The sequence below is a fragment of the Poecilia mexicana genome, unplaced genomic scaffold (assembly GCF_051168715.1).
Source record: "Poecilia mexicana isolate PSO_F unplaced genomic scaffold, ASM5116871v1 scaffold_3, whole genome shotgun sequence".
Lineage (NCBI taxonomy): Eukaryota > Metazoa > Chordata > Actinopteri > Cyprinodontiformes > Poeciliidae > Poecilia > Poecilia mexicana.
The window spans coordinates 23,265,592-23,472,204 of record NW_028263372.1 but is presented as its reverse complement, the minus strand read 5'-3'; the positions used below and the strand labels follow the sequence as shown (position 1 = coordinate 23,472,204).

At 37.4% G+C, this 206,613-nt stretch overlaps 3 protein-coding genes across 4 annotated transcripts; all 3 read left to right on the top strand.

Annotated features, from left to right (window-relative positions):
- Positions 1-39,031: 39,031 nt before the first annotated feature.
- spon1a (spondin 1a) lies at positions 39,032-93,375 on the top strand. Its single transcript, XM_088004345.1, has 16 exons — positions 39,032-40,290; positions 40,915-41,021; positions 47,004-47,137; positions 53,744-53,817; positions 54,200-54,322; positions 58,024-58,172; positions 79,212-79,276; positions 83,309-83,510; positions 86,478-86,618; positions 89,046-89,121; positions 89,250-89,432; positions 90,144-90,314; positions 90,422-90,589; positions 90,754-90,918; positions 91,953-92,219; positions 92,323-93,375. Exons 1-16 carry the CDS (start codon positions 40,059-40,061, stop codon positions 92,484-92,486), a joined length of 2,421 nt encoding a protein of 806 aa, XP_087860471.1. The 5' UTR covers positions 39,032-40,058; the 3' UTR covers positions 92,487-93,375.
- A 19,902-nt stretch (positions 93,376-113,277) lies between these two features.
- On the top strand, positions 113,278-128,983 carry syt9a (synaptotagmin IXa). 2 transcript variants are annotated; one of them, XM_088004657.1, is made up of 8 exons: positions 113,278-113,425; positions 120,011-120,219; positions 120,310-120,494; positions 120,683-121,238; positions 126,512-126,632; positions 126,721-126,892; positions 127,138-127,267; positions 128,915-128,983. In XM_088004657.1, exons 1-8 carry the CDS (start codon positions 113,278-113,280, stop codon positions 128,981-128,983), a joined length of 1,590 nt encoding a protein of 529 aa, XP_087860783.1. The 2 variants fall into 2 exon arrangements, with proteins under 2 accessions (XP_087860783.1, XP_014846227.2); XM_014990741.2 differs by having other exon boundaries at positions 120,011-120,494.
- A 5,700-nt stretch (positions 128,984-134,683) lies between these two features.
- Positions 134,684-158,479, top strand: ppfibp2a (PPFIA binding protein 2a). Its single transcript, XM_088004627.1, has 23 exons — positions 134,684-134,867; positions 139,864-139,964; positions 141,819-141,932; positions 143,562-143,693; positions 145,924-146,211; positions 146,499-146,591; positions 147,752-147,863; positions 148,056-148,088; positions 148,416-148,477; positions 149,161-149,239; positions 149,328-149,452; positions 149,556-149,614; positions 149,703-149,760; positions 150,398-150,533; positions 151,360-151,495; positions 151,843-151,968; positions 152,064-152,214; positions 152,361-152,472; positions 152,713-152,801; positions 152,928-153,050; positions 153,377-153,502; positions 157,410-157,598; positions 157,695-158,479. The coding sequence occupies exons 1-23, from the start codon at positions 134,684-134,686 to the stop codon at positions 157,917-157,919; spliced, it is 2,853 nt and encodes a 950-aa protein (XP_087860753.1). The 3' UTR covers positions 157,920-158,479.
- Positions 158,480-206,613: the final 48,134 nt, after the last annotated feature.

Here is a 206,613-nt window from a genome sequence, read left to right as displayed (position 1 = left end):
CAGATTGCAATATATTAAACTCTTTATTAGAGTTTAAATGTTTGAATACTTCAAGAAAGTCTCCAGTCAGCTTGTGTCCACAACAGGCTCGACAACCTGGCAGGTTTGTGGCTCAAAGGATTTTGTTTACAAACAGCCAAAGTAATGGACATTTTCAATTCTTTTTCTTTTTCATGTAGTCCATATTTTTTAATCACCAGTCATAAGTCTGTGACTGCATGGCTAATTTTAAGCAAAATATTCTTTTGCCAGTCAAACACCTCTATAATTAGCAATGGTATAAACTATGAACATGTGAGACTTTGATGATAAATTTGGTACTAAGGCCCAGTGGATTGTAAAATTGGGTCTTTAGATTGTGTCTAAAATGATGCATTGCAACACAATGAGCCTCGTCATTGCCTTTACTTGTTGGCGGTCATATATTGGAATTCATCAATGTATTCTTTATGGATACCTTTATATAGGAAGATGGTGATGGAGATGTGAAATAAGTTCTTCACATGTGAAATGTTGACCTAATAACTTATTTTGTGTGAGATATACCAGCGGATCTTTAAGTTAGAAAACCATCGTGAAATTGATTTATTTCAGTAATTCGTTTCAAAATGCAAAACTCATGATTTCTAAATTCATTACAAACAAAGTGGGGCATTTTATGAAAATGCTGGGCAGCGTGCAATATTCCTCGGGTGTAATGTCTCTGCAGGTCACGTTCTGGTACAAGTCAAGTTCTCGCACCGGGAATAAAATCTTGTTTCTAGAGGTGATGACACTTTGAGCAGGGACACAAATGAGGAAGGCAGGAAGGAAACAGGTGTGTTTTTTTAGAAGGAGTTAGCTAATCTCGTTTTACGACTTGAAGATCAGACCAATGTAACATTACAATACAGGGGATCCAAATCAGCTGCATAAACTATCCAGTCAAGTAAGGCACACATCAGAAAATCAATTCAAACATGGTTTGTTTGTTTGTTTGTTTGTGTGAAAATATTCCAGCTCTGGATGAAAAAAAACAGAAAAAAAAAAAATTCTGAGATTTTCTGCAGAGAAGTGCATGTAGTATTGACCTGTAGCAGGGGTTGTGTGATTTGCATTAACACTGAGATTGCCAAGTTGTACTGTATGATTTCTAATAACCTTAGAAATGTGGATTATTATATAATCAGTGCTGGGAAGTTGTCAGCTTTGACTCCAGAAAGATATGTAAGAGTGAAGTTGCCTTTGACTATTTCTCATTCGGGGAACAGCAGGCTGCTTTTTTTTTTTTTTTTTTATCAGTCCTGAATGAAGTTAGCCTTTTAACTGTTGAACAAATCCTTTGTCAGCTCAAGTATATGTTAACTTATCATATGACTCCATGTGTAAGTAGATACATGAAGCCTCTTGTTCTCAAACTCATCAAGAACTCGGCCGTTACTTGTTCGGCGAGGCACCTTTGTCTTAAAAACTGAACTGAACACCGTTTTTTGTGTGAACACCTTTCTACATTCTCATGCTGGATAACTACAATATTAAATAAAACTATCTGAGGGGGTTTATTGAATGAAACATGACAATTTATTCAATAAAGTTAAAAGTGAGCTAACTATATGGGAAAATCTACGTCTTTTTGTCCTTGTGACATTTCCTCATTTTCTTTTCATCTGTTGCTTGATCTTATTTTCACTGATGTTATTTAGAGATGAATCTAACACTGAAAAAAGATGGGAATTGAGGGAAATGTTAACCTAAATATTTCAAATGAAATAAATGATTTTATCAAAAACAGTTGATTTCTGCCTTTTTTTTTTTTAAGTTTCCACATGTCACATTTTCCAAAATGCCGTTGGTAAAAGAGTCAAAGCTGTTGATGCACGGAGACTCTTAGAGCATTCTGGACAGTGTTACTTTTTCATACTTCAAATCATTAAATAAAACAATTACAATTTACTGGGTAAACTTTAAAGCCAGTTTGGCTGACACATTCTGGAGGTGACATCATACAAGTAAGTAAGTAAAGCTTTATTCATATAACACTTTACAAGATAAAAATCACAAAGTTCTGCAACAAACAAAATAAATACACATGTGTAAGGCCAGCAGTCAGACCTTTCTATTTGTCCTTTTATTTTCATGTCCTTATTTTTATGCATATTTTTATTAAAATACCACTTTTCAAAGGTTATTTGCATTCTGTATTGCTACTGCAAAAAGCTTTTGAATACATCTTAGTGTGTGGATTTCCAGAAAAATTGTCAACAATAAAATACATGGAAGTGGTTTGGAAAGAGGAGCAGGGACGTCTGGAAAAAAAAAAATAAATCTTTTAAAAACCAGTCGAGCCAGTAAATACCAAGGTTGGTGTGTTACATTAAGGGGTTCTGAACATATTTCATGCTCTTTGTTAAGCGAGTTGAGTGAGATGCATAAAAAAAGATCGCATCAACGGAAGGCAGATAACAACATGGCAGTGGGAAGAAATAAGAAGTCTCGAAGTCCATATTTCTCACCAATGGACAATGAAAAATGAATCATGGTATGTGGACAACGTCAACATATTTCGGAAGAATAACAATATTGCTGCTTCTCTAAACAAAACAGACTCAGTTCTTGGTGGCAAAGAATTGCTGACCAAGTTAATGTGTGAGTATATGATTAACATTTGTGTGTGCATTAAATGAACAGATGCAACAGAGCAGGCGCAAAAAAAATAAGGATGTGCAGAAAAATAGATTAAATGTAAAGGTACAGTTAAATCAGGTGATGTTCAAGTGTTTCCTTTTCCAACTGAATCACAGAGAATTCACTGGCTGTACTGAACATATGCAATGTTGCCACGAAAAATGAGTAGCACCCTAATTTTTATACGCCAATATTTGATACTGTACACTTGAAATTAACACAATTATTATAACTACTGTTTGCTGTACATGATGAAGTTTGACCTCCATTTTAATCGTGGTTTGGTCACCCGCCCCACAGCGTGGATTTCTGCGGAGTATTAATGCTCCAACATCTACAAGCTCCTAAAGAAAAGGACACGACATTTTCTGACAATTTCTTCAAGCCAAGTTTCAGTAAAAAGGTAGGACAGTCTGAGATTTTGTTTAGGCAACCCTGCTACTGAGCAGGTTCACAGATTATTTTGCAGTAGTAAATTGACTCACAGAGCCGCGTACCTGGCTCACTGAAACCAAATACTGAGGGCATGCACACACTTATCCATGAACTTCCTCTGAATTTCCACTGAAAGGGGGCCACGAAGATGAACTAAAGGGAAAAAGCCAATAGGAAAAGAATGACTTGGTTGTATGTAGGTAATTTAAATCATGCACTGAATGGTCAAGTTTCCCAGGAACCCTATTCAGCAGGTTGTCTAAGGTATCAAAAGCAGAAGGGTAACTTTGCTACACCAATTTCTCTCAGATATGTTATTATATAAAGGAAGTGAAAATTCACTAAGAAACTCAACTTTATTTTATTTCATAATTTTATTTATTTATTTTTTTAATGAAGACAGGTTTTAGATAAAGAACCTGGAAAATTGTGCTTATTGGATTTAAGGGATTCAAGCTCCTTTTTTCTCCATCTTTAAAAAGTAACCCAGTCAATCTCAGAAGTATTAATGCATAAAGTTTAAAAAGTCAAATGTTGTGTATGGAAACAGTATATGTTGCACATATACTGTGTATATGGACACTAGATATATATCTTGTGCTATATACTTCCTAATATATATAGCACAAGATTACTTTATTTGTTTTAATTTTTACCTGTGTCTTCTCTCATTTTATAAGATGAGAGAAGACACAGAAATCCCAAGAAAATAAAAATAAAAATTATAGCAAAATCTAGACTTATTTCATGTGACTGAGGTCAAACTGTTGTGTTCACAGCCAAACAGACTTAAAAAACCCTCATTTTATAAAATGAGAGAAGACGCAGGTAAAAATGTAGCTGTAATTCATCATTTATCCACCAGGGCTCAGCCTAAAGCCATGAGAAAAACTCCTGTTTTTTTTTTTTGTTTTTTTTTTCCCCAGGCACAAAAATGTAGTCCTTATCTAAGACATAAAGACATCATTTAAAAGTAAAATCAGAGGTATTGGTTTTAAGAAAAGTTAAAGCTTGCATCAAAACCTTTGGAAAATCCATAGATTTGATGAGTTACCTCCCTTTTAAGATAAAGATGGTTTCAGGATTTCCCAGTTCAAAAGTTGTATTGCATTAAAATCTATCTTTGGTCAAAGATAAATAATATCTGTGTATTTTTCTTAAATCTGTGCACATGCCATTCAACTGCTTTGTAAAGGAAACTTGAAGCAAACTCTGTTTGTTATAATATAGTCGGCCAGTGGCAGCAAAAGCATACATGGCTGATTATTATTATTTTTTTACAGATACAATCTAAAATGCATGGCATGCATATAACTGTGTTTACTTGGACGCCCCTAAATAAAATATCACCTTTAGAAATCATATAGTTCACACACTGATGATACATTCTTCGTACACCGCTCAAAGGAAATGAGAAATAATATTCTTTTCTTGAAGTGATGATTTAGAGGCCATCGTTTACATCCATCTCCTTGAACTACACTTTGTGTGTCACTTTATCTCAATAAAACAGGGCCTCATTTAATGCTGAGAACAGCTGTGAAGAGTTGTGCTTTCTTAATGTCTCCTTACCCAGGTAGGAGTTCAGACGTGGCTGGAGCCTAATTTGATTGTTGTAATTAAATGTGATCCATCCCTGAAGGTTCATTATTGCTGATGAAGGCTGGCTACTTAGAGTAATTATGAAACTAACCTCTGAGTAAAAATCAGGACAGAGAGCCAATAAATCACAAAGGTCAAAGTAGCAACGAGGCAAGAGAGGAAACAGACACATTTAGCAAAACATTTGAGATCGAGAAGGACTTGTGAGAGGTGGCTTATCTGCAGATTTTAGTATTAGTCCTTAATTAGAGTTCATTTTAATCACTCACCACCCTTCGATTGGTCAATATAAATTTGATGTGAAACAAACATCCAGACAAAACTCAAGCAGTTTGTAGTTGTAATTTATCTTGGAAACATGTTGAACCTCAACAATTCCTGCTCTGGTTCAAACAATTCTTGAACTAAGAGTAATTAGCGCATAATGACATTTCCTTTCTTGGTCAAGTAGATAAAGTGTGGGGGTGTTTTCATCAACAGTTTTAGTTTAGTTAATTTGACTAATTACGTAAATCCATCATACTACATTTTCGCCGCGGATACTATTTTGTAGCTAGTTATCTTTACTAACATTTCTACAGTTAAATACAATAGCTGCATACCATTTCATGCTCATTTGCCCTACTTTTCTGCAATTATTGTCTACCAAATCTCTCTCAAGAATAGATTTAGCTTCTGAGCATGCCACTGTTATTATGACGTTGCTCAAAAGTCAATATGTAACAGGAGCTTTCAGCATGCCAAGTCTATGGAAAAGTGAAGCCTGCTGAACCCTCACACCTTTGGGGTGCGTGACTCAAGTGTCTGACTCGGCTCAATCAACACTCAAACATCTGTGCTGTTAAGGCTCAGATGTGTAATAAAGCTCCTGCTGTTCCAGCTAGCACTTTTAGCTCTTTAATTTTCAGCACAGGTCTGTGTTATTCTGTTCAAACAACCATCTTCGTGGCTTAACTATCCCAAAAGATAGTTAAAATCTTCTGGGATTTTAACTATGCAGCTGCTAATATGGTAAAAAAAAAAAAAAAAAGTTATGGAAAGGCACTGAAGATAATTGCACTCTGCGCACATGGAGAAAACCTGGCCATCAATGCATACATCGCTGATTTTGGAGAAACTCTGCCGTTCTGTTAACGTCTTAAATGTGGTGAAAGCCGGGTTGAGTTACTCTAGAGCTATTTAATTACAGCTCTGTCTTGGTTATGCGTGTGTTTGCCAAGGTGAAGCATACTGTGTAAAGCTTTGGTTGGAGCAGGATCAGTGAAGCTCGCAGAGCTTAGCTGTTTTATTTGGCTTAATATCCTCAGCACCTGTCTTCAGGGAAATTAATGGGTGTTACTGTAAGCAGCTTTCTTTCTTCCTCACAGCCTTTTCTGCTGATTTCTTACTTTCAGGACCCCTTCTGCCAAGCCTTTCTACTTCTCTCTGATGACCTCACTATATTTTCACTTTGTAAATTAATTGCCAAGTGATAGCTTGTGCTAAACATTGCTGTAAGGTCCCCTGCTAATATGTGTCTTGTAAAGCTACAGCAGTCATCATCCAGGCTCAGCATCTCGGACCTTTTCTGGTGTCACTTCTGCTACATCCACTTGTCCAAAAATTCATTATTTTTGTCATTTATCTGCAGCTTTACAGGCAAATTGAAAAGTAGTGACAGCATGGTGCTTCCACATTTCATCATTGATGTTTCTGCTGTCACTTTACCATCTATAGTTGGTGCTGAAGTAAAAGATTTATTGAAAATAATTCAAATTGTTCATACTGTTTACCTGAATTATCTGACTTGCTTAGTTAGTTTAGATGACTGCGAGTCAATAGATTAATATTCATAAACAATGGGAATAAATACACAAATCAGCCGAACCGAAAGCTGCCAATATTCAAATGACATGTATAAATGCATGCTTACCCTTTAGGCATTTCAGATGCTTCCACAGCCAGCTCACAGCCATAAGAGTGATTGCAGTTGCTTTGAAAACTTTCCTTTACATTACTTTCATTTAATTAAAGTGTGCTACTTTGTCGCACTACTCATTTGCAGTAATTCAGATATGACAACACAATTACTGCGAAGCCAAAGCAAGTTTCCGTGACAGCAGGTTCATGATGTAGTTTTACCTTCACACTGCAGGACTCTGCTGTTGGTGAATTTTGCCCCCCATAATGTGACTTGTCTTAATTCTGGTGTCAGGGGTAAGGGAGTGGGAAAAGGCAGTAGAGGGAATGAAAGGAGGTTTATTGAATACATAAATCACTTTCTAGATCGAGGATTTGTTGTTTCATCACTAATGGATCTCCAGCACTTCTCGGTAAATCACATCACTCTACAACCAGACTGGACTCTCTCTGGGCAAAATGAGCTGGAGGACATTTTATAGTTTGGTTTCTACCTTTTATTACCTTTCCTTCTAAGGGGTTTTTGGTACTCACAGAATTGTAAAATGTAGCACTATTTAAAGTGTAAAAGGACTGGATGGAAAAAATCAGAAGACTAGAATTCATCTGCTGGAGCTGTTGTCAGTAATCAATAAAACAATACAAAAGAACTACTTTCAATACCATGTATTAGACAAAAATTAAAGTTGACAATGCAAGACAAACATACATAGGACCAAAAAATAAAAAACAAACAAAAAAATATACACAGTACTGCGGCCGTCCTTCATTGATTTGTGCACAACTGGTATTGATTTCCCCGCTGGTCAGTCCAAAACCTGACCGACACACATTCAGAAGTCCATGGTTGAATTATCCGGATATTTAAGTTGATAATGTCCCAGCGCAAGTTCTTTCGGATGAAAAGATGAGTAATGGAGTGTGTGCCTGAGTGGTGAGATGGAGGGGGAATTGATACAGACCAGACCAGGATGAAGTGATTCTTGGGGCTCTCCTGGCTCCAGCCAGTTTTCAGAAGCTCGCCATCTTTTACCCTAAAAAGGGATCACCTGGCCTGTATTAAAATAAACAGGACCAGTAAATTTCCAGCCGGCTAGTTAACTAGAGTTTTCAGTTTCACTCAGAAATAAATGCAATATATCTAATCTATCAGACCAAATGAAGAAACATTTATCTCATCATCTTAAAGAAGTTAAATTACAACAATTGATCACGATTAGCATTAGTTACCAACCAACATGCTAAATTCAACAAAACATTGTGATCACTACTCACCAATTTCAATAGTAGTTGGGAGCATGGCAGCTTCAAGGCTCCAAACTCACTGGATTTTTTGGATCTACATGATTTTTATGTTGTAAGGTTAAAAAGTGCATTACAAACAAAAAGATAACTGATTGTTTGAGAACACCAACCTGTAGCTCCTTTGTCTCCAGCTCTCCCCCTCACACCTGACTGGGGAAAGCTGGAGCAAGCCTAAATAGTTACATCAGGTGTGTCAATTGGCTGCATGCATTGTGTGACTGACTGTCACTCTAACCAATGGGGCAGTAAGGCGGGACTAAGAGCAGTTTTTCCACCCTGGGTTACCTCCTGGCTAGCCCTCCCCCCCTTAAATCATGCACGTCCCGTGACATGTAAACATTAAACAATGTGAACATTACTGGAAGTGGTGGGTGTCAAAACTAAAGCATCAGACAAACTGTGCAATAAAGTTTGAACAACTGAGACGAGCGGATTGCCTAAAGTAGTATATTGAAGCCGTTTAGGCGCCACTCTGTGACGTGTTGAGCGTCTTGGAGAGATGTCATTAATTTGATTTATGCCATCAAGGTTTGGGGATCTGTTTAAAGAAATTTCAAAATCAGGAACAGTTTCACCAACTGGGTTGCCTGGATCAGGTAGATCTTCAGGATGAGGTGGAACTTGTTCTGCAGAAACATCAGGTTGCTCTTCGACACTAGATTCTGGTTCAATTGATTCCACTTCAACAACTGACTTCAAACTCTCAGAATCTGAAAGAATTTCAACAGGTTGTTTTTCCACTGGAGAAACTATTGGGACAACAGAATTTTCTACATCAGGAGGTGATGACTTTCTGAGCGTTTTCTCCACTTTGAATTCTACTGGAGGTGGAACTAAATAGAATGGAATCTCTTCTTGCTCACTGTTCTCGCCTTCTGCAGAATCCTCAGGAGATCCTTGCCATTTCTTGGTGTGTTGACGTGTCTGGGGTTTTGTGACTGGAACTGTCTCAGTTGGTCTTTCAGCATCTGTCAGAGGGAGAAAACCACATGGAAGAAGAAGGTCTCTATGTAGAGTGCGTAGTGGGCCATCTTTGCACTCTGGTTTTACTGTATAAACTGGGAGGTCTCCAGCACACTTCACCACTACAAATACATCTTGTTCCCATTTATCACAAAGTTTGTGTTTACCTCTGAGTCTCACATTCCGCACAAGTACTCTGTCTCCAACTTCCAGCTTGGATGGTAGAACCCGCTGATCGAACCGAGTCTTGTTTCTTTTAGCACTTCTGGCAGAGTTCTTTGATGCTATCTGATAACTCTCTCTCAACCGTGACTTCAGGTTCTGTACATACTGCGAATGTGATGGACATTTCTCTTCACAGACAGGAAGACCAAAAGCAAGATCAATCGGGAGTCGAGGACAGCGTCCAAACATAAGTTCATAAGGACTATATCCTGTCACTTCATTCCTGGTACAATTGTACGCATGAACGAGAGGTTTAACATATTCTTTCCATTTTGACTTCTGTTTGGGTTCAAGAGTTCCTAACATTGCTAGCAGTGTGCGATTAAACCTTTCTACAGGGTTTCCTCTGGGATGGTATGGTGTTGTATGACACTTTTGAATTCCTGTCATAGCACACAGCTCTTTTATCAGTTTGGACTCAAAATCAGAACCTTGATCTGTATGAAGTCTTTCTGGTAATCCAAAATAGATAATGAAATTGTCCAAAAGACATTTGGCGACCGTTCTTGCCTTTTGATTCGGTGTTGGAATGGCAATGGCAAACTTGGTGAAATGATCTGTCAGCACAAGAATGTCTTTGGTATTGCTGGTATCCGGCTCAAGACTGAGAAAATCCATACAAATAAGCTCCAATGGACGTGAAGTCCGAATGTTAACTAATGGAGCAGCTCTCTCTGTCGGAGTCTTTCGACGAACACAACGTCCACATGCCTTTATTTTCTGCTCCACATACATAGCCATTCTAGGCCAATAGAATCGAGCTCTAACAAGATCCAGGGTTCGCTCTATTCCCGGGTGGCCCATGTCATTGTGAAGACTATGAAGAACAGATTCACGGAGGTCTACTGGAAGGACCAGTTGATATACATGTTGCTCATTTTCTTGCCGTTTCCTGTAAAGAATGCCATCAATCATCTCCAGTTTAGTTAGTTCTCTAAGGAGAAGATGAAGTTCTGGAAGTTCACTCCTAACTGTTGGGGGAATTTTTTCACCTGACTCCAACTGATGGATAACTTCCCTGACACTAGGATCAGCTCTCTGATGGTCTTTTAGGTCAGAATGAGACATTGCAGGAACAACAGGAAGACCATGTGCCTCTTCAGAGTAGTCCACAGGAATTATATCTGCCCTGACTGAGAGTGATTCAACCAAAAGACTTTCAACTTGAGTCCGAACCAGACGGCTTTGGCAAATTGCATCCATCACTTCAGGTGATATCTCATTGTTGCTATTGTCTAAAAGATGTTGTTGAGCAAACTGAGAGATAAGTTCCTGATCTTTATGTGCAACCTCATCTATGACAGGATTTTCACAGGGACGACGAGAGAGTGCATCAGCATCCTGGTTGTGTTTCCCTGCTCGATACTGCAACTTAAAGGAGAAAGTAGAAAGTGCAGCCAGCCAACGATGACTGGTAGCATCCAGCTTAGCTGAGGTTAGGATGTAAGTAAGTGGATTATTATCAGTGACAACTATAAAATCCGCTCCATACAAATAATCTTGAAACTTTTCTGTTACACTCCACTTCAGTGCTAAGAATTCAAGTTTGTGAGCTGGATAACGACTTTCGCTGGCTGACAAACCTCGACTAGCATAAGCTATTACCCTGAGCTTCCCCTCATGTTCCTGGTACAGGGCAGCACCCAGTCCAGTGGTGCTGGCATCTGTGTGAAGGATGTAAGGTAGTGCAGGATCAGCAAACCCCAGGACTGGTGCAGTAGTAAGTTTGTCAATCAGGGTATCAAAAGCCAGCTGACACTCAGGAGTCCACCTGGAACCAAAAGGTTGCTTTGGATCAAACTGTGGGCACTTAGAAGATTGTACTCTTGAGGGTTTATTAGTTGGGGGGTACCCACGGGTCAGATTGTTAAGAGGCTTGGCAATAGTGGCATATCCTTTTATGAAACGTCTATAATAGCCAGTAAATCCCAGAAAAGATTTCAAGGTTTTCAAATTAGTAGGAATTGGCCAGGATTTCACTGTGGAAATCTTTTCTGGGTCTGTCTCAACACCTTTCCCTGAAACAATGTGACCCAAATATCTAACAGATGTTTGGAAAAATTTACATTTTTCCAGAGAAAGTTTTAATCCAAATTCTTTCAGACGATTTAGAACTCTCAGCAGACGGTTTTCATGTTCTTCAAGACTGTTTGAGAATATGATCAAGTCATCCAGAAAAACCAAGACCTCTTTCAAATGCAGGTCACCCATGCATTTCTCCATCAATCTTTGAAAGGTTGATGGTGCATTTGTAACCCCCTGAGGCATTCGGTTAAACTCCCAAAACCCAAGTGGAGTAACAAAAGCGGTCTTAGCTTTATCTGATTCATTCATTTCAATCTGATAATAACCAGATTTCAGATCAAGCACTGAAAACCATTTTGATCCCCTGAGAGCTGTAAATGATTCTTCCAAGTTGGGCAAAGCATATGCATCTTTGACAGTTTGTAAATTAAGTTTACGGTAGTCAATGCACAGTCGAATGTCTCCATTTTTTTTCTTAACAACAACAATTGGAGATGAGAAAGGAGATTCAGATTCTCTGATAACATCAGCATCCAGAAGTTCACGTAAGTGTTTGCGAACAGCCTCTATATCTTGTGGGTGAATCGGTCTCGCACGATGTTTGAAAGGAGTATTATCATGAAGATTAATGTGATGTTTCACTTGCTTAGTACAACCAAAATCTAAATCATGATGGGCAAAAACTTCAGGTATGGCATTTAACTTTGTTATGATTCTTTCCTTCCATTCAGATGGTATTGGAGACTCACCAAAATTGATTTTCAAAGATGCTGTTGATGTTTTCTCAGCTGTATGGTTGGTCACATGGTGCTCTGAGATGATACCTGCATAGGCTTCCAGTTCAGCAACGATACCTAAAGCTGGTATGGAAATGACTTGCTTTGTTTCATTGGAAACAGCAACTGGAACCTTATTGAGTGAGTCAGCTTGAAGTGCAACCAGACAGCTACTGACAACCAGGCCACCCGGCAGGCCTGAAACCGGGTGCCGAACGACAGCACACTGACTGGCTGTAGAAGAAAGCTTGGCACATCCCTCGACCACCACTGTGCAACCAGCTGGAATAAGCACAGGGGTTTTGCTATGGAGAGTCACAACACCCAAATGATTGCCACAGTTCTGCTGATGCATTAACTGATGCAGAACTGTTTTAAACCCATATGAGGTAGGTTGAAATGTGGGACAATCACTTGAACAAAACTTTTCATAGAGAATTTCAAGTGTATTCATGCCAATTAGTACTGAAGCTGGAAATCCAGGTCTCACATCAGGAACAACCAAAGCAAGGGTTTCAACTGTTAGTTCACTCCCAATAAAGTCTTTTGGAAAAGTTATTGGTATTTCAACATAACCCAAATATGGAACTTGTTGACCTGCAGCCCCTTCAACATGAAGTAGGTCATTTAATGAGTGCACTGGTTGACCTGAGAGATGCTCATTGAAGAAAGAAACTGGAATTGTTGTGACTTGAGAGCCGGTATCTAGAAGACATTGAGAGCTATGGCCAGCAATGTTGACTTCTGCTGTACATCTGGATCCAATTAATCCTTTTGGTAAGTTAATTTTGGTTTTTGTCTGCATTTTTGCACACTTAACAGACTCTCTTTTTGCGGGACAAAGTTGGTCCAGCTCAGTTCCTGTTCGTCCCTCAACAGGAACTGGAACTAGTTTAAATGTGCTGAAGGAGAGGGATTTTGTCTCTGTCTCTTCTGTTTGTCATAAAACATTTTCCGCTTTGCACTGACTAATGCTGAATTGGGCTCATTATCACATTGAGGCTTAATATGGCCATCCTCCCCACAACGAAAACAAAACCCAGGTTTAGAGCTAGAAATGCCGAATTTTACATCTTTAACAGTCTTCTTCACACTAGGCTTTGAAGTAATTTTTTCAGCAAAAGATAGCTTAGTGCCCATTTGACCTGCTGTTAAAGCAGTGAGCTGCTGCTGTATTGCAGCCATCTGTTGTGAAAGCTGTTTAGTCATGTTATTCAGAGCAACACACAAGTTAGTTTCCTGATCAGTATGTGCAAACTGGACCTGAGATGCAACCTTCTGTTTAGTGGTTCCCAAATGGTGCTTCATCCTCAAGGTCTTTGCCGCTTCCCTGTCCTCTTCAGTTCTAAGTAACAACAAAAACTCAGCAAATGATGGTGGGTTATTTTTTCTCTGTTTAAGTTGAAGTTCTGAGATTAGATTGTTGTCCCAACACCCTCTGCAGAATTGAGTCAACAGACGTGCATCCGTGTCCTTCTCCAAAACACCTCCTCTCTTTACTGCATGCTGTAACACAACCTGCAGACGCTGCAAATAGGCAGACGGCTTTTCTCCACTGTCCTGATAGGTGTCCATGAATTTAACATACAACTCCTCTCCATCTTGAACAGTTCCATAAGCTGAATCAAGTTGTTCCATGTATACTTTTGGTAACGTGTCAGGACTCAAATGTTTCACTATATCACAGGCAGGTGGAAGTAGACTGTCACGAATTAGTCTGGTACATTGCAACTGTGACATAGAGGGATCTTGAAGAACTAATTCAACACTTGAACGCCACGTGTCATAGTCTGTCTCATGACTTGGCCTGGGGACTTTTCCAGAGAATGCTCTCAATCTATGGGATGTGTGCATATGCAGAGAGCTGTCCCCACTCCTAACAACATGCTCCACAACGTACCGTTGCACCTCAGGAGGACTAAGATCCCCAACGGAAATAGGTGTAGACCGCCTCTCCTGACCTGGCACTTCAGCTCTGTTGGAGACAGCAGAACTGGATGGGAGAGGAACCGACTGCGAGAGGGATGACAGAGGAAAAGGGAGTCGAGTTGTGGCATGAGCTGATGGCTGCTGCCCTCCATCTTCATCTGCAAGTTGTTCCTCTTTTGCCTTCTCTGGCACCACAGGACAGAACTCTGCAATAGACTGCTGTATCTGGGACATCACTTCTGTGAGAACTTGAGTATAATTTTTTCCGGACATTTTGGCAATTTCTTGTAAATCGGCCAAATACTCATTTGTCTTTAAACCACCAACCTTTGAGGCATAAATCTCAGGTAAACTTTCAATATGAAATTTATCACCCACACTTGATGTAAATGTATATGGTAATATTGAAGATAAGCGGGCTAAAGACAATCCAGAATCAAATTCAACAACCAACATTTGATCAAATTCTGATTCACATGAATCGATGGTAGTTCTCTGCTTAATATCACCATACTGTTCAAGAAAATCAACAAGTTCATCAGTGGGGTTCTCTGAGACTCCATCAATCAATACTGTATTAGGGATTTTTAGACCAAGAGTTTCAAAAACCTCCATAATGGAAATTGAATTGGTGAGTAGGAACCAAAACTTATTTGTGCAACTTTACTCAACCCGGTTTCTATTAATTACTGATCAAACAGCTCCTGGCTAGCTCGCCAATAATGTAGCACTATTTAAAGTGTAAAAGGACTGGATGGAAAAAATCAGAAGACTAGAATTCATCTGCTGGAGCTGTTGTCAGTAATCAATAAAACAATACAAAAGAACTACTTTCAATACCATGTATTAGACAAAAATTAAAGTTGACAATGCAAGACAAACATACATAGGACCAAAAAATAAAAAACAAACAAAAAAATATACACAGTACTGCGGCCGTCCTTCATTGATTTGTGCACAACTGGTATTGATTTCCCCGCTGGTCAGTCCAAAACCTGACCGACACACATTCAGAAGTCCATGGTTGAATTATCCGGATATTTAAGTTGATAATGTCCCAGCGCAAGTTCTTTCGGATGAAAAGATGAGTAATGGAGTGTGTGCCTGAGTGGTGAGATGGAGGGGGAATTGATACAGACCAGACCAGGATGAAGTGATTCTTGGGGCTCTCCTGGCTCCAGCCAGTTTTCAGAAGCTCGCCATCTTTTACCCTAAAAAGGGATCACCTGGCCTGTATTAAAATAAACAGGACCAGTAAATTTCCAGCCGGCTAGTTAACTAGAGTTTTCAGTTTCACTCAGAAATAAATGCAATATATCTAATCTATCAGACCAAATGAAGAAACATTTATCTCATCATCTTAAAGAAGTTAAATTACAACAATTGATCACGATTAGCATTAGTTACCAACCAACATGCTAAATTCAACAAAACATTGTGATCACTACTCACCAATTTCAATAGTAGTTGGGAGCATGGCAGCTTCAAGGCTCCAAACTCACTGGATTTTTTGGATCTACATGATTTTTATGTTGTAAGGTTAAAAAGTGCATTACAAACAAAAAGATAACTGATTGTTTGAGAACACCAACCTGTAGCTCCTTTGTCTCCAGCTCTCCCCCTCACACCTGACTGGGGAAAGCTGGAGCAAGCCTAAATAGTTACATCAGGTGTGTCAATTGGCTGCATGCATTGTGTGACTGACTGTCACTCTAACCAATGGGGCAGTAAGGCGGGACTAAGAGCAGTTTTTCCACCCTGGGTTACAAAAACACATGGCTTTTAGTTTTACTTCTCTTACCTCCCCCTATGTTCTCCTTGGATAAATGGGTATTTACTGTACTCCGTAGGGGTGGCTCTAATCCCTTATGCTGGAGAAAGTCGCAAAGAGTTCAGATCTAACAAGGCAGCTATAATAACCTCATACATTATTCTGAAGAACACCAGGCAATAATTATTCAAGTGTTTCTCCGCGGTAAACCAGTGCTGTGGTTCAAAACAAACAAAGAAAAACAAACAAATCAAAAACAACATATAGTAAATTAAATTAATAATTACTAATGTACAATCTGAAAGGTTACATGATTGACAGTGTCTATTTTCTTTAATTTTGCATTTGTTTTTGAAAAATGCCACTAAGGAAAGAAGTGTTATCCTTCTATGCAAATGTAATCATGGAAGACATGTGAATAAACTAACACTTAGAACAAAAAAAAAAAAAAAAAAAAAAAAAAAACTTTGATTCAGGATCTATTGTACAACAATCCAATCCACATCATTTGCACCACTGTCAAAAAAAAAAAAAAAAAAAAAAATAGACGTCTAATTTGCATCCAGGCAGTGTAATCAGGATCCCACGGGAAATTTTAAAGTCAACATCTTTACAAAATGTGCAGACAAACACATAGAGTCACTTGTGTCAGTTGAAAACAAGGCGGCAGCAGCAGCAGCAGCAGCAGCAGCAGCAGCAGCAGCAGCAGCAGCAGCAGCAGCAGCAGCAGCAGCAGCAGCAGCAGCAGCAGCAGCAGCAGCAGCAGCAGCAGCAGCAGCAGCAGCAGCAGCAGCAGCAGCAGAACCAGCTGCTTGACTGTTGGCAGTTATTATTGGCTTAGGGTTTTTAACTTTTATGGTTTTTCTATATTTTATCAATCTGTAGCAGAAAATTATTAAGCTAGATCATTTACTGTTTACTGTTTGTTTAGGAGGCGCACACTTTGATGTATGTTCAATTTCTTTAAATGGCTGTTTGATGAGTTCAGGTACGCTGTGGGGAAACTTTGTGGTATTTCAGTACAGAGTGTGACAAGAATTTCATTATTGTGTTTGATGAAATATCTTGTTTTTTCCTTTTCTTTCCTATTTGTTTTCACATTTGATCCCTTGAACTCAGTTCAGCTTGACCCTCTTGACCTTACCACATCTGCTGTCCATGAGCTGAATACATTTATTATTCAGTGTTATTTTTTATCACTCTTGATTGTATGCAAGAGTTGCATAATTAAATAGTGTGTTTCTTTTGATATGATTTAAACTCTTCATCTTTCATGATATTTTTCTTATTATTTCACTTATGGTAATTATTTGAGCATATTTTTCTGTTTTATATTTATTTTATGCATTCGTCTTTGCCCTTGTTTAAACGAACATAAAATATGATTTTATTAAAATAGTGAATAAGGAATACAATGGGTAAAATCACTCAGTCAGAAATACTCAAATTATTCTCTATACATGAGGCAATAGTTTGCATTTTTTTAAGAGTCCACTGCAGATAGTGAACAAAAAACGTTGAAAAAAAGATTTATTAGCAGAGAAAAATAGCGGTGAGCGTTGACCCTCTGCCCACAGCATTTTTATAACTCCTTCATTCAGTCTTTAATGCCAGACTGTCGTTAGTCCTGTTTTTAGAATAATAGATTTGACATAAACGGGCAATTTATAAAATTTGTTTTCTCACTCTTTATTCATCTATGGACTGTAAGAAAATGCAAAAGGCAGTCGTTGATAGAAACCTGTGTGTTCATTGAGGATGTACAACTGAGCTGCCTGTGCAATGTTTTTTTCATGGGGAGTAATAATAATGTTCAATTTTCTTTAGCAAGCTACTGCAGCCATGGTAAAATTAGCTGAGTTGTTCATGCATGACTGTGTCCTAATAGCATAACTTTGCACCGTGTCTCTCCTTCTGCAACGAACACGTTTGTTACTCAAACACACACAAATCCCTCCCCCCAAAATGACTTATCATGTTCATATTATCCACATATTAGGGAAAACAAATGTCTCTACTGACATGTAAACCTTTTTTTCCCCCCTAAAAATAAACATTTTCAAGGCTCGTATTAAATATTATAGTCACTTTAATTGGACTGTTGTTGGAAATAAAAATGGAACAGATTTGTACTCTGTGTGGGCCTGACATGCACTATGTCTTTCAGAGGGAAAAATAATTCCTGACTTTCCGGCTCTCATTCTAGAATGGGAACTGGATTTGCTTTGGCTTTGCAAGGACAAAGCAGGGTTAATAGCTCATTTCAGTGCAGGTTTGAAATGGTGCTTTTTTTGTAGTCTTTGATTAGTTTCAGTATTTTATTTTTTGTACAGATTTCAGAATAATTCATGCATGATTCTCATTTACATTGCACCGATTTAATACACTAAAATCAGAATGGTGTATGATTTAATCTGATGTATGATGTAAAATGGCTCAATGGACTTTTATTAGTAAAGTTCAAGCCTTTTGCATTATTTAGATTTACAGGCATTTTACATTTTGGTGTACAGCTTACAAAAGCAAATGAGTGTGGTTCTCCAGGGCATTTATTCAGAGCTGCAGGCCAGCTGACCTTCATGTCCATAATAACTGAATTCCTGATGTTTGCCATGAAAGAAATAATCACCGTTTAGAGAGAAACATCTGATCTCTGCTTTCGCTGGGTTTATAGTTGATAAGAAAATTGCATTTTTCAGGCCTCACATATCAGACAAAGGATTAGGAGCTTCTGCAATATTATTTAATTGTGTGTGTGTTTTTTTGTTTAGTTTTTTTTAAAGATAATGTTTTAAATTTGGACAGTGTAAACATGCTTGTGGTCACCAATGGCAGGAAAACGGTGCAGGTTTCTGGCTCAGTTGTGGCACTGCAGATGAGTCCACTGCCCCAAAGCGTTGTGTGCATCCAACATTTATGCTTTCATGCAGTAAAAATATACATAAATGATAAACGAAGCAAATCATTTTAATACTTGGTTATGTTTTATGCACAGTACATACTTTATTGCTGGATGCCCAGCACTTGAGCTGTTGGGTTTCAGAAAATCTGGCCCCCTGAGCAGTTTAGTTGGACAGCCCTGATATAAATGGCAAAAAACTGTCCCATTTGTCAGTGGAATATTGATTGAGTACTAATAACCATATCTGAATTAAGCAGCAATGGATGAGGGGAGGGCCAGGGGCAGAAACAAAGCAAGAAATTATTATTATTATTCGAAGATTTCAACTCACAACTGTCATTGCGTTTCTGTAAAGATATCCAGCTAAATGTTATGTTTTCCATCAAGGAAATGTGATTCCACTGAAGCAGCAATCTTCCTCTTGGTGGACCTTGTGAAAAGCATCTTACACATGGACTAATTATCCTCTATTCTTTGCTAGAACATTTTAGACATTACTTACTAATTCATATCTTTTCCTTTTCCTCTTAAAAAATGTATTCGAGTTAAACGGTAGCGCGGGGCCTCTGTCTGAATAGTTTGAAAATGTCTGTCCTCCATCAGCACAATAATGCTTTGGAGAGCTCAGGGTCAGGCAGGCAGTCATTTATAGAATACTGTTGGTGGCCTGTTGCCACGAGGGAAAGAATGATTTCCAATTTCCACGTAGCCCACAGCTTGGAAATTGAAGCTCTATCATACAAGCGCACGCAGACGTGAATACTGACAAGCTCATATCTTACACTCAAGCAAATGGATGCTGCTAAATTGGGTAGAATAGGAAGGGTGTAAATAAGAGTGAATTTGGTATCAAAGAGATTAGTTGATACTGCAGCATCCTTGTAGATGTTTTAAGGACAACACATCGAAAGTAATTTATTTCTTAACTGTTCACCTAATCCTGCTTCAAGCTGTTTTATATGTCATCATATAAAACAGCTCTATTAATTAATGATTTCATCACCGAGCATAATATTGATGTTTTATTTCTGACAGAAACATGGCTGAATGACAATAATGAAGCAATCGTACTAATTGAATCAGCGCCTCCTACATACAATTTTTTAAGTGAGAATAGAAAACATAAAAAAGGAGGAGGCGTGGCTTCAATATTTACAAATACCATGAACTGTGGCAAAATCTCTCTGGGTCATTTTATGTCTTTTGAGTATCTTGGAATTGAGGTAAAAGGCCACAAAAGAACTTTGATACTAACCTTATACAAAACTCCAACATATGTGGAAAATTTCTTTATGGACTTCAATGAACTTCTATCTCTCATATGCATTGACTACGATTGTTTGATAATTGTCGGTGATTTCAACATTCATGTTGACAACCCCCAAGACCGAGGGGCAAAAAAGCTATTTGATATATTAGAGAGTTTTGGTTTAACACAACATGTCAAACAAGCAACACACACTCATGGACACACACTGGACCTGGTTATCAGTAAGGGTGTGAATATTTCCAATGTCTCTGTAACTGATGTCGCCCTGTCGGACCACTTTGCTGTTATCTTTGAAAGTTCTTTATCCATTAACCCACTTGGACAAACAGCTACTATCACAAAACGTACTTTCACAGAAAACACAGCAGAAACATTTAATCAAATCTACTCTTCTTCCTCGCCCTTAAGCTATAATAACGTAGATAAGTTGGTAGATGATTTTCAGTGCAAACTTTCAGATATCATTGATTACATTGCACCCATTAAAGTGAAGGTTGTGTCTGGTAGGAAGAAATCTCCATGGAGAAATGCACAAACAGTTCTGTCTGCAAGACAACTCTGCCGTAGAGCCGAACGGAAATGGCGTAAAACTCAACTACACGTTTATTATGACATCTACAAGGAAAGACTACGTAACTATCACACAACACTAAAACTTGCAAGAGAGGCTTTCTTTGCAGATGTCATAAACAAAAACACTAACAACGCCCGAGCTTTATTTGATACTGTTGACAGGCTCACAAATCCTCCTGTGATGCTGCCACCTGAACTTCAATCTAATGCCGCCTGCAACAAGTTTTCCAGTTTCTTTTCAGAGAAAATTCAAAAGATCAGAGGATTAATCTGCACATCCACTCCAAAGCCAGTACCAATGCTGTGCCCAAACAAAACGAATGCAGGAAAAATGACCCAATTTCAACTACTTCATTATAAAACCCTAGAAGAAATTATAAGTCAATTAAGCTCCAGTTCCTGCTGTCTGGATGTCCTACCCACACATTTCTTTAAGAAAGTCCTGCCTGTCGTTGCTAATGATCTGCTCCATATAGTAAACACATCGTTGTCTTCAGGTGTTTTCCCCCAGACTTTGAAAACAGCAGTTATCAAACCACTGATAAAAAAGAACAATCTAGACAAATCACTACTGCAGAATTACAGGCCGATCTCCAACCTCCCATTCATCAGCAAAGTTATTGAAAAAGCAGTTTTTAAACAATTAAATAACTTCTTAACAATAATGAATCGCTTTGACTCCTTCCAGTCTGGTTTTCGTGCTCACCACAGCACGGAGACGGCCCTTGTAAAAGTGTTCAATGACATCCATATAAACACAGACTGTGGGAGAACCACAGTGCTGGTTCTGTTGGACCTCAGTGCAGCTTTCGACACTGTTGACCATGACATTTTACTGAATCGACTGGAGAGTTGGGTCGGACTCTCTGGTCCAGTGCTCAACTGGTTTGAATCTTACATAAAGAACAGGAATTTCTTTGTTTCAATTGGAAACTTCTCATCAGAGAGGTCAAAGGTCACATGTGGGGTACCCCAAGGCTCAATCCTAGGACCCCTTCTTTTCAATATTTATATGCTCCCACTGGCTCAGGTTATAACAGGAAATAGGATTAGCTACCATAACTATGCGGATGATACACAGCTCTACATCACGATGTCACCAGGTGACTCTGAACCCATCCAATCACTGAACAGATGCTTAGATCAGATAAATGTGTGGATGGGCCAAAACTTTCTCCAGCTGAACAGAAACAAAACTGAAGTTATTATCTTTGGACCTAAAGAGGAACGAACTAGAATCAATGCTCAGCTTCAGTTATTACAACTGAAAACCAGGGATCAGGCCCGAAACCTGGGAGTAGTGATGGACTCTGACTTGAACCTTCAGAGCCACATAAAGACAGTCACAAAGTCGGCCTTCTATCACCTGAAGAACATCTCCAGGATTAGAGGACTAATGTCTCAGCAGGATCTAGAGAAACTCATCCATGCGTTTATCTTTAGCCGTATTGATTACTGCAACAGCGTCTTCACAGGTCTGACTAATAAATCAATCAAACAGCTGCAGCTGATCCAGAACGCTGCTGCTCGCGTTCTCACTAGAACCAGGAAGATAGAGCACATAACACCAGTTCTAAAGTCCCTACACTGGCTCCCTGTAGCTCAAAGAATAGACTTTAAAATACTGTTGTTAGTTTATAAATCACTGAACGGTTTAGCACCACAATACATTAAAGATCTGTTATTGCTGTACCAACCATCTAGACCCCTCAGATCTTCTGGTTCTGGTCTGCTCTGCATCCCCAGAACCAGAACCAAACGAGGAGAAGCAGCATTCAGTTTCTATGCACCACGGATTTGGAACAAACTTCCAGAAAACTGTAAAACAGCTGAAACACTGGGTGCCTTTAAATCTCAACTTAAAACCCACCTGTTTACAGTTGCTTATGGCAATTGATGCCTTCTATGTATTTGCGAGTGACTGGGAGTCATTGCGCGTATATCTTTTTATTACTTTCTTTTTCTTTCTCACTGTTTAACCCTGTAAATTCTAGACTAACAGGTAACCAATTAATGCACAAAATCCGCGTAGGACAGCGAAAGTCCTAGCGCAAAATTTTCGCGAAACAGGCGGACGGAGCCTGGTGCTGCAAGGCTGGAGGCCTTGTCCTGTTAGGCTGTGATTTTATCTTTTCTTTTTATCTTTTTATTACTTTCTTTTTCTTTCTCACTGTTTAAAATTATGTAAAGCACTTTGAAATGCCTTGCTGCTGAAATGTGCTATACAAATAAAATTTGATTGATTGATTGATTGATCATGTTTCGCTTTATTTCTTTTCAGATTTTATAGAGTTTTAGATTCAGACTTAACGCAGTATTTCTAATAAAAGTTACTTATGCATTGTGAAATTCTTGATCTCATTTCATAGAAGATTAAGCAATGACCACTTCAGCAAACATTGCAATAAATGGATCAAAGGACTCACAACCTGTGAAATGTTTTTGATTGTTTTTGTCGTTTTTTTTTTACAAGCACACACATAATACGACTTTCAAACAACGCACAGCAGTTTTTGGCACTCAACGATCCAGGAACGTGTTTTTTCAAGTGGCTAAACCTTCTTGCTATTTTAGGTTATGCAAAAACTTAAAGAGCTTGCAGTTGAAAAACAAAAAAATTTTAAAAGTTTAATACGATGTTAAGACGAGTGAGCGCAAACGGATTTATGTGCAACCGTCTTACGACCTGGTTTTATGTCAGCCACAGATTACTCTGATCCGGGGCGACTGCAGTTCAGTGGGTAGAGTAACGGTTTTTACAATCGGAAAGTTGCGAGTTTTATTTCATCTTCCTCCAGCCACATGTCGATGATTCCCAATTTAACCCCAAGCTTTCTACTGGTCTTGCTTATCAGTGTGTGAATCTGAGCGCCATTGGGAAAATGTTCCTCTAGTTTACAGCACTCTGAGTGGAAAGCATGATTTTAAAAAAAGGGCTATATAAATTCACTTCATGTAACATCTTTTCCTCCCCTCAGAGACGTATGTGGGCTGTGGCATGGCCAGCGAAAGGTCTGAGAATCCACAGATTTTTCTTTGAAAGTAATATAAAAAGTCATGAAAGCCTTTTTCCAGTTGAGTATATCACCACTGTAAGGGCGGCTGAAATGAATGTCCTGAACCGTCATGTGTTATTAAGCACTGCGCATTGTGGCGACTTGTGTAAGGTGCACACATTTGTTTATTTGGTTCAAGTATGGCGCCAATACTAATTCACAGAAATCCTTTATGACATAAATTAGGTCCTTCTTGTGTAAAATGTTGTTTAAAAGACTGTGACAGGTGTTCATCATAACTTTGTAAAGCTTTTAGCAGCATCCACAACCTGTAAATTAAAAACAGGAAAATGTTTTTTAAATTACCGTACCGTCATATATATATATATATATATATATATATATATATATATATATATATATATATATATATATATATATATATATATATATATATATATATATATATATAACTATATATATATATATATATATGACTATATATATATATATATATATATATATATATATATATATATATATATAAATAAATAAATAAATAAATAAATAAATAAATAAATAAATAAATGCATGCATGCTGCACAGTGGCGCAGTTGGTAGAGCTGTTGCTTTGCAGCAAGAAGGTTCTGGGTTCAATTCCTGGCCCCAGTCTTTCTGCATGGAGTTTGCATGTTCTCCCTGTGCATGCGTGGGTTTTCTCTGGGTACTCCGGTTTCCTCCCACAGTCCACAAACATGACTGTCAGGTTAATTGGCCTCTCCAAATTGCCCCTAGGTGTGAGTGTGTGTATGCATAAAGAAAATGGATGGATAAATAATAAACAACTAAAGCATAGACCTTGGCTCATAAGACATGTGCATTTTCCCTGCTTTTCAGTTTTGAGAAAAATACTGAAACCTTTATTCATAGCCCTTTTTTTATATTCCAGTTAAAATGTACTTGTACTCCATTTTTCCTTCCCAATTTGTTCTGTCCATGTAAAACCAAAGGGAAAGAAATAACCTTGAACATCATGGGGTGAGTAAGTTATAGTGAGATTCTCTATTTAATTGGAATTCCATTGTGCTGAACAGCTGGCCAGAAACCACAGGAAAAAAAGAAAAAAAAGAAAAAACTTTTTAAATTAAAACTTTGAGGTGACTCCTGTCAAAGTCATTGCATACTTGGCATACCCATCATGTTCTCTCACTGTGACAGGCTATTAACAGTCATGTGCCATATGTATTTGGTCCCTGACACGCTGACAGTATGTAGATTAAGGTTTGTATGGATGTGCAGGGAAGTCATTGCATTTATCATAGCGTCGTGTTTAGTCATTAACTGAATTTCGCACAATGAAGAAGATTATGAATGCTATTCATTATAGCTGCCATTAAAATATTTTTTCTAATCGCTAAAATAAATTGAAAACATGGTTTCTGGTCAGTATTTTGACATGTAAGTGGTTTCACCACAGGGTCAGTCGACATGTGTCAATTTATTTACATTTCATGTCATGAAAATTTCATAAAGATGGGACAGAACAAGTATTAGGAATGTTCACAATCCTAAAAAATGTTCAAAGCCCAGTTAAGACATGTGAAATGTTTAAAAGACTTGAATCCATAATGCAAAAAGAAAATAAAAAATTGGTTGAAGGCATTGCAGCAATGCAGGGTGAAAGGGAGATTACACTAAGAAATGAATCTATGTAAGGAAAACTAAAAATAAGAACATAATGAACTAAAGCAACTAAGAATAACTACACACAATAAATAAACATATTAAACTAGAATCACTAAAGTAAAACATATACAAGGTTGATGTGATCAGATGTAAACAGGTAACTCACATCCAGGAGGTGAATAAATATTCAGGGTTTTGGTGGTTGTTCCAGTTAAAACTACACTTGCAGAAAGCAGCTAAAACTTTTTTTTTTTTTTTTTTTTTCTGTAAGGAGACTAGGTTAATTATAATGTTTTCAGTTAATGTAAAACTCCTTTCCAACTTGGTCTTGTGTAAATAAAACAAGCCATTACTTTTCCTTGCCTCCAGCTGCGGCCATCCAGTTTCGCCAACTGCAGACCCAGCAGGCTCACCACATCTGAGATCAAAATGGAGCCCCGTAATGACCACTTAGAAACTGACTCTGATGCCGAAACTGTATTCACAAATATTTTACTATAAACTGCACAAATAAACTCCACCCGTGAATGGATGTTCTGTTCTGATTTAATGACTTGAATTTTAATGTTTGTTTCCCCGCTGGTTTTGATATTACGCTCAAAACTGTCATTAAACACAGTATGAGGGAACTGCCGACGCTCTTCTTCTATTTGAAGAAAAATGTTGATTTATTTATTTATTTTTATTTTTTTTCAGTAATTTTCACGAACCTCGTTTTGCCTTTGGTCTTAAAACCAGATCAGATGGTTAAAAAAATAATAAAAAAAAATGGTTTCAGTCAAGCCTCTACATTCCCCTCATTTTGAAAAAGAATGAGTATTTTGCCCACATGTAATTTTGTGCCTGATGTAACCTTAAATTTGAATTCTTGTACTTTCCATTCATTTTGACTGAGCTCACTGTGCAAAAATAAAAACATTAGAACACTATTGTTGCTGCAAAGTTAGGTGTCACAAAGTGGCAACTTTTGCGGGTGACCACAAATGCAAGTGACCCATTTCTTCGGGTTTTTCTTTGTAATATATTTCGTATTATATCATTTTTTCTTGCACTTTGCAATTTAATACTTACAATAGTGGCTGTATCATGAAATACAAAAGGGATCAAAGACTATTAAGTATTTTTGCAAGGGTTTTTATATTCATATAATTACTTATGTATTTTTTTTTCACATAGTAGACTCTTATAATTTTGTAACGAGTAAATGAGTTTATAGTTTGGTTAAAAAAATAAAAATAAAAAATCAGAATTGAGCTGGCCTCCTCACCAAAGAGGTTATTGATCCCCTGTAGAGTCACAGTCCATTCCACATGCTAAATTAAACTGAGAAAAGGTACCATATACGAAGCTCTGCTGCCATTTATCTCATTACCACACGTCTCAAGTGCAGCACACATGCTAAGGTGGTTTGAAGGACACAAGCGTCCAACTGGGTAATGAAGAATAAATGTGGACCCACTGGATTGGTTTTTTACTCTGTCCTTGCTTGTAGCTGTAATGAGTATGATACTGATAAGAATTGGCATCATTATTATTATTTTAAAAACTGATTATGATCAATTTTTTTTGTCTCAGTCAGTCAAAATAACAGACAAAGGAATCGTCTAACTCAACCTTTAGTTTCTTTAGTGTTTTTGTTGTTTTTGATGAAAAAATAGAAATGATCTCTATCGTCTCTCGGCGCTTTGGTCCAATTAACCATGATACATTCTATTGAAATAAATCAAATTTAAAGAAGATATGAAGATTGCGCTACAAATTTTGGATGCTTTTACATTTTATATGCAAGGGTTTGATTAAAAGGAAATAACATTTTTGATATATACCGGTAATCTTCCAATGAAATTTATTTTTTGGAGTATTTGATTACAAAGTCTTTTCTCTGAGATCTAAAACAAAACAAATGCAGTGAGATACCAACATAACAACCAATATGTGCAAGAACGTGAAAATAATTAAATATTTTTGCTTAATATATTCCTTGCTTTCCTCCTGTAATGAACATGAAATACTACGTTAACAGTGATTGTGGACAGAAAAAGTCCCTCAGCAATGTTTTATATGTTCTGGAACTCAAATATTTCTTTAACTTTACAAAAGGACAACAAGCAAATCAATGTGCTCCAATTATTTCTGCACTTTCGGTCACATACGAGTTGGTGGAATAATACAATTCAGAGCACTCGTTTGCTTAGACAAAGAGAGCCAAGATGTCAAACAAAATTTCTCCGTCTTGATGAATTGTCTTGGTAATACATACTTCAAAAAGTCATTAGTTATCTTAAATGAGTTGCGTGGTTCTGAATTTGTTTAAAGTAATTAAAGTCACTTTAAATTCTTCTGGAGAACGCATCGGAAATTAAGATCGAAGAGGGAAGAAAAACACAGGAACTTGTGCTATTCAGACTACAACTTCAGTGGCTTTTAAAGCTGGACTTTTTAATCTAATTATTTTTATTTGTTTTTAATTGCAGTTATTTTTATACTCCCATAAGAGTATTATGTTGTTAATATAGGGAGACTTACTACATAAGAAGAGATTCATTATGTTTGGGCTCTTAACCAAATATCAGTTTCATTGTTTGCACTTGTTCAGTCACGTGGTGCTTTTTGTGTTAATTCTTTTTAATATGCATACTGTGTCCAAAGTAATAAAGTACAATATTTGTAATATTAATAATTGTTTTTGTTTCATTTTAATTGGATTTTGTTCAGCTCCTATCTGATATGAACATCCCTGTTGGACGCATAATTGTGAAATAGCAGACATTCATTTGTCAACTCTTTATGCTCCTTTGACACTTTCAACCATCATGCAACCAGAGTCTTTGCTCCCGCATATTAAAATCATCTGTGCAAACATTTTGGCATTCTTGAACAAACGAGGATTGTTAACAAGTTTTATTTTAATTTCATGTGTAAATCGACTGGTCGTTTATTCTTTTACAGAAAAACAAACAAAAAAAAAAACCTAAAATAAATGTCTCCTTAAGAACACCGACGTTACTGTATCTAATCTTACGGCTCCGACTTTCGGATTCATCTTAAAGTTGTTAAGCAAATTAGCCTGTGTAAGTTCGTTTCTCAGTGACAGGCAGCAATCCGTTTCCCCGCATCACTTTGATAAAGACGGAAATTGCAGAAAACGACGTAATTTCTTTCTAAAGACAGGCTGTTGTACCTGTTCAATGGGAAGTGATTTTGACGGCCCTGATGAGCTCCAACATTTCAAAGACGATGAGTATGTGAGAGAGAGATTGTTACATTTAAAATCACTGTTCTGTCGGGATTTTATTTATCTTCTGTTCTTTGTGGCTGGCTGATTGAGTTGACTGATATTTTCTTTCATAATTGCACAATTTAAAAACTTGCAGAATGCGCAAGCAATTACATGTTTGGGCCTGCGTTTTAGACCCTAAACACAAAAGCATGATGAAACTGTTCCCTCAGTGAGACAGCACAATTTACTATTTATTTCTCTATTTTTTATTTTTATTTTTTAGAGTCTCTTCTGTGCTACAAATCCACCTGGGTAAAATAAGTGTTCCACCAGAATCACTCACAGTAATCAAGAAGCAGTATGTGGTAAGGGTTGTTCTTTCGTTCGCAAAACATAGAAAGTCATGTAAACATAGAAAAATATAGGAGTTGGTGTCCCTGTTGGCATCGGTCAGACCTGAAGGAACAACCAACAATTTAATGGAGATTTGATCTGCTCAATTAAAGGCTGATTAGAAAGTACAGTCTTGAGTGCAGGGGGAGGAAGTGGGAGCCATTGTGGCCAGCAGCCGAGACCCACGACAAAACATGTTGAAAGAGGTTTGCGCGTGTTTCGAAGCAACAAACAACTGCACACATAGACGCTGATGCTTCTTTCATAGTGTACTTCAGCCTCCTCTGATCCCTGACAGTCCTCCGTTTTTCTGCTTCCAGTAATAAAACATCCATTGCTCCCCACAGTGCTCTCCCCCCCCTCCAGTCCCAGTGGGATCAGTCACAGTCAGTGCTGAATTCAGTGCTTTCTAAACTACCCTCTCTGATGCTTATTTTTATTCCCGTTTCAGAAGAAAACAAGAACTTCATGGTTTCTGGGGGAACAAGAGGATCTCAGAAAATGAAATGAAAGGCATGCTGAAGTGACACTAAATATTAAAACCAGAAACAGAAGAAATGATTAGATCATCGTAGATTTGACCAGAGATGTAGCAGAATGAGGAACATCATAAACGTACACCCTCCTCGACCCGTCTCGTGTCTGTGTTTTACATCCCTCTGTGGGACAGCCATCTTTTGGAAAGTTCCCGCCTGAGACCACCAGAGTGCTTTACATTTGTCCCTAATTGCAAAAAGTCAAAGTCAGGGTGAGATCAGAGGTTTTATCATTAGTATTCAGCTGTGGGACATCACTCTGGAGCAGCGTGGGCCTCCACTCCGGCTAGAGCCCGGGTCATACAAAGAGCCATTGAGAACCTGAGAAGTTTCTTATTTTTTTAAGAGTGCCAGACTGCGATATCTTGTAATTCCCAGTAAATTGTTTTTTTTTTTTTTTCTTACACTGTACTTAAAATCCACTGCTTGGCAAAGAGTAAAGTGCAGAACACAGTAAGCTTAACACGCCTCTTTGGCTCACAGTTATGGGAAAAGGTTGGCAAATTAATTTACATATATTTTATTTTAATTTGTAGTAGGATGCATTGAATCACAAATGAAAACAGCTAACAAGAAGAAGGTCTGGTCTGATGAAACATCTTTTCATTTACATCAGGCGGATGAGGTGTGTCACCAAGCTGGGGGGGGGGACACATGGCATGCAGGATGCAACATGGTGGAGCTCGGTTTTCTGTTTGAGATTTTATCAGAGAGACTGACAAAGAGCAGTTTTTAATAATAAACAACGAGGAAGCTTACTGGGGAAATCACGAGCTCTGTGTCCTGCTGTGTCGAGGCTTCAAAGAGTGTGTTGAGTAATCCAGGTAGATGTTTGTGAAGTGTGTATTGAAGGTTATGTTAATGACCTATGTGGTGAAGTTCGAAGCCTCCCAAGTCAGATATAACAACAATGATTCGGGAATCGGGCTGCAGGTTTGTGCGTGATTCAGAAATATAAAGGGCAGATTCCCCTGTCACGTTTTCTTATCTTGGGATTTTATTGCATGTGTTTTAGCAATCGCTTGCTCAATCCTAGGTTAAAAAAAACAAAAAGTAGGGATCATCATCCAAAATAAAGGCTTATTTCTGAATGTGCCGCTGTTTCAGGTTCATCTTCCATTTCATCATCAGGAGCTTCTCGGATCCATTGTTCACATTCTAATATTGCTATTGAATGGTCATTTTTATAGTCATTTTTATTGTATTAGGGAACAAACTATATCATCCTTTAGACAACACAGTCTGGCAGTGATGGACCCAAAATGTTACCGCAGACAGAAAAGTGGATGTCCTAACCCGAATGAACCAAACACTGAGAGACTGGAGAATCGCCTGTCTAAAGTGTTGAGAAAGACAGAAAAAATAAATAAATAAAAAAAATGTTTATCACAATCTTTGTAAACTTGATTTGTAAACTTGACTGTATTTATTGCCTCCCCTGGTTTCTTTTCAAAAACAAAAAACGGCTTTTTCCAAAGCATGCAAAAATCAAATCAAAAAACAGAAACACCCTGAAGCCCAACGCAGTGGAAAAAACAAAATGTGCCCCTAGTAACATAAGCATGGTTACAAAGTAACACAGGCATATTCACATCACTTTGTATACTCAGCACAACTCTTTGCCCCTGGGTGTTTGTGTATTTTTTTCTCTGTGGTGTTTCTGTTTAGATGATTATAGTATTTCCCAGTGTCTCATTTTGTCCTGGGTTTTTTAGTTTATCCCTGTATGTTTTGGATTACTTCTGCAGGAACCTTTAGCCTGGAAGTAATACTTCTACCCTTTTAGATGATTAATTTCCTGGCACTCCTTATTTAATTAGTGGCTCTTTATGTCTGTTGTTAGATTTTGCTCATTTGTGTATTAGATTTGATTCCCGTGTTTCTTGTGTCAGTTGTTTTACCGTCACTTAGCTCTCTGCTTGGCATTTCCCCAGTTACCCTGCAATCTGTTTGTTGAACTTACCTGGTTTCCATGCCACACTCATCATTTTCCCTTTCATCCAGCGAAGATAAAGATGGATTTAGATCATATTCAGACCACATTCAGGATTTACCCATCACAGACACAATTAGTTTCTTTATTAAATTTTAAAGCTTCTCACACCAAAGTCATGTCATTGTTATCAATCTGCCGGGTCAGTTTGCTGTCCACTTAATGGCGCAGTAGACCAAATGAAGCATCTTGAAGCTTTGGCTCGTGACTGGACCAATAGGATGGAAGCTGTCTGTGTTTCCTAAAGGATGAGCAGTACATGGAGCATGGCAGAGTAGCGAGAGCTAATCAATAAGCTTGCATACTGAGGTAAGAGGGTAAAATGACATCGAATGCAGATGAGTTAATCTGGAGGTTTTGGAACAGCTGTGATGGAGAGCAGAACAGGGAGACTGACAAAAAGTAAGAACTAAACGAGACAAACCAAACCAAAGAGGGAAAAGACTAACACTAATCTAAGAGGATGATCGAACTAATGTACAGAGAACAGAACACAATAAATTTAGAAAGAAAACAAACATAAAATAAAGAATCTACATGGCAACAGCTTTCTAGCAAAATGAATGGAACATGGAAAAACTTTTCAAAATTAAACAAACAATGAAACGATCAAAACACAAATGAAAACCAGATTTCAAATATTCCAAAGTCAAAAGAGCCTGTGTTGGGAGTGTGACAAACCGAGAAGAGTTTTTCTGGGGAACTTTGAGTTCTGGCATCACTGTTACTTTGACTGGTGTCATCATCTAACTTACCGTCGTCGCAGACCTTTCTGTGAGAACAGTCGTGTCCTTCCTCAGCTGGATAATGGGCCCTGACATCTATAATATGTGCTGGACATCAAGTCTGATTCATGGAGGTCACACTCTGCAAACCTCAGGCTTTTAAAAAAAGTCCTCTTTTTCCACTAAGCATTTTTGACCAACAAAGATTAAATTTGATTTGGTCGTATGATTGGGTTTCTACCACCAGAGAATGATTGCAAGTGTAACCTCACCTCATCGACAGGCAGAAAGCTGAAACAATTTGGACCAGATATGCCATATTTTCATCATCCTGTGAATGCCTTTTATTCTGAAAGACAAATTCAGATCAGCTCTGTTTTAATGTAACTGGATTTAGTTACATGTTATTCAACATAGCACAGATTTAGTTGACACTGTCTCTAAAACAAAGACTTTAACCAGATTTTTGCATGTACACTCAATTTTCGCCGCAATGAAACACCTCTGATTGAAAATGTTGAACATTTTAGTTTACTCAATCTATAACCTACCAAGCTTTATCACGTCCCCATGAAATGGTTCGTTATCGAACTGGGTGAGTGATCATCAGTGTGATTGTACTAGGTTGCCTGCACAACAATCACATCCAGTCTGTGCTCATTCGCTGCTGCTGCTGCTGCAGATCAGTATCTGAGAGACACACACATGCTCTTCCTTTGTCCAAAGTCTATTGAAAAACACCCCCAACATGGCAGGCAGAAATGAGTAACGCCTGAAGCAGAGATTATTTCGGGAAAAAAAAAGACGGGAGGAATGGTTTTATGAGCAAGTGTTGGGATTTGGGGGATGCGAATAGTGTGATGGAGAGATAATATCCTGATGTTGTGATGATCTCTAAGACTAAAAGCTATCCCCGTGGATAACAGAAGTTACAAGATAGAGAGGAATACATCTGCTCGTAGCCCGAAGGCTGTGGTGATATCCTGTCTGTTTGTTGGTGTGTGTTGGACTCCGGGGGGTGGAGTTGTATACGAGCTGATGGATAATATATCCCTTTCTCAGCGTGGAAAACACTTGTGGTACTGCAGATTTCATTTTTATGATAATTTATACTAGAAATTGACCAATGTGTGGAGCATGCCTACTTGATAGGAACAGAATGAGGAATTATAGTACAGAGAGATGAAAGGATTAATGATCCGTGCACATAATCTGGCTGGAAATAAAAATAAAAAAGCTCTGTTTGTAAATGATACCGTGCTCGAGTCCATGTAAAAATTGCCCATAATATCCACTGCTACTTACCCCCAAATTATTTCTGCACTTAAAGCGCATAACTAGTAAAAAGCTAACAGAAAACATTTAATTGCAGAAACACAAGTCGACAGGCTGATGGATTTTTTTTTTTTATCTATTTGAAAGCTCATTATCTTTATGTTTGCTGATGATGAGCACTTAGCTGAAGTGTTATCAGTCTCCACCCCAATAAATAAAAAACTATGTGAATTGATCGTAACGTCTAAAGTACTGCAGCTGTGCTTGTCTACTTAACATGTTTCTCCACACATAACTCTTTCTAAGCCATGGAATCCAAATAGCAACGTCTACCTGAAGACGTAAGTGTCACAGAGGTAGATTACGAGTTTTAATTCACTTTCTGGGGCAGGTGAATTCATGGTTGTTACAGATGGGACCACTTTCATTTGACTCTTGATTGTGGTCTTGTTGGAGTCTGGTTCTAATTAGAAGCCTGGTATTTGATGTCTTTCCAATGATCCTCTCACCTTTGAGTAATTAGGTTTTGCCCGTTCTTTTGGCTGGCGTAGTTTTTCTAGACTTGTTTGTGCTAATTGGAAAGCTCTGAACTGTGAATGTGATTTAAAGATTTTTCCCCCTCCAGCACCTGAGGTTTCTGGGTTCTAAGACGTAAACATAGTTTACAGTTACCACCTGTCGTCTGTCCCTTGGTCAGATATTAGCAATATTTATATAATATTGTTGAAAATGGACGATACAAAATAGTGTTTTTTATTTATAAAATAAAAAAACTGTGATTTAAAAAAAATAAATAAAAAAAACAATGTAATATGTTAAGATCTTAACATATTGCAATCCCAAGTTACAATATATTTTTCTTGATATTTTTGTTTCACCATCACAAATTAGCGCATCAGTTGAAGGACTGAAGAGTAAGGAAAATAAAACATTGTTTCAAGAATTTATTCTGAATAAAAATATAATTGTAAAAATATAATATGCATAATTATCGATCCAGTCAATTCCTTGTTTTCTCCAGATATTGTAGAAGTTGTTAGTGAATTTCTGCTCTTGAGGCCTAAAGGTGTGCTGCATCCAGCACAATGAAGTCAGCAGTGTATCCTCTAAATCCTGATGGAGGTGTGGTGGGGCCTACATAGATTGTATTAGTTTATCCAAGTCATCCCACATATGCTTCATTAGATTGTCATCTGGGAAATTTGGAGGCCAAGTCAACACCTCAAGCTGTGTTGTTGTGCTCCTCAAACTGTTCACGACATACCATAGAGTCCTGCAGCAATGACTTTCCATAGTTTTCCATGAAAAACTGTGCATGGTCTGCAACCATGCCTGGATCCATCCATCCATCTCAAAGGCAGGACCAAAACATTTGCATCAGCCATCCCTCATTAGCATCACACCGCCTCCACTGGGTTGCCTTTTTCCCACAGTACATCTTTGTGTAATTTATGTAAAAAAAAAAGCACATATGATTCATTCATCCATCTTCCTGTGCTCTGGGATCCAGGCTCTCATTGTTGGTGCTTTTGTTTTTGTACAGGTGGCAGCAGTATTAAATGCAACAAACCGTGATGCTCTGTGCATTCTTCCACTTTTCTGTCAGAACAAGCAATGACATCTTCAACAGTTTGAGCTATAGGAGCTCATCTGTTGGATCAGGCCACACAAGCCAGCCTTCACTCCCACAACATATAGGAATTTTGTAGCTGCCTCGAGGGGAAGAATGAGTGATAAGGTAAGGTTGGTTTGTGGAACCGGCTGCATATCAGAAGTAAAGCAGCATGATATATATATATATATATATATATATATATATATATATATATATATATATATATATATATTTCCGGTGCCTGAAATTATTAAATATCTAAGTGAAATAAGAATTTACATTCTTAAATTATCTGCAACAATTCATTTAGCAATATCTTGACTGATAGAAATATAATAGCATGATATGTTTGCTTTGTTATTTTATTTTCAGTTCTTTTTAATTAGCTGAATATCTATGTTTTCAATTAAAACAGGATGCTTATATGAGGTGCACAGACATCCAGTGCTGTTAGGCGTAACATTTAAAACAACATGAGGGTCTTCAGCTTGTGTTTTAATAGTCAAAGGTCAGGAACAAGTGGGATGTTGTTGCTGAGAAAAGGCCACAGCCTCTTTGAAAACAATGGTAAAAAAAAAAAGTGTTTTAAACAGCTGGAATATTTCAGGTCTTTCTACTGGATATTTTGTAAATCAAACTTCTTTTTAGAAGAAATCATTGCAGAATGAGAATTAAAATGGAAAGATTATCTTAAGCGAACGTGTTGTGGCACATACTTGAGCAGAAGGTCACACCACCTCTGCAATGTCAGCATACATGTTAATGTGGCATTTAAAGGAGACCACACGGCTGGGTGTCTTTCTTTTCATGTCTCCAAATTATAGGAAAAGGTTATTTATTTAATGCATTGTGTCAAAGGCTTTACATCACCTGGGCAACATTTGCAAGTTTCAGTTCAGTTTTTTGTTTTAAATTTTTATGGATTTTGTATTTGTGTGGATTCCTGAGTAGAATGCTTTCATGCAATCATGAAAAGAAAATGTGGATCTGGTGACTTTTTTTTTCTTTCTTTCTTTCTTTCTTTCTTTCTTTCTTTCTTTCTTTCTTTCTTTCTTTCTTTCTTTCTTTCTTTCTTTCTTTCTTTCTTTCTTTCTTTCTTTATCTCCTCAGCCTGCCTTCTGCTCACTTCCCTCACACCTGCAACCAGTTAACTCATCAGCCCAGGTCTATTGTTCCAGCATTCACTCTCTCAGCATTTAATCACACCTCTTTCATTCATTTTTTGTAAGTTTGTTGTTCATCATTTCTCATTAAACACCTTTTCATCATATCCTCCACTTCTTCGCTGTTCTGTATTTGGGTTTTCCATTAACCAGCAAACGCACCATGACACAAGGACATTAATATATCCTAAAATAAATCCGTGCCTATATTTACATTAACCTCCAACGATACATTTTACTCCTTCAAATAGCCAAAAAAGAAAAAAGAGAAACAATTTAAAGAGTGCACTGAACAATGTTTTTATCACCTCAGCATTGTATTTTTCTGCCAGTATATCACCAGCAAACTTAAACTCGGGTAGTTTTGTGTCTGTGACAGAGCCTTAATCGTTTATGACAGGGAGTATGATTTCTTCAAAGCCACTTATGTGGCTGGGGTCTCTTCAGAGCTAAAGACAGGATTCAGTAAGTACTGCCTCTGCAGACCTGGCGGTCCCCGTCACCTTCTGGTTGACTGTGATCATTTCTGATAGCCTCCATTCGCTTTCTGGCCTCTGAACAGCACATGTTACACTCAAACTCTTAGATGGACATCAAAATGGATTATCTTCAAAGCAGTGAATGGGGAGCTGAATGCAAGAAGTAAAAACGGACTCCTGCACCAGGTTTTCTGATCTGTGCTGTGTGACATTACAGAACGTGGGACGTTAACATCAAGACAATCTTGTCTAATTATTCATGTGCTGGGCTCCCCAGAATAAATTCTGCATATTAGAAATGTATGGCTCTTATATTAATGAACAAAAACCTTCAAAGTTTACAACTTTCCAGCAAAGTCAATCCAGTTCCTCTCTGTTTTTATTTTTTAGTCAATATCTTTCAAATGCTCTCAATTCTTCTTCAAATTACGTGAACGAAAACATAGTAAATCCTCTCTAGTCTTCCCAGTTATATTCCTATTGCATGGTAAAGATGGCCCTAATGACTCCACAGCAGGAGGCTTGGTTGTTTAATGAGCAGGCTCTTCTCCTCTACCGCGATCAAATGAGAACCTAATTTGATTTTCCCTCTTGACCTCTATTCCTCTCTGAAAACAAAGCCCAGGGGATTTATTAAAGGTTGGTGCAGCAGTTGTGAATTTCACACGTGTGTGAAGACGGGAAGAATGACATGCCCTTGAAAACAGAAGGTATGTCAAACTTTTGCCGACATCTACCTTCTTTAAATAGCAATTGTAATGCGTAATACTTTTGCAATTACACAGAAACATGATGTAAATGCAAAATTCACAAGCAGCTCAGATGAGCTTTTACCAATAGAGTAACAACCAATTTTTTCTGAGGTGAATTTCTTAAGTGACAAGTTGTGGTGCACACCAGTGAGGTGACTTCGGTGTGCCGTTTTCATCACAGAGAATAATTGCTTGCACGGGTACCTCTAAACATGCAGAGCATGCATCTTGGAGGCAGATTCGGGACGTTCTCACAGGGATGAAAAGGGGGAAGGGGAGGGTATGGCGTAGGACCCCGGGACTCATTCTTTGTCCTCTTTGGGCGTGTTGCTGTGCTGCAGTGTAAGCTCAGGCTGGTTGGTTCCAGGTACTTCCTCCACATCAAAAGCAAATGGTTTATAAAACGGTTCCAGGCTATTTTTTGTTGGGTTTCAAAGTCAGCAAATGCCATGTGAACTCATTGTACAAAATATGCACTTGGGAACACAGCAGGGCTGACTTGGCAATGAAGAATGCTTCCTAGTTGAATCTGACTCTCCCACACGTGCAGCTTGTGCATTCTTGCCTTGAGCGATGAGCTGCGGTGCTGTTGCATTATTGGGATATGTGGCATGATTTTTACACACCGGTGGGTCATATATAATAAAAACACAAAATTATAATGAGAGTCAAATACAATTGTACAAAGGGTCACTTGCCTGCTACACTTGAAATTGACATCTCTTTAAAATCTGACATTGTAGATGCTACTACGGCTACATGGCTTTGCTTTTTAAACAACAGAGGCCAGAAGATCATCTTGGTTTGTCTCTACAGCGTCTGATGAAAAAAACCTTTCTAATCTGATCGTCAGAGTTTAGGACAAGTTGAGTGACTGTTTTGAGAATTCATAGACGTCAGCCCTCATTATTCTACCATTATTACATTTAGGTCAGCTGAAGGACAGAAACAAAATCCAGTCATGACACCTTCTGGTGTTGGGCTCATTCATTCATCAGATGCACAAGGTGGAACCACTGAAGGTTTTGCATTCCCTTTATGGTCCTCCTGACCTGCCTTAGGACTAAATTAAACTCGGAGGGAAGGTGCAAGAAAATGTCAGGTAGGAATAAATATAGCCATACCTAAGTAGGATGCAAAATAACCGAGAAAGTTCTTCAGCACTCACACTTCCAGGAAGAGTTCAGTGTCTTGTTTGTTTTCTGCACTCCTACCCTAGTGATTGAAGAGCTTGTGTGTAACAGAAAATATGTATTATTTAATGCTTTAGACAAGGAAAAATTAGAATAGTAGAGGAAAAGGGCAGTAAGGAATAATGGCTACTAAATAGAAGCCAACTACAGAATGTTTCAAAAGTAATTTATTTTTTAAAAAGTGTGTTTTTTAAACTGCTATCCTCCAGGGGATTAAATGAAGCCAAGCAGGTGATTTTAATATTTGGACCATATGGTAAAAGTTAGCTCTAACATGAATATTCTCCTTTTTTTCAAACATTATCACTGAAAGCATTAAAAATCATTGGTCACATTATCAGCACCCATGGGTGCAACATTAACTTTCGTCTTAATGCATTCAGTCATTATAACATCTTTTCACCTAAATGTAAAATGTCAGTTTGCTGGTTACAGAAGAGAAAATGTCAGGAAATTACAAGTCTTGCGGGTTTCATCTGTGGATTTCTGCACAAAATGTCAAGTAAGGTGATCAAACATTTTTGAAATTCTGTTGGACTAAATTATCTTTCCAGAAGCCTCTCTGTCTGCTTTCCTGGGATGAGATGCTACACTGTAAAGAAATGCTCCTTATTTAGAAGTAGAACACTGTCACATTACAAAAGCTGAGGGGCTATAATTTAAAACTGATTTTGTTGAGCTTTATATCAAGCTATTATGCTATTCCTTCATCAACATACCTGGGGTGTTGCTTTGATTCTTTCATGCATGTTTGAGGAGAGCATAGATCTCCCAAGGCAACCATTCGGGGGTACCTAACACTTGCTTGGAGCTGTAGTCTCCAGCTGAGCTTCCGTTGCTCAGAGCACTACTCTCCCACACGGCTCCATCAGACTAGTGGCAGCAGGAATCAGCAAACATCTGGTGGAACTGCACATCTGCTGAGCTTATTGTGAACTACCTCCTTAGTTCCGCGCTCATGAGAATGGCTGTAAGCTGCAAAATGGAGTAGCACTGTTGTGATAACTTGCTTTCGGTGCAGTGTTGTAAAAGGAGCTTCTTAAAGATGCTGCCCCTTTAACTTTTATCTTTTAAGGTGTACATCTGAGACATTTGTCAACATTAGTAAAATAAGGTGGGAATGAAAGTGAAAGTTCGCTTAAACCTCCGTCCTCCTGCTGACGGATCAGAAGAGCCAATAAATGACGACTTGTTTTGTCACTGAAAGCAGCAGCCTGGAGTTTTTCTTTTATTTTCTGTGGCTTTGTGCGTTCACGCTGTCCTTCAGGGTGATTAAGTGATACACACGGACAGATTACCGTTCGAGTCAGTCAAACTCGGTGGATGTCTTGGCGCTCCTGTCGGCTGACCGATAGGTCTGTAAGTGTCCGTGGCCTCAGAGACAGCCACGCAACGTTCATTACGCTCGGCCACTTGCCCTGCTGTCCTGCTCAGTGTGCCGCTCATGTAGAGAGAGCGCACAGCGCATCCCAGCCAGTCCTCCTCCTTCTCCTCCTCCTCTTCCTCCTCTTCGCTCTCATTCATACCAGGATGGATTTGCCCCGCTAAGAGCGCACAAGTCCACTTCGCCAGCTGGCAAGTTTGAGTGAGAACCACAGCAGACCTGTACTCTATCTCTGACATTCATCTTTTTTTTTTAAATTATTTTTATTTTTTATCTTCTCTCTAATTTCGGAGTCGTAACATTAAGAAAATGATAGCAGCCCGACTATATCCACGGGCTGTCCTCCTGCTCTGCTTTATCTCTTCCGCCGCCTGCAATACGTTCGCGTTCACCGAGGAGCCCTTCGACAGAGCCGTGAAGGCGGACAGCTACTGCAGCCGGGTTTTACGGGCTCAGAGCAATAGGAAGGAGACCAACAACGAGTTTCAACTCCAGGTTGAGGGGGAGCCTGAGCGGTACCAGCCGGGCAGCACATACAGAGGTGGGTGATGTACGAAGAACAACTCCGTCTGCAAAACTTGAAACAAGTTCTCTTGCGATTTAGCTCCAGTGCATAACAAGATGCCGTTTCACAAATACGTCGGCTCGACACGGACACGGTTGCATCAACTTAGGTTGATTTATTTTTTTGTCTCCAGCCAAAGTGCGCACCGCAAACAATATGCCATCTGCTTTTGTGACCCTTTGGGTTAAAGTCATTCTGAAAAACGTGTCATAAGTGATCATTTCTGTAGCTTTTAGTTCTGAGAATATCTGAATTGTGAAAAGATGTGTCATGCAAATCACCACCTACTATGAAAATGACTAAGTGTCCTTAAAATATTTCTTGAAAGTGACATCTAAATGGATAAGAATATTATGTCTGATTTAAAATACACAAATAATTTGTCATGAAGGCTTTGCATAGCTGCCAGTCTTTTTTGTAATGTTAACTTACCAAAATGAAATAAATCTGAATCTCCAGATAACGGAAATGTATTATTCTGTAGTCTTAGGTGATAGATTGTTGACTGAGCCCTTTGTTTCTGTTCGGATTCAAGACTGTAGTTTACTCTAATTCTCCGTAAATTGAAGGTTGCTGTTACTCTTGTTTTTTCTCATCAAGTGAGTCTGACTGCAACCAGCCCGTCTTACTTTAGAGGATTTACCCTCATTGCCCTGAAGGAAGGTGCAGAAGGAGACAAGGATGAAGACTATGCTGGGAATTTCCAGGTATGGAATCAGCTGAAAATAGAGATATAGATAGACTGTACTCAGAAAAAAAAAAAGAATCTAGTTTAAAAAATATATTGTACAACTAAAGGATGATATTGTATTCTGTGGAAGATATATTACATTCACTGTCAGTGGCTGAAAATGCTACCCACATGTTGGAACTGAAAGTTGCACCATCTTTCATCTGCGCTCCAAAGCAAGCGCTGTGTTTGACTTCAGTTGTCTCGCTTTTAAATTGTTTGGTCTGGATGGTTCCACCTCACATGTTGCAACAGGCTAGATTTAGAATATGAGAAGAGCCAACCGTCAGCCTGCTCTTCTCATATTCCAGGCCTGTTGGCCTTGAAACGTGTAAAGTCTAATAAATCTTTTTTTTTTTTTTTTTTCATATGTGATGATGTATCGGGTGTAGTGTACAATTAGAACTGTTCACAGTATAATTAGAGTTTTATGAAACCAGGTTCAGCCTGAGTAATAAATGGAAGAGGCAGGGATCAGAGAGAGGCCAGAAGTTCAAAAAGAAGAAAAAAAAAATGAGAAGAGAGCTGGTGCCGCCACGGTATGCTAATGTGTTGATGGACAAATGCGTGGGGCTTTTGTAATTATAATGCAGTGCAAGATGTGGTGTGTGGTCTACAAAATATCTTCTTGCTGCCTGTGTATAATTATGTGAGAGATAAAATTGCTAAGGTGGTCAGTTTCATTTCAAATACAAGCTTATTTGGCTAGAGTGCTCATCTCCAACATTAAAATTTGATAACTGACAGATCAGCTCAACAAGAATGACTTATTCCTCGAGTTTATTACACTGACCCAGTGTTGCAACACCGGAGGCTGTGATCAAGGTTTTGGAGTGGCTATCCATTCGTCAGGTGGTTGGCAAATCAATCATCAGAACCTCCTGATACCAGCTTCTTCATTAGTTACTCAGAAAAATTCATATAAAGATGTTATTTTCAAGGATTGGATGAGAACTGAGTCGGTGTTTTGGGTTGCATCATTCTGAAAGTGGCAGAATTACTAGACACAGAGAAAAAAAAATCTAATTTACAATCTAGTATACCTCTACATAGAACTATAATTTATTTTTTAGGGCTGTACAATATCAGAAAAATGTTATTGATTAATATTGTAATTATGGTACTGGTTGTGATTAACCACTGCTGTAAGTTTCAGCATCTCAGCCACTTAAATCACAGTATATGAAATAATGTTGTGAAAGTCCATACAGTTAGCTTATTGTTATTATATTGTTGAATTCCTAGGTCTGAATATATAGCACTTAAAAAAATATACAGTGAACTAGCAAAGAATGCATTTGTGGTTGTAATGCAATGGGAGCTGAGATTTTGTTATCGCGCAGAAAAATCAGTTTTTAAACTGATAAAAACCGATTGTTTTTATCAGTGGAGAAATGTTAGAAATCCCACGTTGAAGCTTGTGGGGCTTTGGCATTTTGAGCTGCTATCCTTTTAAAAGGAACCTGCAGTATAATTCATGTGGAAATTTGCACAGCAGTCCCCCAGTGGCTGTAGTTAAACTCACTGCTGTGCTGTGGCATCTGTGAACTTTGACTTAAAGGAGAGGAGTATTTCATTTTTGTCGTATTATGTACGCATCATCTCTCATTATTCAGTGCTAACGTTGGAACATCTTGCTATTATTTTTATTTGCAACAGATTTCGCGCTGTTTATATGCGGTGGCGGTTTCCAGTGTATGTCTTTTTAACCTTATGTCGGCGTGTGATCAGAAACATCAGGTTAAAAATGAGAATATTTCTCTGCTGAAATCAGTCATACTGCTGCACACCATGTTTGAGTGTGGAGTGTCGAGAAGGTGAGATGAAATAAGCAGATGTGTGACCAAAGCTTTTTTAGATGCAAGTATAAAAAGATAGTGCTGGGACCTGCTTTTGATTATACTCCTGCCAGGATTTTAGAAGCTACGGCCCTCTTTCAAAGTAATCTGTCTTTTTTTTTCTGTCAATACAGGACAGAGCTTCAAAAAACAACTATCTCTCTATCATCAGCTGGCCAATCAGTCTTTCATGTTTGCAGTCCTTTGTTCCATGCAAGCAAAAAAAAAAAAAGCTCACAAATTCATTATTTTCAAAATAAGTTGAGTTGACTGGGGCTTAGTTGTGGAAAGAAAGGAACGAAGAGAGATGCTACAACAGAAGACGTCAAGGTTTATTTAACATACAGCTCATTTGAAATCTGCTGGTGTGCCCGATCCCAGCCATCTCTGAACAGCTCCTGACTTGATGAAAAGCACTTTTATTGAGCTCTCTGGGGAGGTCAGCTGCCACTGTGTGTGTCTGTGTGGTTTTTGGCAAGACTGTAAAGCAGCAGGGAATGTTGGCGATGTCTGGTGAGACGTTACTCCTCAGCAGGCTGACAAAATTGGACAAGAAAAGGAAAATTGTTTTTGTGACTGCATAAAAGGATGACATTATCGACATGATCTGGATTTAGTAGATTTGCCTGTTGGGTTGAAAGTCTGCTTTTTGCTTCACCATATTTGGTTTTTTGTATTGGTTTTGGTAGGTTTTGCTAGGGCTTGACCAGCAGCTACAGCAAAACTAAGAAGATTCTAAAACAGAATAAAGTCATGGGTCATTTTACAGCAAATTAGTTGGCTCTTTGTGAACATGGTGTTCAATGCATTGCCGCAAGACTCTGCTGGTTTTAACATATGTTGTGGCTCTACCAGACTGGTTGAGGATGCCTCTTTGAAACCATGGGAACATACACAGAAGTGGGGATGTAATCTGTTAGACCCAGACAGGCTAAATACACAGAACATGCATGGACACACACACTCACACAGCTCACGGCCTGCTTAACTTACTCTTCCTTTGACTTCTTCTAACACACACAGACACACACACCCACCAACTTTTGAAGGGAACTCGTTCATAACATGGCATGACAAAGGAAATTCTCCGCTGACAGCTTTATGGAGTGAGAAAGTTCCTCATCTTTACTTCCCCTGATGTCTCTTCCTATCAGACACATATTTGGTTTCTGGGGAGTGAATATTAGCTTGCCGGCACAGCTTATCTAGTTTTGTGTGCAGTTAAAATCAGCAAGAAATTCAACACATAAAGCGGTTGCCACAGAAGAGACGCCATCATGTATTATGAAGCTTGTCTGCCTTGTGTGCAGATGTTTTTGTCTTGGCTGGGTGGTGTTTTTCTGTCATTGCCTTTCAGCCATCATGCTGAAAGGCATGAGGGCTGAAAAATAGATAAAACATCTATTTTTCCAGGGGATCATGGAAACCCTTTTGGTGATCCAATTTTAGATGATGCACTCTTTTGACCTGGTAAGGAAAGCTGATGCCAATCTAATCTAATGGTACTACGACTACAAACTGTACTGAGTGACCTCATGGAGTTGCTCATGCGATGACTAAAAGTAAAGTTTTCAAAAATGGTTCCTGGACTCAAAGATTGATATATGGTGAGGAGCTCATTCATCCTGGAGTGGCTTAGGTGGAGTTCTTGGCCATCTGCAGCAAAAGAAGCACTTTGAAGAGGTTTTCAAGCATCTGGCTTGAAAACCTTTCAGATATCTCTTTTATATTTTACTCAGAAGATAAAACTGATGGTATATGTGTTGGCTGGACTTGAAATACCTCACTATCCAGGGGCTGAACAATGTAAAAAGTGAATGATTTAAGACTGAGGTAACGATAGGGGTGAACACTATGTAGATTTTAAACTGTGAAGGATTAGATCATTTAGCATAGAAAACATGGTCTGTTCAGTCCATTTATATGCTTTACATCAAATTTAACAAGTTTTTAGTCTCGTCTGTGTGTTCTTGGTTCATTAACGGTCGTGCTTGTTAAACACTGCTGCTGCTGAAGGTGCAGGTCATTTTGCCCCTTTGCTGTGTCTCACCTTTGTCTTTTTTTTTTTTTTTTCATGTTGTATGTCATTCATGGTATGTTTGGTACCGACAACTTGTCAGTAAAAACCTGCCATATCAGTGACTACATTGACTCTCTCCAAAATTTTTTCATGGCCATCTTGGTTTAACTTTTAAAAGCATGGGCTCCATTTTTCTTGTTCAGCCAGGAATCATTTCAAACTAAGAGGATTTGTAAGTGTGAAGTTCTAATAGGCACCAAAATCAAAACTAACAATTATTCTAGTAAATACCACTACCTTATAGTATTAGTGAAAAGTTTACCTAATAATCTTGCAAGTTCTCCGACTCAGGGTGGAAGAAAAGCCTCAAACTCAATATTGTTCAATACATAAGGAATGAGTGGATATTAGGAAAATATGGATCCATTACAAACACATGCTTTTAATAGAAAAGCGCTTTCTAGAAAGTATTAGCCAAATTAATCTATTTTTACATTGTTTTTTTTTTTACATTAATGTATGTCTGCCTTGATTGCAAGGTAAACATTGCTCCCAATAAATATAGTATGTAACAGTTTTTCATGTTTAATGATGTGCTCTGAAAAGAAAGAGAATTGTTTAATTTTCATGTCTTGCATTAAATACAAACCATAATGTAAATTCATAGCCTATGGCAATGCAGTGTAAACTGGACAGCATGCAGCCATTGAGAGATTTGACATGACCTTTCATGTATACTCCCAACTGACTTATACAAGGATAGAGGTTTTCATTTGCTATCGCTAAAGTCTGCCTGTAGCATTGGCATCTGTTTCTGAAAATGATGCAAAGGTACTCCAAAAGGGAGTGGTATTGATGTCATAGATGATGGTCACATTGTAATGAGTAGATCACTGCACATCTTTTGTGGGTTTTCAGGTATCTAATTGCTAGTATCTGTGAAATTACTCAGTTCAGGGTCAATCAATGAATCAGCACAGGGTCAAGAGCACAGCAGCATAATTAATACACATGGGGAGGAAAGGCGGGGAAAGTATTCTGATCACAAAGAGCAGCTGCCATAGCACAACATTTTGCATTTTGACTACCTTTGTGCTAGCTTTGATGAAAGGATGTCAGTATATGTAGAGTAGGCAACACAGTTTAGGGATGTAAGGAGTAATCCACTTTGACCATTAGTAATAGTAAAAGTGTCAGATGATGACCATAAAGGGAAGATTCTCAAATGTTCAACAAAAGGAGACGTAAAATGAGAGGTAAACAGGATGGCTAAATCTGAGTAGTGTTGTTGAAAACACAAGATTTTCCATGATATTACATTGATGAAACACTAGAAGAATCTGGTGAAAACGCAAGTCTGACCAGTTGAGACTCTCTCATTTCTGACAAGACTTAAACTTAAACGTATGTTGGCCTTCCATGTTTATGACAGTAAGACAGAAAATATGTGAAATATTGTCTGACATATGACAAGTACAAAGTCGGCCTAACCCTTCTCATCTCCTCAATAGTCTGTGAAGGAGGTGCATGAGAAGATGATTGTTTGACCAGGTGAGATGAAGGGAGTCATCCAGTTTGAATTTACACCTAGGGTTCATAACACAGTAAAGGTCTTTTGCTGTAGCAACCTTCCAGACCACTCAATTCCTCTGGTTCGGGCCTACTCTGATTTGGGACAAACTTCTTGAAACCTGCAAAAATGCTGAAAAATGAATTCCTTCAAATGCATTTGTTCAGTTGTCATTGTTTATTTATAACTTGAACGTTATATTTTTCAGTCTGTTCTTCAACTTTTCAAGGCTTTCCTTTATTTTGCCATGGCAGTGATGTTTTCTTTTTTGTAACTTTATTTTATTTTTAATCAGTTAAAACACTCACTTGGCCTGTTGCTGAGATATGCTATACTAAACAAAAATTCCCAATATTTCAGAATTTTATTTGATCAGATTGCCATATTTTGTTCCCTTTCCTGCAGCAAATGCTTTTGTCAGAAGGGTTTTTGTCTGATCAGTGGCTAAATCCACTGACGTGACGTTGTTGAATTCTTGTCTGAGTGTATTTGTGTTTATCGCTGATTTATTTGCGTTTGGTTGTGTTGCAGATAATTGACGAGGAAGAAACACAGTTCATGACCAATTGCCCCCCTGCAGTGACAGAGAGCACTCCTCGCAGGCGGAGCAATATCCAGGTTTTTTGGACTGCGCCCCCTAGTGGCACCGGCTGTGTTCTTCTAAAGTACGTATAAAGCAGTGGATGTTGAGCCTGTCTAGCAGAGACAAGTCCTCAGCTCCAGCACTTACAGACACACTGCGCTCTAGAGGCGCTTTCCCACTAGAGCGCCTCTAACCGGTATGGACCCGGTTCACCCTGGCCAGATTCATTTTCCATTAGCAGATCCAGTAAGGCTCTGCCTGGCGGTTCTCAGATTTTTTTGCCTGCTTCAGCGGTAATACTAGCCTCACCGAGCCAGGTATGGCACCAAAGTGATTTGGTTGACTGTTGACCACATTCCCTCATTGGCCACTGATTACTTCAGGCAAACTCCAAACAATATAGTTTGGAGTTTGGACTGTGGACATGGCGTCTGCTATCAGAGAGCTATTTAGTACAGAGGAGCATAATTATGACTAGTGCCAGGAACAAATGCTTTAAGTTTTTGGACCATGATTTAGCAGACCTGCTAGCAGCTTGTCTTTCAGAAGAACGAACAGCAATAAAAACGAGAGAAACGATGCAGCTGTGGTCAGAGTTCTGTCAGAGCTGCAGTTTTGAGCCAACAGTGTGAAACATCAGAACTACATGATATTAGCTTGTGGATCTTTTGTTGTTTTTCTTTTCGCAAGTTCACTCAGTGGACTGTGGCTGCCCGCAAGGTTAAACGTAGAGTAAGGAGTGTAAAACATAATAAACATCAGGTTGTTAATGGCATTGAAGCTAATACCTAAAGGCTGTTAAGACTTTTCCTGTGGGAATGTCAAAATTTTGGACATTTTGAGATCAATCAAAATTTAACTGAATTATTCTGCACTGGACTTATATAATTTAAATCACAACTTGTCATGTCGTACCAAGGTTTTTTTTTTTTTTTGCCTCTCTTGCATTATTGGCACTAGGAGCAGATAATTAAATAAACAAGAACAAATACATTAATAACTAAAGCTTCTGAAATTTCAGAATAACGCTAAGCTAAAAACATATTCGACTAAAAGTGTTTTCAGAAAAAGGTACATATAAATAAAAAAATAAAAAATAAAACACATTTAACTGTAAAGGATGATAACTGTAAAGGATAAAAAAACAACAACATATATATAAAACTCTGTCTTTCTCATGATTAAATAAAAATAGTTCTTAGAGGTAAAATAAAATCTGTTAAATATTGCTGGTTGAAACCTCTGGCCTTTAGTTCTTTAGTTTTGTTTATCACTTTTGAGCCAGTTTTAATCTGACACCTCCCAATGCAAAAATGCATAAAAATGCACACTGTTCAATCAAAATTTTATTCCTTTGGCAAAGTTAACTATTTACTGCCTGTTTTAGATGCAAAACTGAGTGCCATAAAACAATTTGGAAGCTTTAAACCTGTATGGGTTTGTCTGCTTAAAGATGGATGACAGAAATCTATTTATTTTTATCCTTTTTGTTCTTGTTGCAAAACTAGTGCAGGTGGTGGAAAGATACCGTGGGATCTCAATTCACAGCAGACTGAGATCAATGTGTTATTTAACTGCTAATGCATACTGTTATGTCGCCTGATGATACAAAGGAGCAATAACATGTTGCACTTCTACTAATGCATACTTTGATTTGAATGTTGAGGTATGACGAGTTTTCTTTGTGCTCTGTGTTTTTTTTTCTTTCTCCCTAAAAAGAGCTTGCTGCTCTTTTTTCCTGTCCTCTTACTTTATTTCCATGCACACCCGTTTTTGCTGTGTTCCTCACCTCATTTACACAGAGACCAGTGGGGAGAAGGCAATGTATTCAGTAAAATGCAAGGACAGAGGGGAAAATGGTTCAGAAGTGTGACACTGCATTCAGCTCATGAAGAGCTTCAGCTTTAATACGAGTGCAGAGAGAAATGGGGACAAAGACACAGAGAAGCCTTTGGTTTAAAAAGAGTTTGCCTGTGAGAATCATAATTACAGGCTGGCAGTAATTATTTGTCTCAGCGCTTACCTGCAAGACAATTATGATGATAGTAAGGTTTTCCAAAGACTCTGCATTGAAACAGCTCAAAAATCTTAGTAGTGGCATTGATTAGAAAAGTTCATCTCTTGTAAAGTGAAGGATTTTTAAAAACAGAATTGGGTATTTCACACTCATACATACAGTATATATATGACTAAAACAGTCAGGTGTATAGAAAAAACTTACAGCCAACATATACCGTATTATTTGGACAATAAGCCGCTACTTTTTTCCCCCCACGCTTTAGCCCGGTGCGGCATTTCTGTAGATTTTTCTTCCACCACCAGGGGGTGCTTTAGCAGGAAGTGAATCATTGGAAGTTAAAATTGGAAATCAAAGACGAAAGTGCTAATTTTCATTTAGAACAAGCACATGCTAGCAGCAGGCACAAGAAATTACTTCAAACTCATACCACCTCATCATGGAAACAACAGAAGAAGTTCATATGCCGCTTTTAAGTTGAGGGCTATCGATATCCGCTGTAAGCTCGGCATGAAGGAATCCATGGTTTGGTGTTGGAGACGCCCTTAATAGCAGATTTATTGTGAAAAACTGAGAGCTGCAGAGATACCAGCAGCTTGTAGCTCAGTGAGGCTTATATATATGTATGTTTCCAGTTTAAAAAAAAAAAAAAAAAAAAAAAAAAACTTTGTAGGTGCTTGCAGCTTATGGTAAGGTGCGCTCTGTAGTCCGGAAAATACGGTACACAAAAATCGAAAAAGAAAAGTGACTTGAGATTAGTAAAAGGACATAAGACTTGTCGCCTCAGAGGGCAGTGTAAATGTTTGTTTTTAATTTTACTTCACATATCTCAAGCCCTTTGTCTACAGGGTGCCTGCCTCTAGAATATTATTGGTTATCAGCAGAAGACCTGCACTGAAAATTGCAAGTGTGTGTACACAATGAGTAGGTTTGTGTGTTTCTAAAAGCTTCCCTGACTGACATGTTGTACCCTAAACTTTGCTGTTTGACAGTATAATTATTGCTATTATTGCTCTTTCAGATGGAAAAAACCGAGCCTTGTGGTATGATTTTGTCCATGATGATAGGGCCAGGCCTGGGTGCACATTCTACATCATAAACTCAGAGAATAGAGTTAAAAGTTTCAAATCTATTTTAAGATTTCTGATGTGAAGCAGTAAGATGGGGCAAGCCTTTCTTCGCCATGTGTCAGCTATACCATCATCTTTAGCTCTACAATGTTATAGATATTGACTTAAACTGACACTTCTCCAATTATCCTGTTAAAGTCATCTGGGTATTTCAACACTTTATTAGTGTTGTTCTGTTCTCGATAAGGCATAAAACGCAGAGTTCAGTCACAGTTTAATAGAAATGTTACACAAGGCGCTGGTCTTTCTTGGCTGAACAGTTTGGGTCAGTACAGTAGAAACGCCAGCTGGCAGAGAGCATGTCCACAGTAAGATGTTTAAACATAGCTTAAAACTGCCAAAGAGGGATGAAACAAATGCCTGTGCTGAAATTGAAAAGATGTTGAGAAAACGTATTTTTGCAAGTGTCTAAAAACTGACATTAAAATTCAGGATTTTTTAAATAATTTCAATCGTTATGTTTTATTGTTTAAATAACATAACAGTGCATGCAGATACACATTTTTAAAAGTGTTTCTCTAATGGGAACAATCACACCATAAAATACAAAACAGATTAAGGGTAATAAAGGTTCTCAACATGGGTGCGAATATGTTGCATTTGTGATCTTGTGCACTTACACATAGTACATAATATGTGACAGTAATCATCAGACTCACAGTAACATGGAAATATAAATGGTGCAAAGCTGACCATCCATATGTGGAAGTGCAATTGGACTAAGAGAAAATATCAGCATCAGCTATGCAAAATAAGGAGTGTTCTGCTTTTCATAAGGATTTTTTTGACCAGGACTTTTGTAGGTTCCCAGAACAGATGTTGGTTAGTTTATTGCAGCAAGTGTCTTTGAAATTCATACTTAAAGTCCTATCCTCTTGGGGCCTTTTACGTTTTTAAAAATAACACTTTTGGGCTGCATAAGTTGCAGTTTTAACATCTTTCAATTCTCTTTCGTTTTAAGCTGTTTTTGAGTTTTTCAATTTTACCAACAGCAGGCTTCAAAAGTTGGTGTAAAATGTGTTTGTGTGAGAGGGAGAGGAAACTGCAAGTGTTCAAGGTGAAGAGACTAGATATCTCTGCACATGATTCACAGTCAAAAATATTTTTCTTTTTTCTTTTTTTTAGAAGGAAACTTGATATATTTGGCTAGTGTGCATTTCTGCATTTCTGCAAACTGAAGAAACCTTTTCAGATTTTCTGTTGCTAGAGAAATCAATTAAAATATGACACAGAACTTTTGGACATGACATAATCCACTGTTAGTTAACTCAAGTGCTCTAAAGCTACCCGCCCTGTTATTATCAATTCTTAATTTTAACGCTTTTCTTCAACATGTCAACGTGTTTTAGCAGCTAAAAACATGGTTTGAGTCGAGACAGGCTATCGAGACCAAATGCAGAGACAACATTTTTAAGGCAATGACAATCTCCTCACAATAAAGCAAACTTCTTGGATAAACAGCAATTCTCAAGGTGCTTAATAGGGTTTTTGTTTTGGTAAACTATAAAAATCAAGCAGATCTAATTACCATAAAGAGCACGTTCAACTAGTCAAGTCAAGAGGTGCTAAATCCCCGTGGTTAATTATACCTTTGTTGCTTCACACAACCAGAGCGAAGCACATTGCTGTCACCATTAAAGTTGCCATACTCTTTTTATATTCCCATTTGTAGGTGAGAAGCAATTTATTTGTAATTTTCCTCTCTAGCATGGATGTTTGTGTGATGCACTTTAATAGGCAGTCTGAGTGCATCATAGATTACATGAGTACTACAAGCACACACAGTTGTCATAGTCTGTTTATTGTAATAAAAATCGTATGATGATCAAAAAGACGTATAAATAGAAATTGAATGTGTTCTTACGCCCAAAATACTCATTTCATTCAACTTAACTGAGCTAGTGGAACAAAATAATTACATTTTCTTCCCTGGGTTGTTGTAAAAGATGAAAGAGCTAAGAGAATAATTTGATTGAAGGTTACATTTAGAGGAGATACAACAAAACGAGTTTTTATACACAAATTTGATGACCTTTGTCTTGCTCTTTTATCTTCTCTTTCTCATTTTTAGTCTATTATTTTTCTGGAACAAGACCCAACACCACTTGCGTGCACGCACGCACACACACACACGCGCGCACACAAACACACACACACACACACACACACACACACACACACACACACACACGCACACACGCACACACACGCACACACACACACACACACACGGAAATCAGTGCTCTTTCGGGATGATTGCAATCGGTGGTGGTGTGGATCCTAAAAAAAAGTGAGATAGAATTTAAATTGGATGTTAAATAAGCATTACTCTTCCTGATTGTCTGACCAGCCAAGGAAAGTGGGCAAGCGGTGAGGCAGAGCTTGCTCCTCCTCCTCATGGAGATATGAGAAATTGGGGTGAGATTGAATTAAAGCGTGAACAATTAGAGATGTGGTGGGGGTGATGCTTACCTTTAACCATTTCATCCAGAGCGTGAGAGGCCGTCAATAAACTGTGTATAGAAACATGCGGCAATAATATATTTTATAGTAGTGCAGTTGAGATGGGCTGGTGACATATATGGGTAAATATAGATTTATTTTTCATATGTTATTTAAAATGAGAGTTTTGTAACATAACATGAAAAACATATTTTATTTATGTTGTGTTTGAACGGTAAAGGGATGCTTGTTATTGCACTTATGTAGATAGATAGATAGATAGATAGATAGATAGATAGATAGATAGATAGATAGATAGATAGATAGATAGATAGATAGATAGATAGATAGATAGATAGATAGATAGATAGATAGATAGATAGATAGATAGATAGATAGATAGATAGTGGCTTTACACGCCATGGCACAGTTCAATGTCGTCTTCACGAAGAAAGAGTCCAGCTGGACTCAGCCCATCTGGCTCCTGTGGTACCATCATCACCTCCTCCTTGTCAGGGTTTATCCCCATGGAAACTTTCCTGCAGCCAAGACTGGCGTTTGTAAAGAATTCAGGTCTCTGGAGGCTTATTTTCTGTTGTTGTTTTCTCAAGTCCTTTGGCCTCTGGGAATTTCTTTTGACCAATTTACATGTCAAGAGCCCCCTTAGACCTGCGTTCCCCACCACAGAGTGGAACAAGATTCGGAGACAGCTCAATTTGGGAAACCTCCCCTTTGCCAGGCCTCTTTTTTTTTTAGGAGCATTACTTTTGGCCTGTCAGTTGTCTCATCCCAACGACCGGCACAATATAATGCATTCTTTCTTTTTTAAGCTCAATCTTACATTTACTCTTATTCCTTATTTTGTTTTCTGAGTTTTCATACTTTTATTTTCACTTTTCTTTTTTTTACCAACATGCAAGCTGTTTTATTTAATGTAAGGCTTCCACTTTACCAGCAGATGTATATACTTAGCACAGAAAAAGAAAAGTGTGTGCTGTAGAAAAAGTTAACTTATTTACTCTGCTAGAAGAGGATTTTAATGTTGAAGCTACCTTAACATTTTGTCTCACTGCCTTCTTCTTCTTGTGATTGCTTTTAGGGCAAGCATTGTGCAGAAGAGAATCATCTATTTTCAGGATGAAGGTGCACTGACCAAGCGAATGTGTGAGAAAGGTAAGCTTAATTTACGGACATTTTATTAAACATTTAGTTTCCTTTTTATTACCCTACTGGTAGTGATTTTTTCCCCCACTGTGCTATTTATGTGCGTATTTTCTTTCTGTTTTAATTTAACTGCAGGGGGTTTCTTGTTTGCTGTTATAAATACTATAATGAATAGCTGCATGATTCTCCCGGCTTTGCATGGTATCGGTTGCCATGCAGCAGCAACACCTCAAAAAGAACTGTACAGTACAATTTATGTTATTTCCACGTTCCCCTTGCTTCCTACTCTGTTAACCACTCATCTCCTGGATGATGGGCTTCATTCTCTTCTCTGTATAGTTATGAGTGTTATTTATATCTCATTGTCCTCTGCTTTGTCATTTCTGAACAGAATCCTTGTATGGAGACGGCACAGATAAGCCTTTACTTGATTGCTGTGCCTGTGGAACAGCAAAGTACAGAGTCACCTTCTATGGGAACTGGTCAGAGAAGATTCACCCCAAAGACTTTCCTCGTAAGCACTATTATACTCTTGGTATTATAATATAATCTAAAACTGAAGAAAATCAGTAGCTAATCTGTTTTTATTAACATTTGACTAAAGATGGCATTTTAAAAAGTATTTATATCCTTCTCTATATTCAGGGGAAAAGTCGTTATGTGCATGGCAGCAATTAAACTCTTCTTATAACTGCTGACCAGCATCTTTCCACTGGTATTTCGACCATTTGTTGTTGTTGATGAGTTCCAAATGGTTTGTGGTTAGAAGGCTGTCTGATCTAATCGTTAGCTCCCTATAAAGATTTTCTATTTATTTTGAGGACTCTGGCTGGATCATTCCAAAACATTAATATTGTAGTTAGAAGAAAAAATGTTGATAAAATCACCCTCTGCTGGTGAAGCGTGCAGCAGGGCACAACAAAGAGGCATATGAGTCAGAGCTGCTGGTGTATAAAAACACCTATTTAAAATAAGAACAAGAAACGCTTAGCCTGGCAGCAGAGCAGGTAAAACCTGGCAGCCCGCCAGGCTTGCAGTACAAGAGGGGAAACCCTACAATTATCTGAGCTAGTAATAAATGTATTCTGATAATAAGCAATATACTGTTACGCTGCACAGGATTAGCACTTATTTAATGTTGTTTTGTAGCTACTAATTGGCATACATTGGAGCTATTAGAGTGTCGGTTGTCAATCTGTGTTGTACCAAACAATAAAAATATGGTAGCCGTTTCCCAAACTTGTTTATCTTAACAGATCTGGATAATGATTCTGTGGAAACCAAGAAAGGATTTTGATGGTTAAACCATGTGACTTATTTTGCACACCAATAGTGATATGGGTGGTAGGTTATTGCTACCTAATTGGGTGTGATGCACATATAACCTTTAGCCAAACTATCAGGATGTGAATTGACTTTCAGCTTACGATGCCTCTCTTGTCTAAATCTGCCTCTCCCCCAGTCAGATCAATATACTGATTACAGTGGAATGAGATAAACCCTGGAACTGAAGAAAGCCCTAATTCACTATCCTAGGCAGGAAGTAGCTGGTGTGTGATCCACTCTCTCACACGTGCATGCGTGCACTCACACATTTCATAGATGGATCAACTTAGTGGAGGAGAGGGCAAGCTGTGTGGCTTCTGTTTCATCCTGACTCTTGGGGCTCTGCAGATTGATTTCTCCTTGCACAAAGTCATTTCCTTGGTAACTAGTTATTATAACACTGCACATATTGCACTGGACGGTGTTATTCGGTTGTACCAAACACAGACTCATGGCCATTCTGACACCTTTTCTTTCCCAACCCATGACCTTGAATTTGCATTTCTTGTTGTTGCAAGAGGAGTTTTTTTTTCTCTCTCTCTTGTGAAGTCAGCAGTCTTCCCCATCATTGTGTTTCCCAGTGACCAAGAATGCTCAAAGTTTGAACTTAAAGCTGACGCCTGCCAGACACGTCTGCTTAATTGAACATTTTTACAGCCGGGTACTTGTAGTACCCGGCTGCTTGGCAGGAAACGGTGTTCACATCAAACTGTTTAGTATGTGATACCTAGCTGATAAGGCTGAGGCTGCCCTGGTGGAGAATAAATAGGGCTAGGCACATGGCTAGCTCCTCAAACTTGCTAGTTTCCATTCGGAGTGTGGAAATTAAAAATTTTGTCATGGGAAATACATGAAATCGATACACAACTGTTCATAGAAAGTGTGCGTGAAGAATATGCACAGTGCACCTTTATGTGGAAGGCTGTTTTCTTTCTGAGATGACTGACAGCAAATGTTGCACTTTCATGCAATATTAACATTTTTTGACATTTTTATTAGCCAAGCCACAGCCACCTCCAACTTAACCACAGTTAACCTCACAATGTCTTATATCACTGGCAGATTTAGGTTCAGAATTATTTTCTTTCACCCAAGAGCTGTGTTTATGACAGATATGCCCTTCTCGATAATCACTGGAAAAATCTTGATTGACATTTTAGCAGTTTGTATAATTGCTGACTAGATTTTTGCCTGATTGAACTGGTATTTTGTGGATTTATCTTTGGAATGAGTTCAATGTCTTTGGGGTTAAAAGGACTCATTACCATCACTTTAATCTTTAGCTCTCTCCAGAGAGTTTTCAAAAATATCCAGGGTAAGAATCTGTCTAGGCTGCTCTGAAATGTCATCAGTTCCAGTCACAGGAAACTAAAATGATGATAATAAAAAAAAAGTAAAAATACTTTTAATCCTCTGCTGAGGACAGCTCCTGTTACTCTGTAAATAGAAGTAGATTTGAATTATTTTACAAGGATTTGACATATAAAACCAAAAAATATTTTGCTGTTCAGACAACTAAATACAAATTTTGAATTGTTGCACATTTTCATTTTAACCAGAAAGTCCATTAGATCAACCACCTTGTTAACATTATTTTTATAACAATCAGTAAAGTTTGTTTTTGTCATCAACTGTCCAAGTGCTGGTCATTCATGTATACTCTGACCCCATGAGTTACTGCTTATAAATAGTTTTAACCTGTTATGCATGTCACCTGACTGACTCATTCAGTCAGGAGACTGAATGAGTGGTTCTCATGTGGTTCTCATATTTGCGATATGCCTGTTTGGTTGCTCACTGGCCACTTTAGTCACTCCTTCCTAAAGCAGCACTATTGAGATTCACCACCTAGTGGCCACATTTATTAATTGTTTGTTGAACACGCAACACTTTTTGTTAGATCTCTAGTCTTACTCCCTCCCAGCTGGCTAAACATCTAACTTTGTATTAACTTCATGCATTAGAGTTTTGGTTAGTTTGTATTATGTCATTGGCTTACATTTAATCATTTAAATGTATTCTCTTGAATTAAGTGTTGGACTTTAATAACTTTTTTGTTGTTTGATTTCTTATGTGAACCCAAGGAAACCTAGCTCAGCCAGTATTTCTTCTTTGATTTGCCCCCCCGCCCCCTGGCCTACAGTCTTGTGTGAATTAAATCTTCTAGATTTACAGTTCACACACTCAAGCCAGTGCTTGATGTTGCAGTAGTTAAAGAGCATACATGTCACATACATGGAAAGGCCATAATAGGAAAGCAGAGTGCATGATGAAAGAATGTAAAAGCATTGGGCAATAAAGTTGTGGCTGCTTTTCAATCCCAGAGACTGCAAGGATGATGCAAAAATTACCCGTAAACATCAAAAAGTTGTCAATAAATCCTTAGATGGTAAGCAATACCCCACATCTTCTGAAGTTCTGGTTTAGAAGGTGCAGCTGATTTTTAGTTTCCAACGTTGTCATATTAATCCTGTCAATACTAATTGTTTCTTAGTACTGATACCAGCACAGCTGCATAATCTCTATGTCTGCATGTACAGATGTTAGAGCCAAGATTTTACAGTTTGTCAAGCCTACATACTTATGTTTTGGATAAAAGACAATCAAAGGCACATGGGTGACATTTATTATATAACTGTAGGAGGTTTGCATTAAAAATGAAGTATTTTTTGATTGAAATAAATGACACGTGGCAAATTGCAGCGAATATTTTTTTATTTTTTTCAGAATGAGATGTTTGATCTGTCAATTAAAAATAAAAGAAGCGTTTAAAGGTACTCAGTAGAGTTACTACTAACCACAATGGAAGAGGAAAAATGAAGAATAAATAAATAAAAAAACAGGTTGAGAAATCCAGGTAATGAGATATTTTACTGTCTGACTCTACAGGTCGCACCAATCACTGGTCAGCCATCATCGGTGCCTCCCACTCAAAGAATTATGTGCTCTGGGAATTTGGTGGCTTGGCCAGCGAAGGTGTTAAACAGGTAGCTGAGCTGGGCTCACCAGTCAAAATGGAAGAAGAGATCAGGCAAAAGGTAAGAATCATCTGTTTGTAGAGGAGTCTTGTAAAAGTGCTAAATAAACCCTATGAGTTCGCTATTCAGTGATTAGTGTCCCATCCTATGAGTTATTTCAAGCTTCTATGTTACCTTAGTTACAGATCTTCATTTAGATTTAAATATAAGATTTTAAGATAACTTAGTTTATTTTTAAATGTTTACATGGGCTTGTCCCATCTTACCTGTTTGAGCTGCTTAACTCTTACTCTCCAGCTGATCCGCTGCTCCTAGAGGTACCACGGTCGAACCTGAAGCTCAGAGGAGGTAGAGCTTTAACTCTTGCAGCTCCAAAATTATGGAACGATTTGCCATGACATATAGAAGTGCCCCTTCATTATCCACTTTTAAAACTCATCTTAAGAAACATTTTTATTATTTGGCTTTGTGCTCTTCCCTCTGTTGTTGCTATCGTTGTTTTCTGTCCTTTCCACATTTTGTATGTTTATCGATTATTATCTCTGCAGCACTTTGTCACAGCTGTCGTTGTTTTAAAGTGCTTTACAAATACAGTAGTAGTAGTAGTAGTAGTAACTACAAAGCATACCACCTCATTTGGATCTGCTATGGAGAGTAAAATATTCTACATGAAAATCAGTTAAAAAATATTAAATTGAGCCTTAAAATTCTTAAATGCTGGGTTAATATTTTATCAGATTGATTCAGTATGAAATGGGAAGGTTTCGTAGATTCAAATAAACACAGAACATTTTATTTAGTTTTATTAACGTTCTGGCATTCCACCTCTCATCTGTCATGTTCTTCTTCTTTGTGACTTACTCACTTTGTCTTAAAATAACCCATGCTGGAGGAGCAGATGGTTCAACAGAGTTTTTATTCTTTGCTGATGCTAAAGACCTAGACTACATAATGAGAGCACAGTAAAAGCTGCAAATTTCTTGGTTGGTTTCTATTTTCCTACTGCCGTTAATGCACTCTTTTATATTTAGCTTGAACTCTAAGCTTACATCATTATACAAGTTACCTCTGACCTTAGAAGCGAGAGTGAAATTGCAGTGGACTTGATTGATTGACACATCTAATAACTGTTAAAAACATACATTATGTCAAATAATAATATATTCTTTTGTGTGTGTTTTTCAAAAGCAAGTATTGTCAAAGTGTTTTAAATTAATCCCACTGACAAACACACAGTTAAATCCTTGTTAATTTGTCAAGTTATAAGAAAATGTCCACACTTTGCGTTGTGCACACGTTTGTTAATTGTGGATATTTGAGATCGGAAGACTTTCCTTTCATAAAGCTGTTCTTTAATCCCCTCAGCAAATTCTGGATGGGATTCCGGTCTTCACAATTGCTTGGCTTCTCCTTAATGTTGTCATCTAGATTTCCTGTACTCTCTTCGCATTGTGCGAAGGCATGACATAAGGTACAAGAAAAAATAACACTCCCGTAATCTCTTTCTACATATTAAACACTATGATCACCAACTTGCCATGGATTTTCCACATTGAAAAAAAATAAGCAAATTCAAAATATAAGATGTGATGTAACTACAATTCACATATCATAGCAATGGGCCAATAGTAACATAACTTTATCTCACTTTACACAATGCAGACATTTTACTCACCAGTAGGATGATGGTTGGTAGAAACCTGAAGGGGAACTAAAGCCATAATTTGCTGTCTGATTAATTTGGGAAATAAGTATATGATAACTGGGGGTACTGGTCAATTTGTTGAACCCTTATTTCAACAGGCAAAACATTAAGAACAATTTCTCATATACAATGTTAGCCTGAAACCTAAAAGGGAAGCGAGGGGGACAGGATACCAGTATTTGCATACATACAAAGGACAATGTCTTCATTCTGCAAAAACAATTACACAACTCCTTGAAAAAGTAATTTACTCTGTCTTCCACAGCAGGAAATTAAATCAGAGTGTCAAGATGTAGTGTATTTTGATAAAAGTTTGAATCATTGCAGTCGCAAAACAAAAAAGACAAATGGCCAAAAGAAGCCATTTAAAGATTTTCAGTTTAATAAGTTGGAAGGAGTGAGCGTTGTATCATGAGGAGGAATCTTCTGCAGTAGCTGATTTAAAGAAGGAGGTGAAAGACCTAGTAGGGTTTTATAAATGAACAAGAGACAGTGAATGTTACAACGAGACAGCAGAGAAGGTCAATTAACCTCAGAGTACAACAGTGAGTGCTGTGTTTTTTAAGGGTCATTGCTAATAAATCGAATGGGAGAATAATAGATTGTATCCAATTTTTGGAAGACTTCTTTTGCAAGCGTGGGCATAAGTTATGTCACCATAATCGAATAATGAAAGAGTACACATTTCAATAATGGCTCTTTTAGCTGAGAATGTAAAAGATGAGTGGTTTCTGTACAGGAAGCCAAGTTTTGCTTTGACCTTAGTTTTAAAGTGTGTTAATGATGAGGGACAATGAACTGTGAATAAAAGTGCTTGTACTCTGTAACCTGCACAAGAACGGTTTCATCTGTAACAGAGAAGATCGATCTTGGGGGAACCAGGAGCTGAAGCGATTTTTTTTTTTTTTTTTTACATGTTGATTCTTGATTGGGGGATGCTTATTAATAACAGAACTAAAATTACCTTTGAAGAGAGTCCACACTTCCTCTACTGATGGTTCATTAAATTACATGTCCAGATGGTCAGTTGATACTTAATTATGAGATACAACAATAAATCGAGTTGGCAACAACACTGAAAAGTAATGTATTTTAGCACAAAAGGCCCTTATGAATGAATTCCTCTACCAATATCTCCAGTGTTTGTGAACTTGTAATATGATAAGTTTTTAAAAGTGTCCATTAATGCTTAGATTGGTGTTAGAGGAAGACTAGTTTCAATATTTTCCTACAAGAAGAGACAATCCCCCAAAAAGACAGCATGGCATTTGCAATGGTGTGGAAAGCGTCTGCCCTCCTAATTAACATCTTTTCCATGTTTGTCACTTTTCGAAGACAATTATTATAGTCAAAGACAACACAAGTAAACACAGAATACAGGTTTTAAATGAAGGTGTTTAGTAAGAGAAAAATAAATCCAAACATACGTGGCACTGTGGTGGCTTCCTACCAGATGAAGTCAATTAAGATTAATCAATAATAAATTACATTTTCATTGTCATATTACTGATTTCAATTTCAGTGTTTCTCTTGTCTGTACTTTTTAAATGATACAAAAAAAAACCACTTAAAAAGACTTTAACCTTTTTTGAATCAGTTAACACGAGTTTAATTTAAAACATGTTTAAAGTTTGTCTTTACGTTGGTCTAAAACTAGATAATTATATTTCCTAAAACAAGCATCTTGCATGTTCACTTTATCTACTTTTTCTGACTCGTAAAACATAGTCCTTGTCCTTGCGGTAAGAAGACAACTGGGCAAAAGAGTGTCCCTGCTTTGAGCCGTGCAGCGCTGCTTAGGAAGTGCTGACACAAACAGAAAGATGACTCGCTTTGCGAAGGCGTCAAGGGGAGCAGCTAGTGATGAATGCAAAATTGATATTCATAGCCCAGCTTCTCTCCAGCCACAGGGTGCACTGATCGTCGAGTGTTCTTACAAAGTTTCATTTGTAAAGCCAAGCAGGCATGCAGACCACACAAACATGCTGTCACACACCCTTACAAGCACAGCCTTTTTTTTTGTTTTAATCCTACCTATGTCAATTCAGAGTGTGATGGCTTTATTTCGTGTTTGGATTTGTCATCCTTTCAGACCTGGGACCAGGGTGTGCTTTGGCAATTTGTCTTGCTGTGACTCCATCGGATGTGTCGTAGAGAAGAATTTACATGTCCAAGGTTCACTATATTTTTTAGAATTGGAGGGTTTATTACATTGTGTATATAGGGGCACCTATGCATACATTGTCTTGAAATGTATTTGTATTGTAATAAGAAGAAAGAATATTTGATATAGCAGGGTAGATTTATGATGTCTATATCATACTTGCATGTCGACCAAACAAAATTTGGTCGACATGCAAGTTAATCTCATGTCTGACAATTCAGTCATTCAGTTTTATGACTTATCTACTAAGTCATAAAACAGACAATTAAGAAGAACACCTTTTTTTTCTTTTTCAGATTCCTTTATAAAAAGAATCATGAAGTGACCATTCACATTTAAAAAAAAATTGAATTGTAAGCAGAGGAATCATTTTTTTTAAATGTCGAAAGGCTACATGACTACAGTTTGTGTAGGTTAGCCGTCAAAGTTAATAGGAAACGCATCTATTTATTATTATTTTTAAAGGCTTTGCGGGGTAAACAGACATGCAATATTATTCCATTTTTCATGTACAATTGCTCTTATCAGTGTAGTAGGCAGCACCGGGATGCAGCTAGAGCTCATTGTTGCCATCCCTCGTTTCATGTTTGAGGTGATTTATATATGCATTTAGTCATTACAGAAGCTCAGTGTGTCACTAATGAGAAGTTTAATGAGACTCCCTCCATGGACGAGCAACCAGGGCCAAGGCCTCAGACGGATTATGAAATCTCCTATTTCCTCTCGCAGCGTGGGGTGTTTTTCATTATTACACAGTACGAACGCACACAGAATCCTCTAATATCGTGAGCCGCACAGCTGCACCAGAGAGCACAACCAACCCTCCTCCAGTCGCAGCCGGAATGGCAGATTAAAGGCAGGAAAGACATATGGATGCCCCTTAATACACCTGTGAGCCCTATGTGTGTGTTTTTTTTCTTTCAAAATCTGCTAAAAGTAGAACTAGATGTAAATCCCTGAATAACATGAGGGGAATGAGTAATTCTGTTCTTTTTGTGTAGCTCAGTTAGTCTTAGCGTGATTATTTTCGCCATATTTAAATAGGAGAACAACAGCTAACAGAAAAGATTACATTGAGTCTTTAACTCTGAGTAAACGGGTAGATATGGGTGTTTCAGCTTATACATGTGGAATTAATTCCACATGGGTTTTGCTTAATTCTAATTTTTAAGATTGCTATTTCAGATAGATCTATGTCAGATAGATCTATGAATAGTTTTGAGTACATTTTTAAACAAGTTTTTTTTTTTTTGCATCATTGCAATCCTGTACAATTGTCTGCTGATTTTAAATATGACAACAAAAGAGATCTCATCTACATCTCAGACTGCATCTACCTTGGTTTAGAATTCAAATGTTAAAGTTCATAAAATAAAATAAAAATAGATTAAATGAAATAAGTATGATATGTAGATATTCTCTCTAAAAACAACATGTCAGTGCACATCGATTTTATAAAGTTAAACTGGATAAAGCAAAACAGCCTTTCAGCAAAACTCATTTGATCAGACAAGTACTAAAACCAGTTATTTAACCTCTCAGTAAAACACTGTTTCTAGGAGCACAAAAAGAACAAAAAGAACCTTGTACTGACTGTCAAGCATGAAGGTAGAGATGTTGATTATCTTGGCATGTTTTACACCCACATTACAGATGACTGTAATGTTATTTTAGATTATAGATTCCCATCTAAGATAGACTAGGAGTGGAATTTAATCTAATTTCTGTTCTTTTTATGTCAAAAAGTGGATTATTTTACCAATCCTGTTGTACAAATCTGTTGTTTTCAGGTGAATAAAAGTAACAAACAAAAAGTACAGTACATTCTTTCAAGCTCACACTGTTTTAATATTTTTTGGTATACAGGCTTTTGCTCATATGAGGGAAATGATTTTCTCCCGCCGTAAATAAACATCTGTTAGATGCAAACTAAGGAACTTGCACTGACTTTGAGCCATTTTATGTTCTTCAGGAGATTTCTCATTTCATGAAAAGATTCAGTCTCTCATCAAACTATTTGAAATCAAACTGCTGCTCACCTTGATGCCATTCAGAATTTATATTTTTAACTCTCACAGTTCATTAAAGTTCTTGACCAGCTAATTATTTTTGCACTGCTGCTGGTTTTAGGAGAGCACTATATGCTGCATAGCCTGAAAGCATGTATGAAACATCAATGAAATTCAGTCTCTTTTATGTTACAAGAGGAAATGTGGCTCACATAGTTCCTGAGAACACACACAAACACACACTTTTGTGTTTTACATTTTTTCCCCCTTTGGCTCATTTCTTGGTTTTTAAAAATGGCCTGGTCTTACGTTTCAGAACGCCTCAACATTTTGTTGTTTTGACGATTAAACACTGTTTTTTTGGCTTTGTTGTGAAGATTAGATGACACAGAAATTTGCCACACCTAACTATTTAGTAGAATTCTTATTGTGACTGTTTAGTAGTTATAAAAACTGGCAGATCACCACTCGAAACCAGCAAATATTCTCACAGGCAAGAACAAAAAAAATAACCACTTGCTTTTATAAACAGCGCTTTCTGCTATCTTACTAGACTCCATCATCTTGTGCTCTTCCTTATTACATCTAAAATAAAACTTTCACTACATTATGTGAATTTTATTAATTCTTTTATTGTCTGCATAATGTAAGAAGAAACTATTACTTTGCATGGAAAGAAGCAGGAGGAAGAGGAAGAATAAACTCAAGATTATACAACATTTTAAATCACTTAAACATAGTCATCATGAGCACAACCACTTGCTATACTTTTCTGGTTGATGCTGCAGAGCATCACTGAAACCCTAAAAAAAAATAAAGTAGGTTTAGTTCAATATAAAGAACATTGGAGAGTCCCATCTTGACTACTTTCCGGGTGCAGATGTACAGCAATTTTACATAAAAAATAATGCAAAATGAAGCTGGCAAGCCATAAATTGAAGTTAGCTCACTGTTGTGAATATTCTTAATGGAAGACATTCACTAAACTATTTGCTCAAGAAAAATTAGTGCTAACCAGGATTAACAAGTTAATAGTTTGGCCATACATTTGTAGCCTTTCGAATGAGCTCAAGGTAAAATTCATCAATACTTTCTAAATTTCCTTTGAATTTCCTTGATCAAATATGTGTCAGGATCTTCTATGTGTTCAAAATATTTTCCTTGATTTCATCATTTTTTCCTAAGTTCTTTAAAGCTAAGTTCTTTAGTTACTTAGCTTTATTATGTTCCCCATACTATTTGATAGTCAGTCAAAATATTATGACTAATCAGTGTCTGTGTACCAATAACCTCACAATTTTAGAAGGCAGTATTTATTGAATACAAGTTTCTTGGTCACAAACTCACGTTTTGCATGCAAACAATACATCTATCCCATTAGATGGACTGTAGCTGGAGTAAATGCTGAAAGAGATCACAGTGCCCCACATATTAAAGGTCACATAGTGCTGGAAGCATCCTCTTGAGGAGTGAAGAAAATGCTGATTCATTTGAACCTAAGTTTATGCAGTAGTAATGTCATATTAACAAATTTTGTCAACTTTCCAACCTAAATATTTTAGAGTTTGACAGAAATGTTTTCAGACTATTTGAAGACATAAATTGAAGAGTTAAATACAAGCAAGGACAGAGTTTATAAACCTCCTTTTGATAACAAAGGGATGTAAACTTAGCTTCCATTTGCAGGAAGTAAAAACGCTGTAATATACTTAAAATATACCACTAAGAAAAATGTAGCTCTTCACACTGGATTATTAATTTGTTGTATAAAGCCTCAAAGACAAGTGCTTCTTTAAAAGGGTCAAGTTGTTTAATCGCTGCCTGAATTCAAAATGGCAGTATGTTTGTATGTGTATTTAGCACATATAAATGTGCTAAATACACCTTTCTGTGTCTGTATCTCCACATTGTTGCTCTCATTTGGTCAACCAAGGAATCAGTGTGATGAATGACACATCTCAGGGCCATGCAGGACTTCTCAACAATGTTTCTTCAGACTGTTTTTTTTTTCTACCTCATGCTGCCCTCTAGACGCAAAACACTTAGATGGACAACATGTTAACAGGATAGTACCCACGTCTGCTACAGGCTGGTTTTTTCTCACAGGCTTCACTGTTGTCACCATTCTCTTCTTTTTCAGAAACCATCTTATCACTTTCCTAGCATTTCTTTTTTAATTTACCATGAGTATATTGTATTTTATTTTATTTTTTTTCATCTCAGTTCCATAGACATACCATATGCTAAAATGAGGCCTGACATCTTAACCCTATTCATGCTTCCCAAGCCATGATGGTCAATAAGATAAACACTACATTGTCTGAAAGAGTGTCCAGAGATTCTCATCACAACTTTTCTTAAGGCATTGCTCTTTTGTTTGCTTACGGTTTTGCTTGCTGTTTTTTTTTCTCAGTTTTAATGAAAGCCTATATGTGTGTATATGAAAAACGAATCATTAGCTGGCAGAGTTCTCTCAGGCTGTCAAATCAGCTTTTTGAGCACTGCTGAGATATTCCTGTTTTGGAAAAGAAAGCTCTCAAAAACCTTTATGCCTGCCTTGGCTCATAGGACTGTTATTATAACTGCTTAAAGTGATCAGAACTGCCAGATGAAGGTACAATTTAAAATGCAACAGGAAACCTAGTGTGTGCTTTCTGTGAGATTTTAAGTGTATATCTCTTTAAACACATGTAATTTATTTATCTGAGTGGATTTTGCGTTGATTATCTTTTTGTTATTAAACACCCAGGTTACAATGCGGTTGATATGAATTACTTAAATGCCTGTTTGTGTTAATCCAGCTGCATCTTGTTCATTTATTTTGTTTTTTGTAGGTATGTATTGATTATACAGCAACCTGATACCATGGGTATTGATCCCCAATGATGGAGTTGTACTAGTTAAAGATCAAAGTCAATGGAGTATGCCCAGGGGAATTTGGATTAGTGTAGATTTTCAGTCATCCAGAATATGACAAGTCCAAAGTACTTCAAGAGAACACAACCTTTTTTCTTCATTCACCAAAGAAACAATGGAACATATCTTTGTTTGAATGTAATATTATATATATATAATGTAATATTAATGTTTTTGTTTATTGGTGGCCCAGATCTCACGATGCACAGAAAATCAACATCATCATTCTTCCTTCTGTTGAGCTGAATGGAAGAAATCCTACATGTAGCTCTGAGGGGAGATGAGAATTGAGCGGAATTGTGTAGGAGGCCAGTTACAGGCTAAATATCCTTTGGTTTTGTTACGGGTTAGCTCCAGAACTTTTTTGGGTATGCAACAACATCTTTTTTTGAAGGATTGTCAATTTCTATGAGTCTGAGAAAACAGTTTATGGAAATTAAAACTAAGATTAATGCTAAACATCAAACAATGCTTTTACTAAGCTCTGGATCTGTATTCTCCTGGATCGTGATTCCCCCTCTTATCAGTCTGTAATCAAGGCTGGATTGCTTTTCTTTTGATGCGCATGGTTGCTTTTGACTGTTTATTTGTGAATCTAAGTCTGCAAGTTAATATTTTGCAGATTAAAGTGTGTGTTTGAAAATATTTGCAACATTTTGAGCTCCCCCCCCCCACTTTTGCTGTGCAAACCATGAGAAGTAGTCAGTAACAGGTTGGAAAGGAGATTGAGCGAAATCTATATTACAGAATCTATAACACCAAGCAGCCAGGTAGTACATGTGGATACTGAAATTTAAATGAAACTATTTGCTTTTCATTCAGCTGCATGATTACTCAGCTGTGAATTGCTTCATTTTTATTTCACAGACTGTGGCAAGACTAATCAAACACTGTCAAGACTGTTTATTAACAGTGATTTGGTCTGTTATGTTTAAATTCTAAGTGTAATATGGTCAGTTGCAAATAATAATAAACTCCTTGTCCATAAGGTAATATCTTTTCAAATCTTCATGAGCAGTTAATCTGGCTCTCCAAATGCAATGAGTCATCTTAATAAATATTTTTAATGTTTGATTCATGAGGTGACCTGATAAATCTGTTTGCAAAAATGGCGATACTTGATTTTTCTGGCTCGGTGTAAATAACACCCTAGCACTGCTGCTTGAAATTCACTACGATCTTCATGTCATTTGGTAACTTTCAGAACTAGAGACTCTCTTTGCATGAGCGGGTCAAACAGATGGAGAGAGACACTGACTGACAGAGTAGGATAAGGGCAAAGGATTCAGATGCAACCTCATGCATATCCCTAACGGACTCAAAAATTAAGTGCAATTCATATCTACATCAGAGTATGTAACATATGAACAATTTTCTATCTTAAACAGATAGTGTTGCATCTGCCATTAAACTAACACAGCATTTCAGACAAAAGAAAATAACAGTAAAATGAAACTATGTGGTAATAATGAACAGCTCACCAGGAAGTCCCCCTCTGAATGGCTAAAAAAAAAAGCCTTAAGAAGGAAATAAAACAAAATCTGATGAGTGACCTGATCAAATTCTAGACTTAAATCCGTCTAATATTTTGTGCCAGGATCTTGTGTAGCCTGTTTATCCTTGAAATCCCTCAGATGTAGCTGATTTTCACACTTCTGAAAAAAAAAAAGAATGTGTCACATTTCCTTCACATTGCTGTAAAAGACTCTGATATAAATTGCAAATGCTAAGTGGCAATTGTTGCCAACAAGAGTGGCAAAGCAAGTTATTGGAAAATTACATTTTCTCATCATACAAGGTTGACTTGAGAACAATATTCTTAGATACATAAAAACATATATTGTGAGCTGATTTTTTATATTATCACATGATATCTTTGATATCAACCTTTGTTTATTTATTAGATCTTTTTAACATGGCAAAAAAAATTGTTTTCAAGAGCAAGTCAAGCCATCTGATGCCTCAGAATGTAACACTGACTGCATATAAAATCACTGCAACATCTGATATCTTGTATCCTTTCAGTGTCTTATATGTACCACTGACATCCATGTTTGTTTCTGCCAGTCACTGCTGTGCACATGATTGTATATTCATAGATATAAATATGTCATGTGTCTATGCAGAGTTTTGCAGTAAATATGCAATTTATATTGTAGGACAGTGACTGGGACCAATCACCTTGTTGTGGTGCCCCCATCACATCATTATTTGTTTCACAGCACAATCCAAATGTGACCTTCCACCATAAATACAGCAGGTGCAGAAATGATAAAGAGGGAGAAAAATGAAATCCTGAATCTCCACCGTCTAAGAAGAGAGGTCCTGACACGTTCCCCAAACCTACAAGAACATTTGAATATTTAATTTTATTTTTATTCAATATTTTATTATTCCATTAAATAATAAACTAAAATGACTTAGTGGATGTATTTAATGTATTTAACTTTTTTTTTATTTCTAAATGAGTAAGTGCTGCATACATGTATCTATTGTTTGTAAGAGACTGAAATGTGGTTGAGGGATGAAAACATTTTATTTTAAGACCAAAGGTGTGGTTGAAATCAAAATATACCAAATTGTACAATACCATGTATATAAGATTAATCACTGTATTCATTATGTAAAATATATTTCCAGAAAAAAGTTACACTGCATTTCAATTTCCCTATGTTATTGATTTCTAATATTTTTTTCTCCTTTTTCTTCTCAATGCCACTTCGTGAGCAAGTTGTTTTTGGTCTTAGAGTTGACTTCTGGCTCATAAGTGAGATGAGGGCGGTTTTTTTCAGAAGTGAATTATATTGATTATTCCTGAGAACCTCTGTCAGATGAAATCATATTACAGAAGCACTGTGAGTCTCAACTTTTTATCTTAACAGAACCTTTCACTGGCTTTGAAAGCCATAAGGCGTTCACCGTGTCCTATTCGGGATCTGTACTCTTTTTAAACGCTATGCTTAAAAAAAGAAGCTAAGTGTGCAAAAATGAAACAAAGTTTGTATTTCGTGAGGTTGGGTTTATGTTTTTCTGCCCAAAGACACATAATTAATTTTGAAGTGTCAGAAGCAAACATTTTCATTCTTAACTGTGCTCTTCGCTAATATTAGTCTACAACAGAGTTCTGCAAGAGGCTGGAAACTTGGTTGTGATTTATTGTCCAGATTAACTGTTTTTGTATGACAGTAACATTAGCTAATTCCAGGTTAATGCTCATTTTATTAACTTTTGCATCACATCTATCATTTTTAATGCATTGTTTTACAACAACTGCATTAAAAACCTCATTACTCTTTTCTCTTTTCTTTCTTAATGGGTGTGAATGTGCACATCACATAGTCAAACACTATCATCATGTACGTTAACATTTTGCAACAGAAAGCCTACAAATACAAGACATTTATGTTTTCTGTTTTGCTCATACCTTTATTGGATGGATTGAAATGTCTGATGAAAAACATGCAGCTAGTTTTTTTTTTCAAAGCTTGTCTTTTGCATCTGTCTGTTAATTTATGCAATAACTTTCATGCGCATATATGAATAATGATTATTTAATGAGTATATATACTAAACTTTCAACGTGAGCGTGGCGCAGCATGCTTAGTCCAACTTGTTCTGAAGCTGAAAGTTTTCTAATGTATTCAGTTACCTCATTCTCTATGTGCCTGATTAAGTTTCATGCTCCATTTTCCCTCCTCCTTTATGCAAACTCAACCAAATGACAAAAATGTCTAATTTTAGTCATGACTAAAATGTCTCATTTTAGTTATTTGGTTAACTGACAAATGGTCCATGGTTTGCTCCTCCACTTCCTAATTTCACCTGGGATAAGTTTTGGACCTCTAAGATGTACAGAGTGAGTGGATGGGTGATGATACAGAGACTTGAGTATATATATATATATATATATATATATATATATATATATATATATATATATATATATATATATATATATATATATATATATATATATATAATTTTTTATTTTTATTTATTTTTTTTTATGATGCCTTTTTTCAATCGTGCATCAACAATCAGGTTTTCTCACAGTGAGTAGACACATGTTGAAAGAAGACAAGCCAGTGGAGGCAGCCTGGTTCTTAGGAACACAAGATTTAATTTGAGGTGTTGAGTCGATCTTCATATTGCGATGATTTCTCTCCTATTTGTCAGTTGTGAGACGAGCTGTAGAAACGAGTCATATCCATTCATTGAAGCCTCGCCTCACAACCTTCAGAACTTAAATGATATGCTGTGAAGCCAGTACTTTCCTGGTTGTTGTGGAGTTTGTCATTATGTTATGCCATATTGTTCTTTAAATAGTTGACAGTTGCTGTTTCTGTATGTCTGTTAAGCAAGTTTTGTCTTTTGCCTGATTGTTTTTAACTCATTAATTTTGAAAGTTATCATAAAAAGAGTTCAGCTAAAGTCGAGTTTTAGACTAATTTATTCTCCTGATGTGATGCCAGAATCTTCCACTGCTTTCTGAACACGTGGAAATTAAGGTTATTTTCTGGGCAGTTTTCATCATCATCATCAGCAATTCTACCGCAAAGCACTTCCAAAAATAACAAGTCCCCATCGACATTGTCGTAAAGCAAGAGTCATAATAGAAAGAGGGGAAAAACATACTTTTAGAGTAACAGACATGCTGAACTGGGTCATCAATAGCAGTTATCTAAGTTCATCTCTAATAATACCTTCTAGCCGTGGACCCAGGCCTGGTTGCGTATATGATGGTTCAGGCTGCTTGATGAATGAATCTGCCAGGGAAGACTGTAACATCCAGACTTAACTGCGGGGCTAAGAGTGTGCCACCGAGGACGACCATGGTTAGCAAATCAGTTCACGGCTCTCTAGAGAAGCATTCAGTGCTTCATCTACCTTTAGCATGGACAGATCTCTTGTCACCGCGCTGCCCCCCCTGCCCATTGGATGTTCTCCTTTCTATTTTTGCATGAGATTGGTCTGACTGAAGGGGCTTCATCTACAGAATATCTGAACTGCAGCCCATTCTGCCGAGCAGGATATGGGAATGTCAGTGGAGATTTAATTAACACCTGAAGGCTGTGTAAGCCTTTCACAGCACATGCTGATAACAGCCAGCTTGCATCCAGTTGGAATTTTGAAGCAATTTTCTATGTCTATTAATAGTGTGAAATGTTTGCAAGGACAGACAGATCAGAGATTCTTTAGCAGAACATTGATTACAAGATCAGAGAAGCTACTATCTCAACCTAGGAAAAAGCTTTCTCAAACTGAATGGGGCTTTAGCTCGCAGGCAGAAACAACTCTCATAATTGCCTCTGATTGTGCTGCAGGGATTCGTTTGACTACTTTTTATTATAAAATGACATGTTCAAAATTCATTCGCTGCCCGCCTTACGCTAACCAGCTTCTCCATTTGGCACACTTGTTCCATTGTTTATTAACTCAGATAGTGACTCACCCAATCACATGGCAGCAGCCCAAAGCATTTAGGCATGTAGACTTTGTAGTGCTTGCAGAAGAACGGTTCAAAAAAATAGAAAATACACAGTGAGTGGCAGTTTACAGACAAAAATGACTTGCTGATGTTTGGGGTGAAGACAGGTTTGAGAACACTGAAAGGTAACAATACCTAAAAAGAAAACTACTCATTATACCACAGTTATATGGAATACCTGGATTATAAAAAGGCTTCATTATGTCGAACCAACCAGATTGGTTACCAAAATTGGAAACTGAAGACTGAACAAATATCGCCTGGTTATGTGAGTCTCAATTTCAACTACGACAGTCAGACTTTGGCACAAAAAACAGACATTATCGATCCATCTTGGCTTGTATCAATGCTTTAGATTGCTCCTGGTGGTATAATGTCATGGGGGACATTTTCTTGGCACAACCCCTCAGTCATAAATCAATTCAAGTTTATCTGTATACATTTCAGCAACAAGGCAATTCAAAGTGTTTTGCATAATGAAAACATAACACAATAAACAACCAACAAACATTATGCTGTAGTAAAGAGAAATACTGAAAACTTTCAGTCCAGACTAGAATTAATCCTTCCAACCAAAAGCAACTCTAAATAAATTTATTTTTAGCCTTGATTTAAATGAACTCAGTTTTTCAGCAGCTTTGCCATTTTCTGAAAGTTTGTTCCAGCTTACAGGAGCAGTATCAGTCCCTACACTTCAGCACAACCACGCAACGTCTTCTCTGACTAGGATTAACCCCAACAAAACCTCAGGACCTGACAAAGTGTCGGGAAGGACTCTGAGCTCATGTGCTGACCAGTTGGTCTTTTTAGACATCTTTAATTTGTCCCTGCAGTTTTCTACTGTCCCTGTCTGCCTCAAGTTCTCCATCATCATAACCTGCTGTTGTGTTTACTTGATCACTGTCTTTTGGGGCTTTTCTAATTTCAGTTATAAAATATCTATGCATTTGCTTAAATGTGGACTAATATCTCATTAGGCTTTTTCTGAAATCCTGGCATGTTGGATTTGCTCCTCTCGTTCCACCAGGGGGCTCTATAGTTGCTTTGTATTGGTACGTGGATTAATGTGTAGAAGAAGAAAACGAATGGCGGACCAGTAGTGTACTTAGGTTGCCTAGCAACCACGAACAAGCTTATCCTGCCATAAATTCACATCTTACCAATGTTCATGAGTGTTGCCCAACATGGTGAGTTATATATTAATGCTGTAAAGCTATGTTTAAGTTTGTGTCCTTTTGAATATCGCAATATTAAGTATTGACCTTTTGTTTGTCTTTTTTTTTTTTTAACGTTATTTACAGTTTAACCGGCATGTCCGCGTAAAGGCACTCGGCAATAAAAACAACAACTGCCACAACAACGGCTACCTTATGTTCTTTGTGACATGGTGAATCTGTGCTGCAAAGATTTCTGGGCAGATCTAAAAGCAAAAGTCCATCCAACCGGCTAACAGAAAGGCACATCTAATGAAGTGGCTATTCAGTTTATAGCTGTGGTTGCTGATAATGTTTTTTTTTATAAAATTATCCACTTTGTATTTGTAACAAACAAAGGTGACAGTAATCCACAATATCTGGTCATGACACACTGGCTTAATGTTATTATCAATTTAATTGTATCTTTTTATTTTGTCATATTTAAACAAATTCCACAAGTGGGTGATTTTATTTAATATCCCAAGTGTGTGTGAGGAGTTCTTGCTGCTACTGTTTCATGGTTTCTTTCACCTTCCTCATTTCAGCTCTGCCACCAGGAACTGGGAATGGCCATTAGTATAATTTTTTCACAGAGACTGGGTGAATAATATGAGCAATTTCCACAGAAATCCCCTCCCTACTTCTGCTTCAGTGACAGTCGGGCTTCACTGACATGAAAGATGCTAATATGGTTTTATATGCATTGAGAAGCTTGATGCTTCATCTCTTTTCTGAAGCAAGATTCTAAGAAAATTAATGAATTAAAATTCAGCTCTAAAAAGAAGAGACTCGAATATAGACAGAGGAAAAATGATTAATTAATTAAAAAAATTAAATAGATGCACGCGCCATCCCCAAATACAATACACAGGAAGACAAACATTATGTTGCTTGACAATTTGCAAATTGGCTGCCTTAAATCTGTTGTTGTTATACAAACATAATGACACAATAGAAAGAAAATAAGTAATAAAATCCCAATAACGTTGGAATAATTTCTTACACTAATGGCTATTTGATGTTTAACAGTTTAATAGTAGTGAGCATAAATATTGTGTGTGGCCTTTTTTGTTTTCCACAGTGAAGGCTGCTGGTCGGGGTAGCAGCTCGAGGGCTTGGTGGTGTTTTCACATTAGAATGGTTGTGACAGATCGGCTGCAATTTTCTTTTACTGCTAGGCTTTGGAAAACATTGTACCATTTTTCAGATATCTTCCACCCAGAAAGTGCTGTGTGAAAAAAATGAGAAATCCTGTCTGAGTCGGTAAGAAGTCATCTGAATGACATCTCAGCTGTTTTGTTCTTTTGTATTATTCCATACATGTGAAAGCACTGCTGTAGGCAAGATACCAATCAAATTATTGGACTTTCCTCAGATCTCAACAAAGCACAGAGGACAGGGGGCCAATTATGTTAGAAAAATTACAATAATGCAGTTGTATGTTGAAAAAGCATATTGGAATACAGTTTAAAGATATTTTATTCCACCCCTAGTGTCATCCTTGGGACACCAAATTTTTCTAGCAACTAATATGGGCACCATGTACATTCAAACCAGTTACTTGGGGGCCCAGCTAGTAAAAAAAAAAAAGAAAAAAAAAAGAAAACACTCCTCTCCTATTGTCACAAGTTTTAACTTGCAGTTTTCCAAGTTCTACTGCTTCAACAGGAACTCTGTGGTTTGCTCAGATAAGACTAAGTTTGTGCTTTTCAGCAAGAAACAATGCAGTTGGTCTTGATGCAAAACAACTGAATATGTAGAAAAGAATCAAATGCCTCCTGTTGAGTATGGGTTGGTGTTGCTCTATTCCTGTTTGTCGGTGCTGCAGACCTTGTATGGGTCAGAAATGATGTGAATTAGACCTCTGGTGATCTTTTGTCAGTCAATTGGATCATCATTGGATCTTCCAGAAGGATACATTTTTAAAACATGACCAAATATGTTTCGCCAGACATAAAATCATGGCTATGTCAGCTCTCAAACCTAAATCCTATAGAAAACTTGCGGCATGAGCTGAATAGGAGAAAGCGCATAAATGAACCAATAAATCGGGATAATCTAGAGAGATTGCGAAGAGGAATGGCCAAAATCCCTTTCTCTCTGTGAGTTCAAACTTTTTGAAATGTTCTGCAACCAAAGTGTGGGAAATGGGGGTAAAAAATAATGAGAGCATGGCAATAATAGTGTAACCTGTGATTTTGTCAAACATAAATATGCTTGAGTGTGTGCCAGTTTTCTACCAACTAAGTGTATACAAATAAAAGGGAAGATTTTTTTCTTATTTCATCAGTTTGGAAGTTTGATGTATCTTGAGGATTTTCACACATCTTGCCACTAAACATAAGGGATGCTACCAAATCTTAAGTGCCTTTAAAATCCATGTTGCTTGTGTGCAGGGGAATTACAAATTGTTGGCACAGTGATAAAAAAAAGTTGCAGCTCATCTCCTAAATTTTGTGGTGTGAATCCATATAAACAAACCTTATTCATATTAACCGGGGCTTATACATGTTAAAACCCTATTAGTGCAAAAGGGCAACATTAACCATATCAACACTTCAACTCTACCCCTAACAGTTTCTTATTTGCAGTGATGTCAGTTTAAATGTAGTTTCTTGCCTAACAGGGAATTACACATGCTAAATCAAGCATCACAAATGAAGGTTCACTGCACTTGTCAAGTCTAGATGGGAATTATTCATGCAATATGAATCTGTTCCCTACAAGATGATGCCATTTCCACTGCTTGATGTGTCTTCACTAATAGATTCAAGCAGTTCTATATTCTGGAAATGACTCAGCTACCAAAAACTTCTTTGTGTAGCTGATCTATCGTATCTGTGAGATACGATAGATTTGTTTTTGTTTGTCAAATGTTTGAAATTATGATGTGTTTCCCACACGATTTCTTTCTGTCTGTCCAGTATGCTTTGCAGTCAAATTGGCAGTATAAAGCCAACAACTTTTACTAGAAATAAATCTGTTTTCCTTTGCTGTCAGAATATGTTTTTATGGTGTTTCTTGATAAAATAAGCTCTTCAAAGTTTTCCAACAGTCTTCCACTTACAATGACTTTCCTTATGTCTGTTGATTCTTAGTGGAGGGAAGATGCATAGCCTGTAATATAATATTTAAATTGAAAGAGGTTTAAGGATCAAGCTTAGTTATTTGTAAGATTTGCTCTTTCAATTTTTTTGAATTAAAAAAAAAAAATCAAAATTTACCTGACTGCCAACTGGTTCTTTCACTTTCTCATAAAACTAAGAATTATAAAAATCTGAAAGAGCTCAGCCATGGGGTAAGAGATGGTCAAGTTGCAAGATTGCAGAATCCATCAATAAAATAAACTCTACTTTTGTTATGACTAACTCGTATCTCTAGTATGATCGAACATTTGTTGGAATAACTTGACACTGCAGTCTGGAAAAGCTAAAGATTCCACTCTAGCGCCTCTAATGCAGCTCAGATCTCTTATTCATCCTCATGATGTTTTGGCAGAATCTGAGGCAACCTCACAGCTACGACACAAGCAGTTTAAAAACTCCAGATGAGTGGTGAGTGTCAGGGCGAATTGGCCATGCAGAGGGACTCTCGATGGAACTAAAGCATGACCACCATGCACAGTTGTCCTGGTAATGACAGAAAAAAGAAAATATGTGAGGGTTGCCAAGGTTTTCTGTGCCAAAGGGAGAACCATGCACTACTTGGCTATTACCTTTAAAGAATTTACCCTCAGCTCACTGTGAGCCAATTTCATGGCTGATATCCCCGGTGTGAGGGAGTACGACAGGTCAATTCTCCCCCAGCAGGAAAGATTTGGACTTGTGGCTTCAGGGGACTCCGACAATAGGTTCACTTCCAGCTCATGGTGTTCCTGTTTAAAAAGGTCAGCATCAAAATCATGCATAATTTAAACTAAACACATGTACATAAACGTAAAGGTTCATTGTTCGGCCCCTGATGGGTGTGTATATTTTCCAAAAGTGTTAAAACATTCTAAAAAAACAGGCTTTTCATGTCTGTTTCTATGCAGACAAAATTTTAAAATTGGAATAAATCACAAGCATTTCATGGGTTGTATTCTTATCTGGAAATGCTAAAAATGCATCAGTGAGAGATTCTAAGTCGCTTTTGATTTACGGTGATGTGATTTTTAGAAATGTGATTGGATGTTTAATTTGCAATAGAAGACATTTTGTATTTCCTGTCAAAAAGGAGTCAGTTCAGGAGAAAACTGTCCTAAATGAGAAAGCAATAGTAAAACCAGAAGGTGAATTAAACCAATCATTTTATGATGGAGACAAATGGCTTTCAATATCGAGATGATTGACCCTTTTTGTGTACAAAATTGAGATGGATTCTATTTTAAATAATGATTTGAGCTGCAGTGTTTGTCCGAATAGACAGATGTGTCTGCTGTATCAGTGCATTGGCAAAATGGAAAATGACTGATCGGTTCCACTTTACAAGATGCACCAACACAATAGAACGGAAAGCTATTTTTTATCACCTAATTTGTTTCTGATTCCTAATTGAAAAGCAGTTAAATGCATTTGTGTATACAAGGTAAAACCTTTGCTTTTCATTGTTAGAATAGCCATGAATCACTTTACAATTTATTCATTTAACTGATGAAAATGTTTTGACTTCTACAGTATAATTAGTGAGTTGTGACATTTATATTATTACTCAAAAGCCAATATTATGGTTAGTATAGCTATTAAATATAACTAACTCTGTAGCTTTGTTAAATAAAGAGTTTAGCAAATCTGTCCTCTGAATCCGAAAAAAAAAAATAAGTAGGACTTTAAACAGTTAAATATATCAAACTCAACACTGAGTGACTAAGTGAACAAATACCTGAAAGAAGATTAGTAAACAAGATTTAAGCATAATGTATTAGAAGACTTTAAAAGGACTGAAGTAATATTAATATATGCAGCGAGCACCACAATGGCTCTTGTTCCATTGAGATTTGTAGCAAAACATAAAACATTAAAATGTGAAGAAGATTTGGAAAAAGACAAGAAGAAAAGTGACAGATGAAAATAATGGTTGTGATATTGCTATCTTTTTCAATTTGTGAGTTTTAGCGTTTGTACAAGCTTAATGATCTGCTGCATGTTTTCTTATCATGGTGGTAAATGTGTAAAATTACAGCCATTACAGCTAATACTTATTACAAAACAGTGATGGCTTTTTTTTTCCACATTTGCTTAACTTTTTTATCCTTTAGTCACTTCCTAATGCATTAATCTAGCTTTATTTTTCAGCTGTTCACACACTTACCAAAAAATGGTTAAGTGAACTTTTTGGGTTGAAGGAAGGTGTAACTCCAGTTTGAACAGGATCTACCACCATCTACCAGATGCCTGTGACTTTTCGTTTTCCTGCTGCATGATGGTTTTCTGGTCTCGGGTGGCTGATAATGTTCAGTTTTGTTTGTTAAATAACATGTCAGTATTTGAATGCCTAAGACGGCTTTTCTGCTCCTTCTCTATTGTTACTTCACCATCGGCTTATGAAGTGTAAAAATCGATTGATCAGTCCTCCGCTGTCACTTTTGTCCAAACAATAACTTCTTTGTTTTTGACCCAGCTTGTATTTCTTTCTTGTCAAAGGGTGATGAAGTCCTGACAGTCATCAAAATGAAGGCTCAGTGGCCGGCCTGGCAGCCTCTTAATGTGTAAGTAAAATTAGGTCTTGGGAGTAAATTGCTTTTCACTCTATTACCAGTTTTTTTTTGTTTGTTTTTTTTTTTTTAGGTTTTATTAAAATTGCAAGCCTCTTTCTCTCTACCTGTCTGACCAGCAGTATTGTGGATATGCTGTCTAGAATCTTGCTAGACTAGGATCTTACAGAATTTATTTATTTTGTATTTGTAAAAGATAATCCTACACATTTTGAGTTGTGATATTATGTTTTTGTGAGGCATTTTCTGAACATATTTGTCTGAATTTGAAATATTTGTTTTCTCATTGTGAGTATTAGAGATTACCGCTTATTATTTATAATGTATCTCTTATTGGAAATATCAAACCACTTGATAAAACAAGATATATATGCAGATTTTATATTGACATCTGACCTATTTTCAGGTGATTACCTTGAATTGATTTGAGGTCAAATCAAGTGTGTTATTTATAATGAAGCTATGGTAAACCATAGAATATGTTAGCATGCTGCTAAGGGTCTTATTATGAAAAACTGTATAATAAGCTAACTTTTAAAAGTAAAATTGAGGCTTTATGGCTTGTTTTTCCCCATCCAAAATATCTACAACATCCACTTTTTAAAACTGCAGTTGTTTTCAAAGTTGCCTCCAAAGTTTGCTGATTAGTAAAAACTCAGTAGAGCCTTGAAACTGCCAGCTCCGCTGGTTTTCAGGGTGCACGTTAATTTTCTCCCAGGTTCATAGGAGCCATTTAATTTTTTATTCATGAGAAAAACAAAAACCTTTTTTGCCTCAGTTTGTGGGGAGAAGTTTGAGAATGCGAGCACAGCGCTGTTTCCTCAACTGCAGGGGGGGGGCTCTGTCAGGGCCACGAGATCAGTCTCCAATGTGAAGAAAACAGCCTAATTAGAAAAACCTGGGCTAACAAGTGACCTATGTGATATGGGCCATATGCTTTCAATAATAACTTTCCACAGGGACCGTATGCAGCATACAGAAGTGATTGTAGTGTGAGCAAGGTTAGTTAGGCACAAGGAAAGGTGTGAGTATTTTGTGTCTGTAATTAAATGGAACATTCTTTTCCCCAACAAACGTCCGAGGAAAGGGTCAAATTGACACCTGAATGAAAAACATGTTAAAAAATTGAGTCGTAAGCTCTCCATTACCATCTTGTCTGTCCTGCATTTAAAATTGGTGTTTCATATTCATGTCCACAATCTCTAAAACGGGACATACTTATGCATATAACAGTGTAAGTAGCACATATAAACGCATGTTTTTTTTTCTTATTATTAGGTCTGCATATTAAAAACATGGGATTTGTGATAATGTTGGTGAATATGACAATATGTATTGCAATAAATTATGTAACCAAACAGTGTTAAATTTGTATAGCCTGGGAATCTGTCCAGCAACTAACAAAAACTCCAACATTTAATTCTTTCTTAGCAACATGTTTTAATTGAAAAGGTTACAATGAAACAACTCGTAACTTTTAATGTTTAGCAGGTAATCTTAATTTACTAAAATATTTTTGTCAAAAATATATAACTGTCATCCATCCATCCATCCATCCATCCATCCATCCATCCATCCATCCATCCATCCATCCATCCATCCATCCATCCATCCATCCATCCATCCATCCATCCATCCATCCATCCATCCATCCATCCATCCATCCATCCATCCATCCATCCATCCATCCATCCCCTTTTTTCTTGACAGCAGAAAAATTCAATCGTGTCCTGAACTTTGTCATATATTTCTTAATTTGACTCCTTTCAGGAAAAGAAGTGTGGAATACATTTTGTCTATTTAGTGCTGCAGAAATTTAACAGACAGCTATACACCTGACCAAATAGTCAATAAGATCAGTCAACGTCCGAACCATTTGAGTTTTAAATAAATTACTTTTAGCACTGTGACCTGCGCACATTCTTGTGTAGCAGATGCAGTGCAGAAATGGCTCCGTTGCGGAACTACACAGTTGATTCAACAAATGTTCTGGCCAGTTTGTTACTTTTCTTTATCAGTTTCTGTGAAAATCGGAAATTTGTCAAAGGGGAGTGATAAACTCAATCTTGAGAAAGCACTGCCTCTGACAGCCACTTTCATTTTTGCCCCATATCTTCTCTCTCATCATGACATTATTTTCCTCCGTTAGTTTCATCACTGCAGCTTTCTTCATTTATCTACCCTCTGTGTGCGCCGCGGCTTCCTACGTTTTTAACGATTAAACTAGTTTCCTGACAGCCTGACTGCCTTCCCGACACTCATGCTGACTCCCTGTTCTCTCCCACTCTGCTATGTCAGGCGTCATCCTAATAACCCAAAGACTGCTTTGGTGTTCCCTGATTTATATGTGATTAGCCACTAAAAAGGAGGAAGTAAGCTGTCAACAATGTGAAGTAAAGATCTTCTTTGAAGAACAGAACGCAGCCTTAATGAGCAACATTCAGCGTTTTGGTGTTGATAGCAGTGGATCCTATCTGTGCAGAGTGGTACATCAAACACTGCTCCACTTTTTGATAAAAAAAAAAGAAAAGTTTTTCAGTGAGTGCTGTAGCTGGAAATTATCATAAAAAAGACAGATCTTTATCCATGGTAAAAAATACTTTTAAAATAAAGAATTGTCAATACTATTGACCTTGTCTGATACTGTATGTTGTCCTCAGAATATGTCTTTCATTGTGCAGTTAATGTAGTCTTTCTTAATGATAAACAGAAAAGATAGCTTTGACATCCTCACAACAGTTGTGTGCATTTTCACACAGGAATATCACAGTTTCTCATTTCTGTATCAGCCGTCTCCGCCAAAGTCCAAGCAAGCTTTTGAAGTTATTACATCTTAAAATTGAGAAGCATTTAATTTGGGCTCTCTTGTCTAATTACCTCACTTATTTGTTACGGACTTGTTTGTTCCAGGGCTTAGATTTTGTCTACTTTTCTATCATTTATCTTTAAGATTGACATAAAGCTTCAGTGTCCAGCAGAGTGGAGTCAAGAAGTGTGTTTCTCGGCGGCAATGCCTATTTCACATCCTCCAAGACAATCATTAACAGACTATGCAAGGGCAGGACTAAGCTGGTCATGTGGATTTAAATGGGCATGATGAAAGCCAAGGAGTGACTGTTTAATTGTCTATGTTTCAACAAGAAGCTTCCCATTTCTAATTAATCTTGTATTGGCTGGGAAATGTCTTGTAATTAGTTTAGCTGTCAATCATTGAGCAAGACAGATGGCCAAATGTGTGTGTATGTGTGTGTGTGTGTGTGTGTGTGTGTGTGGGTGTGCATTTTGCTCTTGTGCTGGAACAGAACAAAATGGGGTTCATGTGGTCTGGTACAGGGAGAGCAAAATATGGCATCTAAATATATGATGTCTTGAAATGTTGCACATTTCAGGAGAGCATTGTTTAGTTTCTTATTTACTGTAATGATCTCAACTTTAACTGTTACTGGTGTTTCAAAAATGAATTCAGCCTATAAGGTTAACATAAAACAACAATCATTGAGCTAATTTAATCGATTTAGTCCTCTCATGTACCTCTGTTGGTCATTTAGCATTTTTTACATTTGAGTCAGGTTGCGCTTCTAAAAATTGCTATTATTTAAGCTGGAATTTTCCTTAATTGCATTTTTCATTTATCCTTTAAGCGAAAAAAGACGATTTACGTATAAATTGTTTAGGCTATGAGTAGGTCTTATCTGTTTACTTGATTTGTGCGTTTGTGAACCTCTAAAACCCCAGCAGTCTGTCAGGGAATCTTTATTGTGACAAACATAGGAAATGTGGGTCTTTCAAAATGCATTAGGTTTAACTAAATGCATCATTTGGGTTGTTTGGGGCAACCGTCTCTCATTAGTTGGTCCAGTGCAGCATAGCCTCAGGACGCATGAGGGACGCCACATTTGTTATGCCAATGCCTTTGGAATTATTTCAGCTCTCTGTTGGAATGCAGCTAACAGCTGCTGCTTCCTTTTTTTTTTCTAAAATCTAAAAAACTGCACTGATTCACTTAGTGCTAACTCTCTTAATCAGGCGTGCTGCCCCCTCAGCCGAATTCTCCGTGGACCGAAGCCGCCACATTATGTCTTTCCTAACCATGATGGGACCCAGTCCAGACTGGAACGTGGGACTGTCTGCTGAGGACCTGTGTACCAAAGAGTGTGGTTGGGCCCAAAGGGTGGTCCAGGACCTGATCCCATGGGATGCCGGCACTGATAGCGGTGTGTCATATGAGGTCAGTGTGAACAATTGTTTATGTGAATGTTAATTGCAAGAATGACACACACAAACAAGTTTTTTTTTCTTTTCTTTTTTTCTTGTAATTTCTAAAGTTGTAACAAATCAAATTTAAGACATAAGATGTTTGAAGCAATTAAACATCTCAGATTATTTTTTCCAGTCTGCAGTGCAAAAGGCTGCACTTGTTCAGGGATAGGCTGTGCACTCCATGAAAATATGAGGATTAATTTACTTAGAAATACAGTCACAATATTAGCATTTATTACTTAAAGCCTTGGCTATTCACTGTCAGATAAAAATAAGCATTCGATCTTGGAGATTATATTCACTTTAACAAATAACTTGGATCGTGGATTATTATAAAGAGAAATAAAAGGGAACCATTTTTTGTTTGTTTTTCAATATTTGCTCGTGATCAATCTTGTGGCTCACCTTAAGTTAAAAGCCTTCACTTTGCCTTTCCTTTCAGTCTTTCTCAAACCGTTTCTTCACATTTATTTTGCCCCTCTTACAGCCTCCCTCCTCCCTCTCATCACAGAGTAAGCCTGACTTTGACCTTGTCATTATATCGACCGCTACTTCTTCATCACTCTGTCCGACCACATTCAAACTTAGTAGTTTTTTTGCTAAGGTCTGTTCACTTCTGGTATATATATATATATAAAAAAAAAAAAAATAAATAAATTATAGTTTATTCCGCCATCCAGTCTGCCCATAACAGCCGTAAGCACTGCTCCTCCTCCTCCCTCACAGAAGTTACTCTGAGGTGCTTTCAGCCGTACTCTCCAGTCAGCACTAACAGATTAGTCTGTAGGTTTTGTGAGCCCCATGTGTACGCCTCTGGCTGATCCCGTGGGGCTCGTAGGCAGACACATGTAACTCAAACTACCCCGTACACACTCACGCTACCTTCGAGCAGCAGTTTTGGATCTAAAAACCCCTTTATGTCCTGATTGTTAAATTCAAATGTTTTATGCCTTTGTGAAACATGCATAATAAAAGGCAAGTGTTCTGAAAACCTGCAGTTAAATATTACAGCTTGACCCAGTGATATTGCTTTTTACTGCCAGTACTCAGGCCCCCAGAGGGAGTAATTTGTCCATAAAAGTGAAGCAGTAACTTCAACAAGAAACATCTGTATTGTTGCTTTATTCTGTCATCTTCAATCCAGGTGTTGCTAAAACACAGACGCATTTTACGTCCAACTTCAGATTCCATGTTACAGTCATTTACCTCTTAAAACTGTGGATATGTACCTAACTTCCCCTGTCACCATGTATACCCCCAGTCCACTTTCACTGCTGGACTGCATTTCTTTGGCCCGCTAAACTATTTTAGCATGCCAAAATCATACATTCCAGCTATGAGGAACTTTTCAGGCTGAGATCCAGCTTTTACGGACATTCAGTTTTTAGGGCTGTACGTTCACTGCTAAGAAAAATCAGTTACGTAACATACAGCCAACAAAACTGGGTGCAGACGCTTGTTAATGTGCCTTAATCCTTCAAAATACGGTTTTGATTTGTGATTGGGAATCCTGATCCAGCTTTGTTTGGCTTTTTGAAATGTTGACACAGTTTCATTTTCCAATAGAATAATAAACCCGCATACATATCCAAATGGTTTTGGAAAAAAAAGTAAAACATGCTAATATTAAGCTTCTCGATTGACCTTCCCAAAGCCCTAATCAAAAAAAAAAAAAAAAAATTTACATATATATATATATATATATATATATATATATATATATATATATATATATATATATATATATATATATATATATATATATATGTGTGTGTGTATATGTTTCCTATGATGAAAAGGAAACCAAGTGGTAAGGATGCAACTTTCTTAAGGCAAGTTTAAAAAAAAAAAAAAAAATATATATATATATATATATATATATATATATATATATATATATATATATATATATATATATATATATATATATATGTGTGTGATTTCAGATAAAAACGATCCAAAATAAATAAAAGTGTGTGAAGCAATATTTGTTTTCAGAATTCTAATAAATTAAGCGCACATTGATGTCAATTTTCTTTACCACCTTTACTTGAATAATTGAAACCCTTCCTTTCTTTCACGTGTTTGTTGTGAGGGAGATGCAGTTGCATTTTGTCAAAGTATTGCGGCACCATTTATGTAGTTTTAATTTACGATACTCTGACATTCTCAGTGACAATTATAGTGTCATCAAGGCTTTCAGATTGCAGGAGTTATGCTCAGTACTATAAGGTGACATTAACCTCCATCCCAAATATTTTTTCTATATTTTTTTTTCATATTAAATAAAATGCCAACTGTTAGCTGGAAGCCCTTTATCGGGGTGGCCACAAAACATAGCTGCATCGTTCCAGAGAAGTCCTTTATCCACAAATGCGTAGTGAAGCAGAGCATTGGGAAGTTGTGGCTATTAAAAAGTGTGGGGACTTTGGCTATCTGGGACAAAGTCATTAAAGGCACAGGCCTGTGACAGAGTAATGAGATCTATCCTTTGTGTCATTACTTTTACTATATCTTTTAATCAGTGGCCACTCTCTACCGTTTCCCCCATCGTTCTCCTTCTCACTGAACCAAACAAAGCTGCTCTCTCTTTTTTTTCCCCCCTCTGAGTAGCCTCGGTTGGGGGGTGAGGAATGGGCTGGTCTTATGCCTCCAGACTGCCTCTGGCATTGCTTCTATCAACCCCATGCTGGCAGACCTTTACTGTTGACTAATAAGAGAATCTCCCCTGTAAAGTATGCTGCTCTTCTGCTGCTGCTCTTTGACTTTGAAACTTTTACTTTGGGTGACTTTTGTTGGTGTCACTTTGAAACTCTGTACTTGTTATACTTGTGCAAATGTTTTTTTTTTGTTTTTTTATTCTGAAAATCCTGACAGTGGGTTATTTTAGAAATCCTTTGTTGCCCATGTAATTTTTTTTTTCTTTTTGTTTCAGGCTCCCAACAATCCAACTGCACCCCCGGACAAAATCCGCCCTCTTACCAGTCTGGATCACCCTCAAAGCCCGTTTTATGATCCTGAGGGAGGTGCCATCACTCCTGTGGCAAGAGTCATAGTGGAGCGTATCGCCAGAAAGGTCTTTTTGCTTTCCCTATAGATATATTTCCTGAAAATCCCATGGTTTGGACCATGATACCACATAGCAACAGCCCAATTTTCCATCATGAGTTTCTTTATTCTAAACACAGCTTACTTCAGGGGGGCAGAATGAACTACTCCACTACTCTTCTGCAGATTTTCTTCGTCCTTATGTTTGGCTACAGAGGTTTGGACACAGTTTTACCACGAGTCATGTATTTAGTTTACTCAGGCTTTAAATATTTGATGGTTGGCCCGTTCCACTGTTGCTCATTTCGTAGGTCTTATTGTCAAGACAGAAAAACTAGTGTTGGGTATATTTTATGATAGTGTGCATTAGCGCTGACATTTTCAACTGAAATTATCTAAATGAAATCAGACTTCCTTGTTGAGCCAGAGTTGATTTGACAGGCGGAACATTTCGGCAATACAATCTCTGCAGTTTTTTCCTTTTGCTGTATCACCTCTAAAAAAAGGCGCTGTAAATCAGTAAAAAAAAAAAAATCTATTGTAAAAAGCTTTAGGTTTGTTTTGCATTTGAAAGTTAAAAACATAAAAAGAGTAGCATGATTTGAAAATGAAATTGAATCAAAATGACAGGCCTGCTCTCTGGTTTCTAGACTGGCATGGAGTCTGCGATCACCTATATATGTATTTAAGTTCATTTTCTCTGATTATGCAGCAGTATTTTAACTCACCCAGTCAACCACTGTTTTGTTGGACTAATGTAACGTTTAATGTCAGCTTTGTGAGAAAACTCCATTTTATAGGAGTTCTTTCCTGGGCTGCAGTTACTCATCTTTCAGGCAACACAGAAATGTTGGGTCAGCGATTTTCTTTCTTTTCACTCAAGTTTGTAAGAACCACCAAGTAATAATCTGCACAGTCATAAAATTTAACAATTTATTGAGCTATAGAAGACGTAGAAGTGATACTTTATGCTTCTTATGTCGACTGACTTGACTTTGTGTGTGATTTATGAAGACTTTATGAAGAACTTTAGTTCTTCACCACACATTTTCAATATCCACTTTCCAACTGAATGCATATAGGTTTGATGAAAGGCTGAAAGTAAAAAAAAAATTTATTGTTATTATAACATGTTCAGCTAAAGCTACTAGCTAGACTTTTGGGTAAATCAGACTCACTTTAGAAATAGTTTCTCATCTATAGAAAATGTCCCAGGCTCAGAGTTTTTTTATTGTCCTTTGGTGTTTTTTTAATATAAATATGACGACATATGAAAACTCAGAACAAGCACATGCCTCTGGAGACAACACAATTCATAAACGACAAATGATCAGAGTTGTTTTGAGTGCATATTTAAAATGTTCTAGTTCTTGTCCCTATGGATTTGCAAAACTTTAATCAGATTGTTCATTCAAATGTGACTTTTGTCTGTGAGTAAAATGCTTTGATTGTATGAAATAATAGGCAGCAGTGAAATACAGGGAAGTTTATTTTTTATTTTTATTTTTTTAATGAAAAGAACCAGAGCGCCTTCTCAAAAACTGAGTGATCTTATGACTGGCAAATACGCAAAAAGAAAAAAGAAAAAAAAGAAGAAGAATAAAGATAAATAAATGGCTTGGGGGTATTTATTGTCAAATTGAGATGGAGACATGAAAGGTTGCAAATTATATTGCTGCTCTAAGTGAATGGATCAGTTTGTTTAAATGGATTGATTTTCTTCAAATTTCTGTACATACATCCAATGTTTTGGTAAGGTGTCTCGAAAAAACATTTGTTCTGAATTGGTTCGATAAAAATTGAATTTAAAATGCTATCAAGATCTGTTAAAAGTCGCTTTGCGTTTACTAAGGCCAGCTGATCCGCTCAATTCTTGCTCCTCTGTTGATGTCATTAACTAAAATAGATACAAAACAATACGAGCTGTTTTGTTTTTCTTTGCTATGGTTTTTAACTATTGTAACATTTTAGAGATCCGGCAGGGAACAATTTATTTACTGTTCACCATCTGTAGTTTTACTGTTCGCTTATATTTCTTTGGAAACAAATAAAATAAACCACTGAATAAAGTCTTTAAAATTCCTAACATATCAACTCAGATAATTGAATTGCTTGTCTAAATCTGTTATTATAATGAATTTAAATTAAAATGGTCACAGAAAAAAAAATTCTACTTTAATTTGGTTTGTTGGTGTTAATTCATTTTCCCCTGAAAATCCATCTACTTTGCGGAAACTGACACAACAGTTGTTGTCCTCTAGCGGCATCTAGAGGCAGATGTGGGAACATCACTTTGTAATTTACTGCATCAACACAAAATTACACATGCAGATTGCATTCCTGTTTTTTCAAAAGGGGACATTCTTACAGGTCATCTTATGCATAACAATGTGTAGAGCATTATGCACTTTACAGAGCAGTTTGCTTATGTAGTAATATGTTTTTTTTGCCCCAGGGAGAGCAGTGCAACATTGTTCCGGACAATGTTGATGACATTGTAGCAGACATTGCCCAGGAGGAAAAAGAGGAAGGTATTAATACCTTTTCTCTCTCTCTCTCTCTCTTTTTACACCTCTCCGCATCTCCTCCATGCACACGCTGAAATGAAATTAGTTGTGTTAGATGTGTAAATATGTTTTCTGATTTTTCTGTGTTGCAGATGATACTCCAGAAACCTGCATCTACTCCAACTGGTCTCCATGGTCTGCCTGCAGCTCGGCCACCTGTGAGAAGGGGAAGCGGATGAGGCAGAGGATGCTGAAGGCCCAGCTGGACCTGAGTGTCCCCTGCCCGCATACTCAGGATTTTGAACCGTGTATGGGGCCTGGATGCAGCGATGAAGGTCAGTGTGAGTTGTCCAGAAAAATATGCCATGCACTATATGTCTTATAAGTGTTTTCTGAAAATTGAGCAATTAATAAACCGATTTTTTTAGCAGTTAAAAGAAGGATACATTTAATATCGCACACAACATAGTTACATCAAATCTTAGCTGTTTTAGAATATTATTAATATTGATTCATTAAATAATGAAACTCATATATAGACCAGTTCAACTCAGTGCATCACATTTTAAATGTTTATTTTGTTCACGTTGATGATTATGGCTCATAGCTGATAAAAACCAGAATGCAATTCCTCAGAAAATGCAAATATGCGGAAAAACATCGAGGACAAAAATGTATTTTAGCCAGAAAAGTTGACCTGCTGAGAGTATGTGTTTATGAATCAGTTACTTCAGCTGTGCAGCGTGGCATAGGTTTTCTGTGGGGTTAAAGTCAGGATTGTTCACTGGCCAATCAAACTCACTCATGGTTTTTGAAGAAGGTATTGATTCTTTTGGAAGTAGGGTCAAGGACTGCTAGAAAACAAAATCAAACCTATAAAGCCTTGCTGCAGATAGAAGTATGAAATCCAGTAAAATTCCTTGGAGACAGCTGTGCCAACTTGGGATTTGATAAAACACATTTTTAAAATAAGTTTTTAATTTCTCTTTTTCACCTATACGTAGTCATTGGGACTGACATTTTGGCTTTGTCCCTGTTCTGTCCAGATGCCTCCACCTGTATGATGTCTGAATGGATCACATGGTCTCCATGTAGCGTTTCCTGTGGGTCAGGCACACGCTCCCGAGAACGTTATGTCAAACAGTTCCCTGATGACGGCTCAGTGTGCACTTTGCCCACACAGGAGAATGAGAACTGTGTGGTTAATGAAGACTGCTGTAAGTTTATCTAAACAATTCTTCAGCACATGGGATGTAATATTTTGTTTTAATGTACATGAATCTAGAATTTTCATTTCTCCATCTCTTAACCTTCTTAACTTTAGCTCCCAGCAGTTGCCTGGTTACTGAGTGGGGTGAATGGGACGTCTGCAGTGCAACTTGTGGTCTTGGCATGAAGAGGAGAGAGCGCATGGTGAAGATGCCTCCTGCAGATGGCTCCATTTGTGGTGCAGAGGTTCTGGAGGTTGAAAAGTGCATGATGCCAGAATGTCGTAAGTTGTAGTACCAAATCTTTTCCAACCTGTTAAGCATCCTGAAAACTGTCTCCATTTGGCACCAACACATATCACTTAGAGATTGGCCTTTACTTGCGGTTCTTAGCGAGATGTACATTGTGTCTTAATGATTTTTTTGTTTTATTTTTTGTAATGACTAGATACAATACCATGCTTGTTGACTCCGTGGTGTGAGTGGAGTGACTGCAGCGTCACCTGTGGGAAGGGTTTGAGAACACGGCAGCGTATGCTTAAATCCCCCGTGGAGCTCGGAGATTGCACAGAGGAGTTGGAACAGGTGGAGAAGTGCATGTTGCCAGAGTGTCGTAAGTATTAAATGTCCTCGTTTGAACACCAACACACAACCTGAATCTATGCATTCACAGTTCATTGTAGTTTTTACAAAATCTGTTGTAAGCAAACTCTGATAACTTTGTGTACACGTGTACTCTAATGATGAAGTTGTTCACATTTCTAATCCATCATCTGCTGCCAAATTATCTTGGAGTTATAGAATTTGCTGGTACATGTTAAAGGTAAGATGAACTAAATGCTCAAGCGCAACAAAAAAAAGAAAAAAAAAAGCTAGAAAGACTTTGTGTATTAAACAAGGAAACATAATGACATTGTATTTGTTTCAACTGGTACAATATTTCCTGGTACGAATCCAGATGAGTCCAGATTAAACAGTCTCTGCAATTTCAAAAAAAATTGCAGCTTGTGAAAAACGTTTGCAGAGCAAGAAATGCAGAACAAAGAGTAATGTCTTTTTTAGGCTATAAGTTGCTGCAAACTTGTGTTCTTGAAATTTTGCAGAGAAAAAAAACACAAAAAGAGAAAAAGAGTTACTGTTAAAGGAGATTTAGCTGGGATACTTTACACAGACAAGTGATTTACATGGAATATTTGACATAATTTCAAAATATATTTGTAAGATGCTGCAATCATTGCCGCAGTATTTCTCTGAATTACTTCATAGGACGCAACACCGAAAATGCGGGTTCTGCTGCATTCATTTCAAATTTGTAAATTGACATTTGAAAACGTTGTTTGAGCTTCTGTGTGTGTTCATTTCTTTCAGGTAAAAAGGACATTACACATATATGTGTATATTGCTCACAAAATATAGTATTGCAATCTAATGTATGTAAAAATAATGTGCAAATTGTGCCAGTTAAATTTATTTTGATTTTTAAATAAAAGAATATATATACATAATTTCTCTGATAATGGCATTGGAAAGCTAACTTCAAATATTGATCTCGAGATCAGTGCATCAGAACAGCATTTTTAAAGGTCTCCACATCCCATCCCATGCTTCCTTCCTCTCATTTTGCTGTGCTCATGTCTTTATCTTTAGCCATAGACTGCATCATGTCAGACTGGACCGAGTGGTCAGAGTGCAACAAGTCCTGCGGTAAAGGCCACACTATCCGGACTCGCATTGTCACCATGGAGCCCCAGTTTGGCGGAGACTCCTGTACTGAAACAATCCAGAGGAAGAAGTGCAAAATTAGGAAGTGCAGTCGAGGACAAGGCAACAGCGACGAGAAGAGGCGACGCAAGGAGCAGCGTGAAAAACAGAGGAGCAAACATGGCAGAGTCGAAGGTGCCTCTGAGCATCCAGGTTGGCATTTGACCTCCAGTTGTTGCAATACAATAGAAGTATTTTTAAAGAATTATGATTTGTTTGAGTGACTGTTCCCTCTTTTCTGGATTTCTACCTTTAGGTTGCAGAATGAGGCCCTGGTCTAGCTGGTCAGAATGCACCAAGCTCTGTGGTGGAGGTATACAGGAACGACTTATGACTGTGAAGCAGAAGTTTAAGACTGCCCAGCTGTCCAGCTGCAAGGATAGAAAAGAGATCAGGGCATGTAATGTCCAACCCTGCTAAGATGTATCAATGGGAGGAAGGCTGAAACAGGAAGAGACACGGTCTGAGAAGAAGAAGAAGAAGAAGAAGAAGAAGAAGAAGAAGAAGAAGAAGAAGAAGAAGAAGAAGAAGAAGAAGAAGAAGAGCACACTGTCGCACAATGATCCAATGCACTCTGTTTAGGGCTGAAACAACAACTTTCTTGAATCTGTACGTGTAAATCCAGAGCTCAGGTCATTTGTTATTAAGTGAAAATGAACTTTATGATCTCTCTGGAAGTCTGTTGATTCAACTTTGTTCAGTCTGCTGTGCTTCTAAAACTAGTTATGATACGCATATATCTCTTTTGCAGCATTACTGTAAACTTATTGTGGTGTGTGTGTATATATATATATATATATATATATATATATATATATATATATATATATATATATATATATATATATATATATATATTGAGAAAATGATTATAAAATTACTTGTTAATAATAATAATAATTAAAAAAAACTGCTTTAACCTGTGGTATCCCAAAATAATTAAGTAGATGATGAAGCACAGGTGTCCAGCCATTCCAGTGATTTATATGCACTTTTAGTTGTTCAGTGCTTTTTAGAACCCATAAAGCCATGTTGATTTTTTTTTTTTTTTTTTTTTTACCCAGCTTGATGGCTGTACTTTTAGAGGCATCATGATTGAAGACTATATAATTTGGAACATCATTATGTATCTTTTTGCAGTGTATTTTTTATAACAATGTGTCAAGATTCTTACCAAAGTGTTGTGTAGGTGTTTTCTAGTTGTGTGCTCCCCCTCCCCCTTTTTCTCTCTCCATTATTTCTGCTCTGCTAACATATTAATATTTTGGAATAATATTACCTTTACAATAAAACTAAATGTGACAACTTGTCACATGGATCTGTCTTTTTGTTCACACGGTTATGATGCATTTCATGTTCTGTTTTTTGCTGGGGTTTTTTTCTTCTTTGTGCTTGTGCTGCCACTAGATGGTGACAGGAGGCCTATAATCTTTCATAAAAACATTCCTGGATTAGCAAAAAACATTGTGAAGTTATGTTAAGTATTTACACACAACAATATACTCTCCCTCTCAAGTGTACATACCCCTTTAAAAATATGTTTTTGACATATACAAATAAAAAATTTATCAATTATATTGCCCCATATAACCTAACAATTCAACTAAGCAAGAAATATATCTGTTAGGAGGAAAAGAAAAAAAGTTTACACAAGACTAATACTCTGTGAAACATTGATTCGGTTTCTGCATTCAGATGTCTTAGGAAGAAGTCTGTCAGCATATCGCAATTTCACAATATTCTCCCCAATATTGGTGAATATTGAACAACTATTTGCCCCCCCCCAAAAAAAAATAAAATAAAATAAAATTGGGTAAATATTCTTTGGACATATTCTTCTTAGACTACGACCACATCTTTTCTCATGTTGGTGTTTTTTTTTTATCCCAGACACATTTTTGAGATGGATTTTAACACCGGACCAATGCGCAAACGGAAGGAGAAGTTCTGAATTATGACGTCGATTTTCTGCGCTGTTTTGGAATTATAGTCTGCCTGTAGTTTTAGCCATAGACATAATATAAGGATGCTATATTATGCTTATATTATGTCTATGGTTGTTAGCGATGGTAGCGGAGGAAGTGAAGGAAGCCATTCAGTCCGTGTTGGCCACGCTTCCATATCAACAGCCGCCTCGTTCAGATCTGCACTTCTTTCTTCGCAGTGGAGGATAGTTGTTTACATCGCAGGCGATTTCCAGTAAGCTTCTTAGCGTCAAGCTAGCACATTACATATGTCACGGGCAAACGTTAGTTAGCAATTGGATAACATTTAAAACCTCAACACAGTCCACGCCGATCGTTTCTCAACAGCTGAGAGCTCAGACCCTCTGTAGGAAGCAAAGTTTTGATTTTGCCAGGCTACAATTTAACAATCCAGTGGAATTATTTGTAGCCCTGATCATGTGTAACTTTTCTGCTTATTACAAATGTTAAAGCCACTCTTGCATCCCAAACAATAAAAAACACTCGCGGAGACTTTTCCTGTTTCCAAAGGAGTTTCTTTTACTTATAAAAATAATAAAAAATAATCTCGGAGTTGACTTCAAATTAAACGTTAATTTGCTGTACAAAAACCATTTCACTCCTCACTCCTTCACCAAACCATCAGATCAGACCCAGCAGCTGCTTCTGCTTGTTAATCACTGCCGGGGTCTAAGCAAAACAGATAAATAAATAAATACATAAATAAATATACAACAATAGATCTACCATTCGCATGGCTTTAAATCTGTGGAAATTAATAATATAGCAGAAAATAAATTAATCTATTTCTTAATAGGCTCCAACAACAAATGTGAAAAACAGTTGAGAATCTGATCTACTAAAATATATTTTTAATAATTACTATTCCTTGAGGATAAAAAAAAACTGCATCATATCTTTTTACAAGTTTTTAAGTAATTTAAGGATTTTTATAGTCTTAAATGTCTCTGCAGATCCCCCCAAAAATCAACTGTATTATTTATTAATTTTTATGTGGAGATATGATCTTAACTAAAGAAATATGAAACAAATCATAGACAGCTAAATTTTGCAAAGGAATGTGGCAGAATGTGATGACTTCTCAAAGCTATTTTTGTCTTAAAAGTAACATGCATTTTCAACCAGAAACGGCAAGTTATGAATTAATTCTAAATAAATGTCTAATTTATTTAGAAATGTGTTCTCTGGACATATTCTGCTCTTCTTTCTTTTTGGGTAGTGAGTGGAGGGTGGGAGTGTCAGGCTTTCCTCATGTTGCAGCCCCAGGGACAGGGGTTAAAAAAAATGCATATCACAATCCCTTTCCTGTTTCCATGCCAACACAACCACACATGGGGAAAGCCTACACACTCCACAGGCAATGGAGACATGGCAAAGGGAACCATTACAAGCATGACTGAGATGTTAAAGAACTGCCTTAGAGAGTACAGTACGAGGAGAGCTGAGTAGGATAAGAAAATAAGAAAATTAATAATGTCTTTTTTTTAGATTGTGAGAGAATTTCAAACTCCTTAAACTAAGTTGCTCTGTGGAGGTGCCTGGTCATCTGGCCCATGTGTTGCTCTAATATGTGGCTTAAAAAGCAACTCAAAGAAATACAGTGATTATGTAATGAGTCCTTCAACAATACTGTGATATTATAATGAGTTTCCTCTGTGAACACATTCATTAATATTTATATACTGGGTACAGACCACAGTGCTAACCCAAATTCTGATTCTATTTCTATTTTAGCTTTTTTTTTTTTAAACCTAGGTCATCTTATACAAGACATCATGGCCCACAATGAGTTGGCATCGCTGCCACAGTTGCATATTTTGGCATCCATTAGAAAAATCACAGAATTTTTTTTTTTGTTTTTTTGCAGCCAGAGTTCGGTGAAGCGACCGTGATCCAAGTTATTACACCATTGTGTCTGTGAGTAGTTGAGTAATCATTCAATTGGTCACACTTTTTCTTATGTTTGTCTACAAGCATGTCTTGCATGGATCTAAATTCTCATTTTGTGGAGAATCCTGTCATGTCTCGAAGTGTTGCCTTTGATGTTTTGTGTTGCATGTCCAGTTTTGGTGTTCAACTGCATTAGGATGGGACATGTAATATTTGCTAAGATGTTACCTCGTTTTTTTTTTGTTTGCTTTTTTTTTTATAATTAATGATCTGGGGATGAAAGTTTCCTACTCAAAGCACAGACTCTGAATACCCTAAGTGGCCACATAATCGTTAGCTGAAATAATCAGAAAGTAGGTCAGGATGTATCACACGGAGCATTCAACACCCCATGGTGAGTTGAATTTTCATCAGATTGCGTAACATGCGATTTAGTAATGTTATTGTCGGGTCACTGCATAAAGATTTCAGTTGAACTTCTGTCGATTTTGAAGCAGCAAAGTGTATGTTTGGTATTTATGATATATCAAAATTGTGAGTGATTGTTTTTTTTTTCCATAACCAAAAATATTTCTGAGAGCCCGGCTTACCTGCATATCAAGTTGTGCATGCTGCAGTGTCAGCTGCTCGGGAAAGTGATGCAGCACCTTGCCATGCCACTGAAAGGCAAGGGAGATCTGCTGCAGGGGTATTACCTGGAGCAAAAACCATAAAAACTAAACCTTTGTTTTGGAGTGTACGTGATTTCAAAGAACAATCTTTCATTTATAAGTTTTAATGAGTACATACGATTACTAATATAGTCATTTTCACAGACGAAATCACAAAGTCCTTCCGAGTAAAAGACAGACAATGATATAGCGTATGCCAAATTTTGACAGATTTTGTGAAATTTTTCTGTTTCACAAAATCTAAATGGAAAAAAAAAAAAAAAACTGAAAAAAAAGGTCATCCTAAATGAAGCAGAAGCACAGGTACAGCAATGTTTTCTGTTTCACATCCTTGCAGGAACATATAGGAAATATTAGATTTCATAAATCTTTTAACCTCAGGAGTAAAATCAAGAAGATGGCAATTCCTGCAACGTCTCTTTTTCAATAATGCATAGACCTGTGGAACAATTGAAATACTGTGAACTTATGATCCGCTAAGACTTAAAGCAAGAAGACTGTCGCATTTAGCACCAGAGCACACTTCAACATATTTCATTTTAGAAACATTTGCAGTCAGTGAGGCAGAGTCGGGGTTTTGATGTGTGACGTTTGCAGCTTGGAGACTGGTGATAATCTCCCATGGGGTACGGATCACGATCGCAACTTAATGCATGCTTAATTTTAAAATGACAATGGCTCCTATGCCCAATGTCCCAGCTCTCCCCCATATCCCCCACAAATCTTCTTTGCTGTCTTGTCGCATACTCGCCAAAACAAATATTTTGCGAGTATGGTAGAACACACACAAAACATGACAGAAACATGATTTTTTTTATTTTTGAGAGACATTAAAGACATTAAGTTTACTGATTAAAACATTCAATTGCATTTAGAAAAATATTTGTTTCACAAAGAAAAAAAAGGACCAATATCATATCTAATGCATTACAGCGAGTGGTGATTTGTCATTCTCAGTGTTAAGAAAAATCTCTGCCAGCGAGAGAGGTGGAGTGATTCAATACTGCAGTTCCATGAGATTAACCTAACATTTATAAACTGTAACTATTTTAAAACAAAAAACAAACAATACCAGTTGTTTTCTTTAGAAGAAAAGCTCAAGTTGAGATCAGTCAATGTCAAAATTTAGAATTAATCACTACAGGTCAAAACAAATTAAACTGCAGTTAACATTTCTATGAATAAAAATGTTAACTTCAGCCATCGATATAAAAAGGACATTTTTAAAATACACGACGCATATTTTGTTTCCTTGCTAAAAAAAAAGTTTTGAACAAACTTTGTGTGTAACTTTGTAATATACAACAGTGTCTCTAATTAAACAGACTGAATTTGTTTTGATTTTGACCCAAGCACACTCTCAGATCTAGTAGTCTGCGTTCTCATCAGTGCAGTATTTTTCTGCAGCTTCATCCTGGGAAAGCTTGAACCCTGTGATGTCAGCAGAGATGTTGATTTCTTCCTTCCACCCAGATTGCTCTGGGTCACAATGACTCAGAGGGAGACACAGAAAACCACCATCAGACCATCCATCTGTTCTCATATATTTTCTCATTTCTGTCAGCCAGTAAACATAAAATCTAATAATTAAGGAAAAACAACATCAGACAAGAAAGTGCAGCAAATAAAACACCAAATCATTAAGCTTAATCAACTGATAGTGTTCCTTTTTCCTCTCTTTTTGAAATATTGAGCTCGCCAGGGACCAAGCCTCTGCAAAGGGGATTTGTGTCTCCATCAGATTAGTAGAGGTTTTCACAGTTTGGATTAACTGTTGTAATAGTTTTTTTTTTTTTTCTTTTTAAACCAAAACACAATGAATCTATTGTTTGGAGGGCGCTAAATTAAACATTTCTGATATGCTCTGGACTGAACCTGAAATCATTATGTGAATGTCAAATTTCAACATCGATCATATGGAGTAAAAGGAGCTCTTTCTTTTTAACCTCATTTTTACTACGCGGGAACCACAAACAATTTATGTAAATAATGTTGTTCCAAAAGAGTGACGCTCAACTAAAATGCTAAGTAAAAGGTGAAGGAAGAGGAAAGAATGGGATCAATAAAATAATTCAAGGATGTCATAGTTAAATATGAACCGTAAATTTGGAAAAATTAGGTTTATTTAAAAGGAATTTGTGAAGGGGGTCTAATTCATATTTATTGAAACAATTAATTGTGGGATTTAGTTCTTGTACCAACCTTGTACCTAGTTCATGGCCATGTAGGCCAATATGAATAATAACTTTTCCAAATCTCAAACTATTTGGTTGGCTTTCACGAATGAGAAAATATAGGATGATCTTACACTACAAACATCTACATACATTTTTTTTTTTTTTTTTGCATGGATTGAACTGGCTGGGAGTCAAGTGTAGGATGAATTTAAATATTTAAAGAAAAAAAATGTGATATGTGCGCGTGTGGAAGAATTGTGTTTTGTTAAAAAAAAAAAAAAAAAACAGAAGCAAAGAAACACATAAGTCAAGTAACATACCATATTATGCCCATTAAAACTACGAGTTGTTATTCTCTGTGTGATCTCAGAGTAATATTTGTCCAGAAGAGTTCCTGGTCTGAAATTAAATCCCCCAGAATGAAGCCTTCGGGATGCTACGTTAGCTAACAACAGGCGCTAATGTTCATTTGGTCTCTACAGATTTTTAAACCACAGATGGATGAAAAGGCTTCTGGTAAATTACAGCGTAGCATAGTTTATATAACAGGTCGCACAAAGGCTCCATGCAGAGACTGTTTGTGCAGTAGAGAATATAGGAGACGGTATAGCAAAAGCAAATTACATTCATCAAAGATATTTCCAATAATTACATTTTTAAACACTGTGCAGGTTCATTTAGCCATTACTTGTGCTCCTCAAATCAACACAACATGCATCAGTTCAAGAACTTTATTTCTTAAATTCATGACTGCACCTAATTTACCAAAATGAAAGCTGCTCTAGCTACATTTAAGAGCCTGCTAACTCCATGATCAAACAGGTGTTTACTAAAACTATGAAGAGTAAAACACACTATCTGCAAATCAACGAAGAGAGCCACATGGAAAAATTACCTAAGCTAATGGCTCCCAGAGCTGTTTGCTCACACCATTTAAACCCTCTGACTCTCCTCCAGTATCCTTTCTCTTCTAGAGAAATATTTATCACAAACAATACAATTGCTGTTTTTGTCAATCCCATTTATTTAACCGGAAACGACTTTAGTGTTTTTCCCCCTGACCAAATGGGCTTTGTACTCCATGGTTTGGTTATCTCTTGACAATGCAGACCAGCAGAGCATGTGGGAAGTGTGAGGATAGCTTACAGTATGAGAGGCAGTGAAAAGAAAATCTAGGTCTGTACGCACATAATCGAACTCAGTCACTTCCTTTAACTATGACCAATTTAATCCGTCCACATGTTAACCAAGTGCCAGACCTCACTATGATCGTATTTTATTCAATGTCACATCTAGTAAGTGTTTTTGCAATGCAGAGGTAGCATTATAGAATATCATAAACCCAAAAGGACATATTCTCTTTTATAAATGCCAGGAAAAGTAATTCAATAATATTGCCAGGGGAACATCATTGCAAATAATTATTTTTGAATTTATTGCAACTACCGAACAAAAAAGTTCCACGTTTCCAGATTGCAATAATAATAGTGTGGAAAAACAAATGACAGCTTGTTGCAGGACTGAAAAATTAGATCATACAATTTGGGACAACCCAGCATGTGCTTTTCTGGTGAAAATATGTATTTAAAAAAATCACTTTTATTCCAGCATTCATTCAACTTCAGCAAATTTGGTTTCTTTTTTTTCTTCTTCTTCTTTTGCTCCATCTGACACATTTGATGATTTGAGAACTGTGTATCTTTTTTACAGTATAAGACAAAATTCTTACACAACCAATCCAGTATTATGATTTAAATATACAGCAAATTATTACAAACTAAGCCTCCTTTCCTTGCTTCCTGCCTAAAGCCTCCTTTATGCCGGGCAGAAACTAACCCACTAAAGCAGCCAGAACTCAGAGGGACCGGGGCAGGGAGGGCACATTACCCCCAAGCCCTGGGAGACCGAGAGGCATGGAGTCCTGTCCAGCCCAAGGTCACCCCAACACATCCTTGGGAGCCATAGGCTCCTGTGTAGTCCTATTTGTCTTTTGTAATAGATTTTACTGAAAGGACCTTTACTCAACAATCTGTATTTCGGATAGACATGCTAATACTTTTGCTTAAGAGAAAGACATCAACACCCCTTCCACCCCTTCACTTGCTGTTTGAATGTCTTAGTGTTTCTGGGATAAGTGGCTCGGGAATACAAACTCATTAGCAAGCCTCAGTAAATCTGGCACTCCAACACATCCATCCACCCCCAACATCTAATCAAACAGAGACACTACATCAAATGTCTTTAGAACAAAATGAATCGATTGGGTATCGCTATGCCGGTTCTGGTGCGCTAAATGATGCAGGCTGACACATCAGAGCTCCAAGACTTTTGCTATACAACAAAGCATAAAGATATCTCCTTTTAAAAATGCTCTATCCTGGTTTTTTCTTTCTTCCTCTGGATTTCCATTGTCTTGGACTAATCTTGGTATGATAATGAGGGTGTGCAGCTGTAAATGAAGCACGAGCAGGGACATAACAGAACTGGAGACCACAGTGCCAGATCTGTGAGGTTTCATCAGACCAGGTAGAATAATTAATTTGCTATAGAAGATCTTGAGCACACCAATAGCATGAGTCGAAGCTCAAACAACAAATATCTATCTACACAGTCTCAAAAGAAAGCTTTTGGTGCCGTTGCCTAGAAGTCTTTCCAAGTTTAAAAACAACCTCCAGTATGCGGCTTCTGGACATTTTCAAAGCAATAAAAAAAAGCATCCAGAGATTGCATTCTGACACATTTTATACATATTTTATAGCTTTTATATTATGTTGTGTTAAAACAGCTTAATAATGCTGACATAATGTGTCATAATTAGATGATAAATAGTGGAAGCTTTTTTTTTCCTTGTTAGGAGATAGAGTTGTGTCAAGCCTGTGGCTATTTGCATTTTAGCAGGTTCTACTGCCCTTGTGACTAACCCTGTTATCACATGATAACATTGTGCTTCTCAGCCATACCCCAAACGCATAATTTCTTAATTAGCTTACTTCAGTGTTGCTAAGCAATTTCAACTGCACCAGCAGGAAAAGAAGCTGTGAAAGCAATCATTTTAATCACAGAACATTTTTTTTTTTCACTATTTGGTTCCAATGGCTGTCAACAAGATAATTTCGGTGAAGTGTTTGTGAAGTATTGCTGCTTTCAGGAGGGACCGATTCTGTTTCCAAACTGACATTTAAAACGTTTTCAGACTCATAATGAGCATGCATAGCTATGTAGACAGAGAAAGCAGAATAAACGCAGATTAGCTTGAAGCCCAAGTGAAAGGTGGATGAAGCAGATTTTCCACCCTGGAAGAATCCGTACTCCCATCAGGACTGCCCTCCCACTTGGTTTGTAGAGTGGGAAGCAAGTAGTCAGTCTTGACTCGTGCCGTTTTTAGCTTGTTCTGCACCAGTGCCACCATGATTCGACACTTGGTGAGCAGAATAGTGATCAATCCCTCCACCTAGGAATGGAAACGGACAGCCATAGCCAGAGATATTCGAGCTATGGAGGAACTCGCTGCACTGTTACTATGGCAACAAGCCATGTGGGGTGGGGTGGTAGAGAGGGGGAGGTGGGGGGGGGGGTGGCAGTAAGGAGGGTGTCAATGTTGGCTCTCTCAGATTGGTTGCTGGTTTGTTTGGTGCAATGGTTCAGCCTAGCTTTTTGTGCACCTTGAACTAGCTGAGGCTTCTTGGATTTATGATGCAAAAACAGCAAAGACTGCAGATGTGAGTCATTGAAGCCCAGAATAATTGCTTAAAGCCATGAAAAACAATAACAACAACAAAAAAAGCCTTTTTTATATTCAGTGACATAATAACTATGTTAGAATTTTCCATAATGGAAGGATTCTGCTCATCCTTTAGCTCAGAAATGCTTTCATTCACTTATATGTAATATCTGCACTAAAACATTCAGTTAGTCTTAGTTGCTTTATTTTGTAATCTTTTTTAATTAAGAAAAAAATCACACAGAATACAGGAATATTACATTGCTACAGTATTAATATTTTAAGTATTTATAAATCCATTATATGTTTTTTTTTTTTTTTTCCATCTCTGTGTATGTGGTAGAGCAGTCTGCGTCCCTCAGTGTTCTGACCCCTGAGGATATACATGCAACATTTACACAGAGCCTCACCCAGTCTCTCTGATAAATTATTACTGAAATGCTTTCACAAACACATCATCTCACCGTGTCCCTGAGCGACTACACTGTACGCTCAATATCGTCGGAGTCCAGAAAATATGCATTATACAGAACATGTAAGCAGACACCTTGACGCAAAGACGTGAAACCGTGCACACACACGTTCCAAACTTTTGCCCCATCCCGGCTCTGTAGAGCCTTTTTCCCAGCCATCTTTTTCTCACAAAGATGCAGTGATGCTCTGAACATGTGTAAAGACTGTCACACAGGAATAGATCGTTCACATCACCCCTGGAGTAAACAACTCACTCAGCGGCACACTTCAGGACACAATCAACATCGTCATTATGGGTTGTTTCGCAACTGTGCTTCCTCACTCCCTAATGACAAGGTGCGTCTAAGAAGTTTACCAGCTTCTACTTATTGCAAACATTTTGAACTTTTACTTTTGCACGGGACAAAAAGAAAAAAAGTTATTTCATTGTAAAACCAGAATGAAAAGGCAGCAGGAAAGATTGATGAACTTTATTTTTTTACTGTATAAGTGCTGGATTGGTATGCATTCTTATTTGCTTCCTCGTTGGCACCAGTGGTCACCAGTTGGAGCAGGAACCACCGTGTGGATGTGCTTGTATTCGTCTTCCTCTCCTCTAATCTGAAGGCTTTGTCTGGGAGCGTTCTCCCTTGAGTCTCACCGGGATTAGCGGGTCTCTAACCTCTCTCTGGGATGTTCCCTCCCAAGGGGAACACAATGTCTGGCTGAGCAACACCTCTTGTTCCTGCAGCGGCTTTCAATCTGCCACTCATGAAAGAGTGGAGATGATGGACAGGCAGATGAGGCTCCCTCAGTCCCTGAGTAATATTACTCTATGCTCCAGCTCTGGAAATAACACATCAACTGTCCTTCAGTGCTGCATGCTTTAGATATATATTTTTTTTGTATCTGGATGTTCTTTTCCTCTACAGTAAATCCCAAATATAATTAACCCATGATTGGTGGGTGACCTCTGGTTCACTTACATTTATGTCAAGCTTATACACTGGCTCATACCTTATAACTTCGCTGCTCTTCTATTTTTAATTTAACAAACTCATAATTGCATTTACAGTTTGGCTGTAAATGAATGAGTTAGTATGAAATGAATGAGTTGTGATTGGTTCCATAATAAAGCCACACTGAGTTAGTATGTGATTCCAGTTGTGTTGCTTCCAGATTTGTTTTTGATGCCTCCTTAACTCTAATTCTCATATACAACCCACTTTAATTCACATATACAGAATACAGCGGTTCAGAAGAGCTGATGAATATTTCAACCATGTGTCAAATTATGCATTTAAAAACAAGAGCTAAGAGGTAGGTAAAAACAAGACTATAGCTGTCATGTGATAAAGTCTTAAAGAGGACATTTTTATTTTTTGCATCCAATAATTCTGGTCTGATTTGATTTTTACAAGTTGATTATATATTTTTTTAGACATGTGTTCAAACAAAATTAAATCTACCTATCAGAGAAAACAAACATATCTATGTAGGCCATCAGCTTGTTTAAACAACGTCTTGCAATTTATCCTGACACTGATGTCGACAATGTTGTAATAGTTGGGAAAATCCACAAAGTCACTCTGATTTCACACACGTATAATATATATATAATTTTTTTTTTAACAAACTTATTTTATTTGTAGACTTAGCAAATTTAATTGATGATTTTTGATCCACTCTTTTTGTATTTAATGTTAATTTTATCAGTTAGGTGTAGGTGCTCGATGTCTTGTCTTATCCATGCTGAATAGTAGGTGTCACAAAAAAAAAAAAAAAAGCACAAAAATATTGTGATTTCCTACCAGAAAAATTTCACGGTTAACTCGACAAAAGTGACTACATGTTTTCATAAAATAAGTATAGGCATGTATTTTCTTTTGCGATATGTATAAATCAAGAACTTGACATTGACTTTTTGAAATACATATCTAAGTACAGGTCTCTGTTTTGGATAGAGATTATCACTATTTGAATGAATACCATACATTTAATTAAAAGGTTGCATTAATTAACCCCCCCCCAAAAAAAACCAAAAAAAAACAACAGGAAACAGATGTATGAATTATGTTGACAAAAATCATAATTTTGATTTTGGACCAACCAAAAGTCAGTCCAAAAGTCCAAATCCTCCTCAAATGTTTTCAGAATATGGTTGGCGTGTTTGATTTGATAGAAGTAAGGGTAGGCTTAGAGTTTCATAACACTAGGTCTGACAACTGGGAGTTGCAACTGAGCCAACATAGATTATTACCTGCAGCTATTGGCACTGAAAGATGCAGAAAAAAAAAAATCCATTCCACTTCTGTTTGCCACTCCAGAATGCTCTGTACCTCTGTGGCTAATTTCAACATTGTTTAAATATTCTTTTTTTTCCCATTCAAGATAAAGAACATTCAATTTCCATGTCCAGGATGAAATTAAGTTAATTTTTAAAACAGATCCTATTGTGCTTGAAATTGTGCGCCTGCTTTTTTAATTAACAGATTAAGAATTTTACAGTCTTTACCTCAATCGATTGAGAAAGACATGTAACAATTTCGTTGCTGATGTGGGATTGCAAACATCCTATATTTGGACAACTAATGAAACACTTTTGGGTGTGTTTTGGTGAGGGATCTAGTTTTGCATTAATGATTTTTTTTTTCCTAAGCAGTTGAGGCACTACACACTGCCTAAGCTTAACAAGGACAGGTTTGTTGCTTTCTGTATGAAATCATCTCTCTGGATCAGTAAAATTCTTTTTTTCTTTTTCAAAAGATTCCATTGATTGAAGATAAAACTCTAAAGATATTCTGTGAATCTCTAAACGCTGCTTGTTGTCACAACTCCATTTAATCTAAAGGGCTAAGTGGCCCCTGCTCAGCAATGTTCTGTACCACTTTACCAAGATAATTAATTTCAAAGGAAAGAAACAAAGACTGCAAGCTGAAAATTAACCGTTATGTAAACTGACTCCTTTGCTGCTTGTTATAACGTGTCCCCTGTTCCCATCACAGTGGGATTATATTCTAATTCTGTCCCTGTGGACAGCAACTGCAAATAAAAAGATTTAGTTTTGGTTTGGCTTGTTGTCTTCCATTCTTAAACCGATATGTGTATATTTTTTTCATAAAGTCACTGGTTTTTTTGCATTTGCATGTGAGCATCCGATTTAAAAGTGATTTTTGGTAGGGAGAGTGTGGTTCAGAGGATCAAATGCTCTCTCTTGTTTACCGCGCCTCTAAATCTTTTCCCTCGGGTGTGTGCACCTGATCCAAATCATCTGGCTCCCCTTTGTGACCTGCAACACCTGCCACACACACTGTCCCTCACTGACTCATTATGCTACCTGTACTTACTTCCATGTCTTTCCACAGGGATATATCACGTCTTTTTAACCTGTCTCGGTGTCTCTGTCATCTTAATTGGCTTACATAATTATCCGCCAAAGTCAAAGCATTTTTTTTCCATCGTATTCTTCTGCGGATGAACCTGACTTCTTGTGTTTAACTTTGCCAGCTTGTTTTTCAGATGTCACGTCTTGCTGCATCACAGCGTTCTGCAAATAGTGCATGAGTGCTAACCTGTTACAGCTTCAATATGATTTGGGAATATAAATATGTTAATATGCAATGTAATAATTTGGTCACATAAAATGCTTAAAGTGCCAAAGTATTTAAATGTGAGTTCTTGCATTTAAAGACTTTGACATTTATGGATGATAAAGCAGGAACAAATGGAAGCGCTAAACACACACACACACACACACACACACACACACACGCAAACATTTCAAATGAGCATATTAACATGATAATCAAAGCAAAAGTTGATAACAACTCAAGTAATTTGCACTTTCAAAAACAGTCAACCAAAATTAGCCCATACAGGTTCATACAAACAAAAAGTATGCATAAAAGCAGAATGAGTCAGACAAATGTACTGAAAACAGGAGAAAATGGAGGCGCAAATAAGCATGAAGGCTAAGAAAAATACTGCAATCTCTCCATATAGAAAGCAATCCTTTCCCCTATATGTGCAAATAACATAAATTGGTTTGGTCCTAAATGACAGACTGTAAATAGATTTCTCATTACCGAGGTATCAGAGAGGTATCTCATGAGGCACAGAAGCAAAGAGCTCCAGCAAGGCTTTTGCAACCTTACTGTTGTAAAATGTATTGATAGTATTTAATACATGTACTTCTTAATGTATTGTTGCAAAATCTTGTGAAGAATCTGGAGGGAAGACAAAGGTGGGTCTTTCAGCATGACATCAGCTGCTTTTCCATTACAGATCAGCCCAAAACCTTGTTGATGTGCTAATAATGTAAAAAAAAAACAACAACGCACAATTTTGTAATTGCGGCGTTTCTATTAAATTAAAAAAATGCAATTAAAATCACACATACATAAGTTTCTTCACACGATAAGACATTAAAAAACAAGCCAAGAAATCACCTCATTCTGGCACACAAACATGAGTTTTTTTGTTTTTCTTTTAAATTGGCCTGTTTCCATTAAACAAATTTGTTTTTGTAATTCTAATTTGTGCAACTTTATCATCAATTAAAATATTGCTTGTGATTCCAAACACAATCAACTAAATTCAGATGTTATAATTGGACATTCAATCACCCAGTGAAGTCACTTACTTTAATATCTATGGAAATAAGCGCATATCAAATTTAACACCTTAGAACCTTCATGGCTTGAAGACACTTTGTGTGTAAAAAGTGGCCAAAACTACATGTGGTATTCAACTCGGTTCTCCATACATTACTTCCCTGTAATGAAGTTATCATGACAAAAAGGGCTTTTTTTGCTGAAAAATTGATGGTCATTCCTCTGTTTTAGACATACATTAATGCATGGGCTAATTTGTTCTCATATCTTGTTTTTCTGGATTACTCCTGTTTTTTTTTTTGTTGTTTTTTTTCTAACATCTGGTGTGAATGTCATGTCAATAGCCAACATTTTAAAAAATTTTCTTTCTAATTTTATTACATAAATATGTTTATTTGCGTGACACCTCATCACAGTCAAGAATACGTTAATTGGATGACTTTCTATCTCTCGTATATCTGTCTTCTCACAACATCTTGAATTTACTTAAAGGTTTTTCTCCTCACTTGTAGCACAGATGTTCAAGGCCTCTCTTTTAAGCGCACAGAAGAGCAAATTCAAAAAAAGAGCAGTAGAGGTGAATTTCTTTCCATTGTCCTTCTCCGTGCAGGAACCTCCTCAGAAACGCACATTGTTTGGTACAAAGCAAGCTGAAAAGCTTGGACACATGAGAATAATTTATAATAATTCTCATATAGTACTTTTTTTAGCCACACGTGAATTATGCTGTGCTCTGCTGGCTGCTCACTGCCGCATTTCTTAAAATTGTGTTTACCGTTTGACAACTTTAGACCAGTTTCACCAGAAAAGCTGCAACATTCACAGAGGTCAAACCACAATAATGTGGAATCCAGACCTAAAATATTATAGTCTACCGCCAGTGTTATTGTGCAACATAGCACTACTCGGCTGTAGTTAAAAGCAAATTATACATGTTAAAAACCATGATTGATATTTAATGGGATAAGGGTTGAATTTGGGTCCTCTTGTCAGCGAACTGACACCTGTGTCCACCTCCTCATGCCTCCAAGTAATGACCAGATCATCATCGATACTGTCAAGTCAAACTGTCATAACTCATACAGTGAGACATAAAATGCCAGTGTTCTCACATACTGAGCTTTGAGTGGCATCACGATATTTATAAAGGGAAATGACTCAGATAGGGCTAGCCATTTTACAGTCTTGTTATGAAATTGTATTTTTATAGCTGTGGCTGCTTTGAGTGACAATTGAATAAGCCAGGGGATGCATATAACACCGTCTGGTTTTCAGCGAGCCCTATTTTCTTTAGCATCGCTTTATTCCGAGACGACAACAACTGAAGAATGAGCGTTAAATGGCACTTACTAATTTAAAAGTCGATTTGATTTTAGAGGCAGCCAATGTTGTTCCCTCGCAAAAATCTTTTCGATGTTGTCTGGCTGTTATTCCAGCCTAACACTGTTCAGTTCAGATGTATATTTATATAAGTTTTTTTACCAAACAAACTAAATCACAGAAAATGCAACATTCCCACTATACAGCATCCAACAGACAATTTAAGAGGACAGGAAACAATGAAACACTAAAGCACTCAAATACTCTATACTTCCACATCCAGGTAATAATACCTCAGAAGGTGGTCGCCTTCATTCTAGGGTGGAGACAAGCAGACCAAGATCCTGCAGTAACGAAGAAGCCCATCAGATCAGACCCTCAATGCCCAAACAACTTCAATCCAAACCATGAATCGACCATCCAGAGATGGGGCCGTTAAAAGGGGGCCAAACAAGCCAGAGCAGCCCACGAGTTTTGCTGACGTTTAGTGACATATTGTTTATCATTTGTGAAATAATTATAAATAACCCTCATACGGGCTCATCGTCTTGTTCCTAAATTCTAGGATATGAACTTTAGTGCTATGAGTGAGACTCAGCTCATTAAATGGAGAATGGCTAAGGAAGGCTAATAGTCGCTGGTGTCAGTATTCTTTTTTGGTTCTTATCACTCTGTGAACTGATGTTATTAGCTGATAGCTAGAGAAAAAAAAAGGCATCGCTAATTGAAAAGCACTAAATTGGAAGGAGATTGGGAGAAACAAAGCGCAGTCTTCCAAGAAATAGGAAGAAGATGATAATGGTGACGACTGCAAGAAGTGAAAATTAAAGTAATTATGGTGAGGAGAAAAGCATGTAACTACAGTATTATTATATTTAGGAAGGAGAAGAAAAGCAAAGCGACTTGGAGTGAAGATTGTAGGTAAAGAGTGCCTTGTTTCAGTTGCCATGGACACCAAGTAAGCTGATTTTGTGCATTGCAAGCACTTTTCTCTGAATGAAAGCCCACATACACAACCAAACATTAGGTTCATTAACTATTCAACACAAAATTCTCACACAACCTTAACTCTTTAGCATTTTACATAATCAGCAACTCGCAAAAACATGTTTTACAGAGATCAAGTAATGAGGACCCGCAGCTGGGTCCTAATTAACAAAAGCTATCAAAGCCAAAAGTCAGGTTCAATCATCCAGAATGCCCATATATTAGCCAGACTCTATCATATCATAATAGTGGTACTTATATTATTTTAATTTCCATGTTTTTTTTTATGTATTCCTCCCCAAATTCAGCTTAATTAGAAAGATGTGGCCAAGTGAGGAAAAAAAAGAATTTTTGTCATGAAGCTTCGGCGCAAATTCAATCTGGAAGACTCTTTAGCTTCACCTGCGTCATCAATCAGCTCCTCCCTCTCATCACCCTGGACCTATCAGCGCTGGATCAAGCCACATCGTGGCCAATCATCGATCAAGCTCCAGTTCATAAGGACCTTCATTAACGGCCTCCTCCGCTTACCAGCTGCGATCAACCCACCTCCGCCCCATCTCCACCTTCAGCTCCCGGCTCTTCAGGCCACATACCTTCTTTGACCGTCGCCACCAGTACAGGCGACTGCATTCCTATGCAGCATCAGGAATGTTTGGCCTGAATGCCAAAGGACTTTAAAGTTTATTTGTCATTAAACTTTTTAAATCACTTTTTCTTTCTCTGTCTGAGTCTCTCCAGATTGCAATATCAGTATTTCACCTTTCTTCTTAAGCTAATGCAAATTAGAAATAAAAAGAAAAGTTTGAAAACCTTTAAACTACATTTTTAGAGCGAGAATCCACATTTGACAGATGCTGACTTCTTAGGCAAAATTTTAAAAAATAAAAACCTAATTCTTAGCAAGAATTAGGTATTTGTAGCAAAAATGAAGTAGTACTTTAGTTACGTTGCTGTTGTCAGACTTTCAGTGCTTTTTCTGACCATTTTTCTTGAACCAGGTAGAGAAATTGTGATATGGTATCAGAAAAAGTAGACACTGTAAGCACTACAATAATTCATTGACTAACAAATTGTTCTCCACTAATGATGCTTAAGGCATCTGCTTTGCAGCCTCAGCTTCTTCTTTTGCTAATTTCAACACTAAAGGGTTATTTCACTGTTTTAAGGATTCTGGACTGAATTGTTCATCTCTAGTTTAAATGTTAGCATACTTGAACTGGTCAAGTCTGAACCTAATAATTCTAAACACAATATTATTGAACAATATTATTGAATTATTGACTGTTGAACAGTTTTTTCTGTTCGTTAGGAAACAATAGGGGACCAATTTCAGTATGGTTTTGGGTATTATTTAAGCCTTAGATTAAATGAGAAAATAAAAACTTAACCTTTTGATAAGTTAAATGCTTTTACCTGGCTATGTCCCTCTTGGAAAAGAGATTGTAGATCTCAAAGAGGTTCTTAAATGGTTAAATATAGATTATTATTATTATTGCTCTAATTTGAGGTTCTTTAATACAAAGTTTTGAATTGTGAGATTACCGTGTTTGTGAAAACAGGGGAAAAGAAGGCATTACTCATTTTTCCCAAAATTGTTTTAATTCTTGACTTGTGCTGCTCTTGTAAATATAATATGCATTTTCTCATCTCATTAGCTGGATTTATCATTGTCCCTCTAGTTAAAGCCCAAACAGTATTCAGTACGGTCCGAAAATGTTAATTTCAGCACAATGTTTTTTTGTTTTTTTTTTCTCAGAGCCTGCAATCATGTGACAAAAGCTCAACACAAACACCGCAAACATAAGAGATGGGAAATTGCAGTGCAACAGAATGAATTTGCAGCTCATTATAGATTGTATTTATCTTTAATGGTTCAGAACAGGCTGGATGTTCTGTTCTTCGTGGAAGGAGTGTGAAAAACATAAACGCAGCCAGGATTTTTACCTCGTTTTAGTCATTTCTAACACAATTTTCTTCAATGGCCTGTCTTGTAAAATCTCAATAAAAAAAATTGGGATTTTTAAATTCTTTAGTAGATAAAATTGCATATACATTGAAAAATTCAAACTGCCTTCATTTATTCATTGATTTCTACACCTCAATAGAATCATAGATGTCCAATAAAACAAAAATAATGTTTGCCAATTTATGATAATCAGATTACGTAGCTTACATTTGCTTTCTCCTTTATAAGTTATTGCTTTTTTTCTCTTTAAGATTAATAGTGCACACACTAAAACTACATACCTTAATTAGTGTGCTTCTCAATCAATGCAATGACTCAGTGGATGTGAAATTGACTAAGCTCCCATGAGAACTGACAGGTGAAGTAAAAGCACATAAAGAACAACATAACAACAATGCAATGGCACATATATTGACACCAATTGTCCCATGAGAAATATAGAAGGCTGCCAACTGGTTGATTATAATTGGACTTCTAGAAGTCAAAGAAACGATCTGAAATTCTGAAAATAAAGAAAGAAAGACAGGCAGATATGTATACATTGTTTCCTGATTGAGTTTAGCGTGTGGGGAAACAACCTTGGCATTTATGTAGCAGAAGATCGTAACATGAAAACATCAACGAAAAGCACAATTTCTCTCAATAACCCAAAACTATTCTGTATTCAAGTTTTATAAAGTAATCTACGCGAACAGTATAGCAGATTTTGATGGGTTTTGAGTGGAAAGCGTTTTTGCCAATGAAAGCCTAAAATGATTTCACAAAGCGTAAAAAAAAAAAAAAAAGTAGGTTCTGATTGGCCATGTGCAGGAACGTAAAACCACACGAGGCTTGTCAGAGCACTGAGCGTTTTATTTATTTATTTATTATTATTATTATTATTATTATTATTATTATTATTATTATTATTATTATTATTATTATTATTATTATTTTGTTCTGGTTGTAAAGCTTGCAAATGCGGCTTTTTCGCTCTCGCCTGCTCGGAGTTAACGTGTTCAGCTTTCCCCGGGATTCGCATCGTTTCGCAGCTCTAATAAAAACAAATGATTTGGAGACATAAGTCGGCGTGATGCAAACGATTTATTGCAGCGGGAGTACACGCGCACATTTCAGCACATTGGACAGCGCACGGCGCCGCAGAGGCGGTGCGTGGATTCAACCGGTGGCTTTCGGCAGAGCAGCAGAGTGAGAGGAGTGCTTCACTCATTGTTACACAAAAGAAAACAACTCTTCGTGCTCCACATGTGGGATAGGTTGCTTTATTTTTGGAGCACTTGGACTTGGGGTTTTGTCGCGCTTTCCAATAAAGTCCGGCGTCGGAAGGCGTGCCGCTCGGTGAGCGTTTCACTCCACAAACCGTGCCGACCAGCGTGGAATAGGTGCCGACGAGAGACCGTCCATTTATAAGGATGCTGGTGGGAAATGCCTGGAGACAGAGATGACGAGATTTGTCAGAAAGCACTCGAACTCCTGTCAGATCTTTGCTCAAAGGGGGAAGTGCAGAATGAAAACTGTCTGGATTTTATCTACTATTTCCGAGATCTCACCAGACCACGATATTCAGATTCAGGTAAGGCATCGTTTGCACGCTTTCCTTCAGTGGCGGAGCTGATCAAGAGGGAACGTGCATGTGACTTCTTTCGTTGAAACCGACCGGCTTACAGCGCGAGCTTTCGGGTTAGAGCATTTACTTGATCATAGTAGATATTTAATCAACATTCTTGTTTTTTATTTTGTCCCTTAAAATCATTTAGCCGTTGTTAAATCAAAATGTCACTTTATATTTGAAGAAATGTCCTTTTTTTTTCTCCAATTCGTTTATGCGATTTAATTTTGATACCCACCAGAAGAAAATATTAAACTAACTTAATTCCTGACGTTGTTTCGTATAGATAATTCTACATAATGCATCTTTTCTCTCGGTTGAGTAAGAAGGAGGTCCATTTTTTGCCTCTGTTACTCGCAGTTATTTGAAAGTTTATTTTCCTCTCTTGCCAAAAAGTCTCTGCCTTGGAGGAATAAAGCGTTTGCCTGAAACCACATCAGAATCAAAGCCGAATGTCAAGAAATACGATTATGTTAAATCATTAAGGCTTTGAGGCTATCAAACCTCACCTGACTTGGCTGGTTGAACGCGCCTGCGCACATAGATCGTGCTGGGCACAATTCCTGCAATCCTCCACAAGCCTATTTTTGTCTATATAGTTTGGATGATGGTTTCTGATTATACAGAAATCGTGCCATTTTAGGTCTGTCTTTTCTGCGATTATTTATTTTTTACTCTAGTCATTTTCCTCCTTAATTTTCTGTCCTGAGTTAACTCAACCACATCCCCAACTTTAGGATGGGCTCACAAGCAGACAAGGAGGTTATCGATCTCAAATCACATGATATTTAATTTGATTTCTCACAAAAGCTGGTAGGTCTCATCCTGTATGAGGCTACAGCAGAATGATAAAGTCAGTGGACAGCCATTGGATCAACTACAGATCTAAAGAGCTTGGACTAGACCATGCTAAAAGTTTGTTTCTCATAAACATGTAAGTTATGTTTTTATGCAAATATTTTTATTGTTAACCATTAACAGTTAATGCCGGTCACACATTTAGATCAAATTGTCAGACAGGTGCAGCAATATTAAGCAATATTAAACTATTAAAAGAATTTTGACTTTGTTTCATAGCTATATCTGACATCTTGAAATTGACATCTGTCTCTTTAGGAAGTTCCTACCATTTCTGACAATCCCCATCATCATCATCATCATCACAACAGTGCTTCTCCCTGGTGCCATTTACAACCGTTCTTAGGAGGGTTGGAATGAGAAGTAATTCAGATGATAAGCTCAAGAGATGCACAGTTCCATCCCACTTGCTATCTGCTGCTGCTAGTCTGGTGGAGCTGTGAAGGGAAGGCAGATAGGGGTCCTCTGTGGGGTGGGAGTTTGGGTGGGCTGAAAGTCCAAGATGGAGCTTTGCGTGACAGGAGATGCATTGTAAGAGTAAGCATGCAGGCACTTCGGAATGGCTACCAAAGGAGATTGAAACATTTCCCAAACATGCATGAATCAACCAAAGCAACACTCCAAGTACATTTTTGATGAGGGAATAAAATTAGAACATGATATAAAGCTCATAAAAGTTGATTTTTTTTACCTTTTAATGTGCACAGATCACATGAACAGAGAGTACTGACAGACATTCAGACAAAACGATTTTGAGCAACGCCATCATGTATTTTTCTTCAGAATTCTGCCAGCATTGTTTTGACTTTATCTAAAGCCAGGTAAAGATGTTTTGAAATATCCTGCGAAAAGGTAAAATCTGTTTTCGGACACTACCCAAAAATAAACTAAATATTTCAGTCATGGGTTGTGTACCAGAACTGATCAAAGATAACCGCATATTGCTGGTAGTATAACTTTTAGAACCATATTCATTGTCATTCTTGGTTTCATAGCAGTGCAAAGATGCCCTGCTGTCATCTCTATTATCCTGGAGCTGATTTCAATATGGACAATCCAATTTTCCATTTCAAATCATAAAGGAAAAAGGAAATGTTTCTTGGTTTGCCTTTGAGACCCAGTTTTAAGTATAATACATCCCCAGAATAAAAACACTGAGCAGGAGATGACCAAAATAGGTTGTCTTATATAAAACGCCGCAATTGTGCAACATTTCTTGCTGCTTTTAAAAGTGGCACACAAACTGCTGCTGTTTGTAATTCCATTACGTTTCTATCTAACCATCAGCCAATATGTGTTGCAGGTTTGAAACTAAGCTTATATGAACACCAAGCAGCAGGTAAGACCCAGAGGACAACAATTTAAAATGCATGAGTCTGTCCCTGGATACCAACTTCTAATTAACAACTGGAAAATCAAGTAATGCTGCATATTACACATTGAGAAAACAGCATCTCGGAGCTTGCACACTGCCTTTTCATCTCTTGCTCACCTCCTACACTATTGCACCTCTGAAGGACTTGTGCTCTAGATTTGGTTCACCTTCCTCATTGTGATGCTGTCTCCAAACCGTCCCAGATGTCTGTTGATTCCTCTTAAGCAGTCGGTTCTTCAACATTCTGCCAAGCTGGGCTCGGCGTCCTCAGATGGCAGATCCCTCAGTTTCTCCCTGATCACACTTACTCTGGTGTTCACATAATCTCGCAGCACAGAAAGGACAGTTGGTCTAAGTTCCTGTGCTAACTCTTATGACTGTGCCTACACAGGCTCAACAATGTACTAAGCAAATTTGCTGGATTTGATTTCTGAGCAACAAGATGAAAAAAAGAGCCATCCTTTTTTTTTTTTTTTTATTTATGACCATGTCCATTTTCTTCATGTCAAACAATAGACTTATTTGCAGGTAGCTTAATTGCTCATTTTATATCAGTTTGTGCTCATTGCACTTTTTAAAAACTGCCTTTGACTAATGGTTCCCAAAAAACATAGCCAGAATGACTTTTGTTTCTCAAGGTAGACACAATGTTTATATTTGTAAATGCTAATTTGCATAAACTTAGAAGTAAATGATACATTTCTTCAGTATTATCTCTAAAAAACAAAAATTAAAAAGTAAGACCATCTTCTTTGACACATTTGGGAAATATCTAACATTAAATGATTTGTTAATGCTAATTAGAAAAGAAAAACTATTACTATTGATTAAAGTGTCTATCTTCTCCATGTCAATTTTGATTTAAAAAGTTGCAAGCTTTTATGACTAGGTCACAGTAGGATAGAAACATCTCTGCTTATTACTAGAAATGTTTAATGGGGTATTTTGTTTCAAAATTCTGCGCAAGTCTTCCCCTGGACAAATTTATTTTTAATATATGGCACAAAAATTCCATCTCTTCTCTTTTACAAAAAGATAACTTATGGCATCTTGCACAGTCAGCATAAGAAAGCAGAATGTGTGCACCACTGACACCACATATCCAAAAATAGACATGGTCATAGATTTGCAGATACTGCCGCTATTAGAAAACACTGTGCAAGAGGGTGGAGTTTTAGAAGATACCTATGTGTCCAGCAGCTGAATTCAAGGAGCTCAGTCAAAAGCTAAGGCAGATACGGGCGGCCAGCGTTTCAATAAATGAACATGATCACACAATACAGTTCTGCTGCAAAGTTGAAAAAAATGAAATGTCTCAGATGGACATTGCAAAATACTACAAGAAGATGTGACATGTGAAGATATATCAAAAAGACAAGTGCTTTCTAAGCTAAGTGCCATTTTTTTCTGTTTGATTTAAAGAACAAACACTTGACGTAACAAGTACTATAGAATGGAAAACAAAAGCAGAGAGTATATATATATATATATATATATATATATATATATATATATATATATATATATATATATATATATATATATATATATATATAAAACATTGTAAGTGGTTTTAATGAGTATTTCTCCAGGCTTTCTGTTAGCTCTTCTACAGTATCCTTTGGACTTTAAAACAAGTGATTAGAGATGCACCAATCAATCAACAGACATTCCTCAGCTCATCTCTGACTGTTGATCAGTGAGTCAAACACTGAAACATCAAAATTCAAAATGAAAAGTTAACAGGGTTTCCAAAGGTTTATATAAACTGCATAAAGTGTGATGTGGATTTGAAGGCTGGGAGTTCATCTGTGTAGTTAAATCAAAAGATAATCTGTTCATTACTCTGGCATTTACCAATACAAATAACACTTTTAATGATCTGATTTAAAACAGGAAATGTTTAGTCTTATTTCAGACACTGAAAAAAATATTATTTGTGGGAGTGAAAGTATTTGATCTCAGTTTTATTCTTTAAACTTACTGGCTGATGGATTCCTCACGGCGCTCTGTGAGATGGTCAGAGCTTAGGATATTTTCAACCTCACCTTACTCAAATATCTGCTTTCATCTGTATTGACTTAGTTGCAAAGCTACCAAGACCGAAACATAATTGATGGCAGAATCATGCTCTGGGGATGCTTGTCTTCATCATGAACAGGAAAGCTGGTCAGAATTGGTAGGGTGGATGTAGCTAAATGCAGGACAATCTTGCAAAAGACTTGAGATTAGGGCAAGTTGACATACCTAAACATATATCGAGAGCTTCAGTAGGACGGCTAAGAGCAGTGGTCGCCAAACCAGGTCTTAATAGTGAGAAACCTCATTTAAATGAACGGCGATGGACTGTCCTCAATGACATTCTGATAAGAAAATACAATCATTCAAATCAGGTCTGTTGGAGCAGGGGCAATCTGAAATATGCAGGACAGTGAACCCTGAGGACAAGGGTTAGGCCCACCGCTATTTGCATACTAAGAGATTGGAATAGGCTCCTCAAAATCCAGTCCTTTAATTCATTTAAGAATTTGTGGCAAGACCTAAAATGTGACATTTATAGATCATCTTCATTGAATATGGCTGAGCTATTTTGCAAAACGTTTTAAATACTTGCACATTTTATAGGAGCAGGAAGCAGTTCTGCACAGTATAAACTGGAATAGATAAACAGGAATAAATGGCACACTTTTCAAACTTTTATTTGGAAAACATTCTATGTAAAAACTAAATATCATTTATTTCATCATTAAAACTGTGCAGTGCTGTGGGTTGACCTTTACATCACATCCCAGTACATTACATAGAAGGCTGAACTGGAAAACGTGCAAAGATGTTCAGCCAGACAGACAGACTGTAGATTGAATGAGTGAAAAAAAAAGAAACCCAAGGCTTATAATTTATTAAGTTCAAGATTTTTAAAATATTAACAGGACAAAACCATGAAATTCCCCAAGATTTAATACATAAATAAGGTAATATAAATGCAGTACCATCCAACATTTTTTAATTTGTACGTCACTTGAATGAAGTTAGCCTTTTATTATACCTTCTAAAGTGGTGTTGATCAGCAGTACATTTTCTAGACAGACTGAAGAGCCAGAGTTTTCTATTGACTTTGGTTGCTTTGTCAGCACATTATTAGTCAGGTCTTTTTCTCTCAGATTGTACAGTGTGAGAGAAAATGCACTGGGTCGACGGGTAAAGAGGAAAAGTATTTTCAGAGCTTAAAAAGTATCTCTAGCAGATCTTCAAAATCTTAAACTGGACATTTGATCAAAGATTTTCTCTCAAGAAACTGTCTTATAATTTGACAGTGCTAAGTGCAACATATTAGAAAATGTATAATTAATGTTTGCACATACTTTTGTTTAAAAAAATATTTGCTGTAAAGGAATCAACATCTTAAACAATTTATATGTTAATTACACTGTCATACACATAATCACTGCTACATCCTTTGAGTATAGAAGCATTTGTATACACCATACACCAGAGTTAAATGTCTTAAGAGAAAAAAAAATCCTGTCAAAATGTTCAAACTGAACCCCAAAGAACTAAAAAAAAAAAGTGAAGTAATGTCAGGAGGCGTGGTTGGTGGTGGTGAGATAGAACGCGGGGACCCAGATGAAGATGATAATGATGATGAATTTAATGAAGGTAGCAGCTCGAATAGTCAAAACAAGTAGGCAGCACAGTGAGCGGAAAATAAAGCCAACACTGGTAGCAATAGACTGAGCAACAGAGCCAACGCCGACACAGGACTTGAGCAGTTCTACTGTGACGACGAAATAATCAGAAACTCAGGACTAACAGTTCTACTGAGAAACTGAACTGAAAACTACAATGGACGTGGAGCGGACGAGGTATGACGTACGACGAGGATCCGACCAGAGACAAAGACAACAGGTGGGACTAAATACACAGGGAGGGTAATCAAGGAATGAGGCACACCTGGGAAGCAATCAACGGGGAAGACGCAGAAACAACAGAGACTCAGGACAGAAACTGAACACAGAGGAACCTGAATATAAATACACAGAAACACGGATCTCATGACAAGTAAAGCTAAAGTCTAAGAACATTTATTTGGTAATCCATCATTTGCATGTTACTGTATCTGCTCTGTGTAATTTATAAACAAAAACTATCTTGAAATATCCGTCGGAAGATGAATGTGTCTGTGTTAAGAATTGATAATATTCTTACTTTTCTCCTATTGTTAATCTACGATAGGAATGGTGTAGCTTTAGCAAGAAGCAAAAATTGCAAGTAAAACCTCAATTTAACTGATTTCTTTTCACTTGTCATCTTCTCAGATATATCAGTGAGTCTACTCTCACTGGTGGTTACTGCCTGTGGATTGGCCCTATTTGGGGTCTCCCTCTTTGTCTCCTGGAAACTCTGCTGGATACCATGGAGGGAGCGAGGACTTTCACCCACAACAAAGGAGGCTCAAGGGCACATAAACCCCACCATGAGCCCTCTGCCCGCACAGCCTGCACCCAAACAGCCCGTTTACACTGCCGTCGACCCTCCGATGCACAACCGCCGTAAGTCTTCGCATTGTTCTGTCGCCAAAGAGCCTACACCCGTGGCCTCGGTTGTGTCAGTGGAGGCTCCCATGACTCCCGTGTCACCTCCACCTGTGGTGATAGCCACACCAGAGGCAGCTATGAAGATAAGCCACACATCCCCGGACATACCACTGGATGCTCAGAGTAAAACTCGGGAAAATGGAGTTCACACAAACCCTCGAATGCAGAGGCAGACAACAGAACCAGCGCCAGGACAAGAAATGGGGTAGGTATTGGTTTTCCTAATAGTCACAACTAAGAGGTATTCCTGTTCTGGGACTCCAGCCTTTCCATTATCTTGAATGTAACTACTAATATGTCTCTCTTAACAAAAAAAAAAGTTGAATCTTACTGCCGTTGATTCTTTTTGATGTAGTCTGACTTTGATTATTTGTTTGCCTTCTTTGTCCTCAGTCAAGGCTCCATTCGCAGACATATGAACCTCTCTAACCCAGACTTCAATGTGGCACAGTTCCAAAGACAGGATTCCCTTACTGGAATGGGTCTTGGCCTTGGCCGCCTCAAACCCGAGCTGTACAAGCAGCGCTCGCTCGAGGGGGACGAGGGCAGTCGCAGAGGTGGGGGATGCGGGCGCCTCCACTTTATTCTTAAATTTGACTGTGACTTGGAACAATTAATAGTTAAAATCCACAAAGCAGAGGACCTCCCAGCCAAGGATTTCTCTGGTACCTCTGACCCTTACGTTAAGATCTACCTGCTGCCTGATCGGAAGACTAAACACCAGACCAAGGTGCACCGCAAGACGCTCAACCCCGTGTTTGACGAGGTCTTCCTGTTTCCCGTGGCCTATTCTGAGCTTCCCACACGAAAGCTGCATTTCAGCGTCTATGACTTCGACCGCTTTTCACGCCATGACATCATCGGTCAAGTAGTGGTAGACAACTTCCTGGATCTGGCAGATTTTCCCAGGGAGACAAAACTCTGCCGCGAAATCCAGTATGTCTCCTCGGTAAGTCATTTCAAATACTCATTTTGTTCCATGGTTGTAGAAATGAAAAGTAAAAAAAAATAAAATAAAAATGAATGTATGTTTTATCATTTAGAAGTTTTTTTATATATATATATATTTATAAATATATATATTTATTTTCTTTTCAAGCAGTTGAATTGTCATTTCTTCATTAAACACTTGTTCTTTGTGGTGTGTGAATGCATAAAGTCATTGTCTGCTTTCCTCTTTGCATTAGAATTAGTTTGACTAGCAACAGAAACAATACATATTAGAAAGGAAAAACAACCAGCACACAGTAGCTGTCAGATGCCTGTCTAATATAATCCTTTATAATGTTCACAGTTGCCAGACATATGACTCATTTTAGGCTGGGCCTGCTGCTATTTCTCTTTCTGCTGAAACTAGCCAAAAGACAAATAAAATTCACAAGACTTTTGAGAAAATCAGCAGCATTTCCCACATCGGGTTTATTGCAGTTGTGCTTGTGTCTATTTTAAAAGGTGACAAAATTATAATGTGAGATTATTTTTAGGATCACAGCTGCTATGTTATTCGACAAGTATGATCAAAGATGGTAGTTTTTTTATTTTATTTTTTTATTCCTCATGAATCTAAATATGGAAAAGAACACTAAGCATAATCACATGCAGTTTGGTGGCTCATTTCGTTTTTGGGTTAATGCTAAAAGGGCATATTCTTGGACTAAACATGTCTAACAAATAAATTAACGTTTTGTTTTATTTTGCTCAATGAAAGATGATGTGGGGAGATTTATGTTTTCTGTGTTTGTCCTTTCCTTGCAAAGCATTTTTGAATGTCCTAAACAGCATTATATGTTTGTCATAAGGTTTTGTCATAACAGGCTTGTAGTGTCAGTATTAGAGAATATTTTAAATGAAGTATCTTTTCTTGAGCCTTTTCTGCAGCAGATTGATTGGCTTCCTTGTCAACCTGAGACACATCATGAGAGTCATGATTGTGTTCACTGACAGTAATGTTATAATTATTAGTACTATTGCCTCTATATTTAGTTTTAAAATATTTTACTGTGGTAGTGAAATTATTGTTTGCATTAAACGAAACAATCAGCTACACAACTTTCTTTTTTTGTTCATGCCATGGCCTTTTGGTCCCTTAAATCCTTGAATTTAAAAATGTGAAGAGATTTAAGGGCTCCAGGCTTCAACTTTAACATCAGTGACTCACAGTAAGAAGGTCTCAGTTTGAAAGCTGGCAACACAAACTTTGTGCAGTTTATACATTCCCACTGTGCATGGGTGGACTTTCTTCATGTACTCTGGTTATACCCTAAAGTTTTCATACTTGTGTCTTAGTTAAACATGAAAGCACAAATATTATCCCTAAGTGTGAGTGTCTGCCTTATGGGTCATTCTCTCTTTTGGGCTCCAGAAAGGATAATGACTTTTGCAAAACTAATAACTAAAAAAAGACAATAGTTGACCAGAGATGCATCTTTTTTAACTGGTCATGCAATCAACCATGACAGGAAGCTTTTTTTTCTGCTCTAAATATCCTAAACCTTCACATAACTAAGAGACGTCTCCAGTTACCTTAGAGTGAATTGCTTGCTGAGCCTCCACAGATTTCCTGGAAGAAGACAAATGGGAAGAAATCATGTTTGAGGAATGACACAAACTGGGTTTGGCAGTTTTGCTTCAAAGCTACAGAGCAATGTAAACTTTGATTTTCATGCTTGAGTCAATATTAAAAGATTTGAGCACACACACCTGCGAGAAAGGCCCATTTCACTCGCTGAGCTCAAGTGGAGCTGCAGCTAAATGTCTACCTGACTAAGAGAATGACACTTCCTTTAATAATGTCGAGGAAAAAGGAAGTGATTTTCAGCAAAATAACATTTTAGTTAAGCAGCATCTTCTCCTGATGTCAGAAAAAAAATACCCCTTTCATTATAGTTTCAATTTACAGATAAAATGTCATGGAAAGCATGGTTTGTAAACGATACTGTTATAATTATTACAACCAGTTTTGATCATTTTGTTGAAGTATTTTAATAACTAACTAACTTTACCAATAACCACAATTCCAAATTAAATTAACCATATGGTCTGTAGTTGTACCCTTTCGTGTATTGCTATGTAACAATATTATAGAAGCAGCTGTTTGCACTGCAGCAGTGAGGAAACGAGAGCACATATGGAGTCACGATTCTTCATTTTTGTACAGTGTATGAATCTTACTTACAATCCTGTAGATTTTGGGACACCTTTAAACAAATGCACATCATGATTTTCCAATTACCCTCAGCTAACGGCAAGTTTTGCAATCAAATAAGAAGTAAGAAGGTCTCACTTTGAATATAAACAGACACAACTAATTTGAGCTTAATAATTAATAAACGCTACACATTACGTCAGTACCATTTTAAATTTATTACCATATGTAAGAGAGGAGTGACGGAATAGAGAAAGTTGTCACAAATCAACAGAGAAAAAGAGGCACAGACATTATTCTGTCGGCATGCTGCCAGATAGAGACTTCAGAGGAATATCGACAAAAGTATTGATATTTTTGAGCAAACTCCCAGCTTATGGTTGTTTTGTGGATCGATGTCTCCACTTATGCCCTTGATTAATTGTTAGTCAATGTCGTCCATTTAGAGCAGAAACCCATGAGAAAGGTGGATGATGAGAACCAGTGATTCACAAAATCCAACATCCTCCGTTCTCACACTTTTCTTTCACACTCCCAGTACTCAGAGAAACCAGATACAGCTCACAGGCTGTGTGCCTCGTCTGAGCACAGACTGTAAGACGTGCACAAATGCTTGTGTCCACAAAATCTGCACAGAAATCTCTCAGAAATTAGTACACTATCCAAAAGGTAGGACATTCAGTAACTACTGCACCACAGATGATTGGATATAAATGATGGAATTTTCATTAAGCCTCATTGCCAGAGGGAGGGACCATACTGTTTGTGTCGTTGCCAGATTGGTCTTGTTGAGCTCCGCAGCAGAAGCAGATTGTATATTTATGGAAGAACATGTGTCATTTTTCTGATATTGAGAATGGCACTGGTAATAAAAACAAATGCTACATAATGCTTTTATTGCTTAAGGGGATTTGGATTTGATTTCGTTTTGATGATTTTAGCTTTTCAACTTAATGTAATGAAGGATAATGTGCCACAGATGGTAAATTCAGAATAACAATAAATGTAATATTATTGGAAAAAAAAACCTTGGCATTTGATTTCTAAGCTGGATCCTAGAGCAGATTTTGAAATTGTTTACCTGTGTGCATTTTGATGATGCATGTTGACGGGACATGAAGCATGTAAGACCCGCAGGTTCTTTGTGGGATCTGGACCATACGTCAATAGATAAATAAATAATCCTTGGCTGTGTCTGATTATCAATTTCTGATTATTCAAGATTCATACCCTTGTGTACCCTTAGTGGTATATTTTTTTCTTGCTTTGCATTATAACACTCGAGTATTTATAATTTCTGAATACAAATACCTCATACAAAGTATTCTCAACCCTTGTGTGAGCACCCATCAAACTAAACATAAGAACCTCTAACGCTATGACAGTCCTAGGCGAACCTAATTGTAAATGTTGGACTGAAAATGTTTTTATTCTTGTATCTATTGTATCATTTCAGGTTGCCTCTAGGTCATAAATTGCTGAAGAATTGCTGTGAATTATTCTAAAGCCTAATTTAACACAGTTATACAGTATTTACACTTCCTGAAATTACTATTTAAATATCTGAAATATATAAATTTCAACTTCAAATTATATTTGCCCCACTTCATACATAAATATGCATTGCATATCTATTTTTGTATTCGTAGCATATGGACGGCACCATTTCACGTTAAATCTCCACTTGTATCAAATGGGAAGCGTGTTTACTTGAACTCTTTGCATCTTGCAGAGTTCAGTTTGAGCGACATCTGTGTGGTTAATTATTGTGAAGCCACAGCTAAATTGAGCAAGCCATTACACAACCATGTTCAACAATCTGAGTTAATAAATCACAAGAACCCTTTCACTTCCACAGGAGAAAACAAACATATCTGTTAGAGCCGCATCAATGAGTAAAACCAAACATACTTGGAAACGCAAGGTAATTTCTGGCACGTCCTGGCAGAAACTGTGAACAGAAACCATATTTACTGTGCATAACATTACCATGTCAAACAATTATTTGTATGCAGGTAACTCGGGGAGGGGGAGGGGGGGTAGCATTACTCATTGAAATCAAATGATCTACTTTTACTGGCTTAGTTTCACCTCTGATTGTGTCAAATACAGACTTTTCATGAGACTCAAATCCCAGATCTTGAGTCTGAGTTGAGTCTTGAGTCTTTACAGTGTGACATCAAGTCTGTAAACTAAGTTTTTGCAAATTATAAGTGACTTTTCTTAAAGTCACAGATTTGAGGCTCCTCTGGTCGTTATGCTTTATGTGAATGTTTCTTCCCAGTTAAGATTGCATTACTGTTCAGATAGTGTCTTTGCTTCGCTATAGCTAATTAAAAAAATGAAAGGATTATCGTTTTATCCACGATAAAGCTTAAGTATAGGTCAGCTGGTGTGCATAGATTTGGAGCAAGTGTTTAAATTCCTCTAGTTTATGAAAACTCTGTTGGCATATAGAAAACTTGCAATGATCACAAAACAATAACTCTGGAATCACATGGTAAATTACTGCACTGCTCTGTCACACATATGTGATTTCAGTATTTTTTATGTTTTGATTTTTTTTTTTCACTCTTATAAAGATGCACACACGTAATATTGCACAGACTGGATATACTTTACCACTGAAATTATAAAACATTTGCAAGATTGGACTTTATCATCACGGCTGGACGGGTGGATGCTTTAAATGCTTAATGGGCTGACATTTTATAAAATTAAACAAACACATCAATAACTCAGGGAGAGATTGTGGTGTAGGAGTAGTGCTCGCCACACATTTTGTCTGCTGCCATGGTTCTCACTTCTTGGTGGAGCTATTTTCAGTGCAGGTGATAAGTGAGCTGCATCTAAGCAGAAGTCTGCATTCTAGCTGAAATATGGGAGGGTTTATCTGAGCCAAGCATAGGACACGGTTCTTTATTTTGAAAAAAAAAATAAAAAAGCATGAAAATCACTGTAAACAAAAGTCAAGACACTCCTGCTGTTCTTCCTCAGCTTTGGCTCCAGTGCATAAAGGAATAACAAACCAAGATTCAAACTGAGGTGAGAGTAAATGTGTCTTTGATGTCTTTTAGGATAACGTGGACCTTGGGGATTTGATGTTCTCCCTCTGCTACTTGCCTACAGCAGGCCGATTGACCATCACCATGATACAGGCTCGCAATCTTAAGGCCATGGATATAACTGGCGCATCGGGTAAATAAAATCAGACCTAGAAAGTTGCGCTGCTGTCCAGGAAAGAAACAAATGCATAACATAAACATTTCTCTGTCTTTTAAAAAAGATCCATATGTGAAGGTTTCTCTGATGTGTGAGGGTCGGAGACTGAAGAAAAGGAAGACATCTACGAAAAGGAACACCTTGAATCCAGTCTACAACGAGGCTATTGTCTTTGATGTCCTTCCAGAAAACATTGAGCAGATCAGCCTTTTAATAGCCGTGATGGACTATGATCGGTTAGCTTACAACTTACATCATATCTTTCATTAATAATTACAACACAATAAACAGTTAAACCTACACTGAAACCTTTTTTAGGGGATGTGTAACCCATGGTTTAAAGTCTGAACATTTTTTTAACAATCTTAACACTTTCCTTCCAGAAAGTTTTCTCATTAAGAACGTAACATGGCATTGACCCAGAATGCAAGGCAAGCTGAGATTACATTCTTTCTCTTCTCTCTTCCCCCTGCGCCTGTAGCGTGGGTCATAATGAGGTCATTGGTGTGTGTCGAGTCGGCAATGATGCAGACAGCCTCGGTCGAGAACACTGGAGTGAAATGCTCACATATCCACGGAAACCTGTCGCCCACTGGCATCCTCTTGTTGAGGTGAGTTGGCTTTTCTATAATGGATGTGACAGCTGTTTCCAGGCATGGACGACTGACCAGTTTACAAACGCAAAGATTTCTTTATTTTTTTCTTCAGTTGTTTTCTTCTAACCATTTCAAAACTGGGATTTTCCACAAAACCTTGACTCTTCTTCCCAGTTCACGAATTGTACCGTTTCTTCAACAGTAACATTTTTTGCACATTATTGAGTTTCTAGGAATTGAAGTGGCCCAAAAGATTTAAAACTTCAAACTTGTAAAAAAGATAGAAATATGAAACAAGTACATATTTTCACTTCCTAGTGTTTCACAAATAAAACCAAAAAAGTCGCCTCTTTGCTTGTCTACAGAAGTTGAGAACAAAAAACCATCTTTTCTCTAAAAAAAAACATAGAGAAGATGCTTTTGTACATACTGTTCTTTCAGTATGTATTTGAATACATTAGATGTCTTTAGAACAATGGTCTTAAGACACAGAGACCAATGTGGAAACATAAACCACATGCACTTACCAGAATACTAATGTAAGTGTGAAGGTAAACGAGGCCGTTCGTCCTAAAGCTGATTCCAGTCATACAGCAGTTTAATGACACTCAGGATATCTTCAAATCTTCAACAGAAAGTATGATAAAGAAAAGGTGTTGTAGTGGCATAGTTGTAGAAATATCTGCAAAAATAAATCCCCAGAAACCGCCATAAAAGAAAACATTATTGTACACATTGTAACAGTTTTGCTATGCAGAGGCTGATTACATTATATATATATAAAAAAAAGTTATTTAATTTTGTTGTGTCTGAAGTTGGTCCTACAAATGATTAAACCATGGGTTTTTTTCCCCCCCCAGATTTGTATATTATTGAGTAATTTCTTTTTCAGGAAGAGAAGCCATAATTTAAATACATTCTGGTTTTAACACAAGACGTAAAATTAATGTTAAGATATGTATCAAATTTGACAAAAGTGAGAATGTTTTTCTCTAGGAAGAATAAGTATAAAATTTAAAATATGATTACCTCAAATAATAACCATCTCCACAAAAGAAGTACAACCTCCTAGACTGTGGACAATAAAGTGATTATAAAGTCTGAACTTGAGTAGGAAAAGAAAAGAAAAGATAATTGAGTTTCATTCACTTTCAACAATTCAATGCAGACAACAACTTTTTGGTACCGTTGAAAAACATAAAAAAGAAAAAAAAAACTAAGACGTCCTTGGAATCACAACAAATAGTACTGTATTTTTCTATATCCTCAGCAGCTGCTGTATTTTGAATCCTGTGTAAAAACCAAATATTAGCCAAAGTTTTATTTTAATTCCCACAAATCACTGATTCTCACAAAAATATGCACCTAGAGGTGCATAACTTTCAAACTTTCATCCTTTCACCTGCAGATGTCAGTCAGAATAGAAAGTTGATTAAAAAAAGAATAAAGGCTAAACTTTGCAGCTTTCTTTTACTACCCAATTCCGTGTTGGTTGTAAGTTATTTTGTATGTTCAAAACAAAAATGTGTATATCAAATAAATCTTGTGCTTTTTCTCATTATCTATCTGTTTCTATGAGTTATTTGTGTAATATATTTTTTCTTAATTTACTTGTTCATTAATTTTTGTTTTGTTGTGTTCTTTCTCTTCTGTTTCTTACAGTACCAGGGGACTACAAGTAGTAGCCAAGGAGGATCTTGTAATTCCCTAAAAGCTCCTCCTTCTCCGTAGCCTTCAGCAAAAATTTAAATTAAACTACTGATCAACCTGAAGCTCCTGCTGAGTACTGCTGAATGTTGTTCAAAAATGGTTTTAATGAAATTAATGCAGGCATTTAGTAACAACTATGGAAAGGAGAGATGCACACTGTCTTATGTTGCATGTAGAATGATTGCAAGAATGGATGTTTTGTTTTTTACGATGTTTCATTAGAAATACAGGTGTATGCAGACATTTTAAGTCTGTGCAATTCCTGCGTTTATACAGACTATACTGTTATTTATTTTTACATAGTCTTGGTACTTGTTTTAATAAAGTGAGTCTGTACTTGCGAGATGTACTTAAAACCATTTGAACTGCCATGCCATTTCTTTGGTTCTATTTAGTGTTAACCTGGTGCATGAGGTCACGGTTTGGTGGGAAATCTCCTAGTTTGTTTGCTTCTGTTCCTATTTTTACAATGCAGCGTGTTGCTTTGTCTGTTGATGTGAAGTAACGGTTAATTTACATACAACGTATATGTGAGCAAAACTATGTTGATTGTTGGAAATAAATAGTGTTGAATAAAAGTAACTGGAGCCTTTTTTGTTGAGTTGTTACGTTAAATTCCACAAAGAAGAATATTGTTTGGAAGTCAACTTATAGAAGAAGTAGTACAGAATATGTATATACAACCCCGATTTTTACAACAAATGTGTAAGAAAATTGTTTTAAGCTACAGAAAAGAAAGAAAAGTCCAGTGAAATATAACTTTTACGAAACAAATTGTTTTTTCTATATCTGTAAAAAACTATCAGTATGCTGTGACATATGAGACAGATAGTCTGTGAAAAGAAAATCCTTACTGTTAATACCTTTATGAAGTAATGTATATGCAGAGATGATAGGATATTAGCAGTGGCTTGCGAACTTGCAATAGTAACAAAATGGGACAACACAATGCATCCAGTCTGGACTAATTGACAGAGATTTTTGATCACATTTATCTGACAAACATAATTTGGCAATAAAAACTGTAGATGGAACAGAACCAAGAGAAATAGGATGTATCCCAAAGGGAAAAAAAAGAGGTGTACCTGACATTTCTTACTAATGTTCCTGTAAATCCCTGTTTTTGTTAGGAGGATTAAAACAAATTGATTTACATTTTTATCCCCGGTTCTGTTTATTGCAACTATTTATAGCAGTGGCGATATGTTGTTACAGATGAATATCCTAAGACTGTAACTATCATGCCCTTCAAATATTTGAGCAAGCAGTGAAGAACCATGACCCTGTCTGCTTAGTCTGCTGCTGATTATAATGCACCATGTGACCGTATCGTGATTGGATTGTCATCTGAAGGAGGGGAAAAAAAAAGGAAGGAGAGTGTTGGTTGTCACTGCAGAGACAGAGGTGAGTGGGTTGCTTGTTAAGGCCTTGTTAGTGGGCACTGTGTATGACACATTTCTACTGCACTGTACTACAATGATTCAGACAAGGAGGGGGACAGAGAGAGAGAGAGATCTTATCACTGAACATCTTACCTGGTGGAATAATTATCCATCTGACATTTGGCTTACGCAACCAAAGACTGTTAGTGTTAAAAAGATGAAGAAAATCCATTGTAAAAAGCTACATTGACAGAACATTTCCAACAAAAGTACTTCAGAAAGGTATTTTACAAAGTAATTAATGATAATGATTATCGGTTTGATCTAATAACATTAAATGTTCACCTGGCGAAGAATACGTGGAATTTAAACATATCATACAAATAGACCTTTTTTCCCCTGCAGCCTATAGTTTTAAGAAAGAAAGAAAAAACCCAGTGAAACAGCTACAAAATACTTAAACTACATATATGCACTCCTGCTCCAAGTCTTAAGACTGGGGTAAAAGGACAAGTATCTGGGTGCTCTGCTGACTTACAACCAGGTCTTAGGCCCTCAGGAACTTTTAAGAGATTTAAAATTACGTACTGCGTCCAACCTTTGCCATCAGAAATCCTGCCTGTGGATCCCAACGATCCTGCCATGCCCAAAGCCAGAAAGCCTTTTTGCCTAGAGTTACAGTGGTGTGACCGCTTTTCACAAAACGGCATGAGAGAAATATTTATGTGAAGATTTAGACTTCTTAAGGCTGTGATTTAAGTTAACATGTGTTTCTAATACTTTGCCTACTTTCTGTGAGTTGCGCCTATTTCTTCTTTCAGAATTATTTTTGCCTGACTATGACCCAGAAGAAAATGGGAACACTGAGTCTCAAGATTTTGATCAGGAATGTATTGAAATCACATCAGATAATTTATTTATTTTTTTTTTTTGTGGAAAAGCAAAAAGAAAAAAAGAGAAAATTGTTTCATCTATTTGATATGCCTTGTCTTATCTAGATATATAGTTGTGATAAAAATAAATGCATTATTTAATTTTTATTTTTCACTATTTTCTTATTGTTTGGCTTCATGAATGTTATAAAAATTATGTTTAAATGATTTTCCAGAAAAAAAAGAAAAATAATCTAGTTATGACAGAAGGTGTACATTATTTCAAGCCAAACTACACAATCCCACTTTGATATATTTATATGAAACATTGTGAACAAACTAGACATGATTAGATTAATAATAATTTAATCTAATAATGTAATAATTTGTATTCAGGACTAAACATTGAATGATACTGTTTTTGTTAAATTGGATGAAACATGACCGCCAGATCTTTGTTTCATTAGCGCCCCTTGGTGGCCACAAAAGAAAATCACATTTTAGAAAATAAAAATCTTAATAGCAGCTCCTTTTTGTACAAAACTGAAAAACAAAACAAACAAACAAAAAACTTCTGCATGTAATCCTATTATACATGTTCAGTTTAATAGGTTTACTGAGAAAAGATTTGGAGGTAAGGATATAAAGTTAGTACAGAGCTAAGAATAAATATCACCTAATAAATTTTATTAGGTGATATTGAACAGTTTCAACTTGTGTTCATAAATTATGCACTAAAAACAGGTTGGGTTGTTTTGATAATAAATATGCCACACAGTTAACCAAGCAACAGTTGCACAAACATGATGAGCATCATATTTATATCAGTCTGTTTGTAATGTAAAGCACTTTGATAAATCCTTTTAACACCTTTTCCTTACTTATGCTTTTAGGGTTTAAAGTGTTTTGGAAGTATTTTTTTTGTATCAGGATGTTTCCTCTGAATCATGTAAATCAAGACGGATCAGATAATTTCTTCCAAACCATTTCTTCTTTTACATTGTGTTATAAAAGTTTGAGTGATGCCTGTCTCATTTCATACCGCAAACAAACTTTTTGGTAAACCAATGACAAATCTAAACCTGTTCAGAGTGTAAATACATATTAGCTGAATCGTTTAAATTGTAAGATTCAATGGAAAAACAGCAACAAAAATACTTTCAAGGAAGAACAAAATCATAACATAGAATTTTCTTTGTAAACAAACTATGTCTGGGTGTCAATTTTTTACCTTGTCAGTTCCAAAATTATTTAAACATACTTACTTTAAAGTTGCAATACGTAACTTTTATAAAAAATATATATATTTTTAACATATTTGGTGAAACTGACACTATATTGTGACAGTATGGTATGAGAGATAATCTGTGAAAAAAATCGATCTCCTCTGCCTTCTCGTGCTATCTAGAAACAACCAATCAGAGCCAGGAGGCGGGTCTTAGCACCGTCAATCTCGCTCCATGCCCCCACTCCCGCTCCACCTGGCTTGCGCTCTACTGTGCTGCAGCTAACAAAGCCTGTAATGAATGCGTAGGCTAATTAGCATGGCCACTGATAACGGTGGATAAACGGTTTTCCTGTAATGGTAAGTTGGTTCTCTACCACTAGCACATTTAACAGCCAGTACATGAGGAGATTAACAACAGAGCTAAGACTCTCCTGGCCGGGAGTTGTGCCTATCTTCAGACGGCTAGTAGCTCTGAGCTACTAGCTCAGGGATAAGATCGATCTTTTCACAAGTTATCTGTCTCATAACACACAAGGACAAAACATGGTGACAGTTTCATGTGTTTTATAAAAGTTACATACTGCATATTTAACTAGCTTGTGTCTGACAAGCTAAAGATTTAATTTATGAAGAAAAAACGCCATTCCGACGCTATGAAGCTTACAGGTGTTATGGATCAAATGGTGGCTAAATCAACTGGTGGTGGCAGCTATCATTCACAACTTCTTCCGTTTACTGATTGATTCATGTAGGGGGAAAAAAAAGATACCAGAGGGAATCCAAGTGAAAGGGGGAAAGGCTAGAGTCTGCAGCAATCTAAAGCTTATTTGAGCGGCATTGCACAGGAAGCCAATGGCCAGATGGCTAGCTCAAGCAGTTTTGGGAAATAAACTTTTTGTTGGATGTTTTACAAACTGCTTTATTATTATTAAAACCATAAATATGACTATATCACATGGAATCTTATTAGTTAAAAAAAAGGAAAAGAAATTCAAATAGTCCAGTGAATTTATTTTTTGTTGTGAATTGGCGCTATATAAACAAACTAAACTAAACCGAATTGAAACAATCTAAATTTGAGCTTGGACCTCATTTGGATGACAAGCCTGACAATTTGTGACACTCCAGTCACAAAATGAGAGGAGAGCTTAAACCCAAAAGCCACACTCTGGAGGTTATTTACTGTCAGAGTCACAAAAATGTCAGGATAGCTGTTAGAGCTTTGCTGTGAACTTGAACACACTCTGCAGTCCTGCCCTTTTCTGTCATTCCTTCAACTTCCACTCCGCTTTACACATGCGAAGGAGCATCTATCTGTACTGCTTTGAGAGTTTCCATGGAGGCACGTGCCAGCCACATGTTAGAAGCTGCCTTGGAGCAAATGGATGGTATTATAGCTGGTAAGAGTCTCTGTTTCATCATCAAAGTCTCAAGAGACTGCCCAGTTTTTAATGTTCGGCTTTCATAAGACTGCCAGCAGATTTTGCTTATGACCACTTTACATGTGTATTTAATGGCAAATCCTTCCTTAGCATGGTAAGGAAGGATTGTTTTATGTTTCCTGCTCATTCACGCTGTATATAATTGACCTTGTTTCTCTCAGTAATTTAATTCAAGCTTCTGTTGTTTCTTGTACAATTCTCACAGAACAACGTGAGCTATAACACATACTTCTAACATTTTATGTCTATTCTTTTCTAACATTGGTGATACATTTTGCTTACGGCTCATGCTGCAACAACAGCAGTGTTGTAGCATGGAGGCATGACTCTAAGATCTATAATCAGAGGTGACAACCTAGTCATTATCACATTTAGCAACAACTTAAAGGACAGGAGAAAAAGCTAATAAACAAAGCAACCAATAATCTTAGCATCAAATAAGATTACTTGTTTCTCCATATTATCATTATCATTATCATTTCATGTAATGATTACATTACTCTACCTTTTGCTTTGGCTTGAAAAGGCACGACATGAAAAGTACTGTTTTTTCCTAATTTGTGGATTTGAAAAGGCACAGCTAAAGTTTGATACTATTTTCATACTACATGCAGTAGCAGGTCAAACTGCCCACAAGGGGGCATCCCTGAAAATCCTTTTCCTCTCCCTGCAAGTCATGCTTTTTTTTGCTGCAAAAACAGCTGCAAAAATGCATAAAGGAAGAAATAACCATAATATTTGAGGTAAATGCATATTTCTATGTTTGTGGATTCCCTCTGTTTCAATTTCTAGGCAAAATGTGTGAAGGTCTTTTCAGTCCTCCGATGCAGCCGTGTAACCAAGGTTACAAATCTTCAGATGTTGACCCAGAGTTGCCCCTCCCCACGCCCGTGGACCCTGCTTTTGAGGCACTTCAGCTGATGGAGGTCCTCAGGGCTGTGCTGGAGGGCCAGAGCAGTGAGGAAAAGCAGGGTGCTTCCTGTAAACAAACGTCTACAGACACAGCAAATGTTATATTAAAATGGCTGCAAAGAGATGGGGTAAGTAGTACGTTTTCACTGACAGTGGTAGTTTTTGCACACATTGAGCAAACATAATAGCATTGTGAAAAATGGGCATGCAGATATCCACAGAACTTTGTCTTCTAATGTTAAAAAAGATTGGTCATTGAATTTAGAAGTTATGCTGTGGCCTGGCAAGGATTACTTCTACTAGGATCAGATTTTTTTATTTTTTGCTTCACTTTTGGTCTTTGATCCTGTTTAGCAACATCTGGGGGACTGTTTTCTGGCCTACTAAGAAGTGAGCCGGAAGGAGGATATAGTGAATGGCACTAGTAATGAGATCCAGAGCTTCTGTTTGGAGTGCAAGTCATTTTATTTCCCTTTGAGATTTTATGTCTTATTCTTTTTGTCTTTTCCTTTCAGAAATAGTGTTTCAAGTGGTTCACATGAGACACCTAATGTATTTGCGCTTGTTTAGATGTGATACTCTAAACGTAATGCTCATTTCCACTCTTCTGCTCTGCCTCCTCCCCTTCTGTATAGCCTTTACTGACTTCTTGCCCCGCACCACATCTGAGAAGCATATGGTGGAAAAAAAAAGTTTCCTATATTCCCCATTTAGAAAGCCCCACAAAACTTAGGTTGCTTGAGGGGTGCTGTGAGAACAGACTTATGAGAGACAAGAACAACAAGAAGAGAAAAGGGAAAGGTTTAGGACAGATGTGGTTGAGAACATCATTAATCACATGCAGCTCAAATGCAAAAATATGCAGCTAAAAATCAAGAACTCCAGTCAGGCATGAAAGAAAGAAAGAAAAAAAGGGCAGTTGAAAGTAGATAGAAAAAAATAAAAGAGGGCGTGGGGGATGGGGGGCAGGAGGTAACGTAAAGCCAACTGGCATAGTTTGACTTATTCAGTTCAGCTCCAAAAGTCTGAGGCAGTCCGGGCTCCAAACCATACAGACCTAGATCCTTCCTGCACGCTCCTTGCAGCACTGGGTTGTAGTAAAAGAAGGAGATCATGCAGTGCAGTTAAAAGCTATTGTTTTGATTGTGTGTTGGTGCTTCATAGCATATATTCAGTTCTGCTAGACATCAAATGTAAGATCTTAACTACAATGGGTCTGCAGAATGGAGAATCATATTGATTTCTACAAACATTTCACTTGGCTCAGAAAGGTAAGACATTCTCCACTTTTACATCTGCTTTTCATACCTTCATTCAACATAGTTGCACAACTCTTTCCTGCATTTTTCGATTTAGTTTTTTGTTCTTCTTTTTTTGCTTTTCAGTTGCACATGCTTACAGTTCCCACAGTTTGTATTTCAGTGGAAGACTTTCTTCTTTCAAACATGAAATGTTGCTGCATAATAACAATGTTGTGCTGTCATAACTTTTGAAGGAAATTTCTCTTGTTGCTTGACATCCCAGGCTTTCTATCTTAAGGTAGCTGTCTTGTTTGTTTTTCAGAATTTTTAAGTTGTTTAAACTGAATTAAAGGAGGAAAGTACAATGTGTGAGATAATTCACCTTAATCTATAAAGTATCTTTTAATAAATATCTGCCATTTGGTTATGTATGAGACCACTTCTATTGGTTTCTATTAGGTTTTAATATTCAGTGCTAATTGGATTAATAGAAAATGAGCCCTGAATAGAAAGTTCCATCTGTGTGAGTGGTTGTGTCCTTTGACTAGACACTTGACCCTCCTCGCCTCATGATGGTGGCACCCTGTGGCGCCTGTACATTGCAGCCTCTTTTACGTCAGTCTGCACAGGGCAGCTTTGGCTACTGTGTAGCTTGACACCATCATTGTGTAAATGTGGTTCAGTGATGTTTGTAGCTGTTCAATGAACTCGCCCAGAGTCACATGCAAATCTTTTGAGAATGACCTTGATTACTTGGCACTTGCTTACTGCAACATTGTCAACCAATTAACCAAATCAGCTTGTGTTTAAAAAAGATTATCTTACCCACCTCATGCACACAGTGAAAAAAATTTGACCCATATTATTTTCCCCCAAGTATGCTTTTTTTGTTGTTGTTGTTTTTCCTAACTGGTATGTTTAAAATGATCAGTTTTCAACAGTTATTTTTGATTTGAGGGTAATGGAATATGGGTTGTATTCCTATGCTTTGGACTTCAATGACTGTGAAATGCACCGAGTACACAGGCAACACTGACCTAATACACAACTACCCTCTAAACCAGGGGTGTCAAACTCAATTTCTCTGAGGGCCACTTCAGCATATTGGCCACCCTCAACGGGCCACATTGACGGTACAGATCAGGAGTGCCCAGGTCCAGTCCTCCAGACTGCAACTTTTAGCTGCATCCCTGCTAAAACACCCCAGACAAAAAAGGTTGACTTCCCTCATTCAGTTCTGTAGAGGCTTATAATGAGTCAATGGTCCAGGTGTGTTAGAGAAGGAATGCATCTAAAGCTGCAGATGGTAGCTCTGGAAAACTAGACTTGGGCACCCCCAGCATAAATGTATAGAAATATAATGTTAAAAATACATTAAACACCACATATTGTTAAATAACTGATTTAATGTATTGAAGTTTTAAATATTACATTTGAGTTTCCATGGATGTAAAATTACTGCTCAGTTTAAAAATTACAATATTTAAATCAGTGTTCAAAGGTAAGCAAACAAATAATAAAAACAAGTCACATGGGCAGACATTATAGACTTTACGCAAAGATTTAGTCTCAGAGGCAACTGAAATCAATTAATAAAAAAAAAAATCCTTTCTGAATATCATCTCATGGTCTCTGAACTAAATGCGTCTTTCTGACCGGGAGCTGACAGCGTGTTGAAGAGTTATGGACCGGACGCTTTGGAGTGTCTGGTTAGGAAGCGCATTACAAACCTTTGGTTGAAATGTAGTTTGTAGTCAATTCGTGCTCAAAACCTATTTTAAGTCAATTGTCGGCCTATAAAATGCTGGGGGCCACATGTGGCCCGCGGGCCTTGAGCATTACGCCATAGAACTGTAGCTTCGATTTCAAATGAACCATCACAAAAGAGGAAGGCGCTTGTTGTCTCACTGCACCCCAAGAGATGCATAACCTACAAAAACCATTTCTGTCTGGTTTCGAACCAGAGACCTTTAGCGTGTTAAGCAAACTTGATAACCACTACACTACAGGAACTGAACATCTCTGCTTTGTTTCAGTTTAAGGTTCCAAAGTTGATGATGTGAGATGCAACGCATGAAAATTTCAACTGAGGCTTGCACTCAGATGCCTGGATTCAGAGTACAGACCATGACACCACAGAACCCTTGTTGACCTTTAGTAAACACCTGTGATGAATAGAAGATGCAAAATCTGTTTCTGTCTGGTTTCGAACCAGAGATCTTATGCATGTGAAGCAAACGTGATAACCACTACACTACAGAAACTCATGCTCTTTGCAGTGTTCCTGGTAGATGATCCAAATTTTGTCAGAGACTAATAACGATGGCCATGGAACAATGTCAAATACTTATACCACAGATCCTCTCAGAGAGCACAGTAACTTGGTGAACAAACTGTCAGAGTTATACTTGTGCCTAATTTCACATTACAGTCCATAAACTAAGCCTGGGATCAACAAATTGTATTGAAAATGTCATTAGCAGAGACAAATGGTTCTACAGAGACTTGGCTAAATGGCTGTAAAATAAAATCAATACTTACAAATAAAAAATGGTTCAAAAATAAAATTAACACATTAAAATAAAAAAAATCTCTGAAATACAATCAACACTTGAAAATTAAAAATGGTTCAAAAATAATATCAACACTTCAAAATACAAAATCTCTGGAAAATAAAATATTATGTATGTTGTTTTGAAAAACATTAGAATATAAGCACTTTAATCAAATCTTCATTGTGGTAAGATCATGTAAGTTCTTCTTAAGTCCATGGAAACTCAACAGTTTGTAAGGTAGGTGAGTTAGCTCAGCAGGTTAGAGCACCATGCTGGTAATGCTGAGGTCAGCGGTTCAATCCCCATATGGGGCAATTCATGTCTAAGGTCTTTCAGACAATCAACACTTCAAAATAAATAAGGTTTCAAAAATAAAATCAACACTTGACAATAAATAAGGTTTCAAAAATAAAATCAACACTTGACAATAAATAAGGTTGCAAAAATAAAACCAACACTTCAAAATAAATAAGGTTTCAAAAATAAAATCAACACTTTACAATTAAAAAAATAAAATTAACACTTGAAAATAAAAAATGGTTCAAAACTAAAATCAACAATTTAAAATAAAAAATGGTTCAAAAATAAAATCAACAGTTCAAAATGTATTATGGTAACTGTTTCTGTCTGTATGATTGTAATTTCACAGATAAAAATAGTACATGACCGATTTTTTTAATGTTGTCGGTCAAGATAATGAATAACAAAAAAGTCTACCGCGATCTGCCGCCCTGACACCAACTCACACACATCTTCATTCACAGTCTTACTTGTAAATCGATTTTTCTTTTCTTGGACGTTTTGATGTTGGCTTGTCGACGTCTCAGTTTTATTCGCTGGGAAAATCAATAAGCAGCTCGATGCGACTCTGCTGCTCTCTAGTGGCGAGAAGCCGTAATGTTGGCTGGTAACAATCGGAATGTTTTATGGGAGATGTAGTTTGTAGTCAATTTGTGCTCAAAACCTATTTTAAGTCAATCGTCGGCCTATAAAATGCTGGGGGGGGGGCACATACAATGACATGGCGGGCCACATGTGGCCCGCGGGCCTTGAGTTTGACACATGTGCTCTAAACTATGTAACTGGCATAAAATGTGGAACACGACTTTTAATGCTGGATTAGGATTTGTAAACCTCTTACAATCTCCACACAGTTGTGGCACTGTAAGAGGTTTAAGATTTCAGTGTGTAAATAATAAAAATACAAAGCTAATATCCACTGAGAAACTGTTCTATCTTGTGAGTATTCAAAAAAAATGTGTTGAATTATTTCTATTCAACAGGCAAACCTCACCTTAAACAACAGCAGTGAGTCCTATCAAGAGAGGTTATCACGACTGGAGGGAGACAAAGAGTCACTAATTCTGCAGGTATGAGACTCATAGTCTTGGAAAATACAAAAAGGACAACTAAGATTGCTTAGAAATTTTAGAATGTTCCCAACACTGTTTTCCTCCTCCGGGCATCTGAATATAGAGTGGATTACCTGGGAATTGATTCTAACCTTTGGTTGTATTGCAACACCGAGACAAGGTAGAGTTGGGGAAAAGATGGCGAAAGAACAAAGATGTATGGTAGCATTGTGTTGCAAATGTTGCACAAGTTTCTGCTTCATTACCCAGGTGAAGCAACAGTAACAAAGTGGGTTTGGTGCTATTATGACACCACAATCTCTTGTTTTGACTGATGTGTTTTTCTTATACCTGTAGGTGTGTGTAGCACTCGGGGCGGCTGAGCAAGTGCTTTGTAGACAGGCTTAGGCTCGCACCATTATGCGACCTGTTGCATGAAGGTGTGTTTATGTGTCCAAGTGAGTTTAGAGCAGGTGCCTTTTATCATTCATTAGGCCTCAGAGAAAGAAAATAAATTCTTTAGAAATGTTTGCTTCAACGGTTGGTGTACCGTTGAAGCAAAGTTCAGCTATTTCAAATCAGTTTTAGCCTCTCGGTATCAAAACACAACACAAGTACACTATTGCACATATGTGGGGTAGATTCTGTGCACACATATATAGATTTAGCACAAACAGTAAGTTTATTTGTTTCTGGTTAATTCTTTCTTTCTTGTAAAGTTTCTCTTCAGTAATAAGCTTCATAGTGTGGAAAAGCATGTTTGGTTTTTTTCCTTAAACAGCTCCACATTTGCTTGAAAACTCATTTGTGGGTTGAGTAGCAGAGTTGAGTAATTGGGTCTTACCAATGAAGTACTTGTCAAATACTAATAAAAAAGAAGGCTTGTCATCTTTTGATTTCTCCACAATTAGAAACTGAACTTGAGTGTACGGTTCATGTCAGAATGATCAACACAACATGTGATAAATGTGGGTTGAAGAAGGCCATCCCACAGAAATACATGTTCAAGTTGTTGAGCAACAAAAAGGAGTTTCAAAGCTATTTTGGTTGTGTACATTTCTTTTGGGTACTATTGAGGCCTCTACTTGTTAAATGAAAAAGGTTCTGTAACAACCAACATTTCTTGTTTCTTTAAACTTCTATCGTATTCAATCCAAACACTGTTTGGTTCTTATCCCTTCTCATTGTCTGAGATCATCTGGTCAGAAATCAGTGCTGCAGACTAATTTTTAAGACAAATGAAGTAGACAGAAATTTCTGTTCTGATCTATTCTAAGTTGTGCAAAAATTTACCTTTTTCTTTGCATGACTGTGAATCAGTTAAATCTTTTAAGAAGCACCACACACATTTCTTTCTTTGCCACCTTTTAGTTAGTTAAGGCGTAATCCTGTACCGTTTTCTAAGATATTTTCTTTTGACCTATATTTTGGTTTTGATTGTTCCCATCCTCCATAGTGTTTGCCTTCTTCTGTTTAGCATGTTGTGACTTCTACATGGCAAACTGGTTTATAAATTAATTGCACTTACTTAGGCAAAAGGAGTCATTCAGAGTAAGCTCTTGGTAATGGGAGTGAGATTTTGTCAAGGTTTTTGTTGGCAAAACATACTGAATGATGCTGCTCAACCTACAAGTTTCATAAAATATGCTGACATTTCCTTACTTTTTGTACGACGTATATTTACCTTTGTGTTGCTGAGATTGCTGTAATTATTTCTTTATTTAGAATCACAGAATTTTCCTAAAGGAACTTTTTCTATCATATCTCATATATGTGGAAATTTTAGGAACCTAAGCACCTAAGCATCAGTTTATTTAAAGAAAATATTCATCATGTTCTAAATTATCTGTTGACATGCAAAACCCCTCATAGGTGAGTGTGCTGACAGACCAGGTGGAGGCTCAAGGGGTGAAGATCCATGATTTGGAAAGTTCTTTGGTGGAGCATCAACACAAACTCAACAGTACAGAAGAGATGCTACAGCAGGTAGTTGCCTCTACTAGACTTTGAACTATGCTGATTTGTTCAGACAATATTAGCACAAAACAATTAATTTGTGTGAATCTGGACCAAAGTCTGGAAAGCCTCATAATGACTGCAAGAGTAATTCAATTAACTTGTTGTTCCCATACAAATATACAGGATACTCAGACAGTCCATCTCCTTTAAAACGTGACATTTTCTGCACTTTCATGTGTTTTTCATAAACTGTACCGAGGAAGAACTTCCTCTTCAAAAGTTCATTACTTGGATTCTGGAGAAGGTAGCTTTGGATTACTTTGGCAACAAAAATATTTAGGACGCTCAAACGTTTTCCCAAACAGTTTCTCACTAAGGGTGCCTGTCTGGTTTATGCAAGGCCAAACTAGTCTGTCTGGGCAGGAGATTAACTGCACAGCAAGCCACTCCCCTAACTGGTAATAACCATGACTGCTCACATGCGGGTTTCTGGAGAGAAAGAGAGAGACAGGAAGGAAAAACAGAGGGAGGGAGAAGAGAACAAACAAGGAGGAGAGAAACAGCTGTAAAAAAGGTGGAGAGATGGGAGGGAAAAAGAGCGTAGTGGTGCTCCTGCAAGAGCTGGATGTGCTTTGCTGGCTCTCGGCTCTTTTACTTTAGATTTGAGACGGTTTGTTAGAGGCCACTGGATGAACTGGATATGTGAAACCTTGTCCAACGTGAACTCCGGCACATTGTTTGCATGAAGGAAATACTGACAGACACTGGATAAACCAGGTATTAACTTTCCTTCTTATGTTGCAACTCTTGCAAAATCTTCGTTGAAGCCTGGAGTGGGAAAAAAAAAACCCAAACTAAATAGGTCAAAAACTTATTTATAACCGTGTCTTTTTTTTTTTTTTTCCTTGTAAGACTTATTTAGCAAGCTTGCACATTATGAAACGGGCAGCCAGTTTCTTGGAGATGTGGTCATTATGAGGCTTTGGACCTGAGCCCTAAATCTCTTCCTGGTGACAGAATTAAAATACTTTCCATCTGCTCTCTAGAAGAAGTTCAGGTCTTTAAAAAAAAGCCAGCACTTTAAATGTTTACATCTACTTTCACTGTTTTTTTTTTTGTTTTTTTTTCTCTTTTCTGGATGTTCAGCACCTGCTTGACATGAGCCAAGTAAGAAATACATCTACCTTTATGTTCTGGTTTAACTCTGATGGCTAACAGCCTTTGAGGAAAGATATCACAGAGCTATTAGACTGTAATCTCCCTCAGCATTAGGTTTGACAGGAGGTCATTTTTATACAGAGGACAGGGGAATGCACCTGTCAAAGTTATTTTGATATTCTGTCAATGAATGTTTTGCATGCTTTTTCTTGGTCTCTCCCCCTCCCTCCTCTCTGCTATGTACTTTGAGAGAGCTGCGAAATACACATTATAAATAGTGGTCATGGGTTGTGTATATTTAGCCACCCAAACAGCTTCAGAAACCAGTGTGGTTTGTGTGGAGGGACAGTCATTACAGAGCTGGTAACTTGCTGTGCCTCACACTTCACGTTGCCTTTGTGGAGCAAGCGCTGTATCTCGTTCAAAATTAGGGGTTTAATGTATAGGGTTGCGTCTGCCTGTGTTTTTCACACTCTTGCTGTGTGTCGTTGATGACAGGAACTCGTGCATAGGACGTCACTGGAGAAACAGAAGCTGAATCTTATGGGGGAGGTCTCTTATCTGAAACTGAAGCTGGCAGACATGGAGGGAACGCAGGTCGATGGGGCGGAGAGGCAGCACAAAGCTGAGGTGAGACTTCTCACTGGGTCAGGAACGCCTCAGGTACATTACATAGATCATTTTGGGTTTGTTATATTGTCTCAAACTCAGTGTCTGTCAGTTAGAAAAACCGGTGTGCAGAGAACAATCACTTAATTCACAGTTGCTTTGTCATAGTTTCCAAAGTGAGCAAACCTGATTTTTAACACCATAAAAGTCTTGTTTCCAAATTACCTTTTATAGTTTGATTTACTGAAGATGAATATCTTTAATCACAGGAAAGTTAAACGTAACTCTGGCTGTGATGACAGGGGTAAATATAATAATTTGCTTTTTGAATGGAGGCTGTTGACTTTAAGGAAGCCCATAAATCCTTATAGGATCTGTGGAAACAAAACATTCACCCAAATACTGACTTCATTGTACCTGAGAAAAAAAATAGTGAATGGGATTTAAATTTTTTTTTTCTTCGTTTAACCAGATCATTTATTTGCTTAAGACTGGCGTGTTAGGTTACCAGCAGACTTCCTGGGCATTTAGAGACCATATGAATTATAGAAACGGAAATCAGAACTTTTACCAGATGGGATACTGTAAAGTATGTAATTACTGTCCAAACACTGCTCAAAGGATCTTTTTGTCCTCAGTTTAAAGGAGTTCAAACCCAAGGGAGCTGCCATGATGGCCCAAATATATGAGCCCTTAGTTATTGAAAGAAATTCTCAGTTTAAATTAAAAAAAATTCATAACATTTTCTTGGAATCATCTGAATACAGTTAATATTTCTGGAGGTTTGCATTTGTAGGTCCACAATATCACACCTGCTTTGACTAAAGGAGGTCAAAGAAACTGCTTTTATCACTATAGTTGTCGCCCGCGTTATCTAAACGTCATGTCCTCACATATGCATGTTTGCATGTACACACACACACAGACACGCGCAGGGAACTTGGTCCTGGAGCCAACAAGCTTATGGTTAAAATTAGCCATGGAGGCCTTCCATATCATTTGTCATATCCGTTTTACTGAACCCCAAGTAAGACTTCCTCTGTCCACTGTCCAGGCACAGCATGTGGGCTGTTTACACACCGTCTGGGGGAACATGGGTAGAAATCACCTTGAAAATATATTGATGTCTGTTATGAAAAACATGGAACTCTTACGATCCATGTTTGTAAAAACTACATAAAATATATTTTGGACAAGCCAGTGTTGGCTCAATAAGAGTAACGGTACCAGTATGTGTCCCTTTAAATAGTCATTTCAAATGTAGCCATATGAAGATACATTCATTACCAGAAACCTGGGATGACTGTATGTTCATTAACTTTATAGATAATATAAAACAATGAAATGAAATTTAAAAAATACTTCACATAAAATGAAATAGACTTTTAATAAGGTAGCCTTTGAGGTGTAAAACAAATTAACCAATAATTAAATTAAGAACTTGTCAACGTCTAATGTGACATATATCCTGTATTTTGGTAAAGAACAATAAATGAAGACCACACCTCCTGTAAAACGGGGTTAGGTCATGGTGGTTCTTATCGCAAATAATGAATGATGGGAATACTTTTCTTCAAATGTAGTTTAACCTTTCTTAAAGTGGATGAGTTCTTAATACCAGTCAGTTTTAACCCAAAACATAGAGCATCAGCAGTTTTTTTTTTTTTTTCCTTTTTTTTCTTCTAAAATTGTTCAGGTTGAATATGAGGTCAGAACTAAAATCTGCCAGAAAATGTTTGTGGATCACCTGATTGTCAAAATCAGTCTGACTTCTTACGGATTTTAGGAACTGTGAACAACCACAGTCTTATCTTATCCGCAGCCCCACAAATCTGTCAGAAGGCCTGAAAGATTTAGATGATTTTGGCAAGACAGAGTGGGCAAACAGTACCAAGTCATATGGGACATGGACAGACTCCAACTAACAAAGACAGACTACTGAAATAAAATTAAAGAGGTGGTTTAATAGAATGTTGTGTACACATATGCAAAAAAAGGTTGATGCACCCCTTTTTCTCAGAGTTTTTTATACCAACAGATTTATTTATTTTTTCAGTTGGCTTGCACAGCTGGAAAAGTTTCAAAATTATTTATTTTGTTTCTGTTTTTTTTTTTTTGTCTTATCACAAATATCTGGCATTTAGGTGTAGACTTTTTAAATCGACAATATGCACAAATCCTGCACATAGTTTCTTTCTCTCTCTCTAAACATGTTCTTCTCAATGTTTTTCTTCCCCACTCTATCTGTCAGACTGTAGTGAATTTCATTAGTGAACTGCAGGAGCAGATGTGTCAATTTCAGAAGGAGATCAATAGCAAGATCCAGGAGAAAAAGGCCTTGGAGATCTCGACTGACAGCAGGTTTCCAGTGGTGGGCCCCACTGAGTCCCCTGAGGGCCGAGGCAAAAACTTCACGGTGTCCTGTGATGGACCCTCGGGGTGTATGCAGAAGCTAGAGGAGACTCCAGACAGACCTTTGGGCAACCTGGGAGAGGGTAGCTCAGATGCAGAGCAGCTGTGCCACTGCGGAGGAGAAAGAGTAGGCATAGTTCACCTGCATGGCTTCCAGTGTTGTGCACAGCATGGGTTGTCTTACTTTATTGTGTTGAGCATCAGATGGAATTGAAACATTCACCTACTACATTAAGCAGTGCTAAATATAGCTGAACAAACACAACAAATACATTTTGGATTATAGAATAACGTGACATATTAAGAATTGTCAGTTATTAAAGATTGTGTGCTGTGTGAAATTATTAGAGGAAGCGTCTTTGTGAAACCAACTGGATTGTAAGCCTGCTAAGTTTTCCAAATGTTCCTGTTTAGGTTTTGCTAAAGGAGCTCAGGATTCTCAAGGACAAAGTACAGTATCTGGAGGACCAGAAGTTACAATACGAAAAGAAACTCAAGGCAACCAAGGTAAAATATCTCTGTGTTGACATCGCGATACATCATAAGTGACCAAATTCCACTGTTAAATGTCCGCTCAACTTTCCTGAATGCAGTCCAGTCTGATGTTTCAGCCAGCTAAGTGAGTCATTTCCTTGCGCACGTGTTCGCTCTCTTTTTAGGCGCGTATGGGCATGGCATATTTTTTGTTCAATAGAAATAGAATTAATAATAGCTTAGTCTATTTAATTGCTGACTTTATGTTTTCTTATATGGCTTTATTATAGACTTTCCTCTGTATTTTTTTTTTATCTTCAGTTAGAAAAACAAGTGCAGAGCTTTTAAAAATACAGTACATAATAAAAAAATACAAAGGAAACAGACATCTGTAGAGATAAGAACCTGTACAGTTCAGAAACCACTTTTTGTAAGTTAACATCCACTGTGACAGCGGTCTAGATGTGTCATTTTTATACATTTTGCTACATTCTGTCTGGGGTTTTGGGAACTGGGGACCACATTTGTTGTCGCTTTGATATCATCAGACAGACTGGCCACAAGGATTTTGTTAAAGAGCAGTACGCCAAGATTACTATGCTGCTGAGAAGTAAATAGAGCACAGGATTTGAAACTATGTGAAAGATTAAAAAAAAAAAAACTGACTGAAGCTAGAGTTTACTTTGCATAAACAGCTGAAAGGAAGTTCAGTCAATCTTACAGAAATTGTTTCCTTAGATTTAGGTTGTATGAATTCCAGTAGACTTTTTGTGTTAAAACGTAACTTTTAATTATCCATCTGCATTACAGAACTGATTACTGTATAATAGCCATACCTCGTGACTTAAATGATCATACTTGTCACATTTAACTTTATTCCACAGATGGTGACACAGTTCAACCTGAACAAATCTGAACAAACATCTGTGTCCTCCTTATGCAACTTCCTTTAAAACAAACTAAACTGTGGGGAGTCGTGGTTCAACATTTGGTGCTTTAGAACTCGGAGAAAATAACTTCTCCCTTCTTTGTTTGGGGTGTTTTCATACATAGCAACTTTTGAGGAGATTTGAAATGGATGCATCTGTCTAGCCTTTATTGAGTGTAAACTTCTTGGAAGTGAACCTTTTGTAAACAGTGAATAGACCTATGTTTTCTTTCTGCTAAAATTCCTCCTTGTGTGTCACCCTCAGGCAGAGATCGGCAGCCTTCAGCAACTTCTCCTCACAAAGAATGCAGAAATTGAGAGCTTGCACACTCAGTTGCTGGCCAGACCTCCTCTGACGACAGAGATCTCAGAGAGAGGTAAGCAAACAATTTGTGCGACTTCAAAGCTTCAACAACCTGCCAGTGAAATGCTGCAAATACATACGCATAATTAGATGAAGACAATTATCGACTGTCCTTTTGCATTCAGTAACAGCTGTGGAAATATTTCGGCTTGATCCTATATAAATTGTGTATTTTGGGGGCGGGGGTTGTGTGTCTGTCTCTCAGAGGAGATGTACAGGAAAAGACTAAGCACCAAATGTAAGCCTATTGAGCACTCAATAAAATATCTTGGGCCTTGTCTACTACTAACTGTAGATTCACTGCTTTTTCTCTCGGGTGTTTTTTCTTAATGATCTTTTTTATTTCCTTCTGCTTTAAAAGACTGCTTTGAAAATTATCAAAAGTTTTCCTAAATTACTACTTCAGTCTTTATTCTCTTTATGTGTTTCTAAAGAAACAACATCCTTTTTGTCAAAAATTGTCTGCTTCTGAGATCTTGGCTCGTAGTTATTATCGTTTACTAGAAATGCTGATGTATTCCTGAATAAACAGATTATTAAACTGTGTAACTTTTTTGTGACTTAGATCAAGAACTCCAAAGGCTTCGCAGTGGAATGAAATCACTGGTTGCTACCAATGATGAAAAGGTAAGCTGCAAAAAAAATTTAAATCAACTTTTTAAAATTATTTCATTGTGGAAAAACATTTCATTACACCATAACTTATCCAGCTGCTCTGTATGTGGGAACACAGTCAATTTTTAGGAACGTACCAGCTATTAGATCCTGTTATTTATTCGAGGTGCCGCCCTCTGACCATTTACGTTTAGCACAGAGGATCTTTTGTGTTCTTTCGCCCAGAGTATCTTGCACTTTAAGCACTTGCAGACAGACTTGCATGTAGCACACTAGTGAGGACCTGCATACACACACACACACACACACACACACACACACACGCACACACACACATCCTGAAACGAGCCTTTTCAGACTAGCCACAATTAAGCAGGCTTTGCTCTGCCAAGTTTAATTTTGGAGTGAGCTGCATTAAGATAACTATGGCAAAACCAGGCATGGGCACCACTTCAAAACAAACACACTCCTTGCAGCTGTTTGCTGCAAAATACAGTTTCCAGTGAGGTCTAGGTCTGTTCCCTCCCTGTCCGTTACTTTGATGTAAAGGCCATATGGTGGAAGGGTAATGTCTGTGGGCGTATCAGTCACCAGCCGAGTAAAACCAGCAGCGGGTGGTCATGCTTCTTAACTTTTAATGAATACCCTAATAGGGTTATGTTGACTTTAAAGCTCCACTGCTGTGTTTTCTGCAGGACCGACAGATTGAAGAGCTCACTCTGCTCCTGAATCAGTGCAGACAGTTCAGAGATGTTACTCACATCTCAAGACAAGGTATTGGGATTATTTACCCTTCTGTAAGAGTGACTGAATTTCTACCCTTGTGATGTATAATGCATAATCCTTCCATGACTTGTCGCAGCTCCATCTGCTGTCAGTTCATTGTCAAATGGTTGGACTGCTTCAAGTAGCAGTGAGGAAGGAGACCAGAACCTGACCAAGACTGTTGACTCTGCCAGTACAAAATCCGACGATGTGAAGTCTGAGGTGGGTTTAAATAAATCTACCAGGTTTTAAAGTTAGCGTGAAAAATACAAATCTAAAGAGTCCACGCAAATTCTGTGTATTGTAACTTTTTGACCCATGACAGGTTTCAACAAATAGTTTGTGTTCCCAGCAAGCATCAATCCAGACAGATTGCGATTCCAGGTAGTAAAATACTTTTTCATCATAATGAATTTTGCATCTCTTATTGGAATCTTTCTGAGGGTGTTTTGCCTTTTTTGTTTTTTTACAGAACGGAGCTACAGATTTTATCAAGTAGCTTGAATGACATAAACGGACATTCACCCAAGGTATTTGTAGTATTAGTGAGGTATTTACCTTCCCTTATTTTAATCAACAGAAATGCGCATTTGATTCAAAAGTAGTACGTTGGTCTCATTATGAATATTTAGGGTTTTTGAATATTTATTTTGTTGCATGCTCACGGTTGAAAACTACTAAGTTACTGGCCCAAACTTGGAGATATAGCGGTTATGTTTAGTGTCCTCTACTTGACTGTGTCCTGTACAGTGTCATCACTGATTTCAAATTCTTTAGAAGCGTCTTTAAATCGCTTACCAGACTTATGAGTTGTTATAGTGAAAGCCTCAGACAGAGGCTTTTGTCTTACCATGCTGTTCATTCTCACTTTAAAAGTCAGGAACACACCAAACTAAATGTCTGAGATTTAAACAATCAATTGCTTTCAAAATTCTGATTAATCCTGATGTTATATTTATGAGTTGATGGTGATAAATGTGTGAGTGTGTTACTCCTGAGACATTTTACAAAAAAAAAAAAAAAATAGCCTCATCTCCAAATGTTAGAAAAATACACTTTTTCCACACGGCCGTAAATGCATTAAATGATCTGAGCTCGTTGAATTGCATAAGAATTATTAAGAACTTTCTCCCTTCTTATGTGTTTATCTTTTAAATTTGTAAACAGTTTCTCCGTGGTGGTCTGGGTGACGGTAGAAGTCAGACTTTGCCCGTGAATTCTACTCTCCTGGAACAAAATGAGACAGATGATGCAGACATTCAGAGACAAAAAAATCCAGTCGAAGATGGAGACTCGTGTCAAAGTAAGCTAACACAATAAGTTTCATACTGTTGTTCGTGGTATTGTAGGCTGAGAAGTAAAATGCTTTGGCATAATGTATTTCTGAGGCCTAGAGATTCCCATGAGAGCAGACAGGACTCAAATTTGGAGCTGTAACCACTCTCTTCTGACCAGAAGACCACTGCACTCTTGATCACAGCTAATTGCAGAGGCTCCCGTCAGAGCAGATGGATCGTGGGATAGGGTTACTTACCCAGCCCAACCTCTCCCTTTCTTGAACCAACCACGTTCAGCCCAGCTCCACCCTCCTTTGATGTGACTGACCAGTTTAAAATCCAGGCACACCCTGTTATCTCTTTGAACCTTTGGCACAGACAACAAACTTTATCATAAAGATATCACCATGTAAATTATCCTAAAACTTTTGTTTACGTTAATACGTTTACCCGGTGATCTGTAACCAGTGTTTATCAACTCAACAAAGCATTGTGAACAGTCAGGGTACCTCACATTTTTCACATGAATTAAACATGTTATAAAAAAAAAATCTGGCTCCATTCACTTATCATTATCAAGATAGTTTCTGTCGCATTAACTACAGGGAAACAGATATGATCTTTATTCAGATGTCATTAGTCAAGAGCATGTTTTTGGCAGGAAGTTATTGAAGCTTAGTCTGCCCCCTGACGCTATTCTGAGTAAAGCACTTTTTCAACAACACAAACATGTCTCTGTAAAAGCAAAAAAAAATAAATAAAAAATCCTTCAAAATGACGGCGCTTTTCGGTCTCAAGTCTGCATACTATTTGTTCTCAGCCACTGACTGTTGTTTTTATGACCCCCTTAAGGAAAGCTGGAGAGAGCACATGACGGCACACCCAGTGAGAATTCCCCTGCTCATTGTGAGGCACAGCCTGGCCAGCGAGCTGTGGGATCTCCTGAATACATGAAGAACAACAGGAGCTTCAAGAGATTCTGGGGAAAGTAAGTGCAGAGACACAGAAACAAGTAAGCTATGTCCAAGCAATTAGAAAGAGGTGACATTTATTATTTTATTTTTATTGCAGTTGCAGTTTTAAATCTAATGTTATATAATTAACTGACCACTTGAGGATATCCTGGGCATTGATATTTCTTTGTTAGATTATCTGCTGATTTAGCTATGAGCAAAACAAAAAACTGAATGTTGTACCCTGCCCTGGTAAAGCAGTACACTGAATTACATTTGGTTGATCCCAATACACCGACATGCAAAGTGTCTGTCAGTATTTAGTTTGAGCGTCAAAACTGCAGACATTTTAATCTGCCAGCTTGCACTTTTGTTCATACAGGCTTCGAAGAACCCAGTCTGGCGGCTTCCAGCCTGCAGATCCAGACGCGGGTCAGTTCAGAAGAGGAGGCTTACGTGCAACAGCGGGGCCCAGACTTACCCGAACTCCTGAATCTAACCCCACACGGTAAAACACTTTTGTGTTTCAAGATTTTCCTGCTGTACTTTCAATACCTTAATAAATTGTACATTTTGTCTCATTATTAATGTTGTCGTTGTCAGCGACCTGAATATTCCATTCAGTCAGTGGACCAAGGAGCAGGTGTGTGGCTGGCTTGAAGACTACGGGCTAGGCCAGTACATCAATCTGACCAGACAGTGGGTTGAAAATGGGCAGACGCTTTTGGCAGCCACACCTCAAGACTTTGAGAAGGTTTGAGAACCGCATGCCAAGTGGAACACTTGTACAAAAATAGATTTTTACACATCTTTACACTTGTATATTGAGTCTACTAATATTGTAAAACTTGTCCGAACTATTGTTTCTGTTCCCACTTTGACTTTTCTTTCTGATTTCAGGAGATGGGCATGAAACATCCCCTTCACAGGAAAAAGCTGCAACTTGCTTTGAGGGCCTTTACTTCAAAGGTTGCAGAGAAATCGTCAGAGTTGGATCACATCTGGGTCACCCGTAAGCGTTAATCTGCAGGAAATATGTCTCAAACTGGTCTAATTTTAGTTAAATCCACAATGATAAAGCGGGGTTCCTTCTGCCATAAACCAAACAGTCGTACACAGTGTAATGCATCATAACAAAATGTAAATATCGTCATTTGCCAAAACATGAAAATTCAACTTTTTTGCATGAAGCATGTTTTTAATGTTGTATCTTAGTGAGCATATCTATGCGGTATTTTCTGTTTCTCTGTAGGTTGGCTGGATGATATTGGTTTGCCTCAGTATAAAGACCAATTCCATGAGGCTCGAGTAGATGGCCGAATGATCCAGTATCTCACAGTGGTAAGGCTTAATCACATTAACATACAATTTTCTAATACACTTAAAGTAATACAGTTGTTTTGGTTGCCATAAACTTTTCATCAAATTCAATGTTCTATTTTTATTTTATTTTTTTTGTAATTCCAGAATGACCTCTTGACTTTAAAGGTCACCAGCCAGCTTCACCATCTCAGCATTAAATGTGCCATTCATGTTCTTCATGCCAATAAGTTCAACCCAAACTGTCTTCGACGCAGGCCAGGCGAAGAGGTGGATAAACACAAAAAGAACTAAGTTCAAACTAAAAATATACTTGCGGTAGTATTACGATGACAAATATGGCCATGCCTCACCGTTATTTAAAGTCATGGATGTTCTTACTAGGGAGGCGTTTACTGAAAATGTAATCTCATAATCTTCCACTGGATGGCAGCAGAGATTAAACGTGCTTAATCTCGGGCATTATGTTTGTTTTTAAACAATTGATTTTGCTGTCTATCAACAGTGATTAAATATTTCTTATACAGTAAGATTCTAGTATGTATTTTTTATTTCAATGGAATATTATTTCAAAGACATTTTGCTTTTATTCCCAGAAACATCCCTCTCCTTCAGAGGTAGTGCAGTGGTCAAACCACTGTGTAATGGAGTGGCTTAGAGCAGTTGATCTTGCTGAGTATGCTCCTAATCTACGGGGGAGTGGCGTTCATGGTGGCCTGATTGTAAGTAGTGCTAAAAAAACAAAACAAAAAAAGCTGTTTTGTGTTATTTTTTGTGGTTTTACATTAAATAAAAATACACTGCTCAAAAAAATAAAGGGAACACTCAAATAACACATCCTAGATCTGAATGAATGAAATATTCTCATTGAATACTTTGTTCTGTACAAAGTTGAATGTGCTGACAACAAAATCACACAAAAATCATCAATGGAAATCAAATTTATTAACCAACGGAGGCCTGGATTTGGAGCCACACACAAAATTAAAGTGAAATGTTCCCTTTATTTTTTGAGCAGTATATTTTCATTTCTATCTTGCATATCTAATAACAGCAAAAAGACTACACCTGGTTTCAGAATGAAACACAATATAAGGTTAAGAGAGGGTTTAAAGAAAGAAAAGATCAAGCAGAAAACCACCCAAAGGCCTTTCCTTTTTTTATTTCTCTAAAAATGTTTTTAAAATAAGTTTAAAATTGTACATTAACCCTTTCATGGATGAATTATGATCCTTTGTGTCAGGATTTTTTTCCTTTTTGTTGATTTTCTTAAGGCATAAAAATATATATATATATATATATATATATATATATATATATATATATATATATATATATATATATATATATATATATTATTTTTTTTAAGTAATCAATCGTAATTTTCTCCAAATACAAAGTTCTTATTTGAAAAATACATCAGTAGTATTGATCTTTAGGGGTTATCTGATGTCACAATATTTTGTTTACCTGCAAGAGTCGTCTACTGTAGAAGGAGGGACCGGGTCGGTCAGCATGCTTTTTTGCCTGTTGGCCATATTGGATTTAACAAAAATAATTTATTGCATTTGCAGCTGATGGCCAGTAGTTGATAATGTATTTTATGATGCATTAGTTTCCACTTCAGTGCTCTGTGTGCATTTATGACATAAAAATCCACAAGAAGCACAAGAAAATGGCTTTTAGATAGCTGTCCACTGTAGTGACCACTGTGCATGAAAGTGTTAAGGTTCCTTTAGACAAATTAAATACCGTATTTTCCGCACTATAAGGTGCACCGGATTATAAGGCGCACCTTCAATGAATGGCCTATTTTAGGACTTTTTTCATACATTAGGCGCACCGCATTATAAGGCGCATAGAATAGACGCTTCATACTCTATTATTACACATCCACATTAATAAAGAAATGGTCCCCGAGTACTTTATATAGTAGGCTGGCCCAGTCGTTGTTTCACTCACGGTGTTGGTGTTGCGATATTATGCCCAACTGCTTTCTGGGTAACACAGACCAACGACACGCTGCCGCTGCAGTCTCTGTCTCTCTTCCCCTGCCCCTCCCCCCCTTTAAATGTATTATCAAACTTTATTAACAAACCAGTGTTCTGACAACTATCCCAGCATGCACAGCGCACTACTTCTTCTACGGGGAAAAAGAAGTTGGCGGCTGCTTACGTAAGCAGCCTACTGCATGTCTGTGTAAACATGACGTCTTTCATTTCGATCTGAGTTAATTAGCGTAGCATTTCTGCCGGATTTTCACAACATATCAGCCACGACAATGGACAGGGGAACCAACAAGTTCATGTCATCTTTTTTGGACGACATCAAGGTGTTTGAGCCACTGGATGCCTCCAACATTGTGCGCGTCACAGCTAAAAGCTACCGATAGATGAGGAAAACAGCAGATCCTCACACCCTCAGCATAAATATAGCTGTGGACAAGATCACTGATGCCTATTGTTCTTGCAAGGCTGGGTAAGTCAGCATTCATGGTTTTGATGGTCCACAATGTACATTAGCATATGTTTACTACTGTAGCTTGTGTTTGTGAGACGGTCACGCACGTGGTAGCTGCACTGTGACCTAAAATGGGCATTAGCCAATGAAACGCGGCCCCTGTGGTAAGGTCCGTTGCTGGACCTGTGGTGGCTCAATATTGGTCCATATATAAGGCGCACCGGATTATAAGGCGCACTGTCGGCTTTTGAGGAAATTGAAGGTTTTTAGGTGCGTCTTATAGTGCGGAAAATACGGTACTATGGGTGACAAATCAAAGACTATAAAACATATAGCTACTCAGTGTTAGTGCTACAGCATCTAATATGCATAAATCTGATTATTTGTCCAGCAAATTAAACCACTTCTTCAGTTCAGGTCACAAGTGATTGTTCATCAAATCAATCAAATATGATATTACACTTGCCAAAAGTACTGAGTCACCCATCCACATCGTTGCATTCAATTGTTTCAATCACTTCCATGGTAACAAGTGTAATATTGCAGAGTGGAACTGATTGGGAATGACAGCAACTAAGGCAAAATATTATAGATTACATAAAGTCACGGAGAAGAGGTTGCCAACTTTTTGCAGTGTCACTTGCCACAGACCTACAAGCTTCATTTAGCCTTTAAACTAGTTCAAGAACAGTGTATAGGCACTTTTCATGAAATGAACTTGTTTTTGCAGCTGGATCTGAGCTTTATAACTTCCAACTAAATGCTTGGCGTCAGTTGTAGTGGTGTAAAGCACACTGCCACAAGACTGTCGAGGGGTGGATACTGTACCTGCCTTCTGGAGTTACAAATTACATTTTTTTTGGCAATCTAATCAACAACTGCGGATGTCATAGTAGCCAGAAAATCTGCACCTGCCTGACTGGAACGTGTAATGTTTTCTACAGATGGGATTGTGGTGTGGGGTATGTGTGTGGATTATGGTTAGTTGGACTCTACCCATTAGCTCCAGTAAAAGGGGGGCTGGTTGTTTGGTGCAGCCCATTGGTTCCAGTGAAAAGATGCTTTTGAATAATCTTGTGTTACCAACTTTGTGCTGGAATTTTGGAGCTTATTCAGTTCCACCATCTAGTTGTGCCAATGCACAAAGCAAGGTCCTTAGGAACATCAGGTAGGAGTTCATCCTGCAATCGGTGGGTCACTGGTTTGACTCTGCCTGCCTCTGTCATTGGACAAAACACTTCACCCACCATACTTGCAGGTGTTGATAAGAAGGGCCAATGGCTGGAAAAGGCAGCCTCGTTTCTGGCACACTTGCAGATGTGGCTACAATCCTGTAGCTTGCCATCAGCTGTGTGTGAATGTGTGAGAGGGAAAGACTCATTTCATCGTAAAGTGTCTCAAAGAACCCTCTGAGTGTTGAAAAGCGCTATGTAAGTCTGATGTCATTTCATTTAGTGTGGAGGACTTCAGACCACAACACGATAGGATAGAGACTGCGAGCCAGGCGTCCTCGTCCTACATCAGTGCCTCACCTCACAATTGCTCTACTGAAAGAATGATTGGATATTTCCACAGCCACATTTCTAAATATTTTAAACAATTTTCCCAGAAGACTTAAAGTTATTGAAGCTTTAAAGGGCGTGTGGCCAAACTAACTGAAGCCTTTGTATTAAAATATAAGATGCACTTAAGGTTCATATGTGTGTGAAGAAAAGTGGCCCTTTGAGAAATATATGGTACATTATACAATATATTATATATTGTATATCTGTGTAAAACTGGAAGGTGCTCTATAACCTTTTAATGTTGACAATCCAACACATTGAGCTGACATGCTTAGGAACACCAAACAAGCAAAATACCTCTGGCTTTGAAGTGAAACTTTCAACTAATTGCTGTAGAAAACCACAAGACAAGTCAATAGGTTATATACCAGGATCTTTAGGAACTCCTAAGTGACTTTAGTTATTCATTTCATATTTGGTCTCCCACCTTCTCATCCTAACAGTAGCCTAAAAGGGGGAAAAATGGCTTCAGAGGACGAATTTTGCTGTTCATAGCCGTTTTTAGTAGTTTGTGGCTTGAGACGGTTTCATAACAAACTACACTAAATATTTTATTATCATTCTTAGGATAAAATGTATTCTTTTGTTTTGTGTTCTTTTATAGATCTTGGAGCCTCGCTTCAGTTCTGAGACTTTGGCGCTGCTTTTAAATATTCCTCCACAGAAGACTTTGCTCCGACGTCATCTTGCTACTGCTTTTGCTGCCCTGGTTGGGCCTCAAGCCATGCAGGAGAAACGAGAGTATGGCAACGCCACAGGCCATGTCCCACTTACTACCACTGCTAAAGTCAAAGTAAGAGGCCCGTTTGAGCAGATCCATAGTTATTACAGAAAAATAACAGATGTAAAAGTGGATTAACATCATAGTGTACCTTTTGTGTTTTTTCAGCCAAAGAAGCTGGGCTTCACCCAATTCAGTCATCTTAGAAAGAGGAAACCCGATGAATCTGCAGACTACATTTGCCCAATTGACAGCGAGGCGCTAACAGTGAACGGAGTTTCCCGGGTGCTCACTCCAGCACACAGAGGCTTCAGCTCAACTTTGGACAGACAAGCTGAAAAGTGGCAACCACCAGCTATAAAAGCTCACAGTAATGTTCCAGATAAAAACTGAATAAACAAGAAACTCAGTTTTATCTTCCACTTATTGACTTAAAATTTGCTGAAAGATTATTATGGCTTTTCACCAGGATGTATTTCTGTTGGGATTTGCTGGATGGGTTTGGAGGACTCTATGAATATATATATACAAGTGTTTTATTTATCATTGTCTTTTTTGATCAGATGTAAGATTGAAAATCTCAGTATTTAAGAGTTTAACGTATCTAATACGATGTGAATGGTATTACAAAGCCTGCTCCCGGCATTCCTTATGAAGATTGATTCCAAAGCTTACCCCACTGCTTTAAAACTGTTTTATTGACCATTTTGTATCTAAATATTTCTGTATTTTTTAAAATGTAAATTAGGATTGTATGTACAGCTTAATTATTGACATGAGGTACTTCAAGGTTGTGTCTTTTTATTTTTTGGAATTGTTATTTTTGGCATTTCATTTAGTATATTAGATCTGAAAATTGTGTAAATTGTTTTCTGCTAATTAAACAGTTAACCTAATTGGAACATAACATTTTCATTCATTAATATGCCTTAATAAATTGTAGGTTTCCAATATTTCTGAAGCGTAATATTTATTTCTGTTTCAAAATTAGATATAGATAAATAGATAGACGGACCGTAGTGCATGGTCACCAGAGCACTCGTGGCTTTAACAGCTAAGATACAGTGAAGAACCCTCAAGCACCCTCTGGGAGGATGTGATATATATATATATATATATATATATATATATATATACACGAGTAAGCTGTGTACAAGAGGGTAAACTGCAAGAACTGTAGAATTTTTAATTTTATTTCTTTTCCAATTTTTATTCTTATGATACACCAAAATATTTGCACAGTCTGTTGTCAGTTTAAGTTATAAAACTGACAACAGACTATTTCATACACATTAAAACATAAAAAAATGTTTTAATGTGTATGACAAATGTAACCAGGTTTCATTTAATGCCTGAACAAGCCAGATATAATCAGATATAATTGTTAAAAAAAAAAAAAAGTACATACTGGCAAGTAATCAGTAGCCATATGTGTCGGTTTTATTAACCCATTAGAAACTGCAGTGCATATTAAAGCTGCATCTGGAAGCAAATGATCGCCGGGATGGAAAATGTATATCTGCTCAGACCAGACTACAGATTGTTGCTTTACTTTTTTTTTTTGTTTATATGTATTTTCACATCTGTTTTATGGTGCTGTTTATCAAATGTTGGTCTCACTTTTGGACATGTTGCTGCTGCTTGGGACAGCCTAAAAGAAATACTAATAAAAGTGTATCTAGTTTTATTTTAGTGTAGCTTTACTCTGCATTTCAAAGGTCAAAATGATAGACAAAATTCTGCTTTGTGAAGAGAAACATGAGCTGAAGGCTTATAGTAGTAGTAGGCTTAGTTTTTTTCTTTATTTTTCAGACATTTTAATTGAGCACTTTACCTGTTTGATGTCTTTAAATAAACAGCAAACTTGTTTGTTTTAGATTTTTCTAATCCTCTTTGTGATGGTGTTTGCTGGTCTCAGCCTGTTCTACCGTTTTACCTGCAGTATTTGATCAACATGTGGGCACATCTCTGTTGTTTTTTTTAAAATAATTGCACTGTGAACTGTAGTTGACAAATAGCTTAGACATTATTTTAGATTAAAAAAAAACAAAAAAAACTTTCAATTTATACAAGACTATAAGACCATTTAATATCACAATTAGTCAGATCTGTCAGAGCTCATATTGAAATTTTGGTTGTCATTGGGTTACACCAACAAAAAAATGTTCACCTACTACAAAAAACTACAAAAAATGATGCAAAATATGTACATCTCATATCATATCTTAATGCAGTGAAAACGTTAGGTGTGTGAAATTATGGAACCCTGCTCCGTGAAAAAAAGCTTAATCAAATCAGGGCCGTGTCCGTGAATCTAAAAAATTGCAGTAATTGGTATTGTAACATTTTGGATATCTATTTAAAATTTTTTGAAACACACATGCACAGAAAAATACAAGTAATATATTAGCTCTTCATTTCATTAGTTTGATAAGAAAGAATATTCTGATGATTAAGTGCAAATGACTGTTATAAGTCATTATTTTTATTCAACTCAACATAAAAGAAATTCAAGAGATGTAAGTGTAGAGGTTGGCATTACAGAAGGTGAACACCTTAAAAACGCATGAAGTAATTGTAACACAAGGTTTAATAAAGCTGGCGATTATAAGACAAGAGGTTACATGAATTGAATGTTAAGCGCAACTTAAATCCTGTTAAACCAGCAGGTGTCAGTGTTGCCTATGCAGTCTGACAGAAAACCGCCAGTTGTGAACTTCTACACTTGGTTTCAGCTCTTTGTCACTTATCATCGAATAACATTTATTTATTTTTGGGACAATCATTTAATCATCCATTTTGTTCCTTATTCTTGAAAAACAAATGAATACAGTCTTTAATGTGGAAGGTGTTAGAGTTTAATAATCTTCTGTTGTCATTTCGCTCTAATTATAAAGTCGTATGCAAGACTTTTCACATTAAAGAAAAACAAAAAAAAAAACAGATTAGATCTAAAATCATGTCAAATGTATCCACATTTTATTCAGTTTTGCTCTGCTTTCCTAGTTTTTTTTTTTTTTTTTTTGTGCATGTCTATGTGGAGAAAAGATTCTTTGTTTATAACAGTGCATCTTAGGCTAATTTCAGTAATGTGATCCAGCCTGCACCCGCTGACAGTTTAATAGCTATTATTTGTGTCACCCTCTCTCATAATGCCTCTGCTGTAAATTGCTACCTGCAGGCAAGGAGGTCTTGACTGACATATTACCTTGCAATATGGTATCTATTGTTTTAATTAAGTGTAAGTGTTTGTGACATTCATTGGTTTCCAAGTTACTTTTTAATAGCACATCAAAAAAAGAAGAAAGAGAAATTAAATTATTACGGTTTACATTACATAAATATTTTTGCAAACTCTTTGCTAATGACTACACATTATTCTACCACTGTGACTGTCAGTCTATTTAAATGCATCACAAATAAAAACGATGGATAGGCAATCCAACATAAACCCTCTATTTGGCAGCATCTGCTTCCAGTTTTTCTTTTTTATCCACCTATACGCTTTATTATTATTCTTTTGTCATTTTTTTATTCACTGCAACAAAAACTAGTTTAGGCTTTTTTTTTATTTATTTTTTTAGCTCTATTTAGCGCTTTTTAGTTCCTCCCCGTTTCTGCCTGATCCATTTACTCTTTTAGATGCCCTAAGTGAGACATAATCATGTTTTCATCTGATGTCACTGGCCATTCCTGTCAGTAATGTACCACCAGCTTGCCAGTTGGGGAAACATATTTGATGTTAGGGAGGTGCATGTGTTGCATACTCTCCATCCAGCCACTGAAGTCGTATCTGTCTCCGGCACACCAGTTTGTTCTGACAGGCCTGCCACAATGATGACTGCATCACCCAGATGCGGCAGAGTGGCTTCCGAGCCAACGCTGACATGCCGTCTAAAGGAGCAGTCAGCCGTCTACACGAGTCTCTTTCTGCCCCATCAAACCTCGGAGCCCATCTCATCCCAAAGAATGAGGCAGCATCGCCGTGGTTTGTTGTTTCGTTTTGCTCTCTGCGATGAGTCCATCAAATGTGACACACTTATCCGACTTGGATCCGTCTTAAAATCTCTAACGATAAGTTTGTGACTTTAAGTCTTTGAGTTATCTAAAGACATTCTGAATTTGCTGCGTACATGTAACGACTGTTGGTTTTAAACGTGCACGACGGTGAAAAATTCAAAAACAATCACCGTCTGTGCAGCATGATTGCATAACATTATCACAAATACAAAAGTGCTCACAGAGATTATTTCAGCAGTCAAAAATCCCCCCCCTAATCAGCAGCTCCCTCTTCAGATTCAAGTTGGTATCAGACTGGATTGCTTCGAGACATGAGTATTAGTTCCAGTCAGACATGTTTGCAAAATGAAAAGAGTATTTTAAAGCTAAATCTGCCCGGGACATGGATATGTCAGATCTTGCTTTGGTGTCAAGTCAGTTCCTGCTGCTGCTAGTTTGAGGGAGCGGAGTGGGGAAGGAAGCTTGGAGACTGCAGCTGTGAGAAGGAGCTGCTTGGAAGGCGGTGCTTGGTTCCACCAAACGTTTTGCAAATCAGAATAATTGCCAAGAAATATTTAACAATTTCTCAAGCACGCGTGAAAAAAAATTAAAGCAATCCACATGTGAGTGACATTTTAAGATGACATAGAGCGAAAACAAAGTCAATTTTACAAAATACACCCCCTTTAAATTACATTTTATTTTCAAGGATTGAAATAAACGTGTGCAAGTGATGCTCCACACAGGTGTGCTTACTTCTGATGAAAAATCTTTAAATGTCTCTACAATTGAAGATAATAATATTGCATTCCTTTAAATAATTTACTGGTTACATTGGCTTTATTTGAAGTAAGTAATAACACTAGGGCAGACGTGGTTTCTGAAACCAGAAACCACTCAGAACAGAGCCTTGTACAAAGAAGTTAACACATATACACTGTCAGACCGTAAAATCACACCATCACAATTAAAAAAACAAAAAAAGAAAGTAAGAAAAGATATGTTACCCACTTTTAAATCGGAGTTAATCTGCTCTGAAGGGCCGGTTTGACAACCAGAACTATCATAAAAGTGCTGAAAGTCAAAAGAGTTCCCATGTCAGAAGAATGGACGCTGTTTCTGCACCTCTGGCCGTCATCATGGGTGATCAAGACTGACGCACATCACCAAAGGCTTTCATGCCTGATGAGAACACCTGTCTGACTTGCAGGATGAAACTGGGCTGAGGCTTGCCAATGCAATTAACATTTCATATGTGCTGTGCTGTCTCAGACAACAGTTCTGTGGTACACTAAAAGAGAGAAGACAGAGCAAGAACAAAACTGTAGCAAATTCTATATACGGTATGATGCTGTAAACCGTTTGCTTTAGTTATTATTTATTTTTTAATCTTTGCCATTTCTTAGATCTAATTCCTAATCTATAATGAGCTGAAAAAAGTATATTCCCCTTGTGAATTTCTTTCTTTTTCTTTGTTGAAATTAAATGTTCTGGGTAGTTTAATATCAAACATAACACCAGTATCTACCAAAATCAGTCTCAACATCTATGTATTAATTATCCCCAAACCAACCAACAAGAGAGTAATGGGAGAAAAAAAAATTCTAAAAGGGCCTAGTCAAAGTTCAGACTTCATTTTGACTGAGATTATATGACAAAACCTTAAACTAGTCATTTATTCTTGAGCAACCTGAATTAAAGTAAAACTGCAAGAAAGAATAAGTCAAAATCCCTCCGTGCCAGAAATGGAGAATGTTTGACATCAGTTGTTGCTGTTCGGTGTAGAACAACCGGACATCAGGTTCAGTGGCAATTGCTTTTTCACATTGAGCCATGCGTGTTTGAATAGCTTTTATCATGTAACAGATGAAATTACAATTTGAAAATTGCATTTTTCAATTACTGAAATTATCTTTCAATGATCCCAATATTTGTCTCATCTGAAACATTTAGGTGGGACTCAAAAAAAGCAAAAACAAAAGAGAAAAACAGAAATGACATACACTTTTTCCTCTATGCTGCAAAATCACTTTGAACAAACAGAACGATTAAAAGCTGGGGTCAAAGAGACTTATTACATATTGGATTTGTATTAATTTTGTTTGGCGGATATGAGACACAAGGAAAGTCGATCACGAGACGTTGATGCTGACCGTCTGTAAGGAGAAAACAGAAGGATTTCCACTGAGTTGAGGAACAAAACAGCCATTCAAACTTTTCTTCCAAAATGTATAATTCAGAGTACTCATAAATAGCTATTACAGTTACTATTTTGACAAACTGAAAAAAATGCTATTTTACTGTGTAAGCTTGTCCATCTCTTATGGACATGATCTTCACATTTATTAACAAAACACCTGGTCGTGTGGTTTTATTAACCTCCTGCGTAAATATGAAAACCAGAGCCAGAATACACTGCATCCTCTTTTTGTCACATCCTGTTTACAAACTGCAAATACATACAGCAAGGGAGCTGTTTGATGAGATAAGACAGTCTCATTTGGGCAATATTGCATAAAGAAATATGCAAGAAAAAAACAAAACAAACCCCACCAGCCACGCTTGATGAAATTACAGACAAAAAAAAAAAGGTCTCTGATGAATTGGCACTTAATTACCGGTTGATTAGCATAATTATGCATGTTAATAGCATCTCAAATGAATTGCAGTTGTCAGGAGGGAGGAAGCATCTGTAGTGGTGGCAGCCTGATACATATTTTCTCCTATCCAACAGCGTTGTCTAACTCTTCCCCTTAAGTGTTCTCCATTAATCACAACACACTTCTTTTCCTTTGGAGTGAAATTTGGCATTTTGGGATAATTGGCCTATTATGGTGCGCTTGTCACATCTGTAATACCAGGCTAATGAGTCCCCTTGTGTGCCAGCATTCCGAGATGATGGCGGAGCGTTGGTGCTGAGTGGCAGGTAAAGATATGACTCAGTCATACTGAGACGTATAATCAGACTGTTGCAGAGCTCATCCTCTCAACATTCAAAACACTGACAATATTTGGATCTCCGTGAAGCCAATTTACTACCAATCAAAAGGTAGAATATGAATATATGTTATTTCGTACAGATTTTAGACTATAGTATACTTACAGTGATTTCATTTTACTGTTATAGGATAACGTATAACTCGCTACAGTTTCTGTGTATTGTGCATTTTATGACCTTTCAGATGTTTCACCAAAAGCGTATTTAAACTTGGATTACATTTTTTTTTTACTTTTTGTAGTAAACCACAATATATTGTAACACCATACATAACAATGTACACAGTGACAGACTTTAGTTGTTTGCTATTAATTTGAATCACTTACTTTAAAAAACAATTTCTTGAACGATGACAATGTTTGCCTTCTCTTTATTGAAAAAAATAAAATAAAATAAAAAAATAAAAAATATATATATATATATATATATATATATATATATTTGATAATAAATATTTCCCCACACTACTGCTCCTGGTCTCTTGTTGGCAGGCACTGAGGAGAGGTTGGTGACAACGTTGCAGACAGAATCCCATACAGATTGAGGGAAAGGATTCAGTCTAAGATGATTCTGCTGCGTATTGCGTTTGTAATAATCTGGAAGTACACTTTTTAAAACTTTCACCAAAAAGAAATAAAGGCTATTAACAATTTAAAAAAAGACTTTTTTTATCAATCAAACATATAGTGTCTTTTTGTTAAATAAATCAAAATCACAGTTACAATATTCTTAGGTAACGCCTCTTAAAAAAAAAAAAAAAACAATTAAATGAAGAAACAAAGAAAGTACAAAACTCAGTGACTGAACCAATCACTTTAGCCATTGGCTTTTGTGGCAGGGAGAATTGCATTGGATATTAACTTACTAATGCCTTGTGGTCTGTCATTCTCAGAGACAGCCTCTTAATGCCTAAACGGCTCATTTACATTATTGATAAACCAACCCTGAATCACCTCAAACATAGACTATTTAGGGGAAATAATTTTATGCAAACTACATATTGATGGACTAATGATCAATTGGTCCTTGTGTGGTGATAATATGCAACCACTAAAATGTGATGTACATGCTCAATTAGAGAGTGTATCTAAGTAGTAGCTGGTTTAAACGAGTGGCGTCGCAGCACTGCTTCTCCGTCTGACCATACATCTTAACTCCGTGGATGATACTGCGACAGACTTCTTCATCATCCTTGATAAATGTTTGGAAAGCAATCCTCTTCTCCAATAATGGTAAACATTTTCTTTAGTTTAACTAAGATGGATCAGGACGTCATTTATTTAATCTTGCAATTGTCACTTTATGCATTTTTTAGTGAAAACAACGCTGGAATAATTTAGATAACAGGACATTAATGTATTAGAATGACGATCAAAGTCCAGGCATTAGTTTAAAAGTCTTCAGTAAGACAAACAATTCTGAAAAGTACACAAATGAATTTATGGTATATGTCCACTAAAGGACATGCAGACTTTTGAGGTGAAATTGGAGTGATAGGTGATTGTAAAAGTATTTATTTAGGTGGCTTCATCGCGAAGGTGAGCATTAGTTCAAAATTTCTTAAAAACTAAAATCTGTTTTTCTTAAGATATTTGCCAAATTCTGGAGCCATTTAACATTCCTTCACTTCTGACTAATACCACAGACTTTGCTAATAAAAAACCCTGACAGCATGATTTCTTCCCCTTGGCTCTCTGACCTTAAGTCTTGAAAGGTTGTTCTTGCAAAGGTAAACGTAAATTTGTTGGCACAAATTCTGCTGTGCAAAAAGTTGGATTTCATGTTAAAATGTTCATTTCTTTCATTTTGTTTGAATAGAAAACAACATGGTGCATGTTTTCAGCGTTTTCTTCCTAACTCAGTTCAATCTCACTAAAGAATCAATAAGGAATTAAATCGATAAGTAAAACCGATTTCGTAAGTGTATCTTTAATTTGCCCGTTTGAGCCTTTAAACATTTCACTTTTCTTCTTATTTTAAATCTTTTAAAAATATATAATTTTGGAGAGGTCAAAGCAGATAAACTCCAGAAATTGATTGATCAAAAGGCTCATATGCATTATAGGGACATCCTTTTTCCAAACAATAAAATAATCAATGCTGTGATCAAATACATTGTTGTGTGAAAAGTGATGCAAATGGGGTCTGCCACAGCTCCTTTTGTGCCTCTGACAAATTGGGGACATTGTTTGCATGCAGGGAGATTGCCTGTCTCTCATAGTAACACACGGTACAGAGGATTTGTCTTGCTGATTGATTGGTGTCATCTGTAAATGCTCATCAGCCTCGATTTCTAAGAGCCACCTCTATAAGAATGAACTTATTTTACTGTAAGCAACTATAAGTGGTACGATTAGCATTTATGTGTCTCTATGACAGAAATAGTCATTATTATTCCCCACCGGAACAAAGTGTACAGCTTTCTCTGTGTATCATCATTTATCTCTACCACCTACAAGGTATATAGATGTCACCAGTTATCATTGAGTTAAAGACAGATGTCCGCTATAAAACACTGAGGATTTATTATACAATCAAGACTGACAAAAATTCAGAATTCTTTTTTTCCCCCCAGAGATCCTAAAATTCTTCCGTAGACTCTCGTCTACTTGATTTTGTTCGTCCAGTCGTTACATATAGAAGTAATGAAGACATTTTTTTTTTCAATTTGCACTATTTAATTTACCCAACTTCAAATGCAAAGCATCTCTGGCAATGACCAGAATCTATTAAAACGGCACCATTTTCAGCTTCCAAGTCAAAGACTGAGGAATAATCAACTCGTGCTTTGGGCAATGTTAGCCCACAATGCCGTTTTTAAAACGAATGACCACCATCTGCACTCGTGTTCACAAATCCTGCTCAGATTGATGGCAATGAATGAAACGTTCCTCTTCATTTTTAGCTTTTCCACATATATCAGCCAGGGGGAAAATCATTCATCAGGGCCATACGGGTATTATGTATGCTGACTGCTACCATTACGATAACATATAATAATTAAAAGAGGCTGTGGCGATTGGGGCTCTATGAGCCTCAAAGGCAATTTGCACAGTCATGTTTCAGGCGCACTGTGCAGTAATTTTAAACCAACCCTGATGTCTTTGCGCTTCGAATGTCCACAGGCAACACATCTTTGGTCTGGAGGGGGGGGAATGATTATTGCGGCTGTTCATCATTCATCAGTTTGGGTCGAAGTGTTGACGAAAGGTCAAAAGCAAAGTCATTGTTTGCAGAAAATTAACACACAATGAAAGCCATCATTTTCAAATTAAGAGCCCAGCATGATGGTAGAGGATTTCTGATTCCCACTTGTTTTCCAACCACAAGACACCGACTCCTTGCAGTCACTGAGTCAACCATGAAAGTCTACTTGGAGTTCAGTTACGTCATGCAGTCATTGAAATAATCCTAGTGTGAAAGACTGTAGATGATACTTTGTTTTGAATAAGAATAGTCTAGCAGTCTGTCCCCGGATACAATTCTGTAATAACCCAGCATTGCTTTGACATGAAATATCAGCTTTCTTACAGAAAAATGTGAGTAAATGGTGAGATGTTAATGGTGTAAGCATTCAGCCTAATCTGTTGCTGTCTTTACCGTTTGCCTAACAGATACTAGAGGAGAAAAGGGACATCATATTATGAAAAAAATAAATTTGAACAAGCGTGTTCAAAAGTAATTAGCCCCCTTCTTTAGCACTGTCCATTAGCCCTGACATATTGACACGGGAGAAGAAAACATTTGTGTCAACTCTGGCAGCTGCCTGCACCGTTCAGATAAACATTTTCTTCCTGTTTTGTTTTGATTCCTGATTACAAAATGATTAGTCAGCATGTCCGCCACCTTCTTACCCTTCACCTATCCTGTAGCTTGACTGACAGATCAAACAGTACAATGGTGGGTCTTGGTAAAGTGTCTGCTGTGGATTTTTCAGCGAAGTACAACATTTGGCTTGTAAAATTTATGTGGACATGCTTTACAATGGGTAAAAAAACCAATTGCGCTCCATTATTTGTCTATAATAATCTTTGAAATTAACATAGACAATCAGTTTTATAAATGTGAGGAACAATTTATTATCGTCATTATGTTTTTTTGACTGTAGTACCTTGGGGGTCATAGAAACGATTTATAATTCTATGCAATTCAGTCATAAACGACTTACTCTTACCTTTATTTGTTTATTAAGGTAAAAATGTATAAATTACAACACAGCAATGTAACAGAATTTCCGAAACAATTTATACCAGCGTGTTGAGAAATCACAAACAGCAATATTTTTTTTTTTTCTCCCTGGTTCTGTTCCTGAGTAAATATTAACTTCTTCATTGTTCATTTACCAGCATTCCATGGCTAACACAAGCTTTAAACAGCTCTAGATAAAACACAATAGCTCTTTTATAGAATAGTGTCTCTATGCATGAATGACTACGAGAAAATCCAAACACTTTCTGCACACTTTATCAAATGTTCGTGCTCATTTTAATTGCAGCATTATGTGCTTGAATCAGATGTCCCTGTTATTACCTGAAATAACTTTGCAGTCTCGTGGCAAAGGTGACATAAATTCAGAGAAAGCACTTCATTTTGATTACTGACGAAGTAATGTTTGATGACCATGTGATAACTTGTTACGATAACAGCAGACAGAGCACAGGGTGCCCTTGTGTTTATTTCAGTAGCAGTCGGATTGTTCACTGGTCACCCCCTCCCGACTCTGTAGCAGCTTATATTTTGATAAGAGTTTGATAAAAAAAGACGATAAGGACAGTATCTTAAATCTTTGGCAGTATTGATTTACTGCTCGGGCTTCTACAAATGACATACCACCGTCTCCTTCCTTCTTTAACAACTTCTTAGATAGTCAGAGGTTGTTGTTGTTTTACTCATATCGCTACATATTCATACACTGGAAAGAGATATCGCTAAAACATGACATTTCTTAACCCTGGATTCAATTTGTGAGTTGGGGTACAATACAGAACCTTTTACAAAACAAAACAAAACAAAAAACAACCATGAAAGACATTCTGTAGATTTAGATTTGTCTTGTCAACACAGGCGTTATTCGTTATATGTAAAGATCCGCACCAACACAATGAATGTCTTTCAAAGTTTCATTCAAAACGCCACGTACCTAACGTTTGTCTTTTCAATGGAACTATTTTAGAATAAAGATAAATGCTGTCCACTTTTACAAAGCTATAAATGTCTGATTTTACTCACCTTAACTGAGTAATCAACATAAAGGTTTCAACTTTGGACCTAATTCCCAGTAATTTATCCTGTTGGAGTACAGCCAGGATTATTGATAGGATGGTATCACGGTGCCATAATAGAAACTGATTGCCGCAAAAGTATTTTTAAATTAAACTTTTAATGCTGCCAACATATTTAATACAGTGATAATGCTAAAACTATCCACTCAGATTACGTTTTAGTTTGAGGAAATATATTTTAATCAAATACATTTAGGTTAGTTTTGGATAATAAAATAAAACAAATTTAAATAAAAAATAAATAACTGTTCGTTGTGATTTGATATGTTTGAATGTCAAGGATTTTTACTGCAGAACTAAAACTCTTTCTTCTGAAATAACATGAATGGTTTTGTTTTCCATTCACAAAACATTCTTGATAAAGCAGTGTTTATGATCTGAACTCCCTCACTAGTGACAGGATCACATGCTCTGGCACATGGTGCTGTGCTTTGGCCTTTGATCAATGGTTAGATATGGGACAGCAGTCATTTCTCAGGCCATATGCTCGTTGTTCTGGTGAAAATAACTGAGGTACTGCAGGGAAAAAAAAAATAAGTCCACTTATTTTTTCAGTTTTCTCTAAATAGAGTTGAAAAATGGGGGTGAATTTGGTAGATATTACTGTTTTGGTTTTCTGTTTTTTGCTAAATATATTGCCAGTAAAATGAAATATGAAATGCTTACAGGTTTTAGATTTTAGATTTCTTGTTTTGATTCACATATTTTCATGTGTCGGGCTGGGATGAGAATAAAGATGAGCAGAAGAAATCTTCGTAGATCTACTTCTTTCCATGAACAGGATTTTGGCAGATGATAGAGTTGTTTTACAATTTTTTCTTGGGTGAGAAGTTTGGACAAACTTTTGGTACTTTGGATTTCTTATTCTCCAAAAAGTTGTTCTTCAAATAAGCATCTAAGCACATTTTGTTTCAGCCAGTGGATCTGCAAGTATTTTTCTCTCTCCAACAAATTTTGCACTGAGATTTGCACTGTATTATATCTACTTTTCATACTTTTGCATGATTGCATATTTATTTTTATTTAAATAATCCCATTCAAGGTTGCAGGGAGAGCTAGAGGCTAGCTATGTAGCTCTGCAAACGGTGGGAGGCAGGTTGCATCCTGGACGAGTTGTCAGTCAGACCAATATAGACACTCCAGATAGAAAACCATATTGAGATACACATATTCACATCTGAAGTCAAATGGTAACACTTTATTTGAAGGGGGGTGAATAAGACTGTCATGACACCGTCATAAAGATGACATAAAGCCTGTCATGAACATGAATAAGCCTTCATGAATATTTATGACTGTCATAAAGCGTCATTCGGTAAATTATGACACTTTTAATACAAAGTTGACATTATTCAAAATGTCTTTGTTATGACAACTTGACATTAACCAAGAAATCATTACTGATATAAATTTGTTATAAAAGTATTACTGATTGCACTTTAAAAATTAGGTAACTTTATGATATTAAAGGTAAAGTTTAAACAGTAATGGTGTCTTGGTTAATGTCAAGTTGTCATAACAAAGACATTTTGAATAATGTCAACTTTGTATTAAAAGTGTCATAATTTACCAAATGACGCTTTATGACAACAGTCATAAATACTCATGAAGACTTATTCATGTTCATGACATGTGTTATGTCATGTTTATGACGGTGTCATTACAGTCTTATTCACCCCCCTTCAAATGAAGTGTTACCAGTCAAATTATAGCCACCAACTAACCCAACATATATATTGTTTTCTGACTGTACAAGGAAATAACTCAATCCAAAGATTTGAAACGACTGCCTTCTCATGATACGGGAATGTGATTTTCTTTCTTGTTTCCACTGAGTATGTTACTTTTTCATGTATATTATGTTAACCTATGAACTTAAAAATGCCATTTAAAGATCCCCCTGGCCCCCCGGTCACATCTAGACAACACATTTTTACAGAATTGTAACTAATGCAGGGATTTCATGATTTGTCTGTGATATTCTACAAGCATTTACAAAATCTGGAAGATTATTGTGGTTTGCAAAAATAGGTCTAGAATTAAGCTTTAAGCCTGTGATTGCAAAACAAAAATATATTCATTCCTTTTCAACAACTTTATACAGATTTATTTATTTATTTATTTATTTTAGGGAATCCCACAAAATAGTGTAAAATATTAAATATTCATATTGAAAAGTGATGAAGTCACAGTCTGATTCAAGACCTTCTGGTACAAACCGAATGCTTACCTGATTATAAATCACCTTGGAAACACATGGTGATGCAAAATCCATAATGTGAACATCATGCTTAAAACCATATTTAAGCATTCAGGAGCGCTGCTACAATAGCCTGTTAGCATGCATTTTGCATTTATTTACCAATTAAAAATGCATTTGGTATGGATTTGAAAGTACTATGCAAAGCTGCAGTGCTCCTGTAAACAGATTACGGTCCTGGGGGACAGTGTGGTATTGAATGATTAAATAGGCCTACTATGATTTATGATAATGCATAAGAAAAAACAGGGGCCTCTACCCTCAGTCGCTTCGCTACAGTAGAGAATCGTGAAATTAGCATTTCCTACAATTCTTCAGTTACCAGTAAATACCTTTACTTTAATATTTCATGTAAGTTAAGTCTTTGTCCAAAATTATTTCAGTCACTCTGTGCATCTCATATTCTGCAGTTGTCAATGCAAATATTTGACGTCGATGAGAAACAAATTACCCAACGTAAGCAAGACAACAGCCTCTTATTTGCACACAAAAAAAACCCTAAATGTTAGAAGAAAAATAATTTTCTTTTGTTATTGAAAGAGTGTTACCCTCCTCCTCAGTGGACTCTGATCTGTCTTAGCAGTGCAACACATGGCATCAGTCAGAGCTGTAAAGCCCATGTTAAACAGCGAGCTGATTTGAGCGCTCCGTGAGTGGGAGAGATGTTCGTTAAGACCCCTTTCAATTCAACTGACATGCTGAATGCTCCTCAGAGCAAAGGGAGATTTGGGGCTTCGCTTTATGTGACAGATAAGATTACACAGCTAATCCAGCCGTGTCAGAAGGGAATCATGTAGTCTTCAACTTGCTCTTATGAAGTGCTTCTCTCTCGCAGTTGGTGTAATTAAGAAATCTCTTAATTTGCACTTACTTGATTCAGTTTCTGCATTCAGCAAAGCAATTGGACCTAATATCTTTCATTCCGCGGCTCAGCTATGTTTCGTTCTAAGGCCAAGGTATTATCCTTTTAGCGTTGGGTTTGCTTGACTTTAGAATAAGTAGTCCTGTAGTTTTGTTTTATAATAGACCTATCCAGCAGTACACCTAATTACAAGGTTTTCTGTTAGAGCAAAAGTGTTTTTTTTTTTTCCTTTCAGCCCACAGACTCATCAGGCAGCCTTAGCAGTAAAATGCTGAGCTTCAATGAGACGTTCACAACAGTTTTAAAGCCTTGCTCCCATTCTGCCAATGGTATTTTGAGTCAGCTTGAATTTGCACCCCTCACTCCCCAAACACCCCCCCCCCAGAAAAAACAATAAATAAATAAAAAAATTCCTGAGTAAATACACTGAAAATGTGAAACCATTTTAACTGTTAAATGGCAGATTCACTGTAATGTTCGGTGCAATTATCCACGGCACTGCAGCTAATGGGTGAGATTCTTAACCTTTATCTTTTTAGACACTACTGGGTACATATCTATGTGTTATCTCTAAAGACACAGCAACATACAGCCATATTTTAGCAATAACACAGGGGTGTTTCCTCCTGCTGGCCACACTTTAGGAACCTTTGAGATGTAATTAGATTTTATCAGCCAGTAAATCAAACCCTCTTGTACAGATCAAGTGTGTGTATCATATGATTACAGTGCAGTGCTCTGATAAGAAACATTTCTGTATGAATGAAAACGTGGCCTTTGGCCTTCTGTGTTTTTGTCACTATAACGGTCTGTAATTGGTGCTGTACAGATTACGCCACGTTATTGGTAAATAGGCTAATTTGTAATATGTTAAAATAAAGAGCTAAAAGTGAACAATAGTTTCAATTGTTTGTACGTCACTGCTGAAACAGGAGAGGTCAACGGGGATTCAGTATTCAGGCACTAAAGTCACTAATTATTATACGAAAGGTTGTCTTGCCCTGAAGTTTAACCTGTTTTATGGTGTTTTACTTTTAACAAGACTATATTTTCTAACGTAAACCTTTTACTGTACTGAAGAGTTAAAGACAGCAATTTAAATCATTGCCTTATTGCAAGGATTACAGAGAGAATCAGGGTCACGCAATATCTTGTGGCTTTTCAAGAAAAAAAAAAAAGAAAGAAAGAAAAGAAACTTGCATCCAACTTTACCAGTAACTCCCGAGACTGCATGTCGGGTTGACCTCTTTTGCGGCACTAAAGTATGGCTAAGGCTATGAAAAGGGTACTATTCAAAATGAAAACAGCTAATACATTAAAATATTGGAATAATTGCTGCACGTTCTACTTGCTTTTGATGCAAATAACCCAACGTTGTAGGCTCATGTTTCATAAAATTTGAAAATAAGTTTCTAATCAGAGTTATAAAAGATGGGGCCCGTCGTTCTGGGGTCAAGTCTTGACAGGAGCAATATATGCACAAGACTTGGCTGAAGCCACCCTGCTGTCACTTTGTGATTGGATTAATGTTGGTCTAGCATTGCTGCCAGCTTTGTGGAAACCCCAGGTGCTTCCTGCTGCCTCGTCTCGGGGGCCCTTTGGAAGTTCAGCCAGGTGCTGTGTTACTTTAAGGCACATTCAAAAGAAGTTTAAAAATTTCTGAAATCATGTCCTTAGTAAAATACACTAATTCTAATGTGGAACATATAAAAATTACTATTGCTGTCTTTGAGCCCCAAGCGGGGTAGCCATTCGCCAGATATTATGACTATTACTTTAATGCAGTGGTTCTTAACCTTTTTTGAGGTACCAAACCCCCCAGTTTCATATGCGCATTCACCGAACCCCCCCACCCCCACACACACACACACACACAGAAAATAATTTGGGTATTCTGATTTATTAATGTAATTATATTAGTTGTATTACCTCCCCCACGCCACTAGAGGCAGTACCAACCCTGAAAAGATGTGACTAAGCAGCAGATTTAGACTATAGAATTTGGTAAAAACGGAGAGCTTTACTGAAGTAATAGGGTATATGCCACGGACTTCCGTTTTAGCACTTCCGCATTTTTTTTCCACATAGCCTGCTTCCGGTGCACAGGTCACTCTGTGTTAGAGATGGAGTTTTTCACTTGGTCCTTGCTGGATTTGCCCACAGTAACCGTTAACCATTTTAAAAACAAAAAGCAGCAGGAGGATGTAACTTCATAACCTCATTTTCTAAGCAGAATATCAGAGGGAAAAAAAGAGAAATTACGTTGTGTAACGCAAGAACAGATTATAGCAGCCAAGTGGAAAAAATCACTCTAACGTGGATAATAATTATGAAACAGCAAAGGTAGATAATCATATATTCGGGATTCGGGAAATACGTGATTTGCACCATTTGTTCTGTGGGTTTTTTATGTGGGTCGGTGCCACGTAAACGGCTGTAAAGGAAGGTTTTGGACCTTAATCTGACTGACTTCTTGTGTGGTTTGGAGCATTGCTGCTCTCGGCTGTTTTTAAATTATCGTGCTCGGTATCGCTCCGACTGCATGTTAAATGTATTTTATATAATTGTCACATAAACAAAAACTAAGGAGTTGCCTAAAAATAATTTCATACTCCATATAACATAAACGCACATCAACACACACGTATTGACTTACCTTGTGCCGAATCGCTGCCTCTGTTCTCAGCCTGTTCCCGTTGCAGTGGATTTCCTCCGGCATTATTTTCCTCCAACAAATTATTCCACTAAACGAACCACGTACAACTCCCTTTATATCCCCCATCTTCCCATTTCTGACGCTGGATCTTCAATATCCTCAAGCTTTGAAATAGCAGGCAGCTACAAAACGCGTGTTAGCTGTAGTGGCTAAGTTTTGGCTACAGTCCGCTGTCGCCTTGATATCAGCTGGAAAATGAAAAAACTAAGCACTGGATGGTACCGACTAATTACTGGAAACAACGGCACACCACAAAACTCAGTCGTTGTAGGAGCTCACAGATATTTTAAGTTTTGCGTCTTTTTCATGGTACAGATCTTGCAGCTTCGGCCAAGAACAATAGGAGCAAGCAGGACCCGGAACCAACCTATGTGGAATAAATTCAAACGGAAATACGTCACCACCTCTCGTGGCATATACCCCATTAAAGACACAAGTTCAAATCCATGCTGAGAGTGGAGCTCCTTCCCGCAGCACTGATTGGCTAAGCAATGTAGCAAGTGATGGCAAAATGGGGCGTCATCACGACTTTGCACAGTGTGTCTTTACCTCCGCGGCAGAGGCTCCGCCGAACCCTTGAGACCGACTCATCGAACCCATGGGGTTCGATCGAACCCAGGTTAAGAACCACTGCTTTAATGTTATTCTGATTGTTCTATGGATAGAAATTGAGTTTTTAAATTTAATTTGATATGGGTTCGCATACCACTACTGCCCAGTCTTGATCATAAAAAACAGAACACTAAAATGTTGGGATGTGGAATAAACCCCATTCACCAAAATCAATAGCTCAATGGAGGAGACATTAATGCAAACTTAGGAGAATAAAATATGCCAAAACAAGAAATGACCAAAGTAGTAAATAAGGTGATTTGCATTGTGTAGTAAATTTGACCTGCAACATTTCCTTGTGTGACTTGCATCTTAAAAGTCTCCTTTTCCGCTACTGTATTATTTAATTTCAGTGTGAAGGTCATCAGCAAAATAAGGACATCATTAAGAATTTATGAACAAAACATCAGTTTCTTTCTTCTATCTCTCAACATTACTGAACCTTTTTTTTTCATTTCTTAATTAAAGCACTCTGCTCCTCCCCACTTTCCATCACAGTTCTGAGACCCCTGTGCTGCAGGATTATGGGATTACACCAGAAGGGTCCATGCTTATGAAAGCACTCAGTAGCAACCGGTCTACTGCTTGACTCCTGTGGTACAAAGAAATTCTAGGTGGAATTCTTTATTTGGCCCAACAGAGCCTCTGCCTTTGTAAGCAGCACAGCAGGTCTGCTCTGGCATCCAATGGCATTTATTTTTACTTATTTACCAAAGAGTGTACAAAAAACCCAACAAAAAGAAAGCCCTAATTATGTATGGATTTCAAAATGAATTTTATTGGGTTAGAAATAACAACTTTGAGCTGTGTGTGAGGGTTTGTGTGTCTGCATTGGAAGGTGTAGCTGTTGTTTTTTGCCTTAGTGTCTGAATTAATAAGACTATTACCGCAGCAATTATAGCTCTGTGCAGCACCTTGGATTAATTTCTTTGGATATCCAATGCTACCAATTAAAACTGTTGCCATAAGTCTAGCAAGAGAGGGGCTTTCAAAAGATAAATTTCCCACCAAATAACAATGGCAATTTTGTAGGTTGTAAAACTGGGAGCAATTATTTTAATAAGCATAAAACAATTTCTACTGAGCAGCAACCACGGCCGATCCAGCGTTAGAGCTCGAGCCAAAAGTAGAAAAGTAAGAGTGTCAAAAACAACCACAGGAGAAAATGAGGTTACCTGTTCAGAAGGTTGTAAAAGAGGGAGGTGTTGACCTCCTGCTGCTTCACTCTGTGTGGCCACAGACTGTCTGGTCAAAGTTGTGTTGTATTTTTCAGAGGATGCATATCCAAACACATAGTCACACACACACGTACGCGTATGTAGAGATGATAACTGTACAATCCTATAATCCTACGAAGCACTCAAGCAGTGAACAAATGGATTATGTTACTGCTGCAAATCTGCTATACATATTGCATGTATAATTCTTAAAGTTTATCTCTGTAACCTACATGTTTAGAGCAGCATTGTATGCTTCTTAGTCCTAATGACAGCGTCGGCAGCAATGATCAGCAATTTGAGAAGCAGCCTGTTTAAAAAAGCCCCGCATTTAAGTCCTTACAAGACTGAACTCATTCTTACGGTCATCGTTTTGCTGGGGTCCACGACTGGTTCCATTTACAAAAATGTCCAATACCAAGATTTCCCCCCAACATGACTTTCAACACGACAGGTTTGATATTTTCCACTGAATTTGGAAGCTAACTCACAAATGGTCCTACAGACATTTCTTTGTTTAGCAACCAAACCAAGTTATCACAACGACACTCCAAAAAACATGAGGAACAAGAGGCAGATTTGTGAGCAAATGTCTTGTTTACTGTTGGCATACAAATTGTATGTAGGAAACAGAGAGTACCAGCTGAGAGCGCATGCGCTAATATTATTGGCTTGGTATATTTTCTACTGATATAATGCTGTGACATAATATATATGGATAAGCACGATATTTAAAGAGGGGTATTGTATAAAATGTACTTTTTGAGCTTTGTATCATATTACAATGTTATTCACTCAGCAGAATCATACCTGGAGTGTTGATTTGATTCTTTCACATATATTTGAGGAATTATTGAATCTCTGGCAGAAGTCATTCATGGGCACCTCAAAACTTGCTCTCTCAAAGTGCTGCCTATTTCTACAAAGCTCCTCCTTGGAGTTACAGTCTTCAGCCGAGCTTGTACTTAACAGAGCACCTTCCCCACACAGCTCCACCAGACTAGCAGTAGCACATAAGCTACTAGAAAAAATGAAACAAGCTGTGCCTTTCTATTGAGTACCACTGAATACTATAGATACAGCGGGGGTTGACCAGAGCATGCTTACTTTGATGTAGATGTGTCCCTGTAAATACGTTTTCAGTACATGGTAAAGAATCATGTAACAAGCTGATTATCCTGCTCAATTTGTAGTCTCCTGCACATCTGGCTCTTAAATTACCACTGCTAAAAAACAAGGAAAAAAATTTACAATGATCTTGACAGGGTTTCAGACTGGGCAAGGAGCCCAGTCCCCCTACCTCACACAGCCTCAGAGCCCGAAACACACATGGGGGCTATTATTCTTAAAGTAGCTGCTGTGGCACAAGGGGATAATTTGAACAAAGTGTGTGTGCATGCTCGAACACAGTCTTTGAATGTTTGCTCTGTTATCATGTCCACACATCTCCAGCGAGTAGCAGAGTGAAAGCGTGCCTCGTCGAGATAGAGGTATGGGAAGATCGTTGTGCTGTTTGAAGCCCTTGAAATCTCCTTTCCGTTCATCCTCAAACGGTCAAGTCAGCTCTTGAGTGACTTGTTCATTTACATATTTGTTTTGTTTTCAGTTTGGCAGGAGAACTCTGACACGTGTGTTTATTAAAGATGCACTCAACAGATATTCACTGATGTTCAGTTTAAACCTAAAGCTGTAAGTCATATAAAAATGATTTAGACGTAGGAGATGAAATACGACGACGACTGAAAGAACACTAAGTAAACAAGTCCCAAAATAAAGATGGAGTGGTATGCAGCGTTCATTCATCCGTGCATTTATTCACTCACCTCTATGAAAACTGTGTCCAGGATAATTTTTCTAACCCCAAACATCAGTTGTTGGTCATACCTCTAGGGTGTAGACGGACTGTCTCCTCATGGTACTGGGTGAATTAGGCTGTGGCTCGTCAGCAATGTGCTAAACCCATACGTGACTTATGGTTACCCACAAGAGATTTGGCCTTTAGTCCTACGACTTCAACCACAGAGCAGAAACACACACAAAAAAAGTCTCATCACAAGCACCAATAAAAGAGAGAGGAAGACAGCAAGTGTCAAATAATAGAATGTGCTTATGCTTATGATTGCTGTGTTCTGCAGTCTAACCTTCATCACTTTTTCCATTAGGTTCAGTTTGCTAAGTGAGACAGACAGCTCTGGTAGCTTGCTGTTTATTGCGAGGCTACCACTCAGAAATGTGCCTGATTACCAATGCTTTATGGGATTCTTCTAAGTCAGATAACAAATGGCAGAGTCATTAACACCAGTTTTGAAATATGATAATTCTTTTAAAAAAAATATTCCAACTTTTGGGTGCTTCTGATGCATATTTGGAGTGACTGATCCTCCACACGGCTAAACTTCTTAAGCACTCCTAAGAGGTGAGCCTCTGGCTTTTATTCCACATTTATTCACACAAAGAATTGAGTTTCACCAAATGGGGCACTTATTAAAAAGGGAATTTAATGTTTTTCTTGTTTTTTCAAGGTGTGTAATTGTGTAACAGGATCAAATATTTGTGCATTGATTAAGTATAAAAAAAAACAATATGCTACTTTTCCAGTTGCTATTAAGTGTTATTTGAGCAAAAACCACAATGTTGATGTAGTGTTAAGTGTAAAGTTCAGAATGAATTCAAAGGTCTCTTGTTAAAACTTACTCCCAGACTCCATAGCATTCATTTTCAAGAAACTAAGTTTTTGTTTTTTTTCTATTGTTACACAAAGTGATTCTCGGTTTGTCAGACTGAGCTTAAGCATTGTTTTCTTCAGAGTTATTAACTTGTTTTTCTTGGTGAAGAATGAATCTAGATGACACAGAAAACAAAAGCAAGTCACTCATTTTGACTGCAATTCAAAAGTAAACCTTTTCAGGTGAGGACATATTTTGCCATCCAGAACCGAGAATGAACCTGAAAGCCAATAACTGTTTATCCAGTTGAAATTTTGACAATGTTGGCCTTATTCAACCTCCACAGATATACCTGATGTACAAATAAGACACATTATGTCAGTTGCATCTGGTGTTATTCTCAAATTTCCAAACACCTGTTTATCCCATACAGATTAGTGTCGCCCATCATCACTCTTGCATAAAGCATCCACACATCAGAGAGGGCAGGATAAGGGGTGGGATTGTCACGATTTGATAATGACACTTAAAAGAGATAGACCGATGTCTGTGGGTGGGCTCAGGGGAAAGAGGCTCAATAATTAAAGTGCCCAGGTGATTCATTCAAAGGCAAGGCAGAGCTTATGAATATGTCAGCATGGTAGCTAATTGCAAATGTTAGCAGCAGTTGAAATGGATTGTTCTTACTACTGCTCTAGCTCCAAATTATAATGACTCTTTTTTTTCACCCCTTGTTTGAACGGAAATAATCACTGTAAGCACAGATTCAGAAAAAAAGCCTATTTTTAATCAATACATGCTTACAAAGATGCAAAAATAAGTGAGGAAAATGAGTTGCAAACTGTCTTAAAATGCAGAAGATAATTCAAACAGTGAGTTCAAAACGAAGTAACAGTTTTACAGAGCTTCATCCCTCATCAAACAAGCTATTCAACGAAGCCAGGTCCTAATCTGGTGGTATTCACAGTCTATTTCCAATGTTTGAACTTGGAGAGAATCCACAGGGAGTCCTGGTCTGTCAGCGCTTTAACCTTGGTTATGAATCTAGCCTCGCCTTACTTCATGCGCAGGTAAAACTTCCAGATCTCGATGACCGGGTACATATTCTTTTTAAATAGCCTTAAGAATAACATAATTTAGGTTCCAGTTTCATTAAATGCTTTCTCATTTTTGTCATGAGGATGTCTCCTGCCAAAGCAGGTAGACTTTGGTGGGAATCTACCAAAGTCTACCTGGTAGACTCCAGGTAGAAAGACACCGGGAAGTCTTTCTCCTTCCCGGTGTGCTGAAGCAGAGTCCAGTTGATACACATTTCTCATCCCCTACCACAAACTATCTAAAATTACTTTTTAGAAAAACAACTTAATTGTCACCAACACTGATTAAAATAAAAATATCCTGGCCACTTTTAGGATTTTAGAAGCTTTTTACCAGTGAAACAATTATTTTCAAACATGTACAAATGTGTTAGCAAGTTACAAAAAAACAGTTCATAACCCACAGATGTTGCAAAGGGAGGCTGCTGTTAAACATTTTGGACAGAAACCTCTTCTGTATTATCTACTGGGTATAATTTATTCTAGAAGCAAAAAAAAAAAAGTATCTGTTCATGACCTTGATAGTCGGCACATTAAAGGGGAGAGTGTTTGCTAAACGTGAAATTATATGCTGCAAGAAAGACATGGCTACATCATTGGAGTCACCCCAGAGTAAACAAATGAGTTCGGCAAGCAGAGGAGGGATTACCATATCTCCACTTAACTTATTTTATCCTGTGAGAATCATCAATATTAAAGGGTAAGGAGAAGGAGAGAAACTGCTGAGGTGGGCTTTTAACAGCAGGGTGAACTGCGATGTTTAAGCAGAGAGATAAATGAGAAATCTCCCCAGAATCTACAAAGAGAGTAAACAGAGTCGTTTTATCTTTTCACAATGTACCGATTTCTTGATTTTGAAATGGTGACACAAACAACTTAATTCTTGTACGCCGAGTTACTTATTTGCTCTTCTTGTTGGTTTTGTGTTTCTGTGCATAATTTGGTCTGACGACATGCAAATTTGATGCATATGTTGCCTTTCTACTTTGCAATTACAGTCTAAATGTATTTATAACTCATTTTCTAAGTTCAATTTATGACTATTTTACATCTCATTACAGTTTTGACAATTTTTCCAGGTAATTTGAACTTTTATATTTTTTCCTGTTTAAAAAAATAATAATAATCTGCCACGCTTATGTAGATAACACCATATGGATGTAGATACTACAACAGGGCTGTGAGGCTCAGAATCTTCAGGCTAAACATTAGGTTGCTGATCTGTGAACTTTGCTCCTCTTTATCTCACTGTGACAAAAAAGAAAAAAACAAAAACAACAATTAGATAATGCTTAAGCATTAGGAGCCTGTTTGCATCGACACTTACCCAAGCTTGTGCAAATGTGCCAGCCTAGGGAACACACAACCTTAACGGAGGCCTTTTTCTGCTTGCCAAATTGTAATCCTGGCCTCCACCTGATATAAGTTATCAATATTTTACAGCTGCCATTAAAACTTTAAAGAGGCAACAATTAGACAGAGAAACAAAGGAGATCTTTCATGAAGTGTGGTCAGGAAAGATTTTAAAGACGCCTTTAAACCCTTTCACTTGTTCATATAAAATTCCTCCTGTTGTATGAAGCTGTGTGGTTGGACACGTTTCATGAAAAGATATTCTGTGGTCTCCTTAATGGCCATCAGCAGGGAGCGTTTGAGTGAAAGGCAGAATCGTCTTCCACAGGACTGCATTAAATACTACACTTATATGTGAATTAAAAAAAAAAAGATTAATAATTGCATATGCCCCCCACACCCCCACTCCTAAAAAAAAAAAAAAAATAGCTTTTTCAAATTTTATTGTACTTTTTTTGTATAGGTTTTCTTGGCACTGATGGCCTTTATTCACGAGTATTCCTCTGTTTTAATCATCATCATAAAGGTTGTCATTGTCCTGTCTGAACTTGGGTCCTACTCAGTACTTTTACCTTCTAAAAACACAGAGTGCTTGAAATTTTCAAATATTTTGAGTCTTATAAATGCAACGAGAACCTGAGCGGAAATATAAACTTTACTTTAAACAGCAAAGACAAGTAGGCTGCAGAGTATTCTGGTTGTGAAAAAAACAATAGTTGTACATTCTTCTGCACCTGCACTAAATTTAAATTCTAAAAAGCTGTAAAAAGAAATCCATCTTTCTTTATTTCTTTCTTGAAAAGCAGGTCAGCTCCCCCAAGATAGTCCTTGTGTAAGCAAGTACCAATTCCATCAGAGTGAACAAAAATATTGTAAAGTAAGCTAAAACGGGTTTGTCTGTGTCTTGGGGCTGAACTTTTAACTTTTTTTTTTGTTGTTTTTTTTTGTAAAATGCACTTTCTCTTGGGATTAAATGTTGCAAATATCCAGTGCATTCATTTCATAGCACACAGACACATCATCCAATCTTTGCAGGGATTTGCCCATAGGTGTGTGATCATCAAAACAGAAAAAAGAAGACATTTAACTAAACTGCAAGTAAGTGACTTCCAAAATATAGCTCTGTGCATACCGTTAGGTACCAAAACAAATTGCCTCTCAATAAGAATTCTTGAATCTCTTGTGGCAGCCATTTGGAAGTGCTTAAAGATGCCTTAATGCTTGCTCTCACAAAGTACCTCCTATTTCCACAAAGCTCCTCCTTGGAGCTGCAGTTTCCAGTTGAGCTTCTGCCAAATAAAGCATCCCTTCCTCTCATCCCTTTTTTCTCAGTCCTAAGCTCCTAAGAACGGCTGCAAACGTCATAACAGAGACGCTTTGTTGTCATTACATGCTGAAGACAGTGTTGGAAAGAGCAGGAGTTTCTTAAAGACACAAGCCAATTTCAAGGTGTCAATTTGCAAAGTCAGCCGTCTTATAAGCCGTGTTTGACAAATACAGCATTTTTATAACAACAGATCTTGACGTACTTTGTTGATTGCGCAACAAAATGGCTCCGTGTGCCTGGAAAAGACATAATACCACCCCTTTAAATGTAAACCTGCAGCTGAAAGGAAATTTTGGTTTGCGTGTTTATCTCTGCATGCATCCCAGTGGACCCAGGTGAAAGTGTAAAGTGACTTTCACACCACTTAATATAATTACACACTTTTCTTTCTTGGTATTTCCAATGGCTTTTTTTGTCCTCTCAATCCTTGTAAGATTTACTCACTCTGATGTTTTCTTTGGATAATTCCACAATTCAGAGAGCCATTACTTTTCCTCAAGAAGATTCTGTCATGGATCTCTTTGGCCCAGCGCTATGTCCAAGTTGGCCCAGTTATGGCGGAAAAGCCGAGTGGCGACCACATAATGACCAGTGTCTCAGGGCCTGGCTAATTTTTCATGTACAAACAGGCTGCTGACTCCCAGGTCCAGACGTATTTAAGTTTTCTAAGTACCCTCCAGGGGTCATTAAACATTGTAACCTGAGTCTCTGATCTATTGCATGAAATTCACAGCAGAAACCTCTTAGCAACCATTAGCTGTTGCTAAAATGAGTTTACCAAAATAAATGTTTGACACATTAAAAAAAAGAAAAAAAAGAAAAAAAGAGTTGTATTTCTAACCCAGTACACAAAAACACATTAAATCTATACTTGCATGTTTTCCAAAACTTCTCTTGTATCCCTCAAATGTTAGAGGAATATTAATTTACCATTCCAAAATACAATTTTTGAGCTTTCAAATATTCTATTCATCTGTTTCGAACTTGGCAAAAAAAGAAGCAGCATATTGTACACATATTATTTTCCTCCCTGCTCTCTCATCTTGTGCTTTGCTCACCCATGTCCATTTAAACTGACTCATGCAGTGTTGTTATGTTCATTCTCATTTATTGCATTCAGGGGGAAGAGTGTTTATTTACATTTTCCTCCAACTTCAGCTCCCTGGAAAGCAGCTGATTTTTGCCCGTGCTTAAATTCTTCACTTTCCTTCCAGGCTGGTGATGTTGATGTTGGCATGGTAACATCAGTACATGTAAATCATGTTGCAGCAGCAAGAAAAGCAAAATCTCTATGAGTTAAAAATACCATTGAAGCAAAGGAGCGTGCAGTGTGGTGTTAGGAAGCAGCTGATCCAGATTGTTGTCTAAATGACCTATGGTTTTAAGTAGGTTTCTTGAAACAAGTGTAGTTACTGAAATGTGTCGTGATGTATGAATTCACTAATTATTTGTAAGTGTAAAACTTATTAGGCTCACGTGAGCTGGATTAATTAAAATATATCACCTCTCTGGTGACCCACATAAACCATTATGTAGACAAAAACAAGTCTGGGTCGAAGGGATCCTTACAGCAAAGTGTCTATGTTCAAATTTGTTGTATAGTGTGCATAACCAACTTTTATCTGGCATATATAGTGAAAGAAATCCCAATATATATGCAATGTATTCACATTAAAGAGTTGTCTCTTTAATTGTGTTGAATAAATCTCTCTCCTTAAAATTCTACACATAAATGGCAATGTGGAAAAATGTGTTCAAATTGTTGCAGCTTTAGTAAAAAAAATTGAAAACCAAGAATTCACAACCTTTGCCCATAAAGCTCAAATTTGAGCTTTTTCCATTTACCATCCTTGGGGTGAGATACAGTTTAAATGGAGTCCATCTGTTGTAAATTCATTTGATTAGAGTTTATTTGGAAATGCACTCACATGTTGACATATAAGGCCCCACAGCTGACAGTGCATATCTGAGAGCAAACACCTATAATGATATCAAAGAAATTGTCCTTGATATATGGTTGTTTTGAGGCTCAAATCTGGGGGAAGACACAGAAAAAAACTGCTGCTTTATAGATCACAAAGTGGCTTTCATTGTTCAAAAATAGAAGAAGTTTGGAACCACTAGGCCTCTCCCTAGAGCTGTCTAAATGAAATGACAGAGGGGGAAGGGCCTTAGTCAGAGAGGTGACCAATGGTCACTTTGTCAGAGCTCCAGTTCCCCTCTGTGAAGAGAGGACAACCTTCCAGAAGGACAATCATCTCTGCAGAAAACCACCAATCAGGCTTGTATGGTGGAGTGGCCAGAAGAAAGTCAGTCCATAAGAAAAGGCACATGGCAGCCCATATGGATTTTGTCAAAAGGTAACTCAGTCCATGAGAAACAAAATTCTCTGGTTGAATGAGACAAAGATTGAAACTCTTTGGTGTGAATTCCAGTGATTATATTTGGAGGAAACTCAGCATCGTACTATGGCCATGTTTTGCAGCAGTGAGAACTGGCAGGTTAGTCATAATAGGGGGACAGGTTATTGTAGGAATGTTCGGAGACATGCTGGATACAAACCTGCTCCAGAGCGTTCTTGACATGAACCTGTGGAAAACGGTTCATTTTCCATCTGGACAACAACCCAAAGCACATGGCCAAGATCTCAAAAAAGGTGGAACCAATCTGGGAATGTCCTGGAGTGGTCAAGAAAGAGTCCAGGCTTGAAAACCAGACTTTGAAAATGGCTACACAGACGTCTCCCACCAAAAAAAGGATTGATGCCAAAGGTAGAACACAGAGTAATAAGCAAATGCTATGAATGCCTACATAAATGTTGTTTCTTGGTTTTCAGGTTTTAATAAGTCTCTAGAATTTCTTTCTACACTGTCATAATTTTTGAGGAAAGAGATTCATTGAATGTAGTTTGGGATACGGCTCAAACATAAAATGTGAAACATCTGTGAATAGTTTTTGAATGTAGCATAACATGTACTGTAAGATCAGGATGAAAAAAATTAAATAATACCAAGCAAGAAATTTCATTTGCTTTAACACAATCTAGTAGCAATAAATGTACGTTCTGGACCTTGAGAAGAAATTAGCTTGACTGTCACACATTTCTAGTGACTTACGGTAACATTCGAAACTAGTGCTTATCTGAAAATTATGTTAAAACGCTCCCCTCATTGAAATTTAATTAACTGCTTTCGAATTTGCCAGCAATGCAGCTCTTCTCAGTAGGACATTATTATCAGAGACACATCAAGGCTTTTTATGGTCCTGTTCTATGTTCTGAAAATGCTCATATGTGGTTATGGTGTTTCCATCTTTTACATATGCAATGTCGTCATCATGAAACATACCAAAAGCAGCGGTGGATAGCTTGTAAGTGACAGCAGTTACATTACCTACATCCAGTACACACACCAAGTAGGGCTGTTGATTACTGAACTGAAAACTCTTTATCTCTTACTCGAAAAGCCTCGCTGTGGCTTTCCTGTGTGAGGATTCGACACCAGTTTGTTGCTTCTTGATAAACCCGGACTTTTTCTTGAGGTCTTACAATGAAAGCCTGTTGTAACTGCTGTACAGGATGTTGGTCTTTGATGTCTTCATTTACAACGCACTTTTAACCTCAATGAAAGTACCATGTGGCCTTGAGCAACATGAATGAGAAATACATGAGACTTTTTTTCTTTTTGTCCTGGCAGTTTGATGCATGAGTTGAATTATTCGCATCCAGACCAGCATTTCTTTTACAGGAAAAGGAAACACAATGTAATTAGCTTTTACCGAAAAAAAGGGGGGAAAAAAATAAATAAATGAGTAAGTTTCACAACAACACAAATGATTTTAGTAAGTAAAATATCGTCTTTTTAACACAGTGTAGTTCGTCTATCATTTCACAAGTCAATACTTTATCTCTTGCAATTCCTTTCTAATCATTTTCTCTAGATATCTCCACTTCACAACACGTTATATCGAGGCACTCCTAGTTATAAAATAGTGCACTAAATGCAGTTTATCATTCACAATTGGCTTACAAGTTGTTTGTCTAAAGAAACAGATCGCATCGAGTCATTGACATGCAGCTTTCACTATTCCTAGACCAGCATGTAATGAGTAGACAATAACTTGCGTTGTATAGTTGACATCATGGAATTGCATTGTACTGAGTTGAGTATGCCTGTGGTGACAGTGGAGAGGAAACAGTGGAAAAACTTCCCTGTAAGGCCAAGGAGTCACTAACCAAAGAAACGACACCTTTTGAAACAAACCCTGTGACTCATTAGATCTCTGCATCATCTGTTGGTGATGCAGAGATCTAGCGCTCTGGGTCGTGGTTGAAAATGGTAGTTTGTGTGTGCCTTACTGCTGGTTAGCCATGTAAGTTGGTGTAGCCGTTTTAAGTTAATTAAGTGAAAGGAAATCCAAAAGTTTCTGAATGTGTGTATTTATGAAATTACAAGAAGGAGCTGTCACGAGCCTTCAATTCATCAGGACTTAAGTAGTTTTCCAACAGTACATTGACCTTGAGTGGCTGGTATCGATTTCATGTGGTGTCGAGCTAAGAGAGGTCGTTACCACATGGCCTGAGCCATGGGGTGTGATCAGGAACAGATCCTGGAAATCCCAATGCAATAGTGATAGATCATCGGGCTCTGTGGAACATGAATCCTTACATATGGAAGCAGTGTGACGCTTACATTGAATTTATAATCATGCAATTAACCAACAAAACAAAGACCAGGAACTGATACTGACATATTCATATTTCTGTATATTTCTGTCTGCGACAGGGGAAGTAAAGTTAAGTCCACATGTGCAAATAAATAAACACCTCAGTTTAGTACTTTTTATTTTACACATTCTCGTTTTCCCTTTTTGTCTCCATAGCAGAATTTTTGAAACCATCGTTTTGTATCACATATTTTCTGTGTGCCTCATTTTCTCTCTGGGCAACTAGCACGGCTATTACTGGCCTGGACTCAGAGGGAGCAATCTCTGGTGCCATCCAGACCACAGCTCACAGCCTAGACTGCAGGCCCCATGTGGAGGAGAGCAGCTTACAAGCTTTACCCACCAGGAGAAAACTCCCTCTGCACAATGGTTCTTTTCAGAGTTCCTCTGCAGGCGTCACACAAAACCCCCACAAGATTGAGGTTTAAAGGGATGTGCACATACGTATACTATCCCCCTATTGCATTATTCTGACAGCTAAAGGGATTATTGCAATACATTAGTATTAGTAATAAGGAGCACCTAAAGTCCAAAACTTCTTGATATGCAAATGGAGTACTCTTAACATTCTCACAATAAGGCACGGATTACGCTGCATCAAAGGAAGGGAACTGTAATCAATTGATTTTTTTTTTTTTTTTTTCCGTCTTAGTTCTACCAAAAGTAAAACTTCTGCATACTTACTTTGAAGTTTATTTCATGTATGTGAACTATTGGTGCTAAAGATGGCAGTTTTACATTTTGAAAGTAGCAAATATATCATTGTAAATATCAATATGTAAAATATTCCAAAAGGCAAAAAAAAAAAAAAAAAAAAAAGATTTATGGTTCTGTGAACACCCATGAACTTGCTGTTTACAGGCTACAGCATTTGACTTTTACTGTGCCAGAAGCTGCTGTAAATGAATCACTGAGGGGAAAGGTGCGGGGGATTGTGGCGGGGGGCAATTCACATGACAGTGGTTTTAATTAGCATTTGAATCGCACAAGTCCACGTCGCCACCCCTGTACAAGTAGAAGAATCTGCGACTGGCTGGATCTGTAGCCACGTAAGGTATATTATTCATTCTAAGAAGGTAAAATTTGCCACCATTGGCCACATAGGTGTGTTTAATTCTTCTGCTTTTATGCTCCTTATAATGCAGTCCCCACATGTTCCCGACCCCCAAATTAATAATCAATTATCAAGATTGTTTTTTTGTTTTTTTGTTTTTGTTTTTGTTTTTTTTGACTCTGTAGGCCTTCATGGAGAGTAACGGAGAAAATAATTTAAAAATCAGTGTAACATGCAATTACACATTTTTGTACTGGTTTGAACTTCACACAAGAAAGACACCAAAATATACAAGTTATTTTTTTAGAATAACATTTTAGGCATCAACTCTAGAAATGACATGTCTTGCGCTTCCCCATACTGTATCTGGTGAGATTCTCTCAGACTCATCAGCCACTGGTGTCTGTAATGGTGCACTTTGGAAAGGCATCCAATGCGTTGCACAGAATCCACCAAAATATGTCCCATCCTGCTCCCCGTCAGACATCAGGTCCGCCATGACACCGCCAGAACCTGAGCTCCTTTGCTTGTAACATACTTTGCCTTGCTGCCAGTATGTGCAGATCAGTTTTGCACGCAAATATCTGATTGTTGTTAAATTGAAAACAGTGAAGTTACTCTTTTGCTTCTTTGTTGAATAACGGGGGAATTCCTCAACAATCTTATCTGCAAAGTCTGTTTGCTGATCAGTCTGATAGATGATAAGATGATAATCTTGTCTCACTTAAGTTCAAAATCAACTTTATTGGCTTCTTACCGTGTTTAATTAAATCTTTAAACCTTTTAATTTTTACAGTAATTGATCTACCCAGCCCATGGTGAGCTTGAGTGCTACAAATTTTGCAGCTATGATTAATTTGCAAAAAGGACAATAACAGTAAAGAATTTGAATTAAGATCTCCGGTGGCATCGGTTTTCATAGTTCCCCTCACACTTGAGGTTGCAGCATGGTACAGTAAGTACAGAAATAAGGGCATAGGGTTGAAGAGATTGTGGTGGTTCTCCCTGTTTCCACTTGTGGTTTGCATGTCCGTGGTTTGCCTCTGGCTATCATTGGAGCAGACTCCCCCATACGCTCTGTGCACTGCAAACTTCAGCTTGGGTGGTACAGATCACCCCCGCCCCCACGGTAAACCCGAGACAAGATGTAGCTCATTTCTTCCACTACTACACCAAATTGACTTCATTTTCAGGAGTTCTTAGTTGTGAAATATGTAGGTGTACACTAAAGAAATTCAAGATGTATTTTTTTTTTTTTTAGTTGAAAAAGCCAAAGTAGGGAGCTAAAGACAGTCTGCTCTGAAATTCCTTGTTTGTATCAATGCGCGCTTCTTACCCCTGAGCTCCATTTCTTTGCCTTTCTCTCTCCGTCTTACAGCATTGACATTGCTGTAATTTGAACCGCCTTTCCCAGGAGCCTAATCGTTTACTTCCTGCTTGCAGAATATGCAAGTATTGATTAGTTATCAGACCCTAATTGGGGTGCAATCACTCTCACCCTAGGAGGTTCAAATCTATGATGGGAATGGCAGATAGTAAATAAGCTAATACTACTTGTACATTGTTCTGCCCGATTGCCCTTAAAAAATAAAAATGTCCCCAGTATAATTCTTTCAGTAGTATCAAACCGATTAACAAAATAACAATACAATAAGTGACAGAAGTTTAAAACAAATATCCTTCCTTGCAAAGTATTTATACCCCTTGAACTTTGTCACATTTTGACTTTGTGAAGAGCCAAAATGTGAAGAAGTGCGACATTTATTTGTATTTTGTGTGCCAAAGTTAATACTTGTCAAAATAACATAACATTTTGTTGCAAGAACAGCTGCAAGGCTTTCGGAGGGCATGTCGCTAAGAGCTTTCCAGAGAACTGCTGTTCCATCTCTCCCTGGAAAATGACTTCAGCCAGTGGCACTTTCTGATATGGGAGACATGGAAACCTCCCAGGGCGGCATGAGGACCCCCCCGCCACCCTTCCAACATCGCATGGGATCTGAATGTTTTGCACCCCACAGTCCCTCTGCAGTTATTGATGGAGGCGGGATGGGAGGGGAGGTGAAGTGGCTTCCCCAGGGCACCAAAAGGGCTAAGACCACCTCTGACTTCAGCTCATTCAGATTTGAATGAGCTGAATAAATCTCAACCGGACAGCAATTGCCAAACGATGCCACAGATTCAAAATTTGATTCCACATGTTAATATGCATTAAAACCATTCAGTTGTCCCTCAGGCTGCATGTTCAGACTCATTCAGAGCTGGAAGGAAAACAGCATGCTACATAGTTCGTACTTCCAATTAAAACATATTAAAAGCACTGATAATTTTCTGTCCAATTCACAATGATGCACTTCTTTGTTTTGATTTATAACATTAAAAAAAAAGAACAACAAGAAAATATGCGAAAGCGTGTGGCTGCCATGTGTCAAAGTGTGACGAATTTCTTTAAATTGCATGTAAGTGGAGAAAAGGTGAAAAGTCTATAGATAGACAGCAAAGTTACACCACCGTCTACTCAAATGCTGGATCTCTTAGTGTCTCTGTGCACACTGTTTGTAAACGTACCGACCTACATGTCCTCAAGCAGTAGAAGGGAATGCACAGTTCTCCACACTTCTCCGCCTCTCTCTGCTCTCAGCTTGCCTCAGCCTCTCTGGAATACTGTGGGTTGCACTGGCCACAGCTCCCACTGTGCCGGAGCGCAGTGCAGAGTGTGGCTGGAATGGGAATAGACAGTTAATGGGCACTTAGAGGACGGTGAAAACATTTTCCTCTGGAGAAGCAGCGGCTTGGATGTTTCTCAGCGGGACAAAACGGAGCTAGTAACCCGTCACTCACTGACTCCGTGTCAGTGTCTTACTATTCTCTTTATTTACTTTTCAATTACCAAAGACAAATTCTGGTTAAGGTATAGGAGAGCTGGTAGACCTGTATGAGAAGATGTTTTTTCTTTCTTTTATTCAGCAACAGAGCAGATGGAGTACCTAACAATCAATAAATGGTGTTTAATTATTTGACAAATCCTTTTCAGTATGTTTATACATCCTTATGCACTCTTTTACTCCCAAGTTCTTAGATGTTACCTTCATTCATTCCATGGAATGCCTTAAATGAGACTGGTTTGGCAGACATTACAATTTGTCTGCTTTCAGTTTTAAGTGAGGGCTGTGAGTACAGAGGATCATTCAGCTCGGTGCCCGACAGCAGTGCCTGGTGATGGGTATTGGCCGGGCCTCAAGCCCCATGTCCTGTCCAGACATATGAGAATACCATTGAGTGTGGTGTCATTTAGGAAAAGCTGGAGACAGCTGCACATTTTCCAGTCTAACTTTGAGCTTTTGCCTGCTTTTCTGTACATTGCTGTGTTGTTTCCATTCCACCAACACCTCATCTGATTTTTGACCCCAGCTCCTACCTTTAATGTATTTATTTATTCACTTATTTTAACAAATAAATCCTTGTGTTTGTATTTCTTTTTTTTTTCTTAATTTTTTGCAGTCATTCAGAAACAAACTTGAAACAGCTCTTTTGCTGAAAGAAAATGCTAAGTTTAACAAAATTAACTGAATTCTCATTTCTTTCTTTTATTTGTTTTACTTGTATAAGCTCAGGTGAACCATTACCAACAATATTAACCTGAGCATTAGCAGTTAATATATGCTTTTATTGGTGATCGTTCAAAGTATGCTTTACGACATGGCTTGCATCTCGAAGCGTGTAAATGACTCCTGATTTATCTGGGTTGGAAGCAGGGCGTTTCTCTGCCTGCCTGGGATATATTGTCTCAAACAGGGTTATGGAAGTGGAAGTGCCTCTTCTCTGAGAGGGAGGGATATGTGCACTGGTGGGAGGAATGAAATCTGCAATGGGAGGCAGATGTGTCCAAAGGCGACCTTCTCAGCAGAACTACCCGACTCCTAAGGCAATATAATTGACTGGCTCGGGCTTCCCTGCCTTGTTTTATCCTCCAGTTTGTATTCTATCTGTCCCAGTAGAAACTGTTAGATTTGAGTCTGTGAGTCGACACTGTTCCCTACTAATGAAAGCATAAACAAGGGCTAAGGATTTTGTTTATGTTTGCATCAGGCCAGTTACAGAGCGAGGCTTGAAGGACTGGCATGGCATGAATTAATTTAAATATAATTAAAAGTCGGTAAAACAATTACAACCACCAAATGTGGACGTAGAAACTCGTTGTGTACAAAGAATGTTGTCATAGAAGTTTTGGTGAAGAGGAGAAAAAAAAAAACAAAACAAAACAAAAAAAAAAACTACTGTTTTTACTTTCTACTCATAGTGAAGGATTACTTTGGTTCATTTGCTAAGGCTTTATGATGACCTAAGTTGTCTCAGAGGTGCGTAAACTTTGACCCCTGCCTCTCGGACATCACATCAGTGGTAAAATTGGATCATTTATTTATTTTTTTATTATTATTAGACAGACTTTATGCCACAGAACGTTTTTCACGTGGCAGTCACAATGCTACAATCTTCCATTTGGATATGTTTTGGTATATAAACACACAACCTTTCAGATTGCTGAGCTCATTCCACTGATTGTCTCTGCTTTACCCAAAAAACTCTCAGCACATGCTTCAGTTGCACTTCTGTGTAAAACAACAGAAATTAGGTGCAACTTGGACTGTAAAGGTCCAAGTATTAAGTTTATGTTTTTTACATTTACGTAAAAGAGAACTGTGTTTAAAGCAATCACTTTTAACTGTGGTCTTTTGTTGAAGATTGCCTTTTATTTGTTCAAAGGGGATAAATGGAAGCGAAAGTCTGACATGTCCTGGAATCTATTTCCCTTGGTGTTTGATATTCCTAAAGAGATTAACACAATCTCTGGGCTCTGGGTGACTGTTTTCTGGTATTCACTGCCTTTTTTTCACCAACTGTGTGTCATACCTACACCAACTTAAGTAGAAGTATCTTATGTGAAGCTTTCCTTTGCCACAATAGAGACCACAATAAGAAGTAATCCATCACTGGTTTTCTGTCTTCCCATACAAGACTCTGAGGTGGTAATGACTACTTTTAAGATTTGTAAAATGGATATTGCATTTATGTTGACTAATAATAGATAAATGCAAAGATGCAAAGCATAAAGTGCGCACAGGCTTTCTCTTTCCAGTTGCCAGACATGGTTGAGCAGAAAGCGGCTCTGGCTGAATTGTATTCTCTTCCTCCACACTGCGTGCGGGGCCAGGCAGGGGGGAAGCGAAAGAGGAGATTTATGTCCTTCTGTGACACGTGCTGCTCTTGGTCTCATGCTAATGGAAAATTGGATGTTTTAAGAAGAATCTGTCAAAGAAAAAAATGTTTTCTTTAAACCCTCTGCGTGTCAGGCAGTTTGACGACGTTATAACTAAAGTAAAGCATGAAAAAGCTGTTAATGACGCCAATATGTCACATTTTCACACACACACACACACACACAAAAAAAACAAAAAAACATTCACGCCACTTTAACTTTGAACTCAAACAGCTGAAGGAGTCTTTGGCTGTTTGAAAACAGTCTGCTTCAGTCTCCAAACTTTATATAGTCTGAGAGATTGTGAGATTGAAAGAAAAAGTCCAGTGCCAATAAACTGATCACTGTTTAAACAACACATTAATTCACAATGGATGACCAGTTTATCTACATATCTTCCCACTCTCTACTTGAACACTGAAATGCCTGTCAGTAAAATTGGCCCAGAGTGCTTTTACCTACGACTTGTGGGAAAATGACTTCGGTCATAATTCTGTAATTCCAAACAAGGAGGGACAAGTCCATAGTTTCCAGCCATCACAGTTCGCCTTTGTCCATTCAAACAAGCATTCCCATAATGCCCACATGTTTCAGATGCCTTCTTCTTCCTTGTTTCTTCAATTCTGTGCTTGTTTACTTTCTGAAGGGATCTCTCTGCCCTCTGTTTGCAACTTTGCTTCCCACTGCTGTGTAGGAAACAGACACCTTGGTTCCTGCAGACACTATTGATGATATTCAGATCTAAATCCTTTTAAATTACTGTGCTGGTATATTACATTTTTCCTGGTCAAATTGTGCCGAAAGTTGCTTAATTGTCCAAACATATTCAGTTTAATGATATGGACTTAGCAAGGATCTAGCATAAAAAGCATGTGACCAAGATAAGAAAAAGTACACGAGGAATAGGAGATTTTTAAACATTATGCAGATAATAAGTCATTGTTCTGTGAACAACAGGGCTGATGTTTGATGTTCAAGATAAATGGCTTTATTTTGATATTACTGGATGAGATTGAGATTTAGCTACAGCTGTAAATACAAGAAGTGGAGAGTTCACCAAGTAAGGGAAATCAAATCAAAAATAAGTAGTTAGGATCTTCTGGATCTCAGACAAGCAACCAATCTGAACCAACCCGTGGATTTCATGTCATATAGCAACAGGAGAGTGCCAGTGTGTGATGTGAAACGATATGATTAGCACTTAATAAATGTCCAATTCTTCTTGCTGATAATTGGACTGTTGAAATGTGAACTTTTACCAAATGGATGTTGAAGTCTCATTTCTTTGAACTGTATTTTTTACAACTCTAATAGTGATGATTAATTCTTGACACTAAAGCCTCTGCAGCCGTTTTTATAACCGCTTAATACTGTTGAATACTGCTTTGGTCTTGATTGGCTATTTATTTATAACGAATTGTGCTGGGCTGAATTAACATTTGTCCATAAAAACTGAATTTGACTCTGAATTCAGAACACAATGATTACTAAATTAATTAAAATATTCGAACACATGGGTAAGCTCATTTGAAATTTGCCTTAGTAGTTTAGCAAATGACATTTGCTAAACAGTGAAAATAAATGTTCTTTGAATTTCGCCTCCAGAAAATGTGCTGGATGTGTTTGGTGCCAGATAAAAGTGCAGCTTATCCAGGCATTGTGTTTGAGACTGAACCAATGATGTGTTAGCTCAACTGTGATGACCCCAGAACCATCATCAGATTTGCAATATACTGCCTTGAGATGGTTATCCCTGCTGGATATCCCTGTTCAACATCTCAACCTCATCATCAAACCAATTCCTAAAACAACAATAGGGTGGACAAAAAAACCTGCAGCACCTTCTCTTCCTGCTGAGCACATATCCTATGACCACTGCAATCCGTGTTATAGATTACAGCAGGATTTCGTCTGGGAAAGAATGAGAATGCTCTTCGCTAATCCTTGTTTTCTGTTTGTCGAGGGACAAGCATGACTGTGGAGAAAAAAAAAAAAAAAAAGGACAGCTGAACTATCGAGATGGGAGCTGAACTAAAGAGCAGTTGAAATGACAGCCGTTCAAACAAACGTATTGGTTTTGACAGATCGCTTTTGTGTATTGTTCTCATGTGTTCTCAATTATCTGTCGGTTTCTGGTTTCTTGGCTTACGAGTTGGAACAGAGCTGTGAAAAAACGTACTTTCAGATTACACTTTATGTGTAATTTTTTTAGATCATAGCCGGCAGATTATGTTCTTTGAATATACCACACGACTGCCTTATTAAATCTCATCAAACAGCCTGTATCATGTCTTTTCTGTTTAGCCCTCCTCGGTGCTGCATGCCGCTGCGTTTATCAAGTCTGGACCAGATTCAAAATCTTCCAACAAAGTCTAAATTAGTGTAACAAGATCTGTACTTAGAGACACACGCGTGCCAAAACAAATTGCTCTAATGTTGAGAGACAGAAAAGAAAAGGGTTAGGAGGAATCTAACACCCAGTGAAGATGTAAGCCAGCAGAGGGAGGTAATCTTAGAGCTTCCATGGCCTGGAGGAGCGTACCCCCTGATGTTTAACCCAACTCAACTTGGCAGTTGACCAAATCGTGAGAGCAAATGTTGTGTCTTCTTCAATTAGACACAAGTTTCTCTGTGCAGCCAAAGCATGGGGGAGATTTCATAAAAAAAATGCAGTTTACATAAAAAGAAATAGCACACAGCTTTGTGGTATCTCTTAGAATTAAACTGCATTTTATGTGAACTTAATTCAGTCATATCCCTTAAGGTTGCAACTCATTTACAAACATCATTTGATCATTTGGCTAATGTGGCTAAAATCAGTATAACCCTTTTTAGTCTTTGTGTAGCATTCAAATTGCAATCATTACGACAAATGCCATAAGTGACCTGTAACAGTAGCTTGTTAAGGAAGAAAATATATATTGGTTAACTTTGGAAAAAAGTTTGGCTCTCTCTCTTCCTCTGGATCCCAGGTCCTCTCGGCGGGCCACGTGTAGCCACAAGGAAAACAACAATGCGTGTTGACGTCACAGAATTACAGAGTTAAATCCAATATAAGACAATGCACAAACTTACACCAGAAACTGCAGAACAACGGAGACATACATTCATTTACCTGACATAAATGGAAAGAAGGAAAGAAAGAAAAGCAAAGACGTGCAAAGACATCTTTGGAGAGTTGCGAGAGCAAATCTGATTTGTTACTTCTGTGTAGAAAGTTTTATAGTAAAAGGCGTATTCCTATCTTTAATTTATTCAAACAAGGCGTATCTTTGCTCATCCAATCCAGGAGCTATCTCTGACCCTCTATCTGAAGCCTAAAACCCCTGCAGTGTTTAGGCCTTTCACAGATGAGTGTGAAAAGCTACAACTTCCACTGTATTGTTATCCCACAGACAAAAGGCAGTTCAAACGATCCTAGCAAACCATCTGCTGGAACTACAGGTAACATAAAGGTCAATAGGCCAGAATACATTACTAATTTCAAAACCACAATTAGGGCATTTGAATCAAGACATGTTAAGTTTTAAAACTAGCTTATTTTAAATTTATTTTCTTAACAAGCTCTTCAAGAATTTTCTGAATAGACAAAGAATGAGTTTCCATGTTTTTCATTTCTGTCTAGCAGCAGACATGGCAGTGAGATACCTTTGTGTTGCGGAACACAGCTGGGTGCAAATTCATCACTTACGTTCATAAACCAAATATGTGTCATGTCCAAGGCCAAAAACTGAAATCCATTGCCTCTCTTTAAAGCTTTTCCTTTCCTGGCTGTGCTGATATTTTAAGAAATCCCTTCCTTTGCCCACCAAAGGGATTACAAATACATAACCCCCTCCACACACACACACACACACCTGTGTAGCCTATATAGCGCTGCAACGTCAAAAATCTGTCCGAATTGAAAGTTTATTGCAGTGTCTTGATGATGTCTTGTGGAACAAGGCAAGGTTCTGAGGCTGTTCTGTCTTAAATATGCAACAAAAAAAAATGTCTGCAGCAAGGTTTTGTTGGTTCATTGTCATTGTGTCATGTGAGGAAACAACATAATGGTGGCTCAATGGTAGGAGTGATGTTTTTCCAATCTTGAAAGTTGTAGTTTCAATTCCAGGGTTTTCATCCCATTTGTAATCTTGGTCCTTTTAGCATGTGTGGATGATCTGATTTCGGCATTGAAAATATGAAGCAGGAGTTGTCAAACTAGCACAGTGTTAGCTTAGGATGTGATCTGACCAACAATTTCAACACTCCAAGATGGTTATTGCAATGCTCTTTGCAGCTGTAATGTCCCTTGGCTTGGTCTATATGGGATATAAAGAACTGAAATCTGGACAGTGAATGAGGAGGCAAGATGGCATTCAAGATTTATCAAATTATATTTTAAGCTAATTTCTGAACAGACTGATAAACCGTTTCAGGGAGAGCTCAGACTAACATAATAGACAAAACAACCCTGAAATAAAATAAAACTCCAAATAAAACACTAGTTACACAAACCTACAAAGACAACCTACATAACAAGCAGATAAACAAGAGAAAACTGAGGCTGAACAAAAGGCAGCTTTCCCCTAAAGGCAGTCTGACCAAGCAGTACAACAGGCATTTAAGCCTGTTTTAACAGACAGGGGTGTATGGCAGTCAAGTGGCCAAGAGGCGCAGAAGAACAGCTTCAGAGCTTAAATAGGTGATTAACGATTCTCAATCTTAGAGGAGGATGTGGAGCCTACAACAAAACACAACATATTACTTCACTGCAAAACAAATATCCACATTGGGGATGTAACACAGCCAAGCTGCTACAACTAAACTGATTATGCCATGCTGTGACTAAAGACAGTTTTTTTTTTTGTTTGTTTTTTTTTGCAGATATAAGGCCTACCCAGTAAACTCTATCAAAGACAAATATGTGACACAGTTTCAGAGTTGGGTGGATGCTGGACACAGATGGTAGAGAAGATAACCGAAAGTTTTTAGAGACTGGAAATGGCAAAAATTATACCAAACATTGCTCTTGCCAAAACAAGAAAACTTGTTTAATTTTGAAAATTAAGTTTAGTTTTACAGACATGAACATTTTCCAACATGCATTGATTATAAGATTTGTGCTTTGGGAAGACTGAGCCTCAGTGGTGATGACTTTTGAAGAGTCCAGAAAAGTGGCAAATAAATAAATAAATAAATAAAGCTATATTTTTATACTAGTATTTGTCTTTGTACTTTCTGATTGCCACATCCATGATTTAAGAAACATACATTTACATTTTTATATCTCTGCTTTTCTTTGTGTTGCATTACAGAATGCTGTATATGTTTGATCACTAACATGCAAAGCAATGAGTCTAAGAATTAGCATTTGCCGATAAACAATTTTACCAATATTATTCAAAATTAAAAACTAAATAGTAAAGATTACTCCAGGTAATCTAGTGTGGAGTTAAATCTCCTTCAGCACGTAATATGACTGTCATGAGCAAGCAGATAAGAAACATTAGTTCAGTCGTTCTTTTAGATTATGTAAGAAACCCTTCCCATTCCTGCAGAAAATGTATTTCACTCAATCATTGAAGCGCTCTGTCAAATATTGCCCCAACTATTGCTTCCTGAATAAAATGGGTTAACACTAAGATTTCCTGTCTTGGCAGAAGTCCCAGCTGAGAACATGCCTCTGCCTGTAGAGAACCAGGAAGACGGATCTGCATCACAGCTTTATGACACACTAACACACTACAAAACACAATGAACAAAATCAAATGCACAGAGCTACTTGCCTTCACCGGAATATCAAAATGCAACAGATGTGCTGTCATTGTAAGTCATTAGTTTATAGAACTAGAGTAATTAAATTAAATTAAATGCCCCAAAACTGGAAAAAAAAGAATATGTCATCATGAAAATTTCAAATTTCTCACTGAATTATAGCATGTAAAATCAAAGACTTTATAAATAAATAAATGTTTTTTATTTTTTATTTTGTGTTTGCCTTTATATATATTTTTTTACAAACATAAAGACATGCTACATGGTGTGTAACGTGGAGCAGGTGAAAGTCCCCTGATGCAGGTGGTGAAGTAAACCATCAACATCTGAAAGCAAAAGAAAAGAAACATTTGTTGTTTGAACCTGAGAAATCTGAGAGGATGTTAGATCATATTATACAGTGCAACAGACATTTTATTGCTTGCTGCTTGTTAAATATCAAAGCTCATCAGTAATACTTACAACTACGCCTTACTCTTCCTACCTGTCACAAACAAAGGCTGTTGGGTTAGTTTAATGCCCGGAGGGGTGAGGAGCATGGATGGAATTACTACCCTGACCGCGCCACTTGATACACTCATCTCTTACTGCAGGTGTGATGTCTGATATGGATGTCTGAGGAAGACAGTTTTTCTCTTTGTTCTTGTCCCCCATTATTTGGACTGTTCCAGGAAAGCTGTATGCCTTGCAATGCCAGTAAAGCACCTTGCACAGAAGTCCCTCCCCCATCCTTTGACCCGACACATCAACTGTTACAGTTATGGTTCACTGAGCTACACAACTTTCCCAAAATCATTGTCAGCTGAAAGCATGAAAAAAAAAACCAAACAAACAAAAAAAAAAAAAACAAGGTATTCATGCTGAACTAACAAAATGATCCTACACAAGAGAAACCCTATATGGTGTTATAATAATGAACAAATTGGTGTTTTTTTTTCTGTTAAGTTTCCCTGAATGGTTTTTTGAATTGCTAAGCAGCTTCTAAGGAACACATCCTAATTCTCTCTCTCTCTCTCTCTCTCTCTCTCTCTATATATATATATATATATATATATATATATATATATATATATATATATATATATATATATATATATATATATGTAGTGCATATATTCCTTTTTTCTTTCTTAAAGATTCTTACTTAAAGATGGACTGTTTCACACTGAAGGATACAGGAAATTTTGAGGTAGACAGATAGATTTTTTTTTTTAAGTCTAGAGTGGGGATCCCCAACATCACAGGATGTTATGTATGAACATGCAGCAGAACATCCTGCCTTCCTCTCACTTCTTCAACACTTCACATTAAAGGCACACTTAGAGGCGCTGAGGTAGTGCTCCAAAATCTCGTATGCTTACAGTCGTTTCCTGTGGTGTTTCGGTTTTGTTTTCTCTCCCTTTTGGGGTTCACAGATACTTTCTAGGCTTTTTGTCTTCCTTTGTTCTCGTGCGTTTTCCTTTGCTCTTATGTTTTCTCAGCTGGGGAACTCCTCCGTCTTCTGAGAAAATGGAGCGTTTCTCCAGAAAAACAGAGGTCAGCTTGTGTCTGACTCAATGCTCATAAGAAAGACACATCGCTAATCAGAGGGATAAGGTCTCACACCTTTCTCAAACTCCTCCTCACTCTAATTGATGGGTGTAATTTGATGGTGACGGTAACAGAGTTAGAAAGCAATTAGCGTCGGGGCCCGTCGGCACAAACACCGTGGAGAGGCTACCTGTGGGTCACATTTTAATTTGGTGAAGTGCTTAGTGCTTAGCAAAGGAGTCTGCCTTTGATATACTCAGTAGATGGTAAATCCTGTTAGTGCTAACTCCACAAACTACCCCGCCAAACAACGTCCATCTAATCCACTGATTAGGAACACACTAAGAACACAACAAATTATTAGGGTGTCATGTGACTCTGGATTAAAATCCACACTTATTTGCAAAAAAAAAAAAAAAAAAAAAGATGGAAGGACAAGAAGAGATGACAAAGAGGGGAGGGGGAATAGGTGGAAAAAGAAACAAGGCAATCATGGGAGGGGTTTAATTAAAGCAACTGATTTGTGTTGTTTGTAGAAGGACTAATTGTCTTTTCCCCTGAGGAAGCTGTTCCCTAAAGCAGCGTCTCCAAATTACTCCTCATACAATAAATCCTTATAGGTTGGGAAGGGTGTTTTACCAGCTACAAGAGAGAGAAAAAAGAGGGCAACCTAGGTTCATTTAAAACAATAACAGCAGGACGAGGAGGTTCGCATTTTCACTTACATCCTCAAAAAAACAGGATAATCTACAGTGTCTTGCGTCTTCTAATTAGGGCAGCGCTGCTGATCTGGTGAGACAAAGTGCCATCCTTCTTTTTCCCTGAGGAGTTTAACATGGAGATTCCGAGCAAGATCGTTGACCCATGACGACCTTTAACCTCCAATTAAACCGTGTTTGATTTTCATTCACAGATCCTAGGCCAACCGACCCAAATTTCAGGGTTTCACTGAATTTGAAAGTAACTTCTCCCTGGAGAAAAGATTAAATCGACAGAGTACCTTTTGAATGTCTAAAGTAGTACATAATGTTCTATCTTAAAGCTTAAAACTTTTGGATGTGGTTAATAATTTTCTGCATATAAAGCACCTATTAAATATATTACACAGATACCCAACTGTACAGATCTCCATGTATCGACTGGTATTTAATCACAATGTAACCTCTGTAAACCTTAAACTTAAAGTTTAGGTTCTGTGGTCAGTGAGCATGCAACCATAATTAAATACAGTACGGTCATAAAAGTTTCCTAGAACCACTCCTGACCCAAACTGCAAAGTCCAAATAACATCTAATCTTCTGAAGTCATGCAGATTCTTTTTGTTGTTGTTCTGCATGTGTAAAGGCTTTAACTATTCAGATAGACTGAGGAAGTCAACTTGGTAATTTTCTAAAAATAGAAAATATTTGAACTCTGAAAAATAAAACAATCCTGTTGTGGAATAATCTGTTATTTAACATTCCTGAGGGAGACTGAGCGCTGTGGCTTTTGACAGAAGTTTTATGTATTTTGTATTTGTTTATGTTTGCTCTATATTTATTTTTTGGGGAAAAATCAATGGTGTGGTCTATTCTGATGAAAGAAATTCAACAGCTCTCTGCTACCTTACTTTTCATATTTAATTCCATCCATCCATCCATCCATCCATCCATCCATCCATCCATCCATCCATCCATCCATCCATCCATCCATCCATCCATCCATCCATCCATCCATCCATCCATCCATCCATCCATCCATCCATCCATCCATCCATCCATCCATCCATCCATTCATGTACTTGAACATGAACACATAACCTCACAACTAAAGGCGATTTTCAGTCCCCATCTATTCTATGATGTATTTTGTCTTTTTGGACTATAAAGTTGTTGGGCAGTTTTTTCTCATTGTCTAAAATTTTATTTTATTTTATTTTTTTCTGTTCTTGGTTAAGCTCTTCCAATTATTAAAAAATAACTGCGTTACTTTAAAGTCTAAAGTTTATCTTTGTTATGCTTTTGAAATCATTTCAAAACATTTGAGTTAAGAGGCACAAACATGCTGCTGCATGAGATCATGGGAGCATTGTCAAGATATCAGGAAGGAAAGAAAAAGAACCTGAAGAGGCTACTTTCATCTCATTAAAAAAAAGACTTATTTTGCTGCAAAATGTTCAATCAAAGATGGTAAGAATGAAGCCTTGAAGTAAATACAAACTGGATTTGAATGATGCAGCTTAACCTCCATCATCCAATTGCTGCGTCATGCACTTCTACATTATAGCCAATCACAGAGCAAGCCTCTATTTATAAGGAGCTCCATCCATGGCTCCATCTGCTCACCAGGTGAGCTTCAACCCATCTCAGCACCTTTCCTTCACATAAAACTTTCTAATAGCGGCTTTTTTCCATGTGAGTCTCTCCAGACTGAATTTACTGTGAAACCAGCCCTGCTCCACCATTGGCTCAGCCGCTCAGCAAGGAGAAAAACCACCATTCAACAAAATAGAAAATAAAAAAATAAAAATAAAATTGCACTGTGATTGAACTACTTTTGAAGTGTGTGACCATAATTATAACATTTCAATAAAACAGGGGGGGAAACGTCCCATCTATGAAGCATGGCATTCATATTGTGGGATTGCTGCAGGATGGATGGAATTACCACTTCAGGTAGAGCAGCTATCGCTTGTTCTTTTTTTTTTCCACCTAAATCAAAGTACATACCTAAGTCACATATTCAAGTAATCAATATGTTTGAGGATGACTGAACTTTGGTTATTTGCTATGTTATTTCAATTATCTACGAGTATGACTATTAATGAACACGCACAGTCCAGTAGACATAACTTCAAGACGTACATGTCCAATCTTCTTCCTTGTTCCAGTAAGTGCTGGAAGTAGATTTTGTGGATGAAAATGAAAACATAGGTTATGCAAGGATTCAGATTGGTGCTAAGCCAGAAACAACTAGTTGGATTTGTGAAAATTCTATCTGGACAGACAAAGCCAAACCTCTGGCCCGTGCTAAACCAAACAAAAGAGGTGGAAAAGAAAAGACCTGAGAAATCACCAAAGATCGCACAAAGACTCGTTGTATGTTGGACATGCATGAATGTGACTATGCAGAAACAGACGTGAGCCGTGCCAGCATTATCTCCTTCTCTTTGTCACATGTGTCTGCAAACAATTAAAACACTCCGCTTGTTTTTAAATAATTGTTGGAGAAAGTGATTAAATGCGTCTTTTATCTAATCAATATAATTGGAACTGCATGCGATAAAGCACAATAAATCATCACAATGGTAAAAACCTAGAATTTCCCTGCAGCAAACAACACAAACTGTAACTACATTTGATTCAATCTACACTCCATTAAATAAGTATTAAATTCAAAGCCATGGTCTTTAATAGATATATTCTACTGTGGCTATATATCTGAGGTTTGTCTGTGAGTCTGCAGACATGTGAGTCTAACTGGCAAAGTAACAATATTTCCAGCCTAGACTAATGTCTTTACCAGCCAGATGCAGCCTGAATGGAGTGCAACAGGAAACACATAGCTGTCATCAAGACATGCTCCTGTGGCCAGGGGTTCAGATGACAAAAAAAAAGCTTAATTTATGCATTGAATGAGCTTTCATGATTCCTGAGAAGCCTGCCAAGTCACAGTCATAAAATGAGTTGACTTGTAGTTTTTAAAGTCTTTTGGTAGGGGCGAGTATGTTGGAAAAAAAAAAATAAATAAATAAAAAGGCAACATATTTTGAGCAGCACTGTGTCTCAACTTCAGCTTTACATGGAGAGAGAGTAGTATTCACAGATGGAGAACGAATGTTCTTTTCAGGGTGAGTTACACCAGGCTGTGCTCGAGCACAGCCCAGCAGCCAGCTCACTCTGCTGCGAACGCTTTTGAAAAGCAGCCACCAGCAAACGTGCTCATGGCAAACATTACTTGTTCAATTGATTCGTGACGCAACGCACCAGGAAGATCGGGATTTGTGTTTGCTCTATTGCATTTTTCACTTTGTTTGCAGCTAAGCACTTGCCAAATCATTTTACACATTGATCAGAATTGATCAAAGAAGCTGAAGCATGGCCTGCTTAATCAGCCTCGATATTTCAACATCATCGTCCTTAACTCGTTTGAAGAAGCTGGAGTTCTTGTAGCAGCAGTTTTATATGCAAGGCCTAAATATGCAGTAAATCAGGCCCACATGAAATCTTTGTTTTAAGGAATCACTTACAACAGCACGACGGTGCCAAGTGAACATTTGCAAAGGAATATTACCACTTGTTAAACAGACTTTCACAAACAAACTTCAGTCCAGATTATTAGCACATAATTATGTGGTGCACATAATGCTTTGTGTGCTACATGTGAGCATTTCAGCAAC

Coding starts and splice junctions, on each gene's coding strand:
- spon1a (XM_088004345.1), top strand. CDS start 40,059: ATGATAGCAGCCCGACTATATCCACGGGCTGTCCTCCTGCTCTGCTTT. Junction 89,122..89,249: donor CCAGGAGGAAAAAGAGGAAG/GTATTAATACCT, acceptor TCTGTGTTGCAG/ATGATACTCCAGAAACCTGC. Junction 90,590..90,753: donor GTGCATGATGCCAGAATGTC/GTAAGTTGTAGT, acceptor TGTAATGACTAG/ATACAATACCATGCTTGTTG.
- syt9a (XM_014990741.2), top strand. CDS start 113,278: ATGCCTGGAGACAGAGATGACGAGATTTGTCAGAAAGCACTCGAACTC. Junction 121,239..126,511: donor AAATCCAGTATGTCTCCTCG/GTAAGTCATTTC, acceptor GATGTCTTTTAG/GATAACGTGGACCTTGGGGA. Junction 127,268..128,914: donor ACTGGCATCCTCTTGTTGAG/GTGAGTTGGCTT, acceptor TGTTTCTTACAG/TACCAGGGGACTACAAGTAG.
- ppfibp2a (XM_088004627.1), top strand. CDS start 134,684: ATGTGTGAAGGTCTTTTCAGTCCTCCGATGCAGCCGTGTAACCAAGGT. Junction 146,212..146,498: donor GCCACTGCGGAGGAGAAAGA/GTAGGCATAGTT, acceptor GTTCCTGTTTAG/GTTTTGCTAAAGGAGCTCAG. Junction 152,802..152,927: donor TGATCCAGTATCTCACAGTG/GTAAGGCTTAAT, acceptor TTGTAATTCCAG/AATGACCTCTTGACTTTAAA.